General features: G+C 42.0%; 1 protein-coding gene, 1 non-coding gene and 2 pseudogenes across 2 annotated transcripts; 2 read left to right on the top strand and 2 right to left on the bottom strand.

The window, feature by feature from the left end:
* Positions 1-76,893: 76,893 nt before the first annotated feature.
* ANKRD55 (ankyrin repeat domain 55) lies at positions 76,894-208,610 on the bottom strand. The gene is made up of 11 exons (XM_007972902.3): positions 208,400-208,610; positions 164,246-164,368; positions 156,002-156,132; positions 150,413-150,522; positions 139,217-139,277; positions 123,774-123,902; positions 105,497-105,681; positions 94,902-95,069; positions 89,253-89,917; positions 80,092-80,184; positions 76,894-77,860 (listed from the first exon to the last, which is right to left on the bottom strand). Exons 1-11 carry the CDS (start codon positions 208,455-208,457, stop codon positions 77,739-77,741), a joined length of 1,845 nt encoding a protein of 614 aa, XP_007971093.3. The 5' UTR covers positions 208,458-208,610; the 3' UTR covers positions 76,894-77,738.
* LOC119618382 (U6 spliceosomal RNA) lies at positions 104,249-104,353 on the top strand. The gene has a single exon (XR_005234695.1). It is a non-coding gene; the product is annotated as a U6 spliceosomal RNA (small nuclear RNA).
* On the top strand, positions 173,297-174,511 carry LOC103221628 (glycoprotein-N-acetylgalactosamine 3-beta-galactosyltransferase 1 pseudogene; annotated as a pseudogene).
* A 51,067-nt stretch (positions 208,611-259,677) lies between the features above and the next one.
* Positions 259,678-261,066, bottom strand: LOC103221653 (26S proteasome regulatory subunit 4 pseudogene; annotated as a pseudogene).
* Positions 261,067-281,540: the final 20,474 nt, after the last annotated feature.

The raw sequence follows: 281,540 nt of genomic DNA, 5'->3' as shown, positions 1-281,540 counted from the left end.
TGACCTTGTGATCTGCCTGCCTTGGCCTCCCAAAGTGCTGGGATTACAGGTGTGAGCCATCACACCCAGCCTGTACTGCCTTTTCTATACCACATTTCTCAGCTATCAAGCCCATCCTAACACATTTATTCTTTAAAATTAAACTTCACAGGCCAGGTGCAGTGACTGATGCCTGTAATCCCACCACTTTGGGAGGCCGAGGTGGTTGGATCACCTGAGGTTGGGAGTTCAAGACCAGCCTGGCCAACATGGTGAAACCCTGTCGCTACTAAAAATACAAAAATTAGCTGGGCATGGTGGCAGGCGCCTGTAATCCCAGCTACTTGGGAGGCTGAGGCAGGAGAATCACTTGAACCTGGGAGGCAGAGGTTGCAGTGAGCCGAGACCATGCCATTGCACTCCAGTCTGGGCAACACGAGTGAAACTCTGTCTCAAAAAAAAAAAAAAAAAAAAAAATTAAACTTCACAGTGAGTTCAATTTTTCTTTATTTGATATGATTTCCAGATTGTTGTTTCAACTTGCTGCCCACTTTGAGATCACATAAGTTTGTGTCTACCTCATCAAAATGATGGTGTCTAGGACTGAACATAATATTTGAAGTGAACTCTGATCAATGCAGAATATATTAAAACATTACTTTCTATGAGCTGAATTCCATATCTTCTTGTGGGCCACATATAATATAGTGTTGGTTTTGCTTTTTCAGGAAACACATTATATGCAGGTTAAACTTATTGTCACATACAATATGCATATTTTTAAGATGAGCTTTTTTTCTGGGCTTTGTAATCCAGTAGGCTCTTGGATTACCATGTATGAAACATACAAAAAAGTGCAAACGTTTAGAGAGAACCGATATTATTTCACCATGCAGATGTGAACTCCAAAAAAAGAAAGAAGAAACAACAAAAAACAAAACAAAACAAAACAAAAAGAGATGTTAACTCCAAGAGCTAGTTGGTTTAATGGTAAAATGAATTCTGTATTTGAAACCTGGCCTAGTACACATAACTTCCTACTCAAAAATTGATGCTGTATAAAAAACATTAGACTGAGTGTTAGAAAAGATGAATTTAAATCCCAGCTTTATAAGTGATGAGCTAAGTGGCTCTTGGGAAGTCACCTACTCTAAGCCCGAGTCTCCTTATCTCATTGTAGCATACCTCTCCTAACATACAGGAAAACACACACACACAAACACGTGCCACCAGTTACCATCTACTCTCATGACTATTTTACCAAATAAAAACATTTTAACACCCAAAAAAAGGAAGAACAACAGAATTTCAGGATGACAATTGGCAAATATACATGCACATTTCCTTTAAGGCCTGGTGAAAACTGTCACTTACTAAAGGACCTTTTGGAAACTACTGAACTAGATCAGTTCTAAGGTCTTGTCCAGACCCTCAAGTTGGGTGTGGGGCTTCTGAACACTGGATAGCAGTGAGATGATACATTTGAGGGTGTAAAGTTATTCATTAATCCATTCATGTGTTAAATCAACAAATATTTATTGAATACCCACTATGTGCCATATATTTAAAAGCTGGGATATATCAATGAACAAAATAGACAAAAATGCCTGTCCTTGTGCTACTTATATACTGGAGGGAAGAGACAGAAAACAAGTAATAAACATAAAACAGAAGGCAATTATAGGCCAGGAGCGGTGGCTCACGCCTGTAATCCCAGCACTTTGAGAGGTCAAGGCAGGCGGATCATGAGATTAAGAGATGGAGACCATCCTGGGCAATATGGTGAAACCCCATCTCTACTAAAAATATAAAAATTAGCTTGACATAGTGGCATGCGCCTGTAGTCCTAGCTACTTGGGAGGCTGAGGCAGGAGAATCGCTTGAACCTGGGAGGCGGAGGTTGCAGTGAGCCGAGATTGCACCACTGCACTCCAGCCTGGTGACAGAGCAAGACTCAGTCTCAAAAAAAAAAAAAAAAAAACGACCAACGATAAAAGGCAGTTATATACAGTGTACTACTTTGGAAGACGCTGACTGCTACGGAAAATGAGAGAAAGCAGAGCAGGAAGGGTAGGCAGGGAGTTTGGGGACATTTTTCTGGTCACAGCACAGCAAAGAGCACTGGATCTCATTAACATGATAGTCATTGGCTTCTACTTATTGCCTCAAACCTAGCCATGAGTAAATTGATTAATTTAGAAATTTATTACTTATTTCACGTATTCAATATCTCTAATGCAGGGTTGTTGTAGATCATAGTAATTAATTCAGCTTGGGAAATTGTCACTGAGTTATTTATTTAGAATAACAGCTTGTGATTTTATTTATTAGGGGTATATCTGATTTTGAAAATGCCTTAATTCAATCTATTGATTAATCATTTATCATTTAGTCAATAAATATTTATGGACTGCTTGTTATGCAGAAGGCTGAATTATATGTGCATGTATTAAAGTTATAACTCTAGAATTATTAACTCTAGAATTCCTGAGTGTTTATAAAGGTGGAATTAGGTGCTGTGAAGTATTACCAAGTTAAAAACGGCAGTATTTTTAACCCAGAGAATATAGCTGTATTTGTTTGTTACTTTGCTTTACGATTATCTAAGAACATGTTAGTTGATCTCACAATACTTCTCCGGTAGATAGGGTAGCATATTTTCCTTATTGTATATGTAGGGAGACTTGAGAGTCCAGGAAGTTAGATGCCTTATCCTTAGTCACTTAGGGAGGGTAGTGTCAATATTGCAACGAAGACCTAGGGTTTCAGGGGTCGTTGTTTAGCAACATCTGATCTGGAGCCAGTTGGGATAAGAGGATACATACCTTTGGTTCCTGATCTCTCTGGGAGATGAGGGTCCTTTAATGTGCCGACCCACAGCTCCCCTTCCCCAGCACCCACCTCTTTCTGGGTTCTACATCTTTGATGTCAAAAGGCCTCAGATTTTGAAAATTCTCTGGTGCTTCAGGTCTTCTGTCTCAACCAATGGGGTTCGGGCCTCCCTCTGGTCTAGGTGTCAGCAAGTACAGAAGGAAGGTGGAGGGGTAAGAAAGGGGGCAGAGCAAAAAGCCAAATGAGGGAACCTACCATGTTCATTTCAGCTCTTTCATCTTCCCGCAGCTCGCAGCTTACTACATATTCTTCTTCTGTCCAATTACAGAAAAAAGAGAAAGGATCATCATAAAGGGTTAGAAATGTGACCCTGACCATTTAGCTTTTGGGAGTGACATGTCCAGCCTTAACTTTTGGACATTTTTAGCTGGCGATTTTCAACCTGGTTACAAAATGAGCAGAAGGAATATTACCCTATAAAGGAGATTTTTTTTTTTTTTTGAGTTGAAGTCTCACTCTCTCACCCACGCTGGAGTGCAGTGGCGTGATCTTGGCTCACTGCAACATCTCCCTCCTGGGTTCAAGCAATTTGAAGGAGATGTATTAAAAATACCTGAAGGGGGCCAGACATGGTGGCTCATGCCTATAATCCCAGCACTTTGGGAGGCCAAGGCGGGCGAGTCACTTTAGGTCAGGAGTTCAAGACCAGTCTGGCCAACATGGCGAAACCCCATCTCTACTAAAAATGCAAAATTTAACCGGGCGTGGTGGCACATGCCTGTAATCCCAGCTACTTGGGAGCCTGAGGCAGGAGAATCACTTGAACCCAGAGGTGGAGGTTGTAGTGAGTTGAGATCATGCCACTGCACTCCAGCCTGGGTGACAAAGTAACACAAGAGTCCATCTCAAAAAAATTTAAAAAATTAAAACAAAATAAAAATAATTGAAGGGAGGTTGTCAAAATATTAATCTCCCCTCTCTCCCAGGATCTTATTCTAGCAAAAGTTCTCAGCCTTGGCTACACATTAAAATCACCTGGAGAATATTCACAAAATGCCCAGGTATAGGACCCACCTCTAAGAGACATCCTGAGTTCATTGTTCTGGGATATAATCCTGCTGATATTGTATTAAAGCTCCAGGTACTTTTAAGGTGCAGCCAGGATCACTGCTCTGGCGATCCTGAATTATTGACAGGAGTGTGTCCTAATCCCGGTGTGCTGCCCCCAGGTGTGTTGGAGTGTGGAGAAAAAAACTCGAGAACCATTCATCCAGTGTTCCTCAAAGGGTGGTCTGCAGAACAGCAGCATCAGCATCGCCTGGGAACTTACTAGAAATGCAAATTATTGGGCCTAATTCCAGAACTACTAACTCAGAAGGTCTCTCTGAGTTACTCTCAGGGTGTGACCTAGCAATCTAGGGTTTCAGGAGCCCTCAGGTGAGTCTGATGCATGTTGAATTTGAGAACCACTGTCCTAATCTAACCTATAGTATTCTGAACTGATAATCTGAATATAATTGAGTTAGATACCTTCTTTTCTGATAAAAAGAACATTATATCTATAAGCAGGTGCAGGGAGCTTTGTTTAGATAAAGAAATTAAAGTGCTACAATAGGAATGTCAGACATTAACTAGAAAGGAATCTGGGAATAGGGGCAGAGGTTGTGTATGATTTTCTTTCTGAGGTACAGGATCCTTCCCAGAAAAATTACACCATGTGGTCAGACATCTTCTCTCCTTGAGCTAAAGCTCTTTTTATGTTGACTATGAGTTTATATTTTAACCTACTCCAGGCAAACTCTTCCCCATGATCAAATAAAGTTTTCAAAGACAGTGAAGATTAGCAAACAAAGCCTTGCATTAGACAGAAGGGCTGGGAAACACTAAAAGCAAACTTGAGCCAAAATAATCTCCCTAGTAATCCAGCAGGTCCACCACAAGGATAACAAAATAACTCCAATGACGTCATGGCATGATGTCTGATGACTCTGGGTCACCAGAGTAGGGGCCGAAGAGTGAGTTTTTCTGATCCACTGATTCATTTGGTCCTTCAGTGACTCCTTTGGCTCTGATAGAATCTTTTTTTTTTTTTTTTTTTTTTTTTTTCTGAGAGAGGGTCTGGCTCTGTCACCCAGACTGGAATGCAGAGGTGCAATCTCAGCTCACTGCAACCTCTTCCTCCTGGGCTCAAGTGAGCTTCCTGAGTAGCTGGGACAACAAGCATGTGCCACTATGATCAGATAATTTTTGGGTTTTTTTTTTTTGGTAGAGATGGGGCTTTGCCATATTCCTCAGGCTGGTTTTGAACTCCTAGGCTCAAGTTTTTTTTTTGCCATATTCCTAGGCCGGTTTTGAACTCCCAATGTGTTAAGATTAAGGTATGAGCCACTGTGCCTGGCTCATAGAATTTTTTTTTTTTTTTATACAGAGTCTCACTCTGTCACCCAGGCTGGAATGCAGTGGCGCGATCTGGTCCCACTGCAAGCTCCGCCTCCGGGGTTCACGCCATTCTCCCACCTCAGCCTCACAAGTAGCTGGGACTACAGGTGCCCGCCACCATGCCCAGCTATTTTTAATTTTTTATTTTTTTTATTTTTAGTAGAGACAGGGTTTCACCGTGTTAGCCAGGATGATCTCCATCTCTTGACCTCGTGATCTGCCCGCCTTGGCCTCCCAAAGTGTTGGGATTACAGGCGTGAGCCACCATGCCCAATCAATTCAGAGAATCTTTAGAGAAGAATCTTTGTAGGTGGGATGATACGTGCTTCTGGACATCCTGTGAATCATCATATTTCCAGCTTTCAAGCATATTGATGAGTATTTGAACAATGTCTTAAAGCAGGAGTACCATTCTATTATGAAAGAAGCTTCCTAGTTGATAAACTTTTCATATAGAGTCAAACTTCATTCTAATGGCAATGATTATTTTATTATAAGAAACTGGGGGGCCGGGAGCGGTGGCTCACACCTGTAATCCTAGCACTTTGGGAGGTCGAGGCAGGCAGATCACGAGGTCAGGAGATCGAGACCATCCTGGCTAACACGGTGAAACCCCGTCTCTACTAAAAATACAAAAAATTAGCCTGGCGTGGTGGGGGGGCGCCTGTAGTGGTGGTGGGCACCTGTTGTCCCAGCTACTTGGGAGGCTGAGGCAGGAGAATGGCGTGAACCTGGGAGGCAGAGCTTGCAGTGGGCCAAGATCGTGCCACTGCACTCCAGCCTGGGCGACAGAGAGGGACTCCGTCTCAAAAAAAATAATAAATAAAAAATAAAAAAAGAAAAAAAAAAGAAACTGGGATCATGTTAATTTGCCTGAAACAAATCCAAGGAGTTAGATTGCTTCAGAGCTCACCTAACAGAAATAGCTCATACATTCTCTAGGAGTAAATCACTCTTACTAGGCCTGAAGACATGCTTCAAGTCAGAATGTGATAGTAATGATTCACTCTGGGATTTCATTTCAAGCCACAGGAACTAAAAATGCAAGTACAGTTCCCAAGGCGAAACACAACCTGTAATCTTAATCCATTTAACTTCCTCAAATTGCTGTATTACTCAAAACAGCTGATTTCTTCATGGAGCACAGATGAATTTCCTCTGTGGCAAATGTCACCATCTGACCCAGTGATATGTCTAGGCCCTCCTCACCACCTGTGAGCTCTCCTTCAAGGAAAGGCCATTGAGCAAGCCCAATTGGTCTAGTTAAGAGCATGTGCTTTGGAATCAGATTACCTGTGTTGGAATCTACCAATATGGCTTGGCAGGAGCATATTTTTGGATGTATCTCTTAACCTTCCTAAACTACAATTCCTTCAGCTGGAAAATGGAGAAACAATAATACTGACCTCATAGTATTAGCAGTTGCACAGCATCTGGTATAAAGGTGGTCAGGTATAAAAGTGATCAATAAATATTAGCTCTTATTTAAGGAGGCAATAGTATAATGGTTAAGAGGAGGATTTCAAGGCCAAATTGTCTAGTTTGAATCCCAATTCTGCCACTTTGTAAAAGTTACCTAATCAGTTGGGGCCACGGTTGAGGACAGGTGCCTGGGAAACGCTGGGAAGTGCTCCAGAGAATAAATGAGAGGCTCCAATTTTTATTTTTATTTATTTATTTATTTATTGAGACGGAGTTTCACTCTTTTGCCCAGGCTGGTGTGCAATGGTGCAATCTCAGCTTACTGCAACCTCCGCCTCCCAGGTTCAAGTGATTCTCCTGCCTCAGCCTCCCGAGTAGCTGGGATGACAGGCGCCTGCCACCACGCCCAGCTAATTTTTGTATTTTTAGTAGAGATGGGGTTTCACCATTGGCCAGGCTGGTCTCAAACTCCTGACCTCAGGTGATCCGCCCACTCCCAAAGTGCTGGGATTACAGGTGTGAGCCACCACGCCTAGCAGAGGCTCCAGTTTTTAAAGAAAAAAGGACAACTCAGGAAAAGGGATTGAATGCAAAAGTTGTTCATCATGAATTCTTATTAGTTTACAGGAATAACACTGATTAGTGATTGGCTAGACATTGCTGAACTGTAGGCTATGAGTTATGGTGTCCAGTGTGTGGCATTTTTTGACTCCTTTGTGTCAGTCTAGAGCTCATATAGCAAGTGGCTTCAAGTAGTGATTCTTTAGCTTAAGGGAAGAGTGATACTCCTGTCACATTTCAAATGCCTCTCTGGGCGTGATAATTTAAAGGGGCTTGCGTGCCTCAGATGCAAATTTCTTTTTTCTTTCTCATAGGACACTAGGAAAGAGTACAAATGAGGCCCACCTATGGTATTTTAAATACTTAGAAGTTGTACATCAAGCTAAATAACTATTAAATAAAGTGTTTTCTGGCTGGGCGCGGTGGCTCAAGCCTGTAATCCTAGCACTTTGGGAGGCCGAGACGGGCGGATCACAAGGTCAGGAGATCGAGACCATCCTGGCTAACACGGTGAAACCCCGTCTCTACTAAAAATACAAAAAGTTAGCTGGGCGTGGTGGTGAGCGCCTGTAGTCCCAGCTACTTGGGAGGCTGAGGCAGGAGAATGGTGGGAACCCGGGAGGCGGAGCTTGCAGTGAGCTGAGATCGCACCACTGCACTCCAGTCTGGGCGACAGAGCAAGACTCTGTCTCAAAAAAAAAAAAAATGTTTTCTGTTCTCCTATCTTGACAAATATATCTTCATAGCAAACTAGGTTCAGGTTCAAATGTAGAATTTTTAGAGTTCCACACCAGAGGTTGGCGGAACAGAGGGAGCCAGCCCCTGGACACTGGGTCCTGGCCTCCAGCTACTTCTCTTGCCCAGCTTCTTCCTGCACTTCCCTGGAGATTTCCAGATAGCACACTGTTACCACAGGTATGTGTATGGGACTGGGGCTGGGGAGCCCTGGATACTAGGGCTGGGTGCCTAGTGCCTGGAAGTTGGTGTGGGCTCTTTGGGCAAAAAAAATTCCAGCGTCAGCTGGGCACGGTGGCTTATACTGGTAATCCCAGCACTTTGGGAGGCCAAGGTGGGTGGATCACGAGGTCAAGAGTTCGAAACCATCCTGGACAACATGGTAAAACCCCATCTCTACTAAAAATATAAAAATTAGCTGGGTGTGGTGGCACGTGCCTGTAGTCCCAGCTACTTGGGAGGCTGAGGCAGGAGAATTACTTGAACCCAGAAGGCAGAGGTTGCAGTAAGCTGAGATTATGCCACTGCACTCTGCATTCCAGCCTGGTGACAGAACAAGACTCTGTCTAAAAAAAAAAAAAAAATTCCAGAGTCCAGGAATGCATTCTGAAGAGGAGCATTATGGACTAAATGTGTGTCCCCCCAAATTCCTGTGTTGAAGCCCTAATCCCCAGTGTGGCTGTATTTGGAGATGCGGCCTCTAAGAAAGTAATTAAGATTAAATGAGATTATAAGGGTGAGGTTCTGATCTGATAGGTTTAGTGTCCTTATAAGGAGAGATATCGGAGAGCAGTCTCTGTGCACAGGCACTGAAGAAAGACATGTGAAGACAGTGAGAAGGGGTCACCTGCAAGCCAGAAGGAGAGTCATCACCAGAAACAGACTATGCTGGCACCCTGCTCTTGGACTTCCCAGCCTCCAGAACTGTGAGGAATACACTTCCATTGTTTCAGCCACCCAGGCTGTGGTACTTTGTTATGGCAGCCTGAGCTGACAGTGAGTGTGGGGTGGCTCCTGGGGGATACACCGCTGCAGACCTCTTGGTCCATGAGGAAGAAAAGCAACAAGAGAAAAGCTAGAGTCTCCGCCAAAGAGCAGGCCTTGGTATAGGGACCCCCTTCAGCTGGAAGGACAGAACTGCTCTTCAAAGGTGCTCAGGGAGAAGTGAAGAAATGTTGAATTTCATGTATACTTGGCTGAGGCAGAGAGACTCAATGTGGAAATGTAGGCCAAGAACTAAGTGGACCTGACAGTTATGGTCACAGGCTGTTTGGCTAGAAATTATCTTAGAGGTCATCTAGCCCTCATACAGTTAGAGAACTGAGCTCCAGGGACTTTCCAAAGGTTGAACAGAAACTTGTTGAGATCATGGCTCTGTAAAATCTCAGGCACATACCTTTGTATATGTTAGGTTATAAAAGTTTCCCAATTTGTGGATTAACTTTCAGAGGCCTGCTGAATTTGCTAGAAGGAGAACTTTGAAGAATGCATTAAGAATTTTTGCCTCACTGCAGGCCAGAGCAACTTGTATATGCCTAACCTGGAGCTGATGAAACAAAGCATCTGGTTAAAAAATTATACATAAGGCCAGGTGCAGTGGCTCACGCCACCTCGGGAGGCCGAGGCAGGTGAATCATGAGGTCAGGAGTTCGAGACCAGCCTGGTCAACATGGTGAAACCCCATCTCTACTAAAATTACAAAAAATTAGCCTGGCGTTTTACAGGTGGCAGGCACCTGTAATCCTAGCTACTTGGGAGACTGAGGCAGGAGAATTGCTTGAACCCAGGAGATGGAGGTTGCAGTGAGCCAAGACTGTGCCATTGCACTCCAGCTTGGGCAACAGAGCGAGACTCTGTCTTGAAAAAAAAAAATTATACATAGCCACTGGGTTTTTATTTGTATTTCTTTTAACACTTATTAACTAAAGAAAAAGTGCATAATATTATTTTGGGGAGTGACGCTTTGGATATCCACAGGCAGTTATTCAACCCAATCAGACAACATACGACTAACAGAACAAATATGACCTTATGAGGTTCAAATGCAATATTTGTTTATGTTAAAAATCTATTCAAGTTACATGAAGGAAGCAGATTTTGAAACTGCAAAGAGGTGGCCAAGCTGTAGTTCAGATCCCTTTACATTCCTGAGGGCCAGAGGGTCAGGAGCTGGGCGGTCAGGACTTCAAAGGACTGCAGTCTAAAGAAACAGAATTAGCATCCGGCACACATATAGTTATTTAAAAAAATGTTTCATGACAACGAAAGTCCTTAGCAGGGAGAAATGTCTAATTATAACATATTTTCATTTATCTAGGATATTTTCATTTTCAAATAACTCCTACACATTTGAATGCATTTGAGTTGATTGGCCATGCACTTTTACTTTTCCTCCTTGAGAAGTGACAATATTAAGATTTAGAGAAATTAAATGATTGGTGCAAGTCATAAACTAAGAGTTGAATCCATGTCTTCTGACTTTAGTGTGCCATAAAAATAATATCCAGAGGCCAGCGCAGTGGCTCACGCCTGTAATCTCAGCATTTTGGGAGGTTGAGGCGGGTGGATCACCACCTGAGGTTGGGAGTTCGAGACCAGCCTGACCAACATGGATAAACCCTGTCCCTACTAAAAATACAAAATTAGCCAGGTGTAGTGGTGCATGCCCGTAATCCCAGCTACTCGGGAGACTGAGGCAGCAGAATCGCTTGAACCTGGGAGGTGGAGGTTGCAGGGAGCCAAGATCGAACCATTGCACTCCAGCCTGCACAACAAGAGCAAAACTCCGCCTCAAAAAAAAAAAAAAAAAAAAAAAATCCAGAGTATACAAGGAGCTCAAACAACTCAGCAGCACGCACGCACACGCGCACACACAACAAATAATCCCATTAAAAAGTGGACAAAGGACATAAATAGACATTTCTCAAAAGAAGACAACAGTTGAAACACATGAAAAATGGTCAACACCAGCCTGGCGCAGTGACTCACACCTGTAATCCCAGCACTTTGGGAGGCCGAGGCAGGCGGATCACGAGGTCAATAGATCGAGACCATCCTGGCTAACACAGTGAAACCCCATCTCTACTAAAAATACAAAAAATTAGCCGGCGCTGTGGCGGGCGCCTGTAGTCCCTGCTACTTTTGAGGCTGAGGCAGGAGAATGACGTGAACCCGGGAGGCGGAGCTTGCAGTGAGCCAAGATCACGCCACTGCACGATCTCGCTCCTGAGCGACAGTGCGAGACTCCATCTCAAAAAAAAAAAAAAAAAGAAAAAATGCTCAACACCACTTACTAATTATCAGGAAAATGCAAATTAAAACCACACTGAGATATTGTCTTCCCCCAGTTAGAATGGGCATTATTAAAAAGACAAAAAAACAAAAACAAAACACATGTTGGCAAGGATGGGGAGAAAAGAAAACTCATCTCCACTGCTGGTGAGAATGTAAATTAGTACAACCACTATGGAAAACAATGCAAAGATTTCTCAAAGAACTAAAAGTAGAACAACCATAGCATCCAGCAATGCCACTACCGGGGATTTATTCGAAGGAAAAGAAATCAGTATATTAAAAAGATACCTGTACTTCTTTATCAAAGCAGTATTCATAATAGCAAAGATATGGCGTCAACCTAAGTGTCCATCAGTAAATGAATGGATAAAGAAAATGTAGTATATATATACAATGGAATACTATTCGGCCATAAAAAGAATGAAATAATGTCATTTGCAGCAACATGGGTGGAACTGGAAGTCATTTCGTGAAGTGAAATAAACCTGGCACAGAAAGATAAATACTGCATTTTCTCACTCATATATGGGAGCTAAAAAAGTTGATCTCGTGGAGGTAGAGTAGAATGATAGGTACCAGAGGCTGGGAAGAGTGTGTGGGTGGGTGGTGAGGATTAAGAGAGGTTGGTTAATGGTGAAAACATACAGTTAGATAGAAGGGATAAGTTCTAATGTCCAAGAGCCGAGTAGTGTAGCTATAGTTAGCAACCATGTATTGCATATTTCAAAATAGCTAGAAGAGAGGATTTGAAATGTTCCCAACACATAGAAATGATAAAGACTCAAAGTGATGAATACCCTAAATATCCTGACCTGATCATTACACATTCTATACATGTAACAAAATATCACATGTACCCCATAATTATGTATCAAAAAATGATTAGAGTATAAACATACCTTACTCAGACTTTACCTATGCTTATCCAATGAAATTATTTTTAAGACAGAAAGCAGGCTAGGCATGGTGGCTCATGCCTGTAATCCCAACACTTTGGGAGGCTGAGAAGGGTAGATCACTTGAGGTCAGGAGTTCAAGATCAGCCTGGTCAAGATGGTGAAACCCCATCTCTACTAAAAATACAAAAAAATTAGCTGGGCATGGTGGTGGGTGCCTGTAATCCCAGCTACTTGGGAGGCTGAGGCAAGAGAATTGCTTGAACCCAGGAGGTGGAGGTTACAGTGAGCCAAGATCACGCCATTGCACTCCAGCCTGGGTGACAGAGTGAGACTCTGTCTTAAAAAAAAAGACAGAAAGCAGATATATTTTATCTTTTCCCAGTAGAGCTCCAAGTTTGTGGATGTTTTCTGCTTACAGCTTGGACAGTCCAGGTAGTTTCAAAACCTCTCTCTTCTATTTCCAGAACAGAGCTGTGGCCTTTTTCCTTCACAGTAGCTCTGCCTTGGACAGAAATGATCAAGGGCCACTGCCACTGCTCTTAGGTTTGAGTAGATAAGATTTGGGGGGTATCTCTAACTGGTGGTCCGTTTATCTCTCCAAAGGAGTAAAAGTGGCTCAAAATAATGTTCCAGATAATTCTCTCAAAACAATATAAGGTTCATTGGCTTTTTCTCATTATAAAAACATTTTTTGTTTTGTTTTGTTTTTGTTTTTTGAGATGGAGTCTCACTCTGTGGCCAGCCTAGAGTGCAGTGGTGCCATCTCAGCTCACTGCAACCTTTACCTCCCAGGTTCAAGCAATTCTCCTGCCTCAGCCTCCTGAGTAGCTGAGACGACAGGTGGGCACCACCACACCCAGTTAATTTTTGTATTTTTAGTAGAGACAGGGGTTCACCATGTTGGCCAGACCAGTCTCAAACTCCTGATCTCAAGTGATCCGCCCAACCTTGGCCTCCCAAAGTACTGGGATTACAGGTGTGAGCCACTGTGCACACCCTTGTTTTGTTTTGAGACAGGGTCTTGCTCTGTCGGCCAAGCTGGAGTATAGTGGCGCTATCATAGCTCACTCCAGCCTTGACTTCCCAGGGTAAAGTGATCCTCCTGCTTCAGCCTCCCAAGTAGCTGGGACTACAGGCATGCACCACCACACCTGGCTAATTTTAAAATTTTTAGTAGAGAAGGGGTTTCGCTATGTTGTCCGGGCTGATCTTGAGCTACTGAGCTAAAGTGATCCTCCCACCTTGGCCTCCCAAAGTGTTGGGATTACAGGCATGAGGCACCATGCTGTCCAATAAATATTCTTAACAAGATTCTCTATTTTTTATCTCTAATATCCTTAGGATTGATTCTTAGAAGTGGAGTTATTATGAAAGAGCCTTAATACTTCAAGTCAAATTGCTTTTTGAAGAGGCATTATCATTAATTCCAGCAGCAGCAGCAGTGTAGAATATCGCTTTTCACTATATCCTCCTGGATAGACTCTTGCCTGTTAGTGTAGCACTGGAATCTGGCTTCTGAATCAGCCTGTCTAGAATTGAATCCCAACTCGACCACTTGCTAGCTGTGTGGATTGGGAAAAGTTGCTTAGCTGCTCTATACCTTGGTTTATCTTTGTTTAAATAAGCATGGTAATACTGCCTACTTCATAGAGTTATTATGAAGTTTAAAATAATGTATTACAGGTACTCAATAAAGGCTAGTCTATTACATTAATAAAATTCTCTTCCAATTTGACATGTGAAAAAACTGTACTTCATTATTGCCTTAAATTGCATTCTCTGATTACAACTGATTATAAACTTTAAAAATGTTTATTGGCTAATTTGTGTGTGTGCATGTGTGTGAATTGACTATTCATTTGCATTGACTCCTCCTAATAGTGGTTGGTGTTTTCTTGTTATAGATTTGTTGGAGCTCTTTATATATTGACATTAATCTCATGCATGTCATATACACAAATAGTTTTCATAGTATTTAATTTGCTTTTAATCTTTATGATTTTGGGGGTTATGTAAATGCTTAAATTTCTATGTGGTGAAAAGTGAAATCAAATATGATAATGTTTTCTTTGATTTTTTTTTTTTTTTTTTGAGGCAGAGTCTCGCTCTGTCACCCAGGCTGGAGTGCTGCGGTGCGATCTCAGCTCACTGCAAGCTCCACCTCCCGAGTTCACGCCATTCTCCTGCCTCAGCCTCCTGAGTAGCTGGGACTACAGGCACCTGCCACCATGCCCTGCTAATTTTTGTTTGTATTTTTAGTAGAGACAGGGCTTCACTGTATTAGCCAGGATGGTTTTGATCTCCTGTCCTTATGATCTGCCTGCCTCGAACTCCCAAAGTGCTGGGATTACAGGCGTGAGCCACAGTGCCCAGCACTTTGACTTTTTTTATTGCTTTTTTATTTAGAAATCCAGCTCTCTTCCCAGGTTAGTTTTTTTGTTTTTGTTTTGTTTTGTGTGTGTGTGTGTGTGTGTGTAGAGACTAAGTCTCGCTATGATGCCCAGGCTGGTCTTGAACCTCTGGCCTCAATCGTCCTACTTCAGCCTAGCAAAGTGCTGGGATTACATGCAAGAGCCGCCATGCCCGGCCCCATGTTAGTTTATAATACATAATTTATTATTCATAAATTGAATTTTTATATAGTCTAAAGTTTGTTTTGAGGTTCCCTAAAAGATTCCGTTTTTTAATCAATACTACTTTAATTATTCTAGGTTTAGAATAATTAATTAAATAATAAATAATTAAATAAAACTATAAATAGTTAAATATTAACTGTTAATTAAATTATAGATTATATATTTATATTTTCATAATATATAATTTATTAATAATTATACTTATAAATTAAATTATAAATAGTTCATTACACTATAGTTAATACTTGATAGCCTTTTTTTCAAATATTTCTTAAAAATTCTTGAATGCTTGTTCTTTCAGTTTATTTTTGTATTTTTTTTTGAGACAGAGTCTCACTCTGTTGCCCAGGCTGGAGTGTGAGTGCAGTGGCGCCATCTCGGCTCACCGCAACCTCTGCCTCCCGGGTTGAAGCAATTCTCCTGCCTCAGGCTCCCAAGTAGCTGAGACTCCAGGTGCGCACCACCACGTCTGGCTAATTTTTTGTATTTTTAGTAGAGACGGAGTTCACCTTGTTAACCAGGATAGTCTCAATCTCCTGACCTTGTGATCTGCCTGCCTTGGCTTCCCAAAGTGCTGGGTTTACAGGCGTGAACCACTGCGTCTGGCCTCTTTCAGTTTACTAAGCATTGACAGATGTTAACATCTTGACAAGATGTTCCCACACGTGATTTTTTTTTTTTTTTTTTCCAGACAGGATCTTGCTCTGTCACCCAGGCTATAGTGCAGTGGCATGTTCTCAGCTCACTGCAGCCTCTGCCCCCCTGACACAAGGGATCCTCCCATCCTAGCCTTCTGAGTAGCTGGGACCACAGGTGTAAGTCACCACACTTGGTTAATTTTAAAATTTTTTGTAGAGATGAGGTCTTGCTATGTTGCCTAGGCTGGTCACGAACTGGCCTCATGTAATCCTCCTGCCTCAGCCTCCTGCAATGCTGGGATTACAGGAATGAGCCACCACACCTGGCTGACAAATCTTTCAAATTAGATTTTTTTTTTTTTTGAGACAGAGTTTTGCTCTTGTTGCCCAGGCTGGAGGGCAATGGCCCGATCTCAGCTCACTGCAACCTCCACTTCCCAGGTTCCAGCAATTCTCCTGCCTCAGCCTCCCGAGTAGCTGGGATAACAGGCATGAGCCACCATGGCCGGCTAATTTTGTAGTATTTTTTCCAGTAGAGATGGGGTTTCTCTATGCTGGTCAGGCTGGTCTCGAACTCCCAACCTTAGGTGATCCACCCAGCTTGGCCTCCCAAAGTGCTGGGATTACAGGCATAAGCCACCACGCCTGACCTTAAATTAGATTTGACTTAAACCTACATATTAATTTTGTTTTAGGAACATGGAGTATTTCTTCATTTACTGCAATTTTATTTTGTAAAGTTTTGTTGTTTTTGTGGTTGTTTTCACACAAGCATACTCATTTCTTGCTAGGATTATTTCTATAGTTTGAAATATTTTTGTATTGTATTTGGGCTTATTACTCCTATTAGGTTGTTTACCTTACTGATGGTATATGGAACATTTATAGATATCTGGATATTTTGTATTTGGTGACACTGAAGAACTTTCTTAGGAATTCTGAAAGGCTTGTAGTTGAGCCATGCTGGATTTTCTAAGTGCATAATCCAATCATCTGGAAATAACATTAATCTTTTCCAAATCATTATGTCTCTTATTTCTGTTTCATGAATATTTTCAGTTGCTGAAAATGTGTGAAAAGTGCACTGTCGAAAGCAATCCCTCTTTCCTGCTCTGTTCACTCCTACAACAAATACAGTGAACTGAGGATGAGGTTGGGGGAGGGGAAGAAGGAGAGGAGCAGGGCTGGTGCTTCTCTGGAAAGGGCAGAAGATGCCTTCGGGCTGTGGGCAGATGATGCCTTCGGGCTGTAGGCAGAAGTTTCTGCAGATCTAAGTGCTGACCAGGGGCTTCCCAAGGCAGCTGTGGTCTGAGCTCCTGATTTGCTGTATCAGTGATCTGCCACCTTCCTTCCCCTTGTTTTCTTGCCTTCTGCCTCAGCCTTGCTCCTTTCTCCCCATCCTCCCTCCTCAGCTCTGCTCCTCTCTGTCTCCTTCTTCAGTAGGGATATGGTAGTGGCCACAGCCTCTGCACTGAGGAGAGAACTTGCCAACATACTTTTTGCTCCAGGAGGAGCTCATTCATCTGTGGCCAAGATCAGACCTTGGCTTGGTGGCATGGGCTGCTTAGTGCACCTACCCTGATGTAATTCCTCCCTCTCTCTGTCTTCCCTGCTCCCAACTTCCTTTGAACCATCATCAACTTTCACCTTGACTCCTGCAATAGTTTTCTAAATGGCTCTCCTCCAATTCATTCTTTTCACAGGGAAATATTTTAAAAACATAAATCAGAATGCACTCCCTTTTTGAAAACCTTTCAGTGACTTCCCATAGCACTTAGAATAAACATAAAGTCCTTAATGTGGCCCTGTGTGATTGGTCTCTTCCAATCTCTCATAGCATCTTGTACCACCTCTCCTCTTGTTCTCTGAAACACCACTCTGTTTTCTTTTCTGTCCCTGGAACACACCTAGAGCCTCTGGACTTGCTACTCCCCCAGCCTGGAACATCTTCTCCTAGCCCTTGGTGTGTGTTTGCCTCCTCATTATTCAGGCCTCATATGCAATATCCATATTCCCACCCTTTCTGCTCTCAGAGCACCCTGTTTGTGTTCTTCATGGCATTTACCATAATCTGTAATGATCTTGTTTATCTGTTCACTTATTTGTGTCTTTGCCACCTGGAATGTAAACTCTATGACAGCAGATAATTTTGTCTTGTTTACTTCTGGTTTCCTGAAATCGAGAACTGTGGCACATAGAAAACACTAGAAAAATACCATTTTGCATGGGTTCCCTCTATAAAATAGTCTGTTATCAGGGGTTGCATGCATTTTGGGAAGTGAATCATGCAAGAGGAATGAGGTTAGGGAAGTAAAACAGTGAAGGAGGGGAGGCCAATACTGATGCCTGTTGTAAGTGGTCACTGCAGTGGATCACCCAAGACTGGACTGTGATGATGGGCATCTTCTGTGAAGCCATGTTTCTAAGAACTGTGCATTCCAGGGATAGTAGAAGGCGTATCTACCCACCAGATTCTGTTTCAGCTTTGGGTCAAGGGCTTATGTTTCCATGGATGCATGTAGGACCAGCGACATGATTTGCAAGGCCCAGTGCAAAATAAAATTACAGGTCATTGTTCAAAAAGTATTCATAATTTCAAGATAGAGATAGTAGGGCCCTAAACCAAGAATGAGGCCACTCTGAGCACAGGGTCCTGTGCCACCACACAGGTCTCATGCCCTTGCCCTCATGCCCTGAGTCAGGCAGGTTCCTGCAGCATCCCACTAATGTCAGAGTGTCAGAGAAGCCCCAGAGCATGAGAACTGGTGTGATGAGGCATGGCTGAAGTCAGGTGCTGTCACATTACACCTGTAGGAAGCAGGTGGAACAGCAGTGGTTGGAGCAAAAGGTGGACTGAGAGGATGTCAGGCCGTGTCACTTGAGGTATCAAGATATCCAAAACAATAAATGAGTTTAGAGTTGCTACGGCTCACTGTCATTTGCCTAAAATTCCAAAAGACTTAAATGGTAATTTTAAGAGTAATCATTCTTGTAGTTTTGATGATGCTAATGGGTGGAACTCTTGTGCTTTCCCATTGAGTATGATCATGGTATTGATTTAAATCACTATATTTCCTATGTGAGAAGCCCTATTCCTTATTATTATTATTATTTTTAATTGAGACAGGATCTCACTCTGTCACCCAGGCTGGAGTGCAGTGGCATAATCTTGACTTACTGCAGCCTGCACCTCCTGGGCTTAAGCAATCCTCCCACCTCAGCCTTCCAAGTAGCTGGGACCACAGGTGCACACCACTACTCCCGGCTAATTTTTTTTTTTTTTTTTTTTTTTTTTTTTTGTATTTTTGGTGGAGACAGGGCCTCACCATGTTGCCCAGGCTGGTCTTGAGCTCCCGAGCTCAAGCGATCAGCCCGCCCTGGCCTCCCAAATTGCTGGGATTATAGGAGCGAGCTATTGTGCCCAGTTCACAATTTTCTAAGGCATCCTAGAGAGAAACTCTGTCCAATAGCATGTTCTGTGGTGATGAAAAAGCTCTTGTCTACACGGTTTAATATGGTAGCCAATAGGCACATATGGCTATTGAGCACTTGACCTGTGAGGAACTGTTGGTTAAATTTTATTTAATTTTAATTCATTTAGGCCGGGCACGGTGGCTCACACCTGTAATCCCAGCACTTTAGGAGGCCAAGGTGGGTGAATCATGAGGTCAGAAGTTCTAGATCAGCCTGGCCAACATGGTGAAACTCCGTCTCTACTAAAAATACAAAAATTAGCTGGGCGTGGTGGCCAGCACCTGTAATCCCAGCTACTTGGGAGGCTGAGGCAGGAGAATCCCTTGAACCTGGGAGGCAGAAATTGCAGTGAGCCGAGATCGTGCCACCGCACTCCAGCCTGGGTGACAGAGCAAGACTCTGTCTCAAAAAAAAAAAAAAAAATTAATTCATTTAAATTTAAAGCACCATGTGGCTAGTGGCTACTGTATTGCAGAATGCAGCTATTGATAGTAAATGACACTTGTACATTCCACCAATGGTAAAATTCAAGTCTTTACTTCTATTCAGTCTCTCTGTGAGCTCCACTAACTCAAACATTTATCTCAAGCCTGCTTTATTTTAAGGCAATAGATTCTAGATCCAGGAAAAGAAGTTCTATTTCCCTATTTTGTGTCCAAGACAGACATAGCTGATTGACCATGGCATTTTTATTTTCTCTGAGTTTAGAAGTAGCTTTGTCATCTTTCTCACAGTGAGGCTCTGGAAAGCCACTGCTCATTGAGAGGGGGTAACAATAAACTCATATTTATTGAGGGCTAACTGCGTGCCAAGTACTTTAAGTTACTTTAGAAGTAAATCCCAGTCCCTCCAACCACACAGATCTGCATTGTCTTCTTTGTATTGGGAACCAAGATACTCTTCCAACTGGGTTGGATGTCAACCTGCTCAGCCACCTCCACAGGACAGACCAGTCAATCATTCAAAGGACAAAGGAGTTTATTTCTCCCCTCACAATATTTGACAAAACTTAAAACACTGATCTTTCCATCTTCATTCCACTACAATAATTGTATGTTCATAATGGAGGCCGGACATGGGGAAAGCAAAGCAAAAGAACATTTACTACGTGTCAATGTCAGCACTGTGTAGGATGCTTTAGGCATTTTTGTCATTTAGCAGCTATAGGAACAACACGGACAGGATATATAAAGCATCTTTAGTTTGTCTTTTCTGCTGTGCCTCACAAGAAGTGAGTAATTAATTTTGTCAAAGGGAGTTTAATTTAGTTAACTTATTAATTCATTTACTAAGTCAATGATATTAATTAAGTGTCCAGTAAGTGCAAAAAGCCATGCTAGGTTCTGGGAAGCCACACAGACATCAAGGTCTTGGCCTCAAGACATTCAGCTTTGTGGACTATAAACACAGTATAATGAGCCATGGCGATACAGGGAAGAGAGAGTTTGAGGAGACAAGGATGTCTGCAAAGAGAAGGTGGCCTTTGAACTGAGTGTTGAAGAATAAAAAAAATTCACCAGGTAAGAAAGGAGATTCTAATGTGTAATAGCATAAACACAACAAAACTGTGTGGAATATTTCAGAAATGGCAAGTGTTTTAGTGCAATTTACCAATACTAGAAATTCTGCTCTTAGAGTGATGTGTATCTACTTATAATGGTACATTGTAAATTACTTTGCCATTGCATGATGAACTCAAAGCGTATATAAGTTAAGCTGTCAAGGAAATATCAACATATTATTGAAGTAAAGTCAGAGGGAAAGTGATCTGCTGCTAACTAGCTATCTGACTTCAGGCAAGTAAGCTTGGTTACTTTAGGTTTTAGTTGCCTTATTTATAAAACGAAGAGGTTGATGTATTATTTATCCTCTCCACTATTCTAAGAAGCAACAGTAATACCAAGGGCTTATTCTCAGAATGAAGGAAAGAAGAAAATCAGCAGGTATTTACTGAATCTGCCCCTAGTAAGTTGACAAACAAAGGAAAGGAGGTAATTATATATTCGTTGTCAATTTGCACAAAACAATTAAAAACTGCTAAGAAGATATTAAGGTGTTAGTTTGAACTTCTGAATTCTAATGGCTGGGGGAGGGTGGGACATGGTAAGGAAAAGTGTAAATATGAATCTAAGAGGCTCATTTTGAGGAAGGACTGCCAGATTTGTACAAAGCAATCAGAAAAAGGATACTACTATATTCTTTCAATATCTTGTTCTTAAAAAACAAAAGTGATCATTCCTGGAACTCTGATAAGAAAGGTTCCAGTAGGCAGGTCAGCGGAGGTTCAGCCAGGAAGGCTGTTTATTTACTTAACATTGCCATTGCCTGGACTGAAGGGAGATAATCACTTTTAGTTTCAAACTCCATCTAGTCTATAACACATGGAAAGGAATTTCGTGTGTTTTCTAAGAAGAAACAGATGTTACCCATAAAAAACAAAACAAAAACCCCAAAAAATCTGTATTGCTATTGTAAAATTCGACTATGAGAATTCATGTCATATTCATACACGATAAACGCCATACTTTCTTTGTATAAAGAAAGGTAATAATGCATTTTCAAATAATTTAAAATAATTTTGGTTGGTCAAAACTGTATTAGAAGGTGAATTCTCTGAAGCCAACTGGTGACTATCTGAGGCTCCCACATTTACAGATTTTATGTTATTTCAACAAATATCCATGGAGTGTGGGAGAGGCACTGTGCTAGGTGCCAGATATACACTGGAGGATGAAACAGACACAGCCCTTGTCCTCACGGAGCTTAGAGTCTGGTGGGGACAACATACCTACAAAATAAACACTATAATAGGTATTTCATTCATGCCTTAAACGAAAACAACAAAGGTCGGGGGTGCAGGAAAACTAATTCAGGGCAGGGCAGCCAGGAAAGCAGAGACCCTGGCTACTCTCTTCACTGCCAGTTAAACAGACTCATTCAGCTGTCCGCCAGGAATTTCTCAGTGTAACTTTCAGTGTAAGAGTAAAACAATTCATTTTTCAAGAGACAGAGTATCACTCGGTCTCCCAGGCTGGAATGCAGTGGCATGATCATAGCTTACTGTAACCTCAAACTCCTGGGCTCAAGTGATCCTCCCACCTCAGCCTCCCAAGAAGCTAGGACTCCAGGCACATGCCACCACACCCGGCTAGTTTTTAAGATTTTTTTGTAGAGACAGGGTCTTGCTGGTCTTGAACTCCTGGCCTCAAGTGACCCTCCCACCTTGGCCTCCCAAAGTGCTGGGATTACAGGAGTGAGCCACTTCACCTGGCCATAAAACAATTCTTTAAGCATCTAAGGGATTTAAGTATCATTTCAGGGTTCTGTGGTCACAAGAGTTTTAAAATCTCCATCCTTGACATATGAGTCAAAAACTATTGTCACTCATGGCACCCTGAACCACATAAAAATAACAATGTAAACCATACATCATTTGGGGGTTGCTGGTTCCCTCAGATTTAGATAAGGTTTCCTGAAACCTCCCTCATCCCATGCTCAGTAGAAGTCAAGGCCCATTCCAATACTTCTGCAAATTCCATAGGAGTGGCTCTGACTCTGAACTCTTTGCTTTTGCAAATGGGTTTAGATCATGGAACATGTTGCTTTACTATAAATGTGGTTTGTGTTTCATGCCATGTTAACCTAGATGTGAAACACAGTCTCCTTTTGATTGCCACAGAGCTCTTTTTTTTTTTTTTTCCTTGAGGCAGAGTCTTGCTCTGTCGCCGGGCTGGAATGCAGTGGCTCCATCTCAGCTCACTGCAACCCCCGCCTCCCAGGTTCAAGCGATTCTCCTGCCTCAGCTTCCCGATTGGCTGGGACTACAGGCATGCGCCACCACGCCCACCTAATTTTTTTGTATTTTAATAGAGACGGGGTTTCACTGTATTGGCCAGGATGGTCTCCGTCTCTTTATTTTGTGATCCACCCGCCTCGGCTTCCCAAAGTGCTGGGATTACAGGCATGAGCTACTGCACCCGACCAGAGCACTTATAAGACATTTGTATGTATAGTAGATTTTTTTTTTTTTTTTTTTTTTTTGAGAGGGAGTCTCGCTCTCTTGCCCAGGCTGGAGTGCAGTGGCGCGATCTTGGCTCACTGCAAGCTCTGCCTCCTGGGTTCACCCTATCCTCCTGCCTCAGCCTCCCTAGTGGCTGGAACTACAGGTGCCCACCACCACGCCCAGCTAATTTTTTGTATTTTTAGTAGAGACGGGGTTTCACCATGTTAGCCAGGATTGTCTCAATCTTCTGACCTGATCCACCCGCCTCGGCCTCCCAAAGTGCTGGGATTAGCAGCGTGAGCCACTGTGCCTGGCATAGTTTTTTTTGAAAAAGATTTCAGAGGGGATTAAGTGAAGAAGAGGTTTGTATTAATCAGGATAAGTCAACTGCTGTAACAAACAAGCCCTATTGCAGTAACTTAGCAATAACAACAAAAGGATTCTTTCTTCCTCATATCACTGTTCAGTGGAGGTTGAAGAGGGCCTGATCCATATAGTCCTTCACAGACTGGAGCTCTTCTCTAGTGGCTTCAGAATCTTGTAGGGTATTAGAGTCCCCCACTTGATCCTCTGCAATCAGCCTGCAGGAGAGGGACAGGCATGTGGAAGAACTGCCAGATTTGAAAAGAAGTGTTTGAAGAGACAAAGAAGGCTGCAACGAGATACTTTGGGAGTTATATTGGCCACATCTGGAGGTGGCACACACCACTTCTGCCCACTTTCCATTGACTCGTAGTCACATGGCTATACCTAACTACAGTGGAGGCTGAGAAATTTAGTTTGGTTTTGAGGCCAGGATGAAAACAGTTTTTGTAATCTGTCTTTGCCACAGGATTTATTCTGTAGCAGTACAAACAACTTAAAATTTAACATTTAATCTCCTAGTTTTTAGGAAGTCCTTGACTTTCTCACTTCTATGGATTTTTTTTTTTTTTTTTTTTTTTTTAGACAGAGTCTCGTTCTGTCACCAGGCTGGAGTGCAGTGGTATGATCTCAGCTCACTGCAACCTCCGCCTCCTGGGTTCAAGTGATTCTCCTGCCTCAACCTCCTGAGTAGCTGAGAGTACAGGTGTGTGCCACCATGCCCAGCTAATGTTTGTATTTTTAGTAGCGACAGGGTTTCATCAAGTTGGCCAGGATGGTCTCGAACTCTTGACTTTGTGATCCACCCACCTTGCCTCCCAAAGTGCTGGGATTACAGGCGTGAATCACCACGCCTGGTCTACTTTTATGGATTTTTAATGTAATTTTCAGACTCATGCCAACTCCTCTTCCCCTCTCCACTTTATTCCTTCCTTCCTTCCCTTTCTCTCTTCTCATACGCTAATATTTTTGTTATTTTTTTTCTGGCAGAGTGTATTCAATGACCCCTCATTACCTTGTCCCCAACAGGCTACTGATGTAACTGGGCAGCTTAACTTCAACATGCACCTTAAAACCTTTTTTTCCTTTCTCTTGGGTTTCAAGATATAACCTTGACATAAACTGCAGAAGCCCTTTCCCTTAGCCTTAAGATATCCATGTCCCTCCCCTTCTCACCATATACACTCCCTTCACATTTACCTAACTGTGTGCTAGTATCTAATTATGTGCCTTCTTAGAAGTTCCAGGGGCTAATCTTGAGACGGGCAGACCAAACCTGAAGACCCAGCTGCAAAATTTGAGAGATTACTTCTAGGCAACTAGTCAACCACCCAACCATTGTTGAGATGATGCCAGCCCACTCTTCAGGTAGACTGGGACCCAAGATAGCCACCAGAACAAGACATGCAGACATTGTACTCAGCACAATTCTTGCCTGCCTTCCATATCAAGTTTCCCCCCGCCTTTTTTTTTTTTTGACATGTTTTCACACTGTTGTCCAGTCTGGAGTGCAATAGTGCGATCTTGGCTCACTGCAACCTCTGCTTCCTGGGTTCAAGTGATTCTCCTGCTTCAGCCTCCTGAGTAGCTGGGATTACAGGCACCCGCCACCATGCCCAACTAATTTTTGTATTTTTAGTAGAGATGGGGTTTCACCATGTTGGTCAGGCTGGTCTCAAATTTGTGACCCCAGGTGATCCACCTGCCTAAGCCTCCCAAAGTGCTGGGATTACAGGCGTGAGCCACTGCACCCAGCAAAGTTTTCCCTTTTAAGCCCTGGCCTTTCCCCCCAAAATCAAAGTGATTACTTTGGAGGGCATCAGGCTACATCCCCATTACTAGATTTGGTTAATGAAGTCACTTTCTTTCTAACATACCTCACTCGTGTTAACTGTACTCTGCAAATGATGAGCGACCAAACCTGCATTGAGTTACACTGAGACTCTCACCATCCATCTAAATGTCTTATTTATACAGGTAGGAGGTGGGAAATACTGGGTAGAAGAGGGCAGGGTGCATGGTGAGGGTTTCACCCTCAAGCATGGACCCATGGCCCTAAGTGAGCACGCGCATTCCTGTTTTCCCATCTGAATGTTGCCTTTTCCAAAACCACCCTGGCCTGCCATGCCCCCAACCCTGTACCCATAAAAACCCCAGGCTCCACTGTTAGAGGAGCAGAATGGTGCAGCAGAGAAAGAGAGAAGTGTCTGAATGTTGAGAGGAAAAGAGGGAGCTGGACACCAGAGACTGAGTCGGAGGGGAGTTTGACTGGGAATGGTCAGAGAGGAGTTCCTCTGGGGACGGCCAAACTCCAAGGGAAGATTATCTTCCTACTTCATCCCCTTTCCAGCATCCTATCCCACTGAGAGCCACTTCCATCACTCAGTAAAATTCTCCACATACACCACCTTTCAGTCCTGATTCTTCCTGGATACTGGACAAGAATTTGGGACGCACTGAGTGCAAGCATCCAAAATGGCTGTCACACTGACTCTTCACTGAGATGTTTAACCCTTAAGCCCTCTGTGGATGGCAAAAGCTAAAAGAGCATTGTTTATAATACATGCCTTCTGGGGCTCCAGAGGTCCTGGGCAACACCTAGATGCTGCTGTTGTCTGGTATGGGGCTTGTTCCTGCCAGTACCCAAAGACACTCACCCCAGCTCCTGCACCCGCTCACCCGTGGCTCCCTCTCTCACAAGGGAGTTGAGCACGGAGGTAAACAAGCCACACCCCTGTAGAAAGGCCCGAGAAGGGGTCAAGGGGACTCTCCCATCTCATCATCAGAGAACAAAGGCAGTTCTTCACTAAAGAATTCATTTATAGGACATCACATTTGAAACCCTCTGAGGCCTATATGACATATGGCATATGTCTGTATTTCTCAAACTGACGTAAAGTATATTCTTCGGACTGTGGGGCTTTATGCCTGGAAATTCCTGAAGCCACAAGCTAAAAACAACCTGCTTTTTAGCTCAGAACAGTTCCCCCCAGGGCCATGTCTGTGCTCTTCGCTTCCTTTGGGAGAATTGTTCCTTTGCACCCTACTGTTCTAATACACAACCTGAATCTTCTAAATATGATGGTTGCATTTGCATATGTATATTACATTAATTCTTTTAATTAACTAAAACTGAAATATAGGCCCACAAATCCACTGCCTGTATAAAGAAACAAAAACAAGAAGTGGAGAGGAAAGGTTTTCTTGTGGTCGTAAGCTTTTCTTTTTTTCTTTTTGAGACGAAGTCTAGCTCTGTCACCCAGGTTGGAGTGCAGTGGCTCAAGCTTGGCTCACTGCAACCTCCGCCTCCTAGGTTCAAGTGATTGCCTCAGCCTCCTGAGTAGCTGGGACTACAGGCGCCCGACACCATGCCTGGCTAATTTTTTGTATTTTTAGTACAGATGGAGTTTCTCCATGTTGACTAGGCTGGTCTTGAACTCCTGACCTCGTGATCCGCCTGCCTCAGCCTCCCAAAGTGCTGGGATTACAGGCATGAGCCACTGTACCTGGCCTACAAAGATTTTTTTTTTTGAGATAGTCTCGCTCTGTCGCCCAGGCTGGAGTGCAGTGGTGCGATCTCAGCTCACTGCAAGCTCCACATCCCGGGTTCACATGGTCCTCCTGCCTCATCCTCCCAAGTAGCTGGGACTGCAGGCACCTGCCACCATGCCTGGTTAATTTTTTGTGTTTTTAGTAGAGACAGGGTTTCACCATGTTAGCCAGGATGGTCTCGATCTCCTGACGTCATGATCCGCCCGCCTTGGCCTCCCAAAGTGCTGAGATTACAGGTGTGAGCCACCGTGCCTGGCCGGTCATAAGCTTTTCAATCACCCTTTCCCTTGTCCTTCCTGGTTATATGAAACAACAGGTGCTCTTTTCTTTCTAAGCTATTTAAGGTCATATTTAAGTTCAAAATATGGTCTGTCACAACCAAAAGAATTCTGATTCATATAATAAACATAGCAACTTTCCTGAAGAGTCATTTTTTCTATCAAAATTTTTGCAAATCTTCCAATGTCATTTTATTTTAAACCATAGATATACAGTTTTTATTCAATATCCATGATGGAGATTGGTTCCAGTACCCCTATGTATACTAAAATCCATGATGCTTAAGTCCCTAATATAAAGTGGTGGTATATCTGCATGCAAAATCTATGCAGATCCTCTTGTATTCATACAATGCAAATGCTATACAAACAATTTTTCTGCTATATTGTTTAGAAATAATAATAAGAAAAAAGGTATGTACGTGTTCAGTACAGATGCAGCCATTTTTTTTTTTTTTTTTTTTTTGAGTCAGAGTCTCGCTCTGTTGCCCAGGCTGGAGTGCAGTGGTGCCATCTCGGCTCACTGCAACCTCTGCATCCCAAGTTGAAGCAATTCTCTGCCTCAGCCTCCCAAGTGGCTGGGATTACAGGCACCCACCAACATGCCTGGCTAATTTTTGTATTTTTAGTAGAGACAGGGTTTCACCATATTGGCCAGGCTGGTCTCAAACTCCTGACCTCGTGATCCACCCGCCTCAGCCTCCCAAAGTGTTGAGATTACAGGCGTGAGCTACCACACCTGGCAGCCATCCATGTTTTTCCCCCTGAACATTTTCCATTGGCAGTTGGTTGAATTCATGGATGCAGAACCCATGGATATGGAGTGCCAATTGTATGTTATTAAACAGAATGTCGGACTATGCTCTAGGTCTCCGGGGCTGTGCATTCCTACCTAGAGGCGCTTAGGTGAGAAAGTTGGAGGACTGCTGTCACTGTTTTAAGCTTAAGACAGGGTCAAATTACTTTTTTCCTTCTTGCGTATTCCTTGGGGGGAGGAACTTTTGCTGGGAACCTGTGAAATGATGAGGTTTTTATGCACTTTCTAGTTGGATGCATTTTTGAGATGTGGGGCAACAGAAGCAGGAGCCTGCAAGAGAGCAGCAACATCTGAAAAGTCTGCTGAGCCATCTGGCTTCGGGAGAATTTGCTTAGTTTGCTTCCTGGAAGTCGTGATAAAATTTATAAATAATTTATAACACAAGGACTTCAAGAGAGGCATATTGGAAAACTCAGTGCTATCTCAAACTGTCTGGAGCAAATTATAAGCCTCAGCTACCTCCCCCACTACAAAAAAATTGCAAGTTTTGAATGGAAAGGAAACACTTGTAGCTCCATTTCCTCCCAGGCACAAGCAGCTCTAAAAAAAGAAGCAATGTGAACAGAACGTCTCAGACAGAGTTGCAGCTATTGTTTGCAAAGTAAGGAGGAAGCAAAGCAATATTATTAACAGAAATAGTTTGAAAGTAGAGCAAGCAGGGAGAATTGCAAATTAGAAAGTATACATAACAGGGTAGAAACATCAGATAGGATCTACCTCAAGGCATGGAGAGATCTTTGTTTGTTTTGTTTGTTCCACAGTTGAAATTATCTTTATCTTCCAATCTAAACATTGCCTACTTTTTGTTTCTTTTCTTCTTATTTTATGTGGGAGTTTCTATTTGAATTTTAGTCCTGTTGTTTTGAGTGGATGATCAGCCACAGCAGGATATGCCTTTTTTTTTTTTTTTTTTTTTAAAGTTAGATTAAACACAAAGTTAGGTGGTAATCAGTGAGGCTGGTTTTATACATAAATATCTGCACATTATTTTAATGTTTTCCATAGTTGTAAATTTTCACAAAGAGATCCATGATTCTATGAGGAGTCTATTATAAAATATGCTATCTACTCACTTTGAATCTTGTCTAAGTAAACCTCTTTTCTTTTCTGTAAAATAGGTATTGAACTTTATGAAAAGAACCAAAATGATCTTCACTGGAGTTGGTTAGGATCATTAGCTTTATCAGACAAAAGCTTCTGGATTTTTTTGTTTATTTGTTTTTTATTTGGGGTTTGTCTTAGTCTGTTTTCTATTGCTCATACCGGAATACATGAAGCTGGGTAGTTGATTTAAAAAAAGGAATTTATTTTTTACAATGATAAGAAATGAAGTTATTTCTTACAAGACTGGCAAGAAAGTCAAGCCTGAGGCTGACAAGTCCAAAGTCAAGAGGCTGAATCTGGTGAGGGCCTTCTTGCTGGTAGGGACTCTCTGCAGAGTCTTGAGGTGGTACAGGGCTGAGCGTGCTAGCTTGTCTTCTTCCTCTTCTTGTAAAGCCACCAGTCCCCTCTCATGAAAACTTGTTGATCCATTAGCCCATTAATCCATTAATCCCTCTTGACCCAATCACCTCTTAAAGGCCCCACCTCTCAATACTGACACATTGGGGATTAAATTACAACACGAGGCCAGGCGCGGTGGCTCACGCCTGTAATCCCAGCACTTTGGGAGGCCAAGTCGGGCGGATCATGAGATCAGGAGATTGAGACTATCCTGGCTAACCCAGTGAAACCCCATCTCTACTAAAAATACAAAAAATTAGCCGGGTGTGGTGGCACACATCTGTAGTCCCAGCTACTTGGGAGGCTGAGGCATGAAAATCGCTTGAACCCGAGAGACAGAGGTGGTGGTGAGCCGAGATTGCACCATTCCACTCCAGCCTGGGCAACAAGAGTGAAACTCCGTCTCAAAAAAAAAAAAAAAAAAAAAAATTACAACACAAGCTTTGGAGGGGATAAATATTCAAACTATAGCAGGATTGATCTTAAAAATCAGTTGCTAAACATTATGTTTTGTTAAACATGTTTCAGTTGTTCAGCATATTTTGTGCTAAATTCATAGATTGTATTTTGATCCCACCAGTGGAAATGACTTTCATATCAATGGATCAAGATTAATTTGATGAAGAGATAAAGTATAACTCATTTTAAAGAAAATTCTAAAGTCACTACATATGGTGTGGTGATTTCAGCTTGGCAAACACTAGAACAGAACCATTATGTAGCCAATGCTTTGTGGCCTGTCATATACTCAAATACATACCATATGTGTTGTGTCAGCATGCCAGATTACTTTTGTACCTCTAGTCTGTGGAAAATATTCAAATACTATGACAATGACCAGAGAAATAGTAATGATAAGTCAGTGAGTCCCAAGTGTCCAAAGTGTAACTTGAATGGATTAAAGGATAACTAGGTTGCCTAACATCACCCTGATATGGACAGGAGGCAGGGAAATACTAGGTAGAAAAGGATGGGGTCCCTAGCAAGAGCTGTACTCTCAAGCCTGGACCCACAGCCCTAAATGAGAGCATGCATTCCTGTTTTCTCGCCCAAATGTTACCTTTTCAAAACCACCCCGGCCCACCACACCCCCCGTCCTGTACCCATAAAAACCCCAAGGGTCACTGGTAGAGGAGCAGAGTGGAGTGGCAGAGAAGGAGAGAAGAGAAGAAACAGCTGGACATTGGAGAAAAGCAGTTTACTTCAGAGGGATGGCTTGATGGGTGGGACTTTGGGGAAGAGGTCGGCTGAGGATGGCCAAACTCCAGGGGAAGATTATCTTCCCACTCCATCCCCCTTCCAACTCCCCTTCTTGCTGAGAGCCACTTCCACTGCTCAGTAAAATCCTCCTTGTCCACTACCCTTCAATCCATTTATGTGACCTGATCCTTCCTGGATGCCAGACAAGAACTTAGGTACTAAGAAGGCAGGGTGTAAAAGGCTGTCACTTTGACTCTCCACTAAGCTGGTTAATGCTTAAGCCATTCACAGACGGCAAAGCTAAAGGAACACACTGTAACACACACCCTCTGGGGCTCCAGGGGTCACGGGCAATCCCTAGATACTGCTGCAGGCTGGTAGAGTTTTCGTTCCTGCCAGTGCCCAAAGACACTCACTGTGGCTCCTGCACCCACCCACCTGTGTGCTCTGCCTCCAGCAAGGAGTTTGAGTGCTGCAGGCTGAGTAAACGAGCCACCCCTTCGCAAGTCCTGTGAAAGAGTCAAGGGAATGACTGGAAAGAGTCCTGGAAACCACTAATCTGTTCTCCTTCACTATGGTTTTGCATTTTCCAGCATGTCATATAAATGGAATACAGTATGGAAAATGGATTGTATCCCTTTGTATAATACACTGGAGAGTCATCCTTGTTGTAGCATGTTTGCTTTTTTTAATTGCTGAGTACTATTCCATTGTATGGATATATCACCATTTGTCTATGTGTTTGTTACTCAACTGAGAGACATTTGGGTTTTTACCAGGTTTGGGTGATTGTGAATAAAAATATTATAACTATTCATGTATATAGTTCATTGTAGGAACATGTTTTCACTTATCTTAGGTAACTACCTGAAAGTGAGATACCTGAGAAGTTTTGAAAAATATTCCCCTTCCCATGGATTTGCAATTTTTTCAGTATGGGGCCTTGGAATGTATACTTTTAAAATGTTCCTCTCGTGTAATTTTTTTGTTTTTTGGAGACAAGAGTCTTGCTCTGTTGCCCAGGCTGGAGTGTAGTGGTGCAATCTTGGCTCACTGCAACCTCTGCCCCCCTGGTTCAAGTGATTGTTATGCCTCAGCCTCCCGAGTAGCTGGGATTACAGGTGTGTACCACTGTGGCCAGCTAATTTTTGTATTTTTAGTAGAGACGGGGTTTTGCCATGTTGGCAGACTGGTCTTGAACTCCTGGCTTCAAGGGATTTGCCTGCCTTAGCCTCCCATAGCGCTGGGATTATAGGCATGAGCCATAGCCCAAGTGTGGATTTTTAATGGGTAAGGAATGTCCTTGTGAGTGGTGAAACTTCTTGGAAATAGGTAGAAGTAATGATTGCACAACATTGTGTATGTACTAAATGCCACTGAATTGTATGCTTTAAAATGGTTAATGGTTAATTTTATGTCATATACATTTTATCTCAATTTTTAAAAAACCTAAAAATATGTGCTCCTGGATCATTCTGATATTTGGAAGATCTGGCCTTGGAAGGTTGTACCCGACTGGGCTTTATGTTAAAAGATCTTTATTTATTTATTTATTTATTTATTTTGAGAGGGAGTGTCACTCTTGTTGCCCAGGCTAGAGTGCAATGGTGTAATCTCGGCTCACCAAAACCTCCGCCTCCTGGGTTCAAGAGATTCTCCTGTCTCAGCCTCCCAAGTAGCTGGGATTACAGGTGCCCACCACCGCACCCAGCTAATTTTAAAAGATCTCTATACTGATCTCAGCCTCTGGGTCTTGGTCCAGTCTTCTCCTTGTGAATCTGTAACAAACTGAATTCTCTGTAGAAAGTTTGAGGAATCTTAAAAATTGTTGGTGGTTAGCAGGTAAGCCTGTAGCTTTTGTGCTATCTTGGAGATTGCTCCTGGCTCGCATGGACCCAGAGTTCTGAGGTCATCATCTCTGCTCTGGTCTAACCAGACCTCTGAGGGCTCAGCATGGGTCTGGATCCAATTTCTCTGAGTGGAGTAGCATGGGTGAGATCCTTCTTACTAGAGGATTATCAAGCATAGACTAGTCCTAGAGTCTGTTGAGACAGTCTACAGAATAATTTTGAGTGCTTGGGATGGGTTGGCTATCAATTTGTATCTCTCTGGGTTTTTACTATTTACCAATAGATATACAACTGGTTATTACAGCATCGAAATAGATCACATCTCATTCAGTGGCACAAGTTACACTATAGAAGACCTTATATTCATAATCCTGACTGTGTTAGAGTATGGCCAGGCTTACAGATACGAGAAAAACTAGCCAGACATCCTTATGAGACAGAGTTGTGATACCGAAAGAGCATAGGATGATGATAGTCAAGACCTTGGTTCTGGAATTTTCTTTGTCTTTAAAGACTAAAGCAGTGGCACACAGTCAGAGAGTACTCCCTGTTCTCTGTGGACATACATTCTCCATTCCAGTCTTTCTTAAGCCTCTGTTGCTATAGACACCCCTATGTCCTTATACTTCCTGTTTTTGTCTTTTCTGTACCACTTGAACTTTGAGTCATCTGTCAAACCAGAGGATCCTTATACCCGTACACTTTCTTCTTCTGGGATTTGTGTATGTCTAGCCACTTTGAGGATGAGGGAATAAGCCAAAGGGAGAAGGTGGTTGGGAGTTGGAGTTCAGAGTTGAGCCCTGTCCCTGTGGAATTTCCTAAGCTGGCACCACAGTGGGGTGTGGGGAGTGCTTCTGAAAGACAGGCATCATCCCAAGCCCTGTGCATCTCAGGTAGGACTGAGTCTTAGACTATGAGGGAGACATAGTTTGGGCTCCTTATTACTGGCTCCAGAGGACCTAGTATCTAAGGGGAGTCTTTTCTCTCCCCTTTTCTTGCCCTCTGGAATGGAAGCCTCTTCAGATGGATTCATCTCATTGTTGCAGAATTTTAGACGTTTGTCTTTTCCATTTGCTTAGTCATCTTGCTTTTTCCCATTAGGTTTCATGACTTGAATCATGAAAGGGCAGAAAAGCAGACAGTACTCTACTTAAAATAAAACAGAAATGGAGGGAGGGTCCTGGAGAAGAAGAAGCATCACTGTGTATGATGCTGGGGGGAGGAAAGAAGAGATGAGGGAACCAGGGTTGGGACCACAGAGAGCTTATAGTTCTGACCTGAACTTGTGAAGAAGAGATCATTGATTCAAACGTTCTGCCATCTGCCTAGATTGCATTCGAACATGAGTAAGAAGATAAAGTTACAGCCCACCACATATAACTCACCTTTCCTACCCTCCCTCGATTTCTCAGACTGACTCAGGTACTGGAAGCATTTACTGAGGACTTGGCTATAGGAAATGAGAGACCACCAGGTAAACTCGCAGGGAAGATGATTTGTTTACTGTCTCTTTATTTCTCTTTCTGAACCTCTCCCCCGAGAACCTGGAGTCTAAAGATTTCCAGAGTAGAGAGCTCTGGCTATCTACTCTAGTAGGATTTTATGTACTGGACCATTTCTGACCACTTCTCTTTTCTCAACGTTAGCTTTTCTGTCTCCTATCCTCCCTCTAGAGCTGGTGTGAAACTGGACCTAAGGTGTGGTGAATGGCAGGGTCTTGACATGTTTACCCTTTCTCAGTTTCCAGGTGATAGTTTATTCTCTCCTCATTATTGCTGGAAGAAATGAGCTAGGCAAGGTGTGAGGAAACACAGTAGGGCTGTTGACAGAGATATCTTTTGTTGGGGGAACATTTAAATGCACATTTTGAAGGACATTGACTTGAATATATTGACCTGTCTACATAACTGATCAAAATTCTAGAGTATTACCAGGTGTGGTAGCCTGTGCCTATAATCCTAGTACTTTGAGAGGCCAAAGAAGGAGGATGGCTTGCGGCTAGGAGTTTGAGACCAGTCTGGGAAACATACTGAGACCTTCTCTCTAAAAAAAATAAAAAATACGCTGGGCGCAGTGGCTCATGCTTGTAATCCCAGCTCTTTCGGAGGCCGAGGTGGGCGGATCACAAGGTCAGGAGATCGAGACCATCCTGGTCAACACGGTGAAACCCATCTCTACTAAAATACAAAAAATTAGCCAGGTGTGGTGGCAGGTGCCTGTAGTCCCAGCTACTCGGGAGACTGAGGCAGGAGAATCACTTGAACCCGGGAGGCAGAGGTTGCAGTGAGCTGAGATCGTGCCATTGCACTCCAGCCTGGTGACAGAGTGAGACTCTGTCTCAAATAAATAAATAAATAAATAAATGTTGTGTGTGGTTGTGCACCTGTAGTCCCAGCTACTTAGGAGGCTGAAGTGGTAGGATCATTTGAGCCCAGGTGTTTGAGGCTGTGGTAAGCCATGATTGCACCACTCTACTCCAGACTGGGCCACAGTGTGAGACCCTGAGTCTTAAAAAAAATTTGCCAGGCGCAGTGGCTCACGCCTATAATCCCAGCACTTTTGGAGGCCAAGGCGGACGGATCATGAGGTCAGGAGATCGAGACTATCCTGGCTAACACGGTGAAACCCCGTCTCTACGAAAAATACAAAAAAACTAGCTGGGCGTGGTGGAGGGCACCTGTAATCCCAGCTACTTAGGAGGCTGAGGCAGGGGAATGTCATGAACCCGGGAGGCGAAACTTGCAGTGAGCAGAGATCATGCCACTGCACTCTAGCCTGGGTGAGAGAGCGAGACTCTGTCTCAAAAAAAAAAAAAAAAAAAAAAAAAAAAAATTCCAGAGTGTTATATGGAAGCATAGTTTTAACATTGCCGGTCCATTCATCCATCCATCCAGTAAACGGTTATGGAGCTCTCCTATAAATTACTGACTCAAGGCAATTATTGTATGGGATTTAACGAGAGAGAGAGAGAAAGGGAGAATTTGATAAACTTGGCTGGCATACACATTGATGATCCTTAAGGAAAACAATAAAACTGCCTCACAGGCTGTGAGGGAAAGCACACAATGTAATGACATCTTGGCAAATCATAGCACAGTGCACATTTCCCACAGGGCTGTGGTTCCTCGTGTCCTCACCCGCTTTGATTGTAATAGTGGCTAGCAGGCCATGTTCCATCATTAGTGGGAATAGTGGTGTAATTGTGGACAGAAGTTCATGTTGAGTTCTATTTATAGCTTCTGGTGACTCATTAATATGTTACCTTAGCAAAGGATAGCTCCAGAGCCAGCCTTTTATTACTGTATTAGTCAAAAACATTATCACAGGGGTATTCTGATAAAATGAAAACCAAACTGTAAAACACTTCTAGCAATTTGCATGTCAGCCTTTTAATTGGTGTCATATTAGCATCCTTGCATGTAGTATTGCAAGCTACAATTGTCAAAGGTACCCGTGTCTACAAGTGCTTACTAACATGTAGGTTTTGTGTTAAGGGAAAGAAAAAAGAATCCACTTGTAGTCTTCTGAAGAGTTAAACTCGCAGTTGATCTGGAAAATGTGTTAACCAACCTTCAAAAGTATTTCCGCTCCCGGAAGTCTTTGAGCCCTCTGTGACTATGCCCTTTGTGACATTTTCACACATGTGACCTTCACACTCACCACTTTGATTCCAACAGCGAAGTCGTGGTCAGGGGTAAGATTGAGCTGGGTAGAGATAGTAAGGTAAGACTTTGAAGCTGCTGTACTTTTATCAATCCAGTCTGAAAAACAATCTCTGTGGTTAAGCACGTTAAATCCCCTGTGCTTTCATAGCAGCTTGGCTAAAGGTTATTACTATGAAGGCTGGAGGGAGAGTGGGAGATAACTTCTACCAGAGAGCTCTCACTGAAATAGGTTCAAAGGAGTTACTCATCTTCTATTCCCTTTTGCAGAACCTCATAATCAGATAGCACTTACTCTGTGCTTTGGTAAAAATATAACATACAGGCTGGGCGCAGTGGCTCACGTCTGTAATCCCAGCACTTTGGGAGATCGAGGTGGGCAGATCAACTGAGGTCAGGAGTTCGAGACAAGCCTGACCAACATGGAGAAACCCTGTCTCTACTAAAATTACAAAATTAGCCGGGTGTGGTGGCACATGCCTGTAATCTCAGCTACTCTGGAGGCTGAGGTAGGAGAATCGCTTAAACCTGGGAGGTGGAGGTTGCTGTGAGCCAAGATCACGCCACTGCACTCCAGCCTGGGCAACAAGAGCAAAACTCCGTCTAAAAAAACAAAATGTAGCATGCAATGAAACTACCAATATCAAGTGCTAGCAAGGATTTGGAGCAATTGATATTTGTAAGAACTTTCTTACATTGCTGATGGGAATGCAAAATGGTACAGCCACTCTGGAAAACAATTTGGTAGTATGAAAGGAAATTAAATCTTGGGACCCCAAACTCATTAAGCCAAAGGGAAAAGTCAAGCTGGGAACTGGGTCACACAAACCTGCTTCCCCATTTTTGGTTCCTAAATAAGATGGCTGCAAGATGAAAAGCTACAAACCTTCCCTACATTTTGCCTACAAGGAAATTCCTTGTGAGCTGCAAGATCTTCTAAGGTGTTTCTGTTAAAATTTCACCATGGCAATGTAAATTGATAGCTTATCTTTATGGATGCAGTCACCCCTGGCCCACCAGACACAAATGCATATCTGATTGTTCCCCTGCCCCATTTTCGTTTATGTTATTTTATGTAAAATGCAGATTCCTGGCCGGCAGTGGTGGCTGACACCTGTAATCCCAGCACTTTGGGAGGCAGAGGCTGGCGGATCACGAGGTCAGGAGTTTGAGACCAACCTGGCCAACATAGTGAAATCCTGTCTCCACTAAAAATACAAAAAGTTAGCCAGGTGTGGTGGCAGGCACCTGTAATCCCAGCTACTTGGGAGGCTGAGGCAGGAGAATCGCTTGAACCTGGGAGGTGGATGTTGCAGTGAGTCGAGATCGTGCCATTGCACTCCAGCCTGGGAGACAGCGTGAGACATCATCTCAAAAAAAAAAAAAAAAGCAGATTCCCTGCATTTTTCCTCTGTCCCATTTGTCTATGTCATCTTATGTAAAAACTGCAGATTCACTGAGCCAGACAAAGGCATGAATGGCTATATTTCCTACCCCACTCTTACATGAAAATTGTGTACATCACAATATCCTGCCCTTTCCCCTTTAAATTCGGAGGCCTCAAAAATCATCTTCAGAGAAAGGCATAGATCTGTCTCCCAGGTGTGCAGCCTTAACTTTGGCAAATAAACCTGCTAAAATGATTGAGACTTGTTTCATCATTTTTCTTGATTGACAGTTTCTTATGAAGTTAAGCATACACAAAGCATGTAACATAACAATCTCACTCCTAGGTATTTACTCAAGAGAAGTGAGCAGGGAGCAGTATGAGGTAGATACAGAGCATTCAGGCAGAGAGGACCACCTGCAGGAGCGTGACAGCTCTGAGGAGCTGAGGAGACAAGGCATTGTCATAGATGGAAGCTTATGGGGAGGCAACGAGATGAGGCTGCAGGCTGGGTTTTGTGGGCTGTGGTAGGGATTTTGGTTTCTAGTCTGAGAATGATGAGAAACCATTAAAATGATTTAGGCAAGAGGGTGACATAATCAGATGTACCTTTTTAAAAGATCAACCTCGCTGCAGTGTGGAGAGTGGATTGGAGGGAGGCAAGTACGCCCAGGGAGGTCATTGAGTTGTCTGGGAGAATTCCTGATGGGGCTTGGGATAGGGCTGTAACCATAGAGATGTTCTCTTTTAATGCCCCAAATACCCCTACGAAGGTTTGCACTGATGTCTTTTATATAATAATATTTCTAGTAGAAACAAGAATAATGAATCATTTCTTTTCAAATACGGATTATAAAATACTCCATATATAAAAAAGAATTTATGTGACATTAAGGGGAAATTAAATAACATAAAAAAAATCAGGACTTTCTTTCCTTTCTTCCTTTCTCCCCTCCCCTCCGCTTCCCTTCCCTTGGGGTCTTGCTCTGTCGCCCAGGCTAAAGTGCAGTTGCACAATGTTGGCTCACTGCAACCTCTGCCTCTCAGGTTCAAGTGATCCTCCTGCCTCAGCCTCCCGAGTAGCTGGGATTACAGACAAGAAGCATGCCACCACACCTGGCTGATTATATTTTTAGTAGAGACGGGGTTTCACCACGTTGGTCAGGCTGGTCTTGAACTCCTGACCTCAAGTGATCCACTGGGCTTGGCTTCCCAAAGTGCTGAGATTACAGGTGTGAGCCACCACGCCCGTCCCGTTATCAGGACTTTCTAATAGTTAGAGTTTGTAAGCATTGGAAGAGGCTGACTTGGGAGGTGACAGGAGGCCAAGCTGTTGACAATTTGTGTAAGGGTGTTGAAGAAGGATTCCCAGGAGAGGAGAGAGGTTGGGTAGTTGACTGCGAAGGTGCCAATCCTAAAATCCTCCACCACAATGTAACAAAGAGCATAAATATTTGTTACAAGCAAAGCTCTTAAGGGGCATTTGAAAACCTGGGGTGTTGGTTTCTTAAAATCAAATGTGGAATTGTAGCTCCTTTTTTTGGTTAGTCCTTTGATTTTTGGAACATATAAGATGGAACCATGTGCATACGTATGTTCACTTACATAGCAATAAATGTGGTGGAGGTATTTTAATTTCTTGAGCCCCAGAGGTAGTAGGTGAAGAGCAGGGTGAGAGATTGGATAGAGTTTTTGAATACTAAGGAGACAGTTACAACAATTCCTTTTACTATTCCACAGAAGGAGCTTGCAGACAACGACTTGTGGGCCAAATGGCACTTGTTTTGTATGACCCATGAACTAACAATGATGTTTACATTTTGTTTGATTAAACTTTTAAATTTGAGGTAATTCTAAATTCACTTGAACTTATAGAAGACGCAGTTCAGAAAAAAAACAGATAAAATATACTTCATCAAAATTAAAATTTTTTGCGCATCAAAAGACACTATCAACAGAGTGAAAAGGCAATTCACAAAATGGGAGAAAATATTTGCAAATAATAATCTGATAAGAAGTTAATATCCAGAATATATAAAGAACACTTATAAATCAACAACAAAAGCCAAACAACCGTATTAAAATATGGATAAAGGACTTGAATAGACAATTCTCCAAAGAAGGTACACTAATGGCCAATAAACAAATGAAGAGATGATAAAGACAAATAATCATTAGAGAAATGCAAATCAAAACCACTTCACATCCATTAGGCTGGCTGTCACCAAAAATGTTGATGAGGGTGTGAAGAAATGGGAACCCCTGTGCCCTGCTGGAGGGTATGTAAAATGGTGTGGCTGCTCTGGAAAACAGTATCACATTTCCTTCAAAAATTAAACATATAATTGCCATATGATCCAGCAATTCCACTTCAAAAGAATTGAAAGAAGGGACTTGAGCCTGGTGCGGTGGCTCACACCTGTGATCCCAGCACTTTGGGAGGCCAAGGCGGGCAGATCACCTGAGGTCAGCAGTTCGAGAGCAGCCTGGCCAACATGATGAAACCCCCATTTCTACTAAAAATACAAAAATTAGCCGGGCGTGGTGGATTACGGGCACCTGTAATCCCAGCTACTCAGGAGCAGGAGAATCCCTTGAATGTGGGAGGAGGAGGTTGCAGTGAGCCAAGATCGCGCCACTGCACTCCAGTCTGGGTGACAAAGCGAGACTCCATCTCAAAAAAAACCAAAAAACAAAAAAACAAAAAACAAACAAAAAAACCAGGAAAGCAGGGACTTGAGCAGATATTTATACAGCGATGTTTATGACAGCATTATTCACAATAGCCAAAAAGTGGAAACAACTCAAATGTCCATCAATGAATGAATGGAAAAACAAAATGTGGTATATAACTACAATGGAATGTTATTCAGCCTTAAAGACAATGAAATTCTGATACATATTACAGCATGGATGAATCTTGAATACATTATGCTAAGTGAAATAAACCTGACACAAAAGGACAAATATTATGTGATTCTACTTACATAAAGTGCCTAGAGCAGTCAAATTCACAGAGACTGAAAAGGGGCTGTGGGAGGGAATAATGAGGAGATATTATTTAATGGATACAGAGTTTCATTTTGAGGTGATGTAAAAGTTCTGAAGACGAATGGTGGTGATGGTTGCATAATAATGAGAATATATTTACTGCCAGTGGATTATAAATTTTTAAAAATCTTAAAATGATAAATTTTATGTTATGTATATTTTACCACAATAAAAATGAAGTAATATAGAGAGATCCCATGTGCTGTTTACTCAGTTTTCCCCAATGGTAACATCTTATAAAATTATACAATATAATACACAACCTGCCAGACATGGTGGCTCACACTTGTAATCCCAGCACTTTGGGAGGCCGAGGCGGGCGGATCACCTGAGGTCAGGAGTTTGAGACCAGCCTGCCTAACATGGAGAAACCCCATCTCTACTGAAAATACAAAAATTAGCCAGGCGTCATGGCACTCGCCTGTAATCCAGGAAACTGACAGTTAAATAAACCCAAATCTTATTCAGACTGCCTCAGTTTGACATATATTCATTTGTGGTTTTTTTATTTTAAAATTATTGAAAATGATAAAAAGTAATATTTTGTAACACATAAAATTGATATGACATTCAAATTTCAGTATTTATAAATAAAATTTGATTGGAGCATAACCACATTCCTTCATATAAATATTTTCTTTCTTTTTTTGAGACGGAATCTCACTCTGTCACCCAGGCTGGAGTGCAGTGGCACAATCTCAGCTCCTTGTAACCTCTGCCTCCTGGATTCAAGTGATTCTCCTGCCTCAGCCTCTTGAGTAGCTGGGATTATAGGCACATGCCACCACACCCGGCTAATTTTCATATTTTTAGTAGAGACGGGGTTTCGTCATGTTGACTGGCTGGTCTTGAACTCCTAACCTCAGGTGATTCACCTGCCTCAGCCTCCCAAAGTGCTGGGACTGCAGGCATGAGCCACCACGCCCAGCCCATTTATGCATTTTCTATGGTTACTTTTGTGGTGTAGCGACAGAGTTAGGTAGTTGGGACAGAAACCTATAAAACTTGAAATATTTATTATCTGTCGTTTATAGAAAGAGTTTGTTGACCTCTGTTCTAGAGTATAATCAGCTGCCAAAAAGAAAAAAAAGGTTGTGAGTATAAAATTACTTAAGGGAAATGACTGGATAACGTATATACATTTAGGCAAATGAATCATAATAAAAATGGTAAATTGTCAAGAGTGGTATTTATGAAACTTAGGTTGGTGCTACTTGGCCTTGTTGGGAACTTTGTTCCCAAGATGCGTATGCTTATCTCTTCTCACCAGGGCGAGTATTGAGTATTGTGCTTTTTGGTTCCCATGCCTTTGTACCAATAGATGTACTTTGATGCAAGTAATAGAAAACATGACTAAACGTAGTTTAAATTTAGAAATTTGTAATACCCCTCATAATTTTAGAAGAAAGGGGATTCTGGAGCTGATTAATTCAACGGCTCAAAGATGAGATCAGGGACACAGGTTCTCTCCACTTGTCCGCTCTGCCATTTGCAGCTTGTTCCTAGGTTCACACCCCATGTCCTCAGTGTGGCTGTGGTAGTTCATCATGACCTAAGACGGGAAGAGGGGAAGAGGCCTGTCCTTTTCTTCGTGTTCCATTGTAACATAATGTGATGAAAATTATTCCAGAAGTTCCCTACAGACCTCCTTTCTGAGTTACTTCCCATACCTCTTCTAGCCTTGGTAAGGGGAATAGAATACCATGATAAGGCCTAGACTAATCAGAATTCATCCCTAGATAGAAAAGGGGGCCGGGCCCAGTGGCTCATGCCTGAAATCCCAGCACTTTGGGAGGCTGAGGCAGGTAGATCACCTGAGATCAGGAGTTCAAGACCAGCCTGGCCAACGTGGTGAAACCCCGTCTCTATTGAAAATACAAAAATTAGCCGGGCGTGCTGGCATGTGCCTGTAATCCCAGCTATTTGGTAGGCTGAGGCAGGAAAATTGCTTGAGCTTGGGAGGTGGGGGTTGCAGTGAGCCGAGATTGTGCCACTGCACTCCAGTCTGGGCGACAGAGTGTGATTCCGTTTCAAAAAAAAAAGGTAAAGGGCCCAATATGTCTGAAACACACAAAGTTATCTACTTCTAGAAAAAAACTGGGATTTTGCTAGCAAAGAAAAATGTGGGGGGATGGGTGTGGTGGCTCACACTTGTAATGCACTTTGGGAGGCTGAGGCGGGTGGATCACCTGAGGTCAGGAGTTTGAGACCAGCCTGGCCAATATGGTGAAACCCCGTCTCTATGAAAAATACACAAATTTTTTGGACATGGTGGCTCGTGCCTGTAGTCCCAGCTACTCAGGAGGCTGAGGCAGGAGAATCGCTTGAACTCAGGATGTGGAGGTTGGAGTGAGCTGAGATCCTGGGCTGCACTCCAGCCTGGGTGACAGAGCAAGACTCCGTCTCCAGAAAAAAAAAAAAAAAGTGAGAGAATGAATGTAACAAATGGTGTCTGCCATAGCCATAACTTGATGTCTGCAACCTCAGTTGCGGCATTCACCATTTTCACTAAGCACAGGTGTGTAAAAATAATGTGCATATATTATTTTATTTTATTTTTGAGACAGAGTCTCACTCTGTTGCCCAGGCTGGAGTGCAGTAGTGCCATGTTGGCTCACTGCAAGCTCCGCCTCCTGGGTTCAAGCAATTCTCCTGCCTCAGCCTCCCGAGTAGCTGCAATTACAGGCACATGCCACCACACCTGGCTAATTTTTTGTATTTTTAGTAGAGATGGGGTTTCACCGGGTTAGCCAGGATGGTCTCAGTCTCCTGACCTCGTGATCCACCCACCTCAGCCTCCCAAAGTGCTGGAATTACAGGCGTGAGCCGCCTCTCCTGGCCTGTGATGTGCATATATAAATGAGGAAATCTAAATGACTAGACTTCCTTTATTTTTTCCTCCTCCTTCTTTTCCTCTAAAAACTGGAAGCCTACTTGATGTGTCTTCTAGGGGCATGAGAGATGGGGAAAGAAAGCCCCAGCTTCCATGAGACTTTGTTTGGTGCTATGATCTGAATGTGTTTCTGCCAAATTCCTATGCTGAAATCCTAACTCCCAAGAAGACGGTACTAGGAGATGATTGGAAGGTGATTAGACCATGAAGGCTCTGCCCTCACGGGATTAGTGCCCTCATAAAAGGGGCCCCAGAGAGCTAACTGCCTGACCCTTTCCCCATGTGAGGACGGAATGAGAAGGTGCCCTCATCCAAACACTGAATCTGCTGGTGCCTTGAGTTTGGACTCCACAGCCTTCAGAACTGTGATAAATAAATTTCTGTTTTTTTGTAAATGACTCCATCTATAGCATTTTGTTATAGCAGCTTGAAAGGACAAAGACATTCAGTTTAGATCATGAATACAGACCCATTTGTACCAAAAATTAACACAGCAACAAACCTTTACTGAACACCTATGATGGGCCAGCTTTTGGGGACATAGCAGCTATAAAATAGAAACCCCCCCAGCCCCTATGGAGCTTACATTCTACTGGGCAGATTCAGTATATTACTCTCTAATGTGTCAGTTCACTATCTCCTTCCAACTGGGTCTTAAAGGTTTTTGTTTTTTGGTTTTTTTTTTTGAGACTGAGTCTCACTCTATTGCTCAGGCTAGAGTGCAGTGGTGCGATCTCGGCTCACTGCAACCTCCGCCTCCCAGGTTCAAGCAATTCTTAAGCCTCAGCCTCCCAAGTAGCTGGGATTACAAGCACCCACCACCATGCCCGGCTAATTTTTGTATTTGTAGCAGAGACGGAGTTTCACATGTTGGTCAGGCTGGTTTCAAACTCCTGACCTCCAGTGAGCCGCTCACCTCAGCCTCTCAAAGTGCTGGGATTACAGGCGTGAGCCACCGTGCCTGGCCTTAAAATATTTTTTTGAATGTTGACTTTTCTTTCTTAGGTGATGTAACTCAGTAGTAGTCATCTCAATTTGTGGGTGGAAATAAAACGCTTAGATCATTCTGGTTTATGCGGAATCTCAAATTTACCCACAGCCAACCTGCCCCCTCTTTTTGAAAACAGGAGGAAAAAAATCCGAGAAAGGGATCTCTGATTGAAATAAAGAAAGAGGATCAGCGGTATCAATGAGAAGGTTTCTAGGAGAGTGCAGCTGGTGGGGGTGCAGGATGCTCTGAAAGGCGTTTGGGGGCTGAACACTTATGTGATAGGGGCACAGGGCAAAAGGACATCAGAACGAGAAATTCAGGGGTCATGGTGAGACTGTTCTCACTCTGACTTGAATCTGAAATCTTGACTAATGAGAAGTTTGAGACCGGGGCCTAGTGAGGTCGGACCCTCCAGAGGAAGACTGGCTTGACCTGGGTTAACCCAGAGACTCCTTCCTCTGCTAGGCCGCTGCTTTCCTCACCCTCACGTCTGTCCTTGCCTGCTCCTCCAGGAGGTCTTCTGTGCCCACAAACATAGCTCAAGTCTTGAAGCACATCCAGGGGGTTTGCGCTTCCCCCTCCCACGGTCAGATCTCTTTCCTGTCTGAATTACTCGGGATGCCGTTGCTAGGGCTAGAGTGCCTTCACACTCTTCCAGACTTGAGAACCTTCCCTGAAAGTTCATTTGTATCCACCTGAACCTGGACACACGGGATTGATATCCTGAGTGCAACTGGGATCCTGTAGGTGCCCTTAGAGCATCAGGGCGTTATTAGAAATGAGGGCGGGGAGAGATTTGTAGGGAGTAGATTCTGAGTGTGGCAAAGATAGTTTAGAAGCAGTTGTCATCATTAATATTCTCTGAGGTTAGTGACAAAATGCTGGCACACTTGACACTCGCAGTGAGCAGGCAGAAGTATGAGTGTGAACAAGGGAAGTGGGAAGGAACAGGAGGATAACATCAGGTCCCAGTTACCTTCTTTCTTTCTTTTTTTTTTTTTTTTTTTTGAGATGAAGTCTCACTTTGTCACCCAGGCTAGAGTGCAGTGGCACAATCTTAGCTCACTGCAACCTCTGCCTCCTGGGTTCAAGTGATTCTCCTGCTTCAGACTCCTGAGTAGCTGGGTTTACAGGCACATGCCACCACGCCCGGCTAATTTTTGTATTTTTGGTAGAGACGGGATTTCACCATGTTGGCCAGGCTGGTCTCGAACTCCTGACCTCAGGCAGTCACCTTCTTTCAAAATCTTATTACGATTATTTTTTGGTGTTATGCAAAGATTTTTTGGTACAAATCCAGATACCCATGATAAAACTATAACCAGAAAGTCTTTATGAATGGTTTATTAAATCATATCCCTACTCTCTCAGGAAAGGATATATAAAATATGACAACATATCATGAATAATAATTAGAAATAAAGGAATAAAATGGAGTCATGAACGTGACTACAAAAACACACCATAATTACTAAGCGTGACCTGGCTGCAGATTTAACTCTGGGCTTACTAGCAAACAATTCAAAGTGAGAACTGTGGCTGGTTATACAATTCACACAGTTGATAAGATTAAAAGGCCAGTGGCCCAAAAGAAGGACAATTATTCCTGGAATGAAGACTAGAAAAATTCTTTGGAGAGCCCCCGCATGGAAAAGACAGGGTGAAATGCTGAATAACATGCTCAACTGTATCCTTAGAGGAGATTCAGAGACAGGCTCTTTCTAACAGCATCTCTTGGTCTGGCAAATTCCTGGGACAGGGTGGGTAGAGGTGGCAGTTTATTTGAAGTATCAGTCTGTGTCCATAACTCTGAAGAACAACAAACATGCTGCCAGTTTAGGACATGTCAATGTTTTAGCAAGGAAAAAATGTAACAGTCTATTTTCTAGTAGAAGAAGAAAGCCCTGCCTTCCAAGCCCTAATATCACTGATTACCCCGCCAACACACACACACACACACACACACACACACACACACACACACACACCCCTCTCTAAATGTTCAATCCATAGCTTGACTGAATGAAGGAAATGTTTTAATGTAATATGGGAGCCACCAATTAAGGAAATGAGGACCTGAGACTAGGCAATACATTGAAATTAAAAATTATTCATTCTTAAATAATGGTGGAGCCAGATTTTATGTGAGGCCTGAAGCTTATACAATTTTAGGCACTCTCTTTAAGGAAAAGAATATACAGTTATGAATATAAAAGATGGTATGAAAATAAATATATGGAAAAAGGAAATAAATCACAACAAATGACTGGAGCCACAGAGATCTACGTCCTTTTCTTCTGAGATTAAGTACTTTACCAGAAATGCTTACAGAGAAACACTTCCTGATTGTAACCTGCTATCCCTTCCCACCAGTAATGAATCCCCAGCACTAGCTGGGAGTGGGGGGGCTGTGCAAGTGAGGCCCCCCCAGCCAAGCTTAAGTTTCATTAACTCATGGCTATATAGAAAATCGTCTTAATTCCCATCACTGAGTCCATCATCATTTCCTAGAAGATTAAGCTTCTTCCTTCTCCTTGATACTGCACACTTTGAACTGTTGTTGACAAGACCCCAAATAAATCAATGCCTTTATTTCTTTGAAAATCACTTCATATCCATCTGGAAGAAATAATAGTTCGCAGTCTCATTCTTTTTAAAGTGATCGTGTGTCCCCATTCAGCACGCACGGCTCTAAATTTGGGTATCCTTGGCTGTCATGTGACAGAATTTCCCTAGAAGTGTTTTGGGACTAAACGGGAGGAATGTGAGATTTGCTCTGTTTTGTAAGGCAAACAGCAGGAAGTTGGGAAAGTCTGATAAATCTGAGTGCATTTTCTGTACCATCTTGTCCTCTATTCAAATCAATTTTACTTTTTCTTCTTGGATGAGGAGCCATAATCAGGTTTCCATTGACAAGCTGTGAAAATGTTGACTTCAGTTTTGTAACGGAGTTGAAAGCGGAAAAGCCAGATGAAAAAACAATCTCCAACCCGAAAAGTAAAAATCAAAATGTACTTCTAGAAAAATATTGCATGTGACTTGGAGAAAAACTAGAATAGAATCTGCCTATTTTAAAATGAAACCTCAAGCATGTGGTTTACGCTTAGGGTGTTTCCTCTTTTTTTCTTGTAATTTTACTCTGAGATTGAAGCAGTGTTGGCATATTTGCCACACAATAGGTTTCCTGTAGTAGGAGGAAAGAGTCATAGGTTGAGTTTATATGAAAAAAGGCAAGGCTCACTGATGATTGTTTAACACAGAATGTAAAGTTATCAGATTTTTTAAAAGTAAAATATCAGTTGAACACAGGAAGATTCCCAGATATGCTATGGTGCCTTGTAGTAACTGAGTCCTTGCAGCTGTTCCCTGGCAGTGATTCCCTCCAGGCCCCCAAAAGGTTGTATGTGCTGGGGAACCAGGTAAGTGTGAATACCCAGTAGGGACAGGGCTCTGATCCAGGGCTGGAAGGCAGCGCCTGGAATCCTCAAGGCTGATTTAACCTTCTGATCCATGGGTCTCTGGGGAAACATTTTAGAATTGACATCTTTGCTTGGGAGACTACAGAGCTGCCGATAAGAACACAGCAAGCTTATCCACAAATGTGTTTTTATAGGAAATTTTGTGTGGGAAAGGAATGGGGAGGAATTTACAAGAAGAAAAGAAAAGAAGGAAGGGAAAGCAAACCTAAGTTCAGGTCTAACTAGGGAGAAGAAACACTTGCTAATTGTTTTGAGGCGTACAACTACAATGAACTCTCAGTAACTTTAGTCTCAAAGAGATCTGATCTGAATTAAAATGTAAACTAGACAATAAGTTTTAAGGTAAATACAAATTTATTAGTTTAAGGCATATTCCTTAATAGTTAAATAGCTGAGAAAATGTAGAAATCCTCCTGGGATTGCTCGAATGCCTAAAGGAAAAAAATTGTAATGAGGTCAATTAATTGTTCTTATCTAAATAGATGCTGCTAAAATTACTTTAAGTGTGAAAACTTTGTTTCCTTAAGAAGCTAAACATGATTTCAGCATTTGCTTTGCAAATCTTAATTTAAAAAATATTGCTTTGGCAGATTTTGGCTTTCTACTGAAGTTATAAATTATTCTGTACTCTTTTAGCAGGGTGAGAAAGAATGTGGTCTTATTCCATGTGGGATAGATTAGTATACTGTAGCCATGTGTGTACTAGGCTCTGTACTGGTCTCTTTTCTTTTTCTTTTTTTTTTTTTTGAGATGGAGTCTCCCTCTGTCACCCAGACTGGAGTGCAGTGGTGCGATCTCGGCTCACTGCAACCTCTGCCTCCTAGGTTCAAGCAATTCTCCTGCCTCAGCCTCTCGAGTAGCTGGGATTACAGTGCTCCTGCCACCATACCTGGCTAATTTTTTTGTATTTTTAGTAGAGACGGGGTTTCACCGTGTTGGCCAGGCTGGTCTCGAACTCCTGACCTCAAGCGATCCACCTGCCTCGGCTTCCCAAAGTGTTTGGGATTATAGGCATGAGCCACCGCATCCGGCCTGGATTTCTCTTTGTGTTTATTTTTTTGCATGTTTTTTGAGATTAAATTTTTTGTTGAATTGGTAAAACATTTAAAAGAAATGGAAGAAATCCAGTAAAACATTAAAAGAAATTAAAGGGCATGAAGTGAGATGTACATAAAGTAAGTCTCCTTTCCATTCTTGTTCCCTAACTTTTTTCCCCAGAGTCCCCTACAGCTCACCAGTTACTTATGTGTGCCTTCTAAGATATTGTGCTGAACATTTAAGATATAATAGCTCATTTAATCTCATGCAGTAATTTACTACTTATTATCATCTTCATTTAATAGATGAGGAAACTGAAGCACAGAGCATACTTGCCCCAGATCACAAGGAAAAAAGAGAACCAGGATCAAAGCCCGCGCCAGTGCATCACTGCTTTACATCCTCCACATTATCTTCACTCCAGATGGCCACAAAGTCTGGTCTCTACTTTCTTGTCCCCACCCCTCTGCTTGTTTAAATTTTACTCATGCTTTAAGGCCTTGTTTAGAAGAATGACAGCATTTACTGAGTGCTGAGTATGTGCCAGGCACTTATATACACTATCTTATTTAACCTTCATAATAGCCTTAGGAGGTAAGTAACTGTTATTATCCCCATTTAAGAGGAGTGAAGCTGACACTTAGAAAGCCACAGAGCTAGTAAGTGGCAGCGTAACACTGCCGTGCTGGTCTGATCTGAGGCCCTAGCCTCCCACCTCCGGCCCATTCACTCACAAAGTTCTCCCCAACTTACAGTGATTTCACTTCTAGGAATAGCCTTAGCACTTCTTATCACAAACCACGATGGTATTTGCTTGCAAATTGTTCTGTATTGTTCTTTGGCAGTTTAACTTCCTAGATTCTTCTCTTTCAACCTTGCTGTCCACTTCTAGAAAGCAAAGACTCTATTTGTAATGCTCAGTCATAATGCAGTTGTACAAATCCTACTGATACCTTACAAACTGGAACAAGAAAATGGACTAATGAAAATGGAACTTTTTTTTTTTTTTTTTTTTTTTTGAGATGGAGTCTCCCTCTGTCGCCTAGCCTGGAGTGCAGTGGTGTGATCTCGGCTTACTGCAAGCTCTGCCTCCCGGGTTCACACCATTCTTCTGCCTCAGCCTCCTGAGTAGCTGGGACTACAGGTGCCCGCCACCACGCCTGGCTAAATTTTTGTATTTTTTTTTTTAGTAGAGATGGGGTTTCACCGTGTTAGCCAGAATGGTCTCGATCTCCTAACCTCGTGATCCGCCTGCCTCGGCCTCCCAAAGTGCTGGAATTACAGGTGTGAGCCACCGCGCCTGGCCCTAAAATGGAACTCTTTAAACTTCAGTCTGGAATTACACCACTGGCATATTTAGTTTTTGAAAAATCAAATATATGTGCACTAGAATAAGTGAGAGAGGAAAAAGCAACTTGGTGAAGTGGTACTGTCTGCCATTGCTCTCCCTGGCTCATGCCCCAAGGTATGCACCAGGAGACTGGCACCTGCCTTTGCTGGATGGCCTCTCCATTCCATGGGTTCAGAATGCCTAAGTCCCTGTCTCTGAGTGTGACTCTATTGCTTCAAGATGAATTTCTCTCTCTCTCCCTCTCTCTGTCTCTCTTTCTTTCTTGTCTCACTTTGTTGCCCAGTCTGGAGTGCAGGGTACAATCATGGCTTACTGCAGTCTCGACCTCCTGGGCTCAACGGATCCTTCCACCTCAGCCTCCTGAGCTGCTGGGACCACAGAGGCATGCCACCATGCCTGGCTAATTTTTTTATGTTTTGTAGAGATGGAGATCTTGCTATGTTGCTCAGGCTGGTCTGGAATTCCTGGTTTCATGCGATCTTCCTGACTCGGCCTCCCAAAGTGCCAAGATTACAGGTATGAGCCACCACGCCCTGCTTCTTTGTAAAAAATACAACATTGGCTGGCCAAGGTGGCTCATGCCTGTAATGCCAAAACTTTGGGAAGCCGAGGTGGGAGGATCACTTGAGCCTAGGAGTGCTAGACCAGCCTGGGCAATATAGTGAGACCCTGTTTCTACAAAAAAAATTTTAAAAATTAGCTGGGCATGGTAGTGCATGCTGGTTGTCCCAGCTTCCTTAGGAGGCTGAGGGACGAGGACGACTTGAGTCCAGGAGTTTGAGACTGTAGTGAGTTATGATCATGCCACTGCATTCCAGCCTGGGAGACAGAGTGAGACTCTGTCTCTAAAACAACAACAACAACAACAATGACACAGGGCAAGCAGGACATGGAACTAGGTTCATATGCTGGAAGAAACTCTGACTCTGTATTTTACTTTTAGGGAAATTAAAGGGATCTTAAAATTGAGCATACACATTTTCTACCTTTGGGACCTAACCCAATCTAAGGTGGCTGCATTGTACCCGAAGTTGAAGGATTGTCCCTAGCCAGAAAAACTTCAGATCCCTTTAGTTCACATTCCAACATTGGGAAAATAAACTTGAAAAGTATTTTTCTTAGCAAAGAAAGATCTGGGTGTGAAATGAAGTTCATTTTGTTTTGTTTTGTTTTTTGATCATCAGTCTCCAGTGCCAATGTCTCCGTTGCAGACTAGCTGTAATTACATATGTGGCCTCTCCTTAGGAGAAACAGCAACACACTCTCTGATGGATCAATTTGGCATAAACTGTGAAGTAAAAGGGATTCCATGCTGGGTGGAAGGTTGGACTAGAAGTTCTCCAAGTTTCCTTTCAAACCTCTCTGTGGTAGTATTCCAGCTGTTCTAAGGCCATTGTAAAAGGTCTTCTAAGTGATTTATGGCCTCTTTTTTCCTTTAACCAAGCACATTAGATGATCTCCAGATGTCTCTGCTGTTCCTTTTGGAAGCAGTAGGGTCCTGGATCATTAGCTGTGCTGTGGGGACCGCTGCCTGGGAACTGTGAGGACATATTTAACCTGCTGATCTTGAATGTCTCCAGTTCCTCACTGATCTTGCCTGCCTCTTGCTAGGTCAAGGCACTCATAGGGAGTGGATTCGTTGCATTTAAGGAGAATTAAGTGTTGTTTGAAAAAATATCTGGACCCTGGGGCCCCAAGCGGGGGTCGAGATTTACTGTGGAGCTCTTTCCTGAAAGCAGAACAGGGATCTGGATCTCAAGGCCAGGGCCTTTGGTTTAGGAAAGTGGGGCACTAGGATGGGTGTGATAAGATTGGCTGGGGAGGGCTACCAGCCACTGCCTTAAATTTTGGGCCTGCCCAGCCGTCTCTGTGTCACTGTTAAGGCCATCTTCACCTTGTGGTGACCCAGTTTTGGCTTTTCTGAGAAAAGGCTTTGTTGAGGCTGGGCACGGTGGCTCACACCTGTAATCCCAGCACTTTGGGAGGCTGAGGCGGGAGGATCACAAGGTCAGGAGATCGAGACCATCCTGGCTAACACTGTGAAACCCCATCTCTATTAAAAATACAAAAAATTAGTTGGACGAGGTGGTGGGCGCCTATAGTCCCAGCTACTCGGGAGGCTGAGGCAGGAGCATGGCGTGAAGCCAGGAGGCAGAACTTACAGTGAGCCGAGATCACGCCACTGCCACTCCAGCCTGGGCAACAGAGGGAGACTCCATCTCAAAAAACAAAAAACAAAAAACAAAAAACAAAAACAAAAAAACAAAGAAAGAAAAGATTTTGTTGGCCAGTGACCCCTACACAGAGACCCTGAGAAAACTTGTTCTCCACTCCTCAGATTTTACGAAACTCCAGGGGTGTATTAAGCTAGGTTGCCACCTCCTCTGATGACTCTCTTTCCTGTATCCCCTTTTCCACGTGTGTTCTGCCTGCCTTTCACACTAAACCGTTATCTCCTGAAGAAAAAAAACCGGATTTTGCCACGGGAGGCAGCTCACGCTTGTAATACCAGCATTTGGGATGCTGAGGGACTATTGCTTGAGGCAAGGAATTCAAAACCAGGCTGGGCAATAAAATGAGACCTTATCTCTACAAAAAAAGTTAAAAAATCAGTGGGGCATGCTGGTGTGCACCTTTAGTCCCAGCTACTCGGGAGGCTGAGGTGGGAGGATTGCTTGAGCCCAGGAGGTTGAGGCTGCATTGAGCCATGATCATGCGACTGCAATCCAGCCTTCATCCAGATTTCCCTTGATTGCAACACTTGCCATATTTACTTCATCTGTTCTTTTTGCCCAAATATTTAAAAGTAAATTTCAGATATAATGATATTTTACCCCTACATACTCATGTATGCATCTCTAAAATTAATTAACGTAATAGTTCCTGGCTGGGTGCAGTGGCTCATGCCTGTAATCCCAGCACTTTGGGAGACCAAGGCAGGTGGATCACTTGAGTTCAGGAGTTGGAGACCATCCTGGGAAACAGTGAAACCCTGTCTCTAAAAATACAAAAATTAGCCTGGCATTGTGGCGCATGCCTGTAGTCCCAGCTACTCTGGTGGCTGAGGCAGGAGAATCGCTTGAACCTGAGAGGCAGAGGTTGTAGTGAGCCATGATCGTGCCACTGCACTCCAACTTGAGCGACAGAGCGAGACTCTGTTTAAAAAAAAAAAAAAAAAAAAAAAAATCCTAAATATCGACTACCCTCAGAAGGTCTTTTGTAACTGGTTTATTCAAACCAGAATCTTCTCATGGGCCACAGACTGCATTTAATTGTTTTGACTCTAGTTTCTCTTCCCCTTTTCCTCCATGCTATGTTATTGACTTGTTGAAGAAATCAGGCCAGTACTTTTGAAAGTCCCATTTTCATGGTGCTATTTAAACTTCACCAGACTCCCAAGGCAGAGCTGACTTAAGGAACATTGTAGCCACCACTGTGGGAGTCTTCTCCACTCTAGGAACCCTCCATTTCCTTCCTTCCTTCTTTCCTTCCTTCCTTCCTTCTTTCCTTCCTTCCTTCCTTCCTTCCTTCCTTCCTTCCTTCCTTCCTTCCTTCCTTCCTTCCTTCCTTCCTTCCTCCCTCCCTCCCTCCCTCCCTCCTTTCCTTCCTTCCTTCCTTCTTTCCTTCCTTCTTTCCTCCCTTCCTCCCTCCCTCCCTTTCTTTCTTCTTTTTTTGACAGAGTTTCGCTCTTGTTGCCCAGGCTGGAGTGCAATGGTGCGATCTGGGTTCACCACAACCTTCGCCTCCTGGGTTCAAGCTATTCTCCTGCCTCAGTCTCCTGAGTGCTTAGGAGCCCTCCATTTCTATCCTCCTCTTTGCTCCCATCATCCAGGAGCAAATCCCGAGGGCACTGAAATCCAAGGCTAAAGGCTCACCTATCCAGTGCTCTCTCACCTTTTGCTCAGAGGTCCATTTCCTGGCCTTGCGGTCTGCTAGTGTGAGCCTTCCAGTAAAGCAGGGCCTGGACAGCTCTCTCTACAGCTGCCAGCAACAACCTCAGGAAACCCCAGGGTCCTTCACTTAAGTTGTTGACAAAGCCTTTGAACTTGGGGCTCTGGGGCTTCATTATGGGTAGCAGCAAACGGCAGCCACCATTTTTCAAAATGAAGTTAAAATCCTCTCCTAACTCAATACATCTCTTAAATTCATCCCAGAAAAATAACCTGTTTTCCAAGTGATGTAAGATTCAGCAGCACCACCCCTACCCTATTGCCCCTGGGACTGATGATCTCCAGGCAGATGCTTCTCACTAGTGGCTGCTCCTGCCAGTAAAAAAAAAAAAAAAAGAGGTTTCCATTGATTTACTTGAAAAATGTAAGAGTCTGGGGCCGTAGTCCCTGCCACAAGGTCAATAGAGAATTGTCTTGCCTGAGGTGCCCCAGGAAATCAGCCAGGAAAAGCAGGGATCTACTTTTCATTTCATAGGTAAGGGAGGGGGTAGGAGGCTGGGGCAGGGAGAGAATGGAGGAGGGGAAGGTTCAGATAACTGTGTGTTTAGATCAGAGGACTTGGGCTAAGGTCAGCAAGAAAACATGAACATTCCAAGCACAAAGAGGAGTGGAGTTACGCCATCAGGGGTGTGGGCTGGAAACCCTAAAAGCACAGTTTCCTCCAGCTTCACACGAATGTCTAGCTGTTTACTTTGGCTCACTGGATTTCTCTTTTTTTGAGACAGAGTCTCACTCTGTCTCCCAGACTAGAGTGTAGCGGCTCCATCTCGGCTCACTGCAACCTCTGCCTCCCTGGTTCAAGCGATTATCTTGCCTCAGCCTCCCTAGTAGCTGGGATTACAGGTGTGCACCACCATGCGCAGCTAATTTTTGTAATTTTAGTAGAGATGGGATTTCACCATGTTGGCCAAGCTGGTCTTGAATTCCTGGCCTCAAGTGATCCGCCCATCTCACCCTCCCAAGTGCTGGGATTACAGGCATGAACCACTGCACTTGGCCTGGATTTCTAATTGTGTTTATTTATTTATTTATTCATTTTTTGAGATGGAGTCTTGCTCTGCCGGCCAGGCTGGAGTGCAGTGGTGCAATCTCAGCTCACTGCAAGCTCCGCCTCCCAGGTTCATGCCATTCTCCCGCCTCAGCCTCCCGAGTAGCTGGGACTACAGGCGCCCGCCACCACGCCTGGCTAATTTTTTGTATTTTTAGTAGAGACGGGGTTTCACTGTGTTAGCCAGGATGATCTTGATCTCCAGACTTCGTGATCCGCCCGCCTTGGCCTCCCAAAGTGCTAGGATTACAGGCATGAGCCACCGCGCCTGGCCTATTTGTGTCTATTTATTTATTTTTACAAGGAAAAACTCTCCAACAGCTACGTTTCTGTGGGTGGAGTAGATCACATTTTATTCTTCCTGAACGTGGTAAAATGCTTCATAGGCAATTAAGGGTGGAGAAGAGAGAACTTTATACTTCTAACTAAATCCTCAATTTATGGATCAGTTAAACCTTTTCATTTTTGGCTCTTCCTCTTAATTCAGTTTCTCGTTTTTCCTTTCTCTCACTGCAAGGCTCCCCTTTTTGTCCCCCACACTCCACTTTATTTTCCTACTTTTATTTCAGTGGCTGGCAAAAGCAGAGCGTTATTTGATTTTGAAAGAGTCATTGCGGAAGCTTAGGCAATCTTTTTCTCTAGAATGTTGAGTAAGGTGGGTCTGAGCCTGTCCTTTTTGCAGCAACTTAGGGAGGGTGTGTGTCCATATGTGTGTGAGTGTAGGAGGAGATGAGGGAACCCAAGGCACCCTCTCTTTGCGAGACACAAAATCCCGATCCCCAGAGTGGGGGCAGAAGGCCAGGAGTGGGAGAAGTTTCTCTTTTTACTCCTTAAGATCTGGTGGTTAGGGGCTGGGTGCCGTGGCTTGTGCCTGTAATCCCAGCACTTTGGGAGGCGGAGGCAGGTGGATCACCTGAGGTCAGGAGTTTGAGACCAGCCTAACATGGTGACACCCTGTCTCTACTAAAATTACAAAATTAGCTGGGCATGGTAGCAGGCACCTATAATCCCAGCTTCTCAGGAGGCTGAGGCAGGAGAATCACTTGAACCCGGGAGGTGGAGGTTGCAGTGAGCTGAGACTTGGCCATTGCACTCCAGCCTGGGCAACAAGAGCAAAACTCCACCTCAAAAAAAAAAAAAAAAAAAAAAAAAAAAAAAAAGATCTAGTGATTGGGGCATTTTGGCAAATAGCTTGGCCACCACTTTATTATATGGTTACTTTGGAAAGCAGATCACTGAGAATGGCAATGAAAGACAGAACTTACACTTTGTTTTTTAAGTGAGAAGAGCAAGGCAACCTGTCAGCATCTTTAAGTTCTGGATAACCTGCAGTGTGGGCTTCAGGAAATTGACTGTGGGAATCTGAGGGTAAACTGCACTGGCCCTCTCTAGACTTCGACCTTTAGGTTCTTTTTCCCTTTTCCTTTGCCTCTGCTTCTCTGAGGTCAGCACCCACTTCAGTAATCCTGTCCCAGGGCCACCAGATGTCCTTGAGCTTCAGAAAACCCTCCTCTCACTGTCCTTCCCCAACGTTTCAATGAATGAAGCCTCACTGAGCATACGGCAATCAAATCTGTGATCCAGGTGGCACTCAGAATTCAGCAGTAGCAGTGGTGGTTCCCACACTGCTCACTGGACCTTGGCTAAGACACCACCTGGGACCACAGTTGATGGCTGGGTATTAAGACCTACCTATTGAAGGAAGAAAAGAGAACAATTTAATGACAAGTTTTGTTTTTACTCCTAAGTGAAACCACAATCAGGGATAATTTGTGATCGTAAAGTTGGCACATACACTTTTTTTTAATCAAGGGAATTTTTCTTTTACTTTATAAGAGAAAATTAAAAGCCACCAGCCAGGAACTCACTCAAATTCTTGCCACAAACTTACCTGCAGAGGAATCCATCATTTCCTTCTTCCCCTCCATCATAGTGAAAGAGACATCTCATTGACAAAGCCAATTCTGAGGCTCTAAATCTCTCTTGCAGTCTCATTGACTTCGCTGCTTTGCAAGTTCCTTTTCTCTCCTGATGTTTCACTTGCTGCTGATTCATTGCCATCAGCATTTAAACAAGTGTCTTCTATCCTTAAAATCGTACCCTCCCTAGCTTCCCCACCCCTTTAATTCACTTCTTTATCTGACTTGTTTCGGTTACAGTTGAGTTTATTGAAACAGGTGTCCATACTCACCACCACTTCCTTACCCTCCACCCTGAAACTCTCCTTGAAATCTGGCTGCTGCCCCAACGTTCCTCTGACACTGGTCCAGCCAAGATTACTAACAACCTTGTTGTTCAATTTTAAGGCTGTTTTCCCAGCATTATGTGACTTGAGCTCTAAGTCGGTGATACTGGTGACCATGGCCTTCTTGAAAGTGTCTTCTAGCTGGGTAAGTGGCTCATGCCTGCAATCCCAACACTTTGGGAGGTTGAGGTGGGTGGATTGCTTGAGCTCAGGAGTTCAAGACCAGCTTGGGCAACATGGTGAAACCCCGTCTCTACTAAAAAACAAATTGAAAAAAATTAGCCGGACACGGTGGCATGCGCCTGTAGTCCCAGCTAGTCAAAGGCTAAGGTGGGAGGATCACCTGAGCCGGGAGGCTGAGGCTGCAGTGAGCCGTGATTGTGCCACTGCACTCCAGCCTGGGTGACAGAGTGAGGCCCCGTCTCAAAAAAAAAAAAAAAAAAAAAAAGAAAAGAAACTGTCTTCCTTGGTTTGGTGACATCTATCTTTCACCACAACTTCTTAGAATCCTTTGTGGGCTATTTTTCAGTTAATATGTTCATTGTAGAACCTTTGGGAAATTAAAAAACAATAGTCTACTTGTTATCTCCACATTGGAAGTCTTTTTTATTTTGTTTGAGACAGGGTCTCACCCTGTCACCCAGACTGGAACGCAGTGGCATGATCATGGCTCACTGCAGCCTCAACCTCCCAGGTCCAGGTGATCCTCCCACCTCAACTTCCTGAGTAGCTGGGACTGCAGACATGTGCCACCATGCCAGGCTAATTTTTCTTTTTCTTTCTTATTTTGTGGAGACAGTGTTTCCCCATGTTGCCCAGGTTGGTCTTGAACTTCTAAGCTGAAGCGATCTGCCTACCTTGGCCTCCCAACATGCTGGGATTACAGGCATGAGCTACCATGCTGGCCCCCACATAGAGGTCTTAGCAGCATTTTAGAATGCGGACATCCTAAATAGAGCTCATCATTTCCATTCCTGAGCCTTCTCCCCAACTATAGTCTCTTTCTCAGTGAATGGCTCCATCCTTTCTCCCATTGGTTGCTCAAGCCAGAGTCCTGATGTTATCCTGGACTCTTCCCTCTCCCATATTTCTTATGCCCAGTCAATCATCAAGACCCATCAATTTTATCTCTTGAATATCTCCAAATCCATTTATAGTTGACCCTTGAACAACACAAGTGTGAACTGCAGGGAATCACTTTTAGATGTATTTTTTTTCAACCAAACGCAGAATGAAAATACATTATTTGTAGGATGTGAAACCCACTCACATAGAGGGCATATATGCAGGTTCTGCAGGACTTGAGTATTCACAGATTTTGGTATGGAATTGGGGAGTTCTGGAACCAATTCCCTGTGTATATGGAAGATATGGAAGGACAACTGTACTTTCTTTCTTTCTTTCTTTTTTTGATGCTCTGTTGCCCAGGCTGGAGTGCAGTAGCACTATCTCGGCTCACTGCAACCTCCGCCTCCCAGGTTCAAGCAATTATCCTGTCTCAGCCTCCCGAGTAGCTGGGACTGTTGGCGTGTGCCACCATGCCCAGCTAATTTTTGTATTTTTAGTAGTGATGGGGTTTCACCATGTTGGCCAGGCTGGTCTCGAACTCCTGACCTCTGGTAATCCGCCCCCCTTGGCCTCCCAAAGTGTTGGGATTACAAGCGTGAGCCACCAAGTCTATTCTTTCTTTTTTTTTGGAGACGGAGTCTAAATCTGTTGCCCAGGCTGGAGTGTGGAGTGCAGGGGCGATCTTGGCTCATTGCAACCTCCGCCTCCCGAGTTCAAGCCATTCACCTCCCTCAGCCTCTCGAGTAGCTGGGACTACAGGCGCACGCCGCCATGCCCGGCTAATTTTTTTGTATTTTTAGTAGAGACGGGGTTTCCCTGTGTTGCCCAGGCTGGTTTCCAACTCCTGAGCTCAGGCAATCCGCCCGCCTCGGCCTCCCAAAGGGCTAGCATTACAGGCATGAGCCACCGCGCGCGCCTCCACTGCGTCTGTTCTTACTGCTTCCGTGTTAGAGTTCCTCTCTTTCTCGCCGAGTCAATTTAACAACCTCCTAACTAGTCTTCCTGACTCCATTTTTTGCCCCATTCCTTTCCATTCTTCTTACTACAGCCAGCCTCCTCTGAAACAGTCATATCTGAGCGCATCACCCCGCCACCCCTCTATTACAGAAACCCTTTGATAGAGGGTAATCCTCAGGACAAACTCTACATTTCTCAATGTGACCTTCAAGGATCTACATTTTGTGTTCTTTGCTTGCCTCTTTGGTCTTTTTTCCATCACAACCATCCCCACCCCTTTCAGCCATACTGAACTAATTTTACTAGCCCCTTCTCATCTCCCAGATTTTTTGTTGTTGTTGTTGAGACCGAGTCTCGCTCTGTTGCCCAGGCTGGAGTGCAGTGGCATGATCCCGGCTCACTGCAAGCTCCGCCTGCCAGGTTCAGGCCATTCTCCTGCCTCAACTCCCCCCAACCCCCCGCCACCATAGTTGGGACCACAGGCGCCCGCCACCACACCCAGCTAATTTTGTTTTTGTATTTTTAGTAGAGACAGGGTTTCACCGTGTTAGCCTGGGTGGTCTTGATCTCCTGACCTCATGATCCGCCCGCCTCGACCTCCCGAAGGGCTGGACTTACAGGCGTGAGCCACTGCGTCCAGACTCATCTCCCAGTTTTTTATGTGTATTTGTTGAAATTTTTCTTTTCTCCTTCCTGGCTAACTGAAGCTCATTTGTTGTATTTCAGGTTAGAGATATGAACCTCTCTTAAAGCCTTTCCTGAGTTTTAGGTGCTCCCAGGGCCCCCATCAAAAGTGTTAAGCTTTATTGTCGATGTCTGTCTGCTAATGATTGTAAGCCCCCAAGGAAAGGAATATGTCTGGTTGATGGGATCATTTCCCACACCTTGCACAGTGTGCAGCACAAATAAAAAAAATAGTTACTGAATATATGATTGTGATTCCAACCACTGCTTGTGGGGAAAAAGCAGTTCAATGACATGGTCTGTCCTGAAACATCAAATTTTTTATCCTCACGTTCATCTTTTTTTTTTTTTTTTTGAGACCAAGTCTTGCTCTGTTGCTCAGGCTGGAGTGCAGTAGGGCAGTCTTGGCTCACTGCAACCTCTGCCTACTGGGTTCAAGCGATTCTCTTGTCTCAGCCTCCTGAGTAGCTGGGACTACTGCAGGCATGGGCCACTATGCCTGGCTAATTTTTGCTTTTTTAGGAGAGACCGGGTTTCACCATGTTGGCCAAGTTGGTCTCGAACTCCTGACCTCAAGTGATCCGCCCGCCTTGGCCTCCAAAAGTGCTGGGATTTTAGGTGTGAGCCTGTGCTCCGGGCCCCCTCATGTTCTTTTCATCATAAAGAATAATATTCATAGAGCACTTTACTGGGGGCTATGCTATTTTCCAGGGATAGGGACAGAAGCCAAACAAACCACTTCCTTGTTTCTTCAATTGAAATGATATTGAAATAAAGTCACTTTCATTTGTTTCCTCCTTTTATTCCAGTGGTGATTAAAACCGAAATCACTTTTCCAGGGATTGGTACATAAAAGCCCCAAGGACTAATCACTGATATTAAGCAACACTGACCTCAGGGTGATAGGTTTCCTGCTTATCCTTGATAAATGTTGACAATATGCATCTAGTCATTCACTAGATGCCTGGAAATGTTAATGCAAAATTAGCATCACTTAACAACGGTAGTTGTTTAGGAATTGTTTTTAAAGTTTTTGAGCTGGTCCACTTGTTTCCTATCTCTAGTAATTAAATGAATAATAAACAAATAAGCTGTCTTTTGGTTTGCTTGTGGGAATGCAATTGCTAGTGTGTACTGGGTAAAAGGAGGTCATTGTGGGGCACGGTGAAGTCATTATTTATGAGTTAGTGGAATTTTCAGTGGTTTCCTGGAGCAAGTAGATGTTTATATGTCTGATATTTTGAGCATATCTGACAGAGGCTGTAAATAATATTGTATCTTACACATCTGACTTTTGTGGTTGACATCTAGGGGGCCCTTTTCCACGCTTACCATAGAACAGTATGCAGACACCTAACAGGAATGACCAGGCTCCCTGGATTAAGCTACTCCACATCCATCTTCATAGAGAGGCAATTGTACCATGCAAAGCTTCTTACTTAAACCACCATTCAGACCAAGGAGAAAGGTGTCAATAAGGTCAGTGCTATAGTCAGGATCTGAACTGAAAGCTGAATAAACAAAATATCCTGAGCCAAATCAAAGTATTATTTTTATTTTGTTTTATTTTACTAGATCTTAGTTACTTTTTATTCTTAAACTAAAAAAAAAAAAAGCATTCAGTGGAATAATGTAAATTCAAAATTGGGTCATCAAACTTTTTTTTCCCCTAGAAATGTTTGAATTGGAATACAATTGAAATATTCAAATGTTTCTTAAATAGAGCTTGAAGAGTTGTTTTATGTGAAATCTTGGTTATAACTGAAGACAAATGACCCTTTGGAAATTTAAATTTCTCCGGCGTTCAGCTGCTTTCCTGTTTGTGAGTATCATCCAGAATGAAAGAGTCAGGCGGGGCGCGGTGGCTCACGACTGTAATCCCAGCACTTTGAGAGGCCGAGTCGGGCGGATCACGAGGTCAGGAGATGGAGACCATCCTGGCTAACATGGTGAAACCTTGTCTCTATTAAAAATACAAAAAAACCAAAATTAGTAGGGCGTGGTGGCAGGCGCCTGTACTCGCAGCTACTCGGGAGGCTGAGGCAGGAGAATGGCGTGAACCCGGGAGGCGGAGCTTGCAGTGAGCCACTGCACTCCAGCCTGGGCAATAGAGCAAGACCCTGAGAGTAGGTGTCAAAAGTCCCTTCCTTCTAAACTGAGATGCTGGAGTTCCCAGCCAGGCAGGACATGCTAGGAAGTATGAACCAATTAGCCCATTATCCCCTCTAGGCTTCAAATGAACTGGTTGTGAGGTTGGGAAGTTGAAAAGTTGATGGAGGCCGGGCGCGGTGGCTCAAGCCTGTAATCCCAGCACTTTGGGAGGCCGAGACGGGCGGATCACGAGGTCAGGAGATCGAGACCATCCTGGCTAACACGGTGAAACCCCATCTCTACTAAAAAATACAAAAAACTAGCCGGGCGAGGTAGCGGGCGCCTGTTGTCCCAGCTACTCGGGAGGCTGAGGCAGGAGAATGGCGTGAACCCGGGAGGCGGAGGTTGCAGTGAGCTGAGATGCGGCCACTGCACTCCAGCCTGGGCGACAGAGCGAGACTCCGTCTCAAAAAAAAAAAAAAGAAAAGAAAAGAAAAGTTGATGGAGAGAATGACCTAGGGAAAGCTGGACTGCTGGGACCTTTCCCCCTCATTCTCCAGGGAAGTTTCAAGTCCTCCCCCGCCCCCACTTCCCGCCCACCGCCAACCTCAGCCCGAGAAAGGTTTCTAAGAGATGGCCATCAGGAGACACTCACCTGGGAGTAAAGAAGGTGTCTCAAGAGCAAGCTGCAATAGTGCGTATTTCCTGAACACCAAATAGGAACCAATATCATCTTAAAATGAGTCTTGCCCAGGAAAACTTCCAGAACAGAGAAGGGGCCCCAAAAGAAGCACGAATAGTCAGAATCTAGGGACTAGTGGGACATGCAAGCTGCCAGTCAGAGAGGAATTGTTCCCAGCATGGGTGATTGAGTGAGATGATTTTTTTTTTTTTTTTTTTTTTTGAGATGAATCTCTTACTCTGTCACTCAGGCTGGAGTGGAATGGTGCGATCTCAGTTCACTGCAGCCTCTGCCTCCTGAGTTCAAATGATTCATCTGCTTCAACCTCCCAAGTAGCTGGGATTCCAGGTGCACACCACCACGCCCGGCTAATTTTTGTAATTTTAGTAGAAATAGGGCTTTGCCATGTTGGCCAGGCTGGTCTTGAACTCCTGACCTCAGGTGATCCACTCGCCTCAGCCTCCCAAAGTGTTGGGATTATAGGCATGAGCCACCGCACCCGGCCAAGTGAGATGATCTTTTTTTTTTTTTTTGAGACCAAGTCTTACTTCTTCACCCAGGCTGGAGTGCAATGGCGTGATCCTGGCTCACTGCAACCTCTGCCTCCCAGGTCTAAGCAATTCTCCTGCCTCAGCCTCCCCAGTAGCTGGGATTACAGGCATGTGCCACCACGCCCGGCTAATTTTTGTATTTTTAGTAGACACAGGGTTTCACCATATTGGCCAGGCTGGTCTCAAACTCCTGACCTCAGGTGATCCGCCTGCCTTGGACTCCCAAGTTGCTGGGATTACAGGCGTGACCACCACCCCCACCCCAGATGCTCTTTAAGAAGCCCCATTGGAGGCCAGGCGTGGTGGCTCACGCCTGTAATCCCAGCACTTTGAGAGACCGAGGCGGGTGGATCATTTGAGGTCAAGAGTTTGAGACCAGCCTGGCCAACATGGTGAAACCCTATCTCTACTAAAAATATAAAAAAAATTAGCCGGGTGTGGCAGCCACACTGTAATCCCAGCTACTAGGGAGCCTGAGGCAGGAGAATTGCTGGAACCTGGGAGGCAGAGTTTGCGGTGAACCAAGATTGCACCACTGCACTACAGCCTGGGTGACAGAGTGAGACTCAATCTCAAAAAAAAAAAAAAAAAAAAAAAGAAAAAAGTCCCATTGGAGAAAGAGGCAGCATTGCTGCGCCTGGCACCTGCAGGGCACTGAGACCAGAGCGCAACTCTACCTGTCTTGCGAGACTACACCCTTCTCCCTCTTCCCCTTGCTCCTTGGGTCTGACCCTGAGGGTCTAAAACATTTGCTAGTGAGTTGGAGAGGAGGTGGATAGGGGAGAGAAGTCAATGGTACCCAGTCCTCCACTGCAGGGTTCCAAGCCTGAAGCAAACCTGAGCTAGAAGTTAAGATAAAAGAATAAGATAATAGAATAAGGTTGGAGTTTTATATTAAACTGTTCTCAACTTTTAAAAATACAGACTGTTCTCGGGCCTGGAAAAGCTACGGGACCTGCCTGAGATTGTATCTATAGCCTGGAAAAATGATCTATGGAGTAAGTTTACTATGGTGTGATGGGCAAGATTAAAATTGTTTTCATGTTCATATTCTGCTGAGACTAACTTCTTCAAAAAATGGGTTCCATATATGTTTTGGAATGTTTTGTTTAAAAAAAGTGTGATGATACTTTATGGCCTCCTTTTACATGTATGTGTCGTCTACATACATACCATATATACATAATCATAGACTTTCACAGCTGGAAGGATATTTAGAGGTGTTCTAGTCCAACATATTCATTTTATAAACAAGGAAAATGAACTCTCATAAGATCTCTTTCAGTTCCAAAGTTTGAGGATTTTATGGTATTGACAACTACTCATAGAAGAAGTTGAAAGAAATCATACTTTTCTCTTAGGAATAGACATTAGAGTATCTTAAAACAGAGTCAAGAGCCAGGTGTGGTGGCATGCACCTGTAATTCCAGCTACTCTGGAAACTGAGGCAGGAGGATCACTTGAGCCCAGGAGTTTGAGGCTGCAGTGAGGCACCCCAGCCTGGGGGACAGAGAGAGACACTGTCTCTTAAAAAAACAAAACGAAAAAGCAGTCAAGAATCAAGAACCCTCTAGCTCAGGGAAGGCACTCAGGATACTAGTTGGCTCATTGCTTCTGCAGCACATACAAGAATGATTGCTTTTTTAAAAAAAAAATTAGACTGGGGTACCTGCCAGCCTAAATAACTGCAGTGCTTGACCAAGAGCCAAGCCTAGGAGGCCAAAGACAGAGTTCAAAGATTGCCCTTGTTTTAGACAAGATGATTTCTATTCGCCTGCAGAGAACATTTAGGTCCTACCCTGTCCAGGGATTTAGGCTTGCAGGCTTCTCAGATGCCAGTCTTTTCATGGAGCCGTGTGGCTCTGCATACCTTGGTTTTTCTCCCACCCCTGTGGCAGAGGAGAATCCAGAAGGATCTTTCAAGCACCTTTAGGGAGGAAAACAGAGAAGGCAATAGCCACACCCCATTCATCTTCTCCTTTTCTTCTGAGTTCTCCATTTAATAGCATCAAATTGCCTCTCCCCTACTGCTCATAAACCATTTCCATGTGTATTATTACAATGATCGGCAGGATGTGGGAGAGTGAGACATCTCCCAGTACAGCCTGGCAAGCATTCTGAGGTTGATAGAGCACCAAAGATCCTCATAGGTCCCCTTTCCACACCCTTTCTCCTCCTATGTTCCCAGTGGTCACAGCTCCCAGAACAGCAGTGGTTCAAACATCAAAGTAAAGAGGCAATTGTCTGGAGCTCAAAGTGGATATTTAGGCAAACACTGAGAGCAGTGAGGAGTGTGTGGAACTTGGCCTGGAGAAATCCCCTGGATGATATGCACGGATAGAACCCAAAGTTCAGCCTCTCACTGACCTCTCTGCAACTGAGAGACTGAAGGAGAAGGTGGCTGCAATACAAGATATCCCTGCTTCAGTCTTGGGGATCCCCCCTGACAGTTTCAGGTTGACTCCACTAGGAGACACACTGTCGACCAGCTCTGGGCTAACATGCCTCCTCGGCCTCCAAGAGTGTAGATTGCTCCCTTGCTAGCCCAGGTTGCTTGTCTCTAAGAATTCCAAAGAGGTGTGTCAGCTCTACAGCAAAGCCAATAACCACTCTGTTGTTTTGCTGAGATTCTCCTTTACACTTACAGATGACAAGGAGCTTTTCTAGAAAAAAAGAGGTTGTGATAAAAACTTTCTTCCCTTAGAATGTGAGGGGATGCAATGACTGAATCAATTGAACAATGCCCATCCATTTATTCTCATGGCGTTCTAATTATCTCCCATCGTAATTCCAGTCCTAACTTCTTGCTCTAAAGCAGACTGATAAAAATCACCTTTTAATAGAATCATTATTGGCCTCAGCCATTGTATTAATCAGAAGTAATAACTACTGTAATAGCTTTTATTTTATTTTATTTTTTGAGATGGAGTCTTGCTCTTGTCTCCCAGGCTGAAGTGCAGTGGTATGATCTTGGCTCACTGCAACCTCCGCCTCCTGAGTTCAAATGACTCTCCTGGCTCAGTCTCCTAAGTAGCTGGGATTACAGGTGTTCACTGCTATGCCTGGCTAATCTTTGTATTTTTTTTTAGTAGAGACAGGGTTTCACCATGTTGGCCAGGCTGGTCTCGAACTCCTAACCTCAGGTGATCCCCCCATCTCCACCTCTCAAAGTGCTGGGATTTCAGGTGTAAGCCACTGCAACTGGCCTGTAATAGCTTTTAAATCTTACTGGTTTAATACTAGACAGGTTATTTCTTGAAAAAGTTAAAGTTCAATTGGGTGCTTGGCAACTGGACTCAGATGGCTTATGCCTAGTGCTTCCACCATCTTTGGGGGCCTCAGAGTCCTCTACTGGGTCCTCTGTATCTGGTCCCCCAACAAAGAGCTTGTGAACTATGCTGTCAGAGGTTTTAGGGAAGCCAGGCACATCGTAGCAACTCACATTCCGATTCAGCCCATGCTAGATTGCTTTGAGGTCAGGAGTTGGAGACCAGCCTGGGCAACATGGCAAAACCTCATTTCTACAAAAACTACAAAAATTAGGCAGGCATTGGTGGCTCATGCCTGTAGTCCCAGCTACTTGGGAGACTGAAATGGGAGAATCGCTTAAGCCCGGGAAATGGAGATTGCAGTGAGCCCAAATCATGCCACTGCAACAGCCTGGGCGACAGAGTGAGACGCTGTCTGAAAACAAAACAGAACAAAACAAAACAAAACAAAACAAAATAAAACAAAACAAAAATGAAAAACAAGCAAAAAAAGAATCAGCCCTTGCCTCACCTCACTGCAAGGGGCTGGGAAATGCAGTTCTGCTATGTGTTGCTGAGGAAGAAGAGGAGCCCATGGTTTTGGTGAGCGCTGTCTTGGTGACAGCCCACCTCTCTGGGAAAAGCAGTATATACAGGGATGAGGAGGCCAGGGTCTAGAGTTGGACTGCTTGGTCTGGAATCCTGGCCCAGACACTTCCTCGTCATGTGGCCTTCTCCTTTGTAAACTGGTCACAATAATGTTACTTACCCGAAGCGTTGCTGTGAGGGTTAAACAAGATGACTCCTGTAAGTCCTGAACTTTGAGCAGTGGCTGCACATAGTAAACACTTGAGAAACACTAGCTATGTGCAATGAATGTGAAGCTTTTAGACCAAGCCCGGCAGCACAGAACCTCAGCTATTATTGTTCCTCCTTTCCCTTATTTATGACTTCAACTAAAACCATCTTTTTTTTTTTTTTTTTTTTGAGACAGGGTCTCACTCTGTTGCTTAGGCTGGAGTGCAGTGGTGCCATCAAGGCTCACTGCAGCCCCTACCTCCTGGTCTCAAGTGATTCTTCCACCTCAGCCTCCTAAGTAGCTGGGACCACAGGTGCGCACCACCACACCCAGAGGGTTTTTTGTATTTTTGTAGAGACAAGGATTCACCATGTTGTCCAGGTAGGTCTCAAAGTCCTGGGCTCAATTGATCTGCCCGTCCCAGCCTCTCAAAGTGCTGGGATTACAGGTGTGAACCACTGGGCCTGGCCTAAAAACCTTGTTTTCTGATGTTCGAGGTCTCCCATCTGCTTCTCCTTTTCTTTCCTGTTCTCTTCTTTGCTGCATGTTTAAATGTCTGGTTCTATTCCTGATTTTGTTTCTCTCTCCCCCATCACACAACCTCAGGCTGTGAAAATTTTGTTGGTTATGCCCCACCCTGTGGCCTCCAGTTCTCGCTCCTCTATCAAATACCTTCTGACAATTTCTTGTTAATAAAACCTTGTTTTTATTGTACATTTAAAGAATCTCTCTAAATGAAGTGGAGCATTCCCCTCTGATTTTCTATTTTTTCCCTTACATTGTATCAATTCTCACAGGGAATAAAACCCAGGAAAACCAGAGCTATTAGCAGCAGCAATCCCAGTAGTTGGGAATCAGGTTTTATGGAGTCTCTGGGACACTGATGGGATAAAGTCAGAAAATAGAACCTGAGATAATTAACAGTTTCTGTAACTGTTTTATCTGTGCAATCTGGAGAATTTTGGTTGATACATCCTCATAGATAGAGAGCTTTATGAGAGCAGGCATTTTGTTATTCATAACTGTAGCTCCCTGGAACAGTACACATAATAGGTGTTCACAACTGACTTGCTTAAAAAAAAAAAATCAGTGTTTACTTGAAGAAAGGAGAGCTAGCAACAGAAGCGAAATGAGGACAAGAGAACAGATTAAATAAAGCCTACTCAACTAGTTTCTTCTGATATTCTCCACCACTACCTTTTATGGTATTTTTAATTAAAGGATTAAAGTCATCATTAACAAATATTTTTCTTTGTATTTGAAAAGACAGTATAGCGAGACTCTCTCTATTAAAAAAAAAAAAAAAAGAATTAGTGGAGCTTGGTGGCATGCGCCTGTAGTCCTGGGGGCCGAGGTGGGAGGATCAGTTGAGCTGAGGATGTCGAGGCTGCGGTGAGCTATTATTGTGCCCCTGCACTCCAGCCTGGGTGACAGAGAGACAACTTGTCTCTACAAAAATTAAAAATAAAACAAAGAAAAACAAAAGAAAGTACGTTAGTTCAAGATGAAATCTTGCTGTGACAAAAAAGAAAAGAAAGGACACTAGCAATATTGGAAGAGCTAGCGTATTTCATGACAACGTATGCCTTCAGGATCTCAGTGGTCATTCTGATTCACCAGATTATTCATTTTTCTCTTGAAAACTGTTGAGGCCAGGCACAGTGGCTCACGCCTGTAATCCCAGCACTTTAGGAGGCTGAGGCAGGCAGATTACCTGAAGTCAGAAGTTCGAGACCAGCCTGGCCAACATGGTGAAACCTCATGTCTACTAAAAATACAAAATTAGCTGGGCATGGTGGCACATACCTGTAATCCCAGTTACTTGGGACGCTGAGGCAGAAGAATCACTTGAACTCGGGAGGCAGAGGTTGCAGTGAGCCGAGATCATACCACCATACCCCAGCCTGGGCAACAGAGCGAGAGACTCGGTCTCAAAAAAAAAAAAAAAAAAAAAAAAAAAAAATTGTTGAGAAGACAAGTTCTCCAGATCAAGTTTAATTGAAAAAAGGCAATTACTCATATGTTCATGTTAGTTAAATTCTGAAGTAACAAACAAAAAATCAGAGCAAAGTATTACATTGTATTCATTCTGATTTTAAAATAGTGTGTAAAGTTATCTTTTAAATGTTGAAAATGGCTGGGCGTGGTGGCTCACACCTGTAATCCCAGTACTTTGGGAGTCCAAGGCAGGTGGATCACTTGAGGTCAGTTTGAGATCAGCCTGGACAATATGACAAAACCCTGTCTCTAGAAAAAATACAAAAGCTAGCTGGGTGTAGTGGCGCACACCTGTAGTCCCAGAGACTGAAGTGGGAGAATTAGCTGAGCCTGGTAAGCAGAGGCTGCAGGGAGTCGAGATTGTGCTACTGCACTCCAACCAGGACAATGGAGTGAGACCTTGTCTCAAAAACAAAAAAAGAAAAAAAAGAAAAGAAAAGAAAAGAAAAAAATGAAAAAGAACAAATTAAATGTTGAAGATGAAACACAATTGAGAAACTACTTGCTGTTCTGTGCTTTTTTGAGAATCAGCACTACACTGCAAACACAGTATGAGAGCAACTATCTTTACCTCATGCTCAGTGTCTTTGTATGTGCACATATGTGAATTTATGCTACATGTGGGCAATTCATAATCATCAGGAAACTACTTTGAAAGTTGGCTGGTTGGCTGGGTGTGGTGGCTCACGCCTGTAATCCCAGCACTTTGGGAAGAAAAGGTGGGTGGATCACCTGAGGTCAGGAGTTCGAGACCAGCATGGCCAACATGGTGAAGCCCCATCTCTACTAAAAATACAGCAATTAGCTGGGAGTAGTGGCGTGTGCCTGTAGTTGCAGCTACTTGGGAGGCTAAGGCAGGCGAATCGCTTGAACCTGGGAGGCTGAGGTTGCAGTGAGCCATGATCATACCACTGCACTCCAGCCTGGGCAACAGTTAGACTGTCTCAAAAAAAAAAAAAAGGCAACAAAAAACCAAAAAGAAAGTTGGCTGGTTTTCCTGGCCTCTTTCTTTCCTTCTCCCTGTTCCAGAGTTCATGAGCACACCCACAGGCTGGGTAAGTCATTAAAAAAAAAATGGGAACATAAAAATCAGTTTGTTTTGCTTTTTGTAAACAGTTGTGTTAAAAGATTTGAGTGAAGGGAGAAAGAGTAGTGGATAGGTCGGGCACAGGGGCCCACGCCTGTAATCCCAGCACTTTGGGAGGCTGAGGTGGGAGAATCAGAAGGTCAGGAGAGATTGAGACCATCCTGGCTAACATGGTGAAACTCTGTCTCTAGTAAAAATACAAAAAAAAAAAAAAAAAAAAAGAAAAAAATTAGCTGGGCGTGGTGGCACACATCTATAGTCCTAGCTACTCAGGTGGCTGAGACAGGAGAATCACTTGAACTCGGGAGGCAGAAGTTGCAGTGAGCCGAGATCATGGCACTACACTGCAGACTGGGTGACAGAGAGAGACTCTGTCTCAGAAAAAAAAAAAAAAAAAAAAAAAGGAAAGAGAAAAGAGAAAAAGGAGTAGTGGATAATCCATTAAAACTCGATGCCTCTGTACTTTCTGCTGGGGTAATTACCTTAAACGAAGATTGCTGGGTCCTGATCCTCCCACCCCTCCACCCGGAGAAGGTCGTTTGTGCTCCTGGGTTGGGCTGAGAATGGCCCTGACTGGGTGGGGGACTAGCTGGTGAAAGAATTGGCTTTCAAAATCCCCCACTGTCCTCCCCACTTCCTACAGTTTCACAAGTCAGATCTTTCCTGAATAGACCTACTGATGAAGAAGTGAGGCCAAATTAACATGAAGTATCATTATGACAAAGAAATAGACAGTGATACCAACACTTATGAGACTGGGGCAGCTTTGCCAGATATATTACGGTTTCTTTTTTGCCTAACCAACAAGGTTACTGATTTGTAAGAACCAGTCAAGGTTGGGTGCAGTGACTCACGCCTGTCATTCCAGCTCTTTGGGAGGCCAAGGTGGGAGGATTGCTTGAGTTCAGGAATTCAAGACAAGCTTGGACAACATAGCTGGAGTGTGGTGGCCGGATCTCAGCTCACTGCAAGCTCCGCCTCCCGGGTTTATGCCATTCTCCTGCCTCAGCCTCCCGAGTAGCTGGGACTACAGGCGCCCGCTAGTTTTTTGTATTTTTTTAGTAGAGACAGGGTTTCACTGGGTTAGGCAGGATGGTCTCGATCTCTTGACCTCGTCATCCACACGTCTCGGCCTCACAAAGTGCTGGGATTGCAGGCTTGAGCCACCGCGCCCGGCCTATTTCCTGAGTTTTTATAGGGTGCAAGGAGTGATAACAAGAGCAGGCATGAAGTCAAGTCAGTGGTGCCTGCACTAAGACCAGGCTACCTACCTTGAATAGAAAAACTAGCTAAACTGAGTTGTGAGCTGTTAATAGGCTCGCAAGGTAACAGGGAGAGGCAGTGATCGTCGAAGCTCATGATGAGCTCTGCGGGGAAATCCCATTTCTGGGTGCAGCTGAATCATGCATACATATATTACAGCAGTCCCCAACCTTCCTGGCACCAGGGACCGGTTTCGTGGAAGACAATTTTTCCATGGACGGGTGCGGGGTGGGGGGCGATGGTTTCAGGATGATTCAAGTGCATTACATTTATTGTGTACTTTATTTCTATTGTTATTACATACTCCTCATAATGTAGAATCAGTGGGAGCCCTGAGCTGTTTTTCTACGACTAGACAGTCTCACCTCAGGGTGACAGGAAACAGTGGCAGATCATCGGGCATTAGAGTCTCATAAGGAGTGCACAACCTAGATCCTTCGCATGTGCAGCTCACAATAGGGTTCGTGCTCCCGTGGGAATCTAATGCTGCCACTGATCTGACAGGAGGAGAAGCTCAGGCAGTAATGCGAGTGATGGGGAGCAGCTGTAAATACAGATGAAGCTTCGCTCACTCACCTACCACTCACCTCCTGCTGTGTGGCCAGCTTCCTAACAGGCCATAGACTGGTACTCGTCTGTGGCCTGTGGATTGGGGACCCCTGTCCTAGGAGATCTGTGAGCAATGTCTGAAGTGTTAGTCAAGAGAAACGGAGCTCATCCTTCTGAGGCTGAGGCCAGGCCTTGGCTTGCCTATTGTAGAGGACAATTTTCTGGGCCCTAAGATGTGGCTTTGCTTCCTCATAACCTGTCTTTTTTTATTATCAGTGTCTAAGTAGTTAGTAAGTGTCATCGGCTTCTCTTAAAAGCCTTTTGGAAGAACTTTTATGTCACATGAATAGAAGCAATGGAGATAATTTCCTTCCTTCACCTTCATTCACTATTATGTCTTTGGCCCAGGTTCACTTTCAGCACACTGGAGACGTTGCTCATGGTCATCTGTATCTGGGTTTAGTTCTTGGATTCACTGCTCATGTGGGGTCATTTGCAGTCTCCTCCATCCTCCTCCCACCTTCCAATCTTACAGCTGGCCCTAGTCTACAAAAATTTCAGTTCCCTATCTTTCATGTCAGCCAGTTAGACTGTACCTCATCCTTTGAGGGGAACTGGGAATCTTTCTTTTGCTCTCATTTTCCCCAGTTTGTAGACCACTAGCAATGGCAAGGTGGTTTACCATTCACCATTAATAAACATTTTACTAGGGGTTTAATAATCAACACGTTATTTCCTGTTTTTCACACATCAATGTGAAAACTACCTTTGTCTCTCTAGTGACAATTGTGCTGGTGTGACATCTGAATGGAAACTGTTCAGCTTTCAATAACTCATTCAGCTGTCCAAAAAAACCAGGGTTAGACTGGAACAGGGGTCTGAATACGAAGGCATTTACTTTGAAAGACTATAGTTTCTGTTGGAACATATAGTTTATTGACAGTCTTCATCCACTAGTATTTACATTTCTTTGTCAATGTCTAGGAAATACGTGATTCTAACAGAATTCTCTGATTTCAAAATATCATTTTTTCCCTCAAAGATCATCAGAGAGTCTCACTGCTACATGTGAGAGGGGATATCATGTCTCCTTATTAATTTAGTTTTTGACTTGGGCATTGTATTTTATGCTAACGTAAAATATGTTCCTTCTTAGTTACCCCATTTAAACCTATGGTGGATTCCAAAAGGCTGTTTTCAAAAGATTACCTTTAAAATGCCAGGATGTGCATGGTTAGAGACATGCATTTGTAAATTTCAAAAAAAAAAAAAAAAAAGAAAAAGTAGAGGCAAAAGTAAAATTAATTGTTATGATTGTCTTTCTGGAAGGCATTACAGATGGTCCTTGACTTATGATCATTCAACTTATGATTTTTTGACTTTACTTCAAGTACCCATACAATCTTTCTGTTTTTCACTTTCAGTATAGTATTTAATAAATGACATGAGATAGTCAACACTGTTATAATGTAGGCTTTGTGTTAGATAATGTTGTTCTGCTGTAGGCTATTACGAGTGTTCTGAGCACATTAAAGGTAAGCTAGGATAAGCTATGATGTTTGGTAGGTTGAGCGTGTTAAATGCACTTTTTGGGCTGGACGTGGTGGTTCATGCCTGTAATCCCAGCACTTTGGGAGGCTGATGCGGGAGGATTGCTTGAACCCAGGAGTTTTGAGACCAGCCTGGGCAACATGGCAAAACCTCATCTCTACTAAAAATATAAAAAAGTAGCTAGGTGTGGTGGTGCACATATGTAGTCCCAGCTACTTGGGAGGCTGAGGTTGGGGAATCACCTGAGCCTAGGAAGTTGAGGCTGTAATCAGCCATGATCACACCACTGCACTCCAGCCTGGGTGACAGAGTGAGACCTGGCCCAAAAAAAAAAAAAAAAAAGAAAAGACATTCAACAATGCTATTTTCAACTTACAATGGGTTTATTGAGACATAACTCCATCATAAGTTGAGGAGCACGTGCATATTTCTCATCATGGTGGGGTTTTCTAAAATGAGATCGAGTGCCAAGTTCTGCTCTGGTAGAGCTGTAAAGGATAATAAGCTGGAGCCACAGCAATCTATTTATATTGGCTTAATTCCGGCAAGATGAGAACACTGGAATTCAGTGTTTACTGGAAGAAATAGCACCTATGTTAAAGCAGGTGATTACCAAACAGAACTAAGAAAAATGAAAAAAAATTAACAACCCTAACTTCCAACAATTCTAACTGGTTTAGCACAAAGTACTGAGTTGATGGGCACTTTGCACAAATTGCCTGTATTGATGTACAAACTCAATAAACGAATTCAGAAAGAAAGCTTTGCCCAGGGTATACCACACTATGAAATTTGAATGAATTTTTTGAAACAGAAAAATGATGGTTTGGGGATTATATATGTGAACTATGGGACTAGAGAGACCTCATTTTTTTTTTTCTTTTTGAGATGGGATCTTGCTCTGTTGTCAGGCTGGAGTGCAGTGGTGCCATCTCCTGGGCTCAAGAGATTTTCCTGCCTCAGCCTCCCAAGTACCTGGGACTACAGGTGTGCGCCACCACGCCCAGCTAATTTTTGTATTTTTAGTAGAGACGGGGCTTCACCATGTTGGCCAGGATGGTATTGATCTCTTGACCTTGTGATTCGCCCACCTCAGCCTCCCAAAGTGCTGCGATTATAGGTGTGAGCCACCATGCATGGCCAGCATACACTTCTTTACTTCTGTTGAAGTTAGGCATGTCCACACAATTTGACTTGGCAAATGAAATGTGAGAGTAAATAATGAGATTCACCTCTCATTTCCTCTGGTTTGGTCACCAAAGAACAACATATTGAAATGGAATCTACATCAGCAGCCAACTCTGCTGGCTGGTATGAGACATGTATTGTGAACAAGAAACAAATCGTGTCAGCCAGTGACATCTGGGGGTTGTTTGTTGTTAAAGTGGAAGCTAGCCTACCCTGACTGATGCAGGCAGTGTGGGGCTAGGTAATCTACTTGTGGATGGACATGGATTCAGAAGTAGCCTGTGACACAGCTGAACAACTTAACAGTCTGATGCCAAACAACTTAACAGGTTGATGCTTAAAGAATGACTCTTCAAAGATGAGAGCAGTCCCCAAATAAAACGAAACAACACAAAGGGAAAATTCTTCAGAGGCTATGTCGGGAAGTCCTTCTGTTTGTAACAGGATTTTCTTTCCCGTTAGCTACTGCCCAGCATGGAAGGCTGATCCATACACTTTCTCCTTTACAATCTCTGATTCATGCAACTATCATTGTCAAAAAGAGATTGTGGACTAGGCTGGGTGCAGTGGCTCATGGCTGTAATCCCAGCACTTTGGGAGGATGAGGTGGGTGGATCATCTGAGGTCAAGAGTTTGAGACCAGCCTGGCCAACATGGCAAAACCTGTCTCTATTAAAAATACAAAAAAATTAGCTGGACGTGGTGGTGTGTGCCTGTAATCCCAGCTACTCGGGAGGCTGAGACGGGAGAATCTTGAACACAGCAGGCAGAGGTTGCAGTGAGCTGAGATTGCGCCACTGCACTCCAGCCTGGGTGACAGAGGGAGACTCCATCTCAAAAAAGAAAAAAAAGAGATTGTGGACTAATTACATCTTTTTTTTTTTTTTTTTTTTTTTTTTTTTTTTTTTTTTTTGAGATGGAGTCTCCCTCTGTCACCCAGGCTGGAGTGCAGTGGCAGGATCTTGGCTTACTGCAAGCTCCACCTCCCAGGTTCACGCCATTCTCCTGCTTCAGCCTCCTCAGCAGCTGGGACTACAGGCGCCTGCCACCACGCCTGGCTAATTTTTTTGTGTTTTTAGTAGAGACGGGGTTTCACCAAGTTAGCCAGGATGGTCACAATCGCCTGACCTCGTGATCTGCCCACTTCAGCCTCCCAAAGTGCTGGGATTACAGGTGTGAGCCACCACGCCCGGCCTAATGACACCTTTTATGATGGCTTTCTACATCGCCTTTCCTTGCCAACTCCCTCTTTTCCTCTCTACTTCCTTCCTTCCTGAGAAAAAATGAAATGACCAAGTGCCTACTTTGTGCCAGGCATTGTATAAATTTCTAGAAGTGCAAAGCCAAAGGATTGTGATTTGGCCCCAGAGGAGCTTCTATCTAGTTAATGGTATAGTGTAACCTCTTTAAACACATACTACTAATATAAAGTGGTGAATGTTGTACAGGTGCTTGAGATATTTACAAAATAACATCTAGGCTCCCAAATAACATGCAGTGGCCGTCATCTTATGTGACTAAGCCTTGAACTTTATACAGACCTCTAGCACGAATCAATCCAAACAACACATAATTATCTTAGTAAGATCTGCAGTTAGTAGTATTCATTCAAAACTTTGCTAAGTCTTAAGTTTGCAAAAGTCTTAATAGGCAAGAGACCATTGTTTTAAAACAGAAAAATAGTTACATACGTAGAGTATTTGAGGAGTGTGAGAACTGCCTATTCAACTCTGTTGGGCCAGGATGTAGACCTTTCCAAATCACATGACCTTCTCCCTGTTGGCACAGTCAATCATATCTGAAAATGACGATATATGGAAATAATTAAATAACAAAGAAGAGAGATAAACAATGTCAAGTGACTTGGGCAGTAGCCAGGAACTGAGAATGTTAAAAAATATTTTGCAGAAGATTGTACATTTAAAAGCCGTAAACTGTGACTGATCATAGGAATTTATTTTTAAATAGGTTTCATTAGTTCAAGTTAGAATGACAATAAATGTGAAGAACATGTCTGGGATGTGGTTTTTTGTTGTTGCTGTTGTTTGTTTTTTGTTTTTGCTTTTATTCAGCAAAGCATACATTTTTTTTTTTCCAAAACATGAAATCATTCAGCAAAAAACCAACCAAAGAACAATAACAAAAAAACAGCACACATGCCACAAAGCAAACCAAACATAGCTCAGTTTGCCTACTGATAACATATTTTGTCTTTTAATTTTGGCATGTCGAAGTCATAGAAACTCACAGACTTAATATGTACACCCAAAGATTCTAAGTGCTTATTTAGGAAGTATCTTTATTTGGAATAAAGAATTTCGAGTTATAAAACTGATGGCTTATAGAATGCAGTTTACTAAATTGGTCTTCATTCTTACAAACTAAAGTAATCATGTTCTTTGAGAGTTGAGAATATATATTCATCTACATTTCTGCATCGAGTGGCCCACAGTTAATTTTCGTCACTGGTGGGGTGGGCAGAATGTTCACTCTCTTCTGCTGCTGTGCTGTGTCTTCGTTGACTTGGAATAGCAGGAAGCACTCGGTTTGTCCGCAGAGGTTCTCCAGATAGAACTGGGGAGAAAGAATAGAATGAGAGACTTTCAAGATTTGCTTCTCTCGCAGGAAGGCAGCAGGAGAATTGTGTTGTGTTTTAGGAGTGGAGGCATTTCTAAGAAGGGTGTCTTGGTGAGAGCCAGACTGCAGGGAGAAGCTGTGTATGCTTTTCTTGTATATATATCTGTTCAGACTTGCCACATGAAGTCTGGGATTTCAAATACGCCCACACATAAGACTGTACCAAGTTTGATCAAGCATGATTGGGCTGTGCATGCCTGGCAGAGCTTTTCCCTGGGGTGGAGTAGCTGTTGATGTACAACAACTGCTCACAAGGCTCTAAAGAAGGCCCAAGACATTTGTACTGTGCTTTTATGCAAACCTCAAAAGGCTCTCAGGCTTCTTTTAGGAAAAGCACTGTGGGCCCTTTCATTTCTTTTTTGTAGAGCTAAGTTGATCAAAGATCTTTATCTTTCCTTCTCTCCTGAAACTTAACTGTGAAAAGCAAAGCTCTTGGGCCCTGCCAAAGAAAACCTCTCTTTGGCTTCTCCAGCTCCATCAGCATTCAAGACTGAGTGGCTCTTTCCTTAACTAGATGTTTTTGTGGCTACAGTTCTGCTTAAAGACAGATTCGGGCTTGAATTTCATTCAGTGATAGAATTGACACCATCCAAAATGTTCACTTTACACACAACTGTAAAGGGCAGAGGAACTGATCTGTCAAGGAAGAGGTCTTGGTTTCTGCTACTAACTCTCTGTGTGACCTTGGACATATCCCTCTACCTCTTAGTTTCCTTATCTGCTAAAAGACAGAGTTGTACTAAGACTCTATAGTTCATCATTTTAACCTAAAGAGTTCTAGAACTCTTGGTTTGTCTCCTTCAAATCCTAGCCTAGGGGAGAAAGACATACTGGATATATACTCTGTGCAAACAGTGTGCCAAGTGTTTTACATATGTTATCTCATTTAGTACTCCCATAAATCTTATTAGGATGGCACTATTGTTATGGACAGTGAGGAAACTAAAGTACAGAAAGGTTGAGAAACTTATCTGAAATAGGACAGCTCCTAAATCATCTAACCTGCACTTAGAAGGATGTGGAGGGGCTGTGTGTGTGTGTGTGTGTGTGTGTGTGTGTGTGTTAAATGCAGTGGGGTGCAATTGGAAGAAAAAAAGAAAATAAATTAGAATCCAGTAAGTATTGCTTATTTCATGAGGCAGTAGACTCAGTGTCCTGCAGTTTTGTTGCTGGCTCTACAACGGGAATAATAATAAAACTTGCTTTATTATTATTATGCTTCAGAGTATAGATATGAGAATATTCAAACTCAGAATCTCTGGGTGGGGGACCCAGGAATCTACTTCACAACAAACACCCCAAGTAATACTTAGGCATACTCAAGTTTGAAGATCACTGGCCCAATGGAGTATATTAATATTTTATATTAGGAGAGTTTTTTATATAAAATATTATAAAATAAATCAATAATACCAAGAGTAATCCTGATGAACTGAATTTTTTTTTTCTGCTTAGGAATGCATGGACTGTAAGTACAGAGGTGATGTACATTTCTATCTGTCCGGTGTAGTAAAGAAACCGGTATCAGGAGGCCAGTCTTAAAAGGGAATTTTTAAAGCACCTTCCTAAAGACATTAAATAATACATGTAAAAATAAACTGTTTATTGCTTCAATAGTTCAAACACAAAAATTCCTAAAGGGAGGGAGTATTCTTTTTTTAAAAAAATAAGCATCTAAAAAAAGCTTTAAAGATGGTCTCTGTTTTCCTGTAATTTATAAGTGTTGGCACCTGATGTTCCCTTGAAAACCGAAAGTATGAAAGTAGGGCTGGGCGTGGTGGCTCACGCCTGTAATCCTAGCATTTTGGGAGGCTGAGGTGGGTGGATCGCTTGAGGTTGGGAGTTGGAAACCGGCCTGGCCAACATGGTGAAACCCCATCTCTACTAAAAAAAAAATACAAAAATTAGCCAGGCGTGGTGGCAGGCACCTGTAATCCCAGTTACTTGGGAGGCTGAGGCAGGGGAATCACTTGAACCTGGGAGGCAGAGGTTGCAGTGAGCTGAGATCCTGCCATTGCACTCTAGCCTGGGTGACAGAGCAAGACTCCATCTCAAAAAAAAAAAAAAAAAAAAGAGAAGAAAAATGAAAGTAAACTGAAAGAACACTTAGTTGTGTCTAGATGTGTTAACACTTGCAAAGGAAGCTGTGGAAGATTCATAATACTTACATTTTTGATCTGGTAGGGGAGCTAGGTTGTTCCGAGTGAAAGGAAGATCCCTGATTTTGTGTCTGTTTGGGGAAAGATGCTGAAAATTTTGTCCTGAAGATAAAACATATTTGCGTCAATCACTTGAGACTCAACCAAGTGCAAATTACAGAATGCAATGGGTAAGAGAATCATCAAAGTTGTTACAGATCACTAAATTTAAGGTAGTAACAGTAACAATGAAAACAATGATAGCTATACTTTATTGCATTTCTGTTATATACCAGTCACTGTTTAAATGATAGAAAAAGGTACTAGAAATCATTTCTTGAGTGTACTAGTTTAAACAAAATTTTATAAAGAAGCACAGAGGGTTACTCACCCCATAAAAGTTAAAGTTGAAAAAAAATGAAAATAATATAGATATGGCATATCTTATCATATATTCATCAAATCTTTGATGAAATGAATGGGTGATGAGTAGAGTATTTTCTTCTAGAGCAGAGTTTCTCAATCCTGGCTGCACATAGGAATTATCTAAGAAGTTAGAAAACATACTGCTGTCCTGGCCACATCCCAGGTTATTACATCGGAATCTCTGGAGGCGGGGCATGGTGTCAGATGTTTATCAGCTCCCAGCTGATTCAAGTGCAGCCAGGATGGAGAATCATTGACCTGGAAGACAGAAAGGGGTGGATGCACTCGGGAAACCTATTTTCTAACTTGGACAGAAAGCAATGGTGTATGCGTGGACCATGTGAGCCAGCTCTCAAGAGCCGATGGTTACGCTTTCAGAAATTTTGTGAACTGTTTGACATCACACTAGTGTCTTGAAATCAGCCATGGTGGGTGTATTTACACTGTGAAAAATCAACAAGCACAGATTTTTCTCCTGGAAAGCCAGCTGGTAAACATTCGTCAATGTACTACTGACTTTAAGATATGGATGTTCGATACCTGAAAACAGAAGCGGACACACAAATGTGATTTAAATCCATTTTAAAATTGACTGGATGGTGTCATGAATAGGAGCTTGGTTGGACTCTTGGGTCAAATAGAATTAGGCTTGATTCCCTGCTTCCCCACTTTTTAGTTGTATGACCTTGGGCAAATGATATAACCTCTCAACATCTCAATTTTTTCATATACAAAATGATGAAAATAATTGTATGTCTTTTCCACTTGTCATGAGGATTACATTGGAGAACAAGAGTAAAGCATTTAGCTTATAGGGTAAAGTACTCAATAGACCTTAACAAAAAAAGATTATTTGATCTTTTGCCTATCAGTCTAGTAAGAAAGAACCAGAGTTGCTATGACAATGCTCCTAGAGTTTAAGGGTCTTCTGTTGGAGCAAAATAGCATAAGAAAAAAAGAAAAAACAACAGGATTAGCCAAGATCCACCTTCCGTCTGTTTAGGTGAATCTCATGGTGGATGGTCTGTGCAGAAATGGCCACCTCAGCAATGTTAGTTGATGGAGATTAAATCTCCAGTCTCCCTGGTGGATATTTCGCCATTATATTTTATCCTATTGAACACTGAACGTCAAATAACTTCAGGAGCCATTATTTACAGAGAAAATAATCCATGTGTAGAATCATCATTAAAATTTATATTAGCAAACAGCTTATTTATCCATGAACACTTGAGCAGATATTTGTAAAACCAACAATGAGATAATGATAATTAAGAGTTATGTTTATGGAGCACTTACTTTTGTCAGGAATAGGGATAAATGCTGTAGGCATAATCTTATATAATTTTGACAATCACTTGTTCTTGTGAGATAGATTCTATTATCATCCTCATTTTACAAATGAGGACCTTGTGACTTCGAGGAGTTCTAAAAGTGCTCAAGTCATATGCTAGGAAGGGACAGAGCCTAGACTTCAACCCTATAGGGCTGACCCTGTAACTTCTGTTATCCTGCCTCCTCTAAGCAGATGGGAGAAGTGGGCAGAGAAGGGTTGCAGCAGTGACTTGGACATGAAGGGGAGTTAAATTTTATTCCATGTTGGCATTTTGCTCAGTTTTCAGGGATAGGGTGGAGCTGTGCTTAGCCCAAAGCTGTCTGGTGCTACAGACAACTGAAGGGAGTGTTGAGCTTTGGGGACAGGGTCAAGGACCACTATCCTAGAAAAAAAGGATAGGAAATGTTTTCACAGTTACATGACGGAACCAGAGGTGACTGCAGCATTAATAATAATAATAATGATAATAATGATAAATAGATAATTCAGCAATCATCCATTGAGCACTCATTATATTCCAGACCCTAGAGTACAAAGAGGAGAAGGCAAAGTGTTCAGGAAGGGACTGCAATTGATGTGGGAGGAGACACAGGTAAACATGTGGTTTTGAAGCTCCATGAGTAGTACTGTGATAGAGTTTGTGAGGGCATTGCAGAGAAAGGAATGGTCCAGAGAAGTTGAGGTTTTCTTGGATCCCACAGACCTTGTTCCAATATCTCCTCTGCCACTTCCTAGCTAGCTCTGTGACCTTAGGCAGATGAGCTAACCTCTCTGTCTCAATTGCTTCAATTATAAAGAGGATAAATTCTCTCCTGCAATGTTGTGGAAAGCGAAGTGTGTAGGTGTGTAAGTCAGCAAGGTGGAGCTATTATTTTGTTTTTGGAGACACTGTCTTGCTGTGTTGCTCAGGATGGAGTGCAGCGGTGCCATCCTGGCTCACGGCAACCTCTGCCTCCCAGGTTCCAGCAATTCTCCTGCCTCAGCTTCCTGAGTAGCTGGGACTACAGGCGTGCACCACCACACCAGGCTAATTTTTGTATTTTTAGTAGAGACGGGATTTCACCATGTTGGCCAGGCTGATCTTGAACTCCTGACCTTAGGTGATCCACCCATCTCAGCCTCCCAAAGTGTTGGGATTACAGGCATGAGCCACTGTGCCCGGCAAGGTGGAGCTATTCTTATTAGGAGTCCTATGAAAGAACCATATTTCCTACAGAGATCAGGGTGACCTTCACATATTATAGAAGGTGAGTTTTGAGCTGGTTCTTAAAAGATTATAGGAATCAGTCAAGCACACAGCGGAGAGAACCCAAAATAATAACAAGGGCCAAGATGTCATAGAATGAAAAGGTATGAAATTGTCAAGAAACTGAGACATATTCAAGGAACTGCTGAAGAGGTAGGGGTGGGGATTTGAGATGGGCGGTGCCGAAGCTGAGAATGACCATGCCGTGAAGGCTTTGTTTGCCCCATTTAGAACCCTGGCCTTTGTCCTGAAAAGATGCAAAACCTTTGATGGGTTTAGAGAGAGGGGTCACAGGATCAGACCTAACCAGCCAGAAGAGTGCATTGTTGCTGAGATAGTCTAGAAAATTCTAGAGAAGGAAGCTCTCTTTTGCAGGAGAAAGGAAGTGCACACTCTTTTACTTTTCTTGTGATGGCTTATAAATAACCAGACTGGCAGACAACACCACAGAGCTTTCTGTTCCATTTGCTCTGAAAGCTGCCTGCAATGAATTAAGCTGATGTGCTCCGAATTCCAACTCTCTAGGATAAGTGCTTCATTACCCATCTTGCTGCATCCAACCCCTGACAGGTCTCAATAAATGTTAAGCAATAATCATCAGAGCTAAATGTTCAGGGCTGCTGATGTAAGCATTGGATAGTGGCTGCCCGGAATTTTAACAGCAGCACTGCTAACCCATATTATTTCTACCAAACCCAGGGCAGGAAAGGAGGAAATCCAAAGATAAAGGGACTATCCAAGTTCAAGTCAGTGCTACAGTGGGATGATTTATCCAACTGCTTTACCACATTAAACTTTCACATAAAATATTGAGAGTTCAACGTAGAAATCTAAGTTTCAACCCTCCTAGACTAACAACAATGACAACACCCACTTCAGTGTAGTGCAGAAGCCTCAGTGATCTCAAAACAATTATTGTTAAAAATGTTCACAAAAATAAAATCTGTAAGGCTAGGAAAGGTTTTTTTTTTTCTTTTTCTTTTTTTTTTTTTTTGAGACAGAGTCTTGCTTTGTCATATAGGCTGCAGTGCAGTGGTGTGATCTTGGCTCACTGCAACCTCTGCCTCCTGAATTCAAGCGATTCTCCCGCCTCAGCCTCCAGAGTAACTGGGACTACAGGCACTCGCCACCACGACTGGCTAATTTTTGTATTTTTGTATTTTTAGTAGAGATGGGGTTTCACTATGTTGGCCAGGCTGGTCTCGAACTCCTGACCTCAGGTGATCTGCCCACCCCGGCATCCCAAAGTGCTGGGATTACAGGTATGAGCCACCATGCCCAGCTGCAATGGCTCACATTTATAATCCCAGCATTTTGGGAGGCCAAGATGGGTGAACTGCTTGAGGCCAGGGGCTGTAGACTAGTCTGGGTAATAAAGTGAGACCCTTGTCTCTACAAAAAAATGATGACAAAAAAATTAGCCAGAGGAGGAGGTATGTCTGTAGTTCCAGCTACATGGGAGGTTGAGATGGGAGTATTGCTTAAGCCCATGAGTTTGAGGCTGAAGTGAGCTATGATCAAGCCACTGTACTCCAGCCTGGGTGACAGATCCTATCTCTCTCTTAAAAAAAAAAAAAAAAACTCTCCCTCTCTTTTGATAAATTACTATGATAAACACTCAGCAATTATTTAATGTATGATCAAATGACTGAGCTCCTTTCCATTTTTAAAACCCTATGACTGTATCTAAACATGAGATGAAAGTCCATTAAAATCAGTTGCAAAAGCATTTTAGTAAATGTATACCCCTTAAAACTGATTTATAGGCTGAAGACACTTGGGAAATTTATCTTATCATGACTCAGTTGCCTAGAATGGCTCCTAGTTATAATCAGCACTCAGAAAAATTGATCGAATAAAAGTATTTGATATAGGCCAATTCCACTGGAGAATTTCACCTTTCCCTTTCTGTTATTCTGCTGCCCCAGGATTTTTCTAGTTATTTCATTGTGTAAGTGAGCAAATCCCCAAACCACATTTATTGAATTTCCTTTTATTTCAAATAAGATGGACATTTTTGGGTGGCACACGTGTCAGAATGTACTAATTCTCTATCCAACATCGACTCCCTCACTTAGAAACAGAAATCCAATTTTGGAGGGATAGCAACATGGCCAGCTAAAAGACTCCTTGTTGATAGTTGTGAACATATGACCAAAGTTTAGGCCAATGAGACGCAAGCGGAAGTGTGGGACTTAAGCCAGATGAGTTCTTAATGGGAGCTGATTCACATGGGGACATGCATTTCTCCCCCCTCTACTTCCTTCCTCCTGCTCCATCAGCCCCTCGAGGACAGAAGCCATATGTTGGGTGACGGGGCACATAGATGGAAAGAGCCTATGTTGCTCGTGATGGTGGAGCCACCAAATGTCTGGGAACTGCCTACTTCAGACTTCTTTCATGTGATAGCAATAAACTATTTTTTATTTTTTTTTATTTTTTTGAGATAGGGCCTTACTCTGTCACCCAGTCTGGGGTGCAGTGGTGTGATCTTGGCCCACTGCAACCTCTGCCTCCCAGGCTCAAGTGATCCTCCTGTCTCAGCCCCTCAAGTAGCTGGGACCACAGGCATGCACCCCTACTCCTGGCTAATTTTACTGTAGAAACGAAGCTTCACCATGGTGCCCAGGCTGGTCTTGAACTCCTGAGCTCAAGCAATCCTCCTGCCTCGGCCTCTCAAAGTGCTGGGATTGCAAGCGTGAGCCACTGCCCCTGGCTGTGATAGCAATAAACTTCTATATTGTTCAAGCCCCTGTGACTTTGGATTTCTTTTACAGGAAGCTGAACCCCATCCTGACTGATATAAAAGAGACAGGCCAAGGCTGTCTTTGGAACGGAAAAAGAACAAGACTTTCAGATTTTCACGTGATTTTCATAACAGAAGGTATTCGTTTGGCTGGGACAGGCCTAACTCTGGAAAACAGGATGGGTTGAGGCCCTGAAGTGTCAAAAGGTGGCAGACCACTGTGTTCCCTTCCTGATCCTTCTGCAGAAAAAAATGCAAACATTACCCATGCCACCAGCCAAGTGCTTCAGTGCTTTGTGGAGGAAGCAAAATCTTGAATGGAGTTTTTCTCAGACACCGGGAAACAGCCTTTATGTGCTTATCCATATTTATCCTGTGCCTAAATATGTATAAAAATATGAGTGAGGGAGCCATATTCTATCTCAAAGGTTTCAGGTACTGGGCACATGTCAAAGGGTGAAGAGAGTCAAATTCAATTGCATATTAAACGCAAAGGAATTTTGCTCATTCTAAAAAAATATATGGCCCTTTTCTACTTTTTAAAAAACACATTGCGGCCGGGTACTGTGGCTCACGCCTGTAATCTCAGCATTCTGGGAGGCCGAGGTGGGCAGATCACGAGGTCAGGAGTTCGAGACCAGTCTGGCCGACATAGTGAAACCCCATCTCCACTAAAAATACAAAAATTAGCCAGCGTGGTGGCACATGCCTGTAATCCCAGCTACCCGAGAGACTGAGGCAGAAGAATTGCTTGAACCCAGGAGGCGGATGTTGCAGTGAGCCAAGATCATGCCACTACACGCCAGCCTGGGTGACAGAGTGAGACTCTGTCTCAAAAAAAAAAAAACAAAACCCAAAACAAACAAAAACAAAACAAAACACACACACACACACACACACACACAAAACCACCCCCCCACAAAAAACCCACATTGTTGTCTTGGTCTTTCATTTTTCTACTCTTAGAGAAAAATGGCTTCAATAAATAAATTCTTTTTTCTCTTAATCCTACTGTAAGAAAAACAACAACTGAAAGAGACAGAGGCTGCAGGGAGCCGTGATTGTGCCACTGTACTCTAGCCTGGGTGACAGAGCGTGACCTTGTCTCAAATAAATAAATAAATAAATAAATAAATAAATAATAAATTCTTTAGTGTGATACATTTGTTTAAAAAGTGGGAATATGTACATATTTCATATCGTAAGGCCTGTCTGACACTCCATGGAGAGACGGTGGAGTGGTGTGGACTGAACTGAACTGGGGACAGTGGTGTCTAAGTGGACAGTGGTTACGCAGATCCAGCCAATTATTGCCATGTGGGAATTTGTGTGTAGTGTTGCCAGATTTTCTAGTTTTTCGAGAGAAGCTAGAATTCTAGATTTTTGTATAAAATTTCATAATTTAAAAATATTGACAATTAATTCACTTAAAAACAAGCCAAGGTACTATGGCACCGAACAGGCTTTGGAAGCTGTTTTGCAGCCTCTGCTGCTTTTGAACAATGGTTCAAAGAATCACCTGTGGATCTTTCTTTCTTTTTTTTTTTTTTCTGTAGAGGTGGGGGTCTTGCTACATTGACCCCCTGCCTCAACCCTTCAAAGTTCTGAGATTACAAGTGTGAGTCACTGTACCCAGCCTATGGATCATTTAAAAAATAAAAATAAATTCTTTAGTGTGATAAATGTATTTATAAGGTGGGGAATAGATACATATACATTTGTATAAAAATACAAATTCTATGCCAGGCATGGTGGCTCACGCCTGTAATCCCAGCACTTTGGGAGACTGAGGCAGGCAGATCACAAGTTCAGGAGATCGAGAACATCCTGGCTAACATAGTGAAACCCCATCTCTACTAAAAATACAAAAAATTAGCTGGGTGTGGTGGCATGTGCCTGTAGTCCCAGATACTTGGGAGGCTGAGCAGGAGAATTGCTTGAACCTGGGAAGCGGAGGTTGTAGTGAGCTGAGAGCGTACCACTGTGGAGGTTGCAGTGAGCTGAGATCCCGCCACTGCACTCCAGCCTGGGTGAGAGTGAGTCTCAAATATATATATACACACACACACACACACACGTATACACACACACACATATACATACACACACACATACACACACACACACATAAATTCTTAGGCTTGGCGTGGTGGCTCATGCCTGTAATCTCAGCACTTTGGGAGGCCAAGAAGGGAGGATTGCGTGAGGCCATGAGTTCACAACCAGCCTGGGAAACATAGTGAAACTTCATCTCTACAAAAAAAAAAAAAATAGCCAGATGTAAGGGTGCGTACCTATAGTCCTAGCTACTGAGGAAGCTGAGGCAGGGGGATTGCTTGAACCCAGGAGACAGAGGCTGCAGGGAGCCGTGATTGTGCCACTGTACTCTAGCCTGGGTGACAGAATGTGACCTTGTCCCAAATAAATAAATAAATATTTAAGTAATAAATTCTTTAGTGTGATACTTTTGTTTAAAAAGTGGGATATGTGCATATTTCATATCTAGAAATGGAGCTATATATGTGTAAAATATCTCTGGAAGGATAAAAAAATTCATTTTTTTTGACGTTTAGCTTTGGATGAGGGACACTGGATAGCTGCAGAAGACATAGAGGGAGAATTGCTTTGCAAATTCTCCTTTGGTATGTGTTGAGACCTAACCCATAAATGTGCAAATGTGTTACCTTTCTACATGTGTCCACACGAGGCATGGCCATTTTCCCTGTTCCCTCACCAAAATTTTGGTTCAGTAGGTCTGGGGTGGAGATTGAATGCCTGATTTATAAACAGTCACACAAACAAACTCCTCATAGGTGATTTGCCACACACTAGTTAAGAATTCTTGCTAGTGGAAATAGTAATATTCTTGCTCCAATCTGGTACATACCACACATATTTGCTGGAAAGATGAGAAGGCACGTATTTGTACTTGACGATTACTTGAAGAGGGGAGAAGCAGAACATTTTCTTTTCTTTCTTTTTTTTTTCTCTGAGACACAGTCTTGCACTGTTGCCCAGGCTGGAGTGCACTGGCACGATCACGGCTCACTGCAAGCTCCGCCTCCTGGGTTCACGCCATTCTCCTGCCTCAGCCTCCCGAGTAGCTGGGACTACAGGCGCTTGCCACCACGCCTGGCTAATTTTTTGTACTTTTAGTAGAGATGGGGTTTCACCGTGTTAGCCAGGATCATGATCCGCCTGCCTTGGCCTCCCAAAGTGCTGGGATTGAGCACCGTGCCCGGCCAGAGAAGCAGAATGTTTTCACAGCCCAGAAATCTCAAATCCAGTGCACTTTGGGAGAAAAAGTGGCTCTAATCACTCATTTTATTCTCACCCTGCCTTCTAGACTATTGTCACTCCAGTTCCTAGCCTAGAACTGTAGGGGACGTTTCCAGTATAGAGCCTGCTGAGAATGAAGACGAAATCAAGGACATTACCTGATGATGGATTATGTAGATGACGAAGATGTGGTGGCACAGAGACCTCCTGGTGACCAGGTCGGACACTGAGCAATCTGTCCAGCAGCTTATCAGAAGAAGACACAGTCCAAACTTTGTAGGAAAATACCTGATTAGAATCACTCCTCCAGGGGTTATCTAGTAACATCTGGCAGCCAGTTCTGTTATTTAATAAATCCTGCTCACTTCGACTTTTCTGAGATCGCTGGGCCATACGATGAGGACCAGAGCTCAGGCCTGCATGGGAAGTGGCCCCATGGGAGGCTGTTAGGAAGTTACTGCCCAGGGTGATGGGTGGGAGACTCTGCGTTCTGATTGGTGGAAGCCCCTTACGGGCCAGTGGTTTCTTTTCCGCTAAAGGATATTTTGAATTGTCTGAGATTTTCTTCTTAAATTCAACCATAGCCACCTGATCACCAGGCTGTTCTTGGCAGTTGGTACCCACGATGCTATCAAAGGTGGTGATGATGTCATTGACTTCCGAGGTGTCCTCCTCTCTGTATCGGTCCCTGCTGGGATCCTTCTGATGGGCTCTCTGCTCTTCTTTCTTGTTTTTGCAGAATATTTGGTTGAGCACGTTGAACCGTCCCTCCTTCTTCTGGGGCCGACTGCTCTGGGAATGAGGGGGTCGAGTAGACTCTGTTCTATGCAAATATAAAAGAGCAGGGATGATATGTGAGAATAGGAAGTAGAGACATCACTAACTGAAATACCGACCCCCTATTCCACATGCTTCATCAGGTTTTCTGAGATCCTTCCTAGATACCCCCAAAGCCTTCTCAACTTAAAGGTGGTGTGAGGAACTCACAGCACCCCTGGTAATGCTGCCCAGAAGATGCTCTTTGCCATGGGCAGTCTTTGCCCAAGGAGGACGTTTCTTATATTTTTCTTGCTCCTTCAGGGGATATCCTTCCAAAATTTACACCTGGATCATCTGTGTTCGACAAGGGGTTAACTAAACTGAAAACTTGCTGAAAGTGTTGTTCTCACATCTCAAGGACAGTCAGTAGGAGCGCGAGTTGAAGTCAGAGATGAAGCCTAAGGGTTTGAGTTCAGGCTTCAACGAGCAGAAGGATGGAGGAGGTTGCTGAGTGTGGTTTTAGGCTTTCTGTGAAAGAGATCCTAGAAAACCTGGACCTAGTGCTGACCAACTGACATTATCCCCCTCAGGCACCTCCTCCCCATTTTAAACGAAAACTTTCCTGTTGAAAAGTACTTTTTGAAAAAGTATGCTAAAGAACAGGCGTGGTGGCTCATGCCTATAATTCCAGAACTTCAGGAGGCCGAGGTTGGAGGATCACTTGAAGTCAGGAGTTTGAGACCAGCCTGGGCAACATGGCAGGATCTCGTCTCTATAAAAATAAAAAATATAAAAAAAAAAAAAAGAGAAGAAAACCAAGGAAAGAAGTTTTAGTCTGGGCTCCAGCGAAAGAAGAGGAGTGCATGACCAAGGTTGGGCGTGGCTGCAGAAAAAAGTGAGCAATGCCCAATGCACAGGCAAATTATAAAGGAAAAAGGCCAGCAGTTGTCAAGAGGTTCCCTGAGGTCCTATTCTGTTTGTGTTCCTTGGAAAATTCTGTGTGATTCTCTTTTGAGGCTCCAATTGACTTAATGCTTTCTGCGGTATGAATTAACGATGAAACCTGACCCGTGTGTGTGCCCCTAAGGGTCAGATTGCAACATTACTTTCTGGAGTGAGATATCGCAATCTGCAATTTGAAAAACATCACCACTTATTTTGGATGCATGTAACGAATGTTTTCTCTAAAGGTCACACAGTGCATCCTTTGAATCTTTATTCCCATGATGTAGTCTTATCTTTATTCTTTCACCTTCCAATGGGCTTTTTGAAATATTGAATTCTAGACTTCTAATACTACCAGAGAGATCCCCAGGGCACCTCTGACATTCAAGTTCCCCTACAAAGAATATGTCCCTGTGTGAATTGATGCTATTGCAGCATCTTGTGTAAGCCATCTCCTCCCCCTGTTACGGCTCGTGCTTTAGGCCTCTGGGTCTCAAAATGGGGTCCACTGAACCCTTAAAGAGGGATCCCTGACTTTTTCAGGGGTTTCATGGCGTTTAACTCTATTCATAATAACACCACAATGTTATTAGTCTTTTTCACTGTGCTGCCTTGCATTGATGGTGCAGTAGAGGTGGTGGGTAAAATGGTGGCTGCCTCAGTTCAAATCAGGACAATAGTGGCATCAATGTACTTGCAGAAAAAAAAAGTCCTTTAACTTAATAATATCCTTGTTCAGGCAGTACAAGTTATTAATATGATTAAATATTGACTTGATTACACTTGTTTGACAAAATAAGAAGTACTCGTAAGCAATTCTACTATATACAGAGATGTGATGATTGTCTTGGGGTAAAGCAGCTGTGCAATTGTTTGAGTCATGGGCTGAACTGGACACTTTTTTCACTGAACACCATTTTTATGCCTTACAGACAAACTATGGTTACGTAGAGCTAAGTATTTGCAGAAATTTCTGCAAAATAAATAAAGTGAAATACGCAGAAACAGAGAGTAAAACAGTGGTTACCAGAAGTGAGGGTGAGGTGGGGGAATGGGAGGTATAGGTCAAAGGGTACAAAGTTGCAGTTAAGTTTAAGTGTTTCTCATGCCTCAGCCTCTTGAGTGTCTGATATTACAGGTGCACGCCACCAAGCCCAGCTAATTTTGGTATATTTAATAGAGATGGGGTTTTGCCATCTTGGCTAGGCTAGTCTTGAACTCCTGGGCTCAAGTGATCCCCCCGCCTTGGCTTCCCAAAGTGTGGAGGTTACAGGCATGAGTTACTGTGCCTGGCCCATCTCACTAGGTATATTTATATCAAAACATGTATACCATATATATATATAAATAAAATAAAAATATATTAAAATGAATAAAGTGGGCCAGGCGTGGTGGCTAGCCTGACCAACATAGAGAAAACCTGTCTCTACTAAAAATACAAAATTAGCCAGGTGTAGTGGCATATGCCTGTAATCCCAGCTACTCTGGAGGCTGAGACAGGAGAATTGCTTGAACCCGGGAGGCAGAGGTTTCAGTGAGCCGAGATTGTGCCATTGTACTCCAGCCTGGGCAACAAGAGTGAAACTCCATCTCAAAATAAATAAAATAAAATAAAATAAAACGAATACAGTGAATATTTCATTTCAAGATAAATAATTGACAGTTATTGTAGCCAATGACGAAAGTCTAGCTTTCAAGTAAAAACTAGAATTTCAGAAAACTTATATTCACATTGTAAGCTCGACAGCATCTCAATCTATAAAGCTTTTCCAATGAGATTGGTGGTAACACTAACAAATGTGACTTTTTGATATTGTATAATGAAATGTGTCATTTGGAAGATCTTTATAATTAAGTGAACCAATATTTTCCAAATGACCAATGCAAGGTGTTAATAAAATCACGCATGTGTAGAGGGCCCATTTAAAGTATAAGTTATAGTAATGTATTCTAATGTGACAGAGTACAAAAAATTCATTGATATGGTGAGAATCCACATTGCAATTAACCTTTAAGAAACTACTACTTGTTAAGTTTTGATATCGTATCAAAGAAAAATACACACAATTGGCTGGGCGCGGTGGCTCACGCCTGTAATCCCAGCCCTTTGGGAGGTTGAGGTGGGCAGATCATGAGGTCAGGAGATCGAGACCATCCTGGCTAACACAGTGAAACCCCATCTCTACTAAAATTGCAAAAAATTTAGCCGGGCATGGTGGCAGGTGGGTGACAGAGTGAGACGCCGTCTCACAAAAAAAAAAAAAAAAAAAGAAAAAGAAAAATACACACAATTGTCTGAAAAGCCTATTGAGATACACCTGCCTTTTCCAACTATGTATTTATATAACGCCAGATAGTTTCTACATACATCAATCAAAACATGATACTGTGGCTGGGCATGATGACTCACACTTCTAATCCCAGCACTTCGGGAGGCTGAGGTGGGAAGACTGCTGGAGGCCAGGAGTTTGGGACCAGCCTGGGTAGCATAGTGAGGCCATCTCTACAAAAAAAACAAAAAACAAAAAACAAGAAAACCCAGCTGGGCATGGTGGCACATGCCAAAAGTCCCAGCTACTCAAGAGGTTGAGGTGAGGGGATCGTTTGAGCCCAAGAGTTCAAGGTTGCAGTGAGCCATTATTATGCCTCTGCACACCAGCCTGGGTGACAAGGGAAACTCTGGCTCTAAAATTAAAAAATAAATAAATAAATAAATAAATAAGCAAACCCTAAACCCAAAAAACAAAACACATTATATTGCAACAGAGTGAATGCAAAAAGCAGATGTGGAACCCACTTTATTCTTTTTTTTTTTTTTTTTTTTTTTTTTTGAGACAGGGTCTTGCTCTGTCATCCAGGTTGGAGTGCAGTGGTGCTATCTCAGCTTACTGCAACCTCCACCTCCCAGGCTCAAGCGATTCTCCTGCCTCAGCTTCCCCAGTAGCTGGGGTTACAGCCACGCACCACCACGCCTGGCTAGTTTTTCTGTTTTTGGTAGAGATGGGGTTTCACCACGTTGGCCAGGCTGGTCTAGCTGAACTTCTGACCTCAGGTGATCCACCCGCCTCGACCTCCCAAAGTGCTAGGATTACAGGTGTGAGCCACCATGCCCAGCCCCCAGCTGTATTCTATTAAGCTTGTATTAAGCTACCAAAGAGATTTGCCAAAAACGTAAAACAATGCTACTCTTCTCATGACAATATTTTTGTTTTGGGAAATAGAAATATTAAATAAAACATTTTATTTTTAATTAAAAATATAGTATTTATGTTCACATGTAAATGTAATGTTTACTATTAATTTTAATGGATAAAAATGCATATTTTATTAAAAATTTTTCAGTTTTAATTAATTTTTTTTTTTGAGATGGAGTCTCGCTCTGTCACCCAGGCTGGAGTGCAATGGAGTGATCTCGGCTCACTGCAACCTCCACCTCCCAGGTTCAAACTATTCTCCTGCCTCTGCCTCCCAAGTAGCTGGGATTACAGGCGCCCACCACCATGCCTGGCTAATTTTTGTATTTTTAGTAGAGATGGGATTTCACCATGTTGGCCAGGCTGGTCTTGAACTCCTAACCTCAGGTGATCCGCCTGCTTCAGCTTCCCAAAGTGCTGGGATTACAGGCATGAGCCACCGCGCCTGGCCTCTCAGTTTTAATTTCTAATGCCATAAATATTGATAGGTTTGACTCTCATAAATAAAAGTTATTTGGGGGCCCATAATAATTTTTGAGAGTGTAAAAGTCCTGAGAACAAAAGTTTGAGACTCACCAAATTAGGCAAAAGGGGGATTTAGAGGATGTGCCAAAAAGGGAAGAGGAAAGAGAGAAAAGGAAAGAAGAGATTCAAGTTCAGTGAATATTAGGCTGATGGATTTGGGCTCACTACTATCATTTTGCTCCAAGAACACTTTATTCTGTGTTAGATAATGGCAAACATAAATTATATAATCATTTAATGTCTTTAATACTATGTAACATTAATTATATTATAAAAGTATAATAATAATATTATTGGTTTGCACCTTGGCAATTTAAAACATTTTATCCGAATTTATAAATATTTGAGAAGAATAGAAAACTAAGTGGCTCGTGGTGTACCCACCTGCTCTCTTGGGAGAGGAGTTTGACACACGCCGTGTGACCGCAGTACAGAGCGTAGGCCAAGGGCGTGCTTTCATTGATGTCCCGCAGGTTGCTGTCCATTCCCAACTCCAGCAGTGACTGGACACATTCCACCTTCCCTGCAGCTGCAGCCCAGTGCAGAGGTGTCCTGGAGGGGCCATGTGGAAAAAGCACAAGTGTCTGAGCACGTTAATTGTTCAGGCTTCTTAGCCAGCAACAGCTCCTGCTCAAAGTCAGGTTGAGGTAGGGAAAATCTTGTTGCCATTTACAGTATAGAAATAGTAAGTGTTAAATGAGCCCAAAGGATGATGGTAGACATGTGTAGGGGCCTCTCCTCTAGCTCTAAGTATCCCTGCCTTCTACTCTCTCTGGGCTTTCTGACAATTTCCTAGAAGAGGAAGTAGTGGGTCAAAGGGTATGAACAGTTTTGAGGTTCTTTATACATAGTACCGAACTGCCTTCCAGGAAGATTGAGTCAATTTGTTCTACCAGCTATGTTTCTCCTCCTTCTCTAATACTGAGTATTGTTACTTACTTTAAAAATCTTTGTCCATTTGGTAGGCAAAATATGCTTCACTGTCGTTTTCCTTCCTATTTAATTTATAGTAAGGTTTGAACTTTTGAAATATAAGTTTATTTTCCATTTGAGTTTCTTCATTGAAATGACTAATGCCTTTTGTCATTTTTCTGTTAAAGTATGTGTTTTTCTTACTAATTTGTATGTGCTCTTTGTATTAAATACATTGATCTTCTCTAGGTTATGTTTATGAAAACATTTTCTGTAATTTGTTACTTGACTTTTATTTTTATTTTATTTTTTGAGATCGAGTCTTACTCTGTCACCTAAGCTGGAGTGCAATGGTGTGGTCTTAGCTCACTGCAACCTCTGCCTCCCGGGTTCAAGCGATTCTCACACCTTAGCCTCCTGAGTAGCTGGGACTACAGGCACGTGCTACCACACCTGGCTAATTTTTGTATTTTTAGTAGAGATGGGGTTTCACTATGTTGGCCAGGCTGGTTTTGAACTCCTGACCTCGTGATCTACCCGCCTTGGCCTCCCAAAGTGGTGGGATTACAGGTGTGAGCCACCATGCCCGGCCAACTTTCAATTTTTAAATGATTTTTCTATAAAACTTTAAAAAATAATCACATTTAATTCCTTTTTCATTTTTTCTTTCTTTCATGATGTTATGTTTAAAAAATCCTTCGTGGCTGGGCACAGTGGCTCATGCCTGTAATTCTGGCACTTTGGGAGGTTGAGGCAGATGGATCATCTGAGGTCAGGAGTTCAAGAGCAGCCTGGCCAACAAGGAGAAACACCATCTCCATTAAAAATACAAAAATTAGCCAGACATCATGGCACATTCCTGTAGTCCCAGCTACTCAGGAGGCCGAGGCACGAGAATTGCTTAAACCCCAGAGGCAGAGGTTGCAGTGAGCCGAGATTACGCCACTGCACTCCATCCTTGGCAACAGAGTAAGACTCTGTCTCAAAAAAAATAAAAATAAAAATAAAAAGTCCTTCATTAGCCAAAAGGTGGATAAATATTCACCAGTATTTAAACCTTTATTAAATTGTATAACCAGTGTTTTCTTAAAAGAATAAAAAGAAAAGCCATAGACTGGGAGAAAATATTTGCAAATCACATAGTCAACAAAGTATTACTAATACTAGTAATTAGTATATAAAATCTTTCAGAACTGAACAATAAGAAAATAAAACAATTTTAAATATTAGCAAAAGATCAGAATAGACATTTCGTCAAAGAAGATATATGGATGGTAAATAAGCACATGAAGAGGTACTCAATAATATTCCAGTAGTATTGGAATACTACTCAGTAATGAAAAAGAACAGACTGCTGATATATGCAACAACATAGATGAGTGTCAAACGCATTCTGCTAAGTGAAATAAATCAAATAAATCAGTCTCAAAGGATGACCTACTATATATTTCCATTTACATGACCTTCTGGAAAAGGCAAAACTATACAGACAGATAACTAATGAGTGGTTGCCGGGGCTTAGCGATGGGAAAGGGCTTGACTATACAGAAGGACATGAGTTGATGTTGGAATTGATGGAATTGTTCTGAATTCTGTTTGTGGTGGTAACATGAATTCATGCACTTTATGTACACCATAAAAGTAAATTTTACTGAACATAAATACAAAGAACACCAGTATTCTAGATTTATTTGGTTTAAAAATAAAAAACCATGGCTGGGCACTGTGGCTCACGCCTGAAATCCCAGCACTTTGGGAGCCAGAGGTGGGCAGATTGCTTGAGCTCAGGAGTTCGACACCAGCCTGGGCAACAGAGCAAAACCCAGTCTCTACAAAAAAAATATAAAAATTAGTTGGATGTGATGAGTATGTGCCTGTAGTCCTCGCTTCTCCGGAGGGTGAGGTGGGAGGATTGATTGAGTCTAGAGAGGTTGAGGCTTCAGTGAGCTGAGATCCTGCCACCACATTCCAGCCTGGGCAATGGAGTGAGACCCTGCCTCAAAAACCAAAAACTGAACAAACAAACACAATCTGTGTGTGTGACTACATGCGTATTTTGGTATGTGCAGTGAGGTCAGAGCCAATCTGACTGTTTTTGTAATTACACAGCCAACTTTTCTCAACACCATTTCTTTTTCTTTTCTTTCTTTCTTTTTTTTTTTTTTTGAGACAGCATCTTGCTCTGTTGCCAGGCTGGAGTGCACTGGTGCAATCTCAGCTCACTGAAACCTCCGACTCCCTGGTTCAAGCGAGTCTCCTGCCTCAGCCTCCCGAGTAGCTGGGGTTATAGGCACAGGCCACCACACCCAGCTAATTTTTGTATTTTTAGTAGAGACAGGATTTCACCATGTTGGCCAGGATGGTTTCGATCTCCTGACCTCATGATCCGCCCTCCTCAGCCTCCCAAAGTGCTGGCATTACAGGCGTGAGCCACCGCGCCCAGCCCTCTTAACACCACTTCTGCTTCTTCTCCGAGAAAACACCAAACGGCGGATGACACCGGTGCAGCGGCCCCGCCCGGAGGCCCTGGAGGCCCTGGAGGCCCTGGGATGGTGAACCGCGGTGGCTTCCGCGGAGGTTTCGGTAGTGGCATCTGGGCCGGGCGGCGACCCTGCGGGGCCGGGGTCGAGGCCGCGGAGTTCGCCGAGGCAAGGCGGAGGGTAAGAAGTGAATGCCGGTCACCAAGCTGGGCCGCTTGGTGAAGGACATGAAGATCAAGTCCCTGGAGGAGATCTACCTCTTCTCCCTGCCCATTAAGGAATCTGAGATCATTGACTTTTTCTTGCGGGCCTCTCTCAAAGACGAGGTTTTGAAGATTATGCCGGTGCAGAAGCAGACCCGTGCTGGCCAGCGCACCAGGTTCAAGGCGTTTGTTGCTATGGGGGACTACGATGGCCATGTCGGCCTGGGTGTTAAGTGCTCCAAGGAGGTGGCCACCGCCATCTGTGGGGCCATCATCCTGGCCAAACTCTCCAATGTCCCCGTGTACAGAGGTTACTGTGGGAACAAGATCGGCAAGCCCCACACCGTCCCTTGCAGGGTGACTGGCTGCTGCGGCTCTGTGCTGGTGCATCTCATCCCTGCACCCAGGGGCACTGGCATCGTCTCAGCGCCTGTGCCCAAGAAGCTGTTTATGATAGCTGGTATCGATGACTGCTACACCTCAGCCCGGGGCTGCACTGCCATCCTGGGCAACTTTGCCAAGGCCACCTTTGATGACATCTCTAAGGCCTACAGCTACCTGACCCCTGACCTCTGGAAGGAGACTGTATTTACCAAGTCTCCCTATCAGGAATTCACTGACCACCTTGTCAAGACCCACACCAGAGTCTCCGTGCAGTGGACCCAGGCTCCAGCTGTGGCTACAACATAGGGTTTTTATACAAGAAAAATAAAGTGAATTAAGCCTGAAAACAAAAAACAAAAACAAAGACAAAAACAAAAACAAAACAAAAAAAAACCACCATTTTTTCATGTGGTGGGATTATATTTTAAGATCCTGATGTCTATACATATTTTCTACCTCGCCTCTTTGCCCTATTTAAGGGGATGATTGACATTGTGCTCAACCTCAGCGGAGGGATATTGCGAAGTCGTCAGGAGGGGAAATGTGTTTTTGCTTTCAAAAGCCAAGTTTGGGACTCAGAGCAACTTCAGAGCAAAGGCAAAATATTTAACTAAATATCTGAATGGAAATGGCTTTCCCAGCACTGGAAAGGGGGTCCCCCTTCAGTGGTCAGGGTGGTGTGACAGCTGGGCACCGTGACTCACACTTGTAATCCCACCACTTTGGGAGGCAGAGGCGGGCGGATCACGAGGTCAGGAGATTGAGACCATCCTGGCTAACACGGTGAAATCCCGTCTCAACTAAAAATACAAAAAATTAGCAGACTTGATGGTGCATGCCTGTAATCTCAGCTACTCGGGAGGCTGAAGCAGGAGAACCCGGGAGGCGAAGGCTGCAGCGAGGCGAGTGCTACTCCAGCCTGGGCGACAGAGGGAGACTCTGTCTCAAAAAAAAAAAAAAAAAAAAAAAAAGTGGTATGACAAGAGCGTAAAGGACCACTGGACTCAGGAGCAAAGGGGTCGAGAACCTTGCTTCACTGGCAGAGATGCTAGGAGCAGGGAATGGGGAATGTCTGTGGTGTGTCTAGGCAATGGGACCACAGGCAGGCCAAGATGGCGCCCATGCCCAAGCACGACATGGACACAGCTGAACATCATCTGACCTGAAGGGATAAGGACAGAAGACGAGGGGCCACCCTCCATCTCTATTCCTATACACCCGTTGTATAAAATTCCAGAACCAAGGCACACACAATAAGGGAAGCCGGGTGGGGGGCTTTAAAAGATGAGGTTAGGTTTCCTACTAATCTAGCGAGATAACTCAAAAATAGAAGTTAGGTTAAATTATAGATAAAAATCATTATAACTTTTAAAACTGTGAGTTGTAAAATAACATAAATACTTGACATAGTAAGTGTTCCGCCACTTTTTTTTTTTTTTTTTTGAGATGGAGTCTCGCTCTGTCGCTAGGTTGGAGCGCGGTGACCCCATCTCGGCTCACTGCAACCTCCGCCCCCCGGGTTCAAGCGATTCTTCTGCCTCAGCCTCCCGAGTAGCTGGGACTACAGACACATGCCACCATGGCCAGTTAATTTTTGTATTTTTAGTAGAGATGGGGTTTCACCATGTTGGCCAGGCTGGTCTCAATCTACTGACCTCGTGATCCACCTGCCTCAGCCTCCCAAAGTGCTGGGATTAGAGACATGAGCCACCGCATCCGGCCAGTGTTAGATTGTACGCTCCATGTGGGAGGGGAATGGGAGCCTTTCACGAATCACGGTGTGGTTCTGGCACCCAGCGTGGTGCCTGGCACATATAGAGGCTCTCAATAAGACAGTTTAATAAATCGATACTTTTGTATTACTGCTTTCATTATTGTACCGAAGACAAAATAATTCTGGGTAGTATTAGACCCTGATATTTTTTTAAAAAACTCTGTGAGTAGAAATAAGAATTTCAACTATTCATTTAAAGAGCACCTACTGTTTTTTAGGAGGTTAAGGCTTGGATTTGTCTTGGATGAAGGACTCTGCCTGTGTTTTGGTAACCTGTCCCAGTGGGTTTTTAAGTGTGCCTAGTATGCCGCAAATACTTTGATCTAAAACAGAAGTTTGAGAAGCTGAAGCTTAGCTGAAGCATATAAAAAGTCAACTTGCTGGGAGATAGAGTTGCATCTCTGAAGATTATCATGACTCTAAAAAAAAATGTTTCTTTCTTAAGTGTAGATTTATAGCTGCTCTGTGCCTATGCATTATTATTTTTGGAAGCTGTGGACTTGTAGTTGCTTTAGGCAGTTAACAGCAGGAGATCAGAGTTGAGAGCTTGGAGGTGGCCTAAAGACAATTAGCCCTGGCCATCAGGTCATCCAGGAAAATACTGTGAAAAGGCACTGGACGTTTGATTCTACCCATAGTTGTATTCAAGATTGAATAAACTAGGCCAGGCACGGTGGCTAACACCTATAATCCCAGCACTTTGCGAGGCCGAGGTGGGTCGATCACTTGAGGTCAGGAGTTCAAGACCAGTCTGCCAACATGGTGAAACCCCTAATCTACTAAAAAAAAAAAAAACCAAAACCCAAAATTAGCCAGGCATGGTGGTGCACACCTGTAGTCCCAGCTACTTGGGAGGCTGAGGCAGGAGAATCACTTGAACCAGGGAGGTAGGGATTGCAGTGAGCTGAGATCGTGCCACTGCACTCCAGCCTGGATGACAGAGTGAGACTCTGTCTCCAAAAATAAAATATTGAATACACTATATTTTGGATTAAGTACTGATGTCACAAAACTATGTTCTGCTTTTTTTCTGGGGATGTAGGGAGAGGCAAAGGGCAAAGGGCAAGTTGACATTCCTTTTTTGAGATAGGGTCTCACTCTGTCACCCAGGCTAGAGAGCAGTGGTACGATCACAGTTCACTGCAACTTTCACCTCCCAGGCTCAAGCGATCCTCCCATGTCAGCCTCCTGAGTAGCTGGGACTACAGGCATGTACCACTAAGTCTGGCTAATGTTCGTATTTTTTGTAGAGATGGGGTTTCGCCATGTTGCCAAGGCTGGTCTCGAACTCCTAGGTTCAAGTAATTCATCCGCCTCAGCCTCCCAAAGTGCTGGGATTGTACAGGTGTGAGCAACTGCGCCTGGCCCACATTCCTATGAATGGGGTCTTCTGTACAAAGAATGACTATCCCTCCGGTAAGTCACTCGGGAAATGGGCAGTCCTGGGGGAAAGGAGGTCATGGAAGACCTCTCCTCAGGCCTGAACCCTGGGCAGAAGGGCACTCCTGAGAGGGCCAGGTGGTCTCTCAGGCCTGGAGGCAGCCTGGGAGCTGGACAGAGAAGGGCTGGGTTGGGTGTATCTGTGAAGGGGGTTGGACATGAGTATTTGGAGAGCATATATGTATGTATATTGTGTGACCCTAGAATTCCCAGGTACAGATTGTATCTTCTGTCAGTTAAACACCTTTTTCTGTTATGCTAGAAGCAGCAATTTTATAACACCTAATAGGGCCATATATTTTTCAACACAGTGATCAATCACACTGCATATTTGAACCTGGCAGATATGATTAGTTCCATTCTATGTGAGAGAGGTCTCCAGGTGACATTTATTCTGAAACAAGATGGGTCCCCAGCAGATTATGTCCTTCCATTTAGAGAGACTATTGCCAATAAATTCAGTAGATGGAGGACTGGATGTTGATCCAGTCAGGCTTACCAACATGTGATGATTCACTCAGAAGCTGTGTGAAATACTCCTTCATGACAATTACTAAGACCGACTGTTTAAATTCCTCTGACCATCAATATGGAAGCGATCCAGAAGAACAGGATTTTGCTGAGTAATGAGGGGAGCATATAGATAATCTCTAAAATACCCATGTCCTTGGGGCCAGTCTGTGGTACCTAATTTCAAGTTGTCTAAACTTTAGTTCCTTTCTTATCTCTAAGCTTCAGGATGTCCTGCAAACACAGTCAATCTGCCTCAGTTATCACAGCAGGGGGCTAAAGGGCAGGGCCTGTGATTCAGAAGGAATTCAGCAGAGACAAGCAGTGGGCGGATGTGGTGGCCGCTGAATGGCAGGAGATGATGGGTCCAAGGATGCAGCATTGGTTGAGCTATCAGTGACTGAGGAATGATTAATGAAACATGTAAACATTCCCCAGAGAATTCCCAGAAATACACAGAGAGCAGAACTTGGTAACAGACTTTCCTCTCTGAAGATAAGTAAATTGCATATTAAAGGGAACTGTGACCTCACAGACCGATGAAATTTGAGACACTCAAGCTGCATATGCTGCTTCTGGGCTATGAGTTCTGTGTCATATCTTAGGTAAGTACTACAATGTTTTAAATACCATAGACTTACGATATGTTTTACTATCTGGGAGGCCTAGTTCTTCATATTTTCCTTCTACTTCTTTTTATTACTACCTTACTTTTCTTTCCTTTCCACAAAAACTTTCAGTAGGAAAAACTTACACTAAAAAAGAGAAGAAGGAAAGGGAAATCACAATTATTGTGAATGCTTAAAGCATATAAACTTATGCAAACTTTGAAAAATTCAACTTTTTTTTTTTTTTTTTTTTTTAACTTTTTTTTGAGAAGGAGTCTCACTCTGTCATCCAGGCTGGAGTGCAGTGGCACAATCTTGGCTCACTGCAACCTCTGCCTCTCAGGTTCAAGCAATTCTCCTGCCTCAGCCTCCGGAGTAGCTGGGATTACAGGCGTGCACCACCAAGCCCAGCTAATTTTTGTATTTTTAGTAGAGACAGGGTTTCATCATGTTGGCCAGGTTGGTCTTGAGCTCCTGACCTCATGATCCGCCCGCCTCAGCCTCCCAAAGTGCTGGAATTACAGACGTGAGCCACCGTGCCTGGCCCTGAAAAATTCAACTATTAACAGAACCTTATAGCTTCAGCATGAAGGCAGAATTGCATGTTTAGCTGCAGAAAACATGGAAAAAAAATGGAGGCTAGGATTTGATCAGTACATGAGGCCTTTGAGTTGAGCACTGGAGCGGAAAGGACTCTTCTGGATATTTTACTTCCATTTGAACTCTCCTTATCTTTTGTACTTTCTTTTCTCCTGTTAGTTTTACTTTCCACCCTGAGGCCTAGAGAACTGGATTTTCTTTGCTAAGTGGGTGGTATTGCAAAATGGGAACTATTCTATTCAAAGCTGGTTCTAGGAGTGTTTTGAAGTAGATAAACTTTCCCTCAGCCTGCCTTTCTGAAATTTGTTCTTTTTTTTTTTTTTAAAAAAAAGGTTAATTCACTTTTTTCCTCATGTAGCTTATGTCCTTCTGCTTTCTTACTTGCTTATGATCAACACCTGCTCTTAGGAAAACACCTACTTTTTTCTTTTCTTTTTCTTTTCTTTCTTTCTTTTTTTTTTTTAGACAGAGTAACCCAGGCTGGAGTGCAATGGCGCGATCTTGGCTCACCGCAACCTCCGCCCCTTGGCTTCAAGGGATTCTCCTGCCTCAGCCTCCTGACTAGCTGGGATTATAGGTGTCCCCCACCAAACCTGGCTAATTTTTGTATTTTCAGTAAAGACAGATTTCGCCATGTTGGCCAGGCTGGTGTCAAACTCCTGACCTCAAGTGATTTACCCACCTCGGCCTCTCAGAGTGCTGGGATTATAGGCATGAGCCACTGCACCTGGCCGAAAAATGTCTACTTTCAATGATTTATACTTTAATTTTACTTAAAGTCATTTAACTATCTCCAACTTCTGAGACCTATGTAGAGCCCCCCATTTTTTCCCTGGGTTAAAAGAATTTCAGGTATTAATAGAGAAGATTAGCATGGCCCCTGCACAAGGATGACACACACATTTGTGAAGTATTCCATATTTTATAAAGTAATTTTAAAAAGAAAAAGAAGAATTTCAAGTATCTGGGAGCATCACGTATCTGGAGCTTTCTTGGGGCATCTAAAATTATGATAAGTAGGCTGGGCATGGTGGTTCCTGCCAGTAATCCCAGCACTTTGAGAGGCCGAGGCGGGCAGATCACCTGAGGCCAGGAGTTCAAGACCAGCCTGGCCAACATGGTGAAACCCTGTCTCTACTAAAAATACAAAAGTAAGCTGAGTGTGGTGGCAGAAGCCTGTAGTTCCAGCTACTCAGGAGGTTGAGGCAAGGGAATCACTTGGACCCAGGAGGTGGAGGTTGCAGTGGGCTGAGGTTGCACCACTGTACTCCAGCCTGGGCATGAAAGAGACGCTATCTCAAAAAAAAAAAAAAAATAAATAATTATAAGTAGGGGGCTAATTTTGCACTTCAATACAAGAGGATAAAGAAACCAGAGTGTTTGAGTCTACTTATTTTTGATAGGCTTGTTTGTTGTTATATTTTTCTTACATTTCCATTGATTCAGTGCCTAACCAAAACAGTTTAGATAAGCAGGGCATTCTACGTGAAAAGCTGTAAGTTTGAAAGACAGGTGTACAAATCTTCATTTAGTATCTAACTAGCTCTGACAGAAGTCTTTTTACCTTTTTGTACCCAGCTTCCTTTTTCAGACAATACATCTTTGATGATCGAAAACAACAACAGCCTGAAAAAGTTCCTTGTAGTTCTAGGAGCCCAATAGTCCAGAATACAGTCTTTATTATGTTCTTCTCTGGATAAAAGAACTGGTGGACTTTATAACATAATCCAAGAATGAAGAAAACAAAAATCTCAAAACCTACCTTTAGGAACAAAAAGGGCACATAGCAGGAAGCTGAAATATAGAACGTCTTCTGAGAGCACGGAGAACATTTAGCAAAAAGTGGAAAATCTGACAATACTGTACAGTCACAGTCTTCCTCTCCATAACAATAATTTTTCCTCCTCTCACTAAAATAGAGCAATTTTTATTGTCACAAGCACATGTGTATTACTGGCAATAAGGATATAGCTGTATAGGACACCTCCTTAAACATCTTCTTTATTTTAAGATTCAGTTAGGGGGAAATGACTAGGCGTTCCCAGCACTTTCCGGTTGCCACGGATACCTGTCATCCACATCCAGAGCCTGCAGGTTACACTCAGCGACTCTTGCCAGCTCATGAATAATATCGCTGAAGCCCGCTGCTGCTGCGATATGTACACATGTCTTCCCACTCTCGTCATCATAGTTGATTATGGACGGCCCCTGGTGATGGCTCAGGATGATGGAGCACAGAATCCTATTTCCACTCTGGAAAAGAGAGTCAAAGAAAGCTCATTATGTACAATCCAGTGTTCTTCTCTGTCTAGGCATGTTAAGATAAAAATACAAAGGAGAAAAAGGAAAAAGAAAGAAAGAAAGAAAAAAGATGAAAAGAGAAAAGAAAATGGAAAAAAAGAATAAAAATACATTCTATCTAAGCTCTCCAACAAATTTCCACTTGTCTCAAGTCACTGCAGAGATTTTTGTCTCCCATAGGAGCTAAGTTGTCTTCCATAATTAGCAAACGAAGGATGGACTGAAATTAAATACATGTGCAATGGACTGACATCAGAGCTAGAGTGATGGATGGGCCACCTAGACAACAACTTGCTCATTAGGTCTGATCATTTGTGTCCCCATTTGCTGTAGAGGCTGACCACCAGGAAACTGACAGAGTTCATCTTAAAGAAGTGACCATGATGAGTACCGACTGGTGGTGCAATGATGCAGGAAAAAATCTTGTTCCTGGGTAGGGCGAGCAGGGGGCTGAGAATTTGTCCCAGGGAGCCTGGGAAGCAGAACTGTCTGAGCAGAGGCTATACTCTTGTATCAGACTTCCTTTACAAAAACAATTAAAAGATAAAGTGAGAATTTCCAGATGGGGACCACAGAATATTATGCCTTAAGCACTAGGTCCCATCTGACTACCGGGCCCTCTGTGGCCACACTGGTTACATACCCATAAAGTAATCTCTGGCTACAGACTTTTTCTTTCTCTTCCTATGGTCTTCCCTTTTATGTCTTCTTCCTCCCTCCATCTTTCCTTTGTCTAACAATGATTTTAAATAACTTTGACCAACTGTTTATATTCTATGGCATGCCTGTCCTTAGAAGTCAGCAAAGGCTTACTTAGGTGACTTAGGGGTCACCTAAAGCTTAGGTGAGCTTTCACGCCTTTATCAACTTTTCTGTTTGTTTCACCTCATGCTAGTTAGACATAGATCGAAGGAGTCTGAAATACATTTTAGATAGTCAAGAGACACTTTTCTTTAAAAGCAGTAGCCATTCAATAAGGAAAACAGAAGCAAAAAGAGTGTCAGCACAGCAATTCTTTTTTGTTTACCATTTCCTGGAAGAGTAAAGGAATTCAAGCTGTCAAGGCGGTTCAAAGGCCAAAACACCCTGTTCATAGTTTCCCCTCTTGGTGGAAGAAGAAGCATTAAGTGCAGATGGAGAAAACAAAACCCCTCTCTTCCTTTCATCTCGCTCGCCCCTGGGGTGGAGTCATTTTGGAAGTGGTAAACTGCAATAGTGGCTGCTGCTTTCTGGGACCCTGCCAGCCAGTCCCAGGCAGCAGGTCTCTCGGCAGCCTCTCTGGATAAGTAAAGACAGACTCCACACCTTTACTCTTTTCCTCCAAAATACCTTTTGTCCTAAATTCTCCAAACAATTCCCTGCCTCTATACCTGAATCTCACTTGTAGCACCATTGTTTGTATTTTACTTTTCTTTATAAGAATATCTTCCCAGGAATAATGGTGACAGCTGTATTTACTGTGTGAACATCTGTGCCTGGCACCTTTCTAAGCCATTTCATGTACTAACTCATGAACAACAATCCCACAAGGTTGGTACTATTATTGTCCTCATACCGTAGAGGAGAAAATGAAGGCGTAAGGGATTAAAAAATTTTCCCTCTGTCACAGCTGAGAATGAGCAGATCCAGGATTGACTGTGGAGGCGTTGGACTTCACCACTATACTATTCTGTCTGTGATAAAAAGAGTGGTCTATTAATTTGATCCTGCATATTCATACTGGAGGAACTAAAGTGAAAACTGTTTAGACGACATCAGTACCAGTGATGTGTGCCTCGCCAACTGAGACCTCCTTTACAGTTAATCTTTGGGTACTTTAAGAGTTTCTTCAGTGGCTCAAGCCTGTAATCCCAGCACTTAGGGAGGCCAAGGTGGGAAGATCACAAGGTCAAGTGATCGAGACCATCCTGGCTGACACAGTGAAACCCTGTCTCTACTAAAAATACAAAAAATTAGCCAGACGTGGTGGCAGGCGCCTGTAGTCCCAGCTGCTTGGGAAACTGAGGCAGGAGAGTGGCGTGAACCTGGGAGACGGAGCTTGCAGTGAGCTGAGGTCGCGCCACTGCACTGCAGCCTGGGCAACAGAGCGAGACTTTGTCTCAAAAAAAAAAAAAAAAAAAAAAAAAGACTTCCTCCTAGTAAGGTTGCCAAGGTGTACCCTCAGGAGAATTTGAGGGAGCCCTAGAGAACACTAGTTTGTAAGTCAAGGCCCTGGATCGCTTGTCTCCTGGTGACAGAATTCCCTTCTTAATAATCTAGACTGTGTGTCAGCCAAAAATATGCTTAGACCTGGGAGGTAGGAAAAGTCACAGAGACCAGGAGACACTAGACAAGAAGAAGTGGGACTGTGGTCCAGGTAGGTCCTTAGGAAGAATGGAGAGTAGGTTTACATTGGCTAGAAATGTTATTAAACAGGGCAAGGAACAATATTGTACATATCCTACTCTTAAGGAGCTCTAGAATTCTACACAGAACTGCCAGATGATGATTGTGAGTTTGTTTTTGTTGTATTTATTTATTTGCTTTTGTTCATGGGTGATCCATAACATTGCCTTCATGTATTCTGAAAATGATTGGGAATTGAGTCCTAGTCGTTTTCTCTTTACCCATCATGAGTGGGGAGAGTTGGGGAAGCCTGACTCATAAGAAGCCTTGCCAAGAAGAAAGTTAAGCTAATGTGTAATAATTTTGCTACAGGCAGATTGATAAAACAACAACAACAACAACAACAAGATCTCAACATCCTAACTGTATACATTCTAGGTGACCTTCAAAGGAGTCCAGTGGGAGATTTAGGACTAGTTGGCTATTTGTTAACATATATCTAGGGAATATGTTCTATGGTGGCTTCTTCTTGGCAGAAACTCCAATCTCCTTCCTTCTCTTGAACACTGGGATGTGTTTGCGTTGCTTGTCTTGTGATGGTGACCATATAAAGCAGAGGCCAGTGCTTTAGCCTCTGCGTTGCAGCCACTTATCCCTCCTAAAAGGCTGGGAGGTTTTGTGATGTGAGAAGATGATCCTGGCTCATCAGTTGAAGCCAGACATGTTAGACTAGAATGGAGACAAAAGGAAGATCTAGAGTCTATGCCATTGAATGTTTGAGGGTCTGGGGCTAACTAGAGAAAGAAACGTGCCCAATATCCCTGGCTTAGAATCTGGACTGCCTTCATGGTTAGCCCCTTTGGACCAAGCCTTTGGTTGCCCTGGACTCCAGAGGTTGCCAAGCCCAAAAGCCTGGGGCTGCCTCTCCTGGAGAGAAAGCAGAAGGTAGAAGTAGTGGGAGGGGATGAGGTATGGTGACCCTCTGCTGCTGAACTACTTCATTTCTTTTTTTTTGAGACAAAGTCTCACTCTATTGCCCAGGTTGGAGTGCAATGGAACCACCTCGGCTCACTGCAACCTCCACTTCCCGGGTTCAAGTGATTCTCCTGTTTCGGCCTCCCGAGTAGCTGGGATTACAGGCATGCACCACCATGCCTGGCTAATTTTTTGTATTTTTAGTAGAGATGGGGTTTCACCATGTTGGCAAGGCCAGTCTCAACCTCCTGATCTCAAGTGATCCACTCATCTCAGACTCCCAAAGTGCTGGGATTAAAGGCGTGAGCCACTGCACCCTGCCCAAACTACTTCATTTCATAGAGGTGCTAATGCTTAGTGGGAGAAAAAGTTTTTCATGCTTTGGTGTATAGAAAGGGTCTGTCTTGGGCTTCCAGCTGTCTGGCAAGATGAAGTCTCCAGGATATCCATGTGTTGTCCTTACTAAGCCTATGTCTAGGAATCTTTCTGCTGAAATAAAGCCCAGCAAAGAGTAAGTCTCAACAAATATTTGCTGAGCAATAAATAAATAAATAAATGAAATAGACCTTACAAACTATGGCAAAGCCAAATAGGTTGGATTTTACCCATCCTTTTTGGCTTCTTCTCTCTCTTTTCCTCATTATCTTCCTCCATTCTCTACCTTTTCTCTTCTTTCTCTACTTGTTTTTACTCCTAGATGAGTCCCTGTTTTCCCTCATTCTACCCTCTCCCTTTCTCTCTACAATTGGGCACTGAGGACCTGACATGTGAGAGCCACTTTAACTTAGGTTACCCTTCGAAGCTCCAGCTTCCCAAACAGGTCAGAGTCTTTGCTCCTAGGGTAATGGGGGTTAATTTCCTAAATCTGACTTTCTCATTGTTTACTCTGGACTTAGGCAGCTTGGTGGTTGTCCTCTTATCAAGTATTGGAAGCCATGTGGCCTGGGTTCCTGCCCGGGTGCTGGATGCACTTGGGCAAATGCTAAGCTTTTGTACTAGTTTCCCCACCTAGGAACTGCAGGATTGGACTAAATGACCTGTGGTCCCTTCCAACTCTAAGCTTCTTTCACCTCATGAGCTGGATCCACTGGTATACAGTATTTAAAATTATACATTGGCATTTTGAATATATTGAGAGTTGAAATATATTCATGGGACTTTGACATAGTTCACACAGTTGACCACAGATCAACTGTAAGTGTATATGAGTGTGTGTGTAATTTCTTGCCCACATAACCACATATTGACAAAACATGAAATAATCATTTTATATTAATGCAATTGTTTTCTTTCTAACCTTCCTTGAAAAGTATGCTGCTGAAGAAGATCCCAAGTAAACACATTTTCTAGTAAGTTGGGGAGGGAGCTAGTGGTGAAATTTGAGGGATGGTAGATGCTTGCCCCTCTTACTGACCAGCAGTGATGCCTAGAATTCATATTGCTAGAAACACTCCTAGTATTAAGGCATTGTACTCCTATAAGGCTTGGTTAAGTGGCCAGTGTTATTCCAGAACTCTTCTTAGATCCATGAGAGAAGTTAGGTCACAGGGCAAGCAAGCTGCTGCCCCCAAATTGGAGAGACAGTCAGACAGGCAGATACAGGGACTCACAACATACTAGAGCAGAAACCTTTGAGGGAATCATTGCTACCTCTGCAGGGTAGAAAAATCCAAACTATAGTTAATGAATTGTCAAAGGCTCAGTGTGGACAAATCTGAGAGTATAAACTCAGTGATCTAGTTACATTGGTTATGGGGTGCCATGCTTTTGTGAATTTTACTTCCAGTAGCTCAACCGGCTTCTCACAGTATATAGCAGAGAAAAATTCCCATGGGCTTCTGGCAGGAGGATGGGGAAAAGGAACCTTTTTGAAATATACCAGAGCACTCTGTTCTTCTTAATAAAATCTGTCCTCAGGAGAAACTAGCTAACCAGAACCTAAACTACTGAAGTTTTATCAGAGCCTAACTGACCGTAGGGAAGGAAAGTGCTCAACTCCATCTAGCTCTAGCTTTCTACATAGGAGCAGAACAATACCCAATTCCAGCCCACTCTAGCTATCCTGTCTCACCTAAGAAGGGGAAAAAACATCCTGAGAAACACTTGGAATATTCACATTCCAGAGGCATAGGTTCACTAAAAGACAGGGACCAAATTGTAGGAAGATATAGTACATTTCTCTTCCCCCCATACTTTACCATTACATAAATAAGGGCTATTTACAGGAGTTCTCTTATCCACTACATCATGTCTGGCTATCGAGAAAAAATTATAAAGCATGCCAAAAGGGGAACAACACAGTATCTACACAGCAAGCATCAGTTCCAGACATGGCAAGGATATGGGAATTATCAGATAAAGAATTTAAAGCAACTGTGAATAATGTGCTAAGGGCTCTAAATGGATAAAGTGGACAACATGTCAGAACAGATGGGCAGTGTAAGCAGGAAGATGGAGATCCTAAGAAATAATCAAAAATAAATGCCAGAGATCAAAAACACTGTAATGGAAATGAAGAATGCCTTTGATGAGCTTATTAGTAGATTGGACACAGCTGAGAGAACAGTCTCTGAGCTTGAGAAGATCTCAATGTAAACCTCCAAAACTGGAAAGCAAAAATAACAAAGACTGGAAAAAACAGAACAGAATATTCACAGACTGTGAGAGAACTACAAAAGGTATAACATACAGGCAATAGGAATACCAGAAGGAGAAGAAAGAGAAAAGGAACAGGATAAATATTTGAAACAATAATAATGACTGAGAATTTTACCAAAAAAATTGTTAGACACAAAAGATCAGAGAGCACCAAGCAGGCTAAATGCCAAAAACAACAACAAAAACAACAAAACAAACAAACAAACAAACAAAAAACCCTATGCCTAGCCATATTATTTTCCAATTACAAAAACCAAAGATAAAGAAAAAGTCCTGAAAGAAGACAGAGGAAAAGAACACCTTACCCATAGAGGAGCAAAGAGAAGGATTACATCTGATATCTCAGAAACTGTACAAGCAAGAAAAGACTGGAGTGAAATACTTAGAGTCGAGAAAAGTCTCCCATCAACAAGAATTCTGTACCTTATGAAATTGTCCTTCAAAAGTGAAGGAGAAATAAATACTTTCTGAGATAAACAAAAATTGGTAGACCTGCATTGCACTAGATGTTAAAAGTAGTTTCTTAGAGAGAAGAAAAATGATATAGGCCAGAAACTCTGATTTACATAAAGAAAAGAAGAGCACTGAAGAAGGAATAAATGAAGGTAAAATAAAAACTTTTATTTTTTATTGTTAATTGACCTAGGAGATAATAGTTTGTTCAAAATACTAATAGTTACAATGTATGCTTATGCATCTATCTTTATATCTATATACATATGCATAAGCTTATGTAGGCTTATATATAAGTAAAATGAATGACAGCAATCATACTAGGGACAGGTGGAAGGAATTAGGATCATTTTGCTATTATAAAGTATTCGCACTACCCATGAAATGATATAGTGTTATTTTGAAGTGGATTTGGATTAGTTGTAAACATATTTTGTATACTTTAGGGCAACCACTAAAAAAGTAAAAAAGGAGGTATAACTAATACGCTAAGAAAAAAGAGAAAATGGAATAATATTAAATGCTAATTAAAACCACAAAAGGTGGGAAAAGAGTAGAAGACAAAAATAGGAACAAAGAATAAGGGCAGCAAATAGAAAACAGTAACAACTATGATCGATGTTACTCTAACTATATGAATAATCACTTTGAACATTAATGGTCTAAAGGTACCAATCAAAAGACAGAGATTATCAGTGTGGATAGAAAAATAAGACCCAACTATGTGTTGTCTATAAGAAACCCACCTTAAATATAATGACACACATAGATTAAAAGTAAATGAATGGTGAAAGATTTACAATGAAGACACTAACCAAAAGAAAGCAGGAGTAGCTATATATTATAATTCTAGACAGAGCAGACTAAAAAGCAAAGAAAGTTGTTAGGGATAAAGAAGGATATTACATAATGATAAAGAGGTGAGTTCTCCAAGAAGACATAATGATCCTTATGTACCCAACAACACAGCCTTAAAACGTGCGAGGCAAAACCTGGTAAAGCTGCAAGAAGAAACAGATGAATCTACTTTATAGTTGAAGACTTCGACATCCCTCTATCAGAAATGGACATATCCAGAAAGCAGAAAATCAGTAGGAATGTAGTTGAACTTAGAAATACAATTAATTAATTGGATATAATTCACTTCTACTGACTACTTCATCTAACAGCAAAATACACATTTTTGACAAGCTCACATGGGAACTTCACCAAGACAGACCACAGTCTAGGCCATAAAACAAACCTTAACAAAAGTGAAAGAATAGAAATCATACAACGCATGCTTTCAGACCACGGTAGCATTAAACTATAAATCAATAACAGAAAGACAACTGGAAAATTTCTGAACATGTGGAGATTAAACAACATAAATAACACACAGTTCAAAAGAAGAAATCTCAAGAAAACTAAAAAAATACTTTGAACAAAAGGAAGATAACATCAAAATTTGTGGAATGTAGCAAAAACAATTTCTCAGAAGAAAATTTATAGCATTGAATGTATATATTAAAAAAGAAGAAAGATCTAGAATCAGTTATATAAGCTTACACCTTAGGAAGCTAGAAAAAGAAGAGCAAATTAAATCCAAAGTAAGCAGAAGAAAAGAAAAAATAAAAATTAGAGTAGAAATCAATGAAGTAGAAAACAAAAAATCAATAGAGAAAATCAATGAAACCAAAAGCTGGTTCTTAGAAAAGATTAATAAAAGTGATAAGCCTCTAGCCAGGCTAGAAAAAAACAGAGGGGCACAAATTACTTAATATCAGAAATGAAAAAAGGTACTTCACTACAGATCCCATGAACATTAGAAGAATAATGAAGAAATACTTTAAACAATTCTATTTTCACAACTTGATAAACATATTTGAAATGGACCAATTCCTTAAAAGACACAATCTACCAAAACACACACAAGGAGAAATAGATAATCTGAATACATTTATGTCTATTAAAGAAATTGAAAAGGCTGGGCGTGGTGGCTCACACCTGTTATCCCAGCACTTTGACAGGCTGAGGCAGGTGGATCACCTGAGGTCAGGAGTTCGAGACCAGCCTGGCCAACATGGCGAAACCCCGTCTCTACTAAAAATACAAAAAATTAGCCTGGCGTGGTGGCAGGCACCTGTAATCCCAGCTACTGGGGAAGCTGGGGCAAGAGAATTGCTTGAGCCCGGGAGGTGGAGGTTGCAGTGAGCCGAGATCGCGTCATTGCGTCATTGCACTCCAGCCTGGGCGACAGAGTGAGAGACTGTGTCCCCCCGCCGCCGCAAAAAAAAAAAAAAAAAAAAAGAGAAAGAAATTGAATAAATAATTAATAACCTTCTAAAATGGAAATATGAGGCCCAGATGTATTCACTGGTAAATTTTACAAAACATTCAAGAAAAAAATGACAGTTCTTAAATAATCTCTTTCAGAAGATAGAAGTGTAGGGAACTTCCTAACTCATTCTATCAGCCAGTGTCACCCTAATACAAAACAAGACAAAGACATTACAAGAAAAGAAAACTATAGACCAATAACTTTCATAAAGATAGATGTAAATGTCCTCAACGACATATTAGTGAATAGAATCTAGCAACATAAAAAAAGAATTATACATCGTAGTCAAGTAGGATTTATCCAAAGTATGCAAGTATAGCTCAATATTTTCAAATGAATTAATGTAATCAACCACATCAGCAGGCTAAAGAAGAAGAATCACACAGTTGCATCAATAGATACAGAAAAAGCATTTGAGAAAATCCACCACTTATTCATAATAAAAACTCTCAGTAAACTAGGAATAGAGAAGAACTCCCTAAACTTGATAAAGAGCATCTATAGAAAACCTATAGCTAACATCACACTTCATGGTGAAAAATGAGAAGCTTTCCAACTAAGATCAGGAACAAGGTAAAGATGTCTCCTATCACTACTTTTCTCTTTTCTTTTCTTTTCTTTTCTTTTCTTTTCTTTTTCTTTTCTTTTCTTTTCTTTTTTCTCTTCTCTTCTCTTCTCTTCTCTTCTCTTCTTTTCTTTCTTTCTCGTTCTTCTTTCTTTCTTCTTCTTCTTCTTTTTTTTTTTCAGGGTGTCACTCTGTTGCTCAGGCTGGAGTGCAGTGGTGTGATCTTGGCTCACTGTGACCTCTGCCTCCAGGTTCAAGTGATTCTCCTGCCTCAGCCTCCCAAGTAGCTGGGACTACAGGCATGTGCCACCACACTCAGCTAGTTTTTGTATTTTCAGTAGAGGCAGGTCTTTGCCATTTGGCCAGGGTGGTCTTGAACTCCTGGCCTCAAGCAATCCACCTGCATCGGCCTCCCAAAGTGCTGAGATTACAGGCATGAGCCACTTTACCCGGCGCCACAACCTCTTTTCAATATTATACCAAAGTTCTAGTTAATGCAATAAGACAAGAACAGGAAATAAGAAGAATGCTGATTGAGAAGGAGGAAATAAAACAGTCCGTTTTCAGATGACATGACTATCTCTGTATAAAATCTGAAAGAATAGACAAAAATAACTTTGAAACTAAGAAGCAATTATAGCAAGATTTCAGGATATAAGCTAATATACAATCATTTTTCTATAAACTAGCAATGAACAATAGAATTTGAAATTAAAAATACAATACCATTTACATTAGCACCCCTCAAAATTAAATACTTAGGTACAAATCTAACAAAATATGATACAAGAGCGATATGAAAAAATCTACAAAATTTTGATGAAAAACATCAAAGAACTAAATAAATGGAGATCTTCATATGGTGAGGGTAAGAGCAAAATAAAAATTATAAAAATAAATAAATATATGGAGAGGTATTCCATGTTCATGGTTAAGAAGACTTAAAATTGTTATCAGTTCTTCAAAACTTGATCTATAGATTCAATATTGTCCCTATCAAAATACCAGAAACTTATCTTGTAGATATCAACAAACTGATTCTACAGTTTATATGGAGAGGCAAAAGACACAGAATAGTCAACAAGACAGTGGAGAAGAACTAAGTTGGGCAACTGACACTACTCAACTTTAAGACTTACTATAAAGCTACAGTAATCAAGATAGTGTGATATTGGCAGAATAATAGACAAATAAGTCAATGCAACAGAATGGACAGCCAAGAAATAGACTCACATAAATATAATCAACTGATATTTGACAAAAGAGTAAAAGCAATACAATAAAGAAAGGTAGTTGTTTCACCAAATGGTGCTGAAACAGCTGGACATCTACATGCAAAAAAATAAACCTAGACACAGACCTTATACCTTTTACAAAATTGACTCAAAACTGATCACAGACCTAAACGTAAAACCTAAAATGAGGCCAAGCGAGGCGGCTCGTACCTATAATCCCAGCACTTTGGGAGGCTGGGGTGGGAGAATCGCTTGAGTCCGGGGATTCAAGACCAGCCTAGGCAACATGGTGAAACCTCATCTCTAAAAAAAATACAAAAAATTACCTAGGCATTGTGGCATGTGCCTGTAGTCCCAGCTACTCAGGAGGCTGAGGTGGAAGGATCACTCGAGCCCAGGAGGTCCAGGCTGCAGTGAGCCGTGATTATGTCACTGCAATCCAGCCTGGATGAGACAGAGTGAATTCTAAAATTACATAAGAATTCCAGGAGATGCTCTTTCCCTAAGTGGCCTGAGCTAATATGTGAAAATGGTTCGCTATTCACTTGACTGAGAGAGTCCCACAAAATCATGCAGATCAAGAGGTTCAAGTCTTAGTGTTCACTTTAAGAACACTTGTGAAACTGCCCAGGCCATCAAGGTATGCATATATGAAAAGCCACGAAGTATCTGAAAGATGTCACTTTACAGAAACAGTGCGTACCATTCTGATGTTACAATGGTGGAGTTGGCAGGTGTGCCTAGGCCAAGCAGTGGGGCTGGACATAAGGTCAGTGGCCCAAAAAGTGCTGAATTTTTGCTGCACATGCTTAAAAATGCAGAGAGTAATGCTGAACTTATGGGTTTCGATGTAGATTCTCTGGTCATTGAGCGTATCCACGTGAATAAAGCACCTAAGATGCGCTGCTGGACCTACAGAGCTCATGGTCAGATTAACCCATACATGAGCTCTCCCTGCCACACTGACATGATCCTCACTGAAAAGGAACAAAATGTTCCTAAACCAGAAGAGGAGGTTGCCCAGAAGAAAGAGATATCCCAGAAGAAACTGAAGAAACAAAAATTTATGTCACAGGAGTAAATTCAACATTAAAATAAATGCAATTAAAAGTAAAAGAAAAAAAGAAAGAATTCCAGGAGATAACAGGAGCAAAATTTAGATGACCTCGGGTCTGGTGATGACTTTTAGATACTGAAATAATAATCCATGGAAGAAAAAATGGATAACCTAGATTTCATTAAAACCAAAAACTTCTCTGTGAAGGACACTGCCAAAAGAATAACAAGATAAGCCCCAACCTGGAAGAAAATACTTGCAAAAGACATGACTAATAAAAGACTATTGCCAAAATATGCAAATAACTCCTAAAACTCAACAGCGAGAAAACGAACAAGGATTTTTAAATGGGCTGAAGCTCTTTATAGATAGCTCACAAAGAAAATTTGCAGATGACTAATATAGCCCATGAAAAGATGTGCCACATCATATGCCATCAGAAAACACAAACTAAAACAACCCTGAGATACCACAGTGCATTGATTAGGAAGGCTGAAATCCAGAACACTGACAATACTAAACACTAGAAAGAATAATGAACAACAGGAACTCCCATTCACTGCTGGTGGAAATGCAAAATGGTACAGCCACTTTTGAAGACAGTTTGGAGACGGAGTCCAACCCTGTCGCCCAGGCTGGAGTGCCATGGTGCAATCTTGGCTCACTGTAACCTCCGCCTCCCAGGTTCAAACGATTCTCCTGCCTCAGCCTCCCGAGTAGCTGGGATTACAGGCACCCGCCACCATGCCCAGCTAATTTTTGTATTTTTAGTAGAGACGGGGATTCCCCATGTTGGTCAGGCTGGTCTCGAACTCCTGATCTCGTGATCCGCCTGCCTCGGCCTCCCAAAGTGCTGGGATTACAGGTGTGAGCCAACGCGCCCTGTCAGTTTGGTAGTTTCTTACAAAACTAAACATACCCTTACCATAGATCCAGCAATTGTGCTCCTTGATATTTACGCAAAGGAACTGAAAACTTATGTTTACACGAAAAGCGGCGCACAGATGTTTTTAGTGGTTTTATTCATAATTGGCAAAGCTGGGAAGCAACCAAGATGTCTTTCCACAGGTGAATGGATAAATAAACTTTGGTACATTCATACAATGGAATATTAATCAGTGCTAAAAAGAAATGAGCTATTAAACCATGAAAAGACATGGAGGAAATGTAAATGCATATTACTAGACAATTTGAAAAAGCTACATACAGTATAATTCCAACTATATGACATCCTGGAAAAGGCAAAACTATGGAGACAGTAAAAAGATCAGTGGTTTAGATAAGTGGATTAGGGTAAGGGTGGAAAGAATAAGGGGAGCTCAGAGGATTTTTAGGGCAATGAAGGTATTCTGCATGATACTTTAATGATGGATACCTGTCATTATACCTTTGTCCAGTTCCACAGAATGTACAATATCTAGAGAGAACCTTATGGTAAACTATGGACTTTGGCATTGATGACCTGTCAGTGTAGGCTATCAATTGTAACAAGTGTACCACTGTAGTGGGAGATGTTGGTAATGGGGGAGGCAATTTATTGTCAGTGGAGTGGGGGTGGGGTGGGCAGAAGATATTAATAGGTGACATATTTGTGCAATTTTCCTCTCAATTTTATTGGGAACTTAAAACTGCTCTAGAAAACTAAAGTCTTTTTTTCTCTTTCTTTTTTTTTTTTTTAATTGTACTTTAAGTTCTAGGGTACATGTGCACAACGTGCAGGTTTGTTACATATGTATACATGTGCCATGTTGGTGTGCTGCACCCATCAACTCGTCAGCACCCATCAACTCGTCATTTACATCAGGTATAACTCCCAATGCCATTCCTCCCCCCTCCCTAGAAAACTAAAGTCTTTACTTGAAATGTTTTTTTCTACAGAGAGAAAGAACCCAATCAGCCATTAACCCCATTGGCTTGAGATGAATAAATTTATTGGACTGAATTCAATGAACTCCTCTTTAGGGACCTACGGTTTACAAAGCTCTGTTCTGGGTGTTAAGAGACATTTGGATGAATAAGGCATGTTGCCCTCAGGTCCACAGTCTAGAAGGGAAGACACAGGCACCTCACCAATTTTAACAAAGTCCTAGAAGTAACATGGAGGGAAGAATTTCGAAAGGGAGCTCAACAAAGAAGGTGACACTTAATTGGGCTTGAAGAAATAAGACAGAATAAGCAGATATTCTGCAGGCAGAAGGAACAATGCAGCGAGTGCAAGAAGAAAGAAATATTTCCCCCAAATGGAAGAGCATGCGGGGGAGACAGAAGGAATCTTTATGATGGATTGTGAGGGTTACTAATATTCCAGTGTGATTAGAGCCGAGATTATGTGAGCTAGAGAGAAAAGGTCAGGGGTGGGGAGGCAAGGACCAACAGTGACCATAATTGTTTTGGTATAAAAAAAGCTATGTTGGTACATGTCTTTGTGATTTGTTGGAAGAGCCCTATAAGAATAGATTGGAAGGCCAAGTGTGGTGGTTCATGCCTGTAATCCCAACACTTGTGAGGCCTGGGTGGGAGGATCTCTTGAGTCCAGGAGTTCAAGACCAGCATAGGCAACATGGCGAGACTCTGTCTCTACTTTAAAAAAAAAAAAAAAAAAAAAAAAAAATTAGCCAGGCATGGTGGTGTGTGCCTGTAGTCCCAGCTACTAGGGAGGCCGAGGTGGTAGGATTTCTTGAGCCCAGGATTAAACTTAGTTTACCTAGTAGGCCTACTATTTCAAATCTTTACTGCTTTGTTTATTTTGGTGAAATACAAAGGCCTTATTATTTCAATGAATTATAGCTTTAAATGTGATCTCATTATATGGTCCAAGAGAAAAGCAGGAAATTCAGAAAAAGGAATAAATGACAACGGGAAATAGACTCATTCATATGGAAAAACTCTAAAAGGAGCACAATGCTAGCCCTGTGTTATAAATGAACAAGAAGTCTAAAGAAGGCAAGTGTAATAATAATTTCAGCTGACATTTGGAATTACCCTCAGTCTTTGCAGTGTAAATGGCAGAGTACACCACTTCTGAATTCTACTGCTAACCACAGGGGAGGAAAATGCACAATTCCTCCAGAGCCGGGGTTCTTAGCCTTTTGTGGGTAGTCACTGTTCCTCATTGAGGAGGTCAAGAAAGTTGTGGACTCCTTCCTTAGAAAAATGAATGCAAACGTGCTCACACACCGTATACACAGTATTACATACAACTGTAGGGGTTCTAGAGGGACCTGTCTTTTTAATCTTTTTACCTCCAATGCAAGACACATAGTGGATGCTCAAGAAGTATTTATTTAGTGATTGAGTAAATAAATGAACAAGGCATTATGCTTATACAATCACGGTCAAAATAAAAACATCTCCAATAGTAGGTAAAGTATTAGCATCCATTAATATGAATTCATTTGTCATAGTGCTTCTAAATCCTAGCTGCATATCACAGCCTTCTATGGAAATGAAGGAACTTTAAATAATGTATGTGTGGCTGGGCGTGGTGGCTCACGCCAGTAATCCTAGAACTTTGGGAGGCTGAGGCAGGCGAATCAGCTGAGGTCAGGAGTTCGAGACCAGTCTGACCAATGTGGTGAAACCCCATCTCTACTAAAAATACAAAAATTAGGCGGTCGTGGTGGTGCGTGCCTGTAATTCCAGCTACTTAGGAGCCTGAGGCAGGAGAATTGCTTTAACCCGGGAGGCGGAGGTTGCAGTGAGCCAAGATCACACTATTGCACTCCAACCTGGGCAATAGAGCAAGACTCCATCTCCAAAAAAAATGTGTACATATGTGTGTGTGTGTGTGTGCGCGCGTGCGTGCACATACGCACACACAGTTTTTTTTTTAAATAGAGATGGAGTCTTGCTCTATTGCCCAGGCTGGTCTCGAACTCCTGGTCTCAAGTGATTCTCCTGCCTCAGATTCCCAAAGTGGTGAGATTATAGCCACAGCCCCAGCCAATACAGGTGTATTTTTTTATGAGCCCACGGTCTCACTGCATTACACAGCTTGGTCTCAAATCCTGGGCTCAGGTGATCCTCCTGCCTCAGTCTCCCAAGTAGCTGTGATTATATGCACAGGCCACTATGCCCAGTTCCAGTTTTGAAAAATATTGATGGCTGGGCCCCACCCCAGAACAACTGAATGAAAATCTAAGAGGTGAGGCCTGGAGGACATGAGTATTGTTTAAAAGCTCTTCAGATTATTCCATTGTGCAGACAGGGCTGAAATCAATGTAGTAGGCTAAAAGCTGTGACATTTAGTAGAGACAAAGAATATGGGAGCTTCCAGGTAGCTGAACACATGGAGGTTTCTGGAGGGTGGCACGCCCAGAGAGGGCATGGAAGCTCCATGCCTGTTCCCCCATACCCTTGCCCTACCTGTCTCTTCATCTGCATCCTTTGCTATATCATTTAACAAACTGGTGAACATAAAAAAAGAGAAAGAATATGAAGCCATGGGTATAATAACTAAGTTTCCATGGAGATAATCAGGAACCCTAATAAAAGTGATCATCTTGTCCAATTACATAGTACATTACATATCACTATCATATGCATGGTCTCATTCTGACACCAAAGATACCCTTATCAGTTAAGCCAAGCAAGTGTTGACCTGCCTCAGATCAAGCCCAAGTCTATTAATGCAAACTCAGATCTTCAGAGTTGAGTAGGCTGTTCTTATGATTTTGCCAAAGTGCCTCTCAAAGGATAAGAACAGGGATTCCCGGCTGGGCGCAGTGGCTCATGCCTATAATCTCAGCATTTTGGGAGGCTGAGGCGGGAGGATCACGAGGCCAGGAGTTCAAGACCAGCCTGGCCAACATGGTGAAAACCTGTCTCTACTGAAAATACAAAAATTAGCTGGGCATGGTGGTGTGTGCCTATAATCCCAGCTACTTGGGAGGCTGAGGCAGGAGAATTGCTTGAACCAGGCCCCGGGAGGCAGAGGTTGCAGTGAGCGGAGATCGCACCACTGCACTCCAGCCTGGGCTACAGAACGAGACTCCATTTCAGAAAACAAAACAAAACAAAACACAGCGATTCCCACCCTGTGAGGGCTCAGCGGGGGTCTGGGAATCTGTTGTTTTACAAGCACTGCTGGTGATTCCATTGTGAGGCCAGGTCTCAGACAGCAGCTCTACAGTGGGGCTGGGATGGTGGAAGGGGGATGCATGTCAGTCAGAATTACCTGGGGAGGTTTTTCAAAATGCACATGCATCCCAGATCTAGGGAATCAGAACGCAGTGGTGTTGAGGTGACTATATAGAAAATGCCTGCTTCTGGTGCCACTTTCATCTCAGCTGAGAACCAACACATGGGGAGCTTCCTGGCAGCCCAGCCAAGTTCCTCTGTGGCCACTGGGTGACCCCTGAGCAGCCAGAGGCCAGCCCCAGGGCATGGAGTCCTGGGCAGAGACTGGCAGCGATGGTAGCAGGGCAGGTGATTAGATACTGAAAGTATGTAGGAGGGTGCTATGGGCAGGTGGAGATGACAAAACAAGCCTTGCTTACTGCATAGCTTTGCAGAGAAACTGGTGCAGAGAAACTGAAGCCAAGGTTGGAGGGACAAAAACAGAGCAGTTTCCAGATCACTTCTGTTTTCCCCTTACATCAAGCACACATGTCAGTCCTGAGAGTCCCAGGTGCCCACTTCTGCTGTACTTGGCACATGGAAATGCTGACTGAAACCAGAGTCAGGGCAGCAGAAACTATTCTCACAGGGTCCTGGCAGCAGTTCAGACAGGTGCCCTTTCTGGGCCAACAGAAATCAACTGTGGGGGTGTCTGTGCTGAAGACAGAGATGGGCTGGCAAGTTTATGGAAAGGATGCACGGTACTGCTCTCCTTGAAAAAAGGAATAGATAACTTTTAGTTAATCATTCCACTTGAAAATAGAAAGCACTCTGTTACACATTAGCGATTATTATTCTTTCACCTTATTCTCGGTTTTGTCCTCTCTGGACAATAGATTTCTTGAGCCTATTCTGATTTGTCTGGGTGTGTGTACTGACGTGGACTCCCTGACGTGATAGTGTTGCAGGGTCAGGAGCCACTACTTTCACTGTCGGGTGGAGAATTCAGGATTACCTGAAATAACTCCGCTGGGGAGGATTTGGAAGCAAGAAGAGAATCAGAGGGTCACGGTTCAAAGACTTTGAAGGCATTTTCCCAGCAATTCTTTGCAGTTTACTCTGGGACACAGTAAGCCGGTAGCAAACATTGAGATGGAGAGAGAAAGAGAGACAGTGAGAGGCCTGTGTGTGTGTCTCTGTGTGTGACACCCAAGGCAGGCTCTGCTTGATATTCTGTAACTACCCCGCTTTGCATCTCGGCAGGGTTTCTCTTCAACAAGTAGTGGGGCTGAATGAAGGGCTGAAACCTCCATCTTTAAAGTTTGACCTACTCAGAACATTGTTAACAGTGCTTTCCACCATTTAAACCTGAGACCAGTCCACTGGTCAATTTCTCACCTGGACTGCCCAGTGGAGAGCCGTTTTAAAGTCTTTATCCACAAGGGTGGGGTCTGCCCCCTTCTTCAGCAGCATTTGGGTGTGTTGAGGCTGGTTGTGGAAAGCCGCCCAGTGGAGTGGTGTCATTCCCTGCAAAACAACAGTCAGAGAGGACAGAGATGAGCACAGGCTCCCAGGAAGAAAACTGGAACTCACACTTTCTCCTCAGGCCTAGGGGCCATCACCAGATGCATTGGTTGTTTCCTGCTAGTTCATTCATTCATTAATCCGTTCATTCAATAGACGTTTATTGTGCTTCTGTTTTGTGCCAGGCAAGCAGGTGTTCAGGATACAGAAGTTAATAAGATAAATGAGATTCTTACCCTCATGGAAATTGCTCTGTGGTAAAGGAAGATAGATATTAAATGCACAAAAACGTGTCAAACAATCTTCCAGATTGATAAATATTAGGAAGAATGCACATGGGATGCTGGTGAGAGAGTAATCAAGGGTGGAGGGACTGTTCTAAACAGACCTTTGTGAGAAGAACTGGAGGAAGAGGACAGCCAACACCAAGCACAGAGGCAGAGAGTAAGTTAAAGGAAGGCCCCTGTGACTGGAGTGCAATACCCCACCACCAGGGCAGGGGTGCTATCTGTTTTCCTCTATCTCTAATGCCTAGACTAGAGGCTGGAGAAATAGCTGTTGAATGAATGAATGAAGTTGGAGGGGAAGAGAGCAATGTGAAATGAGGTTGAAGAGGGAGGCAGGGGCTGATCCTGGGAGGGTGGGATGGGGGATAACTGTCTCTGCATAAGGCATTTGGATTTTATTCTAATTCAGTGGAGAGACAATGAAGGATTTTAAACAAGTATTGGCATGATCAGATGTACACTGTTTAGAAGAAATCACTGTGGCAGCTTGGAGAACAAAGCTGGATGAATGAATGGTGAATCCCAGCTTCTTTCAGAGTGCAAGGTCACATGGGTTAGGTATAACTTAACAGTAAGTGAGCTTATGCTGAGAAATGGTGGCCAAAAAGAGCCAGCGTTATTTGAGAGTATATATGATGAAAAGATTGGCTCTTCTCCTTGCTCACTCATCTCAGTTCCATGAAACGTATCTAGAATGAATTGAAATGAAGATGCCTGATAAAGGGGGCAAAGGGCACAGGCAGCTTTGAAGACTCTCTTTCTATAGTTATCTCTGCTGATAGCATAAAGCTAGGAGACAACACCTTGGTTTTCTCTGTTCCTTCCAGGGTGAGCTGCATGGAGAAGATGGGCCTCAGCCTAGACAGAAGCACATTAATAATAGTCCAGAGCTAATATTTGTTGATCTAGAGACCTTTATGAGTTCTTTTATCTATTGTCTCACATAATCCTCCAGACAACCTTCTGGAGTAAGTACTGTGGTGATGTCTCCTACATGTCCACCAAGTTGTTTCCTCTTCCTCTGGGGCACACAGTCAGACTATATTCCCCAGCCTCCTTGCAGATAGGTGCAGCCACATGACTGAGTCCTTGCCACTGGAATATGGACAGAGGAGATGGAAACCTTCCCCAGGCCTGGGCTAGACAAAAAGCCCATGTGGTCCTCCACATCTTCTCTTTTTCCTCATATATCAACAGAATGCAGAGGAGGACAAGGCTCTAGAAGATGCTGGAACCATGTGATTGAAAAGCCCGGGTTTCTGAGCGATGAGGGAGAATAGGACCACTCTGCCAAACAGCATTGGACTATGATACAAGCAAGAAATAGGCTTTTATTGTGTCAGGCTACTGAGATTTCAAGCAGTTTGCTAGAGCAGTTAGCCAGCTCTGATAGGTGCGATTGTCCTTCTCATTTAATGGAAGAGGAATCTGAGCTCTAGAGAAATTCTTGAGTTTGTGAGCAGGCAGGGAACTGAATCTAGAGTTTAAGGTTTGTGGGAAACTAGAATTAGAATGTTAAATCCCCTCAACCAGTTCCATATTTTAAATTCCTGTATTATGGTTCGCTTTCAAGTTTCAAGTGTCATATGACAGTGAGCCTCCAGAGATACTCTTGAGGATATTTCAAGGAATTAGTTCCATATGAAAAAGAATGCTGGTATAAAAGCAATGGAACTTCTCATTCTTATTCCAATAGCTGAATATTTACTTGGAAATCAGAATACCTCAGCACATTCTAATTGGTCCTCTTCATCTTTAACTGGGCACACTGGGGTTAGAAATCTAACACAAGGGAATTACATTTAAAAATTAAATTATATTTTAAAAATAATGCATGGATAACCCCTTTCCCAGTTCTTAGTCCCACTTGCTTCATTGCAAATGAGGTGATGAAATGAAGCCATTGGCTTCATCACGAAGTGCCAAAAGTTTTCAAGTTACCGGAGTGTAAGTTGCATGACAGCAGGGCCTTTGTCGGCCCATCTGAATTCCTAGATCCTAGAACGGTGCCAGGCACATTATAGATGTTGAGTAAAACTTATTAAATGAACAAATGACTTACCGTGCTCCACTGATTTTTTATTTTTATTTTTTTGAGATGGAGTTTTGCTCTGTCACCCAGGCTGGAGTGCAATGGCACAATCTCGGCTCACTGCAACCTCCACCTCCAGAGTTTAAGCGATTCTCCTGCCTCAGCCTCCCAAGCAGCTGGGATTATAGGTGCCCGCCACCATGCTTGGCTAATTTTTGTAGTTTTTAGTAGAGACAAGTTTCACCATGTTGGCCAGGCTCGTCTTGAGCTCCTGACCTTAGGTGATCAGCCCACCTCAGCCTCCCAAAGTGCTAGGATTACAGGAGTGAGCCACTGCACCCAGCCGAATTTCTTTGTAAAAATTTGGCTTTGCTTTTTAAAATCATACACAGAAGAAAGGCAGAACATGACTTCTCCTTTATAGGCAATGAACTTGTCTGATATGATCATTGTTACCAACTCATCAGCTGAAACTTGTCAGGATTTTTGATGAGTGCTTTAAACAATCTTGTCTTTTGTACTACTGTACTATCTCACATCCAATTACTAACCAGGCCTAATCCTGCTTAGCTTCTGAGGTCAGGTGCATTCAGGGTGGTTATAGCCATAGACCACTGCACTGCCAAAGGTAAGGTAGATAGCAATGACTATATGTAGAAGTATGATTTAGTGATGTGGGAATTCAGTGCGAAAATGTGGTTGTGAGTTAAACTGTGGTAATGCAATGTTAATTATTGTCTCCTGAATACAGTTTTAGGCTTTAAGAGCTATTCTCTTTAAATAACCACAAGAAAACTCCCCTCAAAACCCAACTCTTGCATAGTTTGATCAAGGAATGGGGTGGGAGGAGTGCTATAATTTTTCATACACCTACTTGATGCCAAGAGCTTTGCACTTGCTATCGCATAGAATCTTTACAATGATCCTGAGGGATTGGTATTTTTAGGCCTATTTTACAGGTGAGGAAATTGAAACACAGATTAAGTAATTTGCCTAAGGTCATTGACTGAGTCCATGGTAGAGCTAGGGTTCAATGCTTGTTTCTCTGACTCTGGAGAAAAAAATGCTCTTTCCACACATCATGGTGGTAGAATTTCATTTTGGGAAAGAGCTCAGATGCTAAAAAATTTCTTTCTTTGTGATTGTAGCTGGATTCAAGATTGTCTTACTTTCTAAAATGATGGTTCTTACTAGTGTAAGGGTTGGTACCCTATATTATTTGTTTCAACTGCCATTGCCTCAAGGCTCCTCCTGAAAGTGCAGTTGGCAAACATTTATTTTTGTGAGATATATACACATACATAATACGTATTCTCCCCAACCATTCACCCTCACCACAAAACTTGTGAACACCTTGAAAATAACTGGTGATCCTCTGAATGACTCCAAATCAAGACCCGAATTACTTGATCACTTCTCTAAATACTTGTACAATATAAATGGGTTATGAACACTCAGTCAAGTCAAGGGAAATTTCCTGCTGCTTTTTTTTTTTTTTCTTTTTTTCATTTGGGCTGATGAGAATAAGAATAAATCCTCTTAGAGTTAATAATGTGAAAACAAAAACTTTTAAAAGCAGCTCAAAGGCAGCGGTTGGTATTGCATACTTTATTTAGGAACATTTTCCTACAACTGCTTCCTTCTCCTTTCTTCTTCTTTCTTCAACTTCTGTTGAGCCTGCAGAAATTGTAGTTGTCTTATGTTAAAATTCTGGTGGCCAGTTAAGGGGCAAACATCAGGCTTAGCAACTGGTATCTGTACTAAGCAGTGACAGAAATCACAATTAAACTGTGACGCACATAAAGGCAGATGCTGTGGCATATTCACCATGGTATGCCCCCTGCACTAAGCACACAGTAAGTGTTCAAGAAATGTTTACTGGAAGAATTAATTAGTGAGTTGCAGCTTATCAAAGGTCACTTGGACTCATGGGGAATATAAAATCAGAGTCTGCTGGATAAGACAGCCATCTGCGTCCAAGTTATGGAGACCTTTCCAACCAGTTACTTCCTGGAGTTTCATTGAGGGCTTAACTGAGCCTTTGAAGCATCTAGAAGCTGACAATCTAGCAGTCACTATCACGCATGTTGCAACAAACACCTAGATGGCCCTGGTGAGAGGAGAATTTTACTCTTCTGAAAATCAAAAAGTATTGATTGGCTCAAAGGGTGAGGAGGAACTCATATTCAGTTAAGAATATAAGCTCTCCAGAATGTTTTGAGGGGAAATGTTAAGTTTTGGTTGACTTGGGATCCGATTTTAGATTGCTGATAGGACAAAATGTATGTTCTAACTGTTGGGTGCATAGTAGGGTTGCTTTGGAACAGTGTCTTGTGTTGATGAGTAATTCTGTGCCTTGAACCTGTGCCACCACAATTTCAGTTAAAGGCTTACAAGTCCTATCAGCTTCTCAGAACATTTTTTTTTTTTTCCAAACCACTTTTGTGTTTTCTGAGCCAGAAATCTGCTTTAATGCTTAGCAGGTTTCATGTTTCAGAACTGTACTTTTAGAGTGTCTCTAGCCAACACTGAAAGGCACACAGAGAGAAATGTTGATGTGGCTGGGTGCTTGGTTTGTTCCCCGTCTTGGTTGGCGGTTCGGGGCGGGGTGGTGGAGGGGGAGGGTTAAGAATTATAGCAGGTGTCTGGTGGCTGAGAGGTCAGTAAACAATTCCAGATGCTTTGAAGGATCTAGAATTTCTAGCAGCTTGGCTCTGGTTGACATTTAAAACTTCACATACTTAATCCTCCGATCACATATGACCACCTCCCACAAAAGTTATAGAGGATCAGGAGATTAAAAAATTAGATAAAAAATTGGAAGTCCTTTAAAAGTACATCTAGTTTTAAAAACTAGATGATGTCACAAGCACCGTAATGAAAGCCATTTTCTTTCATTTTTGTTTGAAAAACAATCTTATAGATCAGAAAGCTTAGTAAATTAGTTCATTGTCTTTGTTTTGGAATTTCCTAAACTGGATAGATAGACAGTGAGCATCACGAGAGCCAAAGACTATAACTGAAGGCCAAGAACACTCTGAGGTTGGGTTTTAGGGCACTAGGAAGGGCTGCTAATAATGGCACTCTCTAAAAACTCTTTTTCTCACTGTAATAATTATAGCATACTATGTCTGACATTAAAAAAAATACTTTAGAATGGGGTTTTCATAATTTAAATCAGACAAGAAAAACAATAAAACAAACTTAGGCCATGGAAGTCTAGGAGCCAATTCTAACAAGAACAAACTTACAAAACAAAGCCTTCAGAAAAGAAGCCTAAGTTGATATATTTATTTTTCAACCAAAAAAGAACATCTACATTCTTCTGCACTAAACTGTGAACTCCATCATAGCAGGGATGAAGCCTACATGAGACATGGCAGGTACTGAACAAATATTTGTTGAATAAATAAAATAAAACAATTTTCTTGTTCCAAGGAGATCACCTTGGGAGGCTATACAATTATTCTACTCATTGCTCAAAATACTTTTGGGATTTTTTTTTTTTTTTTTGAAATTGCCACTAGAGCAAGAGCTCTATCCATGGATAGAAATAAGAATATGTGAGTTTCATCAGAGAAATAATTACATCTTTATTTTCAATAACTTTTTTTTTTTTTTTGAGAAAGAATCTTACTCCGTCACCCAGGCTGGAGTGCAGTGGCACCATCTCGGCTCACTGCAACCTTCGCCTCCTGGGTTCAAGTGATTCTTTTGCCTCAGCCTCCCAAGTAGCTGGGACTACAGTGCCCGCCACCATGCCTGGCTAATTTTTGTATTTTTAGTAGAGACGGGCGTCACCATATTGGCCAGGCTGGTCTCGAACTCCTAGACCTTGTGATCCGCCCGCCTTGGCCTCCCAAAGTACTGGGATTACAGGTGTAAGCCACTGCACCCGGCCTATTTTCACTAACTTCTAATTGAAATTTAACATCTTTTTCAATTATGAATATAGGCAACAACCCACAGTAGTATAAACAGTACCTGTGACTTTGCCACCACTATAAATTATAGATACAGTGTTATTACATTAGTGATTGCAGATATCTCAAAATACTTACATGTCTCACTACTTCAACAATTGTAGTAGTTCGTGGTCCTGCCATCAAATCTTATTTAATGCATTAATAAACAATCTTTTATGTTATTGTCATAAATTTGTTCTTTAAAATATTTTCTAGCCTGGGCAACATGGTGAAACTCTGCCTCTACACACACACACACACACACACACACACACACACACACACACACACAAAAATTAGTTTGGTATGGTGGTACCTGCCTGTAGTCCCAGCTACTTGGGAGGCTGAGGTGGAAGAATCACTTGAGCCTGGGAGGCAGAGGTTGCAGTGAACTGAGCTTGCACCACTGTACTCCAGCCTCACAGAGTGAGACCCCGTCTCACTAAATAAATAAATAGGCTGGGCATGGTGGCTCACACCTGTAATCCCAGCCCTTTAGGAGGCCAAGGTGGGTGAATCATTTGAGGTCAGCAGTTTGAGACCAGCCTGGCCAACATGATGAAATCCTGCCTCTACTAAAAATACAAAAATTAGCCAGGCGTGGCGGTGGTTGTCTGTAATCCCAGCTACTCGGTAGGCTGAGGCAGGAGAATCACTTGAACCCTGAAGGTGGAGGTTGCAGTGAGCTGAGATCACACCACTGCACTCCAGCCTTGGCAACAAAGCAAGACTCTGTCTTAAATAAATAAATAAATAAATAAGAGAATGTTTTGTTAACTGTATTTTAATATATTGATTTCTTTTGCAATCCTATATATTTTATTTTCTGTAATTTCAGATATTTTTCTTTTTTGATATTTTTTCCTTTTAAAAAGAAGTTTAAATAGAGATGAGGTTTAGCCATGTTGCCCAGGCTGATCTTGAACTCCTGAGCTCAAGCAATCGTCCTGCCTTGGCCTCCCAAAGGGCTGGGATTACAGGTGTGAGCCACTGCACCCAGCCTAATTTTTAAGGTATGTTTCTGAGAAGTTATCCATAGGTTTCACAAACACATGAAAATGTGTCCATGTCAAAATATGGGTAAGGATTCCTGCTCTAAAGTCTACCGGACATTTAAAAAAAATTCTAATTGGCATAAAATTTTATTTACTTGGTCGGGCGCTGTGGCTCACGCCTGTAATCCCAGCACTTTGGGAGACCGAGACGGGCAGATCACGAGGTCGGGAGATCGAGACCATCCTGGCTAACCCGGTGAAACCCCGTCTCTACTAAAAAATACAAAAAAACTAGCGGGGCGAGGTGGGGGGCGCCTGTAGTCCCAGCTACTCGGGAGGCTGAGGCAGGAGAATGGCGTAAACCCGGGAGGCGGAGCTTGCAGTGAGCCAAGATCCGGCCACTGCACTCCAGCCTGGGTGACAGAGCGAGACTCCGTCTCAAAAAAAAAAAAAAAAAATTTTATTTACTTATGTATATCTGATAGACACCTCTAATACCATGAAAATCTTATTTTTTTGAGAGTAGGTTTTGGAAATAACAGTCACTTGGAGTCAAGTCTGGGAAATAAATTGGATAGCTGAGTCAACAAAACAAATGAAGAAAGGGCCATAAAATAAAATAACATGACTTTTTCTTGAATTTAATTCTTTCTTTCTCCCTAGATATAACATATCTAGATACACTATATATCTGGGCTGGGGGTGGTGCCCCATGCCTGTAATCCCAGCACTTTGGGAGGCCGAGGCTGGTGGATCACTTGAGGACAGGAGTTGGAGACCAGCCTGGCCAACCTGGTGAAACCCTGTCTCCACAAAAAATACAAAAATTAACCGGGCATGGTGGCAGGCACCTGTAATCCCAGCTACTTAAGAGGCTGAGGCAGGAGAATCGCTTGAACCCAAGAGGCAGAGGTTGCAGTGAGGCGAAATCGTGCCACTGCACTCCAGCCTGGGTGACAGAGTGAGACTACATCTCGGGAAAAAAGAAATCTATATATATGTGTGTGTACACACATATATATATATTTTTTGTGCCTCACTATGTGCAAGCTACTGAGCTAGAATCTAGGGATACAAAGATAAAAAAGGCATGGTCTGCCTCTAGAAGTTTATAGGGTTGGGGGAGAGTGGGAGAGGGAGGTGGGGGCTCCTAAGTAGCGGTGACCCTACTCCATTTTTTTTTTTTTTTTAGATGTTCGGTCTTAGGCTAAAACTTCTGATTCATTAAAAAATTATGCTTTGTTATTCTACCTTTTGCTAACTGTAAAGTAAACAATTTCAAGAGTCAGGGACTGTTTCTTCTGCTTTTGGTTCTATCTCAGGAATGTGGTAAGTAGAAGTGATGCTAAGTATTATGTCCAAAAGGTCACATTTGTTTTTGCAACTTAAATTTATTTTCTCAGAGTGATTCTACAATTGAAGTTTGGATTGTCAGACTGCTCACAAAAATCTACTTACATAAGAATGTGCATTTAATATATCCTAAACAATATATATATCCTAAATGCTGTGCATAACAGTGCTTCTCTGGATAAATGCATTCAAAGTTCTAACCCAGATGCCAATAGCTCAGAGCCCCTCTTGATAGAACACTCTTCCCCTCAAGGCTAAAATGAGAGCAGGAGAGGTTAGTTTCCATTTAACTCCCGGTAGCTGCAATAGAAAAGCCTCACTCTATATCAATGATTCTCCTTAGGTCTTGTTTTGAAGAACAAAAGCACAAAGGACAATCTGACCTATCTCACTTTTTTCAATGTTAACTGCAGTGTGGATAGCTTCTAAATAAGTCACTTTATAATTAAGTAGTGTGGTCAATGAAACAGGAAAAACAAACAGATCATTGGAACAGAACAAAGAGTTCGAAAATGAAACCATATATTAAAAAAAATCTTGTGACAAACAAAAACATAATTTAACATAACATAATCCAGTTCTTGGGGTAGATAGAGAAGGCCTTCTTTAAAAAGACATCAAAAGAAAAAGCAGAAACAGACAAGAATGATCATTTTAATTATATCAGATTTTTATACTCTGAATAAGAAAAGGTACTATGAACTGTTTTAAAATAACCAACAGCCTATGAAAAAATATTTACAACCCAACAGCAAAGCATTAATATTCAGAATATAAAATAAACTCCTATAAATCAATAAGAAAATGACAATCCCGATCAATGGACAAAGAATGTACACAGGCAGGTCACAAAAGAAGATATAATAAAGACCATCATATCTATGAAATGATGTTCATCTCTTTAATCAGGGAAAATGCAAATAACAAGAAAATCCAGCAACAACTGGGGAAAAAACAGGACTTCCACTAAAAACAACAACAGCAACAACAACAACTACAACACCACCCAGCTATTTTGGGTGAATAATTAGGCAGTGTGTATTAAAAATAAAAACTACACTCTTTACTACCCAGCAATTCTTCTTTTAAGAGAAATGTTTGTATAGAGTATGCAAAGAAGCTTGTACAAGAAACACTCTCTAGACTGGTGTTTATGATGGTGAAAAATTGAGACAACCTGAATATCCATTCACAGGGGAATGGCAAAATAAATGGAGGTATTTTGATATTATGTAACACTATGAAGCCATTAAAAGGAATGAGCCACAGGCCGAGTGCCGTGGCTCACATCTGTAATCCCAGCACTTTGGGAGGCCGAGGCAGGTGGATCACGAGATCAGGAGTTCGAGACCAGCCTGGTCAACATGGTGAAACCCCGTCTCTACTAAAATACAAAAATTAGCTGGGTGTGGTGGCGGGTGCCCAGCTACTCGGGAGGCTGAGGCAGGAGAATCATGTGAACCTGGGAGGTAGAGGTTGCAGTGAGCCGAGATCGTGCCATTCTGGCCTGGACAGGGCCAGACTCGGTCTCAAAAACAAAAAAACAAAAAAACGAATGAGCCAGATCTATATGTATCAAAAATTCTAAGACAAATGCTTGAGTTGAAAAAACTAAGTTAGGCCAGGTGCGGTGGCTCATGCCTGTAATCCCAGCACTTTGAGAGGCCCAGGCGGGAGGATCACGAGGTCAGGAGACCGAGACCATCCTGACTAACATGGTGAAACCCCGTCTCTACTAAAAATGCAAACAAACTTAGCCAGGCATGGTGGTGGGTGCCCTGTAGTCCCAGCTACTCGGGAGGCTGAAGCAGGAGAATGGAGAGAACCCAGGAGGTGGAGCTTGCAGTGAGCCGAGATCGCGTCACTGCACTCCAGCCTGGGTGACAGAGCGAGACTCCGTCTCAAAAAAAAAAAAAAAAAAAAAAAAAAGTTGCAGAACACATAGAGTGACACCTTTTTTAAAAAAATGAATTTAACTGTTACTCCCCTCTACCCCTCATACAATGGAGGCTACATCATGCTTGGAGCTCACTGAAAAAAGACAGGAGAGAGAAGATTCCTTGTTCAAAACATTGAGCAGCCAAATACAGGAACTCCACCAAGGTAATGAATGAAAAAGAAAGCCTGGGCTGTGTTCTTTCCATTTCGGAATTGTATTTATTTCTCAATGGCAATCAATGGCAAGAGCTTTTGCTGTTATAGATTTATCATGATTGGCTCTCACTAGCAATGACCAATAACTAAATAAAATAAATAATCGGCAAAAACAGAATTATAGCACTAGATTTAGTTTTAAAGTTTTTTTTTTTTTTTTTTGAGACAGAGTCTTGCTCTGTTGCCTAAGCTGGAGTGCAGTCACGCCATCTCAGATCACTGCAACCTCCAAGTTCAAGCAATTCCACTGCCTGCCTCAGTCTTTGGAGTAGCTGGGGCTACAGGCATGAGCCACTACACCCAGCTAATTTTCATACTTTTAGTAGAGAATATTAGTAGGGGTTTGGCCATGTTGGCCAGGCTGGTCTTGAACTCCTGGCCTCAAGTGATTCACCCGCCTCAGCCTCCCAAAGTGCTGGGATTACAGGCATGAGCCATGGAACCGGGCCTTAAAAATCTTAATTGGCTTCATTTGCAATTCTAGAACTGGGCTTCATTCCAAAATGTTCTGGCCGGGCATGGTGGTTCACGCATATAATCGCAGCACTTTGGGAGGCTGAGGCGGGAGGATCACTTGAACTCAGGAGTTCTAGACCAGCCTGGGCAACATAGGAAGACTCCCGTCTCCACCAAAAACGAAAAATGAGCTGGGTATGGCTGTGCATGCCTGTGATGCAGGGTTTCTGTGGTCCCATCTACTCTAGAGGCTGAGGCAGGAGGATTGACTTGAGCCCAGGAGGCAGAGGCTGCAGTGGGCTGTGATCATATCACTGTACTCCAGCCTGAGTGACAGAGTGAACTGTCTAAAAAAAAAAAAAAAAAAGCTTTCCAATGAGCCCAGCAGAGGAGGTTGGTTTTGCAGATAGAGAAGGGCTGAAAAAAGCAGAAGCAAAGAACAAAAATCAGATTGGTTATTTCAAACTTACTTTCCTTGAAAGATGAAAGATGAGAACAGGGAAACAGAACAACAGAGAAAAAACTGATTGCTTAAAATCAGGTTACTTTAGGTTACTTTTTGTTGTAAGGATTAAAGGCAGAGGAAATTTCATTATCATGCTAAGTAAAACTGGCCTGTTTGGGAAATTTGGCTATTATCTCTCTCCTGATTTCTCAGAAGGTCAGGTAACAGCTCGGTTTCAGTTTGGTGACTTGGAATTTAAGTATGAGGGACTCCATTTTGATATTTGGCCTGGTCTATTGACCTAGTACAGGGGCTCAGTCAAGAACAAAATTACATGAGTGCCTCAAAGTTATATGAATGCCATCTCTACTAAAAATAGAAAAATTACCCTGGCATGGTGGTGTGTGCCTGTAGTCCTAGCTACTCAGAAAGCTGAGTGGGAGGATCACCTGAGCCCAGGATGTGGAGGTTGCAGTGAGCTGACATCGCATCATACCACTGCACTCTAGCCTGGGCCACAGAATGAGACCCTGCCTCAAAAAAAAACTAAAACCAAAATCATATATGTATATACACACAGCTACATATATACACACATACATATACATATATGGATACATATATGGATATATAATATATACATACATGTATATATCCATACACACATATATATATATATCTTCAGTGATTTAAAGCAAAACCTCAGAGGAAAGAGGATTGTACTGTTAGAAACTTCTGCTTTGAAAATGAGAACCAGAGATGAGGTAGCACAGTCTGGTCACTCTGCCCACGGTGTGGAAGCAAGGAGCTGGAGTGGCGGAGTCCATGTATACATATATATACACATACATACACATACTATATATATAAAATATATATATATGTATATATATTATGAAAAACACAGGCAAGCATTAGCAGTTGGTTTCAGATGGATTCCAGACAGCAGGCTGTGAATGGACCAAAGAGGAAGCTGTGACCATGTGTAGGAAGTGCCTTGTTGAGGCCCTTGCTCTGCTGGGTCTGCTTTCTGAGCTTAAAACCCAATGGGTCCATATGCTGGTGTAATAGCAGGAGGAATCTTTTTGCAGAAGTCCCTTTGCATGAGGAGGAACCAGGGACTTTATTTACCACGTATTTTATGTAAGGTGTTATAATTACCACTCTTAGAAAGATCCGTGTCTACTTTCATTGTCTCCACTGCCAGGTGCCTCCTGGGGTGGAGAAAAATAGGGAACTATGTCTTTGCTGGGGGGTTGCTAGTTCTGCTGAGGGGTACTTGAGTTAGAGGTCTATAAGTGGAATTTAGCTTTAGGGTAGAAATGAGCAAATTTGTCATCTTTCTAAATAAGACCGAGTTTAGGGATTACCGCAGAGGTTGGAGGTGGAGGATGTAGTTGGCAACTTGCCCGGAAATCTAGAGGTTCGCAATCTGCTGACGTGGACTCCGCCACTGCAGCTCCCTGCTTCCACACCATGGGCAGAGTGACCAGACTGTGCTACCTCATCTCTGGTTCTTAGTTTTAAAGCAGAAGTTTCTAATAGTGCAACCCTCTTTCCTCTGAGGTTTTGCTTTAAACCACTGAAGATACGGGGAGTGAAAGCAGCAGGGGCTTTCTGATGTGGTTATTAATGCCAGTCAGAGGGAAGCCTTTAATCAGAAGCCTCAAGACAGATAGGGGGACTGGGCGCAGTGGCTCACACCTGTAATCTCAGCACTTTGGGAGGCCAGGGTGGGCAGATCACCTGAGTTCACAAGTTTGAGAACAGCCTGCTCAACATGGTGAACCCCATGTCTATATTAAAAATACAAAAATTAGCTGAGCACAGTGGTGTGCACCTGTAGTCCCAGCTACTTGGGAGGTTGAAGTAGGAGAATTTCTTGAACCTGGGAGGTAGAGGCTGTAGTGAGCTGAGATCACACCACTGTACTCCAGCCTGGGCGACAGAGTGAGAATCTGTCTATTTAAAAAACAACAAAAAAAGACAGATGCGGGAGCGTCTATCCCAGGAGAAGGCGATTTGGAGGGGCTTGCCCCCTGCCCCCTTGCCTGTGGTCACCTAGCTTCCTTGAAAATAATGTAATTGGCATCTTTGTGTATGTACATTTTTAATGTTATCAGACTTACTGAGTGAAATGCAACCAAACCAAGCACATATTTATTTTACAATTCCATTAAAAACCAGGTATTTAAATTGATTTTAAGAACCTTGTTAAGGAAATCAGCCTGCCTAAGGAAAATTAGTACTACATTTAAAAAGAGTTAAGCAGATCTAACAAGACTCTAAGCTACTCTTGGGCAGCTCTGCTTAGTGTCTGAGCCACCTTCCCTCAAGAACTTTGTTGAAGAGTGTTGAACAACCTTTTTGGAAGCCTTCTATTTGCAACACGAATTAAACAGCAGTTATGATCACTGGGATTAATAATGTGGTATCTGGAGCAGGTAACCTGGAATTATTAATATTATCTCTGTGTCATCTTTTTCTTTTCTTTTTCGGGACGACGGGGGAGTGGGGGCACAGGATGTCGCTCTGTCACCCAGGCTAGAGTGCAGTGATGTGATCATATCTCACTGCAACCTTGAACTTCTGGGCTCAAGTGATCCTTCTGCCTCAGCCCTCAGAGTAGCTGGGACTATAGGCATGTGCCACCACACCCAGCTACTTTTTAAACTTTTTGTAGAAATGGAGTCTTGCTCTGCTGCCCAGGCTGGTCTCAAACTCCTGGGTTCAAGTGAGCCTCCCATCTTGGCCTCCCAGAGTGCTGGGATTACAGGCATGAGCCAGTATCTCGTCTTGTCATTGTTTTCCTTTTTCTTTCTCTTTTTTCTTTGGAGATGGGGGTCTCACTATGTTGCCCAGGCTGGGCTCAAGCGATCCTCCCACCTCAGCCTCCTGAGTAGCTCTGACCACTGGCACGTGCCACCACACCCAGCTCTCTGCCATCTTTCACTAGAGAGCATGTCTTAGGCTGGGTGCGGTGGCTCATGCCTGTAATCCCAGCACTTTGGGAGGCCGAGGCAGGCGGATCACCTGAGGTCGGGAGTTTGAGATCAGCTTGACTAACACAGAGAAACCCTGTCTCTACTAAAAATACAAAATTAGCCGGATGTGGTGGCACATGCCTGTAATCCCAGCTACTGGGGAGGCTGAGGCAGGAGAATCACTTGAATCTGGGAGGCAGTGGTTGTGGTGAGCCAAGACAGCACCATTGCACTCCAGCCTGGGCGACAAGAGCGAAACTCTATCTTAAAAGAAAAAAAAGAGAGAGAGAGAGCATGTCTTGAGCCACAGCATGCTACTAAGTTTCTGGGACTTGAGAAGACAGGAGAGAGCAATATTTATTTCTCAATGTCCAGAGGGAAATTACAAAATTTCAGTCATATGGTAAATGCTGAAGTACTTAATGCAATAAAGTCCTTCCCTATCAGAAGCTACGCACACCCATGGTGGGGATAAGTTTCTGCTGAGGATTAACAGTGAAAACAGGTCTCCCTTTCAGGGTAGGAACACAAAACTGTGCTTCATGTCTCCCCGTAGCTTTTAAGAGGAAGCACAATGGTTCAGACACGCCCTTCCTTTCACCCTCACATGCAAAATGACCACTTGTTGCTTGAGAGTGTGGCTCACCTCATTGTCCTGGTGATTAATCTCGCTAAGGTTCGACTGTTGCAACAGGACTGTGAGGAGCCTGTAAGGAAAAATAGGAGAAATGGCTCAAAAGAACAGGCAGTCACGGTGCTCTTGGAATTAGTATAAAAACATGACCTTAGAAAAAGCGTCAGTTGAAAGGCTCCAAATGAAGATGAGGGCCTTTCCGTTTCTCTGGGGAAAAGATCCACAGAAAAGAAGTAAGCGTGTGATAGGTTAGAAGACACCTGTGAGGAGGGCTGCTGTCTGCCTTTCCCACCCTCTCTCCATCTCAGCACTCCTGAGAGGCACAGGGGGATGGAGAAACTTTAGGCTCATTGTGTTCACCAGGCCTCTGTCACCTAGCCACGCCCTTTAAGAACCAAAATCATGTAGCACTTACTCTTTTTTTTTTTTTTTTTTTTGACACGGAGTCTCGCTGTCGCCCAGGTTCGAGTGTGCAGTGGCACGAACTTGGCTCACTGGAAGCTCCGCCTCCCGGGTTCACGCCATTCTCCTGCCTCAGCCTCCCAAGTAGCTGGGACTACAGGTGCCCACCACCACACCGGCTAATTTTGTTTTTGTATTTTTAGTAGAGATGGGGTTTCACCGTGTTAGCCAGGATGGTCTAAATCTCCTGACCTCGTGATCTGCCCGTCTTGGCCTCCCAAATTGCTGGGATTACAGGCATGAGCCACCACGCCCAGCCACTTATTCTTTATTCACTTTATAGGAACTTATAGAGTGCTTTCAACCTGCTTCACTCCTAGCTGCATATGTCATGCCTTTTTAATGCATAGATTATACCAGGAGGTTGTCAGTATTTGCAAGTTTGCTCATTCTTTGTAAAATACACACATGCCTAAGCACAAGATGACAGTAATCAGTGTAAAACAGCTATCAACGATTCTCAGATTCAAGCTCTTCCCTGACGTGGATCTCTTGCTCAGTTGACTAAAGTCAACACTCCATCTGGGAGAGGGGGCAGTGGAGAGGGGCCCGGGCTCTGCAGCCAGATGGCTTGGGTTCACATCCCAGTCCTGCCACTGATGAGCTCTGTGACCTTAGGCAAGTTACTTATCTTCTCCCTGCCTAAACTTCCTCATCTGTGACATAGGAGTGATAAAAACTACCTATCACACAGCTCAGTGTGAGGATTAAATGAGTTAATATGCATACAACATATAGAGCATGTCTGGAACATGCTGTTATTTCTAGAGCACTTAACCCCAGAAGTTTGAACCCTGGCTCCATCTCAGAATTGCCTGGAGAGATTTTTTTTTTTTTAAACCACAAATACCTGGACTCTGTACTCAGGGTTTCTAACTCAATAGGTCTGGAGAGAAGCCCAGCTTCTACTGTTTAAAAAAAGCTATTCAGGAAATTCTGGTAAACAGCCAGGTTTGGAAACAATTGAGAAAGGTGCTGAATGAATTAATGAATGGATACTCATCAAGATGATAAAGAACAGTGTATGGGCAGTCAATGGAGGAAATTCAGAAATTGCTTTTGGAAGAATTATTTGTAAAATGAAATTGTTTAGTCTCTTCTCCAATCAAATCTTTATCGTCTCGGCTTGGAAGACATCTAAAGCCCTAAGTATTAATTGTTACAATAGAAAAAAAGAAAGATCCACTAATCATATTGCCTTAGTAGGAAATGTAATACACAGAGAGCTTAAATAGAGATGGACTTCTGGTTATTTGCGGTGGAGGTGAAATAACCAGGAAACCTGTGGTTTCAATCTGGTTTTATCATAGTCTTTTGGGGAGCCAGGTCAATGCTGAGATTTAATTCTCACCTCACTACTGCACAATCTGAGTTTCTGTATCCTCATGTATATCAGAGGGGTAGCAATTTGGTGGTGTAAAGGATCGAGTGATCCAACAGGCAGAAAGACCCTGGGTCACATACTCTAAAGGGACAATGGCTATGACTGCATACAGTACATCTCTTTTATGCTCTCTGAATTCTAGATGTAGCCTTTGGTAGGAAGACATATACAAATAATTGCATTTTGGGTCACACAATTTTTGTCTTTGCAATTATTTCACCAATGGATATATTTCCCTGTGGCTTCTTTGTAAGTGGGGGCAGGGCTTAACTGGTGACTGTGCTTCTCCTTTCTCTCTTTCCTTCTGTCCTATCTGTCTCATTATTGGCCACTGTTTACTCTCTAGGGCTCATTTGGTCTGAGGGACTGGGGGAGGAGGGGAGGACAAGGTAGGAGGTCAGCTGTGGTCCAGTGTGGTAATCCTTGGTTAGCCCTGAGCAGACAGAGATTATCTGTGGCCAGACAGGATCTTCTGGGGGCTCTGACCAGGTTAGAATGAGGGTGGGGAGAGCAAGACCTCTTGTCACATCCTGGGTGGACTCCCAAGGTTGTGGGATGAACCCTGTGCCTAGATAGTTCTCTATTTGGCTCTCAAAGCCATTCTCTTCTCTACACTGCCCTGCTCTGAGGCTGTCCTCTGGGACGGCATCAACCAGGCTCCCTTGCCCTTGGCTTCCTATTGGGTTTTGCTAGTGGGGGAACTGGCAGGAGGAGGGAGAGAAGCCAGCTCCCTTTCTGAGAATAATTGTATTTCTCTACCAAAGGCCTCAGTTCTTGCCAGGTGGCCCCTCGCATACAGCTAAGCAGCTCTCAGAGGGTTCCAGTAACTGCCCCTTCCTTGCCCCTTTAGGTCTAGAGAGTGATAACATTTTCCTACTCTTTTGGGGAAAGTGGGGGTGGGGTAGGGGATTAGAGCATCATCCATCATCTCTTGCTGGTCAATGTTTGGTCATTTTTTTTTTTTTTTTTTTTTTGAGACAGGGTCTCACTCTGTCACCTAGGCTGGAGTGCAGTGGCACAATCACAGTTCACTGCAACCTGGACTTCCTGGGCCAAAGTGATCCATCCTCCTGCCTCAGCCTTCAGAGTAGTTTGCATTACAGGTGTGCACCATCACGCCCAACTAATTTTTTTGTATTTTTAATAGAGAGGGGGTTCACCATGTTGCCCAGGCTAGTCTTGAACTCCTGGACTCAAATGATCCTCAGCTTCCTGAAGTGCTGGGATTACAGGTGCGAATCACCCTATCCAGCCTTGTTGGCCAAGTTTAGTCTTTCCCTAGACTTTCTCCAGTTGCCACCCTTTAATTCCCATATCTTCTCTGTCATGGCTCTGACTGATACGTGACGATCTATGTGGCCCAACTCCATTTGACTGTGAAGTCTCTGAGACCCATTGATCATCAAAACTGGACACAAATAGACAGATCAAGGCCCTCTCTTGCATTCTTGCCCTCTCTCTGGCTCTGGCTCTCTCTCACATGTTGTGAGAACAAAGAACCTGAGGCCCTTCCTGGCTTGCCAAGACCACCATACAGTGGTTCGATGATCCAGCCTGAACCAGAAACCAGGTGTCCCATTGCCAACCTGGGGCTTCCTTGCTGTTCCGTGGTATGGAGGTCACCTGCGAGATACCTGTCCAGCATCTATCTCAATTCCCAGATGATTTTCAGCCCTCTGTTGTGCTTCCCCTGAGCTCTTGTTTTGTGTTACCATGGCCCAGGAGTCCTTCCACATCCCATCAGCCCAGTTCAGACTCCCTCCTGTCCTCGGATCTCTGAGGCAGTGATGTAAGACCCATCTCATCTCAAGTGCCAGGACAGCAGGCTTGGACCCCAGCAAGAGCAGTCCCAGACAGGCGGTGTGTGAGTCATAAGAGCACCGAGGCTGGGGCCAGACTGCTACTGTTAGAATCCCTGCTCCATGCCAACCAGCCGGTGACCTTGGGCTAGCTCCCAGAGCCTACCTTTTCTTATCCATAAAATGCAGAGAATAATACCTACTTCAAGGTCTGTTGTGACTTTGAGTCCATGCACGCGAAGCACTTGGAATAGCCCTTACATGCCATAATACAATTTTATATGGCCAGGTGCGGTGGCTCATGCCTGCCTGTAATCCCAGCACTTTGGGAGGCCAAGGTGGGCGGATCAACTGAGGTCAGGAGTTTGAGACCAGCCTGGCTAACATGGTGAAACCCCGTCTGTAATAGAAATAGAAAAATTGCCAGGCATGATGGTGGGCACCTGTAATTCCAGCTACTAGAGAGGCTGAGGTCGGAGAATTGCTACATTCTGGGAGGCAGAGGTTGCGGGGAGCTGAGATCATGCCACTGCACACTAGCCTGGGCAACAGCGCTTAAGACTCCATCTCAAAAAAAGAAAAAAAACTCTATATAATGATTAATTTTTTAATAGCTCCTACCTTCTATTTTCTGGGTCTCCACTGATTACCATCAGGTGAATGGTGGGTCTCAGAGAAGGATCAGCTAGAAGCTGAAGGGGACAATTCATCCCTGTGAGCTTTCCAGTTTTGCTGGCCCCTCTGGAGACTCCCAGCCCTGGAGCTGGCCAGCCCAGTGAGAGGTGGGAAAAAATGGTCCCACAACCAGCCGTCTCCCCTTCCTGTCCCTGGAGCTGCCTGTATGAGAGCGTGCTGCCGTGAGACATCCACCGCAGGTCAGAACACTACACCTGGTAACTAGAGAACAGGACCCCAAGGAAATGATTTTCTTCCTCCCTTGGGCTGCAGCCAAGAGTGATGAAAAGAGGCAGAGTGGCTGGCACTCTGACAAGGAGGAAAAAAAATTCTGCCAGTAGCCATGGAGACCATAAAAAGACCTTCAGAGAGCCCCGTGGCTGCTTTCAGAGAAAATTGCTGCTTGCCTTCCAACACTAGCATGTGCAGCGTTGTACAAACACAACTCTGTTCTCTTTGGAGCTTTGTTTTAATGATCATGCCCCCTCTTTCATACCAGTGCCCTCTGAATGTCCCAGCCAAGGAAGCAAGAAAAGCCGTGGGGAGCTGAAAGGGAGAAAACTTGGACCTGCTGAGAAGCAGAGGTTCAAAGCAAGAAGGGGAATCATGAGAGGAAACTGTGCATCTTTGCTTTTGTAAACCCAATGTGCCTTCATGTTCATAATTATAAACCACTTACCCCTGCATCAGCCTCCATCCCCACTGAGCGGGTGTTTAGCTAAGGATACAGATTCAAACTGATGCGTTTGTTCAGGAGTTGTTTCCATCTGAGCACTAAAATCCCTCTGGAGGCAAAGGACTAATTGAAGCATCCCTTGGCTTGTTTATAAGCAGCTTTGGTTTGAGACTTCTCTCTGAATAACCTCCAGTGAGTACCCAGTAGAAGGAGCTTGCTGTTTGGAAATCTAAGTGTTAGCAGATTTAAAATCAGTATAAAAACCTGGGCACAAGGGCACCAGGTGGCCTGTACATACTGTTTATGATTAGGGGAAAATGCAGACATATGCCGACTTACAAAGGTGTGCGTAGATCCACATGTACAACATACCCCAACAACCTTTGCAGTAAATGTGTGTGCCCGGCAGCAGGATGCAGGACTGCATTTACATGGACCTGTGTCTGTGCACACATTTTTGTGGACCTGAGTGTGCTAAGGTGAAGAAGGCCAGGATGAGCACCAGTGGGGCAGCAGTAGTAGTGTTTCATTCCTTAGCTTCTTAAGATGTTTGTGGTGTTTCTTTCTATCTTCCACCATCATCATCATGGATGACCATCAACATTATCATTAATATCATCACCCCATCATCATCACCAACACTTTCTGAACATGGACAATGTACTAGGTACTGAGTTCAGTGTTTCCACACATTTTCTTGTTTACTTCTGCCTACTTCCCTGTGAAGTAAGCAGGAATAATATATTAAATCGTACTTACTTCGCCAGGTGTGGTGGCTCACGCTTGTAATCCCAGCACTTTGGGAGGCTGAGGTGGGCAGATCACCTCAGTTTGAGAATTCGAGACGAGTCTGACCAACATGGAGAAACCCCATCTCTACTAAAAATACAAAATTAGCCTGGCATGGTGGTGCGTGTCTGTAATCACAGCTACTCGGGAGGCTGAGGCAGGAGAATTGCTTGAACTCAGAAGCCGGAGGTTGTGCTGAGCCAAGATCATGCCTTTACACTCCAACCTGGGCAACAAGAGTGAAACTCTGTCTCAAAAAAAAAAAAAAAAAAAAAGAAAAAAAGAAAAAGAAAAGGGGAAGCTGAGCCTTGACATGTTAACTTGCCCAAGAGAATAAGAGCTGAGCCAGATTTAAACTCAGTCAGTCTGACTCATACTCATGAGCTGGCACTCCTGGCCACCCTTCAGGGATTTCTTTTCTTTTCCCTCCCTCCCTCCCTCCCTCCCTCCTTCCCTCCCTCTTTCCCTTCCTTCCTTCCTTCCTTCCTTCTTTCTTTCCTTCCTTCCTTCCTGTCTTGTGCTGTTGCCCACGTTGGATTACAATGGCACGATCAAAGTGCACCGCAGCCTCGAACTTCTGGGCTCAAGCAATATTCCAGTCTCAGCCTCCTGAATAGTTAGAACTACAGGAGCATACCACTATGCCTGGCTAATTTAGAAAAAAAATCATTTTTAGAAATGAGGACTCACTATGTTGCCTAAGCTGGTCTTGAACTCCTGGCCTCTAGTTATCCTCCAGCCTCCGTTTCCCAAAGCACTGGGATTACAGGTGTGAGCCACCATGCCTGGCCCCTTCAAGGATTTTAGATTGTTTTCAGATATAGTAAAATAAGATAATGAGTGAAGAAACAAGACAAAGAGAAAACAAGGGCAGGAAAAAAAAAAAAAAAAAAAAGACGTGATCTATAGTCCTACATGTATGCCAGAGGTGGGACACAAACTGAGTTTTGAATTTTCTAAATATATAAAGAAAGAAACATGCTCTGAAGTCACAGTGTCTGTATAGTAAAAATAAAAAATGATTTATCAGAAGCAGCACAGCAATTCCTTCTTTAGTAGAAATATTTCTTGTGGTTTCTCATATAGAAGTTTTTGGGGCGCTAATGAATGATGAGCCAGTAAGTTTTGTAAGACTGTTTCTTACAAGGTTTCTCAATGGAGACCAAGGGCTTAATGTCAAAATATGGCCATTAAAATAAATTCTACAAGGCCCACAATAGTAGGTCTCAGAAACACAGCAGACCCACTGGGCAGGTTACCTTCACATATGCAGTGGGTAATTCATTATTTTTTCTGTGCCTCAATTCTGTAAAACGAGGATAGAAATATTACCTATAGAGGTGTGGTAAGGATTAGATTAGTTAATACCCCAAAAGCACTTAGAATTTTGCTCTGAACATGGTAAATAACCAACATTATCATCATCATCATCATTGTTGTACGTTAAATGCAAACCTATATGTTTTAGTGGTCGGCCAAGGTTATGTCTACTTAAGAAAATTGAGCAAAGAGCCTTGTGTGACCTAGGAGAAGATTGCTGCCTTCCTCAGTCTGGTTGTGGGATTAGGAAGTACCCATGAGCCAGGTCACGTTTTGTTTTTGTTTTTGTTTTTTTTCCTTAAAAAAACAGTTCTGAGTTCATGCTGACACAAACAGATAAGTGACTGAAGCCCAGCTTCTCTACAACATGGCATGGGTTGGTCGGTTTCTACTTTAAACATTTAATGCAGTTGTATCAAACTCTGCCGTGGACCTAAAATTTCTCAAACAACTATAAAATATGTAATTTTAACAATGTAATTCCATAGGGAATCCTTTAGGGCAAACTAGTTTCCAAATATTCTGTAGGTAACCAAACCACAGTCACGCATCATTTAATGATGGGAATACTTCCTGAGAAATGTGTCGTTAGGTGATTTTATCGTTGTGTGAACATCTTAGAGTGTATCACACAAACCTAGATGGTAGAGCGTACTACACGTCTATGATATATGGTAGAGCCTATTGCTTGTAGGCCACAAATATGCACAGCATGTGACTGTACTAAACACTGTAGGCAATTGCAACACAGTGTAAGTATTTACATATGTAAACATAGAAGAGGTACAGTAAAAATATGATATAATTATCTTATGGGACTGTCATCACACATGCGGTCTGCCACTAACTGAAATGTCATTATGCAGCGTGTAACTGTATTTGATTTGCTGTATGGGTTGTTAGGACTTAACCCAATTCATCTTTGGAGAGCATTTACTAGAAATAACAATTTTGGTTTTGGAATAGTCAATCTTAACTTTGGGGGATTATTAGTTAAAGCAGCTAGCATTGCCATAACTAATGCAGAATTTTATCTTTCAGAATCAGTGAAGGGCTTTTTAGGACAATATAAGTAACTACTCATCTGCACACAGAAGGATGTTTATTTTTCTTATTTCAACTCATCCAAGGGTGGTGGCTGGGCCATTGAGTACAGTTTCAAGAGAGGGGAAGCCACGACTGTCTGCTCTCTATACATTAAGTTATAGCAACTTAATGTAGATCCTCAAGAGTAGAGGAATACTGGAAAGCATAATAAGAAATAGAAATACAAGTCCACAAAGAGGAAGTACACTTGGGTTGATTTTCAATTTATTATTTCAGTGATTTCAGAGGATGAACCTAATCAACTGATCCAAGTGACATTGAATGTAATTTTGACTGACAAGGCTTAGTTTATCCCTCAGGTGCAATGTGTTAAGAGCAGAGACAGCGAGCTTTTCACCAAAATCCTTGTCCCCCTTTCCTGGATTGGAGGCATTGTTGGGAGGTGGATTCCTGGCTAGAAACTATATTCCCCAGAGCACCTTATAACCAGATGTGGTCGAATGACTAGTCCTTATTCATGGAATATGAGCAGAAGTGAATTGTGTCATTTGCAGGCTGAGGTTTTAAAGAACTGAGTGTGGCTTCTTTATAGGGTAGTCCCTGCTTAATCTGCGGTTTCGCTTTCCATTATTTCAGTTACCCACAGTTCACTGTGGTTCAAAAACATTCAATGAAAAATTCCAGAAATAAACAATTCATGTTTTAAATTGTGTGGCATTCTGAATAGAAAGATGAAATCTGCTGCTAACTACACTCTGCTCTCATTAGTCACTTAGGAGCCACCTCGGTTAACGGATCGCCTGTCGCTGTATCGCAGCACTGTGTTCACGTTACTCTTATTTTACTCAGCAGTGGCCCCAAAGTGCAAGAGTAGTGATACTGGAATATTGTTATAATTGTTCTATTTTATTGTTATTGTTGTTAATCTCTTACTGTGCCTAATTTATACGTTAAATTTTATAGGTATGTATGTATAGGAAAAAACATAGCATATATAGACTTTGGTACTATCTGAGGTTTCAGACATCCATGTGGGTCTTGGAACGTATCCCCTCCAGGGTGAGGGAGGACTACTGTGCTCCTCTTTCCCCGTCTGCAGGCTGAATGAAGGACATTCTGAGCTCTTAGGGGATGAAGGTGCTATAGAATGGAAGAAGCTTGGGTCCCTGAATCGCTATGTGGCAGCGAGCCACCCACCACCCCCCTACATTGGAGGGTTACATGTCTGATAAAATTTTTCTTTTTTTTTTCTTTGAGATGAAGACTCACTTTGTCGCCCAGCGTGGAGTGGAGTGGTACGAACCCAGCTCACTGCAACATCTGCCTCCTGGGTTCAAGCGATTATCCTGCTTCAGCCTCCCGAGTAGCTGGGATTACAGGCACTCACCACCACATCTGGCTAATTTTTGTATTTTTAGTACAGATGGGGTTTTGCCATGCTGGCCAGGCTGGTCTCGAACTCCTCACCTCAGGTGATCCACCTGCCTTGGCCTCCCAAAGTGCTGGGATTACAGGCGTAAGCCATGGCACCCAGCCAGAAATAATTTTTACTGTGTTAAAACACTGAAGCTTTGGATTTTATGTGTTACAACAGCTATAATTACTGTAACTTAAATGGGCTTTTTAAATCTTCCAGAATCAGCTAATAGGTTTTGAAATGACCACTCTGAGTGAGGCAAGTAAATGAAATTATGTGTAGTAAATTAAGACAGAAGAAACAGAAAAGGTACCTTTTAAACTTATTTTCTAAATACCACTCTTGGGAAAACAATATGATTTTGTGACTAAGTATTTTTGTGGGGTCATTCTTTTTTTTTTTTTTTTTCCTACTTCATCAAGAGGGAGTCATACCCTCATGATGTCTATTGATTGTTAACTGTCTGGGTTTGCTGTTTCTTCTCTAAACATCCTTGTTTTGTTGGGCTTTGGGTAAATCTTAGTTTTCTGTTATTTCTGGACATAGTCCAATATAATAAGAGTCAAGTCTTGGGAATAGTCCTGGAATTTCCCAAGACCTTTTATTTTACTGTAAAAGAGATTGAAGTAAAGAAATCTTGTTATTCCTCAGCCTGGAAGATTATGGCCTTGGGCTTCTCAACCCAGACAGAGCTTCAGGTTTTAGTTCTGGACACAGAGTTGAGAGGGTGAAGCATATAGAATACACTCCTTGTGCTGCTGGCCTATGACCTAGACTTGGAAATGCTCAATTCCTGTCAGAGGCATGTTCTGCAGAGCAGAAAATGTCTACCATGTTACTGATTCCATAGTAGAAATTCTGTTAGCAGCTGCTCTGAGGGGCTTTCTAAAGAATGGGAACTGAGGCCATGTAGACACAGAAGAATGGAGAAGCTACCCTTGGTATGGACAAAACCTTTTCCTTACAAAAAGGTGGCCTTCTTGATTGTCCAATGTACTTGAGTGTATTTTTTCACAGGGCTTCTAGGTGCACACACTTCTGGTTTCCTTCTAACCCCCGGTCTCCCTGCTGCTGGCTCCTTTGCCTCCTCCCAGCTCCTAAAGGCTGGCATTGTCCTGGGTTTAGACATTAACCTTTCTGCCCAGTCACTGCTCTTTTGCCCTATTTAATTTTCTTCATAGCCCTCGTCACTATTAATGATCTTATTTATTTGTTAACTGGTATGCTTAAGAGCTTCACTAGAATATAAGCTCTGTGACACAGAGACTCTGTTTTATTTACTGTGGAACTTCAAAGGACTAGAACGGTCTTTGGTCCATAATATGTGCTCAAAAAATAGTTGCTGAATGCATAATTGACTTACTGATTAATGGAATGAATGAATATATGAATTCTGATGATGACAAACAGCATATCTTCTTAAAGATTAGGAGACAAAACTTTTACTGAAGTAGGAGGAGACAGTTTGAGATTATTCTAGAATATTTTGTTGTGGTCCTATCTGCTGCAACTTTAAAAAAAAAAAAAAAAAGATGGTTTTCTTTTTCTTTTTATCAGCCACAGAGGGATGGATTAGATGACCTTCTCATAGAAGTTGAGTCGCTCCCAACTTGAGCATCATGTAAACCTGGCCACTTACCTCACATCGGGCTCAGCAGTGGCAGCATGCAGTGGCAGGCGGCCATTTTTATCTGGGATATTGTGCTTGGCACCATTTCTGAGTAGACTCACACAGCCTTCAAGCCAGCCCTGAAATACAAGAGCAACCACATCATTATATAACAGAAGCTCACGTAACATGGTCCAACAAATTTTCTCTAGATTTTTTCCCCCCTTCTCTGGTTTGGCTAAACATGTATTTTATTTGACTTGAAGTGGTTAAGAACCACAACTCCATCTTAGATGCCTCAACAGAGGACCGAAGGTGTTGAGGTACAGATTCCCAGGTTTATGGCAGGACCTTTCCCCTTTAGATGCAGACTGACCTTAGAATCTCTCCATCTCCCCCTCCCCATTTCTAGGGCCACTTACTGGTATTATACATATAAGCTCAGACTGCATGATAAATGGGCCTTGGTCCTCTATTGCAAGCTCCTTTTCTAGTAACCACAAGGACAGCACCTTGCCTATTCAAGTCAGTCCCCCTCCCAGTGCCTAGAAGTCTAACCTGAGCTCTACTGCAATGGCTGGGACCCTGCCACCTTGTTGACTGATCTTTCTGATGTTGAAAGCTTGAATCCCTAAATATAAGGCATCACCAGCACCTTCCAAAGGTTTCCCATTGCTATGTTTTATCCACCTGTAAATTCCCCGAGAACTTTATGTGAACTGCTGAAACCTGCTGTATACAATTGTCTAGATTGAGATCTGATATGGCCACATCTCATGCTTGTTACATCCTCGGTCAACACTTACTGCTGGGTCATCTTCTCATTGTCTCTCCCATTTCAAAGGGCAGGTATAATTCCAGGCTAGCCCTCCCTCCCATGCTACTTTAACTGACCCATACCTATTGATAACCAAGTTTGGCTTGTTTGCTAAAGAGTATGTCTTCTACATTCATCCAGAATGGCTTGGGTTACTTGCCCAATTATAAGTAGACTTAAAAACAGATGAAATTATTATTATGAAGAATAATAGGATAACCCTCTATTTTGTTCAGAAGCAGGCTTCCCATCATCCTACATTCATGTCTAGGCAAACCTCAAAATTATCCAGTAAAATGAGAAAGATGACTGAAGATTTTTCCTCCTTACATTGAAAGCAATAAAAATCAAAATGTTGGCCGGGCGCGGTGGCTCACGTCTGTAATCCCAGCACTTTGGGAGGCCGAGGCAGGTGGATCACAAGATCAGGAGATCGAGACCATCCTGGCTAACACAGTGAAACCCCATCTTTACTAAAAATATAAAAAATTATCTGGGCGTGGTGGCGGGTGCCTATAGTCCCAGCTACTCGGGAGGCTGAGGCAGGAGAATGGCGTGAACCTGGGAGGTTGAGGTTGCAGTAAGCTGATGTCGCGCCACTGCACTCCAACCTGGGCAACAGAGCGAGACTCCGTCTCAAAAAAAAAAAATCAACATGTTAATAAATGCATGGAGAAGAAGGAAGATAATGATAAGAAAATAACCTTTTGGTTTTGAAGTCTGGAAGGAAAATTAACAAAAATGCATCAAAACTCAGAGTATGAATATTGAATATGATTTTGTAGAATTGACCATTAATATCTAAGTCTTAAGTAGAAGCAAGTATTTTTCTGGCATTTCCAGTCTTGAGTCATGGCTTACTGATGCATTAAATCTGTTTTTAGTTGTTAATGTCTAAATCATCAAGTTCTCAGATTAAAAGGAGAAATCAGACCCAGAGACCCAAAAGACAGGCATGCTGGGCAAATTTGAGAGTTGCCAAAGATTTACAGTTTTTGAAAAGCAGATCTTTTGGTGGGGGAAAGTTTGAAACACTTTTAAAAATCATATTGCAACATTTCCTGGAACTCTGTGTGTGTCAATGGTTTTCTGATTTTTTTTTTTTTCCTGAAGATGAAAAGAAGAAAAACCATTGAATATACTATCTGAAACACTTGGTCAGTCACTATTAAGAACCAACAAATGAGTTTTATACTGACTATGTGCTGGCTGATTCTCCCAGTGTTTATTCTTCAGCTGTGATGGGCATTTTTTTTTTTTTAAATTAAGTGTTACAAATGAAGGAGAAAGCACAAAGAGATACAGTGATTTGCCTAACCAGTGTTGCACACCTGTGAAATTTGATCATTTGAATTGGGTCCTTCTTGTTGTATCCAACTACTAAGCCAGAGTTGAGAAGTCAGGGGAAAAAGCAGGCCAGGCACGTAACATTGCCCCAAAATGCAGTTATCTGCAAGCCTGGCTGCTGAAACTGCCTGTAGTAACTAGTTGTATCTAATGGCTTCCGAAAAACCTGCTGCAACAAAAAGAAGAATTTTACCCACCATGGTCACTCACCATTCAGAGCTTGCCAGCTCCCCAAAACTCGACTAATGCCAATGAACTTTCTAGAAAAACAGTATGTAACACTTCTCCTTCTAATAAAGCCTACAACTTCCTCTTCATTCTTTGGACATACTGAGGACCACCTGGTGTGTGTGTATGCCCTGAATTGCAATTCTTTTTTCCTTGTTTTTTGAGACAGTGTCTCACTCTGTCACCCAGGCTGGAGTACAGTGGCACGATCTCAATTCGCTGCAGCCTCCGCCTCCTGGGTTCAAGTGATTCTCCTGCCTCAGCTTCCCAAGTAGCTGGGACTACAGGCATGCACCACCACCCCTGGCTATGTTTTGTATTTTTAGTAGAGACAGGGTTTCACCATGTTGCCCAGGCTGGTCTAGAACTCCTGACCTCAGGTGATCCATCTGCCTCAGCCTCCCAAAGTGCTGGGATTAACGGCATGAGCCATCATGCCCGGCCGCAATTCTTATATATCAAATAATATGTTAAATGTAGAGATTCATCTCTCTCTCTCTATTTTTATATATAAAAATATATATATTTATTTATATATATTTATATATTATATATAATATTTTATATTATATATAAAATAAAATATTTATTTATTTATTTATTTTTTTTTTTTCTTTTTTCTTTTTTTTTGAGACGGAGTTTCACTCTTATTGCCCAGGCTAGAGTGCAATGGCGCCAACCTCCGCCTCCTGGGTTCAGGCGATTCTCCTGCCTCAGTCTCTCGAGTACCTGGAATTACAGGCATGCACCACCATGCTCGGCTAATTTTGTATTTTTAGTAGAGATGGAGTTTCTCCATGCTCGTCAGGCTGGTCTTGAACTCCCGACCTCAGGTGATCCTCCAGCCTCCTGGCCTCCCAAAGTGGTGGGATTACAGGTGTGAGCCACCGTGCCTAGCCTCAACTCTACATATTTTATTTGAGTTTGACACATCTGTAGTAAGTTTTTCTGTACACTAAGTTCAGAGTTGTGGCACAGACTTAACTTCTAAGTGTCCCATTTGGGAAGTTTTTCTTTAATTCTTGAATTTGAACATTGCCAGGAGGGAGGGATGAGCTTCACAGTGCAGTCCCCAGGACAACCGCTTCCCGTGAGCCTCAGCAGAATGATGGAGGGTCCTGCCTTGGGGAGCCACACAGAGATGAGGGCAGAGTTTAAAAGGTGGCACCACATGGTGTCCTGCTGGCAGACTCTCCTCATGCAGCCCCTTAGAATATATTCCTAGAAAGAGTTGTCTGCAAAGGTGTCAACTCTCTAGGCTCCGAGGGTATCCATCGTTATTCACCGTGATTTAGAGGAGTACTTCTTCCCAGCCCCCTGCATAGCTCTCTAGTCAAAGAAACGTAAAATTCTGAATTTTTGAACTTTGAAAGGGGGACAGTTTACTTTCACTACATTCTATGTGCTAGTGGCCGTCAACTTTAGAAACCCCTTCTATCCCCTTCCTCCACCCCCTTATCCCAGTTTTCTCTTTTCTTCAGCTCAGACACTGGAAAAGTCCACAGCAAGAGCAGTTCTTAAGGCATGTGCTAGAAGGGAGGGGGCTAGGAGGACAGCCATATGTCTGTCTGAGATGTGGGACTTTGGCTAATATGCACAGACCAGTGGCTTTTAAACTTGATGGGCAAGTTTTTAAAAATTGCCTGGGAGGCTGAGATGGGCAGATCATGAGGTCAAGAGATCGAGACCATCCTGGCCCACATGGTGAAACCCTGTTTCTACTAAAAATACAAAAATTAGCTGGGTGTGATGGTGCATGCCTGTAGTCTCAGCTACTCGGGAGGCTAAGGCAGGAGAATCGCTTGAACCTGGGAGGTGGAGGCTGCAGTGAGCTGAGATCGCACCACACGCCACTGCACTCCAGGCTGGTGACAGAGTAAGACACTCTCTCAAAAAAAAAAAAAAAAAAAAAAAAGAAAAGAAAAAAAATTCCCAAGGAGGTTTGTTTAACATGCAGACTCCCCCAACACCAACTACCCTAGTCCTGCTCCCAGAGTATCTGACTCAGGAGGTCTAGGGTATACCCCTGGTACCTGCATTCGACACTAATGTGAATAAGTTCTGATAACCCTCTACCATCGGACCAGCCTGGCACTTGCATTTGAAACAAGCACCGCAAGGGATATTTACACAAAAGATCTGTGGACCTTAGTTTGAAAATTTCTTCCCAGATTTGCATATGAGTTCTAGAGAGAGGGCACAAATAGAAAATGAAAAAGTAGGCTTTAAAGGAAATCTCTATAAGACTTGGGCAATACTTCATTGCAATCTATGCCAGCTCATGGCAGAAGGGGGTGGTGTTTGGGAAAGGGAAGTGATTTAATTCAGCAGGACACCTTCTGTGGGGCTGGTCCAGAGTGAATTCACCATCATCAGTGGGCAGCAATAGCAAATGCAAGCTATAGCAAATGCAAGAAGCTGCATTGGCAGCAATGGTGGTCACAGTGAAGATTTCTGGGTGCCTCTTTGGAGAGGAAGAAAAAGGATGACCTCCATGTGGTGGTTAGGAGTTGTTTGACATGGGCTCAAGGCACCCCTAGGACCTCCCAAAAGGATTGCAGGAAGAGTTTGAGACGAGAGGGTCTTGAGAATTTTCAGTAAGGCTTAACCAAGCTTGCTCTAATGTTGGGAAATGCTGAGCCGAATTCTCTACTGGTGAGGACTAGTATTTCGACACAGTTGTTAAATTGAACCCTGGTTGTGGGCTGAGTCCTCTGCTTGACGTTGTCCCTTTAAGAGCCTGCTATGTCTCCCCTGTTCTCTACCGTCTAGTCCCTCCTACCACCTGCCCCAGTTCTCATTGTTCTCCACATTCCTCAGCCTCAAGCTTCTACTCGACCAATCCCACCCCACAGATGTTAACCGGATCTTCACAGCGTTCCCACCCTGTTGGGGTTATTTAGGGAAATTGTTCTTAGAAGCACCAAGTGTGTCCAGAAATATCCTGAGAGAAATTCTGATGCTGTTAAGATAGAAAAGAATGTTTCCCTAATGGCCATATCACCTCTATCTTAGAGGATTGTTAGGAAGATCCAAAATGGCCCAAATTCATGAAACCAACTCTAAGTGGGGATATAAATGTTGAAGATGATTGGAGTAAAGCTTCAAGTTCTAGCTCCTTTAGCCAGCTTCATAGATCCAAGAATGCTCCTCTGCAACTGGGACCCCATAATGACACCCTTAGCCTACCCTGCTCCTTAGACCCTGTGACAGACACAAATCAGTACCAGGTAGGTGGCCAGGCATAAACTTGTGCGGCCATAAGCATCCTGCATGTTAATATTCGCTCCCATCTTCAACAGCAGCTTCACTGTGTCCACTTGACGTCCAGAAACCGCATGCATCAAGGGCGTGCATCCTGGAATGAGACATTTCAACAGCCTTTAAACATGTTTGACCCATGAAACTGATGATCAAGCTTTATTGGCCTGTTCATTTATTTTGCTGTTTGCAATACAAACCCAGCTGTTTGTATGAGACTGAAGGGAGATAAAGCTGATTGTTGCTACATCTCTATAAACTATGTATTTTTTTTTTACTGGCTCTTTACAATCTTTTGCAATTTTGCAATAATTGGCTGAGTAAAACATTTTGGGTAGATGATAAAAATTGCTTATGACTGTGTCAGGGATCAGCATAGTTTAAGACATAACAGATTTATCCTGACTTAGCTTGAACAATGTAGCATCTGGGAGTGCTTTTGGAAAGTCGCTCTATCTGAGGCACACTTTCATTGGAGGTGGCGGGTGCTAAGGGACAGCAACAGTGCCCAGCCTTGGATTGCACAAATTCTTGTTGAAAAAGTGGCCATCTGTACTGAAATGCTTCTCTGTTTTCAGAATCAATATAGGCCAAGGCATTTAGTTTTTTATGTGTTTTCTTCCTGAATAAAAATAGAGATGAAATTACACATTCTGATGAACTTTGCAGGGCTGTTGGAACAAGCCAGCCTCATGAGGCAGGATCCAGGTGCTTCTCATTCCTTCAGGTGAAGAAATCAAACCTCAGATTCACCCCTTGCCCAGCTGAGACTTGTGTAGATGTCTTTGGATTGGAGATTATGATTCTTCTCCAGATGAACTGCAGGCTATGACCCTGAGAAATCCCCGAGAAAGGGTAAATCCCAAGATTTCTGTTTTCACTGAAAGAGCACCGAGTTCAGAGTTGTGGCTGAGTCTTAACTTCTAAGTGTCCCTTTTGCCAAAGTTTTCTTTAATATTTGAATTTGAACATTGCCAGGAGGGAGTGATGAGCTTTGCAGTGCAGTCCCTAGGACACCAGAAATTGAGCTGTGGTCGGCAACTCAATTTCTCTCCAATTTTTTTCCTTCTAAAACTCTTTCAGTCATCTGCACTGGGAAAAAGCAGCAATGAAGTGCTATGTCTTAAAATAGTTGCAAAATTTCCTTCCTTTCCCTTCCTCCCTTCCTTTCTTCCTGTCAACAAGTGGTAATTATAACTATTGAGAGAAAAAAAGGACATGCTGCAAAAGGCAATTATTGAAGCAATCTGTGAATCTGAAATAGTAAGTAAAGCTAAAGAATCCCTAGATAGGCCAGGTGTGGTCATGCCTGTAATCCCAGCACTTTGGGTAGGCCGAGGTGGGCAGATCTCTTGAGGCCAGGAGTTTGAGAACAGCTTGACCAACATGGTGAAACCCCGTCTCCACTAAAAATACAAAAAAAAAAAAAAAAAAAATTAGCTGGGCATGGTGGTACGCACCTGTGATCCTAGCTACTCAGGAGGCTGAGGCAGGAGAATCACTTTGACCCGGGAGGTGGAGGTTGCAGTGAGCCGAGATTGTGCCATTGCACTCCAGCATGGGTGACAGAGAGAGACTCCATCTCACAAAAACAAAAACAAAAACAAGAAAAGAATCCCTAGATACTCTTTTCATAAAATTACATGCTATGTCTAGCTAATTTACATCTATCTTGAGAGCCTAGCTTACATATAAATTTCTTCAGGGAACACCTTCTTGACCCTCCATTGTGAACTGGATGTCCATGTTATAATTTTTCATCATCCTTCATTTTTCTCTAGTAACGCTTTTAATATTTTATAATCATGTATTGATTGAGCATAATCATGTGTTTAAAATTTGTCCCTTCTAAGCTATAAATTCGAAGTGGAAGGAACCACATCTCTCATGCTCATCATTGAATCCTCAGTACCAACCACTGTATCTGGTACCGGGAAGATATTAAACAGCAATTCTGAAATGCATAACCAAATGATTACTGAACTAATTTTTTTTTTTTTTGAGACACCATCTTGCTCTGTTGCCCAGGCTGGAGTGCAGTGGTGTGATCATGGCTCCCTGAAGCCTTGACCTTCCAGGCTCAAGCAATCCTTCCACGTCAATGTCCCAAAGTGCAGGGATTATGGGCATGAGCCACTGCATCTGGCCCAAATATTTCTTAAGTTTAAAATAATTTTCCTGACGTGTCTCTAACTGAGGTTTAGGGAGGAATGACAGATTTATCTCCAAATTGGGTTCCAAAATTTATTTTAAGTTGGTACATTTGTCCTTGTAGAAAATAGAAGGAAAAAACCCTCAAAATAAAACAAATAAGAGAGTACAGCATTGTTCCTGTATATAAAATTCATATATAAAAGAAAAGGTCTTCCTTAAACAAAAGCAATGGGAAAAGTAACAAAAAACAATAGCAACAACAACAAAAATAAGGTACTTAGGAATAAATCTAACTGAAGAAGAGCAAGACTTATGTGGATAAAAAGTATGAAACTTATCGGGTGACATAACAGAAGAACTAAACATAGGAAGATATACTATGTTTATGACGGAGAAGACTCAATATAATAGAGCCATCAATTTCCTGAAAATGAATCTATACATTCATTGCAAGTCTAATAAAAACTCAACAAAGCTATTGTGAAACTTGAAAAAAATCCTAAAATTTATTTGGAAGTTTAAAGTACCAAAAAAAATTTCAAGACAATTTTACAGTAGAACTAAAGAGGATTATTGCTTTTTGAACCAACAAGATTATAAAACCACGGTAATTAAAACAATAAACATGTCAACAGAACAGAGGAAAAAGTTCAGGAAATACTTAGACCTATCGAGGAGCTCAATATATGACCAAAGTGACATCACAAATCAGTAGGAAAAAAAAGGTATTCAATAAATGGTGCTGAGAAACTGGCTATACAAAAGGGATACATTAAAATCAGATCTAAAATTCACATCATACATAAATACTTTCCAAATATGAAAAGCAAAATTTAACAACTTATAAAATATATAGATGAATATATTTTATAACATTAAGACTAGTAAGGCCTTACTGAAGAAGACATGAAAACTGCAAACTATAAAGAAAACATTTTATTAAATTAAATTATATTCAAATTAAAATTTTCTGTATTACATAAGATCCCATAAATGAAATGAAAAGGCCAGCTACAGATTGGGAGGTTATTTTAATTCATAAAACCAAGAAAAAATTATGAGCTTAACTAAATAAATAACATCAATAATTGAATCAGAAAGAAATAAGCAATGTAGGAGCAATTTGAGAGACAGCAGACACAAGCCAATAAACATATGAAAGATTATAAATCTCTTGAATAATTAGAGAATACATATTTCTACATTTCTCAATGTCATTTCTCAATGACATTCATACGTATTGGATTACCAATTATAAAACATCTGAAATGCCAGGTGTTGTCAAGGATTTGGGGAACTCTTACATACTATTGGTTAAAGTATAAGTTGGGACAACCATTTTGGGGGACAAATGTGGCAACATTTCATAAAATTATAGGTGCTCATACCTTATAACCCTGTAATTCCACTTCCAAGTTTATTTCATAAAGAAACTTTCACAGTGATGAACAAAGAGATATACTCAAAGATGATAATGAAGAATTAAACAAGAAATGGCATAAATGAACATTAATAGAGAAATATGTAAATTATGTTAGATTTATGCAAAGAAGTGTCATAGAGCAATTAAAATGTCCAAGTTAAGTTAATGCAGATCCACTTGAATAAATCTTGAAGACATAATTTTGAGTGAAGAAAGCCAATTGCAAAGATATACACTATTATTTATGTAAATTTTATAAATCAAAATAACAATAGATTGCTATAAACCCAGGAAAAGTAGTCAAAGCAGAAAAACCGAAAAAGGAAAGATACACACCAGCTTCAGAATAGTGGTTAGTTATTTTAAAGGAATGAAGGGAAAAGGGGTGGAATCAGAAAAGGATAAAAAGGGCCTTCAACTGCTCTGTAACTTTTTTCCTTTAAAAAAAATCCAAGAAAAAAATTGCAAATTGTCAAAATTGTTAAATTCTGGGTGGTGGGTACATAGCAGTTTGACATGTTATTCTCTGTACTTTGTCTTCTGTTTGAAATATTTTATATTTGAAATAAAATACACAAAATAAAGGGTGGAGCAACTTGGTTAGGTAAGGTGTGCAAGAAGGTAGCCTCAGCATCTTGTGTCCTTAGACGATCCACTTTGCCATGTGGTAAAGTGTTCAAGAACTTTAAGACATCTGCACTATAAGATAACGAGCAGAAAGAGCACTAACCAAGGACACAGAATATTTGGGTTCCAGTTCCTAGCTATTTTACTAGCTATGAAACTTTGGTTGAGAAACTTAGCCACTTTGAGACTCATTGTCTTGTCCTGGGTGGTGCAAAGTAATTACAGTATGGTTATGAAATTCCAAAAGCAGTAATAATAGCTTGTATTTATTGAGTGTTTATTATGTATCAGGCATAACTCTGAATACTCTAGATGTATTAACCCAGCTAGTTTTGATTTTTGTACGGTCTTAGTCTGTTTTCTGTTGCTATAACTGAATACCCAAGACTAGGTAATTTATAAAGAGAAGAATTTTATTTCTTTCAATTCTGGAGGCTGGGATGTCCAAGGTTGAGGGACTGCATTCGGTGAGGGTCTTCTTAGTGGTCGGAACTCTCTGCCGAGTCCCGAGGTGGTACAGGGTATCACATGGCAAGGGGGCTCATGAGAGATCACCAAACTAGCTTTTATAATAGACCCACTCCCATGATTACTAACCCACTCCCACAATGACCCATGAGTGGATTAATCCCAATAATCTCCCACAGGTTCCACCTCTCAACACTACTGCATTGTGGATCAGGTTCCCAACACATGAAATTTGGGGGAACACATTCAAACTACAGCATGTAGCTTGAATGTAGTTGAAATTGGGTATACTGATTCCTTCCACTTTATTCCTTTTCAAAATTGTTTTAACTATCCTAGTTCCTTTGTATTTCTATACACATTTTAGCTAATCTTGTCTATATACACGAAAAATCTTGCTGGGGTTTGGTAGAAATTGTGATCTCCATCTTATGCCAAGATGTCTCTTCAGAATTTGCACTAAACCTGTAAACAAATTTGAAGAGAACTGCATGTTTAATACGTTGAGCCACAAACATGGTTATGCCTTTCCAATTATTAAGATCTTTGATTTATTTAATTAGCACTTCATAGTTTTCAACATACAAGTTCTGTACATATTTTGTTGTATTTACACCTAAATGTTTCTTTTTATTGAGTGATTTGAAATGGTATTATAGTTTAAATTTTTGATGTCTGCATGTTCATTGTTAGTATACAAAAATAAAATTTATGTTTGTATATTGATCTTGTACGCTGTGACCTTGCTGAACTCACTTAGTTGTAGGAGTATGTTGGTAGATTCCTTAGGATTTACTATGAAGACAATCAAATTGTGCAAAAAGTAACAGTTTCTTTTTTTCTTTCTCAAGATGTATGCTTTTGGCTGGGCCAGTAGCTTATGCCTGTAATCCCAGCACTTTGGGAGGCCAAGGTGGGCGGATCACCTGAGAGGTCAGGAGTTTGAGACGAGCCTGGGTAACATGGTGAAACCTGTCTGTACTAAAAACACAAAAATTAACTGGGCGCAGTGGCGGGCACCTGTAATCCCAGTTACTCGGGAGTCTGAGGCGGAATTGCTTGAACCCGGGAGGTGGAGGTTGCAGTGAGCAGAGATTGCACCACTGCACTTCAGTCTGGGTAACAGAGTGAGACTCTGTCAAAAAAATAAAAGATGTATGCTTCTTATTTCCTTTTCTTGCCCTTTTGCACTCATATTACACTATGCTGAATTGGAGTGGTGAGAGTGGACATTCACACCTTGTTCCAGGTCTTAGGGGCAAAGCACTCAAACTTTCACCATTAAGTAAAACCTTAGCTCTAGAGTTTTGTTGTTGTTGTTGTTGTTGTTGTAGATACTCTTCCTTATGTTGAAGAAGCTCTCCTCTATTCCTATTTTTCTGAGATTTTTATTATTAATATGTGTTAAATTTTGTCTAATGCTTTTTTTGTATTAATTGATATGAACATGTGATTTTTCTGCCTTAGTTGGTTAATTTGGTAGATTATATTGACTTTCAAATATTGAACCATTCTTACATCCCTAACATCCCTAAAACAAACCCTACTTGATCATGGTGTATGATTCTTTTTGTTTTTGTTTTGAGATGGAGTCTCGCTCTGTCACTTAGCTGGAGTGCAGTGGTGCAATTTCAGCTCCCTGCATCCTCCACCTCCCGGGTTCAAGCAATTCTCGTGCCTCAGCCTCCCCAGTAGCTAGGATTACAGGCACATGCCACCGTACCCGGCTAATTTTTGTATTTTTAGTAGAGACAGGGTTTCACCATGTTGGCCAAGCTGGTCTTGAAGTTCTGACCTCAAGTGATCTGCTTGCCTCGGCCTCCTAAAGTGTTAGGACTATAGGTGTGAGCCACCGTGTCCAGCCTATTTCTGTATATTACTGAATGCTATTTGCTAATATTTGGTTAAGGATTTTTATATCTACATTCATGAAGACGACTGGTGTACAGGCTTACTTTTTACATTGTCTTTGGTTTTGATAGTGAAGTTCATAAACATAACTGTTTATGTTTATGCTCATAAACATAACTGAAACGTGTTTTCTCATCTCTTTTTTTGGAAGAGATTATGTGGAATCGATGCTGGTTATTCTTTAAAAGTTTGTAGAAATCTGCCAAGTGAGGTGGCTCATATGTATAATCTTAGCACTTTGGGAGGCCGAGGTGGGAGGATCACAAATCTCTGATGAAATAATCTAGTCCTGAAGATATTTTTTTGGGGGGGGATTTTAAAATTATGAAGTCAATTTCCTAATTATAAGGCTCTTCAGATTATCTATTTCTTATTGTCTATTTCTTACTGTTCTGTTTTCAAGTTCGTTAACTCTTTCCTTTGCATCCTCATTCTGCTGCTGAGCTTATTCACTGAGTTTTAACATTGTGATGATTGTATTTTTGATTTTTAAAAATTCCCATTTGGTTTTTCCTTATGTCTTTTATTTCTTTGCTGAGACTTTCTATTTTTCTCTTTAGTTTTAAGCATGTTTTCAATTGCTCATTGAAGCATTTTTGTCACGGTTATTTGAAAACCTTTGTGAGATAATTCTAACATCTCTTTCATTGGCATCTGTTGATTTTTTTTTCATTCAGTTTGGGATCTTCCTGTTTCTCGGTATGACAAGTAATTGAAACTTGGACATTTGGGGTATTATATTATGAGATTCCTGATATTAAACCTTTTATTTTAGCTGGCTCCCATGGGCACTGCTGTAAAGGGGAAGTAAAGGGGTGCCACCTCATTATTGCAAGGTGGCATTAGAAATCCAGGTTTCCTACTTAGTCTTTGCTGGAATGAGTGGGGCTGGAGCCCCATGGCTTTTTGTGGTATTTGGCTGGAGTAGGGACTTATTGTCTAAAAAGTGTTCTGTCTTTCCAGGCTGTTCCTTTCCTGGTCCTTTTGCCAGAGAGAGAAGACTTTTGTTGTTTTTGTTGCTGTTTGGTCTGTGCCTGTTGACATTTCTGGGTTGCCAGCTTCTTCAGCATCAGCTCTGGGATTAACGAGGCAAAAAGAAAACCCTGGGCACTTACACAATGTCATTCCTTGAGTCAGGAGATCTCAGCTCATCTGTCATTTTATCTCCATCTTCCAGAGTCTTGTTATGTTTTTATATAATGTCCAGGGTTTTTAGTTGTATTTAGCAGAAATAATACGAAAGAAATGCATCTACTCCATCTTCTCAGAAGCAGAAATCCTTGCTCTTTGCCTTTTACAGTCACATTTTCTTAAGATCCATTGCTACCAAAAATAGCCTACTCTTTTCGTACCCTTTTCTAACTACTTGACCTATCTAGTTTGGTCATTCATACAAAGATACTGAAAACAAACTCAAAATGATGACTTCCTTATAAGAGGCGATGTAAAAGAATCTGAAACTTTGTGTCTAACCCCCTTATTTAAAGAAATACCAAGGTATCTGCACATAGCCACAGTATCAAAATGGCTGGTCAGATACACATTTATTCACATTGCTCATGTCTGAAGGCCATCTCTAAAAAACTAGAGCAGAACATTCTGGATTCAAAATGCATACATAGCTCACCTTCACCGTCACAGCATTCTAGGATAGAAGGGTCTTCCCGAATCACTGCAGTCAGAGCATTGACATCTCCATTAGAGGCTGCCTGATAAACCATGGTCAGGTCAACTTCCTCGGATGAGTCACCTTCATGCATCAAACAGACACAATGTTAGTGTGTAGAGCCAGTTCACTGAAAGAATAACAATACCCAAGTCCTCACCCACACAAGTGATTCACTAAAACTTCTCAAGTGAATCCAGGCAGAAGACTGAGTCATCCTGGCCACACACTCCCTCACCACTTCTGAAGAAAGGAGGATCACTCATGCCATTTGTAACACCGCTGTGTACTGGAAAGGAACCTGAGGGATTGGATGTCATTTGAGATTTTCTGATTCTTTCCAGGCATTCAGGCTTCTCGAAGTCAGTGAGCCCAGAGAGGAAAGTGGGGCCCTCATCTCGGTTCTGCATTGCCCTTTTTGATCTGGAACATGTTCCTCGTACGCTCAATGACTCAGTTTACCACCTTAGAAAGAGACATTGTGCTGTCTGTTCTCTGATCTCCAGATGTAGAGGGTGAGCCAGCCTTTCCCACCTTATTCTGTACCCTGAGGACTGACCCTTGCCAAGTGCTCCACCCAGGCTCCCTCACCCTCTTGCTTGCCCATGAAAGGCATGGGCAGGAGCCTGGTGGGGAGAAGAGAGAGAAGAGACATTTCTTCCTGCCTTCCCCTAGTGCAGTGTTTGGCAGGAGCCACTTCTCTCCCACCAGGAGGCTCTTTCTTGGCAGAGCCAGTCTCTTTCTCTGCAGAGTCAGTTTCACTGGGTTCCCTGATAAAACGGTCCCCTCCCATCCTTCTTTGGCTTCCCACTGATGTTAGTCTGTGGAGCTTCAGCATCCGCAGTTCATCCTTTCAGCCCTGCTTCATCTCTGCAAGCTGTCCCTTCATGAAAGTCTCTTCATTTCAACCACCTGGGATTTCATGAGATGGAATTCCCGGAAGAAACAGAACTGTAGGCAATTCCTTTGAATTTTGTAGCCACCTGCATTGTGCCTTGGGCACAACTGAACCAACTAATACATGGTCAACGGATGGCTTACGTCTGTAATCTCAGCACTTTGGGAGGCTGAGGTGGGAGGATGACTTGAGCCCAGGACTTTGAGATCAGCCTGGGCAACACAGTGAGACCCTCTCTCTACAAAAATTTTAAAAATTAGCTGGGCATGGTAGTGGGTACCTGTAGTCCCAGGTACTCAAGAAGGTGAGGCAGGAGGATCACTTGAGCCCCAGAGTTCAAGCAGTGAGCTATGATTGTGCCACTATACTCCAGCCTGGATAACAGAGTGAGACCTTGTCTTAAAAAACAAACAAACAAAAAGGCGACAAGAGAACTATAGATCAAGTGGGGCCAGGCGCAGTGGCTCACGCCTGTAATCCAGGCACTGTGGAAGGTCGAGGCGAGCAGATCACTTGAGGTCAGGAGTTCAAGACCAGCCTGGTCAACGTAGTGAAACCCTGTCTCTACTGAAAATACAGAAAAATAAGCCAGGTGTGGTGGCATGCGCCTGTAATCCCAGCTACTTGGGAGGCTGAGGCAGGAGAATCGCTTGAACCCGGGAGGCAGAGGGTGCAGTGAACCAAGATCGCACCACTGCACTCCAGCCTGGGTGACAGAGTGAGACTCTGTTTCAAAAACAAACAAACAAAAAAAGAACTGTGGTTAAGTGGAGCACAGGGAGGCCTGGGCGGTGAGTTCTGCTCAAGAGGAGGCCTCCAGGGAGAGGCTGTGCTGATCGACTCATACACAGTTCCTCCCATGCACGCCGCCTCTGCCCCGCAAGCATAGCATTGTCCAGGGAAAAAATATGTGTGTAAGAAAACGTTTTTTGGCCAAGCGCAGTGGCTCACACCTTTAATCCCAGCACTTTGGGAGGCTGAGGTAGGTGAATCACCTGAGGCTGGGAGTTTGAGACCAGCCTTACCAACATGGAGAAACCCCATCTCTACTAAAAATACAAAAAATAAACTGGGCATGGTGGCGCATGCCTGTAATTCCAGCTATTTGGGAGGCTGAGGCAGGAGAATTGCTTGAACCCAGGAAGCAGAAGTTGCAGTGAGCCGAGATGGCGCCACTGAACTCCAGCCTGGGCAACAAGAGTGAAACTCCATCTCCAGAAAAAAAAAAAAAGAGAAAAAGGTTTTTTTTAAGTTGTGTTTTTCTGCTAATGTGGACATTATGTCAAAGATACTTTTTAGTTTTCAGTTCTAATTGATCTTTAGTTGGCAGTGGACCTAACCCTTTGCCTCGGTTTCTCTGTCCCAGTATTTTTGGGAAGTCATAAGTGACTTTTAGCCGGTTGACCTGTCTGTCCCCAAAGGAACTTGTTATTGGAAATATTTCATTTATGACAACAAACTGTTTTGTAAAGTGAGTGGTTGTTCCCTAACTTATTTTGTTGTTTCCGTGTGTTTGTTTTAGGCAGACTCACTTGCACATTTGCCTGGGGGCCAGAAGTGAGAGAGGAGGAGTGTCCAGGTCAAATGCCACTCCTGTGATGAGCGCAAGGACTATGGAGCCAGACAACTTCAGTATCCGTCCCAGTTTGCACTGACCAGCTGTGTGGATTTGGGCCATCCCTTTTCCAGGCCTTAGTTTCTTCATTTTGTTTGTTTGTTTGTTTGTTTATTTGAGACAGGGTCTCGTTGGTTAACCCAGGCTGGAGTGCAGTGGCGTGATGTTGGCTCACTGCAGCCTTGATCTCCCAGGCCCAAGTGATCCTCCCATCTCAGCCTCCTGAGTAGCTGGGACTACAGACACGCACCACCACGCCCAGCTAATTTTTGTATTTTTTGTAGAGATGGAGTTTTGCCATGTTGCCCAGGCTGGTCTCCTAACGATCTTCCCACATTGGCCTCCCAAAGTGCTGGGATTTATAGGCGTGAGCCACTGTTCCTGGCCAGTTTCTTTGTCTTTAAAATGAAGGTAATAATGATGATAATTATGACAACTACCTACCTGTCTTATAAGTTTATTGTGAGGAAAGAAATAAGTTAATATTTAATTCTGTGTGCTTTTAGAACAAGGCCTGGCATATAATAGTGTGTATATTTGCTATGACTATTGCTACTTAAAAAAATTTTTTTTGGTGTATTTAGAAAGCATTAGAAATCTGGGACATGTAGAGAAAATAGTCTCTTGTTGATGATGATTAGACAAAGACTTCATAAATTGCACAGAACGTTAGTCTCCATTAGGAAACTTCCCAGGACTCTAGACATTTTAAGATTTCTCACAATATATTTGGGCACAAGAAATAGGGCCCAGAAATAGGACAAAAATGGAGCTGGTATCTGGTTGTGTGACCACAGCCAAAGATGCTAGTGGTATCACTTCAGGAAGAAGATCCTAGAGGTAGGCTGAGGAGCTCTGTGTTTAATAGCCTGTTCATATGTTATATAATGTGCCTATATAACAAACATAAATGTATTTACAATCCATTCATCACTGAGTGCATTAAAATATGCAAGGCACATTCATCACACTGTCGACCCCACACAGCTGAGAGAAACAATGAATGCATTGCCTGATAGAATTATGATCCCCAAAGTATCTTGCCAGAAATCTAATCAGATGGTGTTTAATACGGCTAAACGTAGAGTAACATACTGAAAGACAGGACCAGCTGATTTCCTAGGCCGACTAAGAATCCCTAAGCCTAGCTGGGAAGGTGACTGCATCCACCTTTAAACACAGGGCTTGCAACTTAGCTCACACCTGACCAATCAGGTAGTAAAGAGAGCTCACTAAAATGCTAATTAGGAAAAAACAGAAGGTAAAGAAATAGCCAATCATCTATCGCCTGAGAGCACAGCAGGAGGGACAATGATCGCCATATAAACCCAGGCATTGGAGCCAGCAAAGGCTACCCTCTTTGGGTCCCCTCCCTTTGTACGGGAGCTCTATCTTCACTCTATTAAATCTTGCAACTGCACTCTCTTCTGGTCCGTGTTTGTTACCGCTGGAGCTGAGCTTTCGCTCATGTCCACCACTGCTATTTGCCGCCGCTGACTTATATCCCTCTGGATCTGGCAGGGTGTCCACTGTGCTCCCGATCCAGCAAGGCGCCCATTGCCGCTCCCAGTCGGGCTAAAGGCTTGCCATTGATCCCTCACGGCTAAGTGCTCAGGTTCGTCCTAATCAAGTTGAACACTAGTCACTGGGTTCTAGGTTCTCTTCCGTGACCCACAGCTTCTAATAGAGCTGTACCACTCACCACATGGCCCAAGATTCCGTTCCTTGGAATCCGTGAGGCCAAGAACCCCAGGTCAGAGAACACGAGGCTTGTTACCATCTTGGAAGTGGCTCACCATTTTGGAAGTGGCCTGCCACCATCTTCGGAGCTCTAAGAACAAGGACCCCTGGTAACAGTATCTTAGTCCACAAAATATCCAGTTGAACTAATTGAAGGGTGGTTAAGTATGTAGTTTTTGCACTCAACTTCCCCTCTCCCTGTTGATAAGATTAACCTGATTATTCTCTAGGGATTACTTCTTCTCCTCTTCTAGCCCTCAGGCTGATTCAGTGGAATTGACTATACCCCTGGGCAGGGGCAGAACTTGTGGCTTAGAACTAAGCCACTCAGCACTAGCATTATCCTGGCCTTGGAGACTGACTCAGGGATGTGACCCAATTAGAACCCATGACAAGCAATGATACGTTTGATATGTTGACTGGGGTTGTCGAGAACAATACTGTCACTTTATTCTACCATCCATGAACCTGGAAGCTACCTGGTGACATATTTCTCTTACCAGAGAAAGGTGGAGAGCTTTTCTCTGCCCCCTACACCTCCCCCAACCAATTAAAAAAAAAAAGAAAAAAGAAAAAAGAAATATTAGCCTAGCTCAATGTCCCGAAGCATTTCCCCAGTGTTTTCTTCTGGTAGTTTCATGTCTTATATTTAAATCTTTAATCCATTTTGATTTGACTTTTGTATATGGTGAGGGATAGGGGTCTAGTTTTATTCTTCTGCATATAGATATCCAGTCTTCCCAGCACCATTTATTGAAGAGACTGTTCTTTCCCTAATGTATGTCTTGGTGGCTTTGTTAAAAATGAGTTGACTGTAAATGTGTGAACTTGTTTCTGGAACCTCAATTCTGTTCCATCGGTCTACGTGGCTGTTTTTATGTAAGTATCGTGCTATTTTGGTTACTATAGCCTTGTAGTATAATTTGAAGTCAAGTAATGTGATGCCTTCAGCTTAAGTCAATTTACATAGATTTTGTGTATTCATTTGGATTTTCTTTTTAATCACTGGAAAAGTTCTGACCGATAAAACGTTTTAAAAAAGAACTTGGAGTTTTAGTTGGAAAATTAGCTCTATAGAAATAAACAGCGTTGTAATAAATTAGGAGGAAGTCTGGCTGAATTACCAAATCTAGTAGCCATATTGAGGGCAGTGATAGGCCTTTTCTATTCTTAACTGGTCAGTGTCATATTGAGGTCTATGGTCTCAATTAAACAGGGGTATAGTGGCTGGAGAACACTCAGAGGTGAGTGACTAGAGGTATGAATGGACTTTAATCAAGTCACGTGAAGAATGGTTGAAGGAAATAAATGTGTCTACTCTGAAGATTATTCCATGGGGTCATGATAGTAGCCTTCAGATAGTTAGAGTTTTTTTTTAATTAAAAAAATTGTGCAGGAGGGTGAGGCAGGAGAATGGCGCGAATCCGGGAGGCGGAGCTTGCAGTGAGCCAAGATCACGCCACTGCACTCCAGCCTGGGTGACAGAGCGAGACTCCATCTCAAAAAAAAAAAAAAAAAAAGAAAAAAAATTGTGGTAAAAGATACATAAAATTTGAAATGTTAACCATTTAAGTGTACTTACAGTTCAATGGCATTATGTCTATTCACACTGTTGTGTGACCATCACTAAAACTCATCTTTTCATCTTTCAAATCTCTGTACTCATTAGACTGTAACTTCCCATTCTTTCCTGTCCCCAGTCCCTGGAAACCACAATTCTACTTTCTGTCTATTAATTTGACTACTAAAGGCATCTCATGTATGTGGAATCAATAACCATTGTCCTTTCGTGACTGGCTTATTTCACGTAACATAATGTCTTCAGGGTTCATCCATGTTGTAGAATGTGTCAGAACTGTCTTCCTTGTTAAGATTTAATAATATTTAATTGTATGTATGCATCACATTTTGTTTATTCATTACCTGTCAATGGACACTTGGGTCATTCCCATCTTTTGGCTATTGTGAATAATGCTGCTGTGAACATGGGTCTACAAACCTTTTTGCATTCCTGCTTTCAATTCTTTTGGGTATATACTCAGAAGTGAAATTGTTGGATCATGTGATAATTCCATTTTTAATTTTTGAAAGAACCACCATACTGTCTTCCAAACGGCTGCACCATTTTGTATTTCCACCAAAGTGCACAAGAGTTTCAATTTCCCCATATCCTTGCTAACACTTGTTATTTATTGTTTGGTTTTTAAAAAAATAATAGCCATCCTAATGAGGGTGAAGTGGTATTTCATTGTGGCTTTGATTTGCATTTCTCTAATATTAGTGACAGTGAGCATTTTTACATGTGCTTATTGGCTATAGGCATATCTTTCAAGAAATGTCTATTCAAATCCTTTGCCCATTTTTGAATTAAGTTGTTTGGCTTTTTGTGGGTTGTAGGAGTTCTTTATATATTCTTAATATTAAACCTTTATCAGGTATATGATTTGCAAATATTTTCTCTCATTCTGTGGGTTACCTTTTCATTCTGTTGATAGTTGATGACAAAGCTTTTAATTTTGATGTAGTCTAATTTGTCTATTTTTTCTTTTGTTGCCTGTGCATTTGATGTCATAGTCAAGAAATCATTGCCAAATCCAGTGTCATGAAGCTTTTCCATATGCTTTTTTCTATGAGCTTTACAGTTGTAGGTCTTATGTTTGGGTCTTTGATCCATTTTGAGTTAACTTTTATATATGGTGTAAAGTAAGGGTTCAAATACATTTTTTTTCCATGTGGCTATCCTGTTTTTCCAACATCATTCATTGAAAATACTATTGTCTTAGTCTGTTTCCTGCTGCTATAACACAATACTATAGACTGAGTAATTTATAAATAAACTTATTTGGTTCATGGTTCTTGAGGCTAGGAAGTCCAAGGGCATAGTGCCAACATGAGGTGAGGATGATCTCATGGCAGAAGGGTGAAAGGCAGAAGTGAGCATGCGAGACAGAAGAGGAAATCAGGCCAAACTCATTGTTTTTATCAGACACCCATGCCAGAGATATCTAACGCACTCCTAATATAACAGTATTAATCAATTCATGAGAGCAGAGCCTTCATGCCCCAATCACCTCTAAAAGCACCACCTCTTAATACTGTTACAATGACAGTTAAATTTCAACACAACTTTCAGTGGGAACATTCAAGTCATAGCAACTATTCTTTCCCTATTGAATGGTCTTGGCACTCTTGTCGAAAATCAGTTGACCATAAATGTATGGGATTATTTCTGGACTTTCAGTTCTATTCTACTGATCTATATGTCTGTCTGTATGCCAGTACCACACTGTTTTCACTACTGTAGCTTTGTAGTAAGTTTTGACATCAGGAAGTGTGAAACCTCCAACTGTTCTTTTCGAAGATTGTTTTACCTATTTTGGGGTCTCTTGAAATTCAACATGCATATTAGGATGATTTTTCTATTTCTGTAGAAAACATCACTGGGATTTTGACAGAGATTATATTGAATCTGTAGATTGCTTTGTGTAGTATTGGCATCTTAATAATATTAAGTTTTCTAATTCATGAAACATAAAATGTCTTTCCATTTACTGGTGTTTTCTTTAATTTCTTTCAACAATGCTTTGTAGTTTTCAGTGTACCAGTCTTTTATCTCTTTGGTTATTCCTAAGTATTTGATTCTTTTTCATACTATTGTAAATAGAATTGTTTTTCAAAGGGCTTTTATGCAAACAATTTTATGGTTAAATTGCTCTATGAGACTCCCGTAGTTAGAAATAGCTGTGGGTGAGAGTGAGAGAGACAGGTATTTTAATTATTATTAGAGTTTATAAAAATGGACTGGGTCATCTCAAGAAATAGTGAACTTCCTGTCACTGAAGATGACCTCTCTTGGCTAGATGGCCACCAAACCTGTTTAGAAGGAATTTGGACACAGAGTGAAGCACAGGGTAGGGGGAAAAGGAAGACGTGTGGAGCAGAATAGCATGTACTTCAGAATTCCTTCTGGCCCTGCAATGTACACTAAACCACAGCACAACGAGGAAATAGGAAAAGAAGGAGCTTCCCTAGGGGTTGTTTAGAAAGAGCCAATCTAAGTTGCGGTCAAGGCAAATAATTGGTCACGAACTTAGAAACTGTTCAGAAAATTTCTGGAGAAATGAGGAAGCATGATGTAGAAATAACAAGTACAAAGATAAGGATGACTGACAGTCTTAATGGAATCTAAAATGAGGGCAGGAAAGTTTTTTTCTACTGACAATCAGAAGCCCACTTATTAAGATATCTAAAAGATCTACATAAACAAACAATACCTCAGTCCTTCCTTGTCTCCTTCCTATCACTCCTCTCTCTCTCTCTCTCTCTCTTTCTCATCTATTCATCATCTATCTTTCTTTCCACATGGCTTACATGAGGAGCATGTTTTGAATGGTCTTGCCTCTCTAACTGCTTTAAAGAGATAGACTTCTGTAGGGGTGCATAAAGAGAGATTTCAGAATACACACAGGGTAAGAGATTCTGAGGACAGAAAATGGAAGAAAAGTGAACAAATAGGAAGAAAGAAGCATGTGAAGACATGCAGATCGTATTTTATTTAAAACTCTGCTGCCGCTGCCGCTGCCGCTGCCGCTGCCGGAGAATGATCTGGGTGGCAGCTGGCAGCCTTGGCAAGGGGCCAGGAGCCACTTCTGAGGGTGCCCAGAGAAGCAAAGGTTGCCAGTCCTGTGTCGTCGCCCTCTCTGCCCCCCAGGAGGGGCAAGAGGGAGCCAGGGCTGATGTCAGAAATACACTTTTGGAGATGGCTTCTAAATCCCGGCTGAATTTTTTAGCCTTCCTCTATGGATCGGCAATAGGATTTCTTTTATGTTCTCAGCTATTTAATGTTTTGTTGGGAAACGAGGGTGACACCCAGTCTAATGTTCTTCATAAAGATCCTCATGCGAGGCATTCAGATGATAATGGACAGAATCATCTAGAAGGACAAATGAACTTCAATGCAGATTCTAGCCAACGTAAAGATGAGAACATAGACATCACTGAAAACCTCTATCAGCAAGTTAAAATTCTTTGCTGGGTTATGACAGGCCCTCAAAACCTAGAGAAAAAGGCCAAACATGTCAAAGTTACCTGGGTCCAGCATTGTCACAGAGTGTTTTTTATGAGTTCGGAAGAAATAAAGACTTCCCTGCTGTGGGATTGAAAACCAAAGAAGGCAGAGATCAGCTTTACTGGAAAACAATTAAACCTTTTCAGTATGTTCATGAACATCATTTAGAAGATGTTGATTGGTTTTTGAAAGTAGATGATGATACATATTTCATACTACACAATTTGAGATGGCTTCTTTCAAAATATGATTCTAAAGAACGCATTTACTGTGGAAGAAGATTTAAACCCTTTGTAAAACAGGGCTATATGAGTGGAGGAGCAGCATATTTACTAAGCAAAAAAGGCTTGAAGAGATTTGTTGATGCATTTAAAACAGACAAGTGTACACATAATTTCTCCATTGAAGACTTAGCACTGGGGAGATGCATGGAAATTATAAATGTAGAAGCAGGAGATTCCAGAGATGCCATTGGAAAAAAACCTTTTCATCACTTTGTGCCAGAACACCACTTAATAAAGGTTATCTACTTAGAACCTTTTGGTACAGGAATTACAGCTATTATCCTCCGGTAGAGGGTCCTGGTTGCTGTTCTGATCTTGCAGTTTCTTTTCACTATGTTGATTTTACAACTGGGTATGTGTTAGAATACCTCATTTATCATCTTCGTCCGTATATTTATTTATACAGATATCAAGCTACCTTACCTGAAAATATACTAAAGGAAATTAGTCAAGCAAACAAAAATGAAGGCACAAAAGTGAAGTTAGGAAACCCTTGAAAGAAAATCACGAATGAACAAAGGTAAAATGTCTAGCATTGCACTGAAGAAGGACTTCTGCATTTCTGACATAGAACACTGGAATCCCAGTGAGGAATTCTAAGTGAACATTCCATATAGAAACCTTTCACATGAATGACTATAAACTGAAGCTTTAAATGACCTGCGAAGTCTGTTAAAATGTGTTTTGACACAGTAATATAAAAATATATCTATATATATAAGAAGAAATTGTGTTTTTAAAATGGTGGCCAGGTAGAAGAACTAGAAAAGAGATTTGTTGTCTATTTTTGACCATCTGTATTATTGTCACTAAGAAACTAAAACAGTTGAATTTGCTAAAACTACACTGTGCTATGTTAGTAATAAACAGATCTGCCTTAAAGAAAATTTTAGAAAGAAATATTGTTGCTCAGTGTTATTAATACAGCTCAAGAGTTGAGTTTATATTTGCAGTATGATATACATGATCCAACACCCCCCAACACATACAGTTTTTGTCTAATGAAAATTTTGCTGTGATTATTTATAATTGGCAGTTTTTCTTCCAAAAGAAGCTAAAATAAGACTGGCATTTATCCTGAAGTGCCTTAATAAAACCGTACTTTAAAATTATATGGGCCTTGCCTATATTATATATTTGATTCTAATTAGTAATCCTTTATGGAATCTCTGTTGGTTCTCTTCTAAATATGTTTACCCACCCTTGAATACAATTCTCCACTATTAATATTAATTTACTCATAGCATTCATAGCATTCTGTAAACATGTATTTTATAAGATTTGTTCGCAAATTTACCCATTGTTAATTATGGGTAACTAATAATAAATTTAATGCTATTTGAGGATGCTTTTCTTATATCAGTGCCACTCTCAGGAATTACTAAGTGACATTTTAAATTGATTATTTTAAACTCTTTCTAACTACATAGTTTTGATTTCTTTCATTCTCATCCTGTTGAGAGATGAGAACGTGTTTATGCTTTTTATAACTTGTTTAAAGCAGAGTTATAACATTCATTTTTAGGATCCAAGGTGGCTATTAGTTACACTGGCAAGATTATTTTGAATGCAAGATTTTGAAAAGAATTAATTAAAAACAATAGAAAACGCAGAGTACTTAAACAAAAACGTTATATATTGAAAGAGTAGATACTTAACTTATAAATAACAGTCTGAAAGTTCATGCTGACTTACTATTTTGGGATAATTGTCTTGCCAGTGGATAATTCTAACAATGCAGAATACCTATTCAAGGCTGTCATCAAAAACATTCACAAATGTTTCATTCTATTTTTAGTGACTCTCTGTTTAAAGAGTTTCCGAAAGAAAATTTGTATTTTTATTATCTTTAGCAATACTGAGTGTGTCATAACAGAATATTTTACAGACTTTCTATGAGATTATTTTTAATGGCACAAAAGATTTACATTTCCCTTATGTTTATCATTATGCCAATTTTACATGGCTGTCGTGCCACTGACTCTGCTGTTTAGCTAAATAATTTCTTTTTTTGGAGACAGTCTCACTGTCCCCGAGGCTGGAGTGCAGTGGCATGATCTCTGCTCACTGCAACCTCTGCCTCCCGGGTTCAAGCGATTCTCCTGCCTTAGCCTTCCGAATAGCTGGGATTACAGGTGTGTGCCACCACGCCCGGCCAATTTTTGTATTTTTAGTAGAGATGGGGTTTTGCCATGTTAGCCAGGCTGGTCTTGAACTCCTGACCTCAGGTGATCTACCTGCCTCCACCTCCCAAAGTGCTGGGATTACAGGTGTGAACCACAGCGCCTGGCTAGCTAAATAATTTCTATTTATTGTGCCAAAACATGTCACAATCATGACTCCTCGAATGGTATACTTGAGAGGATATTTTTTTCGTTGACTAACCATTGATTACTCTGTCCACATAGTGAAAACATGCACCAATTTTTACCTATTATCATGGTAGTATTATCTGCCAAAATTTTGAGGCATTCATTTTATTCTTTGAACAACTCTTCACAATAGTGTGACATGAATTTTCGTATGTGTTACTTGACTAGAAGTATAAATGGTTTACTATAAATATCCAAAAACCTTAAGATTTACTCACAGGAAATGAATGTTGTGATGAATCCTGGGTTCTAGAGTCAGACTTACTCAGGTTTAAATTCTTGCTCCAACACTTACTTGAGCAATTTTATTTAATCTCTCCGTGTCTCAATTTTCTCATCTGTAAATTAGGGATGATAATACTACCTACCTCACAGGATTTTTATGAGGATTAAATAAATGTAAGGTTCTTAGAACACTATCTGTCCCAGAATAGGGAGCAATGAATATAAGATTGTATTATTATTCTATTACCTTGGAGTGTAACTATTGCATTTAAGTGAATAAAAAATTTGCTTTGACCAGATACTGAAGGAAATATTTCATACATTTCTTAATAAGTAATAGCTAGTATTTATCGAGTGCCTACTGTGTGCTAACTATTGTGCTTACTCTGTGTATAATAGTGTTAATCCTCAAAATTTGGGTGTTATTCCCATGTTATAGATAAGGAAACTGAGGCTCGGAGAATTAAAGTTACTTTGTCACTGTCACAAAGCTAGTAAGTAACAGAGGCAGGATTTATATTCAAATCCTGTGTGTTCATTTGAACTGTATCAGGCTTGGGGTTAGTCATTGAGCATTATTTCCATTTTTATTTATATGATATATGACATCTGATACATTGGCCAGTAATAGGCAAGTTAACCCAGTCAAATTGTCATAGTGATTCTTAAACTGTGGTTTGCACACTTGCCTAGGACATTGTTAAAATGCCGATCTGAAGACCCCAATCTCAGAAATTCTAATTTAAGCATGGGGCCCAAAGGTATGCATTCTTACCAGATGCCCTAGGGCAGTGATTGCCAAAAGTGTGGTCCCAACAAAAAGCATCAACATCACCTGGGAACGTGTTGGAAATGCAACCTCTCTCAGGGTCCCATCTCAGATCTACTAAATCAGATACTCTAGGAGCAGGGGCAGGGGCTAGCAGTTGTGTTTAAGCAAACTGCAGGTGTCTTTATCATCCTAGTTTGGGAACCACTGCCAACACCTACATGATTTTGGTACAAATAGTGTTTGAAACACACTGAAGATTACTGCTCCATTATTAAGACATTTTTTCAAAAAGCATGTTTTAAATCAGTGTAGTGCAGGATCACGTAATATTAAATATAAAGATAATTTAAAGGGTCATTGGATCATTCATTATGGCCAAATTTTTAGCTTCTCCAAAGTGGCTAATATCAGGGACCACAATAAAATCTGTAATTCTCTAAGTTTCGTAATTTTATATTGAGGCAGGAAGGGTTAATTAAGTACTAATAAGTACATAATTTATTTAAAACATACATAAAATAAGTGTCATCAAAAAGGTCTACAATTGTTGGTAAAAAGAATTTAAATTGAAGTAGTAAATGCTATTTTATAATATACAGAGCATTTTTCTGCCAATTCATTCTGGTTTGTGTGACCTAATAAAGCAAAAACAAAAACAAAAACAGTTCTCCGAGTATTCCGTAGAGCACATAAAACCAGATTTCATGATGATGATGTATTCACTATCTTTTAGATTAAGATCTTCGTTATTTAGATAAATTGTTTTAGTATGGTTTTAACACATAAGGCTTTTGATGTCTTACGTTCTCTAATGATGGTATGCTTGTATTTTCTAGTGGAAAGTTCATAGATAAAGCAGATTTTTGTCCCAGTTTGTTTTCAAATATCATACATTTCAGAGGAGTTTTTCTTACTGTAATGATATATTAAAATAAACCACTGATTGACTTTTATTATTATTTGAATATGGAATTGGACTTGAGCATTAATTTGCTAACTGGTTATTTTCATAATTGTTTTCTTGAGTATTAATTTTTCACTTCTTTGAGACTGTCAAACCATAGTTATTACCAGATTGATGCACTATTGTACTTGAAAGAATCACTTGATTGATTAAAGTATATCTAGCATTTTATTCTCCATTTGTTTTCAGTTCATAAGACTATTATCTTTGACAGTTTCTGCTTTGTATTTATTGCCCTTCTTTATTTGCTTTATTACTAATTCCCATTTTCTAGTTACTCTTAAATGCTGCTTTCACAGGGTTAATTTGGCTGTTAATAGTGATTAAAATTTTTATTACTTAATTGATAATTTTAAATCTATGAACTAGGTTTCCCTATCAGACTGAAAGTGAAAGTCTAAGAATAATGCCTGCTGGCTCTCAAGATAGTTGCCCTACTTAAAAATCTAGAATTTTAAATTAATTCGACATCTACAATTATTATTATGACTTTTTTTTTTTTTGAGACGGAGTTTCACTCTTGTTACCCAGGCTGGAGTGCAATGGCATGATCCTGGCTCACCACAACCTCCGCCTCCCTGGTTCAAGCAATGCTCCTGCCTCAGCCTCCTGAGTAGCTGGGATTACAGGCATGCACCCCCACGCCCAGCTTATTTTGTATTTTTAGTAGAGATGGGGTTTAACCATTTTGGTCAGACTGGTCTTGAACTCCCAACCTCAGGTGATCCGCCTGCCTCAGCCTCCCAAAGTGCTGGGATTATAGGCGTGAGCCACCGGGCCCGGCCACATCTACAATTATTAAAGGAAGTAAAGTTATTTAGATTTTTCCACTCACCCTTTTTTCAAAAACAAAAAACCCCAAAACCCATTTGCTTTATTTTTCTACTTTATAGTAGGCCTAACAGAAACATACTGAAGCAATCTGGGAGACAACTTGTGGTAGATCCTATGCTAAATGTTAATGTTACCTCTGTTGATTTAAAAACAGTGTATAGGGGCCGGGTGCGGTCACTCACGCCTGTAATCCCAGCACTTTGGGAGGCTGAGGCTGGCGAATCACGAGGTCAAGAGATTGGGACCATCCTGGCTAACACAGTGAAACCCCGCCTCTACTAAAAATACAAAAAATTTAGCCGGGCGTCGTGGTGGGCGCCTGTAGTCCCAGCTACTCAGGAGGCTAAGGCAAGAGAAAGGCCTGAACTGGTAAGGCGGAGCTTGCAGTGAGCCGAGATCACGCCACTGCACTCCGGCCTGGGTGACAGAGTGAGACTCTGTCTCAAAAACAAACAAACAAACAAACAAAAAAACCAAAAAAACCTAAACATGTGTTTATATGTAAGAGTTGAAATAACAATTTTAACAAAGGGTGGAACAAGGAATTTTACAAATTCTCTCTAGAGAAACCAACTCTAAAGTTTTAGAGTTGCATTGTTCTCTATTTCAATTCCCTTACCTCTCTAGTTTTCAGTTTATGTTAGTTAAGTTTTAATAACTTTGCAGGGCCCAGCAAATTAATAATCTACACGAAGTATTTTATTAGAGGGAAACTAATCTTACTGCTAAGCAGTGTGTTGTACTACATAGTGAATGTTTGTATTTTGGAATTTAAAAATTATTTAAGGTAATGGTGCTATTAATGGTTTAAAAATGTCTGGTGACTTGCTTATTTTAAGTGATCACCATTAAGTCAGAAAAATGTATTTTTAAATGTTTCTTAAAGTGGCTTTTGAACATTTTTCAACAGTGGATTTAAATAATGCATAAAATAAATTGCCATGTTCAAAGTTAAAAAAAAAAAACAAAAAAACCTTAGGTGTGGCCTGGTATGGTGACTCATACCAGGAGGCCGAGGTGGGCAGGGCGTGGTAGCTCACGCCTGTAATCCCAGCACTTTGGGAGGCCGAGGCAGGCGGATCACAAGGTCAGTTGAGAACAAGACCATCCTGGCTAACACAGTGAAACCCCGCCCCTACTAAAAATACAAAAAAATTAGCCAGGCGTGGTGGTGGGCGCCTGTAGTCCCAGCTACTCGGGAGGCGGAGGCAGGAGAATGGCGTGAACTGGCGAGGCGGAGCTTGCAGTGAGCCGGAGCTTGCAGTGAGCCGAGATCGCGCCACTGCATTCCAACCTGGGCGACAGAGTGAGACAGCGTCTCAAAAAAAAAAAAAAAAAAAAAAAAAAGAGGCCGAGGTGAGAGGATTACTTGAGACCAGTAGTTAGAGACCAGCCTGAACAACATAGCAAGACCTCATCTCTACAATTGTGTTTTAAATGTAGTATGTATATACATGAAATGTGTAAAAGTCTGTAAAAGCCTGGAAGAACGTGCATCAAAAAGTCAATAGAGATAGTCTCTTGGATATTCTTCAGAACTTTCTATATTTTTCAAATTCTCTATAATGAATGTATGTTCTTTTATACCTGTCAAAATAAACCAAGTTTTTTTTCCTTACATGGTAAGAGTGAAGTCAGGCGTACTAGCTTTAATAATACTAATACTAAGGGGGTACACAGAGCCTAGCATGTCTATAACTAAGAAAACAAGTCCTTGCTGTTTGATAACATCCTAAAAAAGAAAAAATTATATATTTTGCTAATTCTGACCTTTATAAATACTCTAGTAGGTTTTTTTTTTTTTTAAACAAAGGTATATATTTAAATTTTTATTAATTTTTACCTAAAAATTGGAAGGACAGACAGTCTTAAGATCATTTCTTTCCTTCATTTTTCATGGTCACAAAACCTCACTGATTTCTGGATGTATCATAAATTATCCAATGTCAGTGGCTTAGCATTAATACTGTCAGACATGTAATAGGCTATTAAAAATGTTTTAGATTAGAGGGCCTTTGTTAGAGTATCTCAGATTTTACAAAAAGGTTCCTTTTTTGGAGCTTCACATGGTGGATCTGTCCTTGGGTTATTATGGAGTTCTTTGGGAAAGCCCTTGACTGCATCGGTTACTGGGCCCATTTTGTTGAAATTAACCAGAAGTTAGCTTGACACTTGTTCTGCCTGAGCTGTGACCCTTTTGCAAAAGGACCAAAAATTGCATTGCAATTTCAAGAGTTCAGACCAGAGTAATTTGGGGAGGTTTTCTTTGGTTTATTCTATTCAGAGGATTCTTGGGTGACTAAACACATCCTAGGGTCACCAATGATGTCTGGATTCATTTTGGACAACCACAGAGGACTCTGCAGATCTTTCTTAGATTGTTCCTTGAAATAGAATGGATTGCCTCTGAAGAACTCATTCATCCATTTACTCATCTACCACAGGCTAGTAAAATTGTAGTTACAAAGGCTGTAGAGTTTCTGTCCCTAAGAAAGACATGTCCTAGTGGGAAGACGAATGTCTTATTTATGATTGAGACATACTGGAGATATTATGGCAGGACAGGGGAAGAATCACTTCAATGAACAGTTTCCTGGGCATTCCCCTAATTTCCTCTCTCCTTATGCAGGATTATCCTGAATGCTTTGAAGAAATTGCATTCTTGGGGGTACCCAGAATGACCTATCCACAAAGTGGCCAGTCTTTCCGCCTTTAAGGAGCATGCCAGGCCTTACACTGCACCATGATGGCTCCATGGGACAACATTGCCACCCACTGGTAATGAAGAGTCTGTGGACCTTCACCTGGGTCCCGAGTCAATCTGGAACTCTTTGGCCATGCAAGAACAAGTTAAAGGTCATTGATACAGCCAACTGGCATTGAAACAAAATTAGTCTCATGTGACTCTTTTCGAATATATCAGGTGATGCAAAGCATACATATAGAAAAATGGTAAGAGCACAGGCTCTGGGGCCTCACCTCTAGAGTTTGATTCTGGCACTGCCACTTACCTGCTAGCTATCTGACCTTAGGCGAGTTGCTTAACATCTCTATGTCCATTCTTCACTTGCCAAATGAATAAGAATAGTGCCTCCCGGTTAGGCCTGTTCTGAGAGCTAAATGAATTAATTCATATGATGTGCTTAAAGCAGTGCCTGGCCCAGAGCAAATATTCAAAGTGTGTTAATTAGTGGGGTGATTCCTCAAAGACCAAGAGGCAGAAATACCATTTGATCCAGCAATCCCATTACTAGGTATATACCCCAAGGAATATAAATCATTCTATTATAAAGATACTTGCATGCATATCACAATAGCAGCACTATTCACTATTAGCAAAAACTTGGAATCGACCTAAATGCCCGTCAATGATAGACTGGATAGAGAAAATGTGATACATATGCACCATGGAATACTATGCAACCATAAAAAAGAACAAGGTCATGTCCTTTGCAGGGACATGGATGGAGTTGGAAGCCATTATCCTCAGCAAACTAATGCAGCAACAGAAAACCAAACACCACCTGTTCTCACTGATAAGTGGGAGCTGAATGATGGGAACACATAACCACATGGAGGGGAACAACACACACTAGAGCCAGTCAGAGGTGGTGGTGTGGGGAGAGGGGGAGCATCAGGAAGAAGAGGTCATGGATGCTGGGTTTAATATTTAGGTGATGGGATGATCTGTGCAGCAAACAACCATGGCACACATTTACCTATGTAACAAACCTGCACATCCTACACATGTACCCCTGGACTTAAAATAAAAGTTAAAGAAAAAAAAAAACCAAAGTCTGTCTGTTGTTATTATTATTCAAATTACTACTTTGACATAGATAGGCACTTGTGCCTTCTTGCCCTTAAACGAGACCCTTTGCCTTGTGCAGCAGGCTGTAGCAATTTTGTGAGCAGAAACATTTTTACCAGGTTTCACGTCTTCTCTAGTCCCTCAGGGTGTACTGCCTGAGATGATAAGAGTGTTTTAGAAAGTGTCAGTCACATGAGAAGAAGAAAGTTTCTTTCTAACATTTTAAAGGGAAAAATAGCTCCAGGCTTTCCACATGTACCAGCTTAGGGAACAAACATGCAAAGTGACCTTCATACCGTGGGAGTGGAAAAGAAGAGATTTCATTCTGTGGGGAGGAAGTCTTGCAACAATATTATCTCAAGGGTAAATATCTGGCTGCAATCAGATCTTTCTTCCGTAACCAAATTTGTGATGCAACACGTGTTGTGTTTCTTTGAATGTTAGCATCTCTGTGCTCTTGCGGGGGTAGGTTTTCTGAGCTGTGAACGGCATTTCATGTTGAGCGTCTCTCCTGCACGAAGAGGACCTGGGGAATGGAATTTTCTGTTTTAAGGAGTGTGTCTGTGTTGAAATTCAGTAAAGATGCCTCTCAGAATGCACTTTTATAGAATGCATCTTTATTTTAATAATTTTTTTTCTTTTTTTTTTCTTTTTTTTTTTTTGAGACGGAGTCTCGCTCTGTTGCCCAGGCTGGAGTGCAGTGGCTGGATCTCAGCTCACTGCAAACTCCGCCTACCGGGTTCACGCCATTCTCCTGCCTCAGCCTCCCGAGTAGCTGGGACTACAGGCGCCCGCCACCCCGCCCGGCTAGTTTTTTGTATTTCTTAGTAGAGACGGGGTTTCACCGTGTTAGCCAGGATGGTCTCGATCTCCTGACCTCATGATCCGCTCGTCTCGGCCCCCCAAAGTGCTGGGATTACAGGCTTGAGCCACCGCATCCGGCCTATTTTAATAATATTAAATCTTAAAAATATCTCAATATTTATGTATAGGACCTTTAGGATGGGGGCAATATACACATCTATTGATCAATTTAATATACATGTTCTGCTCAGATGAGCTTTCTCACCCACTGGGGTTTTGTGGAAACTTTTCTGATGTTAAAATATTATGTCAGGAAGTACTTTGATAATTAGGCAGTGATATGGTCTGGCTGTGTGTCCCCACCCAAATCTCATCTTGAATTGTAATCTGAATTGTAATCTCCACATGTTGGTGGAGACCTCGTGGCGGGTGATTAGATCATGGGGATGGTTCCCCCATGCTGCTGTTTTCATGATAGTGAGTTCTCACGAGATCTGATGGTTTTATAAGGGGATTTTCCCCCTTTGCTTGGCACTTCTCCTTCCTGCTGCCATGTGAAGAAGGATGCATTTGCTGTTTCTTCTGCCATGATTGTAAGTTTCCTGAGGCCTCCCCAACCCTGCAGAACTGTGAGTCAATTAAACATCTTTCGTTTATAATTACCCAGTCTTGGGCAGTTTTTTGTAGAAGCATGAGAATGGACTAATACAGGCAGATAGAAATCTTTAATTTTATGAAGGATTATGCTAGCCTTGCTGGCTTTGGGAAATTGAAAATAAGTTAAGTGTTGTTATGAAACCATCCTTCCTCCAATCTTCCTTTCTTCTGAATCAAATACATGACTCCACCTACCTCTCTTTCCAGGAATGGCAGGTGTTGGAGTCAGGCATTTGCCATTTTAACTGCCAACTCTGGAAAAGGAGGAATTGGTTTGTTTAGTCTGGAGCAGAGCAGAATGTTCATGTTCAGTTGAATATGATAGCTGTTTTCAATTTTGAAAAAGCTGGAAGAGAGTTTAGACTTGTTTTCTTTTCTTTTTTTTCTTTTGAGACAGAGTCTCACTCTGTTGCCCAGGCTGGAGTGCACTGGCATGACCTTGGCTCACTGCAAGCTCTGCTTCCTAGGTCCAAGCGATTCTTCTGCCTCAGCCTCCCAAGTAGCTGGGATTACAGGCGCCTGCCACCATGCCCAGCTAATTTTTGTATTTTTAGTAGAGATGGGGTTTCACCATATTGGCTAGGCTGGTCTCGAACTCCTGACCTCAAGGGATCCACCTTCCTCAGCCTCCCAAAGTGCTAGGATTACAGGTGTGAGCCACTGCACCTGGCCTAGACTTGTTTTCTGTAAACCCACAGTGAAGAACTAGTTCTGGTGGGTAGAAGTTGGAATTAATAAGACTTTTGAATGACTAGAGCTGTTCAGATACAGAAGCAATTACCTCACAAGCTAGTGCACTCCTTATCACTATCTGCGTTTAAGCAGGTTCTGACCAAACCCATCTTGGCAGTGTTATTGAGGAGACACCTGTATTGAGTTGATCTCTAAGTTTCCTTTCATGATTGATGTTCTGCATGTCTAGCTAGCATCTGTGGAGAACCAAACAGTGAATCACCCATTATTCATGAACAATGACTGTTGGGCTGGGGGAGATTTGGAGAAGGGGGTCTTCCTTGGATCTTTGAAAAGGCACCCTCCTTGTGGTCCTCTTCTGTGCCCACTTATAAAACTGCCCCTAGTGCCTTGGTCTCCTGAAAATAGTTTAAGAAAACAAATGTAATTTGGGTGGCTGGCTCAAATGTCAGAGATTGAACAAGTCTATTGCCCTACAGTCCCTGAGCTTTGAGTTGTCCCTGACACCCTGTAGTGGCTGCATTCTGTCAGCTGGTGTTCCAGGGATGCCTTCCTTTTCTGGACTCTGTTTTTTCTTCATCAATGATGGATTTTATTTTTCTTTCTTTTCTTTTTTTTTTTTTTCCTGGAGACAGATTTCTCACTCCCATCACCCAGGCTGGAGTTCAGTGGTGCAATCACAGTTCACTGCAGCCTCAACTTCCTGGGCTCAGATGACCCTCCTACCTCAGCCTCTCGAGTAGCTGGGACTACAGGCGTGCACCACCATGACCGGTTACTTTTTTGTGATTTTAGTAGACATGGGGTTTCATCATGTTGGCCAGGCTGGTCTCAAACTCCTGGGCTCAAGTGATTCCCCTACCTCAGCCTCCTAAAGTGCTGGGATTACAAGCATGAGCCACCACTTCTGGCCTCAACGACGCATTTCCACATTCCTTCTTTAAATTGTCTTAAAAATTTTACTGACCCTTTAAAGTGTATGAGTATGCTTTCTGTACAGTCATAGATTGGCAGTAGTTCCCGAATGACTGGATTACAAAAATTATGAAAACACAGATAAGAAGAAAATATGAACTCAAAAGTGATCACTAAAATGTTGGTGTATTGCATACACTTGACTCATGCTGCAGGATGGGTTTGCATCCTACCCCACCTCCTTTACAGAGCCCCTGCATCATGCAATGGAGGAGTGGGGAGAAGTGTGAGCAGTAGGCGAGCTCAGAAGCCTGAAGGGTCTGGTTGTTTCATAGTGCATAGTTGTGTACCTCTGCTCTTTCCATCCCCCCACCAGCCCCCGCCAGCAGAATCTGAACTGTCTCTTGTTCCCTATCCTGCACTCCAAATGAGCATGGCTGAAAATGGGTGGTGACCTAACCCAAAGGCCACAAAAAGGACAAGGCAGGTTCCTGAGGAGAAGGCAAAGTGGTTAAAAGGTCCCAACAGCTGCAAGGCCAGGAGACAAAGAGGAGGAGGAAGTTCTGGAAGGTGCTTCTGCCTGAGTGGGTACAGCCCTCAGGGATTAGGACAGTGGCAGGTAGTGTCTGCCGGGGTGGCAGGGCTGGTGGACCAGGCTAGCAGTGCAAATCTTAAATCTCCCACAGTGTGATCTTCCTATGGGCTGGGATATAATGACAGAACCTGAAGAAATGACTGAAAGTCTCAGAGATGCTGTGTGAGTTTGACTACCACTGAGGCTATTTTGTGGCTCACTTACTAAGTGAATCGCCCTTCTATCCTCTCCTCCCCTTCCCCACTTGGACGTTCCCTTCCATGAGAAGGGACTGGGTCAAGGATGATATTAAGAGCATGTAACAACTGCCTTGTCAGGGGCCCGGAACAGGATGGAAACATACCTAATATCTGGGCAGGATAGAGGACTTTGTACTTGCTGGTCTTGTGTGTGTGTTCCTGGGGAATGATTAGAGCAGTGAGAATGGAGAAATCCCTGTTGATCTGAGGGCATAGAAAGATTTTAACATTGTAACCACCACCAACTGTTCTGAGTAGAGTGCTGGAGTTACATGCACTTTTTATTTACAAAACTTTAATCACACTGTGTATATTTACGAGTCACTTGCCAGGGATAGTTCTGAGAAATGTGTCAGTAGGTGATTTTTGTCTTTATGAGAACATCATAGAGTGTACCTACACAAACCTAGATGGTATAGCCCACTGCAAACCCAGACTGTATGGTATAGCCTATTACTCTTAGGCTGCCATCCTGTACAGCATTTTACTGTACTGAATACTGTAGGCAATTGTACCACAGTAAGTATTTGTGTATCTAAACATAGAAAAGGTAGAGCAAAAATATGGTATAGACTATAAAATGTGGTACACTGGTATAGGGCGCATAGCATCAATAGAGCTTGCAGGATGGGATGTTGCTCTGGGTGAGTCAGTGAGTGAGTGGTGATTGAATGTGAAGGCCTAGGACACTAGTGTGCACTACTGTAGACTTTATAAACACTGCACACTTAGCTTACACTACATTTATAAACAAATGTTTTCTTTCTTCTACAATAAATTAATCTCAGCTTACTACAACATTCTTACTGCATTAACTCTTAAAATTTGTTTCAACTTTTTGGCTCTATTGTAATAACACTTAAAACACAAACACATTGTACAGTTGAACAAAAATATTTTCTTTCTTTATATCCTTATTCTTTAAGCTTTTTTCTATTTTTAAAATGGTTTATTTATTTTCATTTTCTAAATATTTTCGTTAAAAACGAAGACACAAACACACACACACACATTAGCCTAGGCCTACACAAGGTCAGAATCTTCAATAACTCATTTTCCACCTTCACATCTTGTCCCACTGGAAGCTCTTCAGGGACAGTAACATGCACGAAACTGTCATCTCCTATGAGAACAATGCCCTCTTCTGGAATACCACCTGAGTGACCTTCCTGAGGCTGTTTTACAGTTAGCTTAAAAAAAAACAAACAAAAAAGTAAAAGGAGTACAAATAATGATAAAACTGTAGTATAGTAAATATATAAACCAGTAGCATAGATCACTATCAAGTATTACACACGGTACATAACTGTATCTTTTTTTTTTTTTTTTTTTTTGAGACGGAGTCTCACTCTGTCGCCCAGGCTGGAGTGCGGTGGCGTGGTCTCTGCTCACTGCAAACTCCGCCTCCCGGTTCACACCATCTCCTGCCTCAGACTCCTGAGTACCTGGGACTACAGGCGCCCGCCACCACGCCAGGCTAATTTTTCGTATTTTTAGTAGAGACGGGTTTTCACTATGTTAGCCTGGATGGTCTTGATCTCCTGACCTTGTGATCCGCCTGCCTGGGCCTCCCAAAGTGCTGGGGGTTACAGGTGTGAGCCACTGCACCTGGCCTTTTTTTTTTTTTTTATAAGACAGAGTCGCTCTGTCACCCATGCTGGAGGGCAGTGGCACCATCTGGGCTGACTGCAAACTCCGCCTCCCGGGTTCAAGAGATTCTCCTGGCTTAGCCTCCAGAGTAGCTGGGATTATAGGTGCCCGCCAACATGCCCAGCTAATTTTTGTATTTTTAGAAGAGATGGGGTTTCGCTGTGTTGGCCACGCTGGTCTGAACTCCTGACCTCAGGTGATCCGCTTGGCTAGGCCTCCCAAAGTGCTGGATTACAGGCGTGAGCCACCGTGCCTGGCCCTGTGTGTGCTTTTTTAAAATAACTGGCAATGCAGTAGGTTTGTTTATATCAGCATCACCACAAACACCTGGATAATGTGTTGTGCCATGACATTATGATGGCTACGATATCAATAGGTGATAGAAAATGTTCAGTTCCGTCACAATCTTATGGAACCACCATCATATTTGTAGTACATTATTGTCCAAAATGTCACTATGAGGTACATGACTGTATAGTCTTGGTTTTTGCTCTTTTTCACTTAAAAATTTTTTTTTTTTTTTTTTGAATCAGTCTTGCTCTGTCACCCAGGCTGGAATGCAGTGGTGTGATCTTGGCTTACTGCAGCCTCCACCTCCTGGGTCAAGCAATTCTCCTGCCTTAGCCTCCTGAGTAGTTGGGATGACAGGCGTGCGTTACCACACCTGGCTGGTTTTTGTATTTTTAGTAGAGACAGGGTTATGCCATGTTGGGCAGGCTGGTTTCAAACTCTTGGCCTCAAGTGATCCACCTGCCTCAGCTTTCCAAAGGGCTGGGATTACAGACATGAGCCATTGCTGCTGGCCACTTAATATCAGATTATAAACATTTACCTATGTCATAAGATAAAATTTGAAAATGTTACCTATAAAATGTGACATAAAATCCCATGGACTGGACTCAGCATTACTAATATAATTATTTTCTCATTACTGGGCATTTCAATAGCTTACTTTTTGTGATTATAAATTCTGTTGCTATTCTGAATAATACCAAAACATTTTTACATGTATATCTTTTTGTGCATTTGTGATTATTTCCTTTAGACACACTCCTAGAAGGGAACTTGGAAGTCAATGGATTTGACTCTTTGTGAAACTGCCCTCCAGAAATGTTGGACCAATACACCCTTCCAGGCAGTGCTTGAGAGCACACACTTCACCCCATTATCAGTGATAGTGTGCTTTATAATTAAAAAAAAAATTAATGCTGATGTGAAAGGAGAATAGTGTATTATTTTCAATGGTCACTTTTTCTTTTTCTAAAATTGGAGACGGAGTCTTGTTCTGTTGCCCAGGCTAGAGTGCAGTGGCGCAATCTCAGCTCACTGCAGCCTCTGCCTCCCGGTTTCAAACTATTTTCCCACCTCAGCCTCCTGAGTATCTGGGACTACAGGTGTGCTCCACCACCCTCCAAATGGCCATTTTTTAATTTTATTCCTGAGAAAGAAGTATTTTTATGTTTATGTCCATTTTATGAATTATCTATTGGCATCCTTTCTATCTTATTATTTCAAAGTATTTGTCTCTACTCAATTGATTTGAAAGTGCTTTACATAAAGACACTAACACTTCATCTGTTATAATGCTACACTTACCTTTCCCTGTTTGCCAATTAAGTTCTCAGTTTGGTTTTGTTGGTTTTAAAAAAATATCTTTTAGCATTTATATAGTCAAAATCTATGGATACTGCATTTTTAAATTGATTTCATTGCTTTTATGATTAGAAATAACTTTATGAAACCTTGTGCTTATTTTATATTGAATTGTACTTGATATAAATTTGTAAACTTTCTTTTTGTATTCTGCAATCAATTTTTTTCAAAATAGTCAATTATTAGTTAATTCTCCCTTTCCTTGCTTAATTGTGATGGCAACCTTATATATACTCAATCATTATTGACACTTTAGAGGACGCTCTTCCTATAGCCTGTTCACTGGAACTGTGGCTTGGGGAGCAGGGACCCCAGATATATCCTCTCTGCAGTGGTGTACATGAATTTGGGGGTACAGACAAAGACCATTCCAAGCACACTCCATAAGCCTCGTGGTCAGTTCCCCATCAAAGTTCTTAGCTTCCAGAATTGTTGGTGGCACATCTGAAGGAATTAAAATACTCAGAATAACCCTAAAGTTAGTGAAGACTGCCACACAATTACTTCTACAGAACAACATCTCCGAGTCTCTATAAAATCACCCGCTGGTACTGCATTGCTCATGTGATCTTTTCAGGACCGTTTCAATGCCTGAGTAACAGTCTTAATGATGGCCAGCACCTAACATAGAGCTTAGTGTATTTCACTGCATGCCCAGCACTGTGTAAGCACTTCCTAGAAACCAACTTGTTTAATTCTCACTGTATGAGGTAGAGGTAGGTACTATAATTATTCCCATTTTATGGATGAGGAAACCAAGGTACAAAGTAGATACAAAGTGACTTATCCGAACTTGCACAGGTGGCAAGTGGTAAAACCGAGGTAAGGCTGCAGCCTGTCAGGCCTTGGATCCCACCCTCTGACCCCTGGGCACTGTGGTCTGGAAGCACTCTTTCACTCAGAGGCAAAGCCCTCATATATTCCAGTGAACTTGTGACCTTTTTTTGGTGCTGGGTGGACATTCCGCATTTTCACATTCCATTCTCACTGACTCACGGCAGCTTGTACCCTTCTCTCCACCCTGTTGCACAAGCTGTGTGGTGTGGTGTTTTGCCTGACATATCATGTGTTAGAGTTTATACTCACTGTAGCAAAAATAAGCTTTAAATATTAACCCAAAATTGGAAGCACACCTGGGAAGAATTGGCCGGCTGTACAACAGGGAGGGAATTAAGGCTAGTGGTAATAGCACAAATATCCTAAAGTGAGGTTGAATGAGTTCTTTTAAAACATTAAGATAAATGTCAAATGGCCAAGGGACAAATAGTTTTCATACTGAAACACAGAAAAAGTAAAAATTTTAAAATTTGTTTTCTAAGATTAGCATAAACTGGTAAAGATACACACACACGTACCTACAGACCAATTCGGTTTATGAACACAAAATTGTAAGTTTTAAATTAAATTCTACTGGATCAGTTTCAGTTGGGTATTGACATAAAATAATGCATCATGGCCAAATACAGTTTATTCTAGAATATAAAGATACTTTGGTTGGAGGATATCTATAAATAAAATATGTCATACCAATAGAACAAAGGAAAAATAAGTGATGATATGAGCAAACACCAGAAAGGCATTTGATTAAATTTGACCCCTATAAGATAAACAGACAAAAAGTGCTTACCTATTTCAAACCAATTGCAGACATTATACCTAATAGTGAAACAATAGAGAAGGGAAGAAATAAGACAAATTCTAACAAATGCAGTAAGATATGAAGCAGAAAGAAATGAAATGTAATAATCATAAAGGAAGAGCAAAACAATAATTATTTATTTATTTATTCTTATTATTATTATACTTTAAGTTCTAGGGTACATGTGCATAACGTGCAGGTTTGTTACATATGTATACTTGTGCCATGTTGGTGTGCTACACCCATCAACTTGTCAGCACCCATCAACTCATCATTTACATCAGGTATAACTCCCAATGCAATCCCTCCCCCCTCCCCCCTCCCCATGATAGGCCCCGGTGTGTGATGTTCCCCTTCCCGAGTCCAAGTGATCTCATTGTTCAGTTCCCACCTATGAGTGAGAACATGCGGTGTTTGGTTTTCTGTTCTTGCGATAGTTTGCTGAGAATGATGGTTTCCAGCTGCATCCATGTCCCCACAAAGGACACAAACTCATCCTTTTTTATGGCTGCATAGTATTCCATGGTATATATGTGCCACATTTTCTTAATCCAGTCTGTCACTGATGGACATTTGGGTTGATTCCAAGTCTTTGCTATTGTGAATAGTGCTGCAATAAACATACGTGTGCATGTGTCTTTATAGCAGCATGATTTATAATCCTTTGGGTATATACCCAGTAATGGGATGGCGGGTCATATGGTACTTCTAGTCCTAGATCCTTGAGGAATCACCATACTGTTTTCCATAATGGTTGAACTAGTTTACAAGCCCACCAACAGTGTAAAAGTGTTCCTATTTCTCCACATCCTCTCCAGCACCTGTTGTTTCCTGACTTTTGAATGATCGCCATTCTAACTGGTGTGAGATGGTATCTCACTGTGGTTTTGATTTGCATTTCTCTGATGGCCAGTGATGATGAGCATTTTTTCATGTGTCTGTTGGCTGTATGAATGTCTTCTTTTGAGAAATGTCTGTTCATATCCTTTGCCCACTTTTTGATGGGGTTGTTTGTTTTTTTCTTGTAAATTTGTTTGAGTTCTTTGTAGGTTCTGGATATTAGCCCTTTGTCAGATGAGTAGATTGCAAAAATTTTCTCCCATTCTGTAGGCTGCCTCTTCACTCTGATGGTAGTTTCTTTTGCTGTGCAGAAGCTCTTTAGTTTAATGAGATCCCATTTGTCAATTTTGGCTTTTGCTGCCGTTGCTTTTGGTGTTTTAGACATGAAGTCCTTGCCCATGCCTATGTCCTGAATGGTTTTACCTAGGTTTTCTTCTAGGGTTTTTATGGTATTAGGTCTAACATTTAAGTCTCTAATCCACCTTGAATTAATTTTTGTATAAGGAGTAAGGAAAGGATCCAGTTTCAGCTTTCTACTTATGGCTAGCCAATTTTCCCAGCACCATTTATTAAATAGGGAATCCTTTCCCCATTTCTTGTTTTTGTCAGGTTTGTCAAACATCAGATGGTTGTAGATGTGTGGTATTATTTCTGAGGACTCTGTTCTGTTCCATTGGTCTATATCTCTGTTTTGAATAATAATTTATTAATAGCTAACTTTTACAGGTGAATTCTCTTCCAGGCACTGTCCTAACGGTTTCATTGGAATTAGGCCATTTATTTGTTCCCACAACTTTATGAAGTAGGTAGTATTTAACCCCTCCACTCCATTTAAAGATGAGAAAATTGAAGCACAGAAAGGTTCAACTACTTTCCCAGAGCTGCACAGCTATTGAATGACAGGATTTGAAAGCAGTCCATATGGCCCGAAGCCAGGGTTCCAAACCACTATATGGCACTGACCATCGGGGTTTGAATAATTTAATTATCTGTCAGACAGCACATGAGAATTATCCAGAGAACAAGTAGAATTTATAAGATTCAATTAAGTTAGTCAGGTTTAAAAATAAATATAAAATTAGATAATCCTATATTAAATAATATAAGGGGGAAAATAATTCATTACATGAAAATATAAAATACCCAGGAATAAGCCTCACCAAAATATTATAATTTAAATGAGAAAAACTATATTGTGGTCCTGGTGTTCTATCTTCTGAGTCTAAGATGGCTTCTGGATAAAAACTTTATTGTGGGATATAACAGAAAAGTTGAATTTGTGGAAATGCATACCATAGTCCTAGACAGGAGGACTAAAGAGTATATACAATTTTAATTATTACCGGATTAATATATGTTTAATCTCATTTCAGTCAAAGTTCCAACAATTGTTTGGGAGGAGGTATCATGAAAACTTTAACTTTCATTTGTAAAAATAAATAGATAATTATGTTTTAAAGAAAACAAAAGAATATATTTAAGTATTTGCTTATTAGTACACTGAATCTCTCTGGAAGGATGCATAAGACATTGCTTACATTATTTTGCTTCCAGGGAAGGGAATTGGACCACTGAAGGTAGGAGCAGGGGTGGATTACTCATTGGACATTTTTAATACCTTAAAAGTGTGTGAATATATTACCATTCTAAAAGTAAAAACAAACAAAACATCAAACAAAAAGTAGGTAAGAATACCCAATAATATTGGAAAAAAAAAACAATATTGAAGGAGATTTCCTCTATTGAACAGTACAACATATAAAACTATAATAATTAAAATAGTGAGATTCTGCTTCAAAACTAGACAGATTACTAGAGCAGCATAGAGCTCAGAAACTTGCCTGAGACTAGCATGGAAGTAAACAAATAGGCTGGCTTATGAGCAAGGGAAGAGTTTTATCCAGAAGGCATCATAGACTCAAAAGATAGAATACCAGGACCCAGAGGTCAGGAAAAGCAGAAGCACTGCAAAGCCTATGAGTATCCCTGAAGGATTAATTTCCTTCTGATGTGGTTTATCTGCTCAGGCAATTCTGTCCCTTCCAACTTCCAAATGAAAAAAGGGTGTGTATTAGTCTGTTCTCATCCTACTAATAAAGACATATCTGAGACTGGGTAATTTATAAAGGAAATAAATTTAATGGACTCATCCACATGGCTGGGGAGGCCTCACAATCATGGTGAAAGGCAAAGGAGAAGCAGAGGCACATCTTACATGGTGGCAGGCAAGAGAGCTTGTACAGCCCATTTATAAGACCATCAGATCTTGTGAGACTTATTCACTACCACAAGAATAGTATGGGGGAAACCACCCCCATGATTCAGTTATCTCCACCTGGCCCTGCTCTTGACACATGGGGATTATTACAATTCAAAGTGAGATTTGGGTGGGGACACAACCAAACCATACCAGGAGGGTCTGCCACGAATTCATTACAGAGGAAGTGAAGGCTTGGAGCGTGGGATGTTCTCTTGGCCTGGGGAGACCAGTCATCCATGTGATCTTAGGTGAGTCATTTATAATAATCACCAGCACTTACGAAGTGATTCTGTGGGCCTGGCATGGTGCCAGGTACTTTGTATGCATTACTTCATTAAATCTTTATAACAGTCCTCTGAGGATGGTTGTAACCATCTTTATGACGATCCTATAACCCACACAAACAGTTTCAAACAATCGTTTGTAGTAAAACCATCTTAACTTACAAGGTAAGGAAGGCAAGGGATAAAGATGTCACCAGCCAGAGCACACAGTAAGTGGCAGCACTGGGATCTGAGTGTCCAGTCAGCTCCAGTGGCCACAGGGTTTACTCCACTGTACCACTGCTAATCCCTTTATGTTTCGGTCTTCACATAAAAAGAGTGAAGGAGCTGGGTCATATATTCACTAAGAGTCCTTCTAATTCTAAAGGGATTGCTATTCTAAAATGAAACACTTCCAAGATCCATCCTTAAATTGGTTCCTGCTGTGACCACCTGAAACCAGCAAACCTATCTCAACTCCGCTATATATTCAGCGGTCCCTGCTGGGCCAGCCCAGTTGTGGCCAGAATTCTAGAATGCTATTTTAAAAATAATATTAAGTGATCAGAAGGATAAAAGTGCCAATTTGGGTGAATTGTAGGTGCACCTCTTGCAGTTTTTAAAAATAGCAGACGGTGTGCTGATTTACTGTGGTGAATTAAAGATCAAAGGAGTGGTCTCAAGGGTAAAGCTGATGGGCCCACAATCAAAGAGCCAGATGCCAAAGCTGAAAGAATGGTTTTGTTTTTTTTTTTTAAATCAACTGTTGTTTTCGTGTGACCATGTTTACAGGGTTGGAGATCTCTGAACTCTCTTGGAGAAATGTCTACTTGTTGCTGCATAGAACAAATGGGCTGAGTAGGTAAACAACAAACAACCCACCTTCAGAAACTTCTGTGATAAAAGCCAAGCCGTGGCTTTGGCAATCTCTAGTTCCCATCACATCAGTTCCTCAGGTTATATTCCAGTGTAATCTCACCCTTTTAACCTCCTTCTCCTCCTCCTGGGATGCTGGGGCCATTGTTTGCTCCAAGGGCAGACTGCCATGGAGACTGAATCCTCTCTGGAAGAGGTGGGGCTGTCACACTGAGCTGAGGCCTCTTAGCAGAGCTCATCCCAAAGGGAAGCCCAGCCCAGTGGAGCCACAGTGGTGGCTGTTGTCCCTGCCAGCCCACCTTGGGCAAATCACAGAGGGAGTCGGGCACTCTGCTGAGGACTCTAGCCACCATCACCTTTTCCTTCTCATGCTGGGTGTCAGAAAGGGGTTGATGTCAGAATCCAGAAAGTATATCTTGGTATGAAGAGGAGTGTGGGAGGGCTTGGGGGTCAGAAGCCTGAGTTAACATGACAGCCCTGTCCTTTGTCCTGTGTGTCCTTGGGCAAGTTGTATAACCTCAGATGGACTAAAAATGGAATCTGTCTCAAAAGCTGTGGCATGGATTAAGTGAGATAATAGGAAGAAAGAGTTTAGCACAGTGCCTGGTACATGGGAGCTGCTTAATAACCCAGAGTGTTAGTTCTTCTTCTAGTTAGGAGTTCTGGCTAGTATTCTTGGCCAGATCTCCTGTTTCTCTTTGGAGGCGATTCCCCAACCCCGGCATGGAGGGTGAATTGTCATGGATACATCTCGGTGGCTGAGAAGCTGGGAACAGGCCAGGGCTAAGAGATGCTGAAGAACATAGCTCTTTGCTAGTTAAAGGAGTATAACACTTTCTATGCTTATTCATTTATGTATTGCTTGACTTTTTTGAAAAAGGTAGTATTAATTTCATAATTAGGAAATAAGTATAAGGAACTAGATATGAATATTTAAAAAATATATAATATATAAATATATAAACATATATATATATGTTTAGAGATGGGAGTCTTGCTTGCTATGTCATCCAGGCTGTACTTCAACTCCTGGGCTCAAGGCATCTTCCTGCCTCAGCCTCCTGAGTAGTTGGGACTACAGGCACATGCCACTGTGCCTTGCTAAAAAAATATTTTAAACTCTGTTAGAACCAATTAGCATCTAGTACTGTAACATCTCTACTCCCAAATGATCATTATAAGAGATTTAAACAATACTATGTTAACTTCAGACAAACAACATCACCTACGCAGTGTTCTGGCTGGGAGTGCGTAATCTAAATTGAATCACAAGGAAGCCTCAGATGAACTCAAAATGAGCAAATTAGTATTTAACAAAAGAGAGACACTGTAATTGTTTTAAAATGTCGATGTCATAAAAGACAAAAAAAGTCTGTAGAAACTTTCCAGATTAAAGGAGACTAAGGAGACATGATAACTAAATATAGACTGAATTCTGTACCAGAGGGAGAATGCTATAAACAACATTGCAGGTATACCCTGTTTTATTGCACCCCACTTTATCGCATTTTGCAGATACTGTACAGACTGAATTTTTGTGGCAAACTTGCATTGAACAAGTCTATTGGCACAACTTCTCCAGCAGCACATGCTCACTTTGTGCCTCTGTGTCATATTTTGGTAATTCCCGCAATATTTCAAGTGTTTTCATTATTATCATATCTGTTGTGGTGACCTGTCATCAGTCATCTTTGACGTTACTATTGCAATTGTTTTGGGTCCCATGGATCACACCCACAGAAGATGGTGAACTCAAGTGGATAAATGTGTTCTCTGACTGCTCCATTGACCAACCAGTCCCCCATCTCTCTCCCTCTCTTCAGGCCTCCTTATACCTTGAGACACAACAATATTGAAATTAGTCCAATTAATAACCCTACAATGGCCTTTGAGTATTCAAGTGAAAGGAAGAGTCACAGGCCTCTCACTTTAAATCAAAAGCTAGAAATGATTAAGCTCAGTGAGAAAGGCATGTTGAAAGCTAAAACAGGCCAGAAACGAGGCCTCTTGTGTCAGTTAGTCAAGTTGTGAATGCAAAGAAATGTTCTTGAAGGAAATTAAAAGTGCTACTCCAGTGAACACATGAATGGTAAGAAAGAGAAACAGCTTTATTGCAGATATGGAGAAAGTTTTAGTGGCCTGGATAAAAGACCAATCTAGTCACCATATTTCCTTAAGCCAAAGCCTAATCCAGAGGAAACCCCTAACTTTCTTCAAGTCTATGAAGTCTGAGAGAGATGAGGGAGAGACAAAATAAAAGTTTGAAGCTAGCAAAGGTTGTTTCATGAGGTTTAAGGAGAGAAGCCATCTGTATAACATAAAAATGTGAGGTGAAGCAGCAAGTGCTGTTGGAGAAGCTGCAGCAAGTTATCCAGCAGCTCTAGCTAAGGTCATTGATGAATGTGGCCACACTAAACAACAGATTTTCAATGTAGATAAAACAGCCTTCTATTGGGAGAAGATGCCATCTAGGACTTTCAGAGCTGGAGAAGGGATGTCACTGCCAACTTAAATGCTTCAAAGGACTCCTGTTAGGGGCTAATGCAGCTGGTGACTTAGAGTTGAAGCCAGTGCTCATTCACCATTCCAAAACCTGAAGGCTCTTAACAATTATGTTAAATCTACTCTGCCTCTGCTCTATAAATGGAATAACAAAGCCTGGATGATAGCAAATCTATTTACAACATGGTTTACTGATTATTTTAAGCCTAGTATTGAGACCTACTGGTCAGAAGTAAAAATTCCTTTCAAAAAAATACTGACAATACATTGTCAATGAGCAGTAATATTTTGAAATGAATCATTTTTTCTAAGCAAGAACTCTGATAGAGATGTACAAGGAGATTAATGTTGTTTTCATGCCTGTAACACAGCATCCATTCTGCAGCCCATGGATCAAGGAGTAATTTTGACTTTCAAGTCTTGCTATTTATGATACAAATTTTGCAAGGCTATAGCCTTCATAGATAGTGATTCCTCTGATGGATCTGGGCAAAGTAAATTGAAAACCTTTGCTCTGTTAGTTTCTGCCAGAGAAAATAATAATTAAAAAAAAAACTAAGAAAAACTCTGGAAAGAATTCACTCTTCAAGATACCATTAAAAACATTCATGATTCATTGAAGGAGGTAAAAATATCAACACTAATGGGGGTTTGGAAGAAGGTAATTTCAACTCTCCGAACAGGAGTTTTGAAGAAGTCTTAGAGGAGTTCAGAACTTCAATAGAGGAAATAACTGCAGATGTAGTGAAAATAGCAAGAAAACTAGAGTTAGAAGTGAAGCCTGAAGATGTGATTAAATTGCTGCAATCTCATGATAAACCTTGAATGGATGAAGAGTTGCTTCTTATGGATGAGTAAAGAAAGTGATTTCTTGAGATCGTATCTACTCCTGGTGAAGATGCTGTGAATATTGTTGAAATAACAACAAAGGATTTAGAATATTACATAAATGTAGTTGATAAAGCAGTGGTAGGTTTGGAGAGAATTGACTCCAGTTTTGAAAGAATATCTACTGTGGGTAAAATGCTATCAAACCGTATCACATGTTACAGATAACATCTTTCATGAAAGAAGGGGTCAACTGACGCAGCAAACTTTATTTTTGTCTTATTTGAAGAACTTGCTACAGTTACCCCAACCTTCAGCGGCCACCACTGAGATCAGTCAGCAGCCATCAATATCAAAGCAAGACCCTCTACCAGCAAAAAGATGGCTGAAGGCTCAGATGACCATTAGCTTTTCTTTAGCAATAAAGTATTTTTAAAATAAGGTATGCACATTTTTAGACAGAATGCTATTGCATACTTAATAGACTACAGTACAGTGTAAACCTAATTTTACATGCATTGAGAAACCAAAAGTTTGTATAACTTGCTTTTTGCAATATTCACTTTATTGCAGTGGTCTGGAAACAAACCCACCGTATCCCCAAGGTATATCTGTATTAGGTCAATAGACAAAATTAGAATGCAGATGCTAGATTAACAAAAAGCACACACACATGTAGAAGGAGAGACACACACACAGAAAGAGAGAGAGGGAGGGAAGGAGCGAGGGAGACAGAGACAGAAAGAGCAAATGATAAAGCAAATAGGGCAAAATGTTAACATTAGATGAATCTGAGTAAAAGGCATACAAGTTTTTTTTAATATGATTCTTAGTTTTATAACATTTCTATAAATTTGACATTATTTTTGAAAAATTTAGGCCAGGCGCAGTGACTCACACCTGTAATCCCAGCACTTTGGGAGGCCGAGACAGGCAGATCACCTGAGGTCAGGAGTTTGAGACCAGCCTGGCCAACATGGCGAAACCCCATCTCTACTAAAAATACAAAAATTAGCCAGGCATGGTGGCATGTGCCTGTAATCCCAGTTACTCAAGAGGCTGGGGCAGGAGAATCACTTAAACCCCGGAAGTGGAGGTTACAGTGAGCCTAGATCGCGCCACTGTACTCCAGCCTGGGGGATAGAAAAAAAAGAAAAATTTAAAATAATTGAATACTATTGAATATTACATGCACGTATCTTAAGTTCTGAGAGCACATTTAGAAATGGAAATACTTTCCATGTATACTGGAATGACTTCCCTTCTCTTCCTCCCTCAATATAGCTGATAAAATAAGAAAAGCCTCATTAATGAGCAAGTGCCATTCTTAGGTTTCACAAAGAGAAAACAAAGAGCCCTTATTAAGCACACAAACCTACATATTGATTGAAGGTAAATATTAGGGTAAAACCATCATGACTTTAAAAGATAAATCAGAAAATCTACATTTAGATCATTCATGATATAAGGGAATTCTCAAAAACAATTCAGCAGATTCTGCAAATGACCAACAGAGATTTACAAGTGCATTAATCATGTGACTCCTGGTTAGTAGTCTTAGCCCCACCCATATGCCACCTTTACCAGCTAGTCTTTATTTATTTGGACTGTCAATCTGAAAATCAACCTGTGCATCCATACCCTCACCTTCTCACCTTGTCCCACATTTGGTGATGAGTAAGATGTTTGTCTCATGCTTGTTTCATAATAAAAAAACAGCTACAAGTTTATTGTATTTTCTTTTAGACTCCATATCCATTTTGGTTAAAATATCCTTGAATCAAAATAGTGGTATCAAAGGGAAAATCCATGAATATCAGGTACTCAGCACAGTTACTTAGTTGTGGAACTGTGGAGTTAGTGAGTAGAGATGATAGGAAGAGCTCAGTGTAGTGGCTCAGCTGCCTGCTGCAGTGGAGGCTGAGCTGAGGGAGAGCCTCCTGAAGCTGATCCAATGAGTTATGGGAAGCATCAGGGTTGATTCAGATGTGGTTGCCCAAGTGAGTCTCTATTCTCTCCAGATACCACTCCAGGGTCCTCCCTCTTGGGATGCATACTCTGGCAAGAGGCTCCCTCCCCCAGGACAGTTGGGTGGTCCTGTGGTGAAGAATATTGATGGCTGTGAAGGGTAATTGTTTGGATAAGCTCGGCCAGGAGCTTCCTTCTGTAGAGTCCTTAAGAGGAGCCATGAAGGGTGGAAGGAAAGGGATGCTCAGGTTATTGGGGGCACAGCCTGTCCTAAGGGGAAACAGATGGAGGCCATAGCACACTCCAGAATGGATTGGACTGTTATACACTTTCTCAGGAGGTGGTTGGTTGGAAGAAGGCAGCATCACAAAGAAGAGGGCAGAGAAAGGTGGGGGTCAAACACACTTGCCCAGACTTATTCAGGAGGGATCAAGAAAACTGAAAGAGGCCAGGTGCAGTGGCTCACGCCTGTAATCCCAGCACTTTGGGAGGCCGAGGAGGGCGGATCACCTGAGGTCAGGAGTTCAAGACCAGCCTGGTCAAAAGGTGAAACCCTGTCTCTATAAAAATACGAAAATTAGGCCGGGCGCGGTGTCTCAAACCTGTAATCCCAGCACTTTGGGAGGCCGAGATGGGCAGATCATGAGGTCAGGAGATCGAGACCATCTTGGCTAACACGGTGAAACCCCATCTCTACTAAAAAATACAAAAAACTAGCTGGGTGAGGTGGCGGGCGCCTGTAGTCCCAGCTACTCGGGAGGCTGAGGCAGGAGAATGGCATAAACCCGGGAGGCGGAGCTTGCAGTGAGCTGAGATCCAGCCACTGCACTCCAGCCTGGGCAACAGAGCAAGACTCTGTCTCAAAAAAAAAAAAAAAAAAACGAAAATTAGTCGGTCATGATGGTGGGTGCCTGTAATCCCAGCTACTCGGGAGGCTGAGGCAGTAGCATTGCTTGAACCCAGGAGACGGAGGTTGCAGTGAGCCGAGATCATGCCATTGCACTACAGCCTGGGCGACAGAGTGAGACTCCATCTCAAAAAACAAAACAAAACAAAACAAACACTGAAACAAACATGCTTGCTTAGACTTGTTCAGGAGTGGTCAAGAACAGGAAAAAAAGATTCTTCTCCCATCTCTCTTTCCCTCTGCTCCTCTTTCTTGACCAAGAGAAGGAGAAGGCTACGCATTTTCTCAAAGGCAACATAAAATCTGCTTCTAAACCAGGGCTGGTTTGCCAGCTAGTCTTTATTTATCTGGACTGTCAATCTGAAAATCAATCACAGAATTCCCCTCAATGTTCCTGGATTTATTCCAGGCTCCCATTCAAGATTTCTGAGCCTGAACTGAGCAACTGAGCCCAAATCATTCTCTTTCCTTTCCTATCTGCTATGCTTGCCTTTCAAAACTCCTTTGGGAGGATGCCTTTGCCCAAAACACCATTCAAAATTTGCTTATTCTTCCTTTGGAGGCATCTGGTTGTCACGCCAGATTTTTCACTTTTGCTTTTTCAGCAAAGCACAGATCTTCTGGTCTAGCATTCCCATTTTAGATGAGCAGTTGGATTTAAAACCTGCACATCTGTGTGTGGGAACTTTAAAAATCCACAACACAGTGGAATAAGAGCTTGACTGTGATAATAAATGATTCATTAATTCGATTTTTCATAGATGTCTTTTTTTTAATTAAACCTTATCACTGGCCAAGGAAAAGACATTCTGCAGTAGAAAGAACATGGGCTTTGAAGTGAAACAGGGTTAGCCTGGAATCCTAGCTTTGCTGTTTTACTTTGTGGTAACATTGGGTAGGTCATAACCTTTTAAAATTTCCTCATCGATAAAAGGGGGTCATACTCTGAAGCTGATATGAGGATTATATGAGCTAGTCTGTGTGCAGTCCTTAGGACAGAACCTGGGTCTGCTAAATGCTCCATAAACATTCCTTCTTGTCAGTATGTATCCATGTAAAGCCCTGCACAGAGTCTGCACCAAACAGATGCTCCCCATCTGCCCCCACCTCTTATTTGTCAGTTTTTCTTCTAGCTTAAAGGAGAATGGATTTGACCAAAAACTGAGTCACAGTGTTGCGTTCTTTCTGGGATCTGAGCTCTTCTCACTCCCTGCAATAGGTTGAATGGTGGCCCTAAAGATACGTTCTCATCTCTATTGCTGGAACCTGTGGCTATTCCCTTATATGGCAAGAGAGTGACTATGACCTTTTATCTGAAAGGATGTGATTAAGTCAAGGACTTTGAGAGGAGGAGTTTATCCTGGATTATCTGGGTGGTCCCTAAATGCAATCACATGCATCCTTAAAGGAGAGGCAGAAGAACTTTGAGACAGGTACACAGAGGAGCGATGCACACAGACGAGGCCAACTGAGGATGGTGGCAGAGACCAGAGTGATGAGGCCACAGCAGCCAAGGCTGGAAGGACCAGGGAAGATTCTTTCCTAAAGGCCCTAGGAGTAGGCCCTCCGATGACTTTTTTTTTTTTTTTTTTTTTTTTTTTTTTTTTTGAGACGGAGTCTTGCTCTGTCGCCCGGGCTGGACTGCAGTGGCCGGATCTCAGCTCACTGCAAGCTCCGCCTCCCGGGTTCACGCCATTCTCCTGCCTCAGCCTCCCGAGTATCTGGGACTACAGGCGCCGCCACCTCGCCTGGCTAGTTTTTTTGTATTTTTTAGTAGAGACGGGGTTTCACCGTGTTAGCCAGGATGGTCTTGATCTCCTGACCTCGTGATCCGCCCGTCTCGGCCTCCCAAAGTGCTGGGATTACAGGCTTGAGCCACCGCGCCCGGCCTTTTTTTTTTTTTTTTTTGAGACGGCGCCTCACTCTGTCGCCCAGGTTGGACTGCAGTGGCACGATCTTGACTCACTGCAACCTCCGCCTCCTGGGTTCAAGCAATTCTTGTCCCTCAGCCTCCCAAGTAGTTGGGACTACAGGTGTGTGACACCACATCTGGCTAATATTTTATTTTTACTAGAGATGGGGTTTCACCATTTTGGCCAGATGGGTCTCAAACTCTTGATTTCAGGTGATCTGCCCACCTCGGCCTCCCAAAGTGCTGGGATTACAGGCGTGAGCCACTGTGCCCGGCCCGCTGCTGACATCTTCATTTCAGACTTTTGGCCACCAGAACTGTGAGAGGATATATTTCTGTTGTTTTAAGCTACCCAGCTTGTGATAATTGGTTACAGCAGCCCAGAGACACTCACATACTCTATTAATCTGGGCTGGAAGACAAAGTCCTTCCTCTGCTTTTCCGCAACTTGATTAGAGAAACAATCTGTGCAAGAGGGTGGTCCACAGCCCACACAGGTGCGTGCAAACACACCGCTCAGCATCATCAGGCACATTTCCTCAAAGACCCTGGCAGGGCCAGGCCCTCCTCACCCCCAACAACACAGAGGAGTGGGTGAGGCCCTGAGGCTACCCGCCCCCCGCCCCCTCGCCTTTTTTTTTTTTTTTTTTTTTTCATTTTCTCTCTGAGGCTTGGGATTCTTTCAGGCGCTGCAAAACTTTTCGTTCCAAAAGTCGTGACAAAGCTTACAATGCAAGTATCTTTAGTTACATAATACATAGACTTTAGCAGGAACCTCTGTGTTCTGTAGTAAATGGCTTTACTACAGGTCGCTTCTTGCGTGTGTGGGCTTTGAGAGGGAACACAGCCAGAAAGAACACGTGGGACCAGAAGAGATGTTGCTATGGTGAAAGCTAAAAGCACAAAAGAGAGTGGAGAGTTCTGAAGACCCAGGCTTCCTCCCTCACAGTTTTACAAAGCCAGCCAGAGACACAGCCCTCATGCCCCTGGCCAGTCAAATAATCTGATCTTTAGGCCTCCCAGCAGCTCTGTGAATATGTAATATAGTATTATCCACATTTACAGTCAAGGAGGCAGAAGCCAGCGGAGATCAACTAGTCTGTGCAAGTTCATGTAACTAGGAAGAGGGCAGAGACAGGACATGAGCAAATGGCCATCTGTCACCAAGACCCTGGCATGCCTCGTTGCCTCTAGCTAAAGAGAAATATTGAGAAATGCATGTGGAGGGATTCAGCTTGCCAAACCCACCTCATTGGAGCCCTGAAGGTCCTTCTGCATCATATTCTTCCACCATTCTCTGGGCAACCATGAGCCAGAGTCAGTGCTAGCCCAGGGATTGGCCATGCACAGGAAGCTTCCTTTTGCCCTGTTGTATGGATGGAGAACACCTGGGCCTCAGTCCCCTCTGTTGCGATTTAGTGGGGTGTTGTTATTATTATTAGGAAGGACCCAACTTTGAACCTCTCTGTGCTTTAGTTCCCGCATCTGAAATGTGGAAGAGGGGTAGGTTGGATGACTGGTTCTCAATCTGTCCATGAGAACTTCCCAGGGAGTGTTGGTTGGGCCATATCTCACTGCAGTTAAACTGGAATCTCCCTGGGTGGGATTCAAGCATCAGCATTTTCAGAATTTCTTCAGATGATTCTTTTTTCTTTTTTTTGAGACAGAGTCTTGCTCTATTGCCACGCTGGAGTGCAATGGCCCGATCTCAGCTCACTGCAACCTCCAGCTCCCAGGTTCAAGTGATTCTCCTGCCTTAGTCTCCCGAGTAGCTGGGACTACAGGCGTGTGCCACCATGCCCAGCTAATTTTTGTATTTTTAGTAGTGATGGGGTTTCACCATGTTGGCCAGGGTGGTCTCAATCTCTTGACCATGTGATCTGCCTACCCCGGCCTCCCAAAGTGCTGGGATTACAGGCGTGAGCCCTCGCGCCTGGCCCAGATGATTCTTAAGTACAGCCAATGTGAGAACCAGTGGGTTGCCTGATTGCTAAGGTTCTTCTAGATGCAATGTGTTTTGTCCCCATCTGCATGTAAAGCCAGTGCTGCTAGGGTTCAATTATCCAGATAGTAACTCATGAAAAACCCTCAACTAAAGCCCCATGCTCAACTTTTCCTGAGAAAGTCACTTCCCTTTGGTTTGTCCAACAATATAATATTTAAAATCTGTGTAATGGTCTCAACCTCTCATGGTCTTTCATGCTTTTAAGAAAGAGGAAGGATTAATGGGGTAATAAAACTATTCAGGAATCACTTAATTACTATTCTAGGGCTTGCTATAAAGAGTATCCTAGGGTTCTGAAAAAAAATAATTAATGTAATTTAATCACCCAGTACTAAGCCCTCATTTAGGACTGCTACATTCAAGCTGAAGGTAGAGAGATGAGTAGTCTTTTGCACCTCAGAAACTTCCAGTCCAAGGTGATAATAACAACAGCAATAATAATAACAGCCGCAGCCAAAATGGGAAAATACTTATTGAATATCAGGCATTGCTGACAGGTGCATTTTATATGTTATTTTAGATCCTCACAACAACCTGCTAGGTAAGCATCATTTCCTTCATTATATTGCTGGGGAAACTAAGGCCCAGAGAGGTTAGGTAACTTGCCAAGTTCACACAGCTAAGAAGTAGCTGATCTGCCATTCTGGTCTATGTCTATAAGATTTAAAATCCCATGCTCTTTCCACCATATGATAAAAATCTCTAGAAAGAAAGGATTGAGAAATAGAGATAAACATGGCAGGGAGAGGGTTAACTTCCATGGGAGAGAATCGCGCCCAGGTGGAGGAATTGCTGTGAATTGCTCACATGAAAGGTGTTATAAGAAAATCAGTCTTGTAATTCTATATCTTAACTATGTTTGGGGCTCAATCCTGTTAGAAGGTATAACACTGGAACATGTAAATTCATTATGAAGAGCTAGTTCTTCAGTCAGTCCCAGCTCCCTCCAATTATTCTTCAAAAATAAACCCATTGTGTGTTTCATGGCTCAGCAATGTCATTTTTTAGCCAGTGTGAGCTCTTTGGTTCTTAGGAGATTTTCACTTTTACTGACTGCCATCAGTGATATAAAATGTACCAGGAGGAGAGGATGGTGGTGGGCACAGCTGTGACAACCCCTTTCTCTATAGTGCTAAGATCCAAACGCGGTATGAGCCAGCACTTTCTGAAGGCACACACACACATACACACACACACACACACGCGCGAACACTATTCCAAATGAGCTAAGACCTGGAGAACACACTATATACATACATACATTAGCTAACTCAGGAATCTAAATAAAAATTTATTTTTGGAGAAACCCACTGGGCTAAAATAATTCACCCACAAAGTCAAATGTAGCTTGAGGGGTATTAAACATGCTATGGCCTAGAGCAGGAAAAGGGAAAAAAAAATGAAGCAATACATTTTCTTAATAAGGCTTTTTCAAACCACCATTTCGTGTTATAGCCCAAACAGATAAAATCACCAAAGGAACTTAGGATCTTGAAGAATATTCAGAGACTGTAGAAAGTGGTTTAAATATTAGATATTTAAGAAAAGATTCTAAAAAATATTTATGTTTATAAAATGGAAATTTCACATTCATACTAAAAAAAATTTACAATTACACATAAGTATTACGTGAAGATGTGTATAAACACACTGCATATGCAAAATGTATACACCTAGACCTATGGCCAAATACATGGTATTATAAGGATGAGTTGATTTCACAGCAACATTTTGATGTGGAAAATTACCTCCACTCCAGAAATTATAAGTAAGGAAGATATCCCTGTCGCTGCAAATAATAGCATAGGGATATGTCATTACACAACCTTGGATGAGATAACATATCAACCCGACATAAATACAGGCAACATCTATTCCTGAAAGAATAAAAAAATGCTTATGAAGATATAGCAATGAGATACTGGGCTAATAGAACGATTAAAAAAAAGTGATGTGTTCTTACACTGCTTACTCTAATTTTTAAAAAAGATTTGGAAGACACAGAATAAAGACAACACTATTGAAATAGTGTGCTTGAAATTCAATTTTTAAAATTTGAAGGTAGGAATACTTCAACAAGATCTTAAGCTTATACAACAAATCATAAGCTTATTTTTCTGTTTCAGATGCTTATCAAAGAAGCGAACATTTTGAACAGGTTTGTTTTCTAGGTGAAATCCTCTTTCCACATCCTACATAGCAAATACTCATGCACACGCATGCATGCACACACACACACACTTCTCTTTCTCTCCTTACAACTGCAAATCCATACCATGGGACTAAGGATGCTAACACCAAAGAATGTGTTAAAGCAACATTTTACCTCTTTGCTGATCAAACACAGAAGGGGTGCTGAAATCCATGGTAGCCTGTCTCATCATTTACCATCAGAATGGCAAAAAGCATCCAGGTCTCTAGAGAAGAGAAAACACCATCTCAAACATTACAGTCAACATGACAGTCAGAGGCAGCATCGTTTGCCAAGACCTCTGTTTCAGAATTAAATGTGCACCAGAGCTGCAGGTTGTTGTCCAGGCAAGTGATGAAAATCGGTAAATGCTATTCCTGTAAATACCTGCTAGAAAAGAGTTACTCTATGGCCTCAATTCATCAGCTGTACTTGGGCATAATACACCCTCCACCCCCAAATAAATAAACACAATTACTCAAACTCTAAAAAGATAGTAATTGTATGGGCCACCTGCCTTGGATCTGGGCTGGGGAAACACAGCAGATCACGGAGCTTCAGCAGCTGGAATGTCGCTTTACACCAACAGAAATCTGAATGGGTGAGTGAGGATTCACAGGGCCAGACAGAGCATGTGCAAAGCTGCCAATGCAGTTCGCATTCGGCTGTGCTCTTGGCGGAGCGAGAACTGCATTTGGGTCATGTGAGCAGAGAGTGCCATCTCAATGGAATAGGATGTAAATATTGTAGCAGGAGGCTGCTGGCCATGTGCTGTGTGGAGTAATTATCCATGTTGGCAATCTTCTTCACTCCCCTTTCAGCTCCATTCTCCAACTGACAGGGAGGATGGGGAAAGGCGTCATTTGAAAGGTGACATTTCAAGGCTCGAGTGTCTGTGGTGATAAAATTAAAACAGTCTGCAGTCACAAGGGAGTTTACTGTAGCATTATATGTGGTAAAACCTGAAAAATCACCTGAACGTACTTCATTCAGGAAGCGGTTAAGTAAATGGTGGTAAATTCGTACTCTAGATTTAAAAATCTGACAAAATAAATCTGTGTGTATTTATCTGGTGACATGTCACTAATCTATTGTTAAATGAAAGAAACAAGTTATATATTTCATTTGTTCACATTTTAATAAAACCAGAAGCCACTCACTGTATACATTATTATGTTTACATATTCAGGGGAACACTGAAAAAGATGTAAAAAGATACATACTGCTAATATTGGTTCCCTCAGGCCAGTGTAATTAGAGTAGATTTCTAACTTGTTCTGTATCAATCTCTGTATTTTTGGTTTGTTAATAACCAGTATCTATTATCTCATATTTGTAATAAAAATATGGTATAATAAATTCAAACAAAAATCTACATTCTAGGCACAACCAGATTTTTGCATAAGTCAAACAGTCATATAGTAGATGCTTTTATAAATGCTATTAATAGTGGTAATAACTGTTTTCTTTTTCACTTAATTAGTGTGTGATTGTGGAAATAAAAGCAGAAACCATTTTTCTCCGTACATGGCCACCTTTGTTTTGATATGGACTGATCTAGTGTATAATTTGTGTTCTTTGATAGGCAGGCTCCTTACTTCTCTCCTGCCTCATATTTTGTCAGTGCCTATCATTAATTTTCCATTGGGGGGGAAAATTAACATATTGGGGGGCCTCTCTTCTGTGTGACAATACTACTACTCACTCAAAAATACTATTCATTCTCCTTTCCCACATCAGCCCCTCCCCTCAACATGCCCTGCGTTCTTTTTATTTAAAAACACAGGCAGAACATATGTCTTACAAATAATTACCCAAAATGTGCTCCTTAGATAAATCTCTTAAATTTCCCAACACCAGTTTCTTGCATTAACCATGAGAGCCAGACTTAGGGGCTGCGAGTGGATTGAGGAGGAAACTGAGAATTATACCAGCAGATCCTCAGCTAAGGAGAGATGGCTCCAGCTCATCTGGCTGACAGAGGTAAAAGGGGTTTTTGCCATTCAGTCCCCAACAAGAGAAAAACAAAGCGTTTAGATGAGCTTCCCTTTCATTCATTTGTTCATTAATTCATCAGTTGTTAAGGAAGGAGTCCTGTGCTCCAATGATTTCTACAGGCACTAGAAAGGCAAGGCAGGAAATGTTCCCATATTCAATGAGCTTACACTCATGGGTGCAACTTCTGCTCCTGGCCATGCTGGAGTAATAGGAACTGGATTCACCCTTCTTCCTTAAACAACTGGAAAATTGGGCAAAATAGGTCAAACAGTTTTCGGACAGCAGAAAGCACAGGACACGGATCTTTGAGAGAAGATAAACAAATGAGGTCAGTGTGAATCCCCAGCTTGCTATCTGGGGAGAGTTTCCAGGCTGCAGCACATGGAGGGGATAGAGGGCTGAATGGTTTGTGGAAGGGCCCACAGAAAGGAATGTCCTCGTTCTAGTCCTCAGAACCTATGAATATGACCTTATTTGGAAAAGGAGTCTTTGCAGATGTAATTTAGTTAAGGGTCTTAAGTTGAAATCATCCTGCATTATACTGGTGGGCCCTGTATCCAACCACAAACGCCCTTATAAGAGACACGCAGAGAGAGGTGGAGGAGGCCACGTGGGCCTCGTGGCAGAGAGGGGAATGATGCAGCCACAAGCTAAGGAACACTTGCAGCCACCAGAAGCTGGAAGAGGTATGGAACAGGCTGTCCCTTACAGCCTTCAGAGGGAGGAGGCCCTGTTGACACCTTGAGTTCAAAATTCTAGTCCCCAGAACTGTGGGAGAATAAATTTCTGTTGTTTTGAGCTGCCAAACTGGTGATGATTTGTTACAATGGCTTCAGGAAACTAATACAAAAGAGGAACTATCAAAATAAATGCAAAGTCTCTAAAATGATTATAAAACCAAATTAAAATATACAGGCATTTTCATGTTTGGAAAAGGGTTGCTTTGGGCTCATTTTGAAGAAAGGCAGTCAAAGAGAATGGAAAGGGCATGAACTTGGGTTTGTCTTTTGTTAGGTGTGTGATTAGGAGAAGTTGATGCAGTGCAGGTGAGCCCCCATTTGGGACTTAGCCTGAAGGATTCTTGGCTTTGCCCATGAAAGAATTCAAAGGGGAGCTCATGGTGGAGACAGTAACTTTTACTGAAGCAGCAGCGTACACTACAGCAGCAGCAGACGTACTGCTCCTTGTGGATAAGGGCTATCCCATGGGCGCTGTGCCTGGAGGAGCAGTGTATGGGATGTTGGCAGATGTATTTAGACCCATTTTAATTACACGCTAATTAAGAGGTGGGCTACTCAGAACTTTCTGAAAAAGGAGCAGGGAGTTTCTGTAACCAGGTAAGGTAAGCATTTGTAAACTGTCATGGTGTGTTAGTGGGAGTGTCTTTATGCTACTAAGCAGTGAGGGCAGCTAGAGGTTGCTCTCCTTACCATCTTCTGGTTTTGGCTGGCTTCTTCACCGCACCCTGTTTCAACCAGATCCTGCTCTGAGCAGCAGGGATGCAACCAGGCGTCTTGACTAGTGCTTGGAAAACAAGTCCTGTGGATCTACCTCACAGTAACATAATTTTTTGAGCCTCAGTGTCAACCTGTGGCATGGGAATCCCACTCTCTAACTTCTTGTGAGAGCTGAATATTATTCAGTCCACTTCCTGGGCTGCAAACATAAGAGTTCTTTCTTTCTTTTGAGATAGAGTTTCGCTCTTGTCACCCAGGCTGGAGTACAATGGTGCAATCTCAACTCACTGCAACCTCTGCCTCCTTTATTCAAGCAATCCTCCCACCTCAGCCTCCCGGGTAGCTGGGACTACAGGCATGTGCCACACTGGGCTAATTTTTGTATTTTTTGTAGAGACGGGGTTTCATCTTGTTACCCAGGCTAGTCTTGAACTACTGAGCTCAAGCGATCCACCCTCCTTGGCCCCCTAAGGTGCTAGGATTACAGGCGTGAGCCACCGTATGGAGCCTTCACATTCATTTTGATTAAAGCACTTATTCATGCCTATCCGGTGCCTGTGGTGCATTAACTTTGATCTACAATGCAGGAGATGAGGAGAGGACAAGGTCTGTGGCCATGCAAAATCTGACTGTTTCCTTCCTTTCTAGTTCTTTCCTCACCACTCTCCCTCCCTTCCCAACATCCAGCCACACTGGTCTGTCTTTAAACACACAGTTCCCTTTTCCATGCCCTAAAGACTGCTATTCTGTCTCTCCTTGGAATGCTGTTTCCCCTACTCAGTGCCACCACCGAGCTCTCTCTGACAACATTATCCAAAATAGTCCTCCACTCTCATGTCTCACCAGTCACTTCCTTTTTCAGAACGCTGCTGTGTGAATTTACAAACAGAAATAGCCCTGTTAGGGAAACAAGGCTTTTGCCCATACTGTGACAACTGTCTAGCCCAATGCTTCTGAGCCTAGCTGTAGTGAAAAATCTGGTTTTTGAATTTCCAAACCATCATGCATCACGCATTCTGAAAATATGATAAAAATTAATCGAAACATAAAAGTAGGAGTTAGAGAATACAAGCCCTAATTTTTATTATTAGAGTCAACAGGCATACTATTACATGTCAATAAATACAATCAGGCTGGGTATTGCAACTTGCATGTGTAATCCCAGCATTTTGGGAGACTGAAGCAGGAGGATCACTTGAGACCAGGTGTTCAAGGCTGCCGGGATCTATGACTGCACCATTGCACTTCAACCTGAGCAACAGAATGAGATCATGTTTCTAAAATATATAAAGAATATTAGGGCCAGACACAGTGAGAGGTGACAACGTGCTAGCAGCCCTTGCTGGCTCTTGGTGCCTCCTCGGCCTTGGTGTCCACTCTGGCCACATTTGAGGAGCACTTCAGCCCCCCACTGCAATGTGGGAGCCCCTCTCTGGGCTGGCCGAGGCTGGAGCTGGCTCCCTCTGCTGGAACGTGTGGAGGGAAAGGTGGGGCGGGAACCGGGGCTGCGTGTGGTGCTTGCAGGCCAGCGTGAGCGATGAGCGTGGGCTGGGCGGATGGGCGCGGGCTGGGTGGGCGGTTCTCACACTTGGAGCCGCCAGCAGGCCAGCACAGCAGGCCCTGGGCAGTGAGGGGCTTAGCACCCGGGCCAGAAGCTTCGGAGAGTATGCCAGGTCCCCCAGCACTGCCGGCCCACCTGTGCCTTGCTCAAATTCACCCGAGCCTCAGCCGCCTCCCTGCTGGGCAGGTCTCGGGATATGCAGCCCGCCATGCCCCAGGCCCCGGGAGCCTCCCCAACAGCCACCGCCCCCTGCTCTGCATGCCCCGTTCAATCTACTGTACAAAGGCTGAGAAGTGCGGGGGCAGGGCGCTGGGACTGACAGGCAGCTCTGCCCTGGCCCCATGCTGTACCCACTAGGCAAAGCCAGCTAGGCTCCTGAGTCAGGTGGGGACTTGGAGAACTTTTATGTCTAGCTGGAGGATTGTATTTGCACCAATCAGCACTCTGTGTCTAGCTCGGAGTTTGTGGATGCACCAATCAGCACTCTGTATCTAGCTAATCTGCTGGGAACTTGGAGAACTTCTATGTCTAGCTGGAGGATTGTAAATGCACCAATCAGCACTGTGTCTAGCTCAGGGATTGTAAATGCACCAATCAGCACCCTGTCAAATGGACCAATCAGCTCTCTGTAAGATGGACCAATCAGCTCCCTGTAAAATGGACCAAGCAGCAGGATGTGGGTGGGGCCGGATAAGGGAATAAAAGCAGGCTGCGAAAACTAGCACAGGCAACGCTGTCCAGTCAGTTTCCACATTCTGGAAGTTTTTGTTTTTTCACTGTTTGCTATAAATTTTGTTGCTGCTTGCTCTTTGGGTGTGCACTGCCTTTATGAGCTGTAGCACTCACTGTGAAGGTGTGCAGTTTCACTTCTGCAGCTTCACTCCTGAGGCCAGTAAGACCATGAACCCTCTGGGAGGAATGGACAGCTCAGGAGGAGAGGAACGAACAACTCCAGAGGCACTACCTTAAGAGCTGTAACACTCCCAGCGAAGGTCTGCAGCTTTACTTCTGAAATCAGGGAGACCAGGAACCCACCAGAAGGAAGAAACTCCGAACACGTGCAAACATCAGAAGGGACAAACTCCAGACGCACCATCTTTGAGAACTGTAACACTCACTGCAAGGGTCCACGGCTTCATTCTTGAAGTCAGTGAGACCAAGAACCCACCAATTCTGGACACAGCAGTAGCTCATGCCTGTAATCTGAGCACTTTGGGAGGCCAAGGCAGGAGGACTGCTTGAACCCAGGAGTTTGAGACCAGCCTGGGCAACATCGTGACACCTTGTCTCTACAAAATAAAATTTAGAAATCCGCTGGGCATGGTGGCATGTGCTGTAGTCCCTGCTACTGGGGAAGTTGAGGTGTGAAGATTGTGTGAACTTGGGAGGTGGAGGCTGGAGTGAGCCATGATCACGCCAATGCACTCCAGCCTCGGTGATAGAGTAAAATTCCATCAGAAAAGAAAAGAAAATCAGAACAAACATACTACAAAAAGAATGATAAAAACTTTGGGGCCGGGTGTGGTGGCTCGTGCCTGTAATCCCAGCACTTTGGGAGGCCAAGGCATGCAGATCATGAGGTCAGGAGTTCGAGAACAGCCTGACCAGCAGAGTGAAACCCTGTCTCTACTAAAAATACAAATATTAGCCAAGCTTGGTGGAGCAGGCCTGTAATCCCAGCTACTCTGGAGGCTGAAGCAGGAGAATCGGCTGAACCTGGGAGGTGGAGGTTGCAGTGAGCCGAGATCGTGCCCTTGCGCTCCAGCCTGGCCGGCAGAGTGAGACTGTCTAAAACAAACAAAAAACTGCACATTTTTCACTGAACGTGCAATTTAGTAGTATTAGTCTGTGCTGTTCAATACAGTAGTCACTAGTTACATGTGGCTATTTAAATTTAAGTTAATTAAAATGAAATAAAATTAAAAATTCAGCTCCTTAATCACAATTGCCACTGTGATTTTACTTTATCGTGATTAAAATATTTTCCTCTTAACTTTTATTTTAGATTCAGGGGGTACATGTGCAGGTTTATTATATGGGAATATTGTATGATGATGAGGTTTCGGGTACACCTGATCTTGTCACCCGGGTAGTGAACATAGTACCCAATAGTTTTTCAACCCTTGCTCCCCTCCCTCAATCCCCCCCGTTAGTCCCCAGCGTCTGTTGTTCCCAGCATTATGTCCACGAGTACCCAATGTTTAGTTCCCACTTAAAAGCAAAAATATGGTATTTGGTTTTCCTGTGCTAATTTGCTTAGGATAACAGCCCCAGTTGCATACTGCTGCAAAGGACATGATTTTATTCTTTTTTTATGGCTGCAAATCTTTAGTAGTTTTGTTTTGTTTTGTTTTTTGTTTTTGAGGTAGAGTCTCAATAGGGTACCCAGGCTGTACAGTGGTGCAAACATGGCTCACTGCAACCTTGACCTCCCAGGCTCAAGTGATCCTCCTCCACCAGCCCCCCAAGTAGCTGGGACTACAGGTGTGCACCACCATGCTCAGCTATTTTTTCTTTTCTTTTTTTTTTGTAGAGATGGGGTCTCGCCATATTGTCCATGCTGTCTCAAACTCCTAAGCGCAACGACCTGCCTGCCTCAGCCTCCCAAACTATTGGAATTACAGGTGTGAACCACCACACTCGGCCTATGGCTGTGAAGTTTTGCACTTTGAGAAATGCTGGAAAGTCATGAGAAGACAAGCTATAGACAGGGAAAAAATATTTGTAAAACAACAAATCCAACAAAGGACTTGGACCCAGAATATACAAAATCCTCAAAACTTAATAGTTAAAGGAAATGCCCAATTTTTAAAAAGTTCTAAGATCTGAATCAATAGTTCATCAAAGAATAAATACCAAAGGTAAATAAGCACATGAAAAAATGCTTAGCATCATTTGTCATTAGAAAAATGTAAACTAAGCTTGCGATGAAATACCACTATGCACCAATTGGAATAGCTTTAAAGAGGAACAAGCAACTAAGATTGCACCATGTGCTAGTGAGGATGTTGGAACTCTCATACATTGCTGCTGAAAGAGGACGAAATGGTGCAACCATTATGGAAAACAGTTTTGTAGTTTCTTATAAAGTTAAACATAAATATGGCCCAGCAATGCAATCCCCAGGTATTTAATTTAGAGAAATGAAGACATATGTTTACACAAACACTTGTTTATGAATGTTTATAGTGGCTTCATTCCCACCCAAAACTAAAAACGACCTCAATATGCATTAACTGGTGAATGGATAAACAAACTGTGGTACATTTATATGATGGAATACTACTTAGCAATAAAAAGGAACGAGCTACTGATATGTTCAATTAATGGATGAATCTTTAGTGTATTATGCTGAGTTAAAGAACCCAGACACAAAAGGCTACATACTGTATGATTCCACATATAAGGCATTCTGGCAAAAAGTGGAGACAGAAATCAGATGAGTGCTTTCCAGGGAATGGACCACAAAGGAACAGGATGGAACTTTTAGAGTGACAGAAATATTCTATATCTTGATTGTGGTGATGGTTACATATCCTGTATTCATTTGTCAAACTCATAGAACTAAACATCTGAAAAGGGTGCATTTTACTAAATGTAAATCATACCTCAATAAACCTGAAAGAATCAGCAATATGAATCTTCTTAACCTACATTTAAAAATAATTGTTTGTTAAAAATGAAAATAATTGGAACTAGGAGAATTAAAAAATGAATAAATGCTTACTTTTCTCATATATTTATATGGTTTTAGAGTATGGTTGACAAACTAACCCTAAAATGTCACATATGTAACACCGTCCTACTGTGCATGACTTTTCATGCACATTTGACAATGCCCAGCTGATCTACACCACAGTGAGACAAGTCTGCCATCACAGGCTTGAAGGTTGTGGCAATGTCAAATTGCTGTAACCATCTCTAAGTGGTAAAAATTTACTTTCAATTTGCATAGTTAACTTGTCATAAACGAGTGATAAACCAGCATCTCCTGGACTGGCAGCAGCCACAGCCCACACTTTGAGTACTGCTGGTCAAAATCTCTCTTTCCTTGACTTTTCCCATGGTGGGCTGCTTCTTACCATTCAGGTCTCTACTCAGACAGCCTTCCCTGACTTTCCTATTCTATCTAAATGGGTCAGCTGCCTTCCTTCTCAATTCCAATTATACTTAAAAAAACTCCTCATTTTTGCCTTCTTATAATTACCACCATCTGTACTTAACTTGTAATTCATTGTGTCTTCATTGTCTGTCTTTCTGTAGCAGATACTGTCAGTCCCCAGACCCGTTAATGTGCTTCAGCTGGCTTTCAAAGGTCAGCATGTACATTTTGGTCTGAGAGTATTTTTTCAGAATGCAGAAGGTCACTTTGCCAGCTCTGAGGATGGGCAACAAGTGCCAGGGAATTAACCCCCTCCCCAACCCACAGCAATCCTCAACCAGTGACTCTCAGGAGCTGGTCTATAAACACCAGCTTCCTTGCCCTTGGATAGGATGATTCTGAGGCATGGTGTTTTACCCCATTTGCCATTTCCCTTTCAGGGTTAAATTCCATTGCCACCTGTGAGAACACATCTAGTAATGTTCTTTGTGTGGGCTGCTGTTCCCTCTCTATATTACTTTCCCACTTTCCTACTGATATTTCCTGAACTTCTCAATAAGTTACTTGCATTGGAATCATTGTCTCAGGGTCTGCTTCTAGGGAAACCCAAATTAAAACTTTTCTCCACAAGAGGGTAAATTTCACAAGGGCAGGGTCTTTGTCTACTCTTTCTTTGTCTGCTTTGTCCACTGCATATCCCTACAGCCTAGCACAGAGAGGGGCACAAAGGAGGTGCTCAATACATTTCAGTGCATGAGGGAAACTTCACTGAAGAACTTTCCTTGCCCAAGCTGACAACTTGCTCACTTACAATGTAACATGGGAACCCAATTAACCATCCTTCATGGGGTAAGAACTTTCTGACAAGAACTTCTGTAGTCCTTGAAATTTTCTAGTCTAAACAAGAAACCATATATTTGAGGATTGGTTCTAGGATTTCTGGAATTGGCTCTCAAATCCGATTAAATTTAAGGATTCTAATAGCTCTATTTCTAGGAGTAAAGACAGCATTGATAGTCCATGGTGTGAAGTGGTAATAGAGATATGCAAAACATCTGCACTGAATATTCCTAATTAATCACTAGACACTTACAACAGGCAAGGAGTTGGGTGACTGTGTAGATGATACCCTCACACATTTTTGGAAACTTAATGAATATGGTTGGTTGCTCCTAATGTCACTGGACAAAGTGATAAAAGAAAAGGACTAGCTCAGAGATTCTAATTCCCAGCTCAGGTGCCATATAGATGACCTGGAGGTGTGTATGTGTACCCTGAAGGAGAGTCTTACCTCTTGTAGCCACGAGGCTGAGGCTGAGGATGCTGAAAATCAAATGCAGACTCTAGCTGCCTGAATTACAATGCAAATTGAACTCCTGAATTACAACGCAAGTTAAACTCCCAGCTTCACAGGATGTTTGCTGTTAAAGTGAGGACATTGATTGGGAAAGTAGAGGATACTGTAAATTGGATAGAGACATGTAAGAAGACCCTGATGAAGCTGGGGGACATTGAGCATCTAAACTCTGAGCAGTCTTATTGGCCAGTGGAAGTGGACTCCCAATCCCTAGTAGAAGCCATCTCCAGTGGTAGCAGCCTCTCCACCTCAGTCTGAGAAGATTGACCCTGAATTGCCTGAGGAAACTGATTGGCCTCCCTTGAGGCAGTCGCCATGCACGTCAATGCTGATTCTCCTCAGGAGCCACCCCCATTATTCCTCTGCTTCTAGAGCTATAACTAGACTCAAGCACTAGCAGCCCCTAAAGGTGAGGTGCAGAGTGTGGCCCATGAAGAGGTACATTATATTCCAAAATAATGACTTGAGCTTCCTAAAAATGCAGGAAACATGGGAATGGATACTAAGGGAGTGTGAGATAACGGTGAAAGGAACATAAAGTTAGATCGGGTTGAATTTATTGATATTAACTCATTAAGCAGAAATTCTGCATTTACAGTTGCAGCTTAGGCAGTTTTAAAGGGTTCTGACAGTCTGGTTAGCTGGCTGAAACATGGACCAAAAAGTGGCCCAGGGTGAGCAAATTTGAAATAGTGAACTTGCCTTGGTTTAATGTGGAAGAGATTCAAAGGCATAGGGAGATTGGAATGTCAGAGTGGATTTGTTATTTAAGAACTACTCACTCACACTGGGAGGGTCTAGAAGACATACTTTCAGCAGTACTGTGAGGAATAGGAATAAATCTGTGAGGAGAACCCCAGCATCTTTGAAGAACTCTGTGATTGCTCTTCTCTGCAGACCACATCTTACAGTGAAAACTACAGTCATTGAATTGGGAAACCTAAATGCAGTGGGAATAATTGGATCCTAGGATGGCAGGGCCAAGTGGTGGTACTCAGCTGCCAAGGACAAGGTGGGCATAGTTACTGTTGTGAAAAAAAATAGAATCAAACCCTGATGACATGCAATTTGCCAATATAACAAGCCTACACATGTACCCTTGAAACTAAAATTAAAAATAAATAAATAACTTTATTTCTCAACATAAACTTCATCAAGCTCAAGAGACTTTGGTAAGTGATGGTAACGGACATTTAGTGCATCCCTAAGGAACTGGGGGTCCTGAGAATTTAACCATGTCAGTGGAGTCTTTTTTACATTATTAACTGAAGAAAAATGGCTGCCCTTTACAGATTTTTGTAAGATTAATAAACAATAAAAAGAATTCAGAAGACACTGTAAAGTAGAGATGCCTACTGATTTCCCATTGAAACTGTCACAAAATTGCCCTTGTTTGATGAGAGGAAAGAGTAGAAGCATTGTTGTGGTGAAGGACTCTGGTGAAGCATTCCTGGGCTTCTTTCTGAAACCTTGGCTCAACACTCTTAATAAGCAGATGTTATTGTTCTTTGGCCCTCCAGAAAGTCAACAAGTAAAATGCCTAGAGCATTCCAAAAAACTGTTGCCATGACCTTTGCTCTCGACTGGTCCACTTTTGCTTTTTGACTGGGCCACTTCCACCTCTTGGTAGCCATTGCATTGATAGTGCTTTGTCTTCAGGGTTGTATTGATAAAGCCATGTTCCATTTTCTGTTACAATTCTTTCAGGAAATGCTTCAGGATCTTGATCCCACTTGTTTGAAATCTCCACTGATGGCATTATAGACTCTGAGCTCTTGGAGCCCTTTAGGCAGATCTTCAGACTGGACAAGTTTGTCTTCGGTCAGAGTAGCATTGGGAAGAACTGGGTCAAGGGGTCTACACAGAAGGTGCAGAGCTGGTGGAGACAGTGCTGGGTATTGTGAGGAAGGAGGCTGAGAGTTGTGACTGCCTGCAAGGTTTCCAGCTGAACCACTCCATGGGTAGGGAGACTGGGTCTGGGATGGGTTCTCTTTTCATCAGCAAGATCTGGGAGGAGTACTCAGAGAGGAAAAAAAAAATACAGCTTAAAAATTTAAAAATAAAATTTCCACTGAAATATCTGCTCTTGTCTGCAGGTGACTTGGGTGCAACAGCTTCAGCATCCATCAAGTGTAAAGTTTCCTTAATTTTAATTTTTCAGTCAGAATTGTGTAAGCTGAACCAATTGAGATGTCTATGCTATTAGTTATTGTTTCTGCTGTTAATCATAATTTCTCTTCAATTAAGATATAAACAAGTTGAATTTTTTCCTTGCAAATTGAAATGGATGATCTGCTGTTTCAGGCTTCATTTCCAAAATGGTCTTGTCCTTTCTTAAAATGAGTTACTCATTGATAAACGACTGATTACTTTGGGAGCACTGAGCTCATAAACTTTTCATAAAGGATCAATGATTTTGCCATTCTTCCACTCAAACTTCACCATAAATTTACTGTTTGTTCTTGTTTCAATTTTAGCAGGATTGAGCTCATAAACTTTTCATAAAGGATCAATGATTTCACCATTCTTCCACTCAAACTTCACCATAAATTTAACATTTGTTCTTGTTTTTAGCAGAATTCATGTTGCTCTAATAGAGGCTCTTTTCAAACTGAAATCTTAAGCTTCTTAGTGGCTTCAACTAGATCTTGTTCAGACATGTTATAACAAGTTAGTATGAGTTTATTTTTGTGTAAAAAAGTTGACATTCATGCATAGTTTTTTCATCATACCTATTTTCTATGAACTATTTGAAGACCCCTCATACGTAGATGTACAAATAACATACTGATATGGTTAGGCTTTGTGTCCCCACCCAAATCTCATCTTGAACTGTAATCCTCACAATCCTTACATGTCAAGGGAGAGACTAGGTAGAGGTAATTGGATAATGGGGGTGGTTTCCCCCATGCTCTTCTTGTGATAGAGAGTGAGTTCTCATGAGATCTGATGGTTTTATAAGGGGCTCTTCTTCCTTTGCTCAGCACTTCTCCTTCCTGCCACCTTGTGAAGAAGGTGCCTTGCTTCCCCTTTGCCTTCTGCCATGATTGTAAGTTTCCTGAGGCCTCCCCAGCCGTGCTGAACTGCAAGTCAATTAAACTCCTTTCCTTTATAAATTACCCAGTCTCAGGCAGTTTTTATAGCAGTGTGAAAATGGACATTATAATACAGTAAACTGGTACTTCAGAGAGTGGAGTGCTGCTATAAGGATACCAAAAAATGTGGAAGTGACTTTGGGACTGGGTAATAGGTGGAGGTTGGAACAGTTTGAAGGGCTCAGAAGAAAACAGGAAAATGTGGGAAAGCTTGGAACTTCCTAGAGACTTGTTGAATAGCTTTGACCAAAATGCTGATAGTGATATGGGCAGTGAAGTTCAGGCTGAGGTGTCTTAGATGGAGATGAGGAACTTGCTGGGAACTGGAATAAAGGTGACTCTCGCTATGCTTTAGCAAAGAGACTAATGACATTTTGCCCTTGCCCTATAGATCTGTGGAACTTTAAACTTGAGAGAGATGATTTAGGGTATCTGGTGGAAGAAATTTTTCAGCAACAAAGCATTCAAGAGATGATGTGGGTGCTTTTAAAAGCATTCAGTTTTATGCATTCACGAAGAGATGGTTTGGAATTGAAATTTATGTTTAAAAGGGAAGCAGAGCATACAAGTCAGGAAAATTTGCAACCTGATGATGCACTAGAAAAGAAAAACCCATTTTCCAGCCAGATGTGGTGACTCATGGCTGTAATCCCAGAGTTTTGAAAGGCCAAGGCAGATGAATCACTTGAAGTCAGGAGTTTGAGACCAGCCTAACCAACATGGTGAAACCCAGTCTCTACTAAAAATACAAAAATTAGCCAGGTGTGGCGGTACATGCCTGTAATGCCAGCTACTTGGGAGGCCGAGGCAGGAGAATCACTTGAACCATAAAGGCAGAGGTTGCAGTGAGCCGAGATCACACCACTGCACTACAACCTGGGGGACAGAGTGAGAGTCTGTCTCAAAAAAAAAAAAAAAAAAAAAAAATCCAAATTTACATAAGTAGCGAGGAACCAAATGTTATTTACCAAGACAGGCCATGTCAGTGGTCTTCACAGCAGCCCCTGCTATCATAGGCCTGGAGACCTAGGAGAAAAAAATGGTTTGGGGGGCCAGGACAGAGCCTTGCTGCTTTGTGCAGTCTTAGGGCTTTGTGCCCTGTGTCCCAGCCATGGCTAAAAGGAGCCAATGTACAGCTCAGGCTATTGCTTCAGAGGGTGCAAGCCTTGGCATCTTCCATGTGGCATTGGGCCTGCAGGTGCACAGAAGTCAAGGATTGAGGTTTGGGAACCACCACCTAGATTTCAAAGCATGTATGGAAATATCTGGATGCTCAGGCAGAAGTTGGCTGTAGAGACAGAGCTCTCATGGAGAACATCTGCTAGAGCAATGTGGAAGGGAAATGTGGGGTCAGGGCCCCCACACAGAGTACCCACTGGGGCACTAGTGGAGCTGTGAGAAGAGGACCACCATCCTCCAGACCCCAGAATGATAGATTCACTGCCAGCTTGCACCATGTTCCTGGAAAAGCCATAAACACTCAATGCCAGTCCATGAAGGCAGGCAGGAGGGGGACTGTGTCCTGTAAAGCCACAGGGTCAGAGCTGTCCACAGCCACGGGAGCCTACCTCTTGCATCAGCAAGACCTGGATGTGAGACATGAAGTCAAAGGAGATCATTTTGGAAATTTAAGGTTTGATTACTGCCATGTTGGATTTCAGACTTGCATGGGGCCTGTAACCTCTTTGTTTTAGCCAATTTCTCCTATTTGGAATGGGTGTCTTTACCCAATGCCTGTACCCCCATTTTATCTAACTTGTTTTTGATTTTACAGGCTTGAAGGCAGAAGGGACTTGCCTTGTCTCAGGTAAGACTTTGGACTTGGACTTTCGGGTTAATACTGGAATGAATTAAGATTTTGGGGGACTGTTGGAAAGGCATGATTGGTTTTGAAACATGAAAGGGACATCAGACTTGGGAGGAGCCAAGGATAGAATGATGTGGTTAGCTTTTGTGTCCCTGCCCAAATCTCATCTTGAATTGTAATCCTCATAATCCCCACATGTCAAGGAAGGTAATTGAATCATGGGCACAATTTTCCCCATGCTGTTCTCATGATAGTGAGTGCTCACGAGATCTGATTTTTTTTTTTTATTTTTTGAGATAGAGTGCCCCTCTGTCATCCAGGATGGAATGCAGTGGCTCGATCGCTGCTCACTGCAACCTCCACCTCCCGGGTTCAAGCAATTCTCCTGCCTCAACCTCCTGAGTAGCTGGGATTACAGGTGCATACCATCACGCTCAGCCAATCTTATTTCTAGTAGAGACGGGATTTCAGCATCTTGGTCAGGCTGTTCTCAAACTCCTGACCTCGTGATCCACCCACCTCGGCCTCCCAAAGTGTTTGGATTACAGGTGTGAGCCACCATGCCTGGCCCCGATGGTTTTATAAGAGGCCATTTCCCCTTTGCTAGCACTTTTCCTTCCTGCTGCCTTGTGAAGAAGGTGCCTTGCTTCCCCTTTGCCTTCTGCCATAATTGTAAGTTTCCTGAGGCCTCCCCAGCCATGCTGAATTGCAAGTCAATTAAACTCCTTTCCTTTATAAATTACTCAGCCTTGGGCAGTTCTTTGTGGCAGTATCAAAATGGACTAATATACATATGTAGTGATATATATATATACGAAATAAAGAAGAAAGAAAAGTGTGTGTGTGTGGAAAGAAAACAAATATTTTGTTATATTTGTTTTGTTTTCTTTCTGCTTTTATTTATTATTCAACATAAGATGTATTAACTTTATAGGATAGTACTTACATATTGTTAACTTATACATAGTATTTAAGTTATAGGATATCAAGGAGAAGAGTAAGCATCACTTAAGGACTTTACATGTTCTTCTGTGGAAGGAGTTAGTGTGTTTCAGTTGTATGTGGGACGGCCATATCATGTTAGGTGCATATATGATGTGGTAATTGTCCTATTTGGAGATTAAGTATGGTTTATAGAGAGGTGTATAGGTGCTAAGTTGATGAGGGGTGGAATTGTGATGATTAATTTTATCTGTCAACTTGACTGGGCCATGGGATGCCAACACATTTGACCAAACATTATTCTGGGTGTGTCCGTGAGGGCATTTCTAGATAAGATTAATATTTGAATCAGTAGACTGAGAAAAAAATTGCCCCCCCCAATGCTGGGCAAAATCACACAAAATCTTGAGAGCTTGAATACAACAAAAAGGTAGAGGAAAGCTGAAGCCTCTCTCTGTGTCTGATTGCTTGAGCTAAGACATAAGTGTTCTCCTGTTCTTGGACTGGGACTTATACCAGCAACTCTTTATTCTTAGGTATTTGGACTTGGGCCAGGATTTCTATCACTGTCTTTTCTGGGTCTTTAGCTTACAGACAGCAGATTGAGGGATTTCTCAGCCTCCATAGCTTTATAAGTCAATTCTTTATAATAAATCTAATTGTATCTCTCTCTTTCTCCCTCTCTGCTTGTCTGTCTATCTATCTATCTATCTATCTATCTATCTATCTATCTATCTATCTAGTTGCCTCAAGCCTTTAGTAAATCAAATGTGTCATACTTATATACAGGCTTAGATGAGGTCATGATGTGCAGAACAGAAGAACAGAGTTTAAAGAAGATTCTGGATTATTCTACATTCATCCATCTCCTGGTACTTGTGAGGAAGAAGAGACTTTCAATCAAGTGTGAACCATGATGAAGTGGCTCAGCAGTGGTTGATGTAGAAAGAAACACTGAAGGGCCCAGGGAAACTAGAAGGTCATCATTATCATCATCATTTTCATTATTGTTATCCTTGCTATATAACTCAAGCCAATCACCCATCATTCAAGCACCCAGCTTCCTTGTGTATCAATATATAAGTTGCTTTATGTGTCTGTGTCCCTGTGGAATTTGAGCCGCTGCTTGGTCACATGCATTTCTACTCACCACTCTCAGCCCCTCCTGCTCACCTCTTACCCCTCCAATCCCATACCACTTCTCACCTTGATACTCCTTCCCCACCTGGTCCTTGATTGGGTGTTTCTTATGAGACCATCACAGTTGGGGATGAAAAAGCAGTGGCTGCTCAAGAATATTATCAATTTTAAAACAGAACTGTAAACAATATGACAAAGGAGTCCTTGCTTTTATCCTTAAAGTCAAGGGGTTTCTAAACTGCTTTTAAGGTCATTCCTTTAAAAATCTGTGACTACTGTTCATGAGCTAATTTGGACTTTTTCTAAGGATAGCCCATATACTTAAGAGTTCCACTGTTTTACTAAGAGCCATATTCTTGTATAAAATTCTGGAAGAACACTACTGAATATTGATGCCATCTGTCACTTCAAATTTCCAACTGTTTATTTATACTATACCCGTACCTCATTTCATGAAGCAACACTATGAACTCTTTCCCTATAAAATATGCCATATACTTTATGTATATATTTGTTATACCCATAAGACAACTTTCATATTGCTTTGGTCTTACAATTCCTACCTTTTAATATTCATTCACTTATTTACTCAACAAACAAACATTTGGCACCTACTCTGCACTAGAGATTCTTACAGCTCAAAATATATATCCTTTATGAGATTTTTTGACTATTTCAACATTTGTTGCCCTATTTGGCTCTTAATCAAAAATTATATTTAGACACCTCCCCTACTGATATTGTTCATTGTTTTGTAATGTTGTTAGTCTTTCTGTTGTTGTTGTTAAGACAGGGTCTCACTCTGTCACCCAGGCTGGAGTGTGGTGACATGATCACAGCTCACTGCAGCATCAACCTCCTGGGCCCAATCAATTCTCCCACACCGCCACTCCCAGCTAATTTTTTTTGAGACAGAGTTTTGCTTTTGTTGCCCAGGCTGGAATGCAATGGCGCAATCTCGGCCTCACTGCAACCTCCGCCTCCCGGGTTCAAGCGAATCTCTTGCCTCAGCCTCCCGAGAAGCTGGGATTACAGGCATGTGCCACCGTGCCCAGCCATTTTGTATTTGTAGTAGAGATGAGGTTTCTCCATGTTGTTCAGGCAGGTCTCAAACTCCCGACCTCAGGTGATTCGCCTGCTTCGGCCTCCCACAGTGCTGGGATTACAGGCATGAGCCACTGTGCCTGGCAACCGGCTAATTTTTGTATTTTTTGTAGAGATAGGGTTTCGTCGTGTTGCCCAGGCTGGTCTCAAACTCTTGGGCTCAAGCAATCCGCCTGCCTTGGCCTCCCAAAGTGCTGGGATTACAGGTGTGAGCCACCATGCCCAGCTAGTCTTGTTAGTCTTAATATCCACAACAGAATTCTGAACTTCTAAGTTCTCAGAAGGCAGGAGCTGAATGAGAGTTCTTCTGTCTCTCACAGTGCCAAAACAATGCTATGCCAGTGGCAATAATAGAGTCAGTAGCCAGTAATAGATAGTGGTTTGTTAAATGCTAAATGTTAAATGTCTGAATGGAAAAATCACACATACATATTGTTTTCTGCAAAAATGGTGAAGAAGGTGATGGAAGCCTGCTGGCTCCACAGTGCATGCTCCTCTTCCCCGCTCCTTCCCAGTGTGTGTGATCCCGTCCTAGTTAGTGCAGACCCTCCCCTTTACAACTTTGTTATATATTTTCCTTTTGTTTTTAGTTTCTAGGCTTCTATGAAACTTTATCTTTATGTATATAATGATAGAAAGTTATTGGAGTATTTATTATACTTATCAGGCATATCTAGCATGCTTAGGTTGATCTAGAACTATGATGTCATTCATTCAATCATATGATAAATATTTAATGAGAATTAACTATGTACTAGTCAATGGTCTTGGTGCTAGGGACATTGTGGTGACTAGAATAGGCGTGCGGTCCTTATTCACAAGAAGCTTTTAGTTCAGAGGTAACTTAGGTGGGCTCTTGCTGTGGTCTTCTGGCATCTCAGAGTCCTTGGATGCTGAATGATTACCTTTATAAAACACAATAGCCCTCCCTATAACTGGGCAGACAGAAGGCTCTTCCTCTTATCCCTCCAGCCCACTGACAAATGCTGCTCTTGCTGCTGTCTTACAGGCAAGTTTCTTAGCCTACCTTGCCCAGATGAAAGATGTAAAGAGGTTCCTCATCCTGTTATACCACTTGGACGTATGTAGGCTCATATTGGCTAGTGGGCATTGCTATTACAATGAGTGGCCAAAGATCTGAATACTATTAGCTTTTCTTTTAAAAATCTCAAATAGATAGTTTTGAACTTCTTTCTCCCTCTGAACTGCATTTGTTGCTTTACTAGATTTCCATCTCAACTGGAAACCTCGGGGATTGCATTCAATCATATCTGGATTGTGGCCCCTCCCATGGCAATCCAATGGATTTGGGAAATTACAGAAACAAAATGTGATAAAAACCCAACCCACGATGCTTTTAAATGTCTGTGTGAATGGTGAATTTGCTGAACATCTCAAAATTGTTTTTGAAAACTTCTAAGTTGGACCACATATCCTTTCCTTCTATTTTTAACTCATGAATGATTGACCAAGTTTAGATGCAGCCCTGTGGTTTGAATTAAGTTAGCACATCATAGCGATCTGGCTCCAGCAATCTCACTCCTCCCCTCTATGACTTCCTGGCAGACTCTGGAGGGTTTAGAATAATATTGTTCGTTGCATTAATTTTTCTGAGAGGAAGTCTTTGCAAGGAATCTAATTGAACTTGGCTCTCCAAAGTTTCTTGTAGAGTTAGGAAAACAAAATGAGAGGTTACCGAGAAGGTTAATGGAAGAGAAGTCTGTGGCTGTTTGAATGTTTGCTTAAAATGGTTGCTAATGAGGCAAAAGTCTCACTCTGTAGAGTCGTTCTGTTTTGGGAGCACAGACTGTACCCCTACCAGCCACAAAGGTCCAGGAGAAGATTGTGTTGTTGCATCAATGCCAATCCCTGGCAATTGCAAGAAAGGCAACTTACAATGTGACACTCTTGGTATATGTGAGCCCCACTTTGATAATTGGCAGGCTAAAGTAATGCTTCTTAAATTTTAATGGGCACAAACGTGATCTGGGGATCAACCTAAGATGAACTTTCTGATTTAGCGTGGGTAGGGGCAGAGATTCTGGGTATCTGGCAAGTTCCCAGATTATGTCGGTAGTTGATCCATCCTTTGTGCAGCAAGGGGCTAGAATATTTTTCAATTACTAAATAAAAAATAATACACCTATGGGCTTTTCCACAGAGGTTCACTACTGAACAGTAAAAACTCAGAAATATAAACTAAGCTCCCAAAGAGCCTCAGAAAATCAATCTGTAACAGAGGTTGGTCAGAGGTGGAGACTGGTTAATGACTGGCAACTATGACCACCTTGAATTTCCATGTCTATTTTCAGGTGAAAATGAAGTCAGCTAATGGCTAGATGTTATCAGGGCCATACATGTTAGAGCTTCCTGAGAGTTCCTCCCCATTCTAGCTCTGTGCACAGAGGCAAATTACTAAATCTCTCTAAATATTTCTCCAATGTGTATACTGGAGATAATCATGGCGCCTGAAAGGTTGTTGTGAGGATAGAATGGGGTAAAAAGGCAGTGGTGTGCTAGCACTATCTACAGCTGTCTAGAGAACTTCCTTATCAAAAAAGTTTATATTTGGATTATTCTCAAGAAATGGTAAATTGGGGTCTCTCAAACTGGATTCTGCATGAGGTGTGACCATATTCTGTCATTATCCCATGATTGGTCAATGCTTGGCTCTTTTACCTTGCCAAGGAAACCACTGAGCATAATTTCAGAGTTTTGGGAGTTCATTGCTCCATCCGATTTGATCTCTATCACAAAAAGCAGGACTCCAAGCTGTAAAGTTTCAGGATAGATCCCAAGATATTTTTGTTTCTCCAAAGTTTGTACTACAATGAGTATGCCAAAATTAGCATGGGGAGGAACAGAACGTACATATGTAAGTAATATAAAATGAGCCTGTGGCCCAGTTACAGCTTTCATACATTTTTCTAAATAATCATAGCTGGTAGATTAATTGGAAGATGGCAGCTCCCATAGCAAGTAGGAGGATAATTTCCCTGTGGTGCATTTGTGCTGAAAACATGGGTATATTATTCTGAACATAAGGGACATTAACAATCAGCCTAGCCATTCCAATACGATTAGATCTTTCATTCTTCTTTAACTGTTCTTTTCTATTCCTTTAAATGTCTCTGTTGCCTGCCCTGACTTCTCCTCAACGCCTTCTGGTGGAAAGAAAGAAGTGTCTTTTCTTTTTGAGAATGCTAGGCCACAATTAGTGTGCCTCCTTTGACACAAAAACTTTCCCCAGAGAGGTAGATTTACAACCTAGAGTCCATTAAGAGCATGGATGCTGGGGCATGACTGGCTAAATTCTAATCCCAATTTCATAACGTGATGCTATCTCAGTTACACCTTATTTCCGTCATCTGTAAGAAGAGAATATTTTAGTGCCTTCTTCATAAGGTTTTTGAGTGAAGTAAATTGACTTAAATATGTCAAGTTCTTAGGGCAATGCCTTACATCGTAATTCTCATAGACATTTACCTTTATGATTTCCATCAGTTATTCCATCTCTTTGTTGTTGTTGTTGTTTGTTTTTATCGAGATGAAGTCTTGCTCTGTTGCCCAGGCTGGAGTGCAGTGGCATGATCTTGGCTCACTGCAACCTCTGTCTCCTGGGTTCAAGCAATTCTCCTGCCTCAGCCCCCCGAGTAGCTGGGATTACAGGCACCCAACACCACACCTGGCTAATTTTTGTATTTTTAGTAGAGACAGGGTTTTGCCATGCCACATTGGTCAGACTGGTCTCGAACTCCTTACCTCAGGTGATTCACCTGCCTTGGCCTCCCAACGTGCTGGGATTATAGGCATGAGCCACTGCACCTGGCCAAGTTATTCCATCTCTTTTGCAACTTCATCTTTTTCCCTCCTCAGGAAACTCTTCCTTAGCCTATACATATATCCTTCAGGCCTTAAAAAAATCAAAATAAAACAAAACTGAAGTGATGTTTCTTCAAACAGATTTATTCTTCTTTTCCTGACATGATTTTGGGAATAAAAAGTCTACATTTGCTCTTTCCTTTCCAGACCACCCAATCTCTGCTTGATCCATTGTAATCTGGCTTTAGCTCCCTGGCTGCTGAGAGCAAGTACTACTGTGCAGATGCTCTGATGGACAAGTGTTCTGATGGAACTGTTAGGATCCAGTTCACCTAGGACCACACTTAGTTTTTAATGGTTGGAGGAATTGATTGATAGCACCTGCTATGAAAAACACGCAGACTTAAATAATATATCATGCAAATCTCAGGGTTCCCAATATCTAAGCATTCACTGTTATTTTGGGGGTGGCAATGGGGCCTTGGCACTTTAGCCTAGGTGGTATAGAAAGGTGGGAAGAATTGTGAACTTGGTGTCACAAGAACTGGGCTCAAATTCTCATTCTTCTTGGCACATGTTAGATGCTCAATCAGTACTCATTTAACTGAAATAATTATTTGCCCAGCAAACCACCCAGGACTCTTACCTACTTAGTTTTATGCTAATGCATCTGCTATCCAGGTTAGGTCCAACACCGAGAGAGCCTAAATGGAGGTTAGGCATCTGGGCCCATAACCCAGGTGTCCACAGGCAAGAGTTAGTAAGCCCAGGGGCTTGGAAAGGAGTTTCTCTCTCAAGAAAGATTGAGACTGGGAGATGCAGGGTTGATGATGTTGGCTGCTGGATGCAGATCTGACCCTTTAGACAGAGAAATGGGGCTCAAGCAAAATCCTCTCATGCTTAAAGCCAGCTTGGTATTTCTCTGGTATCATCTATCTAGCTTTTCTCTATCTAGTTCTGCCTCCAGTTTCTTTTTTTATTTCAAGAGAATTTTAACCTCTGAATTCCTCTTGTTATATGTCTTTAGAAAAAGTCCCAATATTCAGAGAATCATAAACTATATTAGAGCCAGAAGTTATCTTAATCATCTTCAGTTTACACACAGACCCAGAGAGCTGCTAATTAACCTAATAATCATCAGAGAAAATAATTTTCTTTTATTTGTAGGAAGAAAATTAAGGAGGTTTGAATTATCATTTGGCTGGTTAAGGCAACACTCCCATTGCATGAATGCAGTGTCAACAATTTAATGACATCAAGAGACAGGAGGTTTCCTTTACACGCTCTCCCAAAGGATGTTTTCACATGTGGTTGTTTCAGATAACAGTTTTGAAATGCTGATTGACACCAGCACATTTTCTATTTGACTTCACAATCTTTTTGTAAGACAGAATTAAAAAAAAAATCTATTTCCTTCCCCCTGGAAATAGAGCAAGCAGATTTACATTAAGCTTATGAAGTAGAAAATTAAATTTTTTGCAAACCCATGGTATATATTATTTGGTTTACATTATACTAAACAATTGGTTTGATTCACTTTGGGCCCCTAAAAGTGACCATTTTTTTTGGTATCTTATAGACCCAGCCTATATGTTTCTTGGTGAAATGGTGACTGAATCTTTCTTTGGCCTAATATGTCCTATTTGCCTGTGAGAGATCTGAGTTATACATGTAGCAATGTGGCAGCCTTTAGGCAAGTTTAGATGAAATATTTCAGCTATGTGTAGGATTTAAGCTTCCAGGAGTTTATATTCTGACATTTCCCTGTTTCTCCCTTAGGAAAAGAAATTCTATTAAAATCCAAATTGAAAAATGGAGAAAAACAATGAGATCTCAATTTGCAGCAGGAAATTTTTGGCATGACTAGGCTTAGGGAGACAAAAAAACAAGTTTCAAGAGCTAAATCTGAGTTAATCTCTACATCTCTAATCAAACAGGTTTACGCTTTCCTTCATCCAATTAAACAAACAAACTAAAATACTATGGGCATACCTACATACATAATTGTTATTTGGTTATAATATTTTCTTTGTTATAATTCAAGATAAAAATAACATACTGGGAAAGGTTTTGGCTAGTTGCTTGATAAACTAAGATATGTCAGAAGTGATTTTCAACATCAGGCTATTAATAATATTTGATGGGAATAAAAGTTGTTATGGCAATCTCTGAATTCCCTTTGGTCAATGATAAACTCTACACCAGGAAATCAGCCTGTTTAAATGTTTGAAGAAATGTTCATGTAGTTCTGTCTACATACAACGGGCTCCTGTGTATGAAATTTCATGGCTACCATGCACAAATAGGATTCGAAATCAGAATTCTTATTGTTTTTTTAGTAAAAAACCCAACAGCTGAGTTAGAATGGGGTACTATGACAGCTCATTCATCAACCATTGATTAAGAAGTAGGTATTGAACACTCAATAAGTGCATGGCCTGATGCTGAGTGTCACTACTTGTTATTCCAACATGCTTCATAAATGAGCAGCCCAGCTCAGATCTGATGCACTCTCAGTTCCCCAAACCTGTGCCAAAATTGTTTTTGGCTGGAACAAAGATAAACATGTAGAATTTCTCTTTTTTTCTGACAAGAATAGCTGACTATAGTATACTCATTTTGCAGAATCCAATTCTCAATATATGTGGCTAATTTAAAAAATCTCTACACTAACAGTAAGATAAAATAAAAAGTAAACTATACTCTTGGCAAAATATTTGCCACAAATATGCCAAAGGATTAATATGTTTCATATTTAAAGATAATATATTTCAATAAGAAAAACATCAATATAACAGAAAAAAGGTACAAGTGAGTAGTTTATAGAGAAAGAAAAATAAGTCATCAATAAGGAAATGAAAAGATCTGTGATCTTTTAGTCTAGTACATGGTGGCTATTCAATACACATTTACTGAAAAAATGAAGAACTTCATTAGTAAAGAAAAATGGTTCAATATTGGTAGCAATAAAACATTAAAATTTGAAACAATAATTGTGTTTTGCCTCTCAAACTAGCCTATAAGAGATAAGGAAACTGTCTATGATGCCCTAAAACTAGAGGAGAGCACCCAGGGAAGTATAAACTTGGAAAGAGGTTCAGACCTCAGTGGAGAAAGTTTAGTTCAGCCCACTGGATAGCAGAGAAGTTCATTGCTGGTGTGTCCAGGCTGTTGCTAGTCAGCAGTCACTGTGAAGTCACCTTTCAGAGTGCAGGTGGAATAATGTCATCAGCAACCAGTGGTATGAATGTGCAGGGGTAGGAGAGTGCTTTAGGCTGCAGGGGGCAGCACAGGGGCCTGCATAGGGAATCCAGGTGTCGGCATGTTCAGAAGGCCTTCAAGATGTTCTTTCCATGTCAAGAGGGCCACAGAAATGTTATTGGCAGTCTGAGGCTGCAAGGATTCTTGGGTTGTCTGGGCCTAAGGTTGGTGCAGACGTCCTCATACCCACACTACCGACTCTCATGCTGGAGGTGGAAACCTCAGGAGAGACTCTTGTCTCCTGCCAAGTCCTTGTAATGCCTTCTTTAAAGGAGAAATGCTTAAAGGAATTCTATTATCTCAGAACATATATTGAAAAATAAATTTAGATCAGAGAGGCAATAAATTGATAATTGGTACAATCAGATACTGTTAAAGAAAAATTTAAAGAATAATTTAGAAAGTATACTGATAAATAAATGTATTATTCTAAGTAATAATGAAAACCATCAAAAAGACTAAAATGATAAATTATTCACAATAATGACATGGAGGAAGTGAGAATAAAAACACTTTTACTTTGTATTGTATTTCATGCCTTTCCATATTATTTTTATTTTTTGTGTTTTTTAAAATGAAAGAATGCATTATTTTCAATATCTGCATCCCCAAAGTCAGCTATTCAAAAAATTAAACCTAATCACTAGTTAAATAGAAATGGTAAGCAAGTTTTCCAAATTATTATAAGAAAGAAACAATGAAAATCCAGGAAAAATAAGAAATAGCAAAAAGAAACAACTATAAATCAAACAAATAAAAACAAAAACAGAATATCTGTATAAAAATAAATATAATAGGCTTCTCAAATAATGTAAATGGATTCAATTCCCTTATTAAGTATAAAAATCCCTGAATGATTTTTAAAAGGCAAAATACAAATACATGATATTTTAAAAAACATGCTTAGAACAAAAGGAGACAGAATGTAATGAGAAAATTAGGCTAAAACCAAAATGAGACAGAATGTAAGCCTACTGCCTACCACAACTTACAAGGTAAGTGCAATCACTGTCCTCAATATCTGGTGAGGAAACCAAGACACAGCTACTGAGGCAGAACAGGAATTAAAACCCAGGTTGTCTGGCTCCCACACCTGTGCTTGTAGCCATTTTGCTAGATTGCAAAAATGGTCACAATTCTCAACCCCTGCAGCCTTATTTTTCCAGTTTCTTTGGAAGAAAGCAATTGCAAAACCACAGCTTTGAATATAAGAATGTGAATTCAGACAGATTTCAACAATTGTGAGCAGCCCTGTTTAATTCCAAGAGTAAGGTTTCTGTTATGACTTTTCACTTTTTGCACTACGCTGGCAAGAGTGACTTAAATAACTGGAACGGAGAATCAAAATCCATTTCACTGTAAGATGAAAAACCTTAGCAGAAACTCCATTCCCCAAATTAAACGAGGCTGTTTATAATAATTGACACCTATTCTAATTCATTTTCTGGTGTTCAGAACTGTGGCTTTGTAACTGGTTTTTCAAGGAGAGATATTGACATTTCTAGACTACAAAGCAGCACATGGTATCAAGATGTGGCTTTAATTTGTGTCTGTCATGAGTAATGATGCCGAACACCTTTCTCATTTGCATATTGATCATTTTCTTTTTTTTATTATAGTTTAAGTTCTAGGGTGCATGTACACAACGTGCAGGTTGTTACATATGTATACACGTGTTGTGTTGGTTTGCTGCACCCATTAACTTGTTATTTACATTAGGTGTTTCTCCTAATGCCATCCCTCCCCCATTCCCCAACCCCACGACGGGCCCCAGTGTATGATGTTCCCTGCCCTGTGTCCAAGTGTTCTCATTGTTCAATTCCCATTTATAAGTGAGAATATGCAGTGTTTGGTTTTCTGTCCTTGGAATTGTTTGCTGAGAATGATGGTTTCCAGCTTCATCTATGTCCCTACAAAGGACATGAACTCCTTTTTTATGGCTGCATAGTATTCCATGGTATATATATGCCACATTTTCTTAATCCAGTCTATCATTGATGGACATTCGGGTTGGTTCCAAGTCTTTGCTATTGTGGATAGTGCTGCAATAAATATACGTGTGCATGTGTCTTTATAGCAGCATGATTTATAATCCTTTGGGTATATACCCAGTAATGGGATGGCTGGGTCAAATGGTATTTCTAGTTCTAGATCCTTGAGGAACCGCCACACTGTCTTCCACAATGGTTGAACTAGTTTACACTCCCACCAACAGTGTAAAAGTGTTCCTATTTCTCCACATCCTCTTCAGCACCTGTTGCTTCCTGACTTTTTAATGATCACCGTTCTAACTGGTGTGAGATGGTATCTCATTGTGGTTGTGATTTGCATTTCTCTGATGACCAGTGATGATGAGCATTTTTTTCATGTGTCTGTTGGTTGCATAAATGTCTTCCTTTGAAAAGTGTCTGTTCATATACTTTGCCCACTTTTTAATGGGGTCATTTGACTTTTTCTTGTAAATTTGTTTAAGTTCTTTGTGGATTCTGGATATGAGCCCTTTGTCAGATGGGTAGATTGGAAAATTTTTCTCCCATTCTGTAGGTTGCCTGTTCACTCTGATGGTAGTTTCTTTTGCTGTGCAGAAGCTCTTTAGTTTCATTAGATCCCCTTTGTCTGTTTTGACTTTTGTTGCCACTGCTTTTGGTGTTTTAGTCATGAAGTCCTTGCCCATGCCTATGTTCTGAATGGTGTTGCCTAGGTTTTCTTCTAGGGTTTTTATGGTTTTAGGTCTAACATTTAAGTCTTTAATCCATCTTGAATTAATTTTTGTATAAGGTGTAAGGAAGGGATCCAGTTTCAGCTTTCTACACATGGCTAGCCAGTTTTCCCAGCGCCATTTATTAAATAGGGAATCCTTTCCCCATTTCTTGTTTTTGTCAGGTTTGTCAAAGATCAGATGGTTGTAGATATGTGGTGTTATTTTTGAGGTCTCTGTTCTGTTCCATTGGTCTATATCTCTGTTTTGGTGTCAGTAGCATGTTGTTTTTGTTACTGTAGCCTTGTAGTAGAGTTTGAAGTGAGGTAGCATGATGCCTCCAGCTTTGTTCTTTTGGCTTAGGATTGTCTTGGCAATGCGGGTCCTTTTCTGGTTCCATATGAACTTTAAAGTAGTTTTTTCCAATTCTGTGAAGAAAGTCATTGGTAGCTTGATGGGGATGGCATTGAATCTATAAATTACCTTGGGCAGTATGGCCATTTTCACGACGTTGATTCTTCCTATCCATGAGCATGGAATGCTCTTCCATTTGTTTGTGTCCTCTTTTATTTCATTGAGCAGTGGTTGTAGTTCTTCTTGAAGAGGTCCTTCACATCCTCCTAAGTTGGATTCCTAGGTATTTTATTCTCTTTGAAACTATTGTGAATGGGAGTTCACTCATGATTTGGCTCTCTGTTTGTCTGTTATTGGTGTATAGGAATGCTTGTGATTTTTGCACATTGATTTTGTATCCTGAGACTTTACTGAAGTTGCTTATCAGCTTAAGGAGATTTGGGGCTGAAATGATGGGGTTTTCTAAATATACAATCATGTCATCTGCAAACAGGGACAATTTGACTTCCTCTTTTCCTAATTGAATACCCTTTATTTCTTTCTCTTGCCTGATTGCCCTGGCCAGAACTTCCAACACTATGTTTAATAGGAATGGTGAGAGAGGGCATCCCTGTCTTGTGCCAGTTTCCAAAGGGAATGCTTCCAGTTTTTGCCCATTCAGTATGATACTGGCTGTGGGTTTGTCATAAATAGCCGTTATTATTTTGAGATACGTTCTGTCAATAGCTAGTTTATTGAGAGTTTTTAGCAGGAAGGGCTGTTGAATTTTTTGAAGGCCTTTTCTGTATCTATTGAGATAATCATGTGGTTTTTGTCTTTGCTTCTGTTTATGTTGATGGATTACACTTATTGATTTGAGTATGCTAAACCAGTCTTGCATCCCAGGAATGAAGCCAACTTAATCTTGGTGGATAAGCTTTTTGATGTGCTTCTGGATCCGGTTTGCCAGTATTTTATTGAGGATTTTTGCATCGATGTTCATCAGGGATATTGGTCTAAAATTCTCTTTTTTTGTTGTGTCTCTGCCAGGCTTTGGTATCAGGATGATGTTGGCCTCATAAAATGAGTTAGGGAGGATTCCCTCTTTTTCTATTGTTTGGAATATTTTCAGAAGGAATGGTAGCAGCTCCTCTTTGTACCTCTGGTAGAATTCGGCTGTGAATCCATCTGGTCCTGGACTTGTTTTGGTTGGTAGGCTATTAATTATTGCCTCAATTTCAGAGCCTGTTATTGGTCTATTCAGGGATTCAACTTCTTTCTGGTCTAGTCTTGGGAGGATGTATGTGTCCAGGAATTTATCCATTTCTTCTAGATTTTCTAGTTTGTATGTGTAGAGGTGTTTATAGTATTCTCTGTTGGTAGTTTGTATTTCTGTGGGATCAGTGGTGATATCCCCTTTATCATTTTTTATTGTGTCTATTTGATTCTCCTCTCTTTTCTTCTTTATTAGTCTTGCTAGCAGTCTATCAATTTTGTTGATCTTTTAAAAAAAAAAAAAAAAACCAGCTGCTGGATTCATTGATTTTTTGAAGTGCTTTTTGTGTCTCTATCTCCTTCAGTTCTGCTCTGATCTTAGTTATTTCTTGCCTTCTGCTAGCTTTTGAATTTGTTTGCTCTTGCTTCTCTAGTTCTTTTAGTTGTGATGTTAGGATGTCGATTTTAGATCTTTTCTGCTTTCTCTTATGAGCATTTAGTGCTATAAATTTCCCTCTACACACTGCTTTATGTGTGCCCCAGAGATTCTTGTACATTGTGTCTTTGTTCTCATTGGTTTCAAAGAACATCTTTATTTCTGCCTTTATTGCGTTATTTACCCAGTAGTCATTCAGGAGCAAGTTCTTCAGTTTCCATGTAGTTGTGCGATTTTGAGTGAGTTTCTTAATCCTGAGTTCTAATTTGATTGCACTGTGGTCTGAGAGACAGTTTGTTGTGATTTCTGTTCTTTTACACTTGCTGAGGAGTGCTTTACTTCCAACTATGTGGTCAGTTTTGCAATAAGTGCAATGTGGTGCTGAGAAGAATATATATTCTGTTGATTTGGGGTGGAGAGTTCTGTAGATGTCTATTAGGTTTGCTTGGTGCAGAGCTGAGTTCAAGTCCTGGATATCCTTGTTAACTTTCTGTCTCATTGATCTATCTAATAGTGACAGTGGGATGTTAAAGTCTCCCATTATTATTGTATGGGAGTCTAAGTCTCTTTGTAGGTCCCTCAGGACTTGCTTTATGAATCTGGGTTCTCCTGTATTGGGTGCATATATATTTAGGATAGTTAGCTCTTCTTGTTGAATTGATACCTTTACCATTATGTAATGGCCTTCTTTGTCTCTTTTGATCTTTGTTGGTTTAAAGTCTGTTTTATCAGAGAATAGGATTGCCACCCCTGCTTTTTTTGGCTTTCCATTTGCTTGTTAGACCTTCCTCCATCCCTTTATTTTGAGCCTATGTGTGTCTCTGCACCTGAGATGGGTCTCCTGAATACAGCACACTGATGGGTCTTGACTCTTTATCCAATGTGCCAGTCTGCGTCTTTTAATTGGGGCATTTAGCCCATTTACATTTAAGGTTAATATTGTTGTGTGTGAATTTGATCCTGTCATTATGATATTAGCTGGTTATTTTGCTCGTTAGTTGATGTGGTTTCTTCCTGGCATCAATGGTCTTTACAACTTGGCATGTTTTTGCAGTGGCTGGTACTGGTTCCTTTCCATGTTTAGTGCTTCCTTCAGGAGCTCTTGTAAGGCAGGCCTGGTGGTAATAAAATCTCTCAGCATTTGCTTGTCTGTAAAGTGCTTCCTTCAGGAGCTCTTGTAAGGCAGGCCTGGTAGTGATAAAATCTCTCAGCATTTGCTGGTCTGTAAAGGATTTTATTTCTCCTTCACTTATGAAGCTTAGTTTGGTTAGATATGAAATTCTGGATTGAAATTGTTTTCTTTAAGAACATTAAATATTGGCCCCCATCTCTTCTGGCTTGTAGAGTTTCTGCCAAGAGATCCACTGTTAGTCTGATGGGCTTCCCTTTGTGGGTAACCCGACCTTTCTCTCTGGCTGCCCTTAGCATTTTTTCCTTCATATCAACCTTGGTGAATCTGACAATTATGTGTCTTGGGGTTGCTCATCTCGAGGAGTATCTTTGTGGTGTTCTCTGTATTTCTTGAATTTGAATGTTGGCCTGCCTTGCTAGGTTGGGGAAGTTCTCCTGGATAATATCCTGAAGAGTGTTTTCCAACTTGATTCCATTCTCCCCATCACTTTCAGATACACCAATTAAACATAGATTTGGTCTTTTCACATAGTTCCACATTTCTTGGAGGCTTTGTTCATTTCTTTTTACTCTTTTCTCTAAACTTCTCTTCTCACTTCATTTAATTAATTTGATCTTCAATCACTGATACCCTTTCTTCCACTTGATAGAATTGGCTACTGAAGTTTGTGTATGTGTCACGTAGTTCTCATGCCATGGTTTACAGCTCCATCAGGTCTTTTAAAGCCTTCTCTATACTGTTTATTCTAGTTAGCCCTTGTCTAATAATTTTTCAAGGTTTTTAGCTTCCTTGCGATGGTTTTGAACATCCTCCTTTAGCTTGGAGAAGTTTGTTATTACCAGCTTTCTGAAGCCTACTTCTGTCAACTCGTCAAAGTCATTCTCCATCCTGCATTGTTCCAATGCTGGCAAGGAGCTGCAATCCTTTGGAGGAGAAGAGTTGCTCAGTTTTTTAGAATTTTCAGCTTTTCTGCTCTGGTTTCTCCCCATGTTTGTGGTTTTTATCTACCTTTGGTCTTTGATGATGGTGACCCACAGATGGAGTTTTGGTTTGAATGTCCTTTTTGTTGATGTTGATTCTTTTCCTTTCTGTTTATTAGTTTTCCTTCTAGCAGTCAGGTCCCTCAGCTGCAGGTCTGTTGGAGTTTGCTGGAGGTCCACTCCAGACTTTGTTTCCCTGGGTATCACCAGTGGAGGCTGCAGAACAGCAAATATTGCAGAGCAGCAAATATTGCTGCCTGATCCTTCCTCTGGAAGCCTCGTCTCAGAGGAGCACCCAGCTGTATGAAGTATCAGTCGGCCTCTACTGGGAGATGTCTCCACATTAGGCTACATGGGGGTCAGGGACCCACTTGAGGAGGCAGTCTGTCCATTCTCAGAACTCAAACATTGTGCTGGGAGAACCACTTCTCTCTTCAGAGCTGTCAGACAGGGACGTTTAAGTCTGCAGAAGTTTGTGCTGCCTTTGGTTCAGCTATACCCTGCCCCCATAGGTGGAATCTACAGAGGCAGACAGGCCTAGTTGAGCTGCGGTGGCCTCCACTCAGTTCAAGCTTCCAGCAGCTTTGTTTACCTATTCAAGCCTCAGCAATGGTGGATGCCCCTCCCCCAGCCAGGCTTGCCACCTTGCAGTTCAATCTCAGACTAGCAGTGAGCAAGGCTCTGTGGGCATGGGTCCCGCTGAGCCAGGCACAGATATAATCTCCTGGTATGCCATTTGCTAGGACTGTAGGAAAAGCACAGTGTTTAGGTGGCAGTGTCCTGATTTTCCCAGTACAATCTATCATGGCTTCCCTTGACTAGGAAAGGGAAATCTCCTGACCCCTTGTGCTTCCCAGGTGAGGTGATGCCCTGCCCTGCTTTGGCTTGCCCTCTGTGGGCTGTACCCACTTTCTGACCAGTCCCAATGAAATGAACCAGGTAGCTCAGTTGGAAATGCAGAAATCACCCGTCTTCTGTGTCAATCACGCCGGGAGCTGCAGACTGGAGCTGTTGTTATTCAGCCATCTTGGATAGTCCGCATATTGATCATTTTCATATCTTCTTTTGTGGAGTGCTTGTTCAGGATTCTGGTTCAACATTAAAAATTGTGTTGTATATCTTTCTCTTATCAATTTATGTAATTTTTATACAATAATATAGTCTAGATATAAATTCTTTGCCATATGTGTGTATGTATGCAAATGTCTGCATGACAGTCTGAGGTTTGCTTTTTCCATTCTCTTAACCATGTCATTCATTGAACAGAATTTCTTTATTTTAATTAAATCCATGTGTTTTGTTTAAGAAACTGTGGCCTAATATGAAGTCCTGAAGATATTTACTGCGTTTTCTTCTAGAATTTTTATTGTTTTACTTTTTGCCTTTAGGTATATGATCCACCATGAATTAATTTTTGTGTATAATATGAGGTAAGGGACCAAGATTATTTTTTTCCCATATGAATATACACTTGAGCCACCACCATTTATTGAAAAGTTAATTCTTTCTCCACTGAGTTTCTGCGATGTCTTTATCATAAATCAGATTTATCATAAATCCTATGGATGTGGGTCTGTTTCTGAAGTCTAATTTTCTCCATTATCTGTTATCTATTCTTGTTCTAGTACCATACTGTTTTAATTCCTCTAGCTTTGATACCAGGTTTTGTCTTTTTTCTTCAATATTGCCTTAGTTTTTCAGAGTTCTTTTTATTTCCATATAAATTTTACAAATAGCTTATCAGTTTCTACCAAAAAAAGATAGGATTTTTATTGGGATTGCATTGAATTTATATATCCATTTGGAAAAAATTGATATCTTAAGAATGCTGCATCTTTGAATTCCATGTTCATGATTTTAACAGTCATTCACTTAGATCTTTTACTTCTCTCAGCAACTATCTGTAGTTTTCATCATAGAGATCTTATACATCTTCCATCAGATTTATTCTACATAATTGATGTTTTTGGTGCTTTAAAAATGTTACCAATTGTTTGTCTCTTTTTAAAAATAGATTCATTTCCCCATTAAAATTATCTAAACTTTCTTCCATTTTGTCTATCATTTTCTCCATTCTCTTGAACACATTAATCATAGTTGTTTAAAACTCCCTGTCAGTTAATGTCAACATCTGAATCACCTATAACTCTGTTTACTATAAATAAATTTCCACTTGGATTTCATTAATTTGGTTCAAAGCCTGGACAGTTCAAAGCCTGGAACATTCGCCAACGTTTTTGTATCTTGGAAAGGCTTTAATTATGACCTCTGCCTCTCTAGTATTGAAATCTCTGATCAGATCTTCAACTATCCTCCCTCCTCCCTTCCCTTCCTTCTTTCCCTCCCTCCTTCCCTTCCTTCTCTCTCTCCCTCCCTCCCTTCCCCCTCTCTCTTTCTCTCTCTTTCTCTTTCTTTCTTTCTTTCTTTCTTCTCTCTTTCTCTCCTTTCTTTCTTCTTTCTTTTTTCTCTCTTCTCCCCTCCCTCTCTCCCTCCCTTCCTTTCTTTCTTCTTTCCCTCTCTCCCTCCTCCCTCCCTTCCTCCCCCCTCTCTTTCTTTCTCTCTTTCTCTCTGTTTCTTTACTTCTTGCTTCATATTTTGTGTGCCAGCTTAGCAATCCATCAACATCAGGGAAACAAGTTTGCAGAATTGTAGGCACCTTTGTTTTTTTTCTTCTTCAGGACTTTCCCAAGTTCTGCTTGCTTTGGCAGCTGCAAATTCTTACTTCTACTTTCTCAGCCCACTAAGACCGTGGTATTTGTATATCCCTATTCTGCAGTGTGTACATGTCCTCAGGAGAATATCTGGAATATATGTGGACCTCATGCCATAGAGTTTTCTTTAAATCTTGCTTGCGCTTGGTGTCTCCAATGCCTTCAGACAATTGCTTTATGTATTTTGTGCAACATTTATAGTTATTTTTGAAGAAAGGGCTAGATGATGCAAGCTATTTTGTCATATCTGGAGCCCTAAATCTTCTCAGTATCTAGCCTTAAAGTATTTTCTGTGTTGAGCTGTCTGTTATCTTCAGTAAGTCTTCTAAACTTAATGGCTTCCTTTTCATAGTTTCTGTGGGGAATTAAAAGGAAAATGACTGTTTCATGTTTAGGCTGGCATAGGGTGAACAAAAGAGATCAGTCATAGAAGATGAGATATGAGGGGAGAAAAATGCAACAAAAGCAAAAAATCAAAGCAAGCACCTCCTGGGAGAAATGCACAGATTACTGGGAGCTGGTGCATTGCCAGTGCACGTGGAATGAGAACTATTTAGTGAGAATTTTTCTTTCCTACTCATATGTTTCTTCCTCTAAAGGGAGCCTATTTATCACAACTCTGGGTCTCTCTCTGTTTCTTTACTCGCTGTGTCTCTGGGGAGGTGGAATGACTCATTTGTTTGAGAAATATGGGAAGAATAGTGGTGTATGTTTAGCTCAGCTCTGTCCTCATACCGCCCACAGAAAACAGGAATTCTCCTTCCTTTTACTTATTGTCAGTAATAAGGCTGACAATTTTGGGTAGACCCCTTCCACGTGGCAAAGTCTCTTTGAATCTGACACTGGGACAGGGTGTCTTAGTCTTGATCTCCTGGAAAACAAAACCTAAGAGAAAGATCTGACAGTTGGTTTAAGAGGTGCAAGCCGGGGGTGTGAAAATGTTGAAAACAAATAGAAGTTAATTAAGGAAAGAGGTGAAGCTATGGGGTGTGATGCAGGATGCTGGCTTCAACTTCCCAATGAGCTGTAAAGAGATATAGGGCATCTGTCTTCATTTGGCACATGTGACTTTTTTGGAGAGTGTATTTGTGTGTATTTCGTTTTTTCTTTTTGAGACAGAGTCTCACTCTGTCACCCAGTGCAGTGGTGCGATCTCGGCTCACTGCAACCTTCCATCTCCTGGGTTCAAGCAATTCTCATGCCTCAGCTTCCCAAGTGGCTGGGATTACAGGTGTGGGCCACCACACCTGGCTAATTTTTGTATTTTTAGTAGAGACAGGGTTTCACTATGTTGGCCGGGCTGGTCTGGAATGCCTGACCTCAGGTGATCCGCCAGCCTCAGCCTCCCAAAGTGCTGGATTATAGACATAAGCCACCACGCCCTGCCTGTTTTGGAGAGCTTTTAAAGAGAAATCATACTATGGATGGATGAAAGGAAGGACATATGTCTGCCTGATTCTCTTTCTCCCACCTGAGTACTAACCAGGCCCCACCCTGCTTAGCCTCTGAGAGCAGGTGAGATTGGGCTTGTTCAGGTTGGTATAGCCAGACTCTTTCATTTCCTGTTTCCCAGTGGTCAAGATTTACTCCGTGGAGAGCTAAGGCCCCTTACATTTCTGGGTGGCATCATCTAGCCCTTTCTCAGCTGCACAGGTGCCATGTCCCACTGTGTAGCATTTCATCTGTGACAGTGGGAATGAGGCACCAACTAAGAGAAGACAGCAATGGAGAGAATCTTGAAAAAGGGCAAGGTTTATGTCCAACGTAGAGACTGGAGATGTTTTCACTTTCATCTTCTCAGACTTGTGGACAGTACCTGGAGTATGTGGATCATTCACATGAATGGCTTTCAGATTACACCAGGTAATGCTTTCTTTGTCCCAACAGTGTGACTGTCATGGGGGAAGCTTCCAGCCCCATGGGAAGCCAGCAGTGGCAATAGTTTGGGGAAGGCTGTTCTTTCAGCATTCCTCAAATCAGTGAACTTAGTGTAGGGATGGTTTGGGATGTGTTCTTGGGTTGAGGGTTTGGCCTCAGTGAAATTTAAACAATAGATTCCTGTAACATAAAGAGTAAAATTATAACATTATAGAATGTTATATATAGCTGAAAGGGATCTTACTCTTCCCATTCTTTTCTGAATGATTTTGTGAAGAGCCTCACAAAATCTCGTTTTCTTTCTTCTCTCCTTCTTCCTTCCCATTCTCACAAAGCAGATCTTCTTACCTTTATCTTACCTTTAGGTAAGAAGCCTATCACTCAAACACCGTCCCATGTCCCAGTAAACACAGACAGAGCTCCCGAAGGAGATAACCTTTCAGAAAATTGCTCTTCCTAGAGTATTCCTTGTTTGGGTGCAAGGTGTGAGGAGCGCTATTGGATGAATACACAATGTGCCCAGCCTCTCTCCATTGAGGCCCATCACCATCTTTCTGCTGGCTGGAGATTATCACTGGCAACTCCCTCAGAGGAACCTGCAACCGTATCTTCCCACTCTACTCCCTCCATGAAAGCCGAAAGAGGATTGCCCATTACCGACCACCTACTGGCATGCATTGATGAAACTTCAGGTCACAGAGCTGCTGCCATGGAGGTGAGAATTGGGTTGGGTGGGTTAGAGCAAGTTTCAGGGTGGCAAGGCATAAAAGCAGATGGCCTCCCCTAACTGGAGGGTTTGTGCCTGTTTTGCAGCTTATAGAGATCTTTTGGGAAATGGATGTGAAGGGCTCTGGAATGTTCCTGCCTGTGGCATTCCAGGGTGAGTTCTTGTGTGTTCATTTGGAAGTCCTGAATATTCTGTTGTTATCTTTCCACATAAAAACGTTATGCTGTACCTTCTACAATCTGTGTTCTAGTCAGTGCTAGACTTATCTACAAAAGTGTGGGCAGAGAAAATGAGGTGAGGGTCTCTGAGAGACTGGCATTGAAAACGGGCTCTAGAGTTCTGTGGGAAGAGAGGAGGGATGGATGGGAGGCGAACTAATTTCCCAAGGCTGGAGCCTGTCTTAACGTCTCCTTGGGGAACTCAACTTCTACCAAAGTTTAAAGTGGCAGAGTTTGGCAGAGTTTGAAGAGAGTACAGGCTCCAGGCCCAAAGTCTGTGGGTGAAACCTTAAATCTATCCCTCATCAGAGAGAAGCAGAAAGACGCTTCAAGCATGTAAACCCTGCCACTCAAAAGGTAGCGTCTAAGTGGGAGAAGAAGAAATATCATCATATGTTGGTCTAGAACAGAGATTCTCAAGTGTTTGGGTCTCAAGACTCCTTCATTCTCTTACAAGTGATCGAGGACCAAAAGGAACTTTGGTATATGTGAGTTATATCAACCTATAGTTACTATACTTGAAATAAAACCTGAGGACTTAAAAAAGTGTATTAATTTAAAAAAAAACTACAATAATAAACCCAATACCAATTAACATAAATACCACACATTTATGAAAATGACTTATTTGCCAAGACAAAAAATTAGGAAAGAATGACACTGATGTATGTTTCTATAAAACGTTTGCGAATCTCTTTGATACCTGGCAAATCTCTTTCTGAGAAATGCTTTCTATCAGAAGACAGCTGGATTCTCATATCTGTTTCTGCACTTAGTCTGTTTGATATCACACATCATGTAGCCTCTGGAGAGCACTAATGCACACTTGAGAGAATGAGATGGAAAAGGCAAAGGATGCCTCAGTGTTATCATGAAAACTAGTTTTGACCTGAAAGAGGCTTTGAGTTTCCAAACCACACTTTGAGAATACCCAGTCAAGAATTTTCTGGTGAAACTTATTTATTTACTTTTTTTTTTTAAAACAAGGGATTTTTTTTGAAAAGATGACTGTTGATTCTTATTTCCAGTAGAGAAAGTCTTAATGGTTAAAAAATTTGTAGTTTAGTGAAAATCGTTTCTGGGGAAATATATTTGCTTCCATATGTTTTCCTGCAGCTTTCAATCGTGCTGGGAAGTACACTTCTACTTAGATGTTCTTTGCTTTGTGACAGAGAAACTCCTATTTCTGATTTTTTCTTTATCTGAGGTTTTTCATTCCTGTGATCTCAGGCCTGCTGTGAACCGTGGGACTTGGGCTGGGGCTGCGGATGGGGTGAGAGCATGGGAAGGTTAAGAGCAGTATCTTCCATTTGCTGAGTGTGTGACCTTCACCGATTTACTTAGTGAATCCAGAAAGAAGCTTTTTATTGGAAGTAGCCAAAACAAACAAACAAACAAAACAAAAAAACCCAGCCTGAAAGCCTTAAACAAGAACAACAATGTATTTTCTCATATATCATGAAGTCTGAGGTAGAATTTCATCAGAGTTGGTTAATTCAATGGCCCAATAAGGAAGAACCCAGGTTCTTGCCATCTTTCTACTCTGCCATCTTCAACATACCAGTAGTATCTTTAGCTACTCTTCTTGGTACCCTGAGTCACATCTGGACACAACATCTGTTGGAAGAAACAGGAACTCTTCTTCCCATGTGTCTCTTTATTATCTAGTAATCCTTTCCTAGAAGCCCCCCGCCCCTCCACTAGCAGACCTCATCTCATGAATTACTGAACTTAACTAGGTCACTTGTTCCCAACTAAGCCAAGCCCCAGCAATTGAAAGTGGGTTTCTGTGATGGGCCTCCCTAATTTGTATGCATGCCAGTGCCACTTGGGTAGGGGTGGATATTTGAAAAAAATTTGAGGTTGGTCAATGAGGAGGGAGTGTATTGGGTAGAAAATCACTCATGTCTGCTACACTTAAGTTTGCTGAACCTCATTTTCCTTATCTGCAACATGGAGTGAGAATAGTATCTGCCTATACGGTACATGATGCTAGCTATTATTAACAGTTGTCATTACTATTAAGCTACTGGATAGTATCATGAGAGGCAGTTGATTAAGGAAAATTGCTCCAAAACTTGCTTTTTGAAATCTTTGAGTACCACATACATATATGCAGGAATGGATGGGAAATCCCACCAAAGTTTATATAGTCAAATTGGCAGAATAGCCTCTCTTCTATAGCTCTCCTCCTCTATTGATAATACCTTAGATCACAGATTGATAATACCTTTTATTTTTTGACCTCATGTCTTGGATGAGTTGAAGCTGGATTGGTCCTGGCTTATATAAATCTGAGAAAGGGATTCGGGACAAAGTTTTGTTTTGCTTTTCTCACAAAAACGTTCTACATTACACATATATGAGCTGAGCTGACTGCAGGGTGCTCAATGCAGAGAAAGTTCGGATTATTTAAATAAACGACTTTATACTCATTTATTTTTTAACTGTGCCATGCACTACAGTAGGTGCTTTACATATATATGTTTTTCTAATCCTACCAACAAAAATGTATTGGTGCGTTCTTCTCATTCATTCATTCAACATATATTTGATTGCCAGTAATCTCATTTTACAGACAATAAAATGGAGGTTTACAGAGGTTGACTCACATGGTCACAGTGATATAGCTGGTAAGTGGCCACACTGAGATCTGTGCTTAGGTCAGCCTGACTTCACTCCACGCAGTCTTCATGCCTTCCTTTCCTGAGAGCTTCCTCAGTGTTCAATTTCACCAGGCTGCACCCGTTAAGAATGGAGGTGGGAGGGAACAGTGACAGGATGTTGGCTCACACTCAGTCAGCGCTTGCCTCCTCCTTGCCAAGAGACTAAAGTGGGGAGAATGACTTTGTTGGCAAACTGTAGACATCAGATGCATCACTTTCTGGTCTCATTCTGAAGGATGGGCAGCTGGCTCTTTTCAGCTACCCCCATGCAAGAAGTGAGAGATGGAATAAATTGCATTTGAATTGGAATTTTACTTATGAAACGTGCCCTCAAATATTTAATACACACTTATCCCAATGACAAATGTTGAGGCACATAGGGAATGTATTGGCACCTACAGTTAACACATCTATTATGTTTATCTGTACAATCGCCATAAGCTTCCTAATGTGGTACATATGAATTATTTATGTAGCATAGTGCTTGGTGCGTGTAACTTCTCAGTTGATGTTTGTAGAATGCATTAGTGAACAATGATGATCTGGGTTTGAGCTTTGAGTTGGTTATTTCCTGTTTGGAAAGCTTTTAGTAAGTCAGATGTTCTCTGAATCTCGGTTTCCTCATCTGTAACATCAATCATGATGATAATTCCTAAGCTCACTTGTTGTGGAAATGAAAGGCATATGAAAAGGACTTGGTATAGTACTTGTCAGAGATGGTTATTATTTTTAGGTGACCAGACCAAAGTTGTAAAATATGTTAGTGTTTGAAACCTCCTGGTTGGGATTATAATATAAAGTGTCTGGGGCTAGAATTTAGCCAGACCCCACTGGTAACATCTCATCTCTAGTTGGAATTTCCTGCCCTCTGCTCAAAGAACATATCTTTGTCACTTCACGTGGAGAATTGTTGAAGTAATTTACTTATTGCTTGTCCTGGCTCCAATGTTGCCTTCTTCACTCCAAATTTCATTCTTTTTTTTTTTTTTTTTTTTTTTTTTTTGAGAAAGATTCTCTTTCTGTTGCCCAGGCTGGAGTGCAGAGGCATGATCTCAGCTCGCTGCAACCTTTGCTTCCTAGGTTCAAGTGATTCTCCTGCCCCAGCCTCCCTAGTAGCTGGGACCACAGGTGCCACCACCACACCTGGTGAGTGTTTGTATTTTTAGTAGAAATGCCATGTTGGCCAGACTTGTCTCGAACTCCTGGCCTTAAGTGATCCTCCTGCCTCGACCTCCCAAAGTGCTGGGATTACAGGCATGAGCCACCACACCCGGCCCATTCTTTCTCTTTTTAAACATAATTTTGTCATCTTTCTTCTAGACAACAGATAAACCCCTTTATAACATTTTTCTTGTAAGACATTTACATTTGTTAAGTGGTGAAAAGTTAATAATTTCTTATCTAGATTTATAAAGGTTTTTTTAAAATTTCAACTTTTATTTTCGATACAGGGTGTACATCTGCAGGCTTATGACATGGATGGACTGTACTCAGGTCGTGCGCATAGTACCCAATAGGTAGTTTTTCAGCTTGTTCCCTCCCACTCTCTCCCATCTAGTAGTCTGCAGTGTCTGTTGTTCCCATGTTTATGTCTATGTATGTTCAATGTTTAGTTCCCACTTTTAAGTGAGAACATGCAGCTTTTGATTTTCTGTTCCTGCATTAACTCACTTAGGATTATGGCCTCCAGCTCCATCCATGTTGCTGCAAGAGACATGATTCATTCTTGTTTATGTCTGTGGAATATTTCATGGTATATATGTTCTACATTTTCTTTATTCAGTCCATCATTTATGGACACCTAAGTCGATTCCATGGTTTTGCTATTGTGAGTAGCACGGCGATGAACATATGAGTGCATGTGTCTTTTTGGTATAATAATTTATTTTCCTTTGGGCATATACCTAATAATGGGATTGCCGCGTTGAATGGTAGCTCTGTTTTAAATTCTCTGAGAAGTCGCCAAACTTGCTTTCCACAGTGGGATCTAATTTACATTCCCACCAACAGTCTGTAGGTATTCCCTTTTCTCTGCAGCCTTGCCACCGTCTTTTTCTTTTTTTTTTTTTACTTTTTAATAATGGTCATTCTGAATGGTGTGAGATGGTGTCTCATGGTGGTTTTGATTTCCATTTCTCTGATGATTAGTGATGATGAACGTTTTTTTTGTTGTTGTTTGTTTTTGAGATGGAGTCTCGCTTTGTTGCCTAGGCTGGAATGCAGTGGTGCGATCTCAGCTCACTGCAACTTCCGCCTCCCAAGTAGCTGGGTTCAAACAATTCTCCCACCTTAGCCGCCCAAGTAGCTGGGATTACAAGTGTGCCACCACACCCTGCTTTTTTTTTAATTTTAATTTTTATTTTTAGTAGAGATGGGGTTCCACCGTGTTGACCAGTCTGGTCTCTAACTCCTGACCTCAAGTGATCCTCCTGCCCAGGCCTCTCAAAGTGCTGGGATGACAGGCATGAGCCATCACACCCAGCCAGATGAGCATTTTTTTCATATGTTTGTTGGCCACTTGCGTGTCTTCTTAGAAGTGTCTGTTTAGGTTCTTTGCTCATTTTTTATGAGGTTATTTGGTTTTTGCTTGTTGATTTGTTTAATTTCCTTATAGAGTTTGGATATTAGACCTTTATCAGATGCATAGTTTGCAAATATTTTCTCCCATTCTCTAGATTGTCTGTTTACTCTGTTGATAGTTTCTTTTGCTGTGTAAAAGCTCTTTAGTTTAATTAGATTCCACTTGTCAATTTTGTTTTGGTTTCAATTGTTTTTATTTCCCTCTAATTTCTGAAGGCTTTTTTCAAGGAGGCCCTTCCATAAACCTAACTTCCATCTGCTTTTGTCACCTGACCACCATTATCCACCCACTCACATCCATGCACAAAGGGTGCGCAGTGGCAGCAGGGTAACTATTGGGACCCCAATGAGCTTTGTGCATTTTCACTTCTCCGCCTGTGTGTGCTCTCCCTCTTCTTCTCCCTCCTTCCTTGGAAGGTCTTCTCCATCCTCTCTTTACCCCAAACCACATCCACATCTCCAGGATCCCTCTTCCATGAAGATGCTGATCTCCCCACTTTGAACTCCCTTTGCTCGTATAAGGCATTACAGCTCGCTGGATATTTAAAGGCATGGTCTTTGGTGTCAGACAGCCTGGAATCAAATCCTGGCAAATGATTTAAACTTTATGTGAGTTGGTTTCCTTATCCCTAAAGTGGCAATAATAATAGTACCTACTTAATAAAGTTGTTTTAAGGATTCAACAACATGGTTTATACAAAGCATTTAGCACAGTGTTTGGAACAGAGTAAACACTCAATACACTGTCGCTATTACTATCCTGATCAGTATTATCAGTAAAGAGATTACTTGATACTTCTTTATTGCTTGTATTGTATTGTGCCTCATATTCCTAGGTAGATAACTTCTATATTTAGGGATCGTGTCCCGTGTTTCTTTGCTGCAACCCTTGCATTCATTGCCTTATACACTCCCTGAACATTATAAGTACACCACAACTTCTTATTGCTTGATCGGTCTTGTCTAGTATTAAGAAATAAAACCGATCTTCAAGTTAATGTTTAGTAAAGCCACACAGACACTGACTGAGGATGCCATTGCCATGTGCCAAGAATCTTACAAAGCTTTCTGATTAGAGACAGTGGCCCATTCAGAATTCACAGAGTAGCCCGTCTGACTGTAATATACATTTTATTTAATTTTTTGTGACAGGGTCTTGCTGTTGCCCAGCCTGGAGCACAGTGGTGTGATCTTGGCTAACTGCAGCCTCGACCTCCTGGGCTCAAATGACTCTTGGACCTCAGCCTCTCATGTAGCTGGGACTACAGTCATGCGCCACCACACCCATCACACCTGGCTAATTCGTGTAATTGTTTTTTTTTTTGGAGATGGGGTTTTGCCATGTTGTCCAGGCTGGTCTCAAACTCCTGAGCTCAAGTGATTTGCCTGCCTCAGCCCCCCAAAGTGCTAGGGTTATGGATGTGGGCCATTGTGCCCGGTTATAATATACATTGTATTAAAACAAAGAGTTTATTTCCTTTTTAAAATTTATTTTCATTTTTTTACTTTAAGTTCTGGGATACATATGCTGAACGTGCAGATTTGTTACATAAGTATACACGTGTCATGGTGGTTTACTGCACCCACCAACCCATCATCTACATTAGGTATTTCTCCTAATGCTATCCCTCCCCTAGTCCCCTACCCCCGGACAGGCCCCGGTATGTGATGTTCCCCTCCCTGTGTCCATGTGTTCTCACTGTTCAACTCCCACTTATGAGTGAGAACATGCGGTGTTTGGTTTTCTCTTCTTGTGTTACTTTGCTAAGAATGATGGTTTCCAGCTTCATCCATGTCCCTGCAAAGGACATGAATGCATCCTTTTTAATGGCTGCATAGTATTCCATGGCATATATGTGCCACATTTTCTTTATCCAGTCTATCATTGATGGGCATTTGGGTTGGTCCCAAGTCTTTGCTATTGTGAACAGTGCTGCAGTAAACATACATGCGCATGTGTCTTTATAGTAGAATGATTTATAATCTTTTGGGTGTATACCCAGTAATGGGATTGCTGGGTCAAATGGTATTTCTGTTTCTAGATCCTTGAGGAATCGCCTTACTGTCTTCCACAATGGTTGAACCAACTTACACTCCCACCAACCGTGTAAAAGTGTGCCTATTTCTCCTCACGCTCTCCAGCATCTGTTGCAAAACAGTTTATTTCCTACACAATTTGCTCATTGTCTAGAAGACTGGGGGAAAAAAAAGGAGAAAAATGTGACAAGTGATTGAATAATTTCAGTGATGACTAGGTCATTTGTGAAGTTTATCAGCCAACAAAACGTAATAAGCTTGAGTTGGTCCCTAGTCTCCCAAATATCCCCTCTCCGCAGCTCTGGAAGGCTGTGATGTCAACGAGGAATAGTGGCTCCCATCCAGGGTTCTGGTTGTTTTCTCCTTCAGTTTTCACAATTCTTAAAAGAAGCACTAACCTGCTTTCTTTCTCTCTGCTGGGGTGGATGTGATTACAAAGCTCTTCTTAGCCCCAGGGAAAGATTAATGTTACCTGTGGTCCTGAGAGACCCGGCTTTATTTCTCAAGCCTTTTGCATGTGTGCTGGGAAACCCTAGGGTTAAATGTCTCTTCTCTAGAGAGCTGGGCGATCTTTCACCACCACAAAGTGGCCTAACCTCACACTGTCTGAGGGTTACTCTGGAGTCCCTCTGCTGGCCATGAGAAACAGGAGCAGAAAGCAGTTCTTTAGAATAAGAAACCCAGAATTTCATGTTTGAAAGTGATACAGAGAGAGGCAAGACTATTCCTGCTCAACAAAAGGAAGTTACACTCAGGTTATGATCTAAAGTGGTGAGACTAGATGCAAAATCAAAATTAATTTAATACAGGGTACTGGAAAAAAATAACTCCTTTGAGGAATACCTGGAATGTACAACTAATGTTTTGTTTTTAGAACAAGGCTGGAAATCAGTGGGGATTGCTGAGGTTAGAGCAAACCCACTGGAAGGCATGCTCCTTACCCACACATACTCTGCCTTTCCCTCAACTTGCTTTGGTCTGGTCTAATTCATGAGTCAGATTACCAAGGTATCATACAAATAGAGAGACGCCATCCAGATACCAAAGTGAACCGATGGAATCAGACACTTGCGTGTGCGCAACGGATGCAGCTCTCTAATTATGGACTGGGCTTCGTGGTCCATTGGCCCTGGGTTTCATTAACTGCCCAGGCTCCCCCCAGAGACTCAGGGCATGTTTTGTTGCTGTGGGTGGTGCTCCTGCTCTACCAAAGGGACCACAAGACAGCATGCACTTCAGATGATGACACAGAATAGGTGGTGAAGGACTTCTTCTACAAAAAGAAGCAGTTCCTGGTGTTTGTCACCAAAAGGACGAGAAAAAGAGAAATGAAAATCAACTACATATGCAACAACGTCATATCTTCTCTTGACTCATTTTCTGATCAAACAAAAATGAAAATAAAATCCATGCACTATACAGTGACTTAGAAATATCTACCAGCCCAGAGGAGAAGTAGATAAAGAGTGAAAATATCTCAAAGGAGATGGATGATAAATGGATGGCATTTGGTGGTAAGTCCTGACAATACATCGAAGGAGAAACTGGTCACCTGTGGTTAGGAAAGGGCAATGTACTGAGGGGCCTTGGCCATCCCTGAGATGCAATGCATGACAGCAGCCAGTGGGGGTCAGAGGTGCTCCATGGCTTAGGGTGCCTTTAACCCTCAGCCTGCAAATCCTGCTCACAGGAGACCAGCTGGACCTCCTTTGGAGCTGGCACTTCCCTCCAGGCAGAGCAGAACTGTGAAAACATAGGAGGTGGTTGATCTCATATGCTTTACCGCAAGCTCAGTTTTGACTTCAAGACAGTTTGCTGATTTTATTTTTTCTTTCACTTATTCTCTTCCCGTTTCTCTTGTTCCCAGCAAGAACCTCTCTGTTGATCATGGATACAGGACAGTCATCTCTCTGAATTAAGCATGTGAGCACCTGAAATCAAGGACTATGGCCTGTTTCCTGAACCCTTATCTCTCTAGTGTACAGAACTTTTTTTTAAGTCACTGGCAGTTTGGAGACAATGCTTAAGTGGGTGGGTGGGTCTGGTTGGTTTATAGGTACACACGGGCATCCGGGCTGGAGGTGGCTCACACAAACTCATGAGAGCCAGTTGTGTAATCTCTTCCTCGCCCCCAGTGAAGTGATGTCGTGTTGGAAGCTTGACGCTGGCCACGGTGGGAGTATTTATGCTACAAAAATGGCCATTTACTGCAAATCAGGACTACCCTTCTCCTCGCAGCACTCCAGAAAGCTGGTTGTTAAATACAATGAGTACACCAGTGGCCCCAGGGCAGGTTTAAGAGTCAGAGAAGGTATAAATTGCTGATCAGGCCTGGTAGCTCATGCCTGTAATCCCAACAGTTTGGAAGGGTGAGGCTGGAGGATCACTTGAGCCCAGGAGTTTGAGACTAGTCTGGGCAACATAGTGGGACCCCATCTCTACAAAAAATAAAAAAAAATTGGCTGGGTGTGGTGGCACACACCGGCTGCTTGGGAGGCTGAGGCAAGAAGATCACTTGAGCCCTTAAGGTTGCAGTGAGCCATGATTGCGCCACTGCACTCCAGCCTGAGTGACAGAGCAAGATCCTGTCTCAAAATAAATAAATAAATAAATAAATAAATTACTTAGCACCATGTATGTTCATGTTCAGGCCACAATGCATCTAGTGAAAAGAAAAAGGAGCAGAGTCTGATTAGCTGAGAGGATCTTCCAGTATGAACCATTCCAGACACTATAATCAACAATCCTGTAAAGATGCCTTTCCTATTAAGGGCAAGCAAGAAATTAAATAAAATTTTTGTTTGTAATTTTTAACAGTTGAACTGCAATGCTAAGTGGCTCCTGAAGCCATGCGCCCTCTTTTTCCTTTCAATTTTGAGCATTAGGAAAAATGTGAGCTTCCTTAGAAAGTTTGTAACATCAGATTTATCATTTTTATGAAGCAAAAATCCAGAATAAAAACAGTGGCCACCAGGAACCATTGAACAATACGTGTTTGCTCATGTCATGTTCATGTGCAACTCATGGATTTAAAGGCATAAAGTTAGCTTTTCTTAGAGAAAACACTCTATCACATTCATGGACTAACTTTCACTCTGGCCAGTCTATCAAAATTACTGGAAGACACACACTTTCAAGGAGTTTGCTGTGTTATAACGTTTGCAACACTTTCTGCAAAGGAAATAGGTTTAAGTCATTAGATCACAATAGATATTTTTATCATTAATGAAAAGTTTTCAAATAGATTATCAGCCGCATGGGGTTTCTGGCCATGCAAGGAAGATGGCTAAATGGGGGTGGTAGCTCTCTGGGCTTGGAAGATGGAGTAAAAGCAGTGAACAAGAGGGCTGAGGAAATAAGTCATTGTAATGAGGCGGTGGGAGCCAGGTTTCTCACTGCAAGAAAAGACAGTAATAAATATAGAAAAGGAGAAAGCTAGAATGAATCCTGTAGTCTATGGGATTAGGATGAGAAGTTTTGGTGTAAATTTAGAATTTGCACTATGTGGGGTTAAAGGAACAAAACATTGATATACATTTCTATGATTGTGTGCATATACTTTAATATCTTCATGTGTGCATATGTATACACATGCACACATGTACACAAATACATATGTTTCCTAGCTTTATACCGGAGAGAGCTTGGGAGTAGTGAAATCCAATAACAAAGATCCTATCTAGAATTTAGTTTCTAAATATTATACTATTTTCCATGAATATGGACCAGAATTCCTTGGAGAAATGGCCGATCTCACAGGTGGACCAGGAAAAATATGCCAAGTTTAGAACATCTTGTTGCTCCAGAAGGTAAGAAAGTAATCAAATAATGATGGCAACATAGAGGACATGGGACAGCTGGAAGGGGGGCCAGTTGGTCCAATCTGGGATGATCTGTGTGTCTAAGTAACCACAGTATTAGATTATTTCCCATTGATTAAAATAGATATCCATGAGTCTATCCTGATATAATAAGCAAATGAACACATAAATGGAAAGAGAATGCTCTTTCCTACAGTAGAATGCCAGCTAATGAATGTTGAAAAAATTCAGGACTTAGAGCAATTTGAGAACCATAGTAATTATTTTAAGCAAAATGTATGAATAGATTTGAAAACTGGAGGGTGAAAGTTGAGTACAGAATGGGATATTTACACAGTCTAGGAGTATCTCTCCAGGAAACACTTGTTGACTGCAAAGTAAAAAAAGGTAATTGGTGGCAACTGGGAGATACAGTGTTTCTTTTTGGAGTGCTGAAGACATAGTAGAATTAGATCATGGTAATGGTTGCACAACATTATGAATTTATTACTAACCACTGAATTGTATGCTTTCAAACAGTGAATTTTATGTTTTATGAACTTATCTTGAAAAATAAAATTAATTTGACAAAGCAGTTACCCACTCTAGGCCTGGGGAAGCAACCATCAAGAGGTAGAGTTAGCAGAACCAAGTGGCTCAGAGGGGGACCCACTGACTGAGCTCAACCCCCTAGAGATGGGCATCGCGTAGCTCTTGCTAGTGCCTGTGACGGAGAATGGGAGACTGGTTCTGGGGCTGCTGAAAGCTGGCACCAACTATGCTGCTGGAGCAATACTGCTGCTGGAGAGACACCCCCAGAAAGTGCAAAAACCAGGAAGGAGGGTCCCTTTCCTTCCTCCCACCCTCCAGTCACCCTCTAAGGCTCCTGCTGGCAGCATCTAAGGGAGAATGCCCCAGATGGCTTACCATATCCAAGAGCAGAGTATAGAAAGGTGGGCTTGGATCCAAGAGGCAATAGATACATAACCAACACATAGAGAACAATGGAGAATGAACAACTCATACAATGAGGGGAAAGGATTCTTTTCTCATATAATTTTGTTCTTCTTAAAAAGAATGATTTGTTAGATCTTAAACTACATGTTGCTTAATTTTAGAAGAACTTACAGAAATACTTTTATAAATCAGAAAAAAAATCTTATTCCTTTATATTTGCTAATTCTACATCTGAAAACATTCTTCAGCTCTTACATTGCTCCCACCTCCTTGACCCCTAGGTATAACAGAGAGAATTCTGCATCCTAATATGCACACGCATTCCCACTTGGGTGCCTTTGCTCTGGGTGCCTTCCCACCCAGAGGTCCTTCTTTCCTCTTCTCTGCCTGAGTTCTATTCTCCTTCCATCACGAAGCCTTTTCTATGCATTTCAGTTAATAGTGACATTTTCTCTCCTGCTTCTGAATCCTCATGGGACAAATTTCCAGATTATGTTTGGACACACATTGCCTTGAGTAACTAGCCAAGTTTTCGTAGATATGTGCTCATGTCTATTTATTACATGGATGTTTCCTGACATGCCCAGACAGCGTGAAGCCTCAATGAATATTCGTTCATGACTGAGCCTCTATGGACATTTGAGAATAGCTTTAAAGTGAATAACTATATAATAATTTTATGGAAAATATTTAAATTTTCCAGGAAAAGGGATGATTAGATGACCACAACACCTCTGTTTCTGTCCCCATTATTTCTATAAGTCACCCACTTTTGCATGAGCCAGAGTTGATACTCTTATTAAATGCTTGGTGTTTGGAAAAGTTTGTGAGGCCAACATTTGCCTTAAGTACTAGTCAGACAAAGCTGAACCTGATGAGAGAGAAGGGGTCATCAGATTGCACATACTTAAAAAGTAAAGAAACTCTAGGTAAGCCTGCCTCCCACTCAGGCTTAGAGGATTGGCATCAAGGTGCTCAAATAGACCCAGCACAGAGACTGGTGATGCTTTCAGGTTTGGTTCTGTTTGCTGCTCTTATAAATTCATTTTGTGCCCAAGTGGATTGCTCTCTCAGATGAAACCTCAGAAAGGTAAAAAAATCCTTCTCAAGTCAAAGTTTCATCCTCCTTTGAAATCTCTGAACCCATTAACTCGGGATATTAACCAGCACTTGCATGTTACCCACCTGAGACCACCTCTTGTTTAGCATCAACCATCTTTTTTTTTTTGGTGAAACAGCATGCTTTATTTGGAAGCAGAGTGTTGCACAGTGACCAACAGACGAAGGCTACCCATTGGGCACTTACACATCGTACTCCAAAATACACACAGGATGTTTTGCTAATAAAAATCAATGGGAGCAGGGATTCCTCTGGGCAACTCCCCCAACCTCATCCCTTTCAGGGATTGAGAAAGGTCCCAACCATCTTCTGATGGCAGCGGTGGTTCACTAGAGATAGAGCCCCCTCAGGGATGCCTTCCTGTTTCTTATAAAGAATAATTTTCTTTAGATTTTTTGAAGTCTTCATTTGTTATTTTCATTCTATGTTCTCTTATGGCCATCAGACCAGCTTCTGTACAGATTGCCTTGATGTCAGCACCAGAGAGGTCATCTTTAGCCATGATCAAGTTGTCCAGGGTTATGTCATTGGCCAGTGTCATCCTGCTTGTGTGAATCTGAAAGATGTGCGTCTTAGTCTTTCATCAGGCAGGTGGAACTCAATCTTCTTGTCAATGCGGCCTGGTCTGATAAGTCCTGGATCCAAAGTTTCTATTTGTTTTGTGGCCATGATAACTTTCACATCTTCCCTAGAATCAAATCTACACAACTGGTTCAACAGTTTCAGTTCCAACATTGTTTGCTGAATTTCTCTCTCACCACCAGAATTGGAGTCACATCTTTTTGTCCCACTGGCCTCAATTGGGACATTGGATGGTCCCAAAAACGATGGATGGTGCATGTTCTTCAGCAGCTTGAAACATTTCCCATACAAGTTTGGGCCCATCACCTCCGAATAAGTTCAGAGCCAACCACTCTCAAGAAAGAGGCTGAGGTTTGGTTTGCTACTGCTTTGGCTAACAAGGTTTTACCTGTGCCAGGTGGACCACAGACAATGACCCCTTTAGGAGGCTTTATAGCCATCTCTTCATAATATTCAGGATGAATGACAGGAAGCTCCCTATGAATTTAGTTGTCCAACACCCCAGTATTGGCATAGGTCTCCTGGGGGGCCTTCTCCACCTTCATCATTGTGACCAGGGGATCCATGTCATCCATCAGCACCCCTATCACGGCATGTACCTTGCGTCTGAGCACAGCTGAGCAGCCAGGTTCCAGCAGATCCTTGTCTACAAATGAAAGAATGCTGACATAGTGTTCTGAGCTCACAGATGTAGACACGATGGCATGATTGTCATCGATTATCTCTTCCAAGGTTCCTACTGACATCGGGGTCCCCCTCAGATCATCCACTTTGATCTTTCCTCTTCTTGCTTTTCTTCTAATGGTTTTGTTTGTTCCTGATTTCTAATGAATTCTTCCTCCATGAGAAGATAGTCTAATTCTCTCTAACTTCAGTAATTTTAACCGACACTGAGTATGAAGTGTCACCAGTGGCAGTTTACTGGCAGCATCTTGTCCCTTTGTTTTTTTCTTCTTTTTCCCCCACTCTAGTTGGTACAGGAGGTTAGTACTTATTTTTCTTGTCCTTGTCATCCTTCTTGCCACATCCAGGACCATGACCACCATCCTGACTTTGACCCATCTTGTCTTGGCCACTTGAGCTGCCACTGCCAGAAGTTCCTCCACCCCAACTATTATTTCTAAGTCCTTATTTTTTTATGTGTATTTTCCCTAAGGGATACTCACACTGGAAGGCTACCAACTTATATGTTTTCAAGACAATAAACAGGTACTACATAAATGAATGAAGTGGGCTTGGTGTAAGACACTGGGGAGGGTAAAATACACAGAATGTCAGCTCTTGATGGGTGTTAAGGAGAAAAGTAAAGCAGGGAAAGGTGTTGGGATGCATACGTGTGAGACAGAGTAGCTGTGATTGTCAGGTTCCTGTGTCAGCGTGGCTAGGCTATAGTACCCAGTGCCTAATCAAATACTAACCTAGGTGCTGCTGTGACGGTATTTGGGGATGCGATGAACATTCACAAATAGTAGACTATAAGTAAATCTGATTATCTTTCATAATGTGATTGGGCCTCACCTCATCCGTTGAAGACCTTAAGAGCAAAAATTGAGGTTTCCCAGAGAAGAAGAAATTCTGCCCTAAGACTAAAGCATCAACTCCTACCTATTCCAGCTGCTGGCCTTCCCTGCAGACTTCAGACTTGCTGGGCTCCACAATGCCATTAGCCAATTCCTTGAAACAGATCCTAGTGTATATGCATATATATATTCACATATATGTACACAAACACATATACACATTCACATCCTATTGGTTCTGTTTCTCTGGGAAATCCTGACTGATCTAGGCTCAGTTTTGGATTCAGAAGCTTTTGGACATTCATCTTGCTAATTTCAAGTCTTTACTCAAATGTCACATTCTCAGAGATGCCTATTCCAATCATTCTGTTGAGTATGAAGAATTAATTTTCTTCCCATTCTGTATCCCTGATCCCCTGACCCCCATCTATTTCTTCCCACAGCAATGTCAGTTTTCACATAACTGTGTTTGTTAGTTTTCTGTCACTCCTAGAATACAAACTTCATGATAGCAGGTGTCATAGGATGATCTCCCTGGGAACAAAACTCTGAGCTGGAGATTTGTGTTCCAGGAGGGTTATGGCAGGGGGTGCTCTCAGGCACAGCACCCATAGGGTGTGAAGGAGGCAAGACTGGGCAGAGAGTGGACTTGGATTGTGATTCAGTTGCAACAGAGGTCTCCACTGATTCCCAGGGGAGCCCTGAAGCTGGGGAAGTGCTTCAGGGATGTCCTGAATTGAGACAAAGGAGGTGGGCCCCAAATCAGCCAGTCATTGGATGCAGAGTGTCCCCAGGAAGGGGACACAGCTCCCTTTGGCCAAGGACAATTCACAGGGAGGACTCAGTGTGGGTCATCAGCCAGTAACAATCCTGGCAGCTGGGGAATGAGCAGAGTGGCCCTGAACAAGGATCTGGGCAGTGCACCTGGCAGGCAGCAGCCATCTTTATTTCTCTATTGCTGCATCCTCAGTTCCCAGGACAGGGCCAGGATTGTTGAATGGATGAGTGGATGAATGAATGAATCAATTAATGAATGAATTGTTTTCAGAAAGGTCGGCTTGTCCAAACACGATGTGGCACTGCTCTCAGTTGACAGGCAGAATGACAAGAGGATAAAAATAGAAAATAGGCTAATATGATCACAAAAACGATTAAGGCAGTAAAAACAAAGAATGATAAATGACAGAATAGAGGCTTAGGGCTATTCACGGGAGGGGCAGGGTTGGATATGGCACTAAATACATTTATATGACAGAGTTTCCATATCTTACACACAGATCCTGAGCAGTCGTAGGCCCAGGGTGTGCTGTTACTGGTCTGAGCAGGTCCCAGGGTTAACGAAAGCATCCTGCAAACACAAGGAACAACTGGCTCCTGTGACAGAACTTTTAACAAGCCTTTTCTCAAATCTGTTGACTTAACGCAGGCCAGGGAATTCTTTGAAAGGCAACATGGCCATAAATCAGCAAGTCCTGCGAACGTGCATTCCAGGGTCTTGGAGGAAAGGGCTGCACACAAAAGCACTTCTTCTAAGTCTTCAGGAATGCTGTGGTGAGTGGCCCTGGAGGTCTCGGGGTTAGACTCTGGGGCTGGGAATGAAAAGCATCCAGGAAAGGGGAGCAGGGAAGCCACAGTGGAGCAGTGCAGCTTACTTCTAAGGACAGCAATGGACACCCGGCACCCGGAGTGGTGCCTAGCAGATTCTAGGCACTCAATGAATGTCTGCTGAGTGACTGAAGAATAGTCAGGGACCTTGATTCTGGCCCTAGTTCTGTCGTTCACTTGCCATGTGACCTTCAGAAGTCTCTTTGCTTCTCTGAGCCTTGTTCATCCTGTCTGTAAAGTACCAGACTTAAGCACAAATGGAATCTTTGGGAATGAATGGCTCTTGAGAGTCTGAATTTGTTTATTTATTTTATTTATTTTTGAAATGGGGTCTCACTCTGTTGCTCAGACTGGAGTGTAGTGGCACCATCATGGCTCACTGCAGCCTCAACCTCCTGGGTTCAGATGATCCTCCCACCTCAGCCTCCTGAGTGTCTTGGACCACAGGCATACACCACCACGCCCAACTAATTTTTGTATTTTTTTGTAGAGACAGAGTTTCACCATGTTGCCCAGGCTGGTCTCAAACTCCTGGGCTCAAGCGATCTGCCCACCTCAGCCTCCCAATGTGCTGGGATTACAGTTGTGAACCACCACGCCAGCTGAATTAAAAAGCATTTGAAGAGGTGCCTGAAGCTGTGAAAGGCAGGAGACATAAGAAGCTCATATGGCAGAGTTTCCTGAGCTAATGTGAGCACCTGTGATGGTCAGGGCCTGCTAAGGGAAGTAAGCAATTCCTGCCATGGCTGCCACACCCCAGTGGGACTTGCAGGGGAATAACAGGACACTGCTGTGTCCACCACTCCAGGAGAAATGTCTCTTCCAGAGCTGCTGAAAACACAACAACAGATCTCCCTCTGGGGCAGCCTGACGCCAGAGGCCAAGGGGGAAGAGGAAAGTGCTGTCTGATGCCCACTGCAATTTCCATTCTATCTGAGGCAGGCCATTTCCTAAGGCCTAGAGGCTGGCAGAAAGGCAATCAATTTCAGTCAACAGCCTGCCCACTTCCATCAGTGGCTTGATGTGGCTCAAACAATGACAGGCTCCCACTCAGAATAGGAGAGTTCACATTCTAGTTTTTCTAACCCTTGCAAATCTGGCAACTGACTGAATTTCTCTGGATTTGTAAAATGGGACTGATTCTGTCTACATCACAGGTATGATTAAATGGGAGAAGATTTGTATAAAACCAGCACAGGTTTGTCTCCCCCCACCTCCTTCTCTCCCTTTCTCCCTCTATCTTCACTCCTTCCCTCTGTGCAAGCCAGCCTAGCTAGTTGCAACAGGACATAAACAAGGCCAAGGGCATGAGTTTGATGCTCATATATAGGACCAGAGTCCTGGATAGACAACTTACAAGTTGTGTGCTCATGCTCCTCATCACAGAACAAAGGCAGTTTGCCACTGACCAGTGTCACTGTGGACAAATACTATTTATTCAGCAAGGATGCCAAGCATTTTTAATCCCTGACTCATCAGGAAGAGGAATTTGGCAAAGGGGGGAATGGGGGTGGGGAATAAACGGGAAGAAATCCAAGTGCGGCAAGAATGTAATTATAAGGGTCAGACTCTGCTGCTCTGGAGTGCAGAGGGAGAGGGGAGGAGGTGGTCCTTTCCCTTGGAAGAATCGACACGAGGACCCCAATTCTCCCTCTGTAAACCTGGAAAAGAGAGCCCTTTGATAAATTTTGGTGTTTTCATTCTCTCTCATGGAGTTGCTCTGGATCCCACGGCTGTGGATCCCTGTGGAGTGGTGACATAATTGAAAGGAGCCCTCAAATATCTCCATTTGCACTAAGCAGTTTTTGTGTGCCATGTGGCTGTAAGTGTAAGTACTCTCATGAAGGAGGTATGTCCATTTTTTACTTAAATATGGGTCCTTATATTAAAAGCAGTTGGAGTTTAGACCCACATGACAGCCAGGCCTGATAGTTGGGTTCCCTATTTCGTTTGATGCTCTCTTTTGCCCCATATGTTTCCACACTCGGGGTTCAGCAACCTAGCCATGGGAATAGACTTCATAGCGGCTCCTTCTTCTTGGCTGGGGGCCCTGCACCCTGACGAGGACCTCCCAGAACCTTCTCCTGCAGTGTCACCTTCCTGTGAGCTGAGTCTGAGGAGGTGCTTGACTTTTCCCGCCGTGGAGAGACGGTGGCCCATGTGGTGGCAGTCATTTGCTTTCCCTGCTTTGGTTGGTTGCCTCACTCCGCCTGCTCCCTTCTTTTCCTCCCAGTTCTTTCTTCCCCATCACACACAGTACCTTGTTATGATCTCCTCTTCCCCTCCCCATGATGCTAGAAACTGCCTTTTGTCTCACCACCCCTTTCTTCTTTTCTCAAGATTCCTGCCTCCTCTTCGAGCTCTCTCACTCCATGTTTAAGCCATGAGAATTTCCTTCTCTGCCGTACTGAAAGGTGCTCTTAATACCAGCTCCTACTCCAGTGGGCCCAAAAAATTGCTCCAGGCAAGTGGCACAGAGATCATCCTGAGAACTGAATAAGTCTGAAGGGGGAGAAAGTGGCATTAATTGAGACCTAACTGTGTGCCAGGGAACCTGCATGCAATATACATCTAATCTTCACAGCATTCTTTTGAGATACTTTACTTCCGCTTTGTGGATGAGCAAATTGAGGCTCAGAGAAGGTAAGTGCCTTAGCTGAGGCCTCAGTTAGTGAATGGCAGTCATAATCTTTTCCCAGTCTGTCTGACTCTGGAGTCACTCTCATTTCTATACTTCTGCCCCTCGCTGAATCCACAGTAAATCTTCACATTCACCTCTGGCTAATGCAATTCCATCTTGATTCTCAGGAAAATATGAGGTGTCAAGTTGAATTTCAAACACAGCATCTGTATTAATCCCTTTTCATGCTGCTAATAGACATACCAGAAACTGGAAACAAAAAGTTGTTTAATTGGACTTACAGTTCCACATGGCTGGAGAGGCTTCAGGATCATGGCGGGAGGAGGAAGGCACTTCTTACATTGTGGCGGCAAGAGAAAAATGAGAGAGGAGCAAAGCAGAAGGCCCTGATAAACCCATCAGATCTCATGAGACTTATTCACTATCACGAGAATAGCATGGGAAAGACCAGCCCCCATGATTCAATTACTTCCCCCTGTGTCTCTCCCACAACATGTGGGAATTCTGGGAGATACAATTCAAGTTGAGATTTGGGTGGGGACACAGCTAAACCATATCTGCATCCTAGAAATTAAAGTTGGAGAAGCAGAAATAAATGTGTCAAGATGATTTGTAGGATGATAATGAGATGAGACACAAGCTCCGATGACTTGAGTTGAAAAATGCTAAATGTGTGTGTATTTTGTGCTTTGGGGCATGTATGTGTGCGTGCATGTGTGTGTGCATGTGTGTGTGTGAGAGAGAGTGAGAGAGAAAGTGAAAGAGAGAGAGAGAGAATAAATCCAGCAAATTAATAAAAGCATCAATCTAAGGCCACTGGTCCTGGATGCTAGGGCAAGATGAGAAAGCAGCTCAGGAAATGATTATAATGAACAGAGAGACTCTGACCTGGGAGAAATCTTGCTACTCAGGATCAGGAAAATGTTAAACTCTTCTCAGCTAGTGTTTTATTATTAAAAACACTGCATATAATTAATTACTCATAAATATACATTAAATAAGGTGGCTGTAAAATAAACATATATAAAACAAGATCATGTATGTTTGGTTTATGAAATATTGTGACCAGAGGCTGGAAGGAAGTGTACTCTTCCCAGGAGCAGTGATTCAGTGTTCATTAATTCATTGTCTGCAGAGACTTTATAGAGTAGACCATAACTAGGCTGAATAACAAGAATTGACTGCCTGTTTCCTGGCCTGTTTACTGTTGACTCTCTCACTAGACAGTGTGCTCTACAAGGACTGGCATTGTGTCTGCTTTCCTCACCCCTAGATCCCTGTAATCCCTGGCACGTAGTAAGTGCCAATAAGTGAATGAATGAATGAATGAATGAATTAATGAAAGAGGAGGAGACTCATGAAAGTGTAGGGTCACAGAAGCCAGGGGAGTTTTGAGTATGAGAGAGTCATTAACAACGTAGACAACGCGGAGGGGTTGGTGAGGGAAGGAGGGGAAGTGCCTGTTAGCTAGCGTATGGGAGCCTAGAAGACTGGTTTCAGCTGAAGAAGGTGGGCAGAAGCCAGGCTGTAGCAACTGAGGAATGGGCAATGAGGAAGAAGAAAGAGTGTAGGCTACATTTTTGAAAGTTTGGGTGAGAAGCGGGAGAAGGGGATTTGCTAGAAGCTAGAGGAGCACCTGGTCAAACGGTGGGTGTATCAGGCCTGGAAAAGTGCTCCCATAATTATAAACTTTGGGGGCAAGTATCCCAGAGGGACAAAGAGGCTGGGGGTGTAGCACCTAGAAAGAAATGAATGTGGCTCAGGGCAATGGTTAACTCTGAACAAGAAGAGGAAGATCTGAGCTGCAGCAGCTAGGGAAAAGGAAAAAAGGATGAGTGTGAATGTAAATGTACTTACAGTGAAGGGGGCAGGAAGGTAAAAGGTTCCTTTCTGATCACCTTGGTGTCTCTTGGTCCATTAGGAGGCCAGGTGTGATGCAAGAGAAGGAGAGATAGGTCACGTGAAGACTGAGCTGAGGCTTGGCAAGGTGAGGAAGTTCACGCTGGATGAATCAAAGGACTAGTGAGCAGATTGATGCTGGAGATCCAGGATGCTGTGTTGGCCTTAGCAGCCAGGGTGAAGAGAGCAGACAAGGCTGGTTATGGTGCTGTTGGCCAGTCTGTATGTTTTGCTGGGCAGGGGCAGTAGTAGGACTGTGGTGCGAAGGAGCTGAAGAGTCTGTGAGAGAAGAGGACTTGTGATCAACAATGAAGTTCAGCCTGGAGCAGGCTGATGATTAGGAGAAGACAGAGGATCAGGGGCTTGTGGTATCTGTGAGGTAAAAGAGCAGATATGAAGGGATGAGGAGATAAGATGGGGGGTCAGGGGTTCATGAGGGGAAGCTTCAGGTGATGATCAAGCCCCGAGTGTCACCATTCCTGTGGGTGGGCAGCTGAAGGTCAGTAGAGAGTTCCTGGTATTCAGGAGATCCAGGGATTGCATGGATCCAATCATCCAGCTAGTCTTGTATTGATTTTTCATTGGTTTAATCTTGATTGATTTTTGCATTGATTAGATCTTGCACTGAATAAGCTTCTTACTGTGGTTTTTCAGGCCTGAGGCAGGTGACAGTGAAACAATCTGTTGAGGTTGTTTCAGTGAGATTATTAAGCATCATATGTCCAAAGGGTAATATTAATTTCACCAAGTCAGACATACGTAGGACAGTCATCCTTTCCTCTATATATCACACAAAGCCAAATGGATCTATTATTTGAAAGAAACCTGAAAGAAAATTTTATATATCTACAAGGAGTGTGGTATGAAGGAAAAAAGATTAGCATATCCAAATAATGGTCCTGCCTCTAACTAACCTTGTGATCCTGGGCAGGTTTAACACTCTGGCACCCAGTTTACAGACACCTTCTGCCTCCAGATCAGTTCTTCCCAGTCCCACTTCTTAACCCATTGTGTTCAGGCTTTCATCCCCAGCACAACATACCTGCCCAATGAGAACTGCTAGTGACTCCAAATGGTCCATCCCAGTGGCTTCTTACCTGGTCTTGATCTCCTTGACTTCAGAGAGAGTGCCACTTGGCATTATGGGCCATCCCCTCTGCAGATTCTTCTTAACTTTGCTTCAGAAGTGTCATCCTTGAGGTTCTCCTACTCAGCCCCTATATGTCCTTCTCTGGCTCCTGCATCCTCGGGCAGTTGATCCCAAGGATGGACCTTTCCTCTTTCCAGGGCTTCTCCCTTGGCATTCTCTTTCAGTTGCTTAATTTCATTCATTACTTTCTTGCACCTTCTTGTAAGGGATTTAGTTCTTTATCTTCAGCTCTGACTTTTGTTCCTTGTTCTAGTTGAAGTTTCCAAGTGTCTGCTGGACATCTCTGCCAGCACTAGGAAATTCACTAGGTGCAAACCAGAATGTATTTTTTCCCCTGGTATCCCTCTCTGTTTTGTATTTCTAGCCATGGAATCATTGTTCTGCTGTCACTCAAGGTATTTTCTCTTTTTTTGCAAATAACAGTACTCTAAAAGAATCATAGCACCTTGGAGAAGTTCATCTGAAAGGGATCCCAGAGGTGGTATCTCACGGTGGGAGGCATTGTGGCTACAGGCAGGTGCGGCCTGTGGACTTGAGTCAATCTGTATTTGAATGCCGGCTTAGTCACTTGCTTACTGAGTGGCCTTTGGAAAGTTACTTAACTTCTCTGTGCCTCAGTTTCACACTTGTAAAATAGAGATAATACCTTAAAAGGTTATTGTTAGCATCAATTAGATGATGTATGTGAAGTCCTTAGTAAAGGGCCTAGCACTTATTAAATATTCAATGAATAATATTTATTATCAAGGATACTACCCACTCATTTTTCAGGTGGTGAAACTAATGACTGAAGAGATAAGTGAATAACAGGGAAACAGTTGGGACTAGAAATGTGTCTGATGACTTCAAGATCTGTGTGCCTACCCACTTTTTTTTTTTTTTTTGAGATGGAGTCTCACTCTGTTGCCCAGGCTGGAGTGCAGTGGTGTGATCTTGGCTTGTTGCAACCTCCACCTCCCGGGTTCAAGCAGTTCTCCTGCATCTGCCTCCTAAGTAGCTGGGACTACAGACATGTGCCACCATGCCCAGCTAATTTTTGTATTTTTAGTAGAGATGGGGTTTCGCCATGTTGGCCAGGCTGGTCTCAAACTCCTGACCTCAGGTTATCTGCCTGCCTTGGTCTCCCAAAGTGCTGGGAATACAGGTGTGAGCCACCGTGCCCAGCCCTATCTAGATTTTTAAAGGCAGTTTATGCATAAGCTAGGGAGTAATGATTGGAAACAGTAAGAAAACCATCTTTGGAGGGGGTTATTTTTATATCCTAAGTTCCTCTGGGTAGGGGTCATGTCTCTAACTTGCTGTCGAGTCTTAATAATTTATGCTAATTGGGACCAAGAAAACCTGGTTAAATGAAAAGTCCATATAATCTCCAAATGCCATGTAAATAACAACTTCAACCTTTTATTTAATTGTCATTTATCTGTTTGTTGGAGGTACTACAACAATGTAGAAACAGAACATGAAAAATAGCAAAATGCTTGAGTCACAGATTTCTAACTATATTTCAAAAGAGAATTACAAGTAAGTTCAGCTCAAAAGAAATCTCAAAGATTTTGAAAAATAGACATGGAATGAAAGCATTGTGATATATAAAAATAAATGAAAGAAATTCCACACACATTGTTATCAATGTCTGAAAGTGCTCCATGTTTGGGAGGAGATTAGCCCCTGGTTGCTAACGCTGTTTTTCAAATTTACTTATCTTGTTAACTTCATTAAACCTAACAGGAAATAATTTCAGCATCACAGCTAATTTATTTTGACATCCCAAGAGGGCTTTTTTTCTTTTTTTTTTTTTTTTTTTTTTTAAATTGTGCCTGCTGCTTTCTATCAAACCATGCCCCAATTGAAGGGGCATCTGTTATTGGAATGTCTTTTCAAAAATAACAGTGGAGTCTAAATGTCTGGAAGGTTTACAATAAAATCTTCTATTTGGAGCCAACATTTGCGATGGGATGCTTGGGTTTATTTTACTTTATTTTTTAAGTCTTTCCAGACTTTTGAGAAAGTCATCATGTGTGATCATGTTTCTTCAGCTGAACATGGTCAGTTCAATGTGGCTCACTGAGGGCTGGGGAAGGGGAATCTCTCAGGAGGCATGAAGTAAACAGCATGTTCTGGATGTGTCTGTTGGGCAGGGGTATGAGTTCCGGTTTTTGAGTTAGAGTCTTTCTCTGTCACCCAGGCTATAGTGCAGTGCCATAATCACAACTCCATTGCAGCCTCCAACCTCTGGGCTCAAACAATCCTCCTGCCTCAGCCTTCTGAGTAACTAGGACTACAGGTGTGTGCCACCATGCCTGGCTATTTTTCTTCTTCTTCTTTTTTTTTTTTTTTTGGTAGAGATGGAGTCTTACTATGTTGCCCAGGCTGGTCTTGAACTCTTGGCCTCAAGCAATCCTCCCACCTTGTCCTCCCAAAGTGCTGGGATTACAGGTGTGACACACCACTGCACCCAGACGAGTGCCATGACTTTTAAAGGGAACTCCTTATTTCTACCTAGAGTCAATTTCCAGTGGCTTCTGTTTTGAACGGTTTGGTCATCCTATTACAGTAGGTAGCTAATCAGATATGAGGAGGGCAGGAGAGGGCCCCCTACCTCCCACTAGGAATGTCAGGCGACCCTCGGGTGATGATCGGAGGTTGTTAAACTGCCTCTCTAAAATAATAATTGGTCGCAGCCAGCGCCAGGGAAACGCAGTCTCCCAATAGATTAAAAAATCCGGGCCAGGCGCGGTGGCTCACGCTTGTAATCCCAGCACTTTGGGAGGCCGAGGCAGGTGGATCACTTGAGGTCAGGAGTTCGAGACCAGCCTGGCCAACATGGTGAAACCCTGTCTCTACTAAAAATACAAAAATTAGCTGGGTGTGGTGGCACGTGCTTATAATCCCAGCTACTTGGGAGGCTGAGGCAGGAGAATCACTTGAACCTGGGAGGTGGAGGTTGCAGTGAGCTGAGAAAGTGCCATTGCACTCCAACCTGGGTGACAAGAGTGAAACTCAGTCTCAAAAACAAAACAAACAAACATCAAAAAACCCCTGAAACTGGTGCTTAGCAGGTTCTTCATAAGATCTCAGGAGTTGGGTGAGTGGGCTCAAGCATATGGATTGAGAGGCAAAATGGTGGAATTTAGCTGGTATATGACCTTCCCGGAACATTCTACTGGCCAGGGAAGAAAGCCTCAAGTGAGCACACATATAACTCCAGTAAACACACTGCGCATGCTCCCCTCCCAATCACTAGCAGGCCACTGCACATGAAGATGGCCCACCCCAAGGAAGAGTCGGGGAGAAGGAACGTAAGACCCTGGAAGCATGGTGACATATAAAACCCCAAATCGAAAGGTCAAACCATGCGCTTGATCTCTCAGGTCGCCCGCTTGACCCTCTTCCAAGTGTACTTTTCTTGCTTTCTTTCCTGCTCTAAAGCTTTTTAATAAACTTTCATTCCTGCTCTAATACTTGCCTCTGTCTCTCCTTCTGCCTTATGCCCCTCAGGTGAATTATTTTTCTAAGGAAACAAGAACTCAGGTTGCTGCAGACCTGTACGGATTCACTGCTGGTAACAGACTTTGGTGCCTTGTGACTCAGATACATTCCACTGCTAACAATGCAGCAAACATTTCATGTTTGTTTGATACCTGCTAATAATATAGTAGCATCCAGAGGCAAGAGAAAGGTGTGTTGGGGGGACCACATGTCCCTTTATTCCCAACCTCACTACTAGAGAGTATGGCATGTTAAAATGAAAGTAAGCTTGGATTGAATTTTGGCAGACACATCAATTAATATTTATTCATAAACATGAAAACAAATGCAAAACTATTTTGAAGGCAAAATGGGCCAGCCTAGGAAAATGATCAGATCTTCATGCAGTTAAAAATGCAGGACCATCTTTTACTACCATCAGAGTGAACAGGCAACCTACAGAATGGGAGAAAATTTTTGCAATCTACCCATCTGACAAAGGGCTCATATCCAGAATCTACAAAGAACTTAAACGAATTTACAAGAAAGAATCAAACAACTCCATTAAAAAGTGGGAAAAGGATATGAACAGACACTTCTCAAAAGAAGACATTTATGCAGCCAACAGACACATGAAAAATGCTCATTATCAGAGAAATGCAAATCAAAACCACAATGAGATACCATCTCACACCAGTTAGAATGGTGATCATTAAAAAATCAAAAAACAACAGGTGCTGGAGAGGATGTGGAGAAATAGGAACACTTTGACACTGTTGGTGGGAGTGGAAAGTAGTTCAACCACTGTGGAAGACAGTGTGGCAATTCCTCAAGGATCTAGAACTAGAAGTACCATATGACCCAGCCATCCCATTACTGGGTATATACCCGAAGGATTATAAATCGTGCTGCTATAAAGACCCATGCACACGTATGTTTATTGCAGCACTATTCACAATAGCAAAGACTTGGAACCAACCCGAATGTCCAACAATGATAGACTGGATTAAGACAATGTGGCATATATATACCATGGAATACTATGCAGCCATAAAAAAGGAGTTCATGTCCTTTGTAGGGACATAGATGAAGCTGGAAACCATCATTCTGAGCAAACAATTGCAAGGACAGAAAACCAAACACCGCATATTCTCACTCATAAATGGGAATTGAACAATGAGAACACGTGGACACAGGGAGGGGAACATCACACACCGGGGCCTGTCGTGAGGTGGGGGGAGGTGGGAGAGATAGCATTTGGAGATATACCTAATGTAAATGATGAGTGAACGGGTGCAGCACACCAGCATGGCACATGTATACATATGTAACAAACCTGCATGTTGTGCACATGTACCCTAGAACTTAGAGTATAATTTTTAAAAAAAATGCAAGACCATCGGGAAGCGAGACCTGAAGATGGTAATAAACTGCTGGGCGTGCCAGATTCTGCAGGCCAGGGTGGTAGAGCTGTGCTCCTCCTACCTATCCCTATGCCAAGTAACAAACCCTCTGGGTCAGATTTTGACAAACTATTTGAAGTGCTAAATAACCACCTTTGAAGGTTATTGATTCCTGATTGGGATTCCTAACAGCTAATTCACTGCCCTTGAAGGGTAGATTCCTGATTAGGATACTTTGAACTTTTGCTAACTGCTGCTAAACGTTTGCTAACTGCTGCTAAACATTTACTAACTGCTGCTAAGAGTTAATTTATACACACTACAGCATACGGTTCATAGCGTCACTGTTTTCCCAGTCTCCCAAGCTAGACATCTCAGTCATGCTTGTCACTGCCAGATGCCTTGCCCATCAACAGTTCTGACATGTCTAACAGTCATCATCTCTCAAATTTGGCTTCTCCTCTTATCTCCAGGGCCACTGGCTTAGTTTCAGCCCTTATCAGATACTCTCCTTGAATTACAGTAACTGTTCATCTTAACCTTCCTCTCTTCCTATAGCTCATCCCCTACTCCAGAGTTCTTACCCTAAAAACAAGTCTGACCCTGTCACTCCCCTGCATAAATTTTTTTCAGGGTACCCAGGGGCTACTGAATAGTATCCAGCCTCCTTAGCTGATCTCAAGGCACCTACCATATGGCACCCTATGCTCCAGCCTGCATAAGCGTTTCACAATTTCCCAAATATTCTGATCTGGTTTATTCAGATCACTGGCAGGTGCAGTTCCTGGTTTCATTACCTGGCAACGTTGCTCCTTATTTGAAGGCCTTCTTTATTTTTCTTCCCCTGAGAAGGGGACAGGTCGTTGTTCGTTCAGGTCTTTGTGTTCCCACAGCCCTTTCTGTTTATATTCATTGATAGTAGCTATTATGTCATGTAAATTAGGGTTGTCAGGTACAATGGAGGATGCCCAATTAATTTTGAATTTCAGATAATGAATGATTTGTATTACACGTACGTCTCATGTAATATTTAGAACATATATGAACAATTATTTGTTATTTATCTAAACTTCAGATTGAGCTGAGCATTCTAATTTTTATTTGCTAAATCTGGCAAGCCTAGCTGGGTTGTAATTCAACTGTGTACGTGTCTGTTACACTTCACCGTGAACTCCTGGAAGGCACTTGTGTCCAAGTGAGCAACCAGACTACAAGTTCCTATGGGATAAATGTTACTCGAATAGAAAAAAAGGTGAAAAAAAGAGAGAGATCAAAAGATAAATAAATGTCACTACTTGTCTTTTTCACATTTGGAAAAATTTAAAAAAATAAAAATGTCGAGCTACATGAAAGATCCAAGGGATAGTGCACTGTTTATCCAGCATTTTCTAAGAGATGGGGTTTCACTCTGTCACCCAGGCTGGAGTACAGTGGTGCAATCATAACTCACTGCAGCCTCAAACCCCTGGCTTCAAGTGATCCTCCTGCCTCAGTCTCCCAAGTAGCTGGGACTGCAGGGATATACTACCATGCCCAGCTATTTTTTTTTTTTTTTTTTGGTAGAAACAGGTTCTTGCTATGTTTCCCAGGTTGGTCTCAAACTCCTGGCCTCAAGAGATTCTTATCATCCTCCCAAAGCATTAGGATTATGGGCATAAGCCACAGCGCCCAGCCCTAGCAATGTTTTGAAAATGAAAAGCATTTCCAAAAGTAAGGGATACAAATGATAGAGGCAGAGTGGATGAATATTTTCTTTTGTGGAACCAAGAGTTATGGCTAACATATAGAGTAATAATAATAATGGCAATGAAATAATATTAGTTATTGTGAACTTACGTCAATATATTTTAAGCGCATCCCCATCAGAGCCTTACAAAGCCCTGTGAGGCAGGTACTCACCACCAGAGAATGGATAATTTCAGTTTCCAGTTGTGAGCCTTGTTAGCTTTGGTTTCAAGAGCTATTATACTTCCTCCCCAAAGACCCACGAGGAAGCTAACTGGGTAGGAGAGTTGTCCGAAGGTCTACCTTATAAACTGAAAATAATGCATGAAGTTGCCAGGTTTCTGTGTGGGATTTGGACTCAGTCCCATTTCATCTTGGGAAGCTTTCTTTTCTTATAAGGGTTTCTCAGACGTCCACTTTTGTCTGAGTCTTGTGGCCATAAAACTGCCTTTACCAAAAGTTTATTTTAAGGGCTATGACTCGGGGACATAAAGAAATGTTTGAAGAAGGGAAAGGGTATAAAAGCATGCAAGATTCTGTATGGAATGGAACATTTGGTACAGCCACCCCACTTCCTTTAGTTGAGCACATGGTGGGAGACCATTCAAAAAACCAACAACTTGGGTAACAGCCCTTAAATTGACATTGTTTAGGCATGAATGGATCCAATTGGTTTTAAATGTTTTGTTCCCCACATAATTCCTATTTTAAGAAGATTGGTTACTATAGAGACTAGAGCTGCCTTTATTCTGGATGTTCTAGAGAGGACATATTGACTAATGGTTAGAGCAGAGGTCTAAGGTCCAAGGTCCTAGTCCTAGCCCAACCACAGACTCACTGAGAACTTGTCCATAACTCACTCCCCATGATGCAATTCTTCCTTAGCTAATGAGGAGCAAAAAAAATCTTTGATGTGGCCCTTTGGGCAGTGATATTTACTTATTTTGTTATTGATGCTGGGTGAGATGGAAAAAATGAGGTGAGGGAGAGAGCAATTCTAACATAAAATGAATTTTAAGATATTGAAGTTGGAAGGTTATTGACCTGCTAAATAAGCTGGCATATGGGAAGTAACTACTCATCACAGCATCACCTCTGGGAGTGGGACTTGGCCAACAGTGGTTCAGAGTACTTTTATGAAAAGTGTAGGTTTGTGCATATGTATGTGTACATGCATGCATGCCAAAGCTTAAGCTCCTAAGGGTAAGATATAAAGGCTGCAATTTACAAACCTATATAAACGATTTATCCCTAACTTTCAGAAAGAATTCTTTTATTCTCTAGCAGAGTGCATGTAGTTTTAGTTTTTTTAAAAATAATTTTTTATTATGACGAATTTTCAGACACAAAGTGGAGACATTAATAGTGTAAAGAACTCTGATATATCCATTACCCAGCTTCAACAGTGAACATTCTGTCATTCTTGTTTCATTTCTCTCATTTCAAAACATTTCTTTTCTGAATCATGTTGGAGTAAATCCCAGATGACATATTATTTTACTTGCCAATATTTCAGTATTCAGTATGCATCTTTAACAGATAAAGCCTTCTTTCCATAACCACAATGTACCATTATCACACTCAACAGAATTAACAACTTGTTAATTCTTAATATTTATCTAATACCTAATGCATGTTCAGTTTTCTCAGATTGCCTCAAAAATATCCTTTTTTAATAGTTGGTTGATTCCAATTAGGATTCACATATGGCCCACATATTACATTTGTTTGATATGTTTGTTAGGTATTTTTAGTCTATAACAATTCCCTTTTCTCTCTTACCCTATTTTATTTGGAAACATGTCAAACATTTTTGGAAAAGCTGTTAGGCAAATGCAATGAACTCCCACTTACCTTCACATTTTACACATTTTCTTAATAGTTCCTCTCTCTACATGTGTGTGTTGGGAGTGAGCTTATTATTGTCATCATCATCATAATTTTGCTGAACCATTTGAGAGCTTTCAAGTTTGTTGCAGACATTGTGGTATTTTATGCTTACCCATTCGAGTGCGTTTCCCCTACGAACAAGGGCATTCAAATACAAAGTCATATTATAAATAATTGTAAATATGGCGCTGAGAAAATTTAAGAATTATATTTAATTAAGAATATTAGCTATTATTCATTCTATATTCAAATGTTCCCAGTTGTCTTTCATAGCTTTTCAAAAATGTCCTTTATAGCTTTTTAAAAAAATCTAGGTGCAAATGTAGAATCAAATATTGTGTTTATCAAGTCTCTTTAGATTTCTTTAATCTACAATACTCCCCAGCTATTTTTATCTTTTATGAAATCAACATTTTTAAAGCATCCGGGCCAGTTACTGGGCAAAACGATCCTCAGTTGGATTCGTCTGACTGTTTCTTTTTTAGTTCTTTTCAAAATTTCTTTTATTATACTTTAAGTTCTAGGGTACATGGGCACAACGTGCAGGTTTGCTACATATGTATACATGTGCCATGTTGGTGTGCTGCACTCGTTAACTCATCATTTACGTTAGGTATATCTCCTAATGCTATCCCTCCCCCGCCCCCCCCCCCCCACGATAGGTCCTGGTGTGTGTTGTTCTCCGCCCTGTGTCCAAGTGTTCTCATTGTTCAATTCCCACCTGTGAGTGAGAATATGCAGTGTTTGGTTTTCTGTCCTTGCGATAGTTTGCTCAGAATGATGGTTTCCAGTTTCACCCATGTCCCTACAAAGGACATGAACTCATCCTTTTTTATGGCTGCGTAGTATTCCATAGTGTATATGTGTCACATTTTCTTAATCCAGTCTATCATTGTTAGACATTTGGGTTGGTTCCAAGTCTTTGCTATTGTGAATAGTGTTGCAATAAACATACGTGTGCATGTGTCTTTATAGCAGCATGATTTATAATCCTTTGGGTATACACCCAGTAATGGGATGGCTGGGTCAAATGGTATTTCTAGTTCTAGATCCTTGAGGAATCGCCACACTGTCTTCCACAATGGTTGAACTAGTTTACAGTCCCATCAACAGTATAAAAGTGTTCCTATTTCTTCACATCCTCTCCAGCATCTGTTGTTTCCTGACTTTTTAATGATCACCATTCTAACTGGTGTAAGATGGTATCTCATTGTGGTCTTGATTTGCATTTCTCTGATGGCCAGTGATGATGAGCATTTTTTCATGTGTCTATTGGCTGCATAAATGTCTTCTTTTGAGAAGTGTCTATTTATATCCTTTGCCCACTTTTTGAAGGGGTTGTTTGATTTTTTTCTTGTAAATTTGCCTAAGTTCTTTGTAGGTTCTGGATTCAAAACGAAACAAAACAAAACAAAAACCTGAAAAGCATAGACAGTGCAGATATCTCCTTGGGTCCCATGGCAAGTGCCCAGTTTTCCTTTTGTGGGGAGAAAAGCCCAACTGCTTTGCAGAGTTGTTTGTCAGAGCATAGAATAAGATGATACTTGAGATAAAGTAGATAGGAAGGTGGGATCTCCTAGTGACTCCAACCCATTCACAGTTCATGCTACCAGAGAGCATTGTTTTTCTATCCTCGTCCTTTCTTTCCGTATCCCTCCAGTAAATGGCCTGTTGGGTGAGGTACAGCTCAATGGGGCAGAACCACATGGACTTGCAGCAGGAACCAAGCTTGAGGCACCATCAGCACTCCTCCAACCCAAATGGTCTCTCGGCTTGGGAAGAGAGGGGCCAACAGCATCCACATCCATAGCAAAAGGGGGAAGGGGCTCCTTCCCTGTTGGGACCCACGCACCTACCGTTCCTGAAATATGGGAAGTTACGTTTCAAGGAGAGATGGTGGCAAAGCGACCATGGCAACTTTTTTAGTTCCTGAAAGAATTAGTGAAACAAATCTAAAACTAGCACACTTTGTTATAATTTACAGCAAAGTTGCCATGTGTCGAGGCTGAGATTTGTTCCTTCTCTTACTTTTGCACTCCCTATTCATTATATTACTTTGGAGATGTTTGTCCTGGGAGGGCATTTATGTTTGTGTTTTTTATGTCCCCATGCAGAATAACCCCAAATTTTATTTTCAGGGGCTTCTGCATGATCTTAAAGATGCCTCTGAAGCATTTATTCTTGGTTTTACTCTTACAATTCTTCCTTGTTTCAATTTAGAGCACAGCGGAAAATGTATTCCAACCCGTATTTGTGAAAGAGAAAGGAGTCGGGCTCCAGATGTTACCATCTCTCCTTGAAACATAGCCTAGCCACTCTCACCTGGACATTTAGAGCTTCCCATATTTCGGGAATGGAAGGTGCATGGGTCTGAAGTCAACTTTTGCCAGCAGTGCTGTCATTTCTGTGTGTGCTCCTAGTCCCTAACAGACACCTTATCTAGCCAAGAGAACTGACTTGTGTTGGTCCCTGGTAGCTGCGAGTGGTCTGTGTGGATGAACCATAGATAAGCTTATTTTGTATTTTCCAACCAGATGTCATAGAGCTACTTAGCAGATACTGAATTATGGTTCCCTAGAATAGTGTTGGACATTGACAGCAGGGATCATCCTGGTAAGGTCTGCCATCTCCATGAGGGTCTTTGTGTCCAGGCTAGGAGGTCCTTCCCTCCTTTTGCCATGGACGTGGATGCTGTTGGCCCCTCGCTTCCCATGCCGAGAGACCATTTGGGTTGGAGGAGTGCTGATGGTACCTCAAGCTTGGTTCCTGCTACAAGTCCGTGTGGTTCTGCCCCATTGAGCTGTACCTCACCCAACAGGCCATTTACTGGAAGGATACGGAAAGAAAGGACGAGGATAGAAAAACAATGCTCTCTGGTAGCATGAACTGTGAATGGGTTGGAGTCACTAGGAGATCCCACCTTCCTATCTACTTTATCTCAAGTATCATCTTATTCTAGGCTCTGACAAACAGCTCGGCAAAGCAGGTAGGGCTTTTCTCCCCACAAAAGGAAAACTGGGCACTTGCCATGGGACCCAAGGAGATATCTGCACTGTCTATGCTTTTCAGGTTTTTGTTTTGTTTGAAATACAGTTTCACTCAGTTGCCCAGGCTGGAGTGCTGTGGTGCAATCTTGGCTCACTGCAACCTCCGCCTCCTGGGTTCAAGTGATTCTTGTGCCTCAGTCTCCTGAGTAGCTGGGATTACAGGGGTGTGCCACCACACCCAATTAATTTTTGTATTTTTAATAGAGATGGGTTTCTGCCGTGTTGACCAGACTGGTCTTAAACTCCTGACCTCAAGTGATCCACCCCCTCAGCCTCCCAAAGTGCTGGGATTACAGATGTGAGCCACTGCACCCAGCCTGTTTTCAGGGTTTTATAGGGGAAATGGAAACCCATAAGTGCAGGACAATAGTGACCTGCTGCCTCTAGTCACCTGACATGAAATATTCATTATCATAATAACGATCATAGCTACCATACAATGGTTATTCTATTTAATCTTCCCAATACAGTAGAGAGGTTACTGTTTCCATTTAAAAGGTGAGTCCTAAAGCTCAGAGAGGTTATGGAGCTTGTTCCCAGCCATACAGATGGTCAGTGGTGGACTAGGATTGGACCCCGCCTCTCTTCAACTTAAAAGCACATGCTTTTACCCTTCCTCCCACTGCTTCCTTGAGGAGTTTTGCCTGCTTACTCAATGAGTGTTGTAATGAGTTTTCTTTAATTTCTGTACCTTATCTTTCCGCCACCTACAACCTCATTCTATCCAATAAGACTTCACAGCCAAATGGCTTCTGCAGAGTGCTGAGCACTCACCTGGCCTGAGATTGTTGGTACTGATAGAAATACAAGGAAATATCTATTTCCAAAATTGGATAATGTAATATAGGTTCATGTTTGGTGCTAATGGGTTTAGGTACTAGCGTGGAGGAGGAGAAAGGTGAAACACAGCAATAATAATTTTTAGTATCAATGTTTTTCCCAAATAACTCATTTCTAGAGCCAGATCTGCTTGAATAGCTTCAACTGCTGGCAACTTGAAGGTTCCACCCACAGTGTTAGAGGTTAGAATTGAAAGGGAGTAACATAAGAAGAAGAGAGAAGGATGCTTCCAGGCATGCAAGGGGTAGACAGAAAGGCCAGAGCCGCCTCTGTTCCCAGCTTGGCCCTGTGACGCCTGGCCCAGCAGAGCTCCAGTTCTTGGCCTGTCTGTGGGAGGAAGATGCCTGAAGTTGGGCCAGAGGTCTGGCCTGG

The sequence above is a fragment of the Chlorocebus sabaeus genome, chromosome 4 (assembly GCF_047675955.1).
Source record: "Chlorocebus sabaeus isolate Y175 chromosome 4, mChlSab1.0.hap1, whole genome shotgun sequence".
NCBI classification, from domain to species: Eukaryota; Metazoa; Chordata; class Mammalia; order Primates; family Cercopithecidae; genus Chlorocebus; species Chlorocebus sabaeus.
The sequence above is the reverse complement of the archived record's forward strand: the minus strand, read 5'-3'. Positions and strand labels throughout refer to the sequence as shown.

Bases quoted from the DNA above. Each gene is read 5' to 3' on its own strand.
- ANKRD55 (XM_007972902.3), bottom strand. From the start codon at position 208,457: ATGATGAGACAGGCTACCATGGATTTCAGCACCCCTTCTGTGTTTGAT. The intron at 139,278-150,412 runs GTAAGTGGCCAG...TTTTCCTTACAG, and splicing joins ACTGCTGAGCCCGATGTGAG to GCTCCTCACAGTCCTGTTGC. The intron at 95,070-105,496 runs GTATCCGTGGCA...TGGCCCCTCCAG, and splicing joins GCTCTGGATGTGGATGACAG to GACACCTCTGCACTGGGCTG.